This window comes from Podarcis raffonei, chromosome 9 (assembly GCF_027172205.1).
Source record: "Podarcis raffonei isolate rPodRaf1 chromosome 9, rPodRaf1.pri, whole genome shotgun sequence".
Classification (NCBI taxonomy): domain Eukaryota; kingdom Metazoa; phylum Chordata; class Lepidosauria; order Squamata; family Lacertidae; genus Podarcis; species Podarcis raffonei.
In genome coordinates this window covers 76,823,594-77,108,751 of record NC_070610.1, presented here as the reverse complement: position 1 = coordinate 77,108,751, position 285,158 = coordinate 76,823,594, and the positions used below count along the sequence as shown (strand labels likewise).

Here is a 285,158-nt window from a genome sequence, read left to right as displayed (position 1 = left end):
ACCCTGATAAATCAGCTATTGTGCCATGGGCTCTTTGCAGCGGGGGGGGGGGGGGATTTGGGTCTGCATTTTTAAACTCTCCTTTGGGACGCGGGTGGCACTGTGGGTTAAACCACAGAGCCTAGGACTTGCCGATCAGAAGGTCGGTGGTTCAAATCCCTATGACGGGGTGAGCTCCTGTTGCTCGGTCCCTGCTCCTGCCAACCTAGCAGTTTGAAAGCACATCAAAGTGCAAGTAGATCAATAGGTACCGCTCTGGTGGGAAGGTAAACGGCGTTTCCGTGCGCTGCTCTGGTTCACCAGAAGCGGCTTAGTCATGACCCGAAGCTGTACGCTGGCTCCCTCGGCCAGTAAAGCAAGATGAGCGCCGCAACCCCAGAGTCGGCCGCGACTGGACCTAATGGTCAGCGGTCCCTTTACCTTTACTTGGGGCAAGACCTAGGGAGGCTGTCAGGATAAGCTCCTACGTGCACGTCAAAATTTACCATACCACCGCCAATTTTCCTGCCAAGCTAACTTAGTCTTCACTAGTTCATGTATTAAGTTGCATGCTTAGTTTTTGTTGAGAGTTTGGGATCAGACTCTCTTTTGCCAACAATGACTGCTACCGAATATTGAGTCAGATCCTACCCCTGCTAAGGATGTTCTCGTGTTAATTGTTGTGTTAGGTTCTGCACTTAGGCAGGAAGAACCAGCTGCACAAATATAAGATGGGGAACACCTGGCTTACTAGCAGTACATGTGAAAAGGATCTGGAGGTCTTGGTGGACCACAAGCTTAACATGAGTCCACAGTGTGATGCAGCAGCAAAAAAAAGCTAATGCTATTTTAGGCTGCATCAACAGAAGTCTTGTGTCCAGGTCAAGGGAAGGAATAATACCACTATTTTCTGCCTTGCTCAGACGCCACCTGGAATACTGTGTCCAGTTCTGGGCACCACAATTTGAGGAGGATATTGACAAGCTGGAACGTGTGCAGAGGAGGGGAACCAATAAGATCAAGGGCCTGGAAACTAAGCCTTATGAGGAATGGTTGAAGGAGTTGGGCATGTTTAGCCTGGAGAAGAGGAGACTGAGAGGGAGATATGATAAAGGTAAAAGTAAAGGGACCCCTGACCATTAGGTCTAGTCGTGACCGACTCTGGGGTTGCGGCGCTCATCTTGCTTTATTGGCCGAGGGAGCCGGCGTACAGCTTCCAGGTCATGTGGCCAGCATGACTAAGCCGCTTCTGGCGAACCAGAGCAGTGCACAGAAACACCGTTTACCTTCCTGCTGGAGCGGTACCTATTTATCTACTTGGACTTTGACATGCTTTCAAACTGCTAGATTGGCAGGAGCTGGGACAGAGCAATGGGAGCTCACCCGGTCGCGGGGATTCGAACCACCGACCTTCTGATTGGCAAGCCCTAGGCTCTGTGGTTTAACACACAGTGCCACCCCATGTCCCTGGGTGATATGATAGCCATCTTCAAATATCTAAAGGGCCGTCACATGGAAGATGGAGCAAGCTTGTTTTCCTCTGCTCCAGAGGGAGGACCTGAACCAATTCAAATTATAAGAAAGGCAATTCTAACTAAACACCAGAAATAACTTTCTGACAGTAAGAGCTGTTCAACAGTGGAATGGACTCCCTTTGGGAGGTGGTGGACTCTCCTTCCTTGGAGGTTTTTAAGCAGAGGTTGGGTGGCCATCTGTCAGGGATGCTTTAGCTGAGTTTCCTGAGATTGCAGCGGGTTGGACTAGATGACCCTCCAGGTCCCTTTCAACTCTACTATGATTCTATGCTCCTGCCCACCTGTAGGCTCAGTGTTTCAAAGAAGGACTTCAGAAGGATGGCTCCTCATCACCTCCAAGGCTCACCTCCCAGTCCGGGTAGATTTTAGCCATTCAGCTGGACACTCACATTATTTCTGGCACTAAAGATGGTCCTGTGCCCCTGCTCTCTTTCCCCCACCCCACCAACCCCCAACCACGCTCCCCTTCTGACAGCTGGGCTGCTGCCTGGCTGCTCTCCTCAGCAATCTATCCCACTGAGGTCACAAACGGAACCAGCTGGTCTCATCTGCATAAAAGGCAAGCCTGGTCACTTTTGGGTCTGGCTGCAGCTCCTCTGGCCATGCAGTGCGGCTTGCAGAAAATCAAGCAAACACATTTATTTGTCTGTTCCATACCGACTATGTGCTGCTGGATTGTAAAAACAAAAACAAAACCTTGCAGCGGTTTACCAAAAAAAAAAGGAGAAAATAATGTAATTATCCATAGTAAAAAAAATTTTTTTTTACCAACAACCAAAACACAAACAGTGAAAACAAACAGTGATAACCCCCCCCCCCAGGCGACTGATACATTGGGTATACATAATCAATAATAGCATATTAAAATCAACCATATGTACAATTCTATACCTTAACACTCCTCCCTCCACAAGGTTTATTTAACTTTTAACATTTTAATTGCCCCAAATTATTCAAACCTGCCCAAATAATTCAATATCTTCTCAAACCTTCTTCTTGCTGACCTTAAACCCTTTCATTTTATGTATCTTCACAGTTAGATATTCTAAAATTATAATATTCCGTTTTTTCCTCCATTGGTTCACCTCTAGCTCTTCTGCGTTTTTCCAATTACTTGCTGTCAGGGATCTGCCATCGGAGGAGCAGGTGGTGAAAGGGCTCACAGAGGCTGAGAGAGAGTATTCAGCTGAGGAGGGAACCAGCAGGGGGAGAGGTGGAGTTCCAAGGGAAAGTGAGTCGGAGGGAGGGCTCAGAGACACTTCCAGCGAAAATAGTGGGGAGGTTTCAGGACCTCCTATAGGGACACCCACTCCTCGCCGGAAACTGTCACGCCGAGAGTCCAGAAGACGCGTTTCCGTTAAGGAGCTTTTATGCTGGAAGAAGTTCCGTAAACGCCCACTGTCCGATTCTACGAGCGACTGATGGAGCCATGCTTAAGGAGCTCCGTCACAGACAGAGGTTTGTGGACTTAGCCAAACTCTGAGGGACTAGGATTTTACGCACAAGCAGCTCACCATCCCATCACAGCAATCGGACAGTCCCTGAAAGCAGCTTGTGCAGAGAGGCATCATGAGCAACCCAGCCGGAGCCGGGGGAGCAGGAGGAGCTGGAGAGGGTCCAAGCCTGGAAGAAAGGTACAGGGTGTTGGAAGTCCAGCTAGCGCTGCAAACGGCGAGGCTAGAGGAAAGGAGGGCGCAGGATGCAGAAAAGGCAAAAGGCGCTACACTAGCAAGAAAGATGCCAGGATTGGTGCAGAAGTTTGGGGGGGACCCCAGGAACTATCAAGCCTTTAGGACAGAGATGCAGTATGCTCTCGAGCTGCAGTTTGACGACTTTCCCGACGAGGCATCGCGAGTGGCGTTTGTGGTGGGCCATCTTGAAGGGGGGGCGAGAGACTGGGTTAGACCCCTGATGGCAGGAAATAGTGAAATGCTGAAGGACACGAGGAAGTTTTTCCGCGCCATGGATTTGATGTTTTCCAGCGAGATTGAACAGGGACTGGTGCGCAGACAATTGATGGCTTGTAAACAGGGGAGCCGATCGGTTCGGGAGTACTGGACTGAGTTTACAATGCTGATACATAAATTGGGCTGGGATCTATCGGCGGAACCCATTCAAATGCTTTTTGAAGAGGGGCTTTCTTCGGCGGTGAAAGACGAACTTTCCCGGGCGCCCAGGGCGGAGTCTATGGACCAGCTGACCAAATCAGCGCTGACCATTGGAGCGCGCCAGGAGGCAAGAGCCTTGGAGAAGCGGGAAGGGAAAGGAGAGCGTTGGAGGGATTTCCGCATTCCAGAGATTCCGGAGCCAAATTTCCCGCCAGGAGAGCCGATGGAAATTGGAACAGCGCGCGCGCGCGCGCAGTTTCAAATCCCAGTGAAGGGAGGAAGAAGGAGGGGAAGAGCACCAAGAAATGTTATCTCTGCCAGCAGCCAGGTCACTTTGCCAGAGTCTGCCTGCAAAGAAAGGAATGGCAAGGGATGGCGGGAGCTGTTGGGGGGAAGGAGGAGGGAGTCCAGGAGCCAGTAAAAGCCAACGCCTGGCTGCCACCGTCAGGGCACAGCAGCCAGGCCAAGGAGCAGTAAAAGTGCCCACTCCGGAACCTCCAAGACCAGCCCTAGTAATAGAGGTGTTGCTAGAGCTGGCAAACGGATACCCACTAAAGACAAAGGCGCTGTTGGACTCAGGCAGCTCCTGTAATTTTATGAGTAAGGAGTTTGCAGCTGAACACCAGATACAGATACTCCCTTTAAGCAACCCCCTGCAGGTGACCACGATCGATGGGAGGGAGCTGTTGGGAGGAGAAGTTAGCCTACAGACCGTCCCAATGGTTATGAGGGTGGCCAGGCACACCGAAAGGATAGCGTTCAATGTGGCCACCCTGGGAGGGGCTCCCGTTATTTTGGGAATGAGCTGGCTAGCGTTGCATGATCCGCTAGTGGGCTGGCATCAGAGAGTGGTCTCCTTTGGGTCAGCACATTGCCTGGAACACTGCAGAGAGGGGAAGGTGCCAGAAGGGGCAAAAGCCTTTCTAGCAGGGACGGAAGTGGCGGACAAAGGGAAGGTGCCCAAACAATACGCTGACCTGAGCAAGGTCTTCAGCGAAAGGGAAGCAGATAAACTACCACCGCATAGAGCCTTTGACTGCCAAATTAACCTGGTCCCTGGAGCCCAGCTCCCAGTGAGCAAGCTGTACGCCATGTCAGACAGGGAAATGCAGGAGTTAAGGGAGTTTATTGATAAAAACCTGAAGAGAGGTTTCATCAGAGAGTCCAGAGCGGTGGGGGGCAGCCCAGTGTTTTTTGTGGACAAGAGAAACACGGATAAACCGAGACTTGTAGTGGACTACCGGGCCCTAAATGCAGTGTCAGAACCAGTGGCTTTCCCCATGCCCAGAATTGATGACATTTTGACCAGGGTGAGGAAGGGAAAGATATTCACTAAACTGGACCTGAGGGGGGCATACAACCTGATACGGATAAGGAAGGGGGATGAATGGAAAACCACCATGTTCACCCCTTTGGGGGCTTTTGAATATCTCGTTATGCCATTCGGATTACAAGGAGGCTCAGCATGTTTTCAATCGTTCATGAACCACGTCCTGGGACCTCTGCTCTACAAGAATTGCGTGGCCTTCCTCGATGACGTGTTGATATATTCAGAGAATGAGGAGCAGCATGTAAAGGATGTCAGGGAAGTGCTGAGCCAACTGCAAGCAAACCAGTTGTGGGTGAAATTGGAGAAGTGTCAGTTTCACACCAAGGAGGTGGAATTCCTGGGGTACCGCTTATCAGACAAGGGATTAGCCATGGATCCAGGCAAGGTCCAGGCGGTGCTGGAATGGAAGACACCGAAAACGAAAAAGGATGTGCAAAGGTTCTTAGGGTTTGGGAACTTTTACCGTAAGTTCATCAAGAACTTTGCCCACTTAACGGCTCCCATCACGGACTGTCTCAGCAGCAAGAAGAAATTCATTTGGACGGCGGAGGCGGAGCAAGCATTTGAGGAATTGAAAAGGGCATTCGCTTCGGAAGAACAGCTCCTGCATGTGGATTTACAAAAACCAATGAGAGTGGAAACTGATGCCTCAGACCGGGCGGTGGGGGCGGTGCTGCTTCCGCCGGGGAAGAATAAGTCGGAGTGGAGACCGTGTGCCTTCTTTTCGCGTAAGCTGAACAAATCCGAGAGGAACTACACCGTATATGACCGAGAACTACTCGCCATTCACGAAGCGTTCCGGAGATGGAGACATTTACTAATTGGCGCACAGCATAAGGTGCAAGTGTGTACGGACCACAAGAATTTGGAGTATTGGAGAACGGCACGAGTGCTCAACCAACGACAAGTGAGGTGGGCCTAGGAGTTCTCCAAATTCCATTTTGAAATTTGCTATGTGCCAGGTCCAGAAAACATCAGAGCGGACGCTCTCTCACGCAAACCTGAATATTTGGAGGGGGAGGGAGCGCCTGAAGAGAGACATATCATCCCAGAGGACCGCTGGGTGTGTGGGGCGGCCTGGGTGGGGCAAAGGGAACTGGTAGAGGGAACGGTAAATGATGAATACGCCCAGAATAAGCTCAGAGGTTTAAGGAGAGAGGGAGAAGACCCCGGAGGTTTTGAAGAAAGAAACGGGGCATTGTATTACAAAGGGGCACTATATATACCCGAAGGGGAATTGAGGGGGAGAGTACTCAAACAGCTGCACGACAACCCCACAGCGGGGCATTTTGGGCAACACAAGACCATGTGGTTGGTGACCAGGGAGTTTTGGTGGCCCAAGGTGAGGGAGGATGTACGGGAGTATGTAAGAGGGTGTGACCAATGCCAGAGAGCCAAAGGAGAAAGGCGGGCGCCAGCGGGGTTATTAGAACCGTTACCCACACCAGAACGACCGTGGGAGGCGGTATCGATAGATTTTATGACTGATCTGCCCAAATCCCAGGGGAAAACCGCCATACTAGTCGTAGTAGACCTGTTAACTAAGATGGGTCACTTTGTAGCTTGCTCACATGCAGTCACGGCGGAAGAGACAGCGAAATTGTTTGTAGAACATATTTTTAGACTGCATGGCGCCCCCTTGAGGGTGGTCTCCGACAGAGGGAAACAGTTCACGTCCAGGTTCTGGAGGAAACTTATGAGCTTGTTGCACGTAGAGGTCAACTTTTCGACTGCCAGGCACCCTGAAACCAATGGGCAGGCGGAGAGAGCAAACGGTATCCTCCAACAATACCTGAGGTGTTATGTTAATGACAGAGAGAACGATTGGGTCGAAAAGTTGGCGCTAGCGGAATTTGCCTACAATAATGCGGAGAATGTGTCCACCGGGATGAGCCCCTTTTTGGCTAATTATGGGTGCCACCCCAGGGCGTTTCCAGGGGGAGGAGGGGAGAGATGGAGTGTCCCGGCCGCCGAACATTTTGTAGAAGAAATGGAAGCGATCCATCGTCAACTCCAACTCAACTTAGAAAGGGCCAAAGAAGAATATAAGAGGCAGGCAGACAAGAGCAGAAGGGAAGGTGAAACCATTAGGGTGGGGAGTCAGGTCTGGCTGTCAACCCAAGGGTTGCCGTTCAAGGGGGGTTGCAAGAAATTGAGACCCAAAAGATTGGGACCATTTGAGGTCATCCAACAGGTCAACCCAGTGGCTTTCAGACTCCGGTTACCGAACCACATGAAACTGCACCCAGTATTCCACAGGTCATTACTGTCACCATATAGGGGGGAAGGTGAAGGGGTATCCACACGGGGGCCAGTCTTAGAAGAAAGGGAAAGCAGCAACCATGTGGCGGAGATCATCGACTCCAGGTGGAAGGGTAATCAGGTGGAGTATTTGGTCGCGTGGGAAGGGGAACCGGAGTCGGAAAACACCTGGGTGACGGCAGAGGAGGTCAGTGACGAGATCTTGATCGAAACGTTCCACCAAAGGTTCCCCAGGAAACCTCAGCCAGTAGCGAGGTTCCGGAGGGAGTACTTTGGCACCACCGACGATGAGGAGGAACTGGAAGGATTCAGGGAATCGGAGTTGGAAGAAGGAACAGACTCTGATGAGGAGGAGTACTTGGAAACCGGAAACAGCAACCGGTGGAGGGAAGTGTTCGAAACTTCGGAAGATGAGGGAGGTTCTTTCAGGGGTTTTGCTCCCTCGCCTCCCGCAGAGGAGGGGAGGGAAGGGGGTGAAGGGGGCCCTGGAGGGGAGGTGGATGTCAGGGATCTGCCATCGGAGGAGCAGGTGGTGAAAGGGCTCACAGAGGCTGAGAGAGAGTATTCAGCTGAGGAGGGAACCAGCAGGGGGAGAGGTGGAGTTCCAAGGGAAAGTGAGTCGGAGGGAGGGCTCAGAGACACTTCCAGCGAAAATAGTGGGGAGGTTTCAGGACCTCCCATAGGGACACCTACTCCTCGCCGGAAACTGTCACGCCGAGAGTCCAGAAGACGCGTTTCCGTTAAGGAGCTTTTATGCTGGAAGAAGTTCCGTAAACGCCCACTGTCCGATTCTACGAGCGACTGATGGAGCCATGCTTAAGGAGCTCCGTCACAGACAGAGGTTTGTGGACTTAGCCAAACTCTGAGGGACTAGGATTTTACGCACAAGCAGCTCACCATCCCATCACACTTGCTATAACTTGTCTGGCTGCAATTACCATCAATTTTACCCATTTACATTCCTCTTTTGTTTCTAACTCGGTGCTACTCAGGCTAATAAGAACCATTAATTTAGATATTTCCACCTTCCTACCCACAATTCCCGATATTTCTATACCAATCTGTTTCCAGAATTCATTAACTAACGGACAATCCCACCACATATGACTGTACGTTCTCATCACTCCACATTTCCTCCAACAATTCTTACTTCCAGATTTTGTAATATGATATAACCTTACAGGTGTGTAATACCATTTTTGTACCAACTTTTTTTTACCATTTTTACCACACCATAGTAAGAAAAATCAACAATAATGGAAAACTTTTTAAAAATTAAAGCATTGATAGACTGAAAACTGATTGAAACCCACAGCAAAGCTTTCCCTATCACATTTGCACAAAACCCAGAAAGCTTGCACAAGCTAACACTGATATTAGGCTACGTTTCGTCTTTATTTAGCCTTCTTCCTGATGTGTTTATGGAGGTGTTATATGACAACAGGCATTCCTCCTGGTTGGCTTACAATCTGTTGACAAATTTAACGGATAATCATTCCTTCATCCCACACTTTTCAGTTGTCAAGGTGGGGGTTGGAATCAGGGGTGGATCTACACACGGAGGGGGGGACCCCACTATAAATAAGTCAGAAATTAGATCATTATAACAAAAGGAAAAAACACCTATCGGAAATTGTGTATAAAAATTTCCTGCTCTCTGGTGCCATCTGGTGTTGCATGTTTATAGCGCATTCAGGTCATTGTTTCTTGACTAATGTAGCTGAGTCCTCAGTCAACAATAATTCACAAGTTGTCAGTGAAGTTGACTCTTTATTCAAAGAAACAAAACAGCTCAAGTTTAGTTAGCACAGCAACACTTCCCATCGGATCTTGCCCCAGTTCCTTCCCAAACAATCTGAGGCTCCTTTATCTTGTCCATCTTTGCTCCGCCCTCTTCATACCTCTTTGGGTTCTGGGAGACCAGTGGGGAGTGGAGCTGGTCGCCACAGGAGGGGGAGACTCCCTGGCTTCTTCAGCACATAGGGCTGCCATATTTTGAAGAGCAAAAAAGAGGACACATTTGCCGACTTCTACTTTTAACTATGGATGATGACTCTCATTTTAAATACCCCTGCTATATGTAGGCTATAGAAGCTGTGATGTATTGCTGGTAGCAATGTTAACTTTCAGCAACAAACTTCCACAGGGTGGGCACCACGACTGAGAAGGCCCTCTGCCTGGTTCCCTGTAAGCTCACTTCTTGCAGTGAGGGAACCGCCAGAAGACCCTCGGAGCTGGACCTCAGCATCCGGGCTGAACGATGGGGGTGGAGACGCTCCTTCAGGTATACTGGACCAAGGCCATTTAGGGCTTTCAAGGTCAGCACCAACACTTTGAATTGTGCTCGGAAACGTACTGGGAGCCAATGAAGATCTTTCAGGACCTGGGTTATGTGGTCTCAGCGTTGCATTGATCTATCACTTTCCAAACCAGAAGTTGGCTTTTTCGAAGCAGGTAAATAAAAAGTGCATTTGCTTTAATCCACTTTAACTGCACAGATCTGAAGCTCATATATACACTTCAATTCCTTCTGCAAAACAACAGCAATGTGTCTAGTGCCACCTTCAGATGGTTAAAAAGAGATGTTGAACTGGGCCGAAATGTGGGAGACGCATGCAGCTCTGTTGCCATCTTGTGTCCATAAGGGGGGAAAGCACAAAGAGCAAAAAAAACCCCAAACCCCACAAATCCTTAATTAGAGCTGTCAAGCTTCTGTGAAAGTGGATTCACTCTGTCTTGGGCTCCAGGCACATTTTCTTGCCCCCACAATCAAATTCAGGAGAAACCAGTTTTGCAAGATTCAAGCAAACACAGGCTAATCTGCAGGGGTGTTTCATCTGTATCACTAAGCCAAAGGTCCTGAAATCCCACATTTTCCAAATCCGTTTGGTGCATTGGAATGGGAAACTAGCAATTGCCTCTCTTAGATATGGAAAGTGGGTTGTCTGCTGGTCTCCCACTCCTTTGCACAGGGACCACGCATTCTGCCTGTTTGCATTTTGGATCAGCAGATGCATTGCTCATTTTAAAAAAACCTGCCCATGGATCCTTCGCAAGCAGCTCACAAAACCACAGACACTTCTCCTACTATTATTATTATATATTTATTCATACCCCACCTTTTGGTGGCACTGTGGTCTAAACCACAGAGCCTAGGGCTTGCCAATCAGAAGGTCGGCGGTTCGAATCCCCACGACGGGGTGAGCTCCCGTTGCTCGGTCCCTGCTCCTGCCAACCTAGCAGCTCGAAAGCGCATCAAAGTGCAAGTAGATAAATAGGTACCACTCCGGCAGGAAGGTAAGCGGCGTTTCCGTGCGCTGCTCTGATTCGCCGGAAGCGGCTTAGTCATGCTGGCCACATGACCCTGAAGCTGTACGCCGGCTCCCTTGGCCAGTAAAGCAAGATGAGTGCCGCAACCCCAGTCGTCCGTGACTGGACCTAATGGTCAGGGGTGCCTTTACCTTTGCCTTATGTTTTGATATTTTGTTATGTGGAAATTGTTAATAAAAAAAATTACAATAATAATAATAATAATAATAATAATAATAATAATAATAATAAAGCACTAAGGGGCAGAAGAGCTTCTTTTCCTTCCCCTTCAGTAACACAGACACAGGAACCAGTGATGGCTACGAACATAGATGGCTTTAAAAGAAGCTTGGACAAATTCATGGAGGAGAAGTCTATTGATGTCTGCTAGCCAAGAGGCCTATCTTCTGCCTCCACAGCAGCAAATGCTTCCAGATACCAATTGCTGGAAACCACAGCAGAGAAAAAGCCTCTTGTTTACCTGTTTCCCACAGGCACCTGGACGGCTGCTGTGAGAAGAGGATGCTGGACTTAGATGGGCCCTTGGCCTGTTCCAACAGCCAGACTCTTTTAATGGAACCTCCAGGTCCAAATCAGTCTATCTGGATTCCTAGGTTCTTTGGGGTATTTGGCCACTGTGAGAACAGGATGCTGGACTAGAAGGGTCCTGGGCTTGGTCCAGCAGGTTCTGCTTATATATTCCTAAGGACCTGAAAAATGAAGAACTTCTCTCTCGCCTCAGAAGAGGGCTCCGTTACCAAATCCTGGAAAACTTTCAATCACAGTAAATTTGGACTGCTTTTACTTCAGCGTTTGCCAGATTTCGCTCCTTGAAAAGGTCTCTCATAAACTAAAAGTATCTGAAGTGAAGAGTTCAAATGAGTGCTATTTGGCTGCGTGGCACAATTTCGTTTCTTATACAAATATTGAGGCACACAGTCGCTCATTCTCACCGGTATAAGCAAACGCCTGGTTCATTTAAGATTTTATAGAATGTACAGAAAGAATGGAAAATCTCTAAAGAGTATCTGGGAAAACATCACAATAACAAATATCTCCTGGCAGAAATAGAATGATCCTTGTAAAATAACAAATATAATATTTTTTTTATATCTGACAAAAACAAAGAAAGTAATACAATAATTTGGAACTGTGTGTGAAAAAATAGTAGAAATAATAATACAATGAGTCTAATCGGAAGTCCAATGTGTTTGCTTTGTTTTGTTCCTTCTTTCTTTTTTCCGACCCCCCTTTTCTCTTTTCTTTTTTGTGCCTCCTTTCTTGGTCTTTCTCTTTTTGATTTGTTAAGAAAGAGATAGAGAGATAAAAGTGTGATATGAAAACTTCAGTAAGTTAAAAGTGATATTGTGTAATTTTCCTATTACTATTTATATATTGTTAAAATCGGTTAATTGTAACGAATTGATGTAACAATTACTGTGGTTTTCTCTTTTGTTGTTGTTGAATTCTAAATAAAGTATTATTCTTTATATTAAAAAAAAGATTTTATAGAATGTATACTTGTAATAATGGCGGCGCTCACCACCAAAAAAGTTTTGGTTGTACATATATTTGCAATCAAGCAGTGCATTTTTTAATGAAATGAATAATAAAGCAATAAGATAGATGGGACCAGGATATTTCCCTGGCCCCCCAAACTTAACCTGGCAGCCCCCAGACCCTTCCCCATTCACCCTCATGGACCAGCCCCCACTGGGCTGCTTTAGACAGACAGCACTACAGACTCGGCAACTCACATTTCCCAAAGCGCCATGTATTCAACAAGTTCAAATATGTGTTGGAAATGTAAAGAAAAAGAAGGGACCTTTTATCATATGTGGTGGGACTGTAGTAAAATTAAAAAAAAATGGGAAATGATATATAATGAGTTGAAGAAAATGTTCCAACTAGCATTTGTCAAAAAACCTGAAGCATTTTTGTTAGGGATTGTAGGAAAAGACCTGCCAAGGAAACTGAAAAATATCTTCATGTATGTGACAACGGTGGCAAGAGTCTTAATAGCACAAGGATGGAAGAATGAGGAAATCCCGACCAAAGAACTGTGGCAAGAGAAATTGATGGACTATGCAGAATTGGCAAAACTGACACACAAACTACATGACAAGGATAACTGTGATTTTAAAGATGAATGGGAACCCTTTACAAAGTATTTAAAGAAACAACAGAATGAACTGGACTCCTTGGCAGGTTTTGAATAAACATTCACAAACTTCTTATTGATAACATCTAGATAGATAAATTAAGGATCTGTACAGTTTTGTATGCCTGTTGTCTTTGTCCATGGTTAAAAAGCAGAGACATCACCTTGCCAACAAAGGTCCATATGGTTAAAGGGGGTGTGTGGAATTAAAGATTATATGTTTTTTGATAAAATGCTATGTTGAAATTACTAATAAAAATATTTAAAAAACAACAACAAAGCCCCGTGTATTCAAATTCACCCTTTATTGAGCTGGAGATTGCAGGAAGGAGGTTGCCGCTCTCAGTGTCTCCTCTCCCTCAAAGATGAAGGCCAAAGGCACGAGGAGGAAGAAGTAGAAGAGGAAGAGGGAGCTGTATGAGAGGAAGTAGAGGAACCCCAAGCACACCACGATGTCCAGGAACTCCTCAAAGCGGGCAAATAGGTCCATGGCAGGGAAGGCGGCAGGGGGCAGCTTCTCCCAAGGTGTCGGGGCGTCCCTGGAGGTGGAGACATCAGGGAGGAGGATGGAGTGAGAAGCCTGCTATGGCGCCTCAGGCTCTGGGCATAACACCGCAGGAGGAGCAGGAAGACCAGGAGTCTGGGAAGAAAGACCCCTGGATCACGGCAGTCAGGGCCAGCTCAAGAAATCTTGATGCCTGAGGCGAACAAGAAAATGGCATGTCCCAACACACACACACACCTGGTATTCAGGAGTAGACTACCCCTGAACGTGGAAGCTCTATTTCTTCCCTTTCGGCTCACCAACCTCACAGAGTCAGGCTCACACCCTATTCATATCTTAAATGTTCCCTTAAGAGAGGATTTGTGAGGAAAGAGACAATGGGGAGGTTCCCCACTTTGACCATGCAGAGAAAACATTTGCTCAGTTTGGGAATCAAAATGGTTTCAGGTCGGCCTTCCTGTGCTTGGTTGGTACACTTACGAACATTTAACATATATCTAAGACCTCAAAATTCCTATCACAATCACACTGCCCACCAGTCTGCCTCAGAGAGCTTTGGACCTTCACCAAGCCCTTGCAGGATGCATGCGCAGGTTGCAGATTTCAATCCTTATCGGGGCAAAATTCTCATCATTTCCTTCCTGGCGTGCACACAGCATCCTGCCACCTGCTCCCAAATCCCCACACTTCAAGCTGAATACAGTGGTACCTCAGGTTAAGAACTTAATTTGTTCTGGAGGTCCGTTCTTTACCTGAAACTGTTCTTAACCTGAGGTGCCACTTTAGGTAATGGGGCCTCGTCGCACCACCACCACGCGATTTCTGTTCTCATCCTGAAGCAAAGTTCTTAACCCGAGGTACTATTTCTGGGTTAGCGGAGTCTGTAACCTGAAGCATCTGTAACCTGAAGCGTCTGTGATGCTGTATTGTTTTTAATATTCAGTTGGAAGCTGCCCAGAGTGGCTTGGGGAAACCCAGCCAGAAGGGCGGGGTATAAATAAATTATTATTATTATTATTATTATTATTATTATTATTATTATTAACCCGAGGTACCACTGTACAAGCCAAAGCCTGCCTTCAGGGATCACACTGTGAACTAAATGTAAGTAAACTTCTTGTTACTTTCAAAGAAAGACTGCTGTGTCTTTATTCTTTTGAGAGGGATCAAAAGGGGATTTACTAGGAATAATCCAATCTGGGCAAGCCAGACTGGATTGCTTAACTAAAGAGATTCAAACGAACCTGCAAGCTAGCTTCCTGCTATATAAGGAGAATGTGCTCTGCTGCATGACTCACTAGCATGAGTGAGGAAAGATAACATTTAATCAATATATCCTCTCCTACTATACAGCACGTTCCCACAGGAACTCCCTGCCTATCTAAATCAGGCAGGTGCCTTGGCTGTACTCATTTCAGCACCTACGAAAAGCCCTTTTGTTTCAACCAGCCTACCCAGAAGTTTAGAAAGTTGGTGCTGTGAGTTGTGATCTATTTTTAGTCTGCTGATATTTCAGCTTTTCGACAGTATTAGATTATTGCTGTCGGTTTTTCTTAGTGATAGTTTTATTCATAGGGTTGTAGAGTTGGACGGGACCCCAAGAGTCATCTAGTCCACCCCCCTGAAATGCAGGAATTCTGCTCAGAGCTGTCCCAGGTTGGGCTCTGAGAGGAATAATTTATGTTGCTTTTTGATTGCCTTTTCAGAATAAATGTTGCTCTTATTTATTGCGCTTGGAGACAGGGAATAAATATTCATGTTTTGATTAAATTGGGTGTGCCTGCTTTTTCAGGTCACCCACTAGGAAGTGTATATTCTCAATAACATATTGCTGTTTCACCAATTTTACCCAGAATTTATTTTAAAAGGTCCTGGGATTTTAAATCTTAGGAACCAGTGTTTTACTTCTCATAGGCTTAAACCACCAACCTTCTGGTTAACAGCACTAACCCATCGCACCACACCTGTCTTATTCTTTTATCTTTTTCTCTTTTTTTGTAAACCGCTTTAAGGTTTTTATTTTATTTTTATTTACAACTAAGCGGCATATAAATTTTGCGAAATAAATTAGTAAGAGGGCATCTAAAGCTATGGTTTCCCCAGTAGTGGTATATGGAAGTGAGAGCTGGACCATAAAGAAGGCTGATCGCCGAAGAATTGATGCTTTTGAATTATGGTGCTGGAGGAGACTCTTGAGAGTCCCATGGACTGCAAGAAGATCAGACCTCTCCATTCTTAAGGGAATCAGCCCTGAGTGCTCACTGGAAGGACAGATCCTGAAGCTGAGGCTCCAAGACTTTGGCCACCTCAGGAGAAGAGAAGACTCCCTGGAAAAGACCCTGATATTGGGAAAGATGGAGGGCACAAGTAGAAGGGGATGACAGAGGACGAGATGGTGGGACAGTGTTTTCGAAGCTATGAACGTGAGTTTGACCAAACTGCGGGAGGCAGTGGAAGACAGGAGTGCCTGGCGTGCTCTGGTCCATGGGGTCGGACACGACTAAACAACTAAACAACAACAACAAAGAGGGCGGCTAAGCACGTGCAGAGTGCTTTTGACTCTCCGCCTGCCTCCTAGCTGCAGCTTGCTCTAAAATATCTGCACTTAGGATCTGTGGGCCTGCCTAGCACCCAGGGCTTACCTCCTTCAGAAACCGGGCATCTTCTGTGTGCCTTCCTTACGTCCTGCACCACCGAGTTGGCCTCATGCCCTCTCCTTCATCACCCCCTCCTTTCCTTCGGTGCTGTTGCCTTTATTTTAAGGGCGCCAGAGCAGGGTGTGGGTGACTCCCACAGAGATAATGCACTGGGTTGCTTTGAGCATAGGAGAGTTCAGCATTTGCACCCCTCTCCACCTTCCGGGCTTCATAGAGCAGAAAAGACCCTGCGGTAAGACCAGATTTGGCATAAACAAGCCAAGTTGAGCATCGGCCACACCCAGGATTCCCTGGCAGGGGCTGCCTGTTCTGTGAACCTTCCCCTTGAAACATGACTTCATTGGGTGGGGAGTCTGCCTCTGATGTCATAAACTGGAGGAATTGCATCATGGGCAATGCATCTCCACTTCTGTCCTTTAAAAGACAGGTTTGGTTTGGACTCAGGAAGAACGTCCCTGGCTCAGCCTGTGATGCAGGACAATTCCCCAAATCTTTTTTCTTTCTCTGAAAGCGTTCGTGTCAGGGTGTGTGTGATGGTTTGCATTCAAGAGGAAGGGAACCCATCTAGGAGAAGCAAAACTCTTATCCTAAACCTCCTTTGCTTTGCACAGGGCAGAAACGAGGCTTTATTTCACTCTGGTCAAAGACCCAGTTTGGCACACCCACACCCAGGCTGGGAACCTCAATGGTGGCCCTCTGGAGGCTTCACTCAGGCCAATTGTGCAAATGTTCAGGGATGCAGGAGAGGATATATTGTCTGATTATAGCCTTTCCAACTCATGTTAACAAGGTCACAATTTAGCAGAATAACATTCCCCTTTTTTAAACTCTCAGCGGATGTGTTTGCTCAGGCTCGCTAAAGCCTCTATAATAACTGTTCTGGTATTTTCCCTTTATTCCCTCATAAAAGATAAGACACGACACAGTCTTCTATAAAAGTATAAAAAGAGTTTACTCACATTCTGTTTACAGTCGGATCCCAGAAGGCAGACTTAGCTTAGAAAGGTAACATACCTGGAAACTATCTCATAAGAAGACAGTCCCTTAGTCTTCTCTTGGCTGGAGGCCAAGAGAGCATCTTTGGCTAAGCAGGTGTTGCTTCTTCGATGCATGTGGTGAAAGAGAGAGCGATGGCTGTCCTGTCCTGTGCTTTTGTCGTTACCTGCACAGGTGAGGCCATACCCACCTCGAGTCACATGCAGAGGAAGTCTGTCCCAGCCCAGAAGGAAACAGGAAGTTTACCTGCTGGCTGGACAAACATTCCTCCCCATGCGTAAACATGTTCACTCTAGGAATGTTGTACTTGACTGCTCTTCTGTTTCACATCCCACAGCAATCACCCAGGATATCTTCAGGAGAAGAAAAGTCTCAGGAGTATACACCACACAAATCTAGAGCCCCTGAGTGGCGCCTTGTACGCCTCCTTCTGGCCACTCCTGCAGCCAAGCTGGTGCCCATCGTATTGTTCTGCTTTCCTTTGGACCCTGCCTTCTCCAGGATGTCCCCATTTTCATTGGAGAAATGTTGGTGGGTATGGACTTCTGCCTGAAGACAGTTGTTTGGAGAGATTTTGAAAGGAACATGAGAGGCAGAGGAGACTGCAGAGAAAGGGAGAGGGAGTAAAAATGATGCTCAAAATCTGATCAAAAACCACACAGTTCTAAGCTTAAAAAAAATGTTTAAGTATAACTTTATGAAAAATACAGAAGTTTTTCTACTAGGGATAACGGACACAGGTATAGCAAGAGAAGATCAGAAAACATTCCTCTATGCCACAGGAGCGGCAAGGATCCTAATTGCTAAAAACTGGAAAAAAGAAACTGTGCCAACAAAAAGGGAATGCCAAGACAAACTGTTAGAGTACATTGAACTGGCTAGATTAACAGAGGCAATTAGAGACCACACTAGACAAGAGTTTCAAAAAGCATGGGGAAAATGCAGAGAATACTTCACAAAACAGTGCCCTAAAATACATACCTGGACTTGTTTCGACTAATGTCTGCAGGAGACTTTGTGGATATTTAAGTTATAATTAGAAAAATCTTAATAATTATTCATAAAGGAAACAGCTTATAAGAAGTAAATAAGGAAGCCAGATACAGGATAAAGGAAGTGTTATATTTGGTTGTTTGTATTGTTGTATGTTATGTTCATTGTATTTCTGTACTGGGGGGGTAGGGGGGTTCATGTTATGTTGTAAATAAAATTTCCAATCAAAATTAAAATTAAAATTAAAAACCACACAGTTCTGTTGAATATGTTTCTGCACTGCTCAAAAGAACTTGGTGGGGTCCGAAAGCTTGCCAGCGCATCCTTCGGCCATCAAAATCACACCCACTGCAAGATCCCCCCTTTTACCTCTTCCTCTCCAAACTTGCTATGGCAACAGCCGGTGGTCCCCTGGGTGCCTCTGAATGGAAGAGTCCAGGCTGGCGTCTTCCCTGGGCAAGACACCCTGCGGTCACCGAGCCTCCCGCCAACGTGTTTGTTTTGGAGAGGGCCCCGTGGCCTCGGACGCCACTCGACACACTTGTGGTGCTGTGATGGTTGCCAGGCTGGACGTCCTCCAAGGGGCACTCAGAAGTTCTCTAATCGCTGGAAATGGCCAGAGGCCAAGGCGGTAAAAGAAGCCAACAGCCAGCATTGGTGGAGTGGTCAGAAAGTTAATGAGGAGCAAAGGGTCAAGAGTCAGCTTGGAATCTGGGCTCTCTGGCTGCTGTTTTCCCCTAACCCTGGGACTAGGGAAGGGGGTATCTCTGCCGATTCCATTTCCTCTTGGTTTCTCGCTTTTTCCAGGCTTGATTTCAGTTCTCCCCGTTTCTGCAATTTTTTTAGATACAAAGAAATCCTCGTGACGATTTGCCAGATGTACACATTTTTGCAAGAGTTTCCCCAATATAATGCATTTTATACGTTGGTGTCGCTAATATGTGCATTTTTATGCACACTTTCTCCTAATACAGAGAGGTTTTTGTGCGCATTATTTGGTGTGGGAGAACAGCTTCAACAAATTCAGAAACAGGCAGGTTTAATGGACAGCTGTGTTTCAGTTCACGCGTGGTTTGGAAAGTGAATTGGGTAGCTTCGCGCAAAAATCAAATCAAAACAAATTTCTCCTTATCACAGGGTCTTAGAAACTGCACTTTGCACTTCCTCAGAAGCACTGCTTTATTGTTATTCTATGTCCTTCAGAATGATGCCTTAGTACCCAAAAGCAGATTCTGGGTCTATTATTACCACTCTCTGGCTAGTGATTTCCCCCAGCCCTGAGAGAGACAGGCTTGTTGCTTAGCAGGCAAGGATTTGCACTCTGCACATGCTCAAAAGCACTGCTGTTCTGTTATTATTCTGTGTGTTTCAGAGGTACATTCTCGTACCCAGAAATAGATTCCAGGTCTTCACGTGTCTAAAATGGCCAGGACAGAATACGCAACTGTCAGGTGGCGCAAGTTGGCTGTGGACAAGGGATCGTGACAGGTTGCCGGGTAAAGGGGGGACACTCCCTGCACCCCAGTAAGATCCCTGTGCCATCTAAAGTAGCAGCAAAGCCCATCTATTATGCTTCAGGGTTTTATAATAAGAGAAGTTCAACCATCTAATGCCTATTGACTTGCGCCTATCCCCAGATTTGAATTTCCTCCTGTCCTGCAGCTATCTAGGAGAAACCACGAAACCCTTAGGAAATTTCCCAAGATCCAGAAAGTTAGTTTCAGGAGGGAAGTCCATCTGAAGCATTAAGAGGCTGTAGATGACTTTGCTAAAGGCTGGGAATCCTGGACAGGATCCAAGAGCAGGGAATTGACCTATTGTGCTCGAGGCTGAATAATCCCTGTGGGAAATCGCATCTGGTTCCTATTACGGAGGGTGAATAACTCAGATCAACTTTTGAGCACCAGCTGCATTGAACATGGCTTCCTCTCCAGACCCAATTTTAAAGGGTTTAACCTCTAAAAGGAAGCTAGGGAGCCTGCTGGCCACCAGATATGGCTGACCTCAAGATCCCATGGTCCTTGACTATTTAACAGAGCTGTCTAGGACTGATGGGAGTTGTAGTTCCACAACATCTGGACGGCACCGAGTTGGCAATGCCTGCCCCGTGTGACAGAGTGCTTTACAATTGTGCAAACCTAAATTCCCAGTATGTCCTGAGTCATCTTAATTCTGCACAAATTACTGAAGATCATGTTTTGCAGCTGAGAACAAACTCCCTAGATGTTGTGGCTTAATATTTGGGGCAAGAGGGGGAGCTGCAACACAGGACGGAGGCCGACAAGGCTGTATATTGTCTCCCTGCTTATTTAACTTATATGCAGAATTCATCATGCAAAAAGGCTGGGTTGGATGAATCCCAAGCCGGAATTAAGATTGCTGGAAGAAATATCAACAACCTCAGATATGCAGATGACACAACCTTGATGGCAGAAAAGTGAGGAGGAATTAAAGAACCTTTTAATGAGGGTGAAAGAGGAGAGCGCAAAATATCGTCTGAAGTTCAACATCAAAAAAAGATCATGGCCACTGGTCCCATCACTTCCTGGCAAATAGAAGGGGAGGAAATGGAGCCAGTGAGAGATTTTACTTTCTTGGGCTCCATGATCATTGCAGATGGTGACAGCAGTCACGAAATTAAAAGACGCCTGCTTCTTGGGAGAAAAGCAATGACAAACTTAGACAGCATCTTAAAAAGCAGAGACATCACCTTGCCAACAAAGGTTCATATAGTCAAAGCTATGGTTTTCCCAGTAGTGACCCCTCTTCGTGACCCCCTGGACCAGAGCATGCCAGGCACTCCTGTCTTCCACTGCCTCCCACAGTTTGGTCAAACTCATGCTGGTAGCTTCAAGAACACTATCCAACCATCTCGTCCTCTGTCATCCCCTTCTCCTTGTACCCTCCATCTTTCCCAACATCAGGATCTTTTTCAGGGAGTCTTCTCTTCTCATGCGGTAGCCAAAGTCTTGGTGCCTCAGCTTCAGGATCTGTCCTTCCAGTGAGCACTCAGGGCTGATTTCCTTCAGAATGGAGAGGTTTGATCTTCTTGCAGTCCATGGGACTCTCAAGAGTCTCCTCCAGCACCATAATTCAAAAGCATCCATTCTTCGGCGATCAGCCTTCTTTATGGTCCAGCTCTCACATACTGTGTCCAATTTAAGAAGGATCTTGACAAGCTGGAACATGTGCAGAGGAGGGCGACCAAGATGATCAAGGGTCTGGAAACTAAGCCTTATGAGGAGTGACTGAAGGAGCTGGGCATGTTTAGCCTGGAGAGGGGATATGATAGCCATCTTCAAATATCTGAAAGGTTGCCGCATGGAAGGAGGAACAAGCTTGTTTTCTCCTGCTCTGGAGGGTAGGACTCGAACCCATGGCTTCAAGTTACAAGAAATGGGATTCCAGCTGAACATGAGGAAGAACCTTCTGATGGTAATAGGTTTTTGACAGGGGAACGGATGCCCTCAGGAGGTTGTAGACTCTCCTTCCTTGGAAGTTTTAAAGCAGAGACCATCTGTCATAGATGCTTTAGTTGAGTTAGTCCTATGTTGAAGGGGGTTGGGCTAGATGACCTTTAGGGTCTCTTCCAACTCTACTATTTGATGCTTCTATTATTCTAAGACAAAGGGATGTGCAAAAGAAAGACAGTGATCCAGGTCTAATCTCCTTTGGTTGTGGACTAGGAAGGAAGCAAAAGTGCATATAATTTACTGGGTGGGCTGATAGAATCTAGAGTAGGAATGCTATCCCTCTCAAGCTCAAGCACAATGACTAAATGCTTCGGCAAATTCAGCAGTGAAATTGGCCACAAGGAGGAAGAGATGACCCATAAATTCTCAGAAGATCAAATCAGAGCTTCATAAAAACTGACGGCTTCAAACTGGCTGAACTTTGCGGAGTTTGGGATCGATCCTTCTCATCGTCCCTTTATTTTGTTCTGCATGTTCTTGTGGTTGTTTCTTCTGGCTTCAGTCTGGCGTTCTCAAGATGACTCAGTTTGGCACTTCAGCCAAGAGCTGAGCTTGTCAAATCTAAACAAAGCACTTTCCAAGAAACAGTTTGCAGCTCTCCTGCAAACTAATGGTCTTTCAGACAGCTGCTCATTTGCCACTTAGGCAAATCCTCATAGAATGGTAGAGTTTCAAGGGACCCCAAGGGTCATCTAGTCCAACCCCCTGCAAAGGCATCACAACTAAAGTATCCATGACAGATGGCCATCCAACCTCTGCTTACAAACCTCCAAGGAAGGAGAGTTCACCACTTCTGGTGGGAGTCTGCTCCACTGGCAAACAGCTCTTACAGTCAGAAAGTTCTTCCTGATGTTTGGTTGGAATCTGCTCTGTTGTAACTTGAAGCAATGGGTTCAAGTTCTCCCTCCAGAGCAGGAGAAAACAAGCTTGCTGCATCCTGCATGTGACAGCCCTTTAGATATTTGAAGATCTCCTCTCAGTCTCTTCTTCTCCAGTCTCTCAGTCTCTTCTTCCGACTCTTTGTGACCCCATGGACCAGAGCACACCAGGCACTCCTGTCTTCCACTGCCTCCCGCAGTTTGGTCAAACTCATGTTCATAGCTTCGAAAACACTGTTCCACCATCTTGTCCTCTGTCGTCCCCTTCTCCTTGTGCCCTCAATCTTTCCCAGCATCAGGGTCTTTTCCAGGGAGTCCGCTCTTCTCATGAGGTGGCCAAAGTATTGGTGCCTCAACTTCAGGATATGTCCTTCCAGTGAGCTCTCACAGCTGATTTCCTTAAGAATAGATCGATTTGATTTTCTTGCAGTCCATGGGACTCTCAAGAGTCTCCTCCAGCACCATAATTCAAAAGCATCAATTCTTCAGCGATCAGCCTTCTTTATGGTCCAGCTCTCACTTCCATACATCACTGCTGGGAAAACCATAGCTTCTCCAGGCTAAACATACCCAACTCCTTGAACCATTTCTCAGAAGGCTTGGTTCCCAGACCCTTGATCATCTTGGCCGCCTTCCTTTGTACCCCTTCCACCTTGTCAAACTTTGCTGAACCTCAGCAGCTAGATTTGATCATGGGTCAAATAAAGAGGATGGGGAGGTCCGGGTGGCAGTGTCAAAAATAGACGAGGAGGAGGAAGACCTTGCTGAAGCAACCAGGATGTTTGGTCTATGCTTATGGAGAACGATCTGTAGCCCTGAAACCACACCTTGTCCTCCCTCCAAGGTCCATTGTTCTCCTGCCTACCTGGGGAACAAAAACTACAAACCTGTAGCAAATGGCATTCAGTGGCGGTGATGCTCAATTGATCTCCTGACAGCCAAGTCGCTACCGCTTATCAGGAACGAGAGGTGCAAGTTGGCAAGGAGATCAGTGCGGTGCTGAAGCACTGGATTAGCTGCAGTGATGCATTTGCACCATGCTGACCTCCTGGTAAGCCATTGTCCCTCCTGGTAAGCAGTAGAGATTCAGCTGTTGGGTCAAAAGATTCATGCATCACAGGGGTTTGGACTAGATGGCCTTCATGGTCCCTTCCAACTCTACAATTCTATGATTCTAGGAGGTCAGCGGAGTGTCAATGCCCACTCCTGTTACTGACATCCCTGTGGTTGGGGCATCAACATTCCTTGGCGGTGGGTCTCTGCACAGATCACTACAGCTTGGCCAATCCTGGTTTGTGTGTTGCCTGGAGTACTGTGAAAGCAGAGCATGCCAATGGTAGGTTTCATAACTAAAAGGTAAAACAAAACATCTTTGAGTCTTGCAGCGCTTTAAAAGCTTTGTTTGTTGCTGCAAAAGTTTTCATGGATTACAGTTGGCTTTCTCAAATGATTGAGTTACAGGAATATTTATAAACGGGGGGGCAGTGATTCTGAACAGTGTGAAGGAAAGGAAATGCAGAGAGTACATAATGATAATTATTAACAGTGGGCATTCCCCAAAGAGTTGGCGATAATTCTTCCTGAACGATGAAAAGAAAACAAAAAATCTTTGTTTTTGTTCAGATTCAGATTCAGTTCACAGTTGATGGCATTGTACCACTTGAGGAACTGCAATTCAGCGGTTACAATTTGCCTTCTTCCTTTGCAGTTCCTTTGTTTGAAGTTGACTGTTTAAAATCTGTTTGAGAGTCTCCTGCATTCATCTGGAAGCTTGGAGATTTGGTCTAACTTAATAGGATTTATTTGTGGGGAAACAAAAGGAAAAAACACACAGTTTGCTTTCATCTCTGGGGACTGGACCTTTTAGCAATGGGGAAAAAACTTATCCTGGATTACCTCCTGTTCATTGGATGGTCCTGCATCCTATGAAAATTAGAGCAGAAAAGTTCAGCTAAGGGGAAGGGTAGAACATCTGCTTTGCATGCAGAAGGTCCTAGGTTCATCCCCAGCATCTCCTGGTGGGACTGGGAAAAACTGGAAAAGAGGAGACTAAGTGACAAAACAAATTTCAACAGGTTCCACACTTAGGCAGGAAGAATCAGATGCATAAATAGAAGATGGGGGACTCCTGGCTTGCCAGTAGTACATGTGAAAAGGATCTAGGGGTCTTAGTAGAAGCACAGACTTAACATGAGTCCACAGTGTGATACAGCAACAAAAAAAGCTAATGTTATTCTAGGTTGCATCAACAGAGGTGTAGTGTCCAGATCAAGGGAAGGAATAGTACCAGAAGCTATGAGCTATGCCATGCAGGGCCACCCAAGATGGACAGGTCATAGTGGAGAGTTTTGACCAAATGTGATCCACCTGGAGCAGGAACCGGCAAGCCACTCCAGTATCCCTGCCAAGAAAACTCCATGGACAAAGACAACAGGCATATAAACAGGAGTGCCTGGCGTGCTGTGGTCCATGGGGTCACGAAGAGTCGGACACGACTAAATGACTAAACAACAACAACAACATTCTGCCTTGGTCAGACCACACCTGGAGTCCTGTGTCCAGTTCTGGGCACCACAATTTAAGAAGGATATTGACAAGCTGGAAGGTCTGTAAAGGAGGGTGACCAAGATGATCAAGGAAACCAAGCCTTATGAGGAAAGGTTTAAGGAGCTGGGAATGTTTGGAAACTCTGGAAAAGAGGAGACTCAGAAGAGATATGAGAGCCATCATCAAATATATTAAGGGCTGTCACATGGAAGAGGGAGCATGCTTGTTTTCTCCTCCTCTGGAGGGTAGGACTCGAACCCATGGATTCAAGTTACAAGAGAGGAGATTCTAACTAAACAGGAAGAACTTTTTTAAAGTAAGAGCTGTTCAGCAGGGGAATGGACTCCCTTTGGGACATTGTAGACTCTCCTTCCTTGAAGGTTTTTAATGGCCATCTGTCAGGGATGCTTTAGTTGAGATTCCTGTATTGCAGGGGGTTGGACTGGATGACCCTCAGGGTCCCTTTCAACTCTACAATTTTATGATTCTGTGATTCCCTACCAGAAAGTGCAAGGTTCAATGCCCAATGACTCGGTGGGACTCATGCCTGGAATGTTGGAGAAGGGCTGCCAATCAGTGTAGACAACATGGAGCTAAATGAACTGATTCTCTGCTTGTTTATAAGGGAGCTTCCTGAGTTCCTAACTTTTGAAGGGTTCGCTGGGTGGTGAATGAATCCACATTGCTGAGCACCAAGTAGGACTCAGATTCTAGCTATCACGGAGTTGGGATATGGTTTCAGGGCAGATATGCAGCGAGGAGAGGGTTATTTCCGCTCTCCTCCAAGCAGATAACAGAAGAGGCATCTGGAAGTCATTTGGTGTTGAGCCTTCCTGTTTCCTTGCCCTCCCTTCGCCATGCAAAACAATATCCTTTTCTCTCCCCTTATGCAACGCAGAATATTTTAGCATTTCCCTCTCACCACACTGTCTTCCTTCCTGAATCTCAAAAAGTTCCAGAATTCCCCTACAATTTTCTTTTCTAGCAAGTCAACTCAAGACAATCATCCAGTTCTTAAGAACTGGCTCAATCCCTTTAACAGCTAAAACCGCAGAGCTAAAAGAAAAAGAAAACTCTTAATAAGAGCACAAAGAACCCAATAACCCAGATCTGTTCCTGGAGCCGAGACAGACCTAAGATGACCTCATTTTCCAAACGCCCCATAAGTTGCCAGAGGCATGGTCCTTATTTTACAGCTTGCTTTTTAAGAGGCTTTCCATGTTCACATTGTCAGATAGGAAAGTCCTTCCCCAAAAAAGTGAGAATTCCTTGGAAGAACAAGAAGTGAGAATTCCTTAGACGAAGAAGATGCTTGCCTCCTTGTCACCATCTGCTGGTTTGAACAGGAAGTGAAAAGGGCAGGCCTGGAAGCTGCAGCTGTGTACAGTATATGCATTACATTGCAAGCACATGACTTGCCCCCAAGGAATCCTGGGAGCTGGTTGCAGTTTGTTGAGGGTGCTGGGAATTGTACTACAGTGAGATGTAAACTACACAGTTCCAATCACAGACAGAATTGTCTACAGTGGAGACTCGGGTTGCGAACGTGATCTGTGTGGGATGCACGCTCGCAACCTGCAGCATTCGCAACCGATTCGGCGCTTCTGCGCATGCGCAAAGTGCGATTTAGCACTTCTGAGCATGCGCGACTGCTGAAACCCGGAAGTAACCCGTTCCAGTACTTCTGGGTTTCGGCAGTCCGCAACCCGAAAAAAACGCAACCTGAAGCAGACACAACATGAGGTATGACTGTATTTGTTTGTTTCTTTTAATTGGTGTGCTGCCCTTCGTCCAAAGATCACAGGATGGCCCACGACAGAAGAAAAAAATGCAAAATAAGAACATAAAATGCATCATAAAACAAAAACAAACCGATAGCTCCCCACATTTAAAAGGGCAGCGGATATCAACCAAACCTTTGGAACATTTTTGCCTGGTTCATTTTTGAAGGCCCCAGCTGAACCTCCCTAGGGAGAGCATCCACAATGGGGAGCCACTGCAGAGAAGGCACCGTCTGAAGGAAAGCAAAACAATACGTTGGGCACCAGCTTGGCTGCCAGAAGGAGGCATACAAGGCACCATCCAAGCATCTTTAGGGACTCTGGATTTGTGTAGGGTTTAGCCTTTTCTTCTGCCAAAGACATCTCGCAAGGCAGTGGGTACAGATTGTTCCTTTGGGGTTTCCTCCCATGAAAGTTCAGCCACAAGGCAGTAGAGGTTTAGGGGCAGAGTTTTCCTTCTCCTAGATGGGATCCCTCCCCAGATTGATGAGCTCCAACTGCCCCTCTTCTCCCTCTACAGCATGTGCAGAAAGCGCCTTCTGGAGCATCGGACCCCCTCGTGGTCTCGTCTGCTCAATGCACTGAAGCCTGTCTTCACATGCAGGGGGTTCGAGACCCATAGTGTTAGGTGTGTGTGCAGGAGCCAGGCCCTGTGACCAATAGGACTCTGTAGGACTGGGGCCTTCCTAAGTTTGTTCTGAAGAGGTAAGGTGCGGCCACACAGGTGAGGCCGATTGGTAACTCACAGCACCTGGTGGCAAGGTTCCTGCCCTACTGCGTTTGATTTCTTGACTACATGCTTCTTGATCCTTGATCCTCAGACCCCTGACTTCATGACTCCTTGCTTCTTGATCCTCGGACCCCTGACTTCATGACTCCTTGCTTCTTGATCCTCGGACCCCTGACTTCATGACTCCTTGCTTCTTGATCCTCGGACCCTTGACTTCATGACTCCTTGCTTCTTGATCCTCGGACCCTTGACTTCATGACTCCTTGCTTCCTGATCCTTGGACCCCTGGCTTCGTGACTCCCGGCTCTCTGACCCTCAGACTCTTTGCTTCCCGACTCCTGGCTTCTGGACTCTCATTCCTACTCCCACCCTGCCATCTTGCCCCCAGTCCTGACGTCCTCCACCAGGACTTTGATTGCCTGTGAACTGGACCGTGACACATAGGCTCTTCTCATCTGATTTAGCCAGCCAGTCAAAGCCATTTCCTGCGGTGTGGCTGCTGTCACATGCAGACAGCTTCCAGGAGCCACAGGTGAGAGCTGAGTGCACAGTAGGGACCAAAGTTGGGCAAACTACCCCAGAAGGAGCACAACATGTCCCCACGAGAGGTACTACCCCTCCCCTAACACTCCATAGACCCAGCAGAGAATTGGAGGTAATGGTTGTGAAACACTCTGAATACACAACAGTGCCGAGCTTGACATTTGTGCAATATCTTTTTAAAATAAAAATTCAAGCAGTCCCGTTGTTTGTGTACAGCTGCACATGTTTTTTTCCCGGTTGAGGAAAACTGTCCAGAAAAACTTCTGCAGAAAACATGCCTTCCAAGGTTTTTCTGCAAAAAATAAATTTAAAAATGATGCTGCCCTCTTTGCCTGCTGGTCTCGACCCCATCTTTGTGTGTGGGAGGAATTTGGTGGGAATTGAACCAAGTAGACCTTGTCCTTGTCCAGAATGCTGAAAACACACACAGAGGTCGCAATGGGGTTTGTTCTATTTTGGCCAACAGTGCTGGAGAGTATGAAGCGTTCCTGATCAGCTGTTAGGTTCAGTCCTCCACCTGGAATTAATGGCATTGGGACCAGAGCAGACTGAAGAAAAAGGTCCATCCAGGAACACTGTCATCTGCCCCTTTTATCTGTAAGCATTGTTCCATCTGATCCCAAGCAGCTAATGGCCATCAATCTCTGGCATTCAAAGCCCAAACAGAGCAGGGAAAACCCCCTCACTCTTCTCTGAAGAGGTGTGCATGCACACAAAAGCTAATAGTAATAATAATAATAATAATAATAATAATAATAATAATAATAATGTATTATTTATACTCCGCCCATCTGGCTGGGCTTCCCGAGCCACTCTGGGTGGCTTCCATAAAATATTAAAATACCATAATGCATCAAACATTAAAAGCTTCCCTAAAGAGGGCTGCCTTCAGATGTCTTCTAAAAGTCTGGTAGTTGTTTTTTTCTTTGACATCTAGTGGGAGGGTGTTCCACAGGGCAGGTGCCACTACCGAGAAGGCCCTCTGCCTGGTTTCCTGTAACTTGGCTTCTCACAGTGAGGGAACCACCAGAAGGCCCTCAGCGCTGGACCTCAGTGTCCGGGTAGAACGATGGGGGTGGAGACGCTCCTTCAGATATACTGGACAAACTTAGGTGGTCTCTAAGGTGTTACTGGAAGGATTTTTTTTATTTTGTTTCTTCTCTCATGGTAACAGATTGGGAGGTTGCTTGTCTGTTGGTAAAGTTTGGAGAATTCACAAAACAACATGCAATTCGTTCAAAATAAGAACGCAAGAAGAGCCGTACTGGATCCAGTCATCTAGCATCCTGTTCTCGCACTCGCCAAATAGATGCCTGTGTGAAACCCACAAACAGGGGGGGATCCCAAACAGGGATGGAGGAAAGGGGATGCAGTAGGTGCGGGCCACCCCAGGTATCACCACCTAAAGGTAAAGAGTAAAGGGACCCCTGACCATTAGGTCTAGTCGTGACCAACTCTGAGGTTGCCGCGCTCATCTCGCTTTACTGGCCGAGGCAGCTGGCGTACAGCTTCCGGGTCATGTGGCCAGCATGACTAAGCCACTTCTGGCGAACCAGAGCAGCATACGGAAACGCTGTTTACCTTCCCACCAGAGTGGTACCTGTTTATCTACTTGCACTTTGACATGCTTTTGAACTGCTAGGTTGGCAGGGGCAGGGACCGAGCAACGGGAGCTCTCCCCGTGACGGGGATTCAAACCGCCAACCTTCTGATCAGCAAGTCCTAGGCTCTGTGGTTTAACCCACAGCGCCACCCTAGGGGGTGACACCGTGTGGAGCCTGCAGCATGCCCGAGCCACGCATCTCTCCTGGGAAAGACAGGGTGTCTTGAGCACGTGTAGACTCTGTGCTCCCCTGCAGTGCGCCCTGCCCCTATGGGTTGCTTGCCTCACCCTTGCGCCGCCCAGGCGCCCTCGCAGCTTCCTCTGATGCTGAGTCCAACCACAGCCCTTAGCAAGCAAATCCCCCCCTCCATGCCCATGGAGAAGAGCATTGGGCCAGGTCATGCTGGGGTCACCCCTTGTCCACCTCCACACCTGCCCCCACACCTGCGGGCCTGTGATGCACAGAGCGAGGGGCGAGCAAGCGAGCAAGCGCTAGCGAGGCAGCCATTCAAAGAGGAGGCCTGGAGTCCAAAGGGCAGCCTGGCCTCAGAAATGTGCAGGGAGCCTCCACAATTGCCAGCCTCTGCTGGGGATGTGGCAGCAGGGCCAGGCCCAAAGACTCCTGACTGCAAGCAGGGAAGGGGAGGGAGCCAGGGACTGGGGCCCCCAGTAGCAGCGGCGGCAGCCCCCCGACAGGTATCCCTGCAGAAGCCTGCTTGGAGGCGCATCGTTGCACCCCCTCAGAATTTTGCACCCGGGGCCATGTCCCCCCTGTCCCTCCCACTATGCCACTGTAGCCAGATGCCTTTTCTGAGAAACCTGCAAGCACAAAAGCATCTCTCTCCTCCCTCTGTTTCCAGCAACTGCCACTCAAAAGCACTGCTGCCTCCAACATGGTAGAAGGATGGTATCCGCAATATACAAAATACCACTCCAAAATCCCACAAACTCCCTAGACGCAATAAAAAAAGAATGGGAGGATGACATAGGCTATGAGATTAACCCCACGCAATGGACCAGAATATGGTCTAAACCCCCCTTTAAATCCATATCAACAAAAAGAAAAGAACTCACTCTGAAACTCACCTACAGGTGGTACCTAACACCAAGGAAACTAGCGCTAATACACCCAGGACCCTCACCAAAATGCTGGAGAGGGTGCACCTCCACAGGCACATACCTCCACATGTGGTGGAAGTGTCCCAAAATCCAACTATTCTGGACAACAGCCATACGAGAAATAAGTAAAATACCCAAGCAAGTATTAGAAATCACCCCAGAACTGGCCTTACTAAACATCTTCCAAGACAATAATGCCCACTTACACCACAAAGAACTCATAACCCACCTACTTTCAGCAGCCAGAAGCATCATAGCCAGACACTGGAGAGACCTGTCAGGAGTAAGCATGGACCCATGGTACCAAATAGTATAGGAAACAGCCTTCCTAGAAAAATTAACCAATAAACTGAAACTGACATGGAGACAAATAGAGGAAGACGCCTTCACCCCAGAATGGCTCCCCTTCATCACATACACAGCCCAACAAGATAATGACAAGAATCCACCAAAAGCATACAAATCATTATGGCTAACCTGATCCAAAACACCCACCCACCCCACTCACACATGAAAACAAAGACCACCACAGCCAACCACAAATGAACAACCACACCCTGGGCTATCGCCAACCTCTCTCACCACCAAAGGAACACAAGCGAACAGCAGAGAACCTGCACAAGCAACGCTAACACCAAACCCTACATATAGTAAGTAAAATAGAAACATCACCACCCGACCCATCTTTTCCCCCCCACTCCACCTCTCTCTAAAGCTATGGTTTTCCCAGTAATGATGTATGGAAGTGAGAGCTGGACCATCAAAAAGGCTGATCGCCAAAGAATTGATGCTTTTGAATTCTGGTGCTGGAGGAGACTCTTGGGAGTCCCATGGACTGCAAGAAGATCAAACCTCTCCATTCTGAAGGAAATCAGCCCTGAGTGCTCACTGGAAGGACAGATCCTGAAGCTGAGGCTCCAAGACTTTGGCCACCTCATGAGAAGAGAAGTCTCCCTGGAAAAAACCCTGATGTTGGGAAAGATGGAGGGCACAAGGAGAAGGGGACGGCAGAGGGTGAGATGGTGGGACAGTGTTCTCGAAGATACAAACATGAGTTTGACCAAACTGCGGGAGGCAGTGGAAGACAGGAGTGCCTGGCGTGCTCTGGTCCAGGGGGTCACGAAGAGTCGGACACGACTCAACGACTAAACAACAAACCACCTCTTTCCCCATTTTTTTACTAATGTCTCAACAAATGAAACTGATTTGTAAAAATGTTACATATGTGGGGGGAATATGAGAGAGAGACATTGCAAACACCATTGTAAATCAAGAAAATCTTTAATAATAATTGTGCAGGGCAGAGGAGAGTCATCCTGAATTGACAGTCTTCTCCTCCATGAATCTGTCTAATCCTCTTTCCAAGTTGGTGGCCATCAGTTGGTGGCCTCTTGTGGGAGCCAGTTCCATAGTCTTAACTACACCGTTGCATGAAGGAGTAAATCCAGAGAGGAATGCCAAGCGCGGATGAATTGGGAAATTTGGAGGAGTCGAGGGGGAGGAGGGGGCGTGGAGTGCCGAGGGTTTTTTGCGGGTCCCGGCTATTCCTGACAATGCGGTACATGTATGGAAATAAAAAGGAATGTGCAGAGGGGGAGGGAATCTGACAAAAGGGAAAGAGGGGAGCAGCATCAAAAGGAGAGACAGAGCTTGGAGATTATAAGTCTGGGAAGTGTGTAGTTTGCAGGGAGGGAAAATGCTCCGTCTCTCTCTGCCTCTCCTCGCCATCTGCCTGGCAGCCTGGGCCCCCAGCGTGGTGGATGGGGCCCCCCGCACGGTCACCCCCACCCTCCTGCAACGGAAGCCCAGCAAGAGCCCCACCGCAGCAAGCCAGGTGACAGCAGCGCTCCCCAGGGCACCTTCCACCTCACCTGCGCCCTCCAGGAGCAAGCAGGTGAGGGGGACAGCCCGCCCGGAGCTCACCTCGCCCGCTAACCTCAGGACCACAGTCACACCTGGCAGACAGGGCAAGGAAGCGCCCTTTGCTACCACCAGCCAAGCCAAGAAGACCACGGTGGCCACGGAGAAGCCGGTTCTTGGGAAGAAAGGTACGGGTATTCATTGCCTCTTTACGCACAGGAGGGGGGGGGTCTTTCTGAAAGTGAGATTGCGGGTGCGCTGCGAAGTTTGTTGGGTGCAAGGTTTGGAAGAGGGGAAAGTCAGGCGATGGTCCGTGCACTGCAAGGATTTTGCAAAGGTGTTTTCACAAAGTCCAGCGGACAGTTTGAGGCTGCAGAGATTCCTCTGGGAGATTTATGTAACTGGTCCTGTCTTTGTTGGTGAGCCGCCCTCACCAAGGAAAATGCAAAGCTGGTTAGAATCCAGCTTTCTGGAATTATCATCACTCTGCCACAACATCCGGGAGGAGCCCAGAGAACGCGTGAATGGCTGTTTGAGTGTCAGAAAGAGTCCCCCTGGCCGTGTCAGATGATCTCCTTGCAGATGCAAGAGTAGGGTCGTTCGCAGGTTAGGATTTACCTGTGTTGAGCTCCGTGTTGGGAAACAACATCCTAGAACTGTAGAGCTGGGAGGGACGGGACCCCCAGGGGTTCTCTAGTCCAACCCCCTGCGAGAATTAATTTCTACTCAGGGTTCAGGCCAGAGATACTAGCTGTACAGCTTGTCACCCAAGTGCCACAGGAGAACACTGGGTTAAAATTAAGAGGCACAGAACCATAGAATTGTAGAGTTGGAAGGAACATCCCACAGTGCAGGAATCAAAGAATCCCTGGCAGATGGCCATCTCATCTCTTGGTTTTTTTTTATACTTTAAGTTTTTATTGTTAAAATAGTTCATCATTAATACACATATACAAGCATACGAACATACATTTCATACAATCCTTAAAAGTGTTCAAACATACTTACACTCAATCCCACAAATAGTTCCTTTCCCCATCCCCATCCACCACCCCTCACCCCACCTTTGTGTTTGACTTCCAATCTACTCAATTACAATTTCTTTCCACTTCTATTACTTTCTTTCACACACCTTTATCCTAATTTCATACTTCTTTTTCTATTACACATTATTATCCATCTTATTTGATATTTCAGTATTTGAAACGGAACTTGTTTATTCTAATAGGAGTTCTGATTTTTCGATATGATTTTGCAAGTACCTTTTAAACATCTTCCAGTCCCTATCTATCTTTTTGAAATTCTTTTTGAAAATTGAAATCCTTCCAATTTCTTCCATTGTTTTGGATATATTGTAATACTCCAATAATTTGGCAAGCCACTCTGTTTTTGTCGGTATTATACCACTTTTCCAGTTTTTCGCAATCAATAGCCTTGCTGCTACTGTTGCGTATAAATATAAGGTCTTATCTTCTTCCTTTAGGCTTCCTGGTACTATTCCCAATAGAAAACCTTCTGGTGTTTTCCTAAATGAGTATCTAAACATTTTTTTCATTTCATTATATATTATTACCCAAAATTGTTTGATGTTTAAACAATTCCACCATATATGTATCATAGTACCTTTTCCCGTGTTGCATCGCCAGCAGACATCGCTACAATTTTTATTCATTTTTGCTATTCTTTCAGGTGTTAAATACCATCTATGTTGCATTTTAAGGTAATTTTCTTTCAGTATATAACACATAGTGAATTTCATATCTTCTTTCCACAATTTTTCCCATTGTTCAAACATAATATTTTTCCCAATATCTTGCGCCCATTTAATCATTGATGCTTTGACCAATTCATCCTTTGTTTCCCACTCTAAAATCAGATTATACAATTTAGATATATTTTTTGATTTTTCTTGTATTAAGTATTTATCAAATTTTGATATTTCTTTTTCAAATCCTAACTTTTTGTCTTTTGCTAATCTATACTTAATTTGAATATATTGGAACCAATCACTAATATGAGCTTTAATTTCTGTGTAATCCTTTAATTCAATTCTCCGTTTTCTTCCTTTAATACAGTTTTATAGGTAGCCCAATTTTCTTTCATATTTAATTTTTTCACTGTGACAATTTCTGCTGGCGATGCCCACCAGGGAGTTTTCAGTTCTAGGAGTCTTTTATATTTCTCCCATATTTTATATATAGATTTTCTGACTATATGCCCTAGGAAGCCTTTATGTACTCTCACTTTTTCATCTATTAAATAGGCATGCCATCCAAATCTCGTCTCTACTCCCTCTAAATCCAATACATCCGAGTCATCTAATTTGATCCATTCCTTTAGCCAGGTCAGACCCACCGCATCGTGATATAACTCCATATCTGGGAGACCAAATCCTCCTCTCTCCTTCTTATCTATCATTATTTTGTGTTTTATTCTTGGCTTTTTCCCTGACCATATGAATTTAGCCAAATCTCTTTTCCAGTTATTAAAACATTTATCTCCTCCTAGTATTGGGATACTTTGAAATAAAAACATCATCCTTGGTAAAATATTCATCTTTATTACCGATATTTTCCCTAGTAAGGAAAGATTTAATTTCCCCCATACTTGCAAGTCATTTTTTATTTCATTCCATGTTTTCCCATAATTCTCATTACTTAAATCTATAGTGTTTGTTGTTAAATTTATTCCAAGATACCTTATTTTCTTTTTAATTTCCAATCCTGTAATTTCTTGTAATTTCACTTTATCTTTTTCTTCCATATTTTTCACTAGTATTTTGGTTTTCCCATAGTTTAATTTGAATCCTGCTAATCTGCCATATTCGTTTATGCATTCCAATATTCTAGGTGTACATTGTAGGGGATTTTCTGTTGTGATCATAACATCATCTGCAAAGGCTCTTAACTTGTATCTTTTTTCACCAACTGCTATTCCTCTTATTTGGTTGTCCTGCCTTATTTTCTTTAATAGAACCTCTAATACTATTATAAATAACATTGGGGATAGGGGGCATCCTTGTCTTGTACCTTTAAAGATGTTGATTTCTTCTCCAAACTCTCCATTAATAATAATTTTTGCTTTCTGTTGGTTATATATTGCATTTATACCTTTTTAGAATTTTTCACCTAGACACAATTCTTTTAATAGTTTTTTCATAAATTCCCATGAGATTTTGTCGAAAGCCTTCTCCGTATCGATTGAAATCAGGGCTGCTTGTTTGTCTCTTCTTAATTGTAGATATTCCATTATGTCTATTATATTTCTGATATTATCCTTTATTTGTCTACCTTCCACAAATCCAGCCACATTTTTATGTACTATTTTTCCTATAATTTTTTTCAACCTATTAGCCAATAATCCTGCATAAATTTTATAAGCGGAATTTAACAATGAAATGGGTCTATAATTTGAGACAGATTCCAAATCTGTACCTTGTTTTGGCAGGAGCGTTATATACCCTTGAGTCCAGGAGTCTGGAATATTCCCCTTCTCTACTGCTTCCTCTATTACTTCTTTTAGCGGATCAATTAATTCATTTAACATTTCTTTGTAGTATTCTGCTGGTATGCCATCTGGACCTGGGGATTTCCCTATTTTTAATTTTTGAATTGATTCCTTAATTTCTACGGTTGATATTGGTTCATTTAATAATTTATGGTCTTCTTCTGCTATCTCTATTAATTTATTTTTCTTTATATATTCCTCTATTTTTCTATTGGCACTTCATCTTTTTGATATAATTTTTTATAATATTTTTCAAATTCTTTTTTAATTTCTGTCATATCCCTTATTGTCCTCTCTTCTACTTTTATTTTATTTATTAATTTTTCATTTCTTTGTTTCTTTAGTTGCCGGGCAAGGATCTTGCCTGGCTTATTTGCCCATTCAAAATTTTTATATTTCCAAAATTTGATTTGTTGTTCTACCTCCTGTTCTATAATTTTATTATATTCTACTCTCAGTAATTTAATTTCTTGATTTAATCTCTCTTTATTTTTGCTTGCATAGGCCAATTTTTCCTTCCTTTTTATCTCTTCTAAAAGCCCCCTTTTCTTTTTTTTCTTTATTCTTATATGCTATTGAGTTTTGTTGTATGAAATATCCCCTAACAACCGCCTTCCCAGCATCCCACACTGTTTTAACATCTGTCCCTTTCCTCCAATTGTTTTCAAAATATTCCTTCATCAACTTTCTGGCTCCTTGTATTACTTTTTCGTTTTTTAATAAGAAAACATTCATTCTCCACCTTTTTTCCCTTTCTCCTCTTTTCCTTTAAGAGTTAATGATACTGGATTGTGATCTGTAAGTGTTTTTGGCAATATTTCGGCATTCTCTGCTTCAATTGTCATATCCTTAGTAATCCATATACTGTCGATTCGACTATACGAATATTTTTGTTCTGAGAAATATGTGAACTCCTTTTCAACAGGATGTTTATATCTCCATATATCCACTAAATCAAAAATCTTTACCATTTCCATAAAGCTTTTTGGCAACTTCCCTTCATTCCCCCCCCCCCTCTTCTGCGATCTATCCAATTCTGGTTCCATTACTCCATTTAAATCCCCTAACACAATAATTCTCATATCTATATATTCCATTAATAATGATCTTACTTTAACATAGAATTCTGATTTTCTTTTATTTGATCCATAGATTCCCGCTACTACAATTGGTTCCCCCTCTATTGATATTTTGACTATTACAATCCTCCCCTCTTTGCCTTCATATAACAATTCTGGTTCATATTTGCTTTTAACATACATTACAACCCCCCTCTTTTTTCTTACATCAGATGCGATGAATTCTTCCCCTAACTTTGGTTTTACCAATAGTCTTTTATGCTTAGTATTGATGTGGGTTTCTTGTAAACAAGCAAGGTCCCACTTCTGCCTCTCTAAGATACGTTCTATTTTCTGTCTCTTCCTCCTATTATTTAAACCATTTACATTCCATGATAACAATTTAAATTTCATTCTTTATTAGTTAAAAAAATTATAAAGTTAATGGAAAGAGTTTAAGTTATCTGCAGTGGTAAAGGAGAAGGGTTTTGTAATAGTTATTGGTCTGATTATTTACCACTGGCGTAGTTCTTTATCCTTCCACCCTTTGCTGAGCTTTTTCTTCTTCTTCCACCTCATCCGATAGCTCTCCCTTCCTTCCTTCCTCATTTCTTACTTCACTTTTCCTGCCTCCTAATTCTCCTCGATACTTCCTCCAAAACATATCTGCTTCCTCAAATGTCTCAAATCATCTTCTTTTTCCTTTGAAGTTGAAGGAAATCCCCACTGGGTATTCCCATCTGAAAGATATTGATTTGGCCTTTAGTGCTTTTGTTAGAAATTGGAATTGCTGTCTCTTTTTTATCAGCCTAGGTGGGACTTCTCATAAAATTATTATTTCCTTTCCATCTATGGTTAATTTGTTCTTACTCTTTACTTGGAGGATCTTATCTTTCATCCAATTCGATGTGAATACAATGATGCAGTCTGCTGGCCATTTGTTCATTTTTGCTTTTCTTGAGTTCACTCTGAAGATTTTCTCTGTCTGTTCTATTATGTCTTTTTCCTGTAAATGTAGCCACTTTGCTAAAGTTTCAATCATCTTCTTCCAAATATCCTCCTTCTCCTCTTCTGGAACATTTCTGAATCTCAAAGTCTTCTCTTTAATCTGCATCTGTATCATTGCTAGCGCATCCCCAGTAGCTTCCTAATTTCAGAAATAGACTGGAAAGAGAAGCTGCTGAATTGCAACTCATTACCAAACTTAAAACCATGGAGAGACCTGGTCTGAACAAAGACATTGGATTCTTATCTCATTATACATGACAAAGCCATTTTTCACCTTCTCACCCCTTGCTTTTTCCTGTAAGACCTATTGCGGTCGTTAAGAGTCGTCAACAGGCTCATCACAGCTATCTGCCAATCACCCATTCCCACCACCCTTCTGAGTAATACCCCTCCCCACCTTCTCACTATATAGAAGGATCTGGCAACTTCTGTTTCAGTGTATCTGAAGAAGTGTGCATGCACACGAAAGCTCATACCAAGAACTAACTTAGTTGGTCTTTAAGGTGCTACTGGAAGGGAATTTTTTTTTTTTATTTTGTCTTCGTCACTTCCTCCTTCTTCCTCCTTTACACTTTGTAGTAAGTCCGTTTCAGATAGTGTGCTTTTCAAATAGTTTAATTGCAATCTGAGTGATTTCTTTACATTCTTTCCATATATATATATATATATATATATATATATATATATATATATATTGTTCTTCTGTCTTCCCTTTACTTTTGTGGTAGCATTACTTCTCCTCCGCTATTTTTACTCTTTATCTTGTTTTGGGTTTACTCGCTCCGTGAGGGATTCCCCCTCCTGGGTTCCCTTTTTTCCCCTTGTCTTATTTCCTTTTAGGTTTTATTACTGCTGCTACCACTTTACGTTTATTTTGATATAGAAATAGAGATTTTACCATCTTATCGCTGCTTCAGTGATGTGAGGCTTTTCACCGGTCTGTTTGATGTTCTTCTCTGTGCCTGGATTCCCCCCCCACCTCAGCCGTTTTTCCTTCAGCGAGGGGTGCCGGGACTCCAAAAAGACACTGCCAAAGTTCCTTTGACTTGAGCTTCCTTCCAAGCCTTTTCAGGGGTCGTGTAGCCAAACGTTGCCCCTCACAGTACCGATGTATGCCCCGACCTGCTTACTGCAGTCAGAGCTCACACTGTTGCAGCTGTGGTAAAAGCGGAAGTCCTGCCATCTCATCTCTTGTTCAAAAACCTCCTGTCGGAGCCAGCCGTTACAAATGGCGCTTGTTTAGCATAAAATAAAGAGACAGAGAGCCAGCAATATTTCCATGGACGGAGGGCAGCTCATTCAGACTTCTTCTCCCTCTCCGGTCACTTTTATTATCCTTTGTTCTGTCCAGCCGCATGGCCGTTTGCCAATCTCATGTTACCTCATCCGGTCAAGCTTTTATTGCACCCATGCCATATAAGGTCATTACATTCCAATACCTTGTAAAGCTCAGAGTGCTGGTCACGAGGTCCGGAGGTACCCTGCAGTATTTACAAACCTCTGCCATGGCTTTATGACTCCCACAACCTCCAGCGAAGGAGAGTTTGCCACCTTCATAGGGAGTCCGTCCCACTGTCAAAAGTTTGAAGCAAATGACTGTGTGTGTGCGCGCGCGAACTTGAGCTCAGTCGGTAGAGCAGGAGACTCTTAATCTCAGGGTCGTGGGTTCGAATCCCACGTTGGGCAAAAGATTCCTGCATTGCAGGGGGTTGAGCTAGATGACCCCCAGGTCCCTTCCAACTGTATGATTATCGCTCTGTGTGTGTGTGGATTGTCACCTTTCGCTTGTCTCCTGGTGTGCCTTTTTTGTGGTGTACATTGTGCTTGGGAGAAAGGGGAATGCTGTGACCTCTGGAGGTTTTGCCATCCTTAGGGGGCCTCATGCGCAAGCTCTGCAGGGCTGGACGTCAATCCTGCGAGGCGTTGGGAGGCTTACATTGTGCAGCGCTAGGCAATCCCATTTGCTTATTTATTTCAAGGACGGAACGTGCTGCCATTTGACTCAAATAGTTCCAGTTCTGGTAATGACACACACAAAGTAACAGGCTGTATGTAACAGTATAACTTCTATTTCAAAAAATAATTCAACATATCATGTCACAATATGTAATTCCATAGACCACATTATCATATGAGTGGAACATATTCTGAGTACAGTGGTACCTCGGGTTAAGTACTTAATTCGTTCCAGAGGTCCGTTCTTAACCTGAAACTGTTCTTAACCTGAAGCACCACTTTAGCTAATGGGGCCTCCTGCTGCTGCCGCGCCACCGGAGCATGATTTCTGTTCTCATCCTGAAGCAAAGTTCTTAACCCGAGGTACTATTTCTGGGTTAGCGGAGTCTGTAACCTGAAGCATATGTAACCTGAAGCATATGTAACCCAAGGTACCACTGTAATTAAAGTCCAGCGGACTGATCAGGAGTCTATTCAGTTCTTATATTAGCAATAACCCCAATGTGGAATGCTTATATCAATCTTGTAGTGTTCCACCTGTCGATGCTTTTGAGAATTCTAGCATTCCTTGTAAGTAGGTATCAGATGAAAAACTTGAAAGTATGGCACATGCAGAAAATAAGACAAGAATTCCAGGATAATTCCTTGTTTTGCCCAACCAGGCTTCGTCAGCTGTGCATACTCTTATATAAACGAAGATAATGTAATGTAATTTTATGCAAAATTAAGTAACATAACATAAACATTAAACAATAGATTTGCATACCATATTCTTGTATACCTGGAACATGGAACATAATGGATTCAGTCACTACAATAACTGACCAGAAGTTTCTTTATATAAAGAGTTCCTCATGTGATGAGAGCTTTGCGTTGTTACGCTGAGAGATAAGGTCTTGTGATGAAGGGAGTGTGTGGCTTGTTGTGGCGGTACTTTGCTATCGGGAGGGAATTGTGGTGTGCAAAACCAGTGTCGAGTTTTGCAGACCTTAGTTGGGCATTTTGCAATTCTGGGTCATGGCACGCGCCGTGTGGTTTGTTTTGCAGTGTAACCACACTGGCCTGTGTGTTTTGCAGCGTCACTCACATATATTTGCGTTCAACCGCTAACCGTTTCCGCGTGTCCTGCGCTTTATGGACCTCTGTGTTGCTGTTTGCACTTCATTCATCTATATTTACAAGAATATTTACAGACCGCTCTTCCGTGAAAAAAAAGACATGAAGCCATGCCATAAATTGAAGTTATAAACAAACATTAATTCACCATTGGGGAAGGATGTCTTCTGAATTGCCTGGAGGAACAGAAGCGCTTTCAGTGGTGTTTAAAATTGGGCGCAGAAATTGCCCGCTGAATCTCCAGTGGCAGAGAGTTCCACAGGACTGGGTCAATTGCACTAAAGCTCTCATTTTTCGGTGTTGTCAAACGAGCCTCACCAACGATGCTAATGTATTGGCATGACCAGCATGCCTTTATGGTGTTACGCAAGGGGTCTCAAAGGGTTTGGGGCACCTTTGCACAAACCGCGGGCGGCTTTGCAGTGTTTCAAGCTGACCTACATGCTGCTTGCTTTGCAATTCCTGGCAGTGCTAGGAGGGGGGGTCATGGCAGGCCGCCAAGAGCTGCAGGCATCACGGTGCCAGGGGATGCCACCCTTCTGCTGACTCTGCATTTGCAAACTTGGCATGAGAACAGAAGGCGAAGCTGCCACAAGGAGGCTTCTGATATAGCAGCTGCTGCCCTCCACGCCTGCAAGCTGCCTTACACTGATCCATTGGCCTATCTAGCCCAATAATGTCTACACTGACTGGCAGTGGTTTTTCAGACAGGGAAATACCGGGCATTGAACCTGGCACTTTCTGCATGCAGAGCAGATGATCTACCACTGACATACCCTCCAAGTGCCCCCATTTTCCAGGAATTACAGAAGCCATCCCGGTTTCTGACTTGATCCCATATATATGACCTTAAATTGTTTTGTTTTTTTCATATGCAAAGCAGACATGGGCGGAGCCAGGAGTGGGGGGGGCAGCTGCCTTCCCCAAATCAAATAAATAAATAAAAATACTCACGTATTTTTCGCTCCATAAGACGCACCTGACCATACGACACACCTAGTTTTTAGAGGAGGAAAACAAAAACAAAAATATTCTGAACGAAACAGTGGATGTATGATTTTTGTGGTTCATGCTGTGGCCACAGACATGTGTTCTGACGGTGAGTTTGGGGTAGCCCAATGCAATAATCCTGAGGATCCATGTGAATCCCTGCTTTGTAACCACGTTTTTGCGCCATTGCGGCCCCACGAAACAGTGGATGCGTGATTTTTTGGTGCAGGCTATAGCCATGGACATGCTATGTGATCTGGTGGTAAATTTGGGGTGACCCAATGCAAAAATCCCGAGGATCCATGTGGATCTGTGCTTTGTAACCACATTTTTGCACCCCACGAAACAATGGATGCGTGATTTTTTGGGTAACTAACTGACCAACTGTGTCACAGAAGGGAGGCTGCATTCCTCGAAAGGTTTTCTTCCCTGCCTGATAGCTGGCTGGCTGGCTGGCTCTCTCCGCTCCAGGCTCCCACGCCGCGCCTGGTGCTGCGATGCAAGCTGGCTTCCTCGCTTCGCTTCGCCTCTCCGAAGGGGGTTGGTTGAAGGAAAGCGGCTGGATCTGATGGAGCTGAGCCAGAGAGCTGAGCTTGCACAGAGCAGGCACTGTTTTTGAGGGCCTCCTGCATCCTGTTCCACAGCGTGGGGCTGCAGGGCTGCTGGGGGTGTGGGAGGGAAGGTTTGGCCAAAGTAAGAAAGGAAACCCTTTTCATTCGCATGCATGCAAGGGGGGAAAACTTCCTGCACAGGATTTCAAGGTTCCACACTTACGCAGGAAGAACCAGCTGCAAAACTATATAGTATTTTGGGGAGACAGGACACTCCTGGCTTTACGGCAGGACGTGGGGAAAGGATCGAGGGGTTTTAGTAGACCACAGGCTAAACATGAGTCAACCGTGTGATGCAACAGCAAAAAAGCTAATGGTATTCTAGACAGCATCAACAGAAGTTTAGGGTCCAGATCAAGGGAAGTAATGTTGTTGCTTGTTGTTTAGTCGTGTCCGACTCCTCATGACCCCATATATTTGCTGTTAGGGCGGCTAACAGCAAATATAAAACATTGATTAAAATGCGACTTTAAAACAGCATAAAACAGCATAAAACTAAACAAACAAATGTATGGCTTTGTCTTTCTCCAGTTGTGAAAAAGGTGGTGAAGAAGAAGGTGGTGAAGAAGAAAGTCAAACTTTCCCCCCAGGAAAGAGCTGCGAAAGAAGCCTCAGGTATGCTATCTGCCATGGATGCTTTAGCTGAGATTCCTGTATTGCAGGGGGTTAGACTAGATTGTTAGTGGAGAAACCTGAGGGTTCCCTTGGAGAAAAACAAGGACACCAGCCAGGAATACCAGAGCAAAACAGCAGCCAGTAGGCTTGGTCTTTATTGAAGACTGTCGCGACAGGACTCCCACCTGCCACAAGGTGGAAGAAGATGGAAGCCCCGAACAAAAGAGCCCCCAAACTTTTATTAGCTGCTAATCCCCATGTTACACCCCCCCCAAACTACATCACTAATACATCACAGTTACATCATGAAAGGGGAGGTCTGGTGGCAGTAATCTGAGCATCCTGGACCCTGCCCCATGGTTCTCCTTGCCCTCCACCAAACACCCATCAAGTGGAACAAAAGAGATCTTTACATTTCCCTGTTTCCCAGCCAAGTTAATCACACCCTTTTGTCGTCTTCTGGGTTTGTTATTTCTGGAATGGCTACCTGTCTGGCACTCAGGTATCAGGATGCCAGGAGTTATCACTCAGGCAGAGGGGCTGCTGAGGAGCTCAGCTCACATGTCTATATAAATTTCTGAAGTTTTCCCTGTGAGCCAGTGCATAGAGAGATTGATCAGTGAATTCTTACATTTGGTATCGTGCAGCAAAGGCCCTTTGAATAGACAGGAAGAAACTGTGATGAAGTGTTTTGTGGGGACAAATCACAAAAGTCACAAAAGCGATTGTGCTGATTTTGGTAGTGGGTTGCATATGCATGATATCTGCTGGAGGGGCAACCCCCCCCAACCTGTACATAAATTCCTGCAACATGGTTTCTAGCCCTTTTTCCAGAGCAGCCACAAGGCCAACGGCTCCAGCTTGTTGGTGGAGCCCAGAACCTCACGCAACACAAATCCTGCGCATGTAGGTCAGGCAAACAGACTCCCACCTGAACACACTCAACACACATCCATAGAAAACAGCAGCCGTCCCTTTAAGGCACTCTGGCAAGTGCATTCTCCCTGACTTTAAAACTTCTTACATAAAGATGGCTCTGGATTTCCTAAGTTTTAGAGGCCAGCCAGCCCAGGCTCCCTCCAGTTATCCTTGGAAAGCCGGCTCTGTTATTCTTTGCCCCAGGGAGGTTTAGAGGCTTCGTATGGCATTTGAGAGCTCGTGTGTTTTGGGCCATGCCGAGCTTGCCAGGCAAAACGCTGGCAGGAATTTCACCCTCCCTGCTCCCTGGCATCACCTCCACAGATGTGCACATGCCAAGTTGGCTGGGAAAGGGGAAGGGTTCTTGCTGAGCTAGGAGCAAAGGGAAAGGGGGCCATTCACACAACCCCAAGACACCCATGTCAGGGTAGAAATTTGTTGTTGTTGTTTAGTCGTTTAGTCGTGTCCGACTCTTCATGACTCCCTGGACCAGAGCACGCCAGGCACTCCTGTCTTCCACTGCCTCCCCCAGTTTGGTCAAACTCAGGTTGGTAGCTTCAAGAACACTGTCCAATCATCTCGTCCTCTGCCGTCCCCTTCTCCTTGTGCCCTCCATCTTTCCCAACATCAGGGTCTTTTCCAGGGAGTCTTCTCTTCTCATGAGGTGGCCAAAGTCTTGGAGCCTCAGCTTCACAATCTGTCCTTCCAGTGAGCACTCAGGGCTGAGTGGATCGGTTTGATCTTCTTGCAGTCCATGGGACTCTCAAGAGTCTCCTCCAACACCATAATTCAAAAGCGTTAATTCTTCGGCAATCAGCCTTCTTTTTGGTCCAGCTCTCACTTCCATACATCACTACTGGGAAAACCATAGCTTTAACTATACGGACCTTTGTTGGCAAGGTGATGTCTCTGCTTTTTAAGACATCACCTTGCCAACAAAGGCCTATATAGTTAAAGCTATGGTTTTCCCAGTAGTGCTGTATGGAAGTGAGAGCTGGACCATAATTAGGCCCCTGAAACAGACTTTGGATATGCCTGCTGCAGAGGAATATTTGAAGTCACTGGAAGAGTCAAAATGCCGTACTTTTGCTCTATAAGACGCACCAGACCACAAGACGCACCTAGTTTTTGGAGGAGGAAAAACAAGAAAAAAAATATTCTGAATCTCAGAAGCCAGAACAGCAAGCGGGATCACTGCGCAGTGAAAGCAGCAATCACTCTTGCTGTTCTGGCTTCTGGGATAGCTGCGCAGCCTGCATTCGCTCCATAAGACGCACACACATTTCCCCTTACTTTTTAGGAGGGAAAAAGTGAGTCTTATAGAGCAAAAAATACGGTAGCTTCAGGATTGCTCTCCTGTACTATTTCAGACACGTGGTTTATATACTTCTGTATGTGTTTGCCTTGTAACTTTATGAACATATGACTTATATATATGAGACCTTAGAATTCCTATAACAGATGCGGGGACAGACAGACGACAAGGCTCCTGCGCCTTTAAGAGTTGCGCAACACCCAGAGCTGTGCATGGCTTTGCCCAAGGAACATCTGCTCATGTGACTGGGCTGGTCAGGGTGCAGGATTCCTTGCCAGCTGGAAAGGTCAGCTGATTGCAGAATTGGCTCCGAGCGCAGACTGTGCGGCAGAATTTGGATTTCATTTTATCGGTGTCAGAGGCAGGCAGGGAATGAGGGAGGAGAGCGGGGTGCATGAAACTATTTCCCCTCCAGGTTTGGCATTTGGAAGAGTTTCAGAAAAGGGGGAAAGTTTCAGTGTTTTGAGGCTTTTCAGTTTGGAGAAAACACGAGTGAGAGGTGGAATAGAATAAGAGAAAAGTTAGTATAACTTTTAAAAGTGTCACGTGAGCGAGATGAATAAACACCCAGCAATAAAAGATAATGGGAGAGGATTTACCCCAGCAAATTATTTGTCAAAATTATGAATACCTAAATACAGACGGTCATTTGCCCTCGCTAGATTCAACGTGCTGCCATCTGCCTTATTGCAGGACAGATTTGAGGGTAAACCATACGCGGAACGAGTCTGCCCCTGTGGCTTGAGGGAGGTAGAAACTGCCTGCTCCTAGGCTAGAAACAACTTCAATCCTAAAAAAAGCTCAACAACTTTGGTGCAAAATCATAAAAAAGTTCAACGACTTCAATCCTAAAAACAGGTTAATAACTTTGGTCAGCCCTTTGGTCTGCCCTCACGGCCCTTCACTTCATCAAATCTGGCCCTCTTTCAAAAAAGTTTGGACACCACTGCAAATGGGGAGGCAAACGGGGAAAGCCTTCCCATTGTCTTTTTGCTCACAAATCCTGTCTCAAGGGTGTATTTGTGAGAGTATTTAGCATCTTGGCCAGGCTGCCCAGGTAATGCAATCAGTGACCGTTATCAGGTATCCTGGCAGGCAGGATTTCTGTTGTAGACCGCCTCCTTCTATAATGTATGTATGATGTTTTGAGGGGATGGTCTTGAGCTACAGCGTGGGCAGTTTCGAAAGTCTATATAAGGGCTTGCACACCATTGTTTGGGGTTCCTCTGCTCCCTCCCTGAGTGGGTTGAACGGGGGACCCAGTTGCAACAGTTTACTAAAGATCAGGCTTACTAGCTGCTTTGCTTCTCAATATTCTCTGGTTGGCCTCTGTTATTTTCTCCTACCGATAGAGAACCCACTTAAGGACTCTATAGGGGCTCTTGGATAACCCATAAGGGAAAAGGAGAGGTTTTTTTCTATAACACATCCATACACACACACACACCCCAAGTCCTGGCCCCCACGTGCCTCTTGATTGCTTCAGTCTGCTTGTTCTGCACAAATAATCTTCTGGCTGCTGTGGAGAAGCGCAAGGAGGGGGGAGAGACCCACTTTCAAAGAGTGCGGTCAGACTTCTCATCGGCTTAAGCCTAGGCTGTGCTCTGGTGCTTTTGACTCATCCAAGAGACTTGTAGAAGAAACAGCAGTGTGGTTTCAGCGGCCCCTTACAATTGCAGGCTCCCACAGAGACAGGCAGGAGCAAACCCCTCCGCTCAATTTCTTTCGCATGGGCTTGGAATTCAACTTATTTCTCTTCCCCGTGGAGAGACATCCTCTGTACCAATTGCAGACACTGGCCTGTGAGCGCTCCAGTTGGGGAACAGCCATTACCAAAGGTGTCATGGGTTTTGAAGACACTCGAACTCAGGACGAAAGGGAGAAACGTGCTAAGAGGAAGGCACGCTTGGCAAACCCTCACCGTGATCAACTCCCTCCCGGAAACCAGTGTCCCCAGTGTGGAAGGACGTGTGGATCCAGAATTGGCCTCCACAGTCACTTACGGACTCACTGTTAAGACCGTGTTTATGGAAGACAATCATATATATATATAAATTTTTATTAGTTTTTTAACATATCATTTTCAACGGTAATTAAACATATTTACATCTTATTCAATTTCTTTGACTTCCATCAGTCCTGTCTGTAAATTTTTCCAATCTAATTTCTTAGTATGCATTTCTTATTTTCCCTATTACATTTCAAACTCATAACCAATATCACTATCTTTTCCTACTTTGTAACACTTCGTATATTTCTCCTTACAAAACTTCTTGTAGTCCTACTAGCGTAATTTGTTGATTACAGTTGCTCTTCAAATAATTCATATACTTCTTCCAATCTTCTGTGAATCTCTGGTCCCGCAGGTTTCGAATCCTTCCTGTCATTTTGTCCAATTCTGCATAGTCCATTAATTTCGTCTGCCATTCTTCTTTCGCCGGGATTTCTTCTTGCTTCCATTTCTGGGCTAACAATACTCTATGGAAGACAGTCTTACTCGGCTATGAGTGATCGCCAAAGAAGAAGAAGACGACACACCAAGCATTTATAGCACATCAATGCCCTCCTGCAAAGAATCCTGGGAACTGTGGAGAACCCTTCACAGACTTACCATTCCTAGCACCATCAACAGACCACAGTTCCCAAGATATGTTTGGCATCTAGCAGGCACCAGCAATGGGGACGCGGGTGGCGCTGTGGGTAAAACCTCAGCGCCTAGGACTTGCCGATCGTATGGTCGGCGGTTCGAATCCCTGCGGCGGGGTGAGCTCCCGTCTTTCGGTCCCAGCTCCTGCCCACCTAGCAGTTCGAAAGCACCCCTAAGTGCAAGTAGATAAATAGGTACCGCTTTATAGTGGGAAGGTAAACGGCGTTTCCGTGCGCTGTGCTGGTGCTGGCTCACCAGAGCAGCTTCGTCACGCTGGCCACGTGGCCCGGAAGTGTCTTTGGACAGCGCTGGCTCCCGGCCTCTTAAGCAAGATGAGCACGCAACCCCAGAGTCGGTCACGACTGGCCCGTACAGGCAGGGGTACCTTTACCTTTAGGCACCAGCAAAGGGGGGGTCATTTGGGGGGAAATCCTCATATCTCGAGAATTTTGTTGATTCCCCCCCCTCTATCTCTCTGTCTGTCTGCCATCTCACTCTCCTCCTCCTCTTCCTCTCCCATTTCTAACCAGAATGCCCCCCACTGGGCCTGGAGTCTCTGAGGGTGAAGGACTTCCAGCTCCGGGCTTCTAGCTACAAGCGAATGGGCCTCGGACCCCATCGTGGGAGACTCAACATACAGGTGAACACACACAGCTTGCAGTGCCCTCATCTACCAACAGGAGGAGCAGTTGGGGGAGAGCAAGGTGGGCTGGGTGCAGGACTCTGGCTTGTGACATCACTGATCGCAGGAGGGCAGAGTTGCTCTTGTGTTTGGGCCAGGGGTGTAGCATGGCCCCGGGCGCACAATTTTTGAGTGGGCACAAACCAGGTGCCCATGCACACCTGGTGCTCCTCCCCGCCCACCAAGGGCCGTGTCGGCCAGCAGGGCTTCCTCAGAAGAAATAGAATAGAATAGAATTTATTATTTATACCCTGCCCATCTGGCTGGGTTTCCCCAGCCACTCTGGGCGGCTTCCAACAAAGTATTAAAATACAGTAGTCTGTTAAACATTAAAAGCTTCCCTAAAGAAGGCTGCCTTCAGATATCTTCTAAAAATCTGGTAGTTGTTCTTCTCTTTGACTTCTGGTGAGAAGGCATTCCACAGGGCGAGTGCCACCACCGAGAAGGCCCTCTGCCTGGTTCCCTGTAACTTGACTTCTCGCAGTGAGGGAACCGGCAGAAGGCCCTTGGCGCTGGGCTGAATGATTGGGGGTGGAGATGCTCCTTCAGCTATATTGGACCAAGGCTGTTTAGGGCTTTAAAGGTCAGCATCAACACTTTGAATTGTGCTCAGAAACATACTGGGAGCCAGTGTAGGTCTTTCAAGACTGGTGTTATGTGATCTTGACGGCCGCTCCCAGTCACCAGTCTGGCTGCCACATTCTGGATTAGTTGTAGTTTCTGGGTCACCTTCAAAGGTATCCCCACGTAGAGTGCATTGCAGTAGTCCAAGCGGGAGATAACCAGAGCATGCACCACTCTGGTGAGACAGTCCACCAGCAGGGAGGGTCTCAGCCTGCGTACCAGATGGAGCTGATAAACAGCTGCCCTGGACATAGAATTGACCTGTGCCTCCATAGACAGCTGTGAGTCCAAAATGACTCCCAGGCTGCGCACCTGGTCCTTCAGGGGCACAGTTACCCCATTCCGGACCAGGGTGTCCTCCACACCCGCCTGCCTCCTGTCCCCCAAGAACAGTACTTCTGTCTTGTCAGGATTCAACCTCAATCTGTTAGCCACCATCCATCCTCCAACCGCCTCCAGACACTCACACAGGACCTTCACCCCCTTCACTGGTTCTGATTTGAAAGAGAGGTAGAGCTGGGTATCATCCGCATATTGATGAACACCCAACCCAAACCCCCTGATGATCTCTTCCAGCATGGCTCTGCTTTGCTCCCATGGGGTGGGGCCACAATGGCAGAGAGCAATGGACTGGTGCCCCTCCCTGCCTGGTGCTTGTGCACCCACCCCGGGGGCCAGCAAAGAATGCTATGCTACTGTTTTGGGTTCTGCTTCCGAGCTTCCCACGGACCCCTGGTGTTATTTTCCTTAGTGGGTTGTGCGTACTGCAGTTTTGAATAATGCTTTTTATACGTTTCCGAGCACAATTCAAAGTGTTAGTGTTGACCTTTAAAGCCCTAAACGGCCTCGGTCCAGTATACCTGAAGGAGCGTCTCCACTCCCATCGTTCTGCCCGGACGCTGAGGTCCAGCGCCGAGGGCCTTCTGGCGGTTCCCTCATTGCGAGAAGCAAAGCTACAGGGAACCAGGCAGAGGGCCTTCTCAGTAGTGGCGCCCGCCCTGTGGAACGCCCTCCCATCAGATGTCAAAGCGATAAACAACTACCTGACATTCAGAAGACATCTTAAGGCAGCCCTGTTGAGGGAAGTTTTTAACGTGTGATATTTTACTGTATTTTTGGTTTTTATGGAAGCCGCCCAGAGTGGCTGGGGAGGCCCAGCCAGATTGGCGGGGTATAAATAATAAATTATTATTATTATTATTATTATTATTATTATTATTATTATTAGGTCGGGGGCATTGGGGATGAGTTTGTGGAACCAAGAGGGCGGTGGCCCGAGAAAGTTTGGGGACCACTGCCACAGATGATGCCAACCAATTAAACCCCTGTGTTGCAAACAATTAACAGTAATACCCAAGGCAATACGATGACCCAAGTGGTTACATAACTTTATGACCACTGCTCCATAGCATAGACAGGTTTCTGAAGCATTTCTGCATCCTTTTGCTGTGCTGAAGAAGAATTCCACAAAACAGTGGCTATATCCGGAATCACTGTTCACTACATCTGTTTGCAGACCACTTCGGCAGCATTGGACGTCATAAAACAAAGCTTTACGGCTTGTTTTCATCAGATAAGAATGTGACCCATTGCTTCTTTCAGAGATTTGCATAGTCTGCAAAGACTTTCAAAAACTTATAAGACTTATGTTTATTTGGTTCTATGTTTTCAAGAGAATCCATCAAGAGTGCACATTTTGTGACTTTCAGAGATTTATAAGATTTCTGTTTATTTGGTTTTTCATATTGTTCAATGTTCCGTATATAAAGAGTTTATATTGATATTGCATTGTTGTACTTGGTCATGGTGTTGCCTTGGATATTATTGATAATCGCTTGCAACACAGGGGTTTAATTGTTTGGTTACTTATAGATGATGCCAAGCCAGATGAACCCATTGTATGACTCAGGGTAACCCAGGAATATTGCACCAGTCTAGAGCGTCCTGGCTTGCAACGCAGACTGTGTGCATTTGCAACATTGCTTGCAAGATTACAGAGGAACCCAGAATGTGCCTCTCAGTTCCAGTGGTGCCACTAAATGTGTTGTTGCAATTGTATGGCTGGCCCCTGTCACACATTCACCCTCCCTACCAGAACCCAATCTCTGCTCTCGGCAAAAGACTTCTTTGATTGCGTCCTGCATCCTCAGCCAAAACCCCAACTCTCTGCTTTCCTCTGCTCTAGTCCGGCATCAACGATGGCGATTTCTACGACGGCGGCTGGTGCGCTGGGCATGAAAACAAGAACCAGTGGCTGGAGGTGGATGCGCGGCAGCCGACCCGTTTCACCGGGGTCATCACACAAGGCCTGAACTCCATTTGGACGTAAGCCCTGGGATGTTTCCCCATGAGTGAATGTGGACCTTTGGCTGAAAGGGTTTCCGAGGGGTTCATTAGATTTCCCTGTCCCCAATTGATTTACCTTTGTGCATTCCCCTGTTCACTCTGTTTTCCTTCCACCAGATATGACTGGGTGACATCGTATAAGATCCAGTTCAGCAACGACACTCACAGCTGGCAGCCGTGCATGAATGGGAGTGAGGAGATGGTGAGTCCTTTGGGTCCTCAGGGGTCCTGGATGAGATGCCAGGCTCTCCAATTGCCTGGGCCTAAAATCCCTGCCTCTCTCTGATTGGCTGGACTTGGTGATGCCAGGCTCTCTAATTGGCTGGACTTGGGTTGCCAGGGTCTCTGATTGGCCAGACTTGGGGTGCTGGGATCTCTGATTGGCTGGACTTGGGGTGCCAGGCTCTCCAGTTGGCTGGACTTGGGGTGCTGGGCTCTTCGATTGGCTGGACTTTTGATGCCAGTTGCTCTGGTATCAGTTGAGTACCCAAGAGTTGGGGTACCACCACAAAGAAGACCTGGCTCTCAGCCACCATCACCCACTTTAACTGCAGAGAGCAGTGAGCAGCCAAAGAATGGGTTCTATAGATTACAACCCTCATAAATCGGCAGGCTGGCCTAGGAGCAGGCAGCCTTGAGAAAACCTAAATCCCAAGCCAGAAAAACTGTGAGTCTGAATCAGTAGATTAATCAACTCAAAAGCTTTGGTTGATTAAATTGGTGGGGCTCTGAGTTAAGGATCTGCTTGCTTGCTTGCTATCTTAGTTCTTGTGTGTTGTTTTAATAGTACAGCATGAGACTCTTAAAGTCGTGGGTTCAAGTCCCAAGTTGGACAAGAGCATTGCAGCGGGTTGGACTAGATGACCCTCGTGGTTGCTTCCAGTTCTATGTCTCTTCTTTCTAACCAAGATGCCCTTAGGGCACTCCCTGAACTTTGTCAAGCTTCCTTGGAGTTCATAAGACATAGAAACTCCTTTTCTTCTTCTTATAATTGCAGTGGGAGCCGCGATTCTCAGAATCCCTTACCCTGTCCAAATTCTGGCACTTCTTCCGCAAGGCTGGCAATGCACACATCGCGTGTACACATAACATGAAGTGTTCCATGTGGCCTTTTCAGCATTAAGAGCTACCCTCCTTCCTTAAGAAGCAAAGGAACAATAGTTTGACTGAGCTGGGTCTTGGCACCAGGGCAGCAGCAGAGATCCAAACCTGGGTCTTGTGCCAGGAGGATGTGCCAAGCCAACCAAAGGGAAATCAAGGGCCTTTGTGCCCTTTTGCCAAAGGAAACTAGGGGCCTCACTGCCTCCCTTTAGGGAGGGAGCAGTAGCTCAGTGGCAGAACATCTGCTTGGCATGCGGAACATCTCAAGTTCATTCCTCACTGGCACCTTCGGCAGAGAGAGTCCTGTCTGAAATCTTGGAGAGCTGCTGCCATTCAGTGCAGGAAATGCTGAATTACAGGGACTCCTGGCTGAAGCCCTGAAAATGTGCAGGAGCACCTCCCCTTGCATGCACAAGGTCCTGGGTTCAAGATACGATCACACATTGCTGCTTTCCCTGACCTGGTGCCCTCCAGCTGTATCAAACTACAAAGCTGTTCCAGAGAACCAGACTCATTGCTTAATTTCTAGGGGTCTTAGTCGGACCACAGGCTTAACATGAGTCCACAGGGTGATGCAGCAACAAAAAAACCTAATGCTATTCTAGGTTGCATCAACAGAAGTCTGGAACAAAGGTCTGGAAACCAAGCCTTATGAGGAACGGTTGAAGGACCTGGGTATGTTTAACCTGGAAAATAATAATAATAATAAATTTTATTTATACCCCGCCCTCCCCGGCCAGAGGCAGCTAACACCAATAAAAACACAGTAAAAACATAATAGGGGGGAAAGAGAGGGGGGACCAATTTAAAATACAGGTTAAAATGCAATTTAAAATGCAGCCTCATTTTAAAGTAGCTGATAAATCAAGACCATAAGGGGAGGGAAACATAAGGGTCAGACCGAGTCCAAACCAAAGGCCAGGTGGAACAGCTCTGTCTTGCAGGCCCTGCGGAAAGATGTCACGTCCTGCAGGGCCCTGGTCTCTTGTGACAAAGAGTGTCCCACCAAGTCGGGGCCAGTGCTGAAAAGGCCCTGGCCCTAGTTGAGACCAATCGAACCTTCTTGCGACCTGCGACCTCCAAAGTGTTGTCATTTGTGGACCTTCAGGTCCTCCGCGGGGCATACCAGGAGAGGCGGTCCCGTAGGTACGTGGGTCCTAGGCTGCATAGGGCTTTAAAGGTCAAAAACAGCACCTTAAACCTGACCCTGTACTCCAGCGGGAGCTAATGAAAAGAGGAGACTGAGGGGAGATAGGAGAGGCATCATCTGAAGGGCTGTCATATGGAAGATGGAGCAAGTTTGTTTTCTCCTGCCCTGGAGGGTAGGACTCGAACCCATGGCTTCAAGTTACAAGGAAGGAGATTCCAACTAAACATCAGGAAGAACTTTCTGACAGCAAGAGCTGTTCAGGCTCTCCTTCCTCGGAGGCTTTTAAGCAAAGGTTGGGTGGCCATCTGTCAGGGATGCTTGAGACTCCTTCATTGTGGGGAGGTTGGACTAGATGACCCTCAGGATCCCTTCCAACTCTACCGTGCTGTGATTCTATTTTGCTGGATGGGTAGCCTCAAAATGACTCCCTCTCTCTCACCCGCTCCAGGTCTTCGCCGGAAACAAGGACCCCGAGACACCGGTCCTCGGCCTCTTCCCCACTTCAGTGGTGGCCCGGTACATCCGCATCAACCCCCAAACGTGGTTTGAGAATGGGACCATCTGCCTGAGGCTGGAGGTCCTGGGTTGCGTAGTGCCAGGTGAGGGTTCTGTGTTCGAATCTCGTGGGCATTCCTGGCTCCAGGGTTGGAGCTGGACCTCAGTGTCCGGGCTGAATGATGGGGGTGGAGACGCTCCTTCAGGTATACTGACCCGAGGCCGTTTAGGGCTTTAAAAGTCAGCACTTTGAATTGTACTCAGAAACGTACTGGGAGCCAATGTAGGTCTTTCAGGACCGGTGTTATATGGTCTTGGCGGCCACTCCCAGTCACCAGTCTAGCTGCCGTTTTCTGGATTAGATGGCTTTAAAAGAGAAGTAAAGAAATTCACAGAGGAGAGGGCTATCAAAGGCTGCTAGCCACAGTAACTACAGTGGTACCTTGGGTTACAGACGCTTCAGGTTACAGACTCCACTAACCCAGAAAGGTTAAGAACTTTGCTTCAGGATGAGAACAGAAATCGCACAGCAGTGGTGCGGCAGCAGCAGGAGGCCCCATTAGCTAAAGTGGTGCTTCAGGTTAAGAACAATTTCAGGTTAAGAACGGACTTCCAGAACGAATTAAGTTCTTAACCTGAGGTACCACTGTACGCTCTGCCCTCCACAGCTGGAGGCAGCAGCGTTTGAATCCTGCTTATGGGTTTCCACAGGCATCCAGCTGGCCACTGTGAGAACAGGACGCTGGACTGGATGGGACCCTGGCCTGATCCAGCAGCCTCTTCTTACACCCTTATGGTGCCCAGAGCAAGAGGAGGAGTGAACAGAGGTTGCAGAGCTAAAGATAGCTCGTTGATTGCATATTTGTTTAGGAAAAGCAAGTGAGGATCGCCTCGAAAAGCAAAGGCAACCAATTTCCCCCCTATGTCCTGGGACCTGCATACGACTGTATTGGTTGGTTGGGGCCGAGTTGCTCACTTTACTAAAACGTGCTTCCTTCCTTTCTCCCATTCAACCAACCGCTTTGCCATCCTCCTCCCTATTGTCTTTCCAGACCCCAACAACATCTACTCGTGGGACGCGGCGCCTGTGACCACAGACAAATTGGACTTCAGGCACCACAACTACAAGGACATGAGGAAGGTGGGTTGCAAGACGCAGAGAAAGAAACATCTCTAGGGCTGTGAAAAGCTTGCAATGCACTCTGTGTGGGGCTTCCCATGTACTAATAATAATAATAATAATAATAATAATAATAATAATAATAATAATTTATTTATACCCTGCCCATCTGGCTGGGCTTCCCCAGCCACTCTGGGCGGCTTCCAAAAAATATTAAAATACTGTAATACATCAAACATTAAAAGCTTCCCTAAACAGGGCTACCTTCAGATGTCTTCTAAAAGTTTGGTAGTTGTTGTTCTCTTTGACATCTGGTGGGAAGGCGTTCCACAGAGCGGGTGCCACTACCGAGAAGGCCCTCTGCCTGGTTCCCTGTAACTTGATCTGGAAGCTACAACCCAATCACTTGTCTGACCAGGGGCCTAACTTTGAGTAGGTACCTGTATAAAGGTAGATATTATTATCATTATAATTATGTTTATATATATATATATATATATATATATATATATATATATATATATACACATACATACTTTTTCATCTTATTCAGTTTTTTTAACTTCCATCAATCCTGTCTGAAAATTTTCCAATCTAATCTCTTAGGATACATTTCTTATTTTCCCTATTACATTTCAAACTCATAACCAATATCTCTGTCTTTGCCTACTTTGTAACACTTCGTATATTTCTCCTTACAAAACTTCTTGTAGTCCTACTAGCGTAATTTGTTGATTACAGTTGCTCTTCAAATAATTCATATACTTCTTCCAATCTTCTGTAAATCTCTGGTCCCGCAGGCTTCGAATCCTTCCTGCCATTTTGTCCAATTCTGCATAGTCCATTAATTTCGTCTGCCATTCTTCTTTCGTCGGAATTTCTTCTTGTTTCCATTTCTGGGCTAACAATACTTTTGCTGTATTACCATTATAATTATGCACCCCTTGGATTGGTGCCCTGTTCAGGGTAATTGCCTGCACCGTCCTAAATCCGGCAATCCATTACAGTATGTGGAATGTGTGTGGGCCATTGTGGGTGCTATTTTGCCCTTTGCCTCAGGCAGCAAAATGTCTTGGGCCGGCCTTGATGGCGGCGACCAGAACTGGGAGAATGACATGTGAAATTTCTCCCCGTGCAGCTGATGAAGAAGGTGAACGACGCCTGTCCCAACATCACCCGGGTATACAGCATCGGGAAGAGCTACCTGGGACTGAAAATGTACGTCATGGAGATTTCCGACAACCCTGGACAGCATGAAGTTGGTGAGTGAAGGAGCTGAACCTTATCCAAGCCAATTTCATAGTAGCCTAGAATGACTCTGTGTTCAGACAAGCCTTTGCAAGCATCCTGATCTGCCACTCTTATCTGACTTGTCTGCTACTTCAACGCAGGGGTGTAGCTTGGGGCGCTGCTGCAGCAACTAGGCCCCTGACAACCTTCGAAAACCTCTTCCTAACAACAAAGGGAAACGGTAAAGGGATGGTATCCGCAATATACAAAATACTACTCCAAAATCCCACAAACCCCCTAGAGGCAATCAAAAAACAATGGGAGAAGGACGTAGGCTACGAGATTAACCCCACTCAATGGACCAGAGTGTGGCCTAAACCCCAATATAAATCCATATCAACAAAAAGAAAAGAACTCACTCTGAAACTCACCTACAGGTGGTACCTAACACCAAGAAAACTAGCACTAATACGCCCAGGAACCTCACCAAAATGCTGAAGAGGGTGCACCTCCACAGGCACATACCTCCACATGTGGTGGAAGTGTCCCAAAATCCAACTATTCTGGACAACAACCATACGAGGAATAAGTAAAATAACCAAGCAAGTATTAGATATCACCCCAGAATTAGCCCTACTAAACATCTTCCAAGACAACAATGCCCATTTACACCACAAAGAACTCATAACCCACCTACTTTCAGCAGCCAGAAGCATCATAGCCAAACACTGGAGAGACCTGTCAAGAGTAAGCATGGACCAATGGTACCAAATAGCAATGGGGAACAGCCCTACTAGAAAAATTAACCAATAAACTGAAACTGACACAGGGACAAACAGAAGAAGATGCCTTTACCCCCGTATGGCTCCCCTTCATCACATACACAGCCCAACAAGACAACGACAAAAATCCACCAACAGCAAACAAATCAATATGGCTAACCTGATCCAAAACACCCACCCACCCCACTCACACATGAAAACAAACCCCAACCTCTCTCACCACCAAAGGAACACAAGCGAACAGCAGAGAACCTGGATAAGCAACGCTGACACCAAACCCTACATATAGTAAGTAAAATAGAAACATCACCACCCGACCCCCCCATCTCTCCCCTCTCCCCCCCCCAATGTCTCAACAAATGAAACTGATTTGTAAAAATGTTACATGGAAAAAATACGAGAGACATTACACATACTTCTGTAAAACAAGAAAATCTTTAATAAAAAAAAAAGCTTGGGGCTCTGCTGGAGCGATGGCCCTGGGCGCATTTTTTGGGGGGGCACCGGCTGGGTAGCATGAGGAGGACATAACAGGCATACACACTTCAAATTTATTATTTATACCCCACCCATCTGGCTGGGTTTCCCCAGTCACTCTGGACAGCTTCCAACAGAATATTAAAATACAATACTCTATTAAACATTAAAAGCTTCCCTAAACAGGGCTGCCTTCAGATGTCTTCTAAAAGTCTGGTAGTTGTTGTTCTCTTTGACATCTAGTGGGAGGGCATTCCACAGGGCGAGTGCCACCACCGAGAAGGCCCTCTGCCTGGTTCCCTGTAACTTGGCTTCTCGCAGTGAGGGAACCGCCAGAAGGCCCTCGGCGCTGGACCTCAGATAGCTAACCTGTGTGGCTTGCACATCACTAGCTACGTGCAGATTATTCATTAACCACCTTCTCCCAATGCCTCACTTTCTCAAAACAATGTCCAACATCAAAGAAGGTACTCATCACTATCACTTCCTTCTAACAGATTAGGACATCTGTTCTGATGGTCAAAGAGCTTAATAAAAGAAGGATAACCATGTCAGATCACTAACACCTCAAAATACAAATATCTTCCAGACAGATTGCCCATATACAGTCATACCTCGGGTTACAGATGCTTCAGGTTGCGTTTTTTTGGGTTACGGACCCGCCGAAACCCGGAAGTACCGGAACAGGTTACTTCCAGGTTTCAGCAGTCGCGCATATGCAGAAGCGCTAAATAGTGCTTTGTGCATGCATGAAAGCACCAAATCGCAACCCGCGCATGCACATACGCGCCACTGTGGGTTGTAAATGCTGCAGGTTGAGAACATGCATCACACATGGATCATGGCAACCTGAGCGTCCACTGTACCTCCTCAGGGCGCACTTCCAGCCCGTTGTGGCAGGGTGGCATGAGGTAGACGCAACATCCATGCACCCTTCAATCCCAAGATTTGAATATCCTTTTTAAAACTTTAATAAAATCTAGGGGAGTGGGAGAAAGCTCTTCTCGATTCAGAATACGGTACCCTCCTGGAAAGCCATCACAACCCGCTCTCTTCTGATTTCAATATCCCCTTCTGGAAAGCCTTCTTGACATGCTCTCTTGCGCTCTTCTCCAGGGGAGCCTGAGTTCCGCTACGTCGCTGGCATGCACGGCAACGAGGCTCTGGGCCGGGAGCTGCTGCTCAACCTGATGGAATACCTCTGCCACGAGTACAAGCAGGGCAACCCTCGCATCGTACGCCTGGTCACCGAGACCCGGATCCACCTGCTGCCCTCCATGAACCCGGACGGCTACGAGACGGCCTACAAACTGGTGGGTGAAGCAGAGGCGCTGGTGCAGGGATGTTGGCAGGAGAGCTCAAGAAAATGCTATGGTCAACCTATGGGCGCCGCATGATGTGCCTCTCTCAGTCAGCTTGACCTCTGGGTCTCTGTGCTGGAGCTCCCAGGGCATCTGGGATGTCAGGTGCGGGGCAGTTTAAAACATGGCTAAGACGGAAGGTGGGACGCGGGTGGAGCTGTGGGTTAAACCACAGAGCCTAGGGCTTGCCGATCAGAAGGTCGGTGGTTCGAATGCCCACAACGGGGTGAGCTCCCGTTGCTCTGTCCCTGCTCCTGCCAACCTAGCAGTTCAAAAGCACGTCAAAGTGCAAGTAGATAAATAGGTGCAAGTAGTTAAGTAGGTACCGCTCCGGCGGGAAGGTTACCTTCCTGCCGCAGTCGTACCTATTTATCTACTTGCACTGGCATGCTTTCGAATTGCTAGATTGGCAGGAGCAGGGACCGAACAACGGGAGCTCACCCCGTCACAGGGATTCGAACTGCCGACCTTCTGATCGGCAAGCCCAGGAGGCTCGGTGTGCCAGTGTGGTGTAGTGGTTAAGAGCGGTAGGCTCGTAATCTGGGGAACCGGGTTCGCGTCTCCGCTCCTCCACATGCAGCTGCTGGGTGACCTTGGGCTAGTCACACTTCTCTGAAGTCTCTCAGCCCCACTCACCCCACAGAGTGTTTGTTGTGGGGAGGAAGGGAAAGGAGAATGTGAGCCGCTTTGAGACTCCTTAAGGGGAGTGAAAGGCGGGATATCAAATCCAAACTCTTCTTCTTCTTCGGTGGTTTAGACCACAGCGCACACGTGTCCCTAGAAGCCGAGTAGAGAAGGCAGGAAGGGGTTATCATGCAAAGCCATGTCCTGATGTTCTTCCCTTCCTTCCTGCATAGGGCTCTGAGCTCTCCGGCTGGGCGATGGGCCGGTGGACATACGAAGGCTTCGACCTCAACCACAACTTTGCTGACCTCAACACGGCCCTGTGGGATGCAGAGGACAACGAGATGGTGCCACACAAGTTCCCCAACCACTACATCCCCATCCCAGAGTATTACACTTTCCCCAATGCCACGGTGAGCCTCATCACGGATCTGCCCCCATCCCTCTGACCCTCGGGTATGGGCAGATGAGTCCTGGTTGGCGTCATATTTAAGGCCAGCACAGCTCACATCTGCCCCACATCTGCCTGCCTGCCTTCTCCAAGCCTTCAGTGGCAGCAGTGATGTCCTCTCAGGGCCGGCTCAAGAGATTTCATTGCCAGAGGTGAAGGGCAAGATGGCGTCTTCTCACCTACAGAAATTGAAATATTGAAATACTTTATTGTCACCTGCACAACTTGTATACAGTGAGATTACACGATCACCCCCACTCAGCTCTCTTAGTCTTAATTCCCCTCGTTTACTGACGCACACCCACCAAACCCGAAAGTCAGTTGCCCTGTTGTTATCTTTTCATTCAGCAGCCTAACAGCCCACGGATAGAAGCTATTATTTACCCTCTTGGTGCGGCTAATCATGCTTCCATATCTTCTGCCCGAGGGCAGGAGATCAAGAAAGTGCTGGCCAGGGTGTGAATCATCCCTGAGAATTTTCCTCACTCTCCTGAGGCAATGTTCTTCCGCTATTTCATCCAGTGGATTCACGGGACAGCCCATAATATCTTGTGCTGTATTCACCACCCTCTGTAGGCACTTCCTATCCGCTCAAAATGACATCACGCGCATGCGCAGTAGCGGCAAAACCATGCGCAGTAGCGGCGACCCACGCACGCACAGTTGCATGTTACATTCTACTCAGGATGCGAATGGGGCTCCGGAACGGATCCTGTTCGCATCCAGAGGTACCACTTTACATTTGACAACCGAGGTTCCTCTGTACGAACCACTGGAAGACTTGCCAGAGAGAAGGATTCTGAATCCATTGGTGTCTGTGGATAACATAACCCTCCATGGTCTTCTGAAAGAGTTCATTAATTTCATTGTATTCTTCAGCATAAAAGCCAAGGGGGTATAGGGCACTCCTGTCTCCATCTCCTCCCTGCACTTCACTCTTCCTCATAGTCATCCTTGCACCACTCCTCAGGCGTCCCACATGCACCCCCTCAGGCATGAAACCCCATCATGCACAAGCAGCATCGGCGCGGTTGCAAACGCCATGCCTGAATCCCCGTGACCGGGCTACCTGTAACCAGGGACGTACAGTGGATGCTCGGGTTGCGGACGTGATCCATGCGGGATGCATGTTCACAACCCACAGCATTCGCAACCCGCGCCTTGCGATTCGGTGCTTCTGCACATGCGCAAAGCGTGATTTACGTTTCTGCGCATACGCGACTGCCAAAACCCGGAAGTAACCTGTTCTGGTACTTCTGGGTTTTGGCAGTCCGCAACCCAAAAAATTGCAACCTGAAGCGGACACAACATGAGGTAAAATGTAAAGGTACCCTGACCATTAGGTCCAGTCGTGGCCGACTCTGGGGTTGCGGCGCTCATCTCGCTTTATTGGCCGAGGGAGCCGGCATACAGCTTCCGGGTCATGTGGCCAGCGTGACTAAGCCGCTTCTGGCGAACCAGAGCAGCACACGGAAACGCCTTTTACCTTCCCACCGGAGCGGTACCTATTTATCTACTTGCACTTTGATGTGCTTTTGAACTGCTAGGTGGGCAGGAGCAGGGACTGAGCAACAGGAGCTCACCCTGTAGAGGGGATTCGAACCGCCGACCTTCTGATTGGCAAGTCTAGGCTCTGTGGTTTAACCCACAGCGCCAAGCATACTAACCCTGTTTCTGCCGCAACAGGTGGCCCCAGAGACTCGGGCAGTCATCAACTGGATGCAGCGCTACCCTTTCATGCTCAGCGCCAACCTGCACGGAGGGGAGCTTGTGGTCACCTACCCCTTTGACATGACGCGCACCTACTGGAAGGCCCAGGAGCTGACGCCCACAGCCGACGACGCCGTCTTCCGGTGGCTGGCAACAGTCTACGCCACCTCCAACTTGGCCATGGTGGACGACGACCGGCGCCTCTGCCACTACGATGACTTCATGAGGGAAGGCAACATTATCAACGGGGCGAACTGGCACACTGTGCCTGGAAGTGAGTGGATTGGGGGTGGGGATCCCACATATTATCTCAGAACCCCACTGTCCCCAGTGGGATGGGATTATTCATGGACACCATATTTCAGTTTATGTTCCCTTAGAATCATAGAATTGTGCATTACTTTCATAATGCCAAACTAACAGGGAGGATAAGAGGAGATATGGTACAAAAAGTGACTAAGGAGTGGGCTATCTTTAATAATAATAATAATAATAATAATAATAATAATAATAATAATAATAATAATTTATTTGTACCCAGCCACTCTGGGCGGCTTCCACAGAGACCAAAAATACATTAAAATGTCACACATTAAAAACTTCCCTGAACAGGGCTGCCTTAAGATGTCTTCTGAATGTCAGGTAGTTGTTTATCGCTTTGACATCTGATGGGAGGGCGTTACACAGGGCGGGCGCCACTACCAAGAAGGCCCTCTGCCGAGTTTCCAGTAGCTTTAAGGAATACATCATAATATATGTGGGAAAAGTAGAATTTCTGACAGATACTGAGTGAATCCAGAAAATGATTAGCGTGAAAGGAGAGTAAAGTTAAGACAGAAGAAGATATTAAAGACATAATGAAATGTGTTTAAGCTAGTTGGAAAAATAAAGTAGCATAACAAGAACGGCTGGAAGTCAAGTCACTTGGTGGGTGTCCGTGTGGGGTAGGTGTGTAGGTAGGTTGATATGTACAGTATAAAAAGGTAAAGGGACCCCTGACCATTAGGTCCAGTCGTGACCGATTCTGGGGTTGCAGCGCTCATCTCGCTTTATTGGCCAAGGGAGCCGTTTGTTCACAGGCAGTTTTTCCAGGTCATGTGGCCAGCATGACTAAGCCGCTTCTGGCAAACCAGAGCAGCACACGAAACGCCGTTTACCTTCCCGCTGGAGCAGTACCTATTTATCTACTTGCACTTTGACGTGCTTTCGAACTGCTAGGTTGGCAGGAGCAGGGACTGAGCAATGGGAGCTCACCCCGTCGTGGGGATTCGAACCGCCGACCTTCTGATCGGCAAGTCCTAGGCTCTGTGGTTTAACCCACAGCGCCACCTGCGTCCCATTACGTACAGTATAGGTAGGTATTATATCGAGTAATGTAGGTATGTTTTATGTTATGAAAAGAAGGTAGTGTCTTGTGTAAATGTATATGTATGTGTTTTATACATTAATAAAATAAAAACAGCCTCTGGTCTTGCATCTTCCACCTCCAGGTATGAACGACTTCAGTTACCTTCACACCAACTGCTTTGAGATCACCATCGAATTGTCCTGTGACAAGTTCCCACACGAGTCGGAGCTGCCCCGGGAATGGGAGAACAACAAGGAGTCCTTGCTCGTCTACATGGAGCAGGTAAGAAGAAGACGTCTGCCACAGGGGAAGGCAGGACCAGGTGGCACCCCACTGATTTCTTTCTTTGCGCTTTGCTGCTGGGCACATGGGTTGCTCAGTCTCAAAGGCCAGGTCCTTTCAGTAGATGTGGTGCTAACCAGGCGTTTTGTTACAGACCCGAAGGGGCATCAAAGGCATCGTCCGAGACAAAGACACGGAGCAGGGCATCGCGGACGCCATCATTTCGGTGGATGGCATCAACCATGACATTCGGACAGGTACAATTCACATCTGAAGGCTGATCCATCCAAATCCACACAAATCTAACATGGGGGGCAGGGGGAGGGATAAGAAAATGAGAGGACCAAAAGTGATGGATCCCTTGGTGAAGGGCTGTAGGCCGAGGGAGCCGGTGTACAGCTTCTGGAGAACCAGAGCAGCGCACGGAAACGCCGTTTACCTTCCCACCGGAGCGGTACCTATTTATCTACTTGCACTTTGACGTGCTTTCGAACTGCTAGGTTGGCAGAAGCAGGGACCGAGCAATGGGAGCTCACCCCATCGCGGGGATTCAAACCGCCGACCTTCTGATCGGCAAGCCCTAGGCTCTGTAGTTTAGACCACAGTGCCACCTGCGTCCCCTTTAGTTCCCTCTTAAAAACAATAATGACACAACAGTCTTCTTTTAAGAGTAATGATAAGGTTTACTTACATTCAGTTCAGTATGGTCCTGAAGGCAGGCTTTAACTTGTAGTTACAGTTACAGAGAAAAGTGTGGGTTCATCCTCTGTGAGGGATGAGCCCATGTGCTGCTGGCTGAGAGCCAGCAGACAGCAAAAGGCATCAAGAAGAGATGGGAACAAGAGAGTCAAGAGGAAGATGGCTCCATAACTGGCCCTTTTATAGGGTCTGCCAGGGTCACGCCAATCTACCTGGTCACAAACAGGGGGAGGATGCCCCTGACCAGGTGTGACAGGAAGTCCTCCTGGCTGGAGCAACATTCCCCTGTGTGTCCACTCTGGGCAAGCAGGAACTGTTGTATTTGACTGCTTCAGTGGTGCTACATCCCATAGGGGCACTGGGGATGAGAGCCAGTGTGGTGTAGTGGTTAAGAGCGGTAGTCTCGTAATCTGGTGAACCGGGTTCGCATCTCCGCTCCTCCACATGCAGCTGCTGGGTGACCTTGGGCTAGTCACACTTCTCTGAAGTCTCTCAGCCCCACTCACCTCACAGAGTGTTTGTTGTGGGGGAGGAAGGGAAAGGAGAATGTCAGCTGCTTTGAGACTCCTCAAAGCGGGATATCAAATCCAAACTCTTCTTCTTCTTCTGGAGGACTGGAGTGGGGGTTGTCCAAAAAAATTGGGAACCACCGTCTTATCCGCCTGAAGCTCGATGCTTCCCTTAACTCCCCTTTCCTTCTCACCCTATCAGCTTTCGATGGGGACTACTGGCGCCTGCTAAACCCCGGTGAGTACGAAGTCACTGCTGCGGCCAAGGGCTACCATTCCGTCACCCGGAGTTGCCGCGTCTCTTATGAAGACAACCCCACCCTGTGTGAATTCCGCCTGACAAAGACACCCAAGCAACGGCTGAGGGAGATCCTGGCCAAAGGGGGCAAGGTCCCCAAGGACCTCGCCTTGCGCCTTCGCCAGCTGCGGCTGCACAAACTGCGGTCCCAGAAACGGGCTTAGTGAGGGGGACCCTTTGACTGTCTCCAACCTCTTCCTCGATGGAAAACTGCTTCTCAGACTCCCATTGCCTTCTTCTTCTGATCTTAGTGAATTCTTTCTTCAGCCTGAACATTTTGAGTTTCTAGACACAGACTTCCGTGCCATTGGCCTTCAAACTATCTTGTGATTTCTGGCCTTTGGGGAAATTAGATATAAATCAGCCCCAGAATTTGTTCCCAGCCCCTCAAGCAATCGTGACGATATTATCGCCGTCGTCATTGTTTCGGCACAATGTTTGCCATCTTGGCACTCATCAAGATCCATATATTTTAAAGTTCTACTTATTATGAACATGTCAGAAATGGTGCTGAATTTCTAAAGCAACCACCTCTTTTGGTTTAAGCGCACCTGTACATGCCTCTCCCGGAAGCCGTTCGCTTTAAGCTCAGATGTGCAGAGGCTGGTTGTAGCCATTCAGCACTCTGCTCATGCACAAAGAAACACTCATTCCTCATTCCTTCACATGTCCCAGGGTCAAACCCTGACACTGAAAAAAATGGTTCTGGCTGAGTCCTGAAGTCACATGAAATCCCAGTTCAAAGCAATGCCATCTGTCCAGAGCCAAGCAAGTCCGTTTTTCCTTCCTCTTGATTATCAGCCAATATTTAGTGTATGAATTGAGTTACCAAAGGACTAACCTGCTTGTGGATTTTCCGTGATTTGTCAGGAGTTGGTGTCAGTTGAAGGAAATCTGAACAGAGGGCTGGGTATAAATCCCATCAATAGGGCCAGAACTTTAGAGAGCTGCTGTCCCTTTAAGATGGACATGGAAGCCAGGCCATTAGCTGTGGCTTCTTCCATGAATGCAGCATTCTTCTGGGTAAAGCCTCACCTATCCCAGGAAAGAAAACTTCCTTCCATAGAACTTTTAAAAGGGCAGGAACACTCTCAAGGACTGACAAGCTAGTCAAGGGATCAAAGAACGGCAAGCAAGAGAAAACCCCACAAGGACACCCCTTAATAAAATGATGAAATCCATCAAGAACATTCCTGAACTCAGGTATAGGTAACTCCTCATGTTACTGCACTACAACTCCCATCATCCCTGGTCACTGGCTCTGCTTCCTGGGGCTGATGGGAGTTGTGGTTCATCAATGTCTGGAGGGCCAAAGGTTCACCACACTGGTGCTAACAAAATGGTTTCTTGACAGCCCAGCGCCACAATAAATTAATGTTGTTATCTGAGCTCCTAAGTTCAGTGGGTGCCTTGCTGCTGAGGGCGTTGTCTTCATTCTAAGGACCAGATTCACAAAAACAGTGCTGGCCTCCCTTCAAGTATAGCCTTCCTCAACCTTGTTGCCTTCCAGATGTTTCGGGTTGCAACTCCCACCATCCCTGAACTTTGGGAAGAAGATGGGAGCTGGAGTCTGGAGGGCACTAAGTTGGGGAAAGCTGACATAGGTAATTAAGACTGAAGGACCACCACCCCCACAATTTCTTCTTCTTCTTTGGCGATCATTCATAGCTGAGTAAGAGAGCCAGTATGGTGTAGTGGTTAAGAGCGGTGGACTCGTAATCTGGTGAACTGGGTTCGATTCCCCGCTCCTCCACATGCAGCTGCTGGGTGACCTTGGGCTAGTCAGACTTCTCTGAAGTCTCTCAGCCTCACTCACCTCACAGAGTGTTTGTTGTGGGGGAGGAAGGGAAAAGGAGATTGTTAGCCGCTTTGAGACTCCTTCAGGTAGTGATAAAGTGGGATATCAAATCCAAACTCTTCTTCTTCTTCTTCTTGTCTTCCATAAACACGGCTTTAACAATGAGTCCGCAAGTGACTGTGGAGGCCAATTCTGGATCTACACGTCCTTCCACAGTGGGGACATTGGTTTCTGGGTGGGAGTTGATCACGGTGTGGATTTGCCAAGCAAATTTCTCCCTTGCATCCTGAGTTCAAGTGTCTTCAAAGCCCAGTTGGTAGAGCATGAGACCCTTAATCTCAGGGTCATGGGTTCGAGCCTCATGTTGGGCAAGATTCCTGCATTTCAGGGGGTTGGACTAGATGACCCTAATAGTCCCTTCCAACTCTACAATTCTATCATTCTATGTTTCGAAACAGAAACCACCAAGCCTTCCGACTCATCTCTGCTCAGCGACTCAGTTGGGCAACCCTTGAAAATGGCGGCCCCCATAGGCAACATTAGGAAAGTGAAGAATGCAGGCAGATATTTCTCCCTGAGAATTTTCTCTATCCCCTGAGTCATTTTCTTGCATACAAGGGCTGCAGATGGATGGGTATTTCCTCGACACCCAGGCAAACCAATGGCATGTGACGCTGGCTCTGACAGGCAGGCCCTGACCAGAACATGCTGTGGTCCATAGCCTTGGTTTCCCCAGGTTGGTGGGTGGTTGTCCTTGCCTCGCAGGGGCATTTGGGAAAGTGGAGCCTCACTTTGAGAGAACTGTTTAAAACGAAAATGCTGGCATTGACGTGCCCTTGCGAGTCAAGTGGCATTCCGACAGAGCGTTACCAAATAAACCTTTTGCTATTTAACCTTCCAAAGCCTGCCTCGTGTGGAGTTGCTTCTCTGCTTACTTTCTCTTTAAACAACAGCCTTGCTGCTTCTGCCAAAGTTGATTGATCAGGCCTGAGACACGCAGTGCAGGATCTTTTCTTTGCATAAGCGAATACAAGGATACCAGGATTTTAAAAACCAGATCAAAACTGATGGCTTGAAACGATGTTTCTCAACCAAATGCGACATCAAGGCCGTTTTCTCTCTAATGAAGAGCCACCCTGCAAAAGTGGAATAGAAGCTGGAGTGGAGGAATTATCCCACCTGGCAGGATTAACCCCATTGCACACACAAACCAAGGATGGGGGATATTCACACATGCAAGAGACTCAGGCTAGGGATTCTTACAACAAGCAAAACTGGGGGAAAGGTGATGCGTGACAGAAAGAAGAACCTCTGTGGATTCCTGCTGCTTAAGTCTTCTCCAAACTGTCATTCTTTTCCACAGTGGGTCTTCTCCACATTTGGCTTTTCCCCCTTTTTCTTCCCCCCCCCCTTTTTTCTTTTTAAAAGCAGAATAAAAGCAACTTAAGTAACGGACATAAAAACTTCCTAATGTCTCAACAAATGAAACTGACCTGTAAAAAATGTTTCTTGGAGGGGGGGGGGGGAATGAGAGAGAGACATTGCACATACAGTACTTTTGTAAACCAATAAAATCTTTAAGAAAAATACATTTTAAAAAACAACAAGGACTTCTAAGAGCACTTTGAATGGGGAGGGGGGGACTACAGAAATGACCAGATATTTCGAAGAGCAGCGATGAAAATAATAGTTTATACCATGGCCGTGCAGTCTCCTCCTGCGCTGGTCTACTCAGATGTAAATCTGCCAAGTTCAGGTAAGGGTGCCCAGGGCTGCCCTTAAGGTAGGGCTTGAAGAAGATGGTGTTTTGGCCTCACAAGAAAGCTTTTAAGAGTGACAGGTGAGTGGGGGAGGGAGGGAGGGGAAAGAGGGAGCTCTTCATCCCACTATATGCCCTGCTAAATCAACACCTGAGTAAAACCTTCCTCCTTCTTGGAGCAGATGAATGTCGAGAAGAATGGCTGCAGCTCAGAGTCCACTAGGTTCTATAGGTCTACTCTGGAGTCATGGCTTACGTGCCAAGGCACGTAAATAGATTTTGTGTGCGCACAAACACACTTCATTCACACACACACACAAACACAGATATGTGCTGTATGTTCAGCTTGCTTTCCATCCTGTATTTTATACACACACACACACATATATATTGTATGTATGTGTGTGTTTATATATATATATATATACACACACACACAAACTATGTATCTGCATCTATATATTTCAAAGTTATCTATATCACATATACACACACATATACATATATACATATATATATATATATATATATATATATATATATATATATATATCTCATTTCAGACAAATCTATATCTGCATATATATATTTCATATATATATATATATATATATATATATATATATATATCATGCTCTGGTCCATGGGGTGGACCAGATATTTCATGCTCTGGCGTGCTCTGGTCCATGGGGTCACGAAAAGTCGGACACGACTAAACAACAACAACAATATATTTCATATATAGATAGATAGATATTCATAAACACACAATATACATATATTATATATACATTTAAAAATTCTCATAGATATTTGTGTGTATACTTCCAGATATATTCATAGTTCATACCTATATAGAGATATGCGCACGTCATATATAAAGATATATAATACAGCACGTCTCGTAACCTCTAAGGTTCCCACCATAGAGAGGCCCGAGCCCTTCCTTCCCCCCCCACCTGCGCGCTGATTGGCGGCGGAGTCGGGAGAGCCCGCCCACCGCGCGGAGAGACGAGGCTCCTCCCCTTCCCCTCCTTTATAAGCCTCCGTCTCCCGGCGCCCTTCTGTGGTCGTGTATTCCCGTCCCCTAAGGTCACGTGGTGCGGGAAGGCTGGTGTCCGGAAGCGACGTCATCGCCAGGCGCAGGGTGGCGTGGGGCGTCGCTGCCGGGGGAGAAGGTGAGGCGGCGGGGCCGCGGGGGTTGCTATGGCGACGGGGGTGGGGTGGGGGGAGGCCCGTCGCCCTCTGGGGTGGGCGAGGGAGGCCGCCTGGAGGGTCAGGCCGGAGGGAGCCCCGCAGGCAGCGAAGCCAGCCGTTCCCATGCAGTGGCCGGCCAGGTGGACCCCCAAAAATGGGGATGCCCCCCCAAAGGCAGGGACTGAGAGCAGCAGCAACATCAGCGCTGCCCCCTGACTCCAATAGTGGAAACACAGCACAGTCTTCCTGGCTGCTGCCATTATTATTATTATTATTATTATTATTATTATTATACGATATGATAATCTTTATTGTCATTGTCCCATACAGAACAACGAAATTGAAAAAAATCTACATCAGGCATTCAAAAACCAACAAGCCAGTTATCCCAGCCTGGTTAACCCCCTAAAAACTCCATAATTAAATGCAATATATTCCCACAGAGACTACCTTACACTGTGTTTAAAACCAAATCACATTATATAATATTATTATTACTATCACTATTACTATTTTGTTTGTTTGTTATTGCATTATAGTTATTAGCCACACCTTGTGCATGACTTGCAGTATTTTAAGCAACCAAACACATTCGTATATTAAAACCAGGTTTTTTGTTTTTTTTAAAATGGACAACACAAAAAAACAAAGGCAGCTCTGCTTTTAGATGTGTTTGTGGGAGGGGAAGTGGGGGTTATTGGGGGTTTTTTTCGTTCTTGCTCTTTTTATGTGTTTTGTGGGTTGTTCTTTTTTAAAAAAGGTTTTTTATCTTGTGAACTGCCCTGAGAGCTAAGGATAAAGGGCGGTATGCGAATTAATTAAAAGCAAGCTGACTAAAGTAAAGAATGCAAAAAGTGTTGGGGTTATGAGCTTAGGGGCCGCCTCCCTCAGTTTGTCCAGTCCTCTTCTAAAGCCATCCCAAGCTGGTGTCCATCACTACTACATGCGTGAGCGAGTTCCATGGCTTTTTTCCTACACTCTGTTCTGTCCTTTGCTATGTCTGCTTCCTAATTATTGCTGCATTTACTTCTTCTCCAGGGAGTTCAAGGTGGCCTGCACCGTTCTTCCCCACTCCTCATTCAGTCCCAATGACTTTGTTAAAGACGTCATGAAGTTAAACTGATTGACACTTCCCAAACATTTCCAGACCAAAGTGCCTGTGCTGTCAGGTGCCCTGAATCAGCACATCTTTCACCTGTAAGCTTCGTGTGATTTGTTGTTATTCTAAATGGGAATTGCAGGATTAACATGGATAACCTAATGATGATTGTGCCAACAAAACAAAACGAAAAACCAGCAATAGGACCACACCCTAATGCTGGCATTTGCTTGAGGTACTTCTTAATTAAGACCATTCATCTATCTAGATCAGGGGTAGTCAACCTTTTTATACCTACCGGCCACTAATGCATCTTACTTGATGGTAAAATTTCCTTACCGCCCACCAGTGCTCGATGGAAGGAGGATTCAGCATGTGCCGTAGAACCCCTTACCGAACCCCCTAGAATCCTTAAGTGGGTGGTAGGGACCAGGTTGACAACCCCTGATCTAGATGCTTTATATTAGGGACGCAGGTGGCACTGTGGGTCAAACCACAGAGCCTAGGACTTGCCGATCAGAAGGTCGGCGGTTCGAATCCCTGCGACGGGGTGAGCTCCCATTGCTCGGTCCCTGCTCCTGCCAACCTAGCAGTTCAAAAGCACGTCAAAGCGCAAGTAGATAAATAGGTACCACTGCAGTGGGAAGGTAAATGGCGTTTCCGGGCCCTGCTCTGGTTCGCCAGAAGCGGCTTAGTCATGCTGGCCACATGACCCAGAAGCTGTACGCTGGCTCCCTCAGCCAATAAAGCGAGATGAGCGCCGCAACCCCAGAGTCGGCCACGACTGGACCTAATGGTCAGGGGTCCCTTTAGATTGTAAGCTGCCTTGAGCAAGGTTTGAACTTTGGAAAGGAGGCATACAAATAAATTGTTAACTGATTGTTGAATGTTTGGTAGGTTAGGCTGAGAGGCAACAACCAGCTGCCAGGGTCACCCAGTGAGCTTTGTGGCCAAGTGGGGATTCCAGTGCTGTTCTCTTCCAGGTCCTTGTCCAACACTCACGTATCTCTCTCTCGTATGTGTGTTTGTGTGGTAACAACCTTTCCTTTCTGTTTGTTGATTCTAGTGTTCTCCCACTAGCCTGCCTCCTCCAGTGGTGCCCATCTCTGACCGGTGCACCATGGCGCGTTACCACATCCGGGAGTACCGCCCCGAGGACTATGAGACGACGCGTGATTTATTTGCCACAGGGATGAGCGAATATGTGCCCACCCTGTGTGTGCACATGCTGAAGCAGCCCTGGCTAATCCTGCTCCTGGCCTGCACCTTCTGCTTGCTGCTGACCAGCTCCAAATCGCTCCTGCTACCCATCCTGGCCGTCACCCTGCTGCTGGCGGTCGGCCGGCAGCTCCTAGGCTATATCTGGTCCATGTACATCGACCACTGCTTGCAGGAGGACCTGCTGGACATCAAGGCTGCTTACCTGGGAGACAAGGGCTCCTGTTTCTGGGTGGCCGAGGCAGATGAGTGTGTGGTGGCCATTGTGGGTGCCAGGCCCTCTGAGGAACACCTGGGAGAGCTCATGTTGAAGCGCATGTCGGTTCGGAAGGACTATCGCGGCCTTGGCATTGCCAAGGCCCTCTGCAGGACAGTGATCTCCTTTGCCCGAGAGCATGGCTACCAGTCTGTGGTACTGAACACCCTCATGGTGCAGCATGAGGCCCGCGCCATGTACGAGGGAGTTGGCTTCCGCATGTATCACCACTATGTCCTGCCCACCATCTACGGCAGGTTGGCCAACTGCACTGTTTCCAAGTATCGATATGATATCCCCTCCATGGACTGAGGAGGGAAACCGGGGAGTGGTCGGTGGTGTCTGCCTGGGTCTGGTCTTTCATCCCATTTGTCCCTTGGGCATTTGGTGCTGTTGATTACATGGTGCCAAGAGAATTGGAAGTGGTTTGTTCTGGTGCTGAGCAAAGGGGTGTCTCCTTTCGGACTTTTCCAGTTTGCTGCAGAGGGCGCTTGACAGCCAAGCTTCAAGGAATTCTAGTAATGAAGGAAACCGTAACTAGTAATATTTCCAGAAGGATCCTTTCCTTTTTGCTTCCAAGGTGTTTGTGAGAAAATGGGAGTCCTGGTTTGGAAGGGATGTGTGGCATTACAGAACTGAGTTTTCATTGCTGGAGAAAGGGGGCTTCTCTGGGGGCCTCATCTCAGCACTTCTGAACTTGCACAGAAGCCGCTCTTTGCCTTGTTCCTTGAGAGGACTGTTGCTGGCCCAAGTGGCAAGCTACCGGCCCAAGTGCCAGAGGAGAGACTATTGCTGCTGTAACCGAGGGCCTCTGTTCTTTTCTTTTTTGCCTTCTGGGATGGGCTCAGACCTCAGAGGCCCTTCCATAACATCACCTTGATGCAAAGATTTGTTTGTTTCCTCAGGGCATGCAGCACATTGAGCTCTGCGTCCGACTAAATGTGCAGGAAATTCATTCTCTTCAATGCTCTTCAATGCAACCCAAATGCTGCTGTTTTCAGATGGAACATAACTTCTTAACTACATTCATTTGAACTAGCTGAATAACTCCAGCAGTTGTCTTTGGCAGAGATCTGCGTCTCTGGTGTGTCCTTTGAGATGTGATCCTATCTGAGGAGATAATGCTTTTGCTTCTTTGCGTTCCCTACATTATGGTCACAAAATTATGACTACTGTTTCTATAAACCAAGGGCCAAGAATAAATCTCTCTGATACATTTGTACAGGGGAATGTTCTCGCAAGTTTTTCTGCCAAAACAATAATAGCAGTAATTTATCATTTATATGCTGGCCATCTGACTGGGTTGCCCCAGCTACTCTGGGTGGCTTCCAACAAGAAAACAGTAAAAGCACAATACAGTGGTACCTTGGTTCTCAAACTTAATCCATTCCGGAAGTCCGTTCCAAAACCTATCTAACAAGACTACTGATTCATAAAATGAAAACAATAAACAATGTACTGCAGTCACATAATCAGTAGCTGAACTGGGTTCCACACAAAACAAAAACTGGGTTCCAGGCAAAAACAAAACCGCAAATTAAATAGCAAAAACACTAGGGTTAGGGTCAGGGTTACTGTAACACACAAAATGGAAGTGTGGCACTCAGATCGGAAGTGTAACACTCAAAACGGAGCACATTCGGCTTCTGAAAAAAGTTTGCAAACCGGAACACTTACTTCTGGGTTTGCAGTGTTTGCGTTCCAAGTTGTTTGAGTACCAAGGCATTTGAGAACCAAGGTAGCACTGTACAACATTACGCACTAAAAACTTCTCTGAACAGGGCTGCCTCCAGATGTCTTCTAAAAATCACATAGCTGTTTATGTGTTTCACATCTGTAGAGAGGGTGTTCCACAGGGCAGGTGCAACTAATGAAAAGGCCCTTTGCCTGGTTCCCTGTAACCTCATCTCTTGCAAAGAGGGAACCACCAGAAGGCCCTTGGAGCTGGATCTCAGTGTCCAGGCTGGACGATTGGAGTGGAGATGCTCTTTTAGGTGTACATGGACAAAGCCATTTAGGGCTTTAAAGGTGCTTGGAAACACACTGGGAGCCAATGTAGTTTTTTTAGGACTGGTGTTATATATTCCAGCGGGTGTTCCCAGTTGCCAGTCTAGCTGCCACATTCTGGATTAGTTGTAGTCGCCTTCAAAGGTAGCCCCGTGTAGAGTGCATTGAATTCTCGAAAAAGCAAGACACTTCTGTTAGCCTTGTGGTTGCTCTAGAAAAAGGGCAAGAAACAAGAATTGTAGAGTTGGAAGGGACCCCGAGGGTCATCTAGACCAACCCCCTGCAGTGCAGGAATCTCAACTAAAGCATCCACTGCAGATGGCCATCCAACCTCTGCTTAAAAGCCTCCAAGGAAGGAGAGGGAGTCCATTCTACTGTCAAGCAGCTCTTGCTGTTAGAAGGTTCTTCCTGATGTTTAGTTGGAATCTTTGTTTCTTGAAGCCATTGGTCCGAGTCTTACCCTCCAGAGCAGGAGAAAACAAGCGTGTTCCTTCTACTATGTGGTCCCTTTATCTCAATATAGTCTACACTGACTGGCAGGGGTTCTTCATGATTTCAGAAAGGAGCCTTGCCTAGCCCTACCTAGAGATGACACCGGGAATTGAACCTGGAACCTTTTGCATGAAATGCAGATGTTCCACCACTGAGCCAAGCACCTTCCCGTCAAAAGTGTGTTTCGGGGCAAGGGGAAGGCTGTATGTATGTGTGGGTGTAAAAGAGAGAGAGTTGTGTGTTGTGCATCAATCGGACACAAGTGAAATGGTCGCCACCTGTATTTTAAAGATCTAAGAGCCTATATTCCCACACTTTGCTGTATGTTTTGTGATTCTAAACCTGCTGGGCTTCTCTCATGAATGAATACTTGCGCCAAACCCTTGTTCTTGGCATCCAGGAATTTTCCTTTCTATACACTTACATTTTGCACCAACAGAACTAACAGTAAGACTTTCAAAAAGTTAAAATAATAAGACTAAAAACAGATTAAAACTCCTACCAACTTTCTAAGCACCTGGGTTGGCATGCCTGAATGAAAATGTTTGATGCAGGCACCAAAAAGTGAAGGTGCCTGGCCTGATACCACTCTTTTGCTCCCTAAAAAATATTGAGGAGCCATAGCTGGTTTCTTGAGAGAGTTGGTTGTCGCACATCTATTGCTGGTGATCAGAAAGACTGCATCTTCCAGAAGGGTTTCCCACTGCCTGCCCCAGGGTTTAGGGTGTGCACATTCTCTCCACCCGAGAGGCTTTGAGTTACATGATACAGCCTCATAGGAGTCGAGTTACTTTCATTAATTTGTTTATTTCGTAAAATTTATATACCACTTCGATTGTAGGGGAAAATATAAAAAGAGGTTTACAAAAAAGATAATAAAAACATTTATTTTTAATTCATCTGTAAAAGTAAATAAAAAAGCAAAAGCCACAATAAAATAGACTAAAACAAATTAAAACTCATTCAAACTTCTGGGTAGGAATAACTTTTGCAGGGACCAAAAAGAACAGTGATGACTCCTGCCTGATAGCAATAGGCACGGAGTTCCAAAGTGTAGATCCCGCAACACTAAATGATCAGGTTCATTGTTACTATTATGCTTTTACATAAAGTTTAAGGTACATAAAAGTAAAACAAACAGAACAATAATAGCAAACAAGTGTGGGACAATCAGTTTTCAAATCGATGGCAAATGGGTTCCGTATCCATGTCAAATGTAGTCCATAATGTTCATTTACAATCGGGTTTTTACAATCGGGCCAGTTTTGCCATTCAAGTGGTCGACTGGGTGCAGGTGGGGCAATCGGACCTCGCAGGCAAGCTGGTCCCAAGTTGTTAAGGGCCTTATATGCTAATAGTAACACCTTGCTAGAAAAATGCAACCTGTGCTGCTAATAGAAGTAGTGCGATTCATGCACCACGCTGGTGATTAATATACACAGAACAATAATTATACATACTTTATCAACCTTCTGAGAAAAATACAAAACATTAAACAAAGCCACAAAGACCTGCAAACTACCCAGCCTAAAAAGAACTTACAATGTCTGGTTTCAATAGATTTTTCAAATGCTTAACTCAGCCTTTTAGATAAGTTCATGAAGATACCAACAAAAGGTATGTTTGGTGTTATTCACAATACCGAGAGATGCTAGTGGAGCTGTAGATAGTTGTTAATAAAGTTGTAGACAATGAAGTTGTAGACGACAGGGTGCCGGCGTTTTGCCCCTGTTCCGCCCTGGCAGTCCAAGTAATCAAGAAGCCGCTGTTCACCCCCGATGGGGCCCTTTTACTGTGGCTTGCAGGTAGCACACTCCCAATATAGTTTTCCGGGCTTCTTCAGTGGTCTAATCTCAAAGTCTTGAGATGTCACCTGGCTTGAGAGCACTACATGTGAAAAGGATCTAGGAGTCTTGGTTGACCACAAACTTGCATGAGCCAACAGTGTGACGCGGCAGCTAAAAAAGCCAATGCAATTCTGGGCTGCATCAATAGGAGTATAGCATCTAGATCAAGGGAAGTAATAGTGCCACTGTATTCTGCTCTGGTCAGACCTCACCTGGAGTACTGTGTCCAGTTCTGGGCACCACAGTTCAAGAAGGACACTGACAAACTGGAACGTGTCCAGAGGAGGGCAACCAAAATGGTCAAAGGCCTGGAAACGATGCCTTATGAGGAACGGCTAAGGGAGCTGGGCATGTTTAGCCTGGAGAAGAGGAGGTTAAGGGGTGATATGATAGCCACGTTCAAATATATAAAAGGATGTCACATAGAGGAGGGAGAAAGGTTGTTTTCTGCTGCTCCAGAGAAGCGGACATGGAGCAATGGATCCAAACTACAAGAAAGAAGATTCCACCTAAACATTAGGAAGAACTTCCTGACAGTAAGAGCTGTTTGACAGTGGAATTTGCTGCCAAGGAGTGTGGTGGAGTCTCCTTCTTTGGAGGTCTTTAAGCAAAGGCTTGACAACCATATGTCAGGAGTGCTCTGATGGTGTTTCCTGCTTGGCAGGGGGTTGGACTCGATGGCCCTTGTGGTCTCTTCCAACTCTATGATTCTATGATTCTATTCTAATCTGAGCATCCTGGACCCTGCCCCATGGCTCCCCTTGCCCTCCACCAAACACCCATCAAGTGTAACAAAAGAGATATTTACATTTCCCTGTTGCCCAGCCAAATGAATCACACCCTTTTGGCTTCATCTGGGTTTGTTTCTGGAATGGCTACCTGTCTGGCACTCAGGTATCAGGATGCCAGGGATTATCACTCAGGCAGAGGGGCTGCTGAGGAGCTAAGCTCACATGTCTATATGAATTTCTGAAGTTTTCCCTGTGAGCCAGTACATAGGAACATTGATCAGTGAATTCTTACATTTGGTATCGTGCAGCAAAGGCCCTTTGAATAGACAGGAAGAAACTGTGATGAAATGTTTTGTGGGGACAAATCACAAAAGTCTCAGAAGTGATTGTGCTGATTTTGGTAGTGGGCTGCATGTGCATGATATCTGCTGGAGGGGCAACCCCCCCCAACCTGTACATAAATTCCTGCAACAGTTGTAACACCTTGAGCTTGGCCAGGTAGCAAGCAGACAGACCATCAGTGCAGACCTCTGTGAACTTTGAGCAAATGAAGGCACCCAGATGGGCTTTTTCCTCCTTAAAACCTTCAAGGGAGGAACTTCCACATCCTCTTAAAAACACGTCAGCTTTGCTGCTCCGCTGCCCTTCTCACTGATTGCAATGGTGGCAGAGAGGCTGTGATGCGTGCAGTGGGTGGGATCTGGCATAAGAGCACCCTGCAGGGGCTGATGTGCGGGGAAGTATCCCTGCTTGCCTGGAGGAGAAGGCTGGATCTCTGCGTTGAGCTTGCGTGCAGCCTGCTTTCTGGTTGGCTGCTCCCAGAGGAGGAGGAAGAGGAGGAGAATCGCTCAGTGGCAGCTGCCCAGCTTGCAAAACCAAGCTGCAGGCAGGAGAAGGGAGAAGGCGGATTGGAGGTCCTGCAATCAGGACTGCTCACACACCTGGCAGCAGGTAAGAGAGAGAGAGAGAGAGAGAGAGAGAGAGAGAGAGAGAGGTGCGCGCACTGGAGGTATCCAGGCTGAGAGTGTTCCACATAAGCAAAGCCTGCTGGACCAGGCCAGCACATAGCTGTTAATCTTCCCTTTTTTGCGGGAAATTCCCTTATTCCAGCGCTGTTTCCTGCTGCTATCCCGGATTGTTAGATATCCCGTAGACTGTCCCTGGGACAGGTGAGGCTGCTGATCCCTTATTTTCGAGGCTAAAGGTAAAGGGACCCCTGACCATTAGGTCCAGTCGTGACCGACTCTGGGGTTGCGGCGCTCATCTCGCTTTACTGGCCGAGGGAGCCGGCGTACAGCTTCCGGGTCATGTGGCCAGCATGACTAAGCCGCTTCTGGCAAACCAGAGCAGCGCACGGAAACGCCGTTTGCCTTCCTGCCAGAGCGGTACCTATTTATCTACTTGCACTTTGACGTGCTTTCGAACTGCTAGGTTGGCAGGCGCAGGGGCCGAGCAACGGGAGCTCATCCCGTCGTGGGGATTCAAACTGCTGACCTTCTGATCGGCAAGTCCTAGGCTCTGTGGTTTAATCCACAGCGCCACCCACGTCCTTCTATTTTCTAGGCTGCTGGTCCCTTATTTTCAAATCTGAAAGTTGACAGCTATGGGCCAGCATCCCACAGAAGCCAGCATCCTAGGTGGCCAACCAGATGCCCGAAGGAGGAGTAGGAAACCCTGAGGCAGCCTCAGGTTCAAATCCCGAGTCTCCTATTAAAAAGGAGAGATATAAATGCAATACAGTGACCAGAGACGCGCTTTGCATGCTTAGGGTCCCTTGTTTCATGCCTGTGGCATCCCAAGCGAGAGAAACTTGGCTGCAGCACAGCCTGGCCTCCACTGCACAAAAGGGGAGAAGCCTCTGGAATTGCAAATGACCCAGCAATAAACCTGTTTGGACTTCTCTCCCCCCAACCACAAGATGACTCGGAGCCGCCCAGCCTAATCCTTTCAGATGGGGGGAGAGGGGGGAGCGTAGGGGGCAAAGTCTTGTTGCTGCAGTGGAATGCAAGAGTTAACTGATCTTGATGATCTTGTCTTGCATACCACCAACAGATTACTTTGGGTGCTCCCCCCGCCAATAAATAAAGTTTAATATTTAACCAACTGCTCCTCTGGGTCTCCTTCTGGGCTGTGTCAAAAGGTTTCTTGTTGACCGCTCTCAAAGCACCTCCAGCTTGTTTCCTTTTCTAATAATAATAATAATAATAATAATAATAATAATAATAATAATAATAATAATAATATATTTTAACATTAATAGTTTGCTTTTTGGGAGAGGGGTCAGGCTCCAACTGCTACCCCACCAAAAACTTTTTATCAGTCCCCCCCCCTCACAAAAATGTATCCATAAAAAATGAGTTTTGTGACACCACCCAAAATGTGTGTGTCCTCTTTTTTTCCTTCTTTTTTTTAAGGGATTGAAAATACAGTGGTACCTCGGGTTAAGTACTTAATTCGTTCCGGAGGTCCGTTCTTAACCTGAAACTGTTCTTAACCTGAGGTACCACCTTAGCTAATGGGGTCTCCCGCTGCCGCCGCACCGCTGGAGCACTATTTCTGTTCTCATCCTGAAGCAAAGTTCTTAACCTGAGGTACTATTTCTGGGTTAGCAGGGTCTGTAACCTGAAGCGTATGTAACCTGAGGTACCACTGTACTGGAGGTGATTGGAAGGTCTTTTGCAAAGCAACTTTCAGAACTGGAGTTATTGCCCTACCCAGTTTTGCTCATCATTTGGGCTACTTTGACATGAACCTGCCCTCCACTCAAGAGTTTGCCATGGGTCTTGGTGGTCCCAAGCCCCCAAAAGTCTACCCACTCCCAGAATAGACTGTCCTGTTGGCATCTGTCTGTTTTGGGTGACGATGGAGGAGTGTGCTGTCCTTTAGATATTTGGCTTTAGAGCCGTGCTTCCCAATGTATTTGGGAATACCAAAACCCACTCCCAGTGGCCTCCCACCCGACCCTGTCAAAAGCATTATTCAGAATAGCGGCTTGCACGACCCACTAAGGAAGAGAATAACCCAATAAAGTTCAAAGCTGCCACATCTAATTGCACCTTTGTGATACACCCAGAATTTCCCGGACATACACGGAATACTGCAGTCAGAAGCAGTGTCTGGGCAGAAATCAGTTAAATGTCCGGGGAAATCCAGATGTATGGCGACCCATGTCTGCAATGTCGTATTTGCTGCCAATTTTTTGAAGTTCATTTAAACTTTGGGCAAAAAAAATAATAGCTCAACAACTCTTGTGTCCGGATTTTTTCACTTTTTGTAATATGGCAGCCCTTCCTTTGTTGAAAATCCAATTGAAGCTCATTAGTTTAATTAGTTCAACAAAACTGATGAACTTGATCCAGGAATGCCAGCTTTTCAAAGTCTGATAGTCATTTATGCCTCCATGATACATGACAAGATAAAAAAGATGTTTAAAATGAGTTTATCAAAACGGCCCAAAGCATTTCTGTTAGGGATTATAGAGGCAGAAATCCCCCCCCCCATCAAAATAAAAAATGTTGAAGTTATTTATGTATGTAACAACAGCAGCTAGGATTTTATACGTGCAGAAATGGTGCAGAAGAACTTCCAACCAAAATGGGTATGTAAGATATGTAGAAGTGGCAAAATTAACAGCAAAATTAAGAGAATCTAATGATGAGTGTTTTATGGAAAAATTGAATGCTTTTTCGGACTATTTTAAAGAATTACAATAGTACAATGAACTCACAAGCAGGATTTGAGCTATGAGCAACAGAAGTAATTAGATTATAAAATTGTGGTTATGATTCGGTAGATTGAAAATAGGGTGCAGAAGGGGAGAAACAACAGCTCTGGGAAAAGGCGTGGGAAGTCGACAAAAATAAAAGACGAAATTGTATTATGACCGTTTGTGCTAAAAATGTTGAAACTTAATAAAATACAATTGAAAAAAGTAATTTATGCCTCCGACGCCCCCCTTGTCTCTTTCTGCCCCCCTAGGTAATAATAATAATAATAAATAATAAAAAAAATAAAAATAAAAATAAATTTTATTTATACCCCTCCCTCCCCAGCCAAGACCGGGCTCAGGGTGGCTAACACCAAGTATAAAAACAATTGATTAAAATACAACTTAAAACCAAGACTAAAGTACAACATTAAAATGCAGCCTCATTTCAGTAGAAACTGAAATCAAAAACTTTTTGGGGATGAAAACATCCAATCTTCACCAAGGCCAACTATCCAGACTGGTCCTACGTGGGCCAGAAAAAAAGCCAGGGAAGTCCCCAAATTGGAGTTCCATCACAGGAGGAGAAAGGAAAGGGGTGGGGGATCAACTTGATTCCAAGCCGAAGGCCAGGCAGAACAACTCTGTCATACAGGCCCTGCGGAAAGAAATTAGATCCTGCAGGGCCCTGGTCTCATGAGACAGAGCGTTCCACCAAGTCGGGGCCAGTGTTGAAAAGGCCCTGTCTCTGGTTGAGGCTAATCTGACTTCCTTAGGGCCCGGGATCTCTAGGGTGTTGCTATTTATGGACCTTAAGTTCCTCCATGGGGCATATCGGGAGAGGTGGTCCCGTAGGACCTTAAACCTGACCCTGTACTCCACCGGGAGCCAGTGCAGCTGGAAAAGCACTGGGTGAATATGCTCCCATGGCAGGGACCCCTCGAGGAGCCTCGCTGCAGCATTCTGCACCCGCTGGAGTTTCTGGGACAGCTTCAAGGGCAGCCCCGCGGAGAGCGAATTACAGTAGTCCCACTGCCCCAAAGAGGGACTGCCAATTTAGAGGATCCCCCAAGTCGCTTGAAACGAGCAATTAGTCCCACCCCAGGAAATCCGACAAGTCGTTTGTTCTGTTTTCCAGGGAGACGAGGAAGGCAAATTCAAGATGGGCGAGTACCACATTCGCAGGTATGAAGATCGGGACTACGAAGCCGCCCGCACGATATTCTCCCGGGGGATCAACGAACATGCTCCTGCAGGTTTCCGGCATGTTCTCTCTTGCCCCCAGACCCACCTGTTGCTCCTGGGCGCGCTCCTCGCAACCTACCTGGGCACTTCTTCCCTTCTCCTTTCTCTCAGTGCTGTGGCTGCCCTGTTGACCGTGGGCTGGATTTTCACGAAGCGCCTCTGGGCGGACTATGTGCACGAGGCCCTTGCCACGGACATGAAGGACATCCACCAGACCTACCTGGTGCCCAAAGACTGCAGCTTCTGGGTGGCGGAGGCCGGCGGCGAAGTGGCAGGCATCGTCGCCGCCACCCACCCAGAAGACCCGTCTCTGCGCGGCAGGGCACTGGAGCTGAAGCGTATGTCTGTGGCAAAGGCGCACCGGGGCCACGGACTCGGCAAGGCTCTCACCAGGACGGTCCTCCTCTTCGCCCAGGAGCACGGGTACAAGGAGGTTGTCCTGGGCACCTCCATGGCACAGGTGGCGGCCCATCGGACGTACGAGGGCATGGGCTTCCGCAAAGTCAAAGAGATATGCCCCACCGTCCTCTGTAAGCTGCTGAGGTTCTACATCTACATCTACCGCTACGAGATCGGAGGATCTCGCTGACGCCGGCCACCTGGGGCCCAGAGTAAGGAAGGAAGAAATTGTGGCCTGTTTGCAGACAGGTGTCAGCTAGGGAGGAGGGAGAAAGAAAGTTGATCCGATGAGCCTTAAAAGTGAGCCCACCTAACATGCACTGATTTGCCAAACATGCACATACTAGCGACTGTTAGCGAAAATAACCAGGGATTTTTCTCAGCTGGAACTCACCAGAACTCAGCTTTGGCACCTCTCAGCTGGATGCCATTTCCATTACAAGAGAACAAGAGTTCATGGTGAATTCCAGCACCTCTTTTTCAAGAATAATAGCACTGAAGAAAACCGTACAGAAATGCCTTCCGATTTTGCTTTGCCAAAAATGTGTCTATTGGGGAGAGATTCGCAGCAGAACGTTAGTGAATTTTCAAGAGGATTTTCACAATAAATGAATGAATGTGCAAACTGGATATGCCGAGAACTGATGACTGGGGAAATGAAATGAAATACTTTATTGTCACTTGTACAACTTGTATACAGTGAGATTACACGAGCACCCCCCCCCCCACTCAGCTCTCTTAGTCTTAATTCCCCTCGTTTACTGACACACACACACCAAACCCGAAAGTCAGTTGCCCTGTTGATATCTTTTCATTCAGCAGCCTAACAGCCCACAGATAGAAGCTGTTCTTTACCCTGTTGGTGCGGCTAATCATGCTTCCATATCTTCTGCCCGAGGGCAGGAGATCAAGAAAGTGCCGGCCAGGGTGTGAATCATCCCTGAGAATTTTCCTCACTCTCCTGAGGCAACGTTCTTCCACTATTTCACCCAGCGGATTCACGGGACAGCCCATAATATCCTGTGCTGTATTTGCCACCCTCTGTAGGCACTTCCTATCAGATGATGTCAAACCAGCGTACCACACCGTGATGCAGTATGAAACGACACTTTCTACTGTGGACTGGTAGAAGGAGATAATCAAATGTTGATTGACATCGTTCTTCTGCAATGCTCTGAGGAGATGGAGTCTCTGCTGGGCTTTCATAACCACCTGGGTTGTATTGATTTTCCAAGTAAGGTCTTCACTGAGATAAACTCGTAGGAATTTAAAGGAAGAGACTCTCTCCACACAGCCCTCCCCGATGTACAGCGGGGCTAGTTCTCCTCTCTTCCTCCGAAAGTCCAACACCATCTCCTTTGTCTTGCTGATATTAAGGTGCAAGTTTTTCCCTAGGCACCATGTAGATATGAGACTCAAACTGACGTATTTCGTGGACCGGTTGGATGCAGAGGAATAGTGGGAGGAACCAGCCGGGGGACCCCCAAGGGAAGAGGGCTCAGAGCCCAGGGATTGGCAATGGGAAGACCGTAAGTGGTCAGAGGGAGAAGATGGGGAGAAGAGGAGGCGTCGGAAGCTGAGGAAGCAACAGGGCTTAGTGAGCAGGGAGAGTCTGTGGCAGAGAGAAGACCAGACTCAGTGGCAGAAGCTGAAGCAGGCCAGGGGAGGAGGGAGGCCAAGAGGCAGAGATGGGGCAGGGCCACAGGTGTCTCCCCCTCCTTCTGATACCAGCTCCCCTCCCCACTGGTCTCCTAGGAGAGGTATGAAAAGGGTTGAGAAGTGGGCAATGTGCAGGCGCAGTCTTCGATTGCTTGGAAAATACCCTGGAGAGGAAGAAACTTAGGCAGCCGTGGGGAAGTCAGGACCTTCAGTCTCAGCAACTGCTTCATGGGGTCAAGAGCTGCCGGAGATGAGTTGCTGTGCTCATTAGGTCTGACACTCCTGCGCAGATCCTGTTTTTGCTAATAAAGTATTAACTCCCAGTTGCTCAGACTTTTCAGAGTCAAGGCCGGCGCTTGGTACTGTATACCTGAAGGAGTGCCTCCACCCCCATCGTTCTGCCCGGACACTGAGATCCAACTCCAAGGGCCTTCTGGCGGTTCCCTCATTGCGAGAAGTGAGGTTACAGGGAACCAAACAAAGGGCCTTCTCGGTAGTGGCACCTGCCCTGTGGAACGCCCTCCCTTCAGATGTCAAGGAAATAAGCAGCTATCTTATTTTTAAAAGACATCTGAAGGCAGCTCTGTTTAGGGAAGTTTTTAATATTTAATGCTGTATTGTTTTTAACACTCGATTGGGAGCCGCCCAGAGTGGCTAGGGAAACTCAGCCAGATGGGCGGGGTAGAAATAACAAACGTTGTTGTTGTTATTTTATATTTTTTATTATTATTATAACATAGAAGCTGCATTGGCCTTGCTTAACCAGAGCTGGATTCTCTTATCAGCTAGCAGCTAAGTTAAAACCTCGTCAGAGATCCTTCTCCTCTTCCCTTTCCAATTAAGCCACTCATTAGCCTGAGCTGCAGGCCTGCAGGAAGAGCAAAACGAAAGTTATCATCTTCATCACAGGTCATGAATTCCACAACCAAAGTGGGTTTTGCAAGCCCTTAAGGTTGCTAAGAGACCTCAAGCCTGGAAGGAGAAACACCCCACCGGCTGTGCAATGGTCAGAAGACCTTGATGCCCTTCCTACAGAATCACAGAGTTGGAAGGGACCCCGAGGGTCATCTAGTCCAACCCCCTACAATGCAGGAATCTCGTTTGAACATGTTTCTTATAAATGCAATCTCATGTGGATACCAACTTGGACGCTTTACACCAGGGGTCAGCAACCTTTTTCAGCAGGGGGCTGGTCCGCTGTCCCTCAGACTATGTGGTGGGCCAGACTATATTTTGGGGGGTGGGGATGAACGAATTTCTATGCCCCACAAATAACCCAGAGATGCATTTTAAATAAAAGGGCACATTCTACTCATGTAAAAACACACTGATTCCTAGACCGTCCGCGGTGCGGATTAAGAAGGCGATTGGGCCGCATCCTGCCCCCGGGCCTTAGGTTGCCTACTCCTGCTTTACACCAATGTGTAAGTTTCAATTAAGGTGGGGTGTTGATGGTTACAGTATTTTTAACCTGGCTGGTAAGTTCCAACCCTCTCTAAACTCCCCACCTCCCTTCTGTTTTTCTCCTCTATTCTTTGTTCAAATCGATTTTTAGAAAACTGAAAAAAGCAGGCCAAACTGAAAAAACTGAAAAAAGTCCTGCTTGCCCACGAGTCTCTGGAGGCTTCGAGTGCATAGCTGTCAACCGTCCCTTATTTGGTGGGAAAGTCCCTTATCCCAGCACTGTGTCCCGCTGCTGTCCCTTATTGATGGTGTCCCTTCAATTTCCCGGGTTTCAAAGGAAGCAGCTCCTCTCCCTCCCTCCCTGCCGGCCAGGGAGGAGGGAGGCTCCAACTGTGTTGCTTGGCTGCGTTGCTCACCCAATAAGGAGTCTAAGAATGACTGGCGGGTGGAGCTTGCATGCCTTGTGCCCATCAAATCGGCCGCGTTGCCTGGGGATTCGCCTTTGCTCAGCGCTTCCCAGCGGAGAGGTGACGGTGGTTTCCCTTGCTGCATCCCCTTTGCCGGGTTGCTGCGCTGTGGGAACCACCGCTTGAGGCTTCGTTTGGCTGCTGGCTGGGCTTTCTGCCTTTGGCTCGGAGGGGCTCAGGAGTTGAACATACCTGTGCTTGGAAAATCCCTTATTTTGGCTGCTGATCCCTTATTTTCGAGGCTGCTGGTCCCTTATTTTCAAATCTGTAAGTTGACAGCTATGCTCCAGTGTAGGATTCTTGGAAGATTTTGAACAGAGGAGGGGGGGGGAACCAGATGAGTTAAACCCAAATGCAGACCACCTGTCTGGCTCTCTGCACAGTTTGATGGGGCAGCCTGGTGTGAGGCAGGACCCAGCCAGCAGCCCATCATAAAGCTGGCATTTTGGGGCTGGCACACTTCCAAAAGGGGGTTCCTCATGCAGCCTGCTACAAGATCATTTTTAGCTGGCGACGCTGCCACGGATTTTACCTGGGACACTGGTAGTAAGCCAGTGTTAAGGCACAAGGGTCTTTCCCTGGCCATGCTCTGGAACGGAAACCCTTCTCCATAATGTCTGGTCCTCCTTGAATGGGGGGCAGTGCAGGTGCCCCCGGGCTTGAGCTACTGTGTGGAAAATAGCCTTCAGATCCAACGCTGGCAAGTTAACGGCACGCAGGGCCTCCACTTCCTCCGGTTGGCTCACAACGGCCACAAGCCTGGAGATTGGGTGGAAGATGGATGAAGGAAGGGGGCAAGAGGGCGGGTGCTTGTGTGAACAGTTGTGTCTGTGTGCCACCCACTTTTTGCTCCGCCCTTTCACTCTCCCCTATGCAAATGCAATGGTGGGGACGCAGGAGAGGGCCTTCTCGGTGGTGGCTCCCAAACTTTAGAATTTCCTCCCTAGAGAACCTAGACTGGCTCCCTCCATATTGTCCGTCCACTGGCAGGTGGAGACTTTCTTGTTCCAACAAGCTTTGGGGAACTGATTGTGTTTTTTAAAAAAAATCTCAAAGGGCTATTAATAGGGGGGGTTATCTGCACTTTTAAGAGATCTGTATTTTACATTGTTTTAATTCATTTTTACAAACCCTAACAATCCCACCCATTGTTTGAATAAGATGGCTTGTCCCTTAAAAAAAAATTTCACCCTATAGTAAATAAACCTGTGATTGGAAACACCCAGTATCAGTCTTTTAACATCAGCGGTGGGAATGTTTCAGCTCTGTTCTTGAGTTTGTTTAAAATCTAAAACAGCTTATCTTGTATTCCTTTCTTTGAATTTGTGCCATTTAGGTTTTTTAAACCTTTTTGTAAAGGCAACACTAGAATTTTCAGAGCTGAGTCCTCAACTCCTTATTACTGTGCTTTGCTTCCTTTAAGTTGGGCTTTGTCTAAAACTTGCCATTTAGGTTTTCAAACCTTTTTTGTAAATTCAGTATTAGAAGCTATACCTTTGAGTCCTTAATCCTTTATTACTGCGCTTCGCTTCACCTAGGTCAAGCTAGGATTATAATACTTCAGAATTTTTGGGAGTTTTAACCCCCCTTTTTTGAATTTTGGTCATTTAAGGTTTAGGATTTTTCTATTTCCTTCTGAGGAAACTGAATAGTTCAGTGAAACGAGGTTTGTAGCCGGCATCCCATTAAGGCTTTGTTCAATTTTAGGTTTTTCTAATTTTTTCCTTAAACTTTTTGATTTTTATTATTTAGTTTATTTTCATAAGATAATATTTCTAGTCGATTACTTCTCGTTTCAGGGATTTTCATGGTATTTCATTTGTATTGTACAATTTCTCGGTTCCGTGACTGTCTTTTTTATATGTTCTTGCCTTTTTGCAGTTCCTCTGTGTCGTTTCAATTTATGCAAACCGTCTCGCAAAAAAAGGTGGGATGCATTAAAAAAACGTACCCGTATTTTTTGCTCTATAAGACGCACCAGACCACAAGACGCACCTAGTTTTTGGAGGAGGAAAACAAGAAAAAAAATATTCTGAATCTCAGAAGCCAGAACAGCAAGAGGGATTGCTGCGCAGCGAAAGCAGCGATCCCTCTTGCTGTTCTGGCTTCTGGGATAGCTGCGCAGTCTGCATTCGCTCCATAAGACGCACACACATTTCCCCTTACTTTTTAGGAGGGAAAAAGTGAGTCTTATAGAGCAAAAAATACGGTAATAACAACCCCCACCCTAAAGGCACTTTAATTCTCGGCTTTTGAGTCCCTCTTCTCCCATGAACTTGTTTCACACCACTCTCGGTTCTCCACCTGTAAAATGGGGACATTTTCACTGCAAAGGCAAACAGCCCTCCTCTGAACAGAAAGACAAAAAGACGATTACAAACCACACTTTTATTATTTCCTTTCAGAGAGGAAAATCCTGCTTTTGCGAAACAGCTTTTTCTCCTCAAAAACGTGTTCTCCTTTCAGGAAATGCATTTCGCTCCAACAGACCCCAGCTGGGTTAGGAGATAAGGATTCCCCATACACAAACACACACTGCCTCACCTTGAGGCTTTTAAAAAACATTATACATTCAGACTGAAAAAGCTATCTCCTCGGGAGTCATTTTGGGCAGCTTGCCTGACCCTGGGGGGAGGTCTCTGGAGCGAGTTCTTGCATAGCTTCAGTCTATCTTAGTGGGGCTTATGCATGAGACCTTCCCACTAGGCCATGCTCCCGAGACCCTAGTGCAAAAGACTATTTTCTGTATACAGTCATGTTCCCATGTAGAGGAAGAAGCGGAGTCAACTGTACTGGGAGGGGAAATGAAGATACTTCTAGTAACAGTCCATCCTTTGTGGATCCACCTGGGCAGGTGCGTCGCAGGTTGGAAAATGCAAAGAGGTGGCACATTTTGCCCCCCCCCAAAACCCAGCGTCTGCCTACCCACCCACTTGCCCACCCTACGGGTGCAATGTGAAAATGGGCTTCCTGTGCTTGCTGAATGAAAATGCAGCCACGTTCTCAAAGACAGATGGGAGCACAGCTCAAACTCAACTCCCTGGGGAAAGTCCAGAGGGCCTGATAGGAACGTGCAGAGGGCCACATTCGGCTCCCACTCCCCACGGCTTTAAAGGCAGTCTGTCCCACCTTCCACGGGGGGTGGAGATAGCAGGGGGCTTTGGGAAAGAAGACTTTCCAACCAGCCTCACTACCGCCCTGGGCGGGACGGAATGAATTTCATGGGGAATTTAAAAATCCTGGCCAAAACAACCCAGGCGGTTTGTGCCGATATCAAGAAAGCAATAGATCACCTGCAGTTCACCCCACGACTAGGGGCAGATCCACTACGCACCTCTGAAGCACATGACTTCCCCCAAAGCATTCTGGGAACTGTAGTTTAAGCACCCTGTAGGTCTGTCAGCGGGGGAACTACAGTTCCCACAGGTCTTTGGGAGGGGGAGTTTTAAAACGTGGGCTGAATGCGCTTCGAATGCCTGGTGCGTGTCTGAGATTGGACTACCGAGCTTGCTTTTCAGAGCTGGTTGCGAAGACACCCTTCTTCCACTGGACGGGGGGTCGAGGTGAAAAAGTAGAAGTGTCCAGACTGGGTGGGGGCCAACCCCGGGTTCAGAAAGACGGTCTGACCCCCACTTGCGAGCATGTGACCAAAGGGTGTCCAATAGCAGGCTGGAGATCAAGCGACACGTCCTTCCACTATGTGAACAGAAGCCCTTGACACCCACAGGCAACCCCCCCCCAAAAAAAACACCCCCCCATCCCCAGTCCTGATATGTTGGGCTGCTGCCTGCAAGAGAAGAACATTCAAGGCTGTCGGAGCCCCTGCTAAGTGCGAGAGGGGCGTCTCCAGTTGTATCTTGACCTTTGGGGGCGACGCCAAGCGTTTCTGCCACGCCCCCGCCACGGCCTGGCATAGGGGTGGGCTCCTTCGCGTTGCTCGTGGGGGTGGTACTGTATGAACTCGGGGCGCCGCCTTCGCCTGGAGCGCCCGGCCAGTGTGGGAATAGGGGAGCCGTAGGGGTGGGTTTCTGGAGGAAAGCAAGAAAGGGGTCAGAGTGGGGAAGCAGAGCGGGCACAGAAAGTAAAAGCAGCAGGATCTCCCAGAATCAGCTGCACAATTGAGACATGTGAGCTCAGGATGCAGCCCTCTGGAGGCTTAGGAAATGTATGTACCGCTTTCAGCAGCTGAACTGGTTACCAGTCTCTGTTCTAGGCAGGGTGGAGAAAAATCAATGGTTTTGTGTGTGTTTTAAAAAGGATTTTTTTGATTTAATAAAATAATAAAATGCTTTGTAGGGGAAATCTTTCTAAAGATAATTTTCTATTTAAGTTACAGTATAGTCCAAAGGCTATACATCAGGAAATAAGGATTTGTTTTAAGTTTTTCATGTGCGCTAAAACTCTGTCTAAGTTGCTTTATCTGCTTAACCCCCTCCTCTTATATTTATGGAATGCTAACTGTATTTTTATGGGACGCGGGTGGTGCTATGGTGTAAACCACTGAGCCTAGGGCTTGCCGATCAGAAGGTCGGCGGTTCGAATCCCCGCGATGGGGTGAGCTCCCGTTGCTCGGTCCCTGCTCCTGCCAACCTAGCAGTTTGAAAGCACGTCAAAGTGCAAGTAGATAAATAGGTACCACACCGGCGGGAAGGTAAACAGCGGGTGCTTGTGCGGGTGCGGGTAAATATGCTCTCACAGCCATCTCCTGCCACTTCTGTTTGCGCAGCGTTATTTACTCGGCTGAGTAGAGCGTGCTCCAGCTTCTGAAGGCTTCTGAAGCTGTGGGTCGCTGTTTCATGCTGAGCCAAGGACAAGAGATCGCCCGGCTTACTGGCCAGTGAGCTGGAGCCAGCTGGGGGCTTGCAAACTGCCCCCGTTTCCTTGGCTGCATCGCAACAGTGGGCTCCTAAACGTATCTCAGAGGGACAACGGGGGTTTGCAGGGACATACCTGGGAAAAAGGGGCCGTTCCAAACCCCACCCCTGTGGCTGAAGGAACCATTCTGATGGTCACTGAACTGAAGGTCAGGAGTGAGCTGTCCATCATCGGGTGGACAGTCGTGACAGTCCAATCCGCCTCCTGGCCCATCGTCGTATGGATTGCTGTGGTGCTCAAACGGCGGGTGGGCAGGAAGGAGCCAGCCATGCTGGGCCGAGGGATTCTGGGGATTGTATTCGAATCCAGCCACAGGTCTGTTGCCATAGGGAGCGCCATAGCTGTCAGGGGCTTCTCTGTCCACACAGAGCTGCCTGGTAGGAGCGTCACCAGCCAAGAAGAAGTCACGGCACACTGGGGGTGTGGAGGGCAGCTGAGGGGAAGCTGGCTGATGTGTGGCGGTCCCGTTCCAACCAATCCCTGCAAAGTGAGAGGCCATTATTCTGGGGAGGTGGGGAGGGGGAAATCACACCTGTCGTTCTTCGCAAGAAGCTCAGCTCCAACAGCAGGATCTGTGGGGTGGGGGCAGCCCCTCCTTCTCTCTTAATCTCAAGGTCATGGGTTCTAAGCCCCACCTTGGGCAAAGGACTTCTGCATTGCACGGGGTTGATCTTGATGACCCAAGTGTTCCCTTCCAATGCTATAATTCTAGGATTCTAGAGCCATTACCCCAAGGGGCACAAAGGATGACTTCCTGGTCACACACTCACACACAACCCCCCAAAAGCAACTCTCATGAGTCCCTGGTCCCAAAAATTTTTACACATCACTTTGGAAGACAGGCAAACTAATGCCAGTGTACTGGAAGAAGCAAAGATCACCAGCGTTGAAGCAATGATTCTTCAACATCAACTTCGTTGGACTGGTCATGTTGTGCGGATGCCTGATTATCGTCTTCCAAAGTGACCACTCTATTCCGAACTTAAAAATGGAAAGCATAATGCTGGTGGTCAACAAAAGAGGTTGAAAGACTCTCCCAAGGCAAATCTTTTAAAATGTAGTATAAACACCGACAATTGGGAAACACTGGCCTGCGAGCGCTCCAGTTGGAGAACAGCCTTTACCAAAGGTGTCATGGGCTTTGAAGACACTCGAACTCAGGGCGCAAGGGAGAAACGTGCTAAGAGGAAGGCACGCTTGGCAAACCCTCACCGTGATCAACTCCCGCCCGGAAACCAATGTCCCCAGTGTGGAAGGACGTGTGGGTCCAGAATTGGCCTCCACAGTCACTTACAGACTCACTTTTAAAAAATCTTACTTTTTACAGTCTTACACGGCAACGAGCGATCGCCAAAGAAGAAGCAGCAGCAAGTGAAGCCCCAAACCCCCCTTCTCAAAAACTCTTTTGCAGCTATAGTCTTCCGGACCTTCTGAAATCTCTGCCTTCCACCCAGCTCTTCACCTGTTCTTGAGCCACACGCTCACCTGTGCCCGACTTCCTCTTCTCAAGCTCGACTCCCCAGGAATCAGCAATGTAGGTCAGCAGGTATCTGGTAATAAACCGGTGAGCCAAGAAGTTCCAGTGTATCCCGTCTTCAATGCGGAGATGGTCCACAAAGCGGAAGAAGAAATGAAGATCCAGGACGTCGAACCCGTAGCTGCGGGCGAGGATGGCGCCATAGAAGTTGGCTTCAATCACGTCCACGGGGGTCGCTTTTTCTACATCCTGCATTATTTATTTATTTATTTTATTTCATAGCATGCATACAATGCTTGATTGTGTAAAAAAAAAAAAAGTCCCAAACCGTCTACAAAAAAGATAAAATAAAATTCATCAATAGGAAAAATTAAGCACAATAATGCAAGACTTTCAAAAAGTTAGACGCGAAAGACTAAAAAAAAATAAGATTAAAATTCACATCAATTTTCTAAGCATCTGGGTAAGCAATAGGTGCCTGCCTATTGATATCAGGCAGGTGGCTGAAAAGAATATGGATATGTCCATATTTAAAGACTATTTACAGAAATACGGCAAAATTAAAGAAGTTTAGAAAGAGACTGGTATTAAACAATTTGACTTTTGCAAAAGTTGTTTTTAAGATTGTGTGTAATATATTATTATGAAAAAGCAGGTAATGTTAAATCAGAAGGATTTGCTAAAATAACAAATTAAAATAGAATGCAAAAAGGGAGGCGAGAGGAAGTCAAAGGAACAAGTTAATGAAAGGACATTTTGGAAAGTTTAATTTTATGTGCTGTTTTTTTTTTCTTGTACGTGTTTGATTGTTCATCTTTCTTTCTTGTTTCGTATTTTTTCTTCTTTGTATTTGTGTAGTGTGTAGTGGTTTTTGTTGTTATTGTTATTGTTGAGTTTATTGTTAAAACCTCAATAAATATAAATTAAAAAAAAAGAAAAGAATATGGATATGTCATCGGCCTGGGATCAAGAAGGCAGGGAGTTCCAAAGTGCCACATTAAAAGATCGAGTTCTTACAAATGCGGAAGAAGTACTAATGGTATACCCTTCAACATTTCTCAGATGAAAATAGGGACATCCCATAAATAACAACACTTTGGAAGTCCCAAGCCCCAAGGAGGTTAGATTGGCCTCAGCCAGGGCCTTTTCAGCACTGGCCCCGACTTGGTGGAACACTCTGTCACAAGAGACTAGGGCCCTGCGGGATTCAACATCTTTCCACAGGGCCTACAAAATTCCGCCTGGCCTTTGCGGATGGACTCAACAATCCCCCCCCCATTTATTTATTTATGGAACCCCTTATAAGGGATTTTGCATATACGTTTTCCCTCGGCTCTTTTTGCTGGCCCATGTAGGACCAGCATGGATAGTTGATCCCAGTGAATATCTGACGTTTTCTCCCCTTATGGCTTTATAGGCTACCACTAAAACGAGGCTGCATTTTACACTGCATTTTAAACTGTATTCTAACTTATATTTTAATCAACTGTTTGTTTGGTTTTTGTTTTGTTTTGATTTGTTTTTAATGTTTTTACTGTATTTATATTCGGTGTTAGCCGCCCTGAACCCGGTCTTGGCCAGGAAGGGTGGGGTAAAAAATTATTATTATTATTATTATTATTATTATTATTATTATTATTATTATTATTATTATTTATTTTAAGAAGGATCAAAAGGGGAACACCAGGAAATAATCTTAACTAAGAGATTCAAACGAATCTGCAAACTATAGTGAGGAGAATCTGCTCTGCTGCATCCCTTACTTGCATGAGTGAAAGAAGAATAATACTTATTCAATATATCCTTTCCTACAATCTTAAACCACGGAGCCTAGGACTTGCCGATCAGAAGGTCGGCGGTTCGAATCCCCGTGAAAGGGTGAGCTCCCGTTGCTCGGTCCCAGCTCCTGCCAACCTAGCAGTTCAAAAGCACGTCAAAGTGCAAGTAGATAAATAGGTACCACTCCGGCGGGAAGGTAAACGGCGTTTCTGTGCACTGCTCTGGTTCGCCAAAAGTGGCTTAGTCCTGCTGGCCACATGACCCGGAAGCTGTACGCTGGCTCCCTTGGCCAATAAAGTGAGATGAGCGCCGCAACCCCAGAGTCGGTCACAACTGGACCTAATGGTCAGGGGTCCCTTTACCTTTACCATATCTCCCTCTCAGTCTCCTCTTCTCCAGGCTAAACATGCCCAACACCTTCAACTATTCCTCATAAGGCTTAGTTTCCAGACCCTTGATCCTATTGGTTGCCCTCCTCTGCACACATTCCAGCTTGTCAATATCCTGATGAGCGCCGCAACCCCAGAGTCGTCCGCGACTGGACCTAACGGTCAGGGGTCCCTTTACCTTTACAATCTTTAACATTCCCACATGTTGGAGGGAGAGCGCGGGCATAGCTGTCAACGTTTCCCTTTTTTAAAGGGAAATTCCCTTATTCCGAATAGGATTCCTCGCAAGAAAAGGGAAAAGTTGACAGCTATGGGCTAGGGGACAGGTTGACACCCCACCCCACCCTGCCCTGGGTGGGAGCCGGCCCCCCAGTCACCTCAGCTGAGCAGTAGTCTCCCTCCATCTCTTTGTAGAGGGCTCCAGAAGGCTCTTTCCGTATGGGGAGGGCAGTGTTCCAGATGGCAAGGCAGGTCTGAGGAAGGACCTGATCCAGCCTCTCAAAGAGCTTCTCCAGGTTGAGCCTGTACTGCCTGATGGCCTTCGGCAGCCGAAGCTTCCTGGCCACCTTCTCTTGGTACCTGCATGGAAGAAGGGAGACCATCAGGATCTTGGTGGGAAGACACAAAAGGATAACAGCACTGGTCTTGGCCAAGAAAGCTGAAGGGTGCTGAGGTGGATTTTATTTAAATCAAATTGATTTAAATCGTGAGTCAGTAAGACTTGATTTAAATCATTCTTTTTTACAGAAAGACTCATTCTTGCTGGTATAACCTTAATATTTACAACCAGATGGAAGGTTTTGTTTTTGGAATAATAAAATTTTCAGAGTAGTTTTTACAGTTATATCAAAAGTTACCGATTTGGTTATAACTATTAGAAATACACAGACAGGTAATTATGAAATTGTTGGAGGTTTCACTGTTTATATTTGGACAACTTTTCTGCTGTGCTTTACTGGAAGGAGGAAAATAATCATTTCCTTAATAAAAATTTAAACAATTTGTTTAACTAAAACGTCAGATACTGAATCCTTATGAAAGTTACTATAAAATATCTTACAAGGTAACAACAACCATGCGCGCACACACACACACACCTGGTCTCATGTTCCCTTGATTTTCAAACCTGGACAGATGTGAGTATAAACAAAAGGGTATTTTCCCAATTCTCCATCCTCCAACATGGGATCATCTTTGGTAATCAACCAAATAAAAAGGCTGTTTTGGAGACCACCCATGGAGGAGTCTGCCCACCACATCTCTGCATGACTAACTGCTCCAGCGGTTATTTTTTAAGGAGAGGGAAGCACAGTTTTTCTGCTGAGTCCATGCATAAAGCAGCAACAAAAGCATCCCAAATCTCAGCTGATGCAGAGACATATGAGGTTTCTGGTCAGGGATCAGCAACGAAGGGCTGGATAACACAAGGCAGAGGCCGCAGGATCACAGCAAGGTCAGTCCATCTGGACAGCAAGAGCCCAGCACCCAGTTTCCAAGCGCAGGTCAGCCAGATATCTCAGAGAAGCCCACACATGGAAGCAGAGGACCCTGGTGCCACAGTTAAGCCCCCCTTACCTGTTGAGGTCCCAGAGGCAGGAATTGAAGATGACCACGTCCGGTTTCGGCTCTCTTTGGAGGTCGTCCAAGATTTCCTCCACGTAGTCCGAATAAACGCGGGGAATGAAGTAGCATCGCACCAAGTGGTGATCCGAGCGGAACTCGCGCACCTCCTGGTATCTGTTCCCGCAGCCTAACCCACTATATTTCACCAGTTTATCGTTGGCAAAAGACGGCTCTCCCTGCAAGTAGAGATCAGGATCATACACAAGGACTCTTTTGCAAGCCCCTTGCGGCCAACCAACGCATTACTACGGGACTGCCTCTCCTGGTATGCCCCGCGGAGGACCTTAAGGTCCACAAATGACAACGTTTTGGAGGTCCCAGGTCACAAGGTAGTTAGGTTGGTCTCAATGAGGGCCAGGGCCTTTTCAGTACTGGCCCCGACTTGGTGGAACGTTCTGTCACAAGAGACCAGGGCCCTGCGGGATTTGACATCTTTCCACAGGGCCTGCAAGACAGAGCTGTTCCGCTTGGCCTTTGGTTTGGACTCAGTCTGACCCTTATGTTTCCCTCCCCTTACGGTCTTGATCTATCAGCTACTTTTAAAATGAGGCTGAATTTTAAATTGCACTTTAACCTGTATTTTAAATTGGGTCCCGTCCCCCCATTATGTTTTTACTGTGATTTTATTGGTGTTAGCCACCCTGAGCCCGGCTCTGGGCAGGGAGGGCGGGGTATAAATAAAATTTACTATTTACGTTACTACTACTCTTAGAAGTCTCAGTCCAGAGAACCACAGAATGAGGGGGTCTCGGTTGGTCAACAGCCACCTAACCCCCCTGTTTCCATCCTACTGCCGAACAGAACTGTCCAACAAGTCGGACTCCCCCCTCTAAGTTTAGACAGCGACTGCTGTACCTGAATAAAAGGAGTTGCCCAGAAGGAGAAGTTATTGATCAGGGAATACGGATCCAGTTCTGCCCTGAACTGGGGCAGCCAAGCACAAGCTTGCACAATTATTGCTTGTGCAGCAGCTGTCCATGAGACATTTAGGTTTGACTGTTGTGCTCCCTTCCAACTCTAAAATTCTAGGATTCTATGAAAATACTTTAAAGAAAAAAACCACCTTTTTCTTCAGCTGATCAACAGTGAGAAGCTTGTCAGCCTGCAGGATGGAGATCAGGTCTTTGTATATCGATCGGTAAACTAGAATAGGAAGAAAACATGTCTTGTCGAGTAAGGCTGCATACAAACATTTTATTCTAGAATCTATGGAGACCAAATACGAGGGTTTTTTTATGTAGTCCGCACACAATCTAGAGCAGGGGTCAGCAAACTTTTTCAGCAGGGGGCCAGCCAACTGTCCCTCAGACCTTGTGGGGGGCCGGACTATACTTTGAAAAAAAATATGAATGAATTCCTATGCCCCACAAATGACCCAGAGATGCATTTTAAATAAAAGCACACATTCTACCCATGTAAAAACACCAGGCAGGCCCCACAAATAACCCAGAGATGCATTTTAAATAAAAGGACACATTCTACTCATGGAAAAACACACTGATTCCTGGACCATCTGTGGGCCAGATTTAGAAGGCAATTGGGCCGGATCCAGCCTCTGGGCCTTAGTTTGCCTACCCATGATCTAGACCTATTGCATATTTTCCCCCTCCAAGAAGCACTTCTGGAGAAACTGGGCTCGTTCCAAAAACGAAACGCCCTTCTGGTGTGATTCTGCATTACCCTGCATAATCCATTTGAAAACAGATTGACAAAGATATAGATTGCAAAGGAAACTTCAACTGTGTTTCTGCATGTAACCAAAGCGGCATGGAATACCGACAAATGAAGAATGGCTGATGAAAATCATGGAATATGCAGAATATGTTAAAATTGGCAGCTCTGATAAGAGACACAAATCTAGAATCTTTCAAGGAGGACTGGAAACTCTCTATGGTCTACTAAAAAAATAATTTTTCAAATGCGAAATTTAAGGGGGGGGAAATAGAATATATTAAGAAACCTATTTAAGAGGGTGAAATGGGACATGATGGAATTTTAATAAGCAATTGTATGCAACTGTGTTTATAAACACTGAGGATGGATGAGCAGGAACTCATTTGTATTATAGAATTATAACTGTTGAGTGATAAATGGTGACTCTGAATCTTGAAATAGAGTCATACCTCTTGTTATGTTTGCTTCAGGTTAAATCTTTTCAGGTTGTGTCCCGCGGCGACCCGAAAGTACCGGAAAGAGTTACTTCCGGCTTTCGCCGCTCGCGCATGCGCATACGCTCAAAATGACTGTCACGGCTAAAAAATTGGCCGCTGTTTCTTTAATGCTTAAAAAGTTGGGTCAGCATGAGTCAGCGGCCTGCACCAGGTTGTATATATAGAGTGAGAAATGTTAGTTTTTGTTTGGGTTGGTTGGTTGGTTAGTGAAATCTGGTAGTGTGGATGTGTACAGTTGGTCAGTCGTTTTTGAAGAGTCTTTTAAGAATAAAAGCAGAAAGCACTCTGCAAGGATACTCTTCTCGTGGACTCTTTTATGCCGACAAGGGTCCGAGGACCAGGCTGTGGTGACAAAGGGAGGTCAGAACCTTTTTTTTTTTTTTTTTTTACAAACACTGACAATGCGCAGAAGTGGTGAATTGCGACCCGCACACGCGCAGATGTAGGTTGCGTTCTGCTCAAGCTGTGAACGGGGCTCCGGAATGGATCCCGTTCGCAACCAGGGGTACCACTGTAAAAGAAAAAGAAATGGGGGGAGATTGAAATCACCACTTCCTTTCTCGTCGACCTGTGTCACCGTGCAGGCAAGGAACGGTTTGGATAACCTAATGAGCTTTTAAAGTGTCTCAAAGTGGCACAACCACTCTCCTAGAAAGCAGGATCTAGAGTCAACCCAGATTGAAAGGAACATATTGAGCACAAACTGATCTGGAGTGGGGAGCAAACAGATTTCTGCACCGCAAAGGCTTTGGGGCAGTGGTTCTCAAAAGGTGCAATGCATCACACTGGTCTGGCAGGAGAGCACAGCAAGTGTCGTGGGAAGATTCAATGGCAAACAAAGAAACATTTAAACATTTCAGTACAGTATGGTATCAAAATAAAAACTTTCTGGGGGTGATATGCAACCAGAAACAATATCCCCACGTCTCTTCAAGGGCACTGGCTATTCTTCTACAGTTCTCCACAACATATTGTTGCAAACAATATGCAAACATATTGTTGCAAATCCCTATTTTCAACCATGATGAAAGATCAGAAAAGAGAAAGGCTTCTTTGTGTCGAGGGGAGTTTGATGGTCTCAAATTAGACCAAGATTACCCAGGGCTGGGACGCGGGTGGAGCTGTGGATTAAACCACAGAGCCTCAGGCTTGCCGATCAGAAGGTCGCGGTTCAAATCCCCGCAACAGGGTGAGCTCCCGTTGCTCGGTCCCTGCTCCTGCCAACCTAACAGTTTGAAAGCATGTCAATGTGCAAGTAGATAAATAGGTACCGCTCCAGCGGAAAGGTAAACAGCGTTTCCCTGCTGCTCTGGTTCGCCAGAAGCGGCTTAGTCCTGCTGGCCACATGACCTGGAAGCTGTACGCCGGCTCCCTCGGCCAATAAAGCGAGATGAGCGCTGCAACCCCAGAGTCAGCCACGACTGGACCTAATGGTCAGGGGTCCCTTTACCTTTACCCAGGACTATCTAGCCCAGGGCTAGGCAATCTAAGGCCCATGGGCTGGATGCGGCCCAATCGCCTTCTCAATCCGGCCTGCAGATGGTCCGGGAATCAGCGTGTTTTTACATAAGTAGAATGTGTCCTTTTATTTAAAATGCATCTCTGGGTTATTTGTGGGGCACAAGAATTCATTCATTTTAATATACAGTGGTACCTTGGGTTACATATGCTTCAGGTTACAGACTCTGCTAACCCAGAAATAGTGCTTCAGGTTAAGAACTTTGCTTCAGGTTGAGAACAGAAATCGCGTGGCAGCAGCAGGAGGCCCTATTAGCTAAAGTGGTGCTTCAGGTTAAGAACAGTTTCAGGTTAAATACAGACCTCCGGAACGAATTAAGTACTTAACCCGAGGTACCACTGTATATTTTTCTTTCAAAATATAGTCTGGCCCACCACATGGTCCGAGGGACGGTGGAGGGTCCATGGCTGAAAAAGGTTGCTGAGCACTGATCCAGCCCAAGCCCCAGCAATGCAGAAATATGCAGCTGTCCCATACAGGGATCAAACCTGCAACCATGGTGTTATCGGCACCATGCTCTAACCAGCTGAGCTATCCAGGCAGAGAAGCACATTTACAATTTTATTTTGGGAATGATTTGTGATCTCACGTAGCTGCATTGTTTAGATAAATAGATGCTGAACAAGGGAAAGATGAGAGGGGGTTGTTTTGGCATCGTTTGGTACAGATGCCCTGTAGCAAGTGAGTGAGTGTTGCACTTCCACGATAAATGCCCACTACAGAGGCAACCGCAATAAGTTTTTCTTGCAAGGACAGACCCACTCTTGACTCCAAATCATGTCTGCACCAGTCCAAGAGGATCCCTTGGGATCATTCATCGGTGCAAAGGGGGCGATGCTAAGTTGAAGGAGGCACAATCACCCACATCTCCCAAAGATGTGATGGGGATGAATGTCCTGTGTGAGTGTCTGGAGGCGGTTGGAGGATGGATAGCAGCTAATGGATTGAGGTTGAATCCTGACAAGACGGAAGTACTGTTTTGGGGGAAGAAGAGTTTGGATTTGATATCCCGCTTTATCACTACCCTAAGGAGTCTCAAAGCGGCTAACATTCTCCTTTCCCTTCCTCCCCCACAACAAAGAGGTGAGTGGGGCTAAGAGACTTCAAGAAGTGTGACTAGCAAACCCCCAACAACTAGGAACTCTTACAAGTTACTAAAAATGCTAAAAAACAGGGGTCTCTACGACATTTGGGGTGAGCAAAACCCGGGAGACATCAGCCATACATTCCAATCGGGACGCCATGATACAGTGTCCAGACTGGACAGCATTCTACTCACACAGGGTCTGATCCCCTCAGTAGAATCAACAAACATAGGTAACATTAAAATCACAGATCATGCCCCAGTAGAAGTTATTGTTAAAATAGGAGAAGGAACACAAACCACCCCATCATGGTCCTTCAGTCCCATCCTAACTACAAACAAACAAATTAGAGATAGTCTCACAAAAACCCTTCAAAACTACTTCAAGGAAAACGATGTAGACAATATAACAACCCCCCTCCTATGGGACGCAATGAAAGCGGTCACCAGAGGAGCTTGCATAAAAGAGAAAACATTCCTTAAAAAACAAACCTCCTCAAAAATTAGCAAAATAGAACAAGACATCACAGCCCTCTCATCACGCTACAAACAAACAGGATCTAAAAAACTCCTCAAACTTATAGAACAAAAAAGGAGAGAACTAGACTCCCTAGAAATTAACAAAACAATGATCAACATTCTATACTCTAAACAACGTTTCTACGAATATGGAGGGGAAAACTCCAGATTACTAGCAAATAGAAGTAGGAAAAAAGCACTCAAAACAAGAATACACTGCATCACCAAAAGAGACGGCAACAAAACATTCTCCCCCGAAGAAATAACCTCAGAATTTGCAGAATTCTACTCCAACCTATACACCTCCCATAACCCACCAGAGAAGGAAATCAGAACATTTCTAGCAGGACTGACCATGCCTACCCTAACTGATGAGGAACAGGAATTCATGGACAGCCCTATCACCCCAGAGGAAATAGATGCGGTCCTCAAAAACCTGAAACCACACAAAGCCCCAGGCCCAGACGGCTTCACAGCAGAATTCTATAGGAAATTCAAAGAACCCTTGATGCCTTACATGACCCACCTATTCAACAACATCATAAAAGGGGGTCCCATCCCCAAAACCTGGACCCACTCCAAAATAGTCTCCATCCCAAAACCACTAAAAGATAGCCTCAAAGTAGAATCATACCGCCCAATCTCATTAATAAACCAAGACTACAAGATATTCACATCAATCTTGGCCAACCGCCTAAAAATCTTCCTACACAAGTTAATAGCCCCAGACCAGACTGGCTTTGTCCCTGGCCGCAATATAACAGACCCATCAGGAAACTACTGAACCTGATCGAACACAGCAAGGCAACGAAACTCCCATTGACAATTATGTCCTTAGACATCCTCAAAGCCTTTGATTGCTTAGAGTGGAAATACATATTAGCAGTACTAACTAACATGAAATTTGGCCCCAACTTCCTACAAATCCTCAAACAAATATACTCCCAAGCCTCAGCAAGATGCAGAACTAATAATATGGATTCTAATACTATGGCTATCCAAAGAGGCACGAAACAAGGATGCCCACTGTCTCCCTTCTTATTTATCCTGGCTCTGGAACCCTTAGCAATCCACATCCGAGCAGCCACAGACATCAAGGGAGTGGAAATAAAAGGCAGAACCTATAAATTAGGGCTCTTTGCAGATGACCTAATGGTCACAACACCAGACCCCATAAGCACAGCAACCTCCCTAATCAGAGAACTCAACACATTTGCAATGGTGTCGGGCCTACAGGTAAATTTTACAAAGTCAGAAGCTATGTGCTTCAACACCCCTCCTCACACCAAAAAAGAACTCACGAAGGTCACCAAAACAAAACTTTGCCACACCAAGTTCAGATACCTAGGGGTACAAATAACCAGAAACCTCAATAAATTGCACCACCACAACTACAAGCCCCTGTGGCGACAAATTAACAAAGACCTAAAGAGATGGAATAACATGAATTTCACTCTCTCAGACAAAATAGCCATGATCAAAATGACCACACTCCCAAAACTAACCTACCTATTCCAAACCCTCCCAACCTGGATCCCCTCAACCCAACTTCGCAGTTGGCAGAGAAAACTACACTCTTTCATCTTCTCACATAAAAAACCAAGAATAAGCCCCAAATACCTGCACCTCCCCACCTCAGAAGGAGGATGGGGAATCCCCAACATAGAAGCATATTACAATGCCAACCAAATATGCCATATAATCCCATATATACTAGAAGATGAGACAAAACAATGGGTACACCTAGAGAGGGACACAATTGAAAATACCTGCACCACAACATACCCACTCCTCCCAAACAAACTAAAGAAAATTCCCACAACACTTAACAGGTACACACAGACCATGCTCAAAGCATGGAAAACACAAATAGGCAAACTATCCCCCAACCCCATCCCCACTAATCCCCCTGGCGTACCACCCATTATTCCACCATGCAGCACAAAACCTCCAGATAAAAACCTGGCGAACCAAAGGCTTATATCGCCTAATAGACTTTTATAAAAATAACAAACCCTTGTCAACACAAGAAATACAAGACCAACTAGAAGACACCCAAATGCCCTGGTTAACACAACACCAACTACATGCCCTCTTAAACAACCCAACAGTAAAATCAGCAGCAACTAGGCCCCTGACAACCTTCGAAAACCTCCTCCTAACAACAAAGGGAAACGGTAAAGGGACGGTATCCGCAATATACAAAATACTACTCCAAAACCCCGCAAATCCCCTAGACGCAATCAAAAAACAATGGGAGAATGACATAGGCTATGAGATTAACCCCACTCAATGGACCAGAATGTGGTCTAAACCCCCCTTTAAATCCATATCAACGAAAAGAAAAGAACTCACACTGAAACTCACCTACAGGTGGTACCTAACACCAAGGAAACTAGCGCTAATACACCTAGGAACCTCACCAAAATGCTGGAGAGGGTGCACCTCCACAGGCACATACCTCCACATGTGGTGGGAGTGTCCCAAAATTCAACTATTCTGGACAACAGCCATACAAGAAATATGTAAAATAACTAAGCAAGTAATAGACATCACCCCAGAATTGGCCCTACTAAACATCTTCCAAGACAACAATGCCCATTTACACCACAAAGAACTCATAACCCACCTGCTCTCAGCAGCCAGAAACACCATAACCAGACACTGGAGAGACCTGTCAGGAGTAAGCATGGACCAATGGTACCAAATAGTATGGGAAACAGCCCTACTAGAAAAATTAACTAATAAACTGAAACTGACACGGGGACAAACAGAAGAAGACGCCTTCACCCCGGTATGGCTCCCCTTTATCACATACACAGCCCAACAGGACAATGACAATAATCCACCAACAGCATACAAATCAATATGGCTAACCTGATCCAAAACACACACACACCTCACTCACACACGAAAACAAAGATCACCACAGCCAATCACAAGCAAACAATCACACCCTAGGCCAACCCCAACCTCTCTCACCACCAAAGGAACACAAGTGAACAACACAAGCAACGCTGACACCAAACTCTACATACATTAAACATAATAGAAACACCGCCACCCGACCCCACCCCCATCCATCTTCCCTCTCTCCACCCCCCCTTTCTTTTTTCTTTCTTTTTTCTTCTCCCCCTAATGCCTCAACAAATGAAACGGATTTGTAAAAATGTTACACGGAAGTAGAAGAAAAAATACGAGGCACTACACTTCTGTAAAACAAGAAAATCCTTAATAAAAAATATTTTAAAAAAAGAAGGGTGACTAGCCCAAGGTCACCCAGCAGCTGCATGTGGAGGAGAAGGGATGTGAACCCGGTTCGCCAGATTACGAGTCTACTGCTCTTAACCACTACACCACACTGGCTCCCTCACCAGATTATGAGACAGGGGGACAGGGGGCGGGCAGGTGTGGGGGACTCCCTAATCCTGAATGGGGTAATTGAGCCCCTGAAGGACCAGGTGCACAGCCTGGGGGTCATTTTGGACTCACAGCTGTCCATGGAGGCGCAGGTCAGTTCTGTGTCCAGGACAGCTGTCTCCCAGCTCCATCTGGTACGCAGGAGGAGACCCTCCCTGCCCACAGACTGTCTCGCCAGAGTGGTGTATGCTCTAGTTATCTCCCGCTTGGATTACTGCAATGTGCTCTACGTGGGCCTACCTTTGAAGGTGACCCGGAAACTACAACTAATCCAGAATGTGACAGGTAGAATGCTGACTGGCAGTGGCCGCTAAGACCACATAACACCGGTCTTGAAAGACCTACATTGGCTCCCAGTACGTTTCTGAGCACAATTCAAAGTGTTGGTGCTGACCTTTTTTTAAAAAAAAATAAGATATTTATTAAGATTTTACAAAAAGTAGACAAGAGTTTACAAAGAAAAATAAAAAGAAAAATACAGAAAAGAAAAATACAGTAATCGAAAAAGTAAAAACACATAATTAAAAGAAAAGAAAAATTTAAAAATAAATCCATTTTTATATCTTTTGCTTCATTTGCTAGTTTCCTTGACTTCCACCCGCCTCCCCTTTTTGTATTCCCATTTACAAAATCAATTCAGCAAATCCTTGGCCTATTTCATTTATCTTAGCTCTTTATCTTGACATATTTATAATTGTTTTCATCCTTTGTCAATCTATTTTTAACATATTCTTTTTAACTTTGTTGCTAACACCTCTTATTTTCGATCCAACGTCAAATTAACATTCAATAATTTTACAATATTTCTGCAAATAGTCCTTGAATTTCTTCCAATCTTCTTCCACCAACTCTTCTCCCAGGTCACGGATTCTGCCAGTCATTTCAGCCAGTTCCATGAAGTCCATCAACTTCATCTGCCATTCTTCCAGAGTGGGTAGCTCTTGCGTCTTCCAATACTTTGCAATAAGTATTCTTGCTGTTGTTGTCGCATACATAAAGAAAGTTCTATCCTTCTTTGGCACCAATTGGCCGACTGTGCCCAGGAGAAAGGCCTCTGGTTTCTTCAGAAAGGTGTACCTAAGTACCTTTTTCATTTCATTATATATCATCTCCCAGAAAGCCTTAATCCTTGGGCACGTCCACCAAAGGTGAAAGAATGTACCTTCAGTCTCCTTACATTTCCAACACTTATTATCGGGCAAATGGTAGATTTTTGCTAGCTTGACTGGTGTCATGTACCACCTTTATATATCATTTTCATAATATTTTCTCTTAAGGCATTACATGCCGTAAATTTCATACCAGTGGTCCACAACCGTTCCCAGTCAGCAAACATAATGTTATGTCCTATATCCTGTGCCCATTTAATCATAGCAAATTTAACCGTCTCATCCTGCGTGTTCCATTTTAACAGCAAGCTATACATTCTTGAAAGTATCTTAGTTTTGGGCTCTAACAGTTCTGTTTCCAATTTTGATTTCTCCACCTGGAAGCCAATTTTTTTATCCAAATTAAAGGCCTCTCTTATTAGATAGTAATGAAGCCAATCTTGCACTTTGTCTTTTAATTTCTCAAAGCTTTGCAATTTCAACTTATCTCCCTCTTGTTCCAAAATTTCCCAATATTTTGGCAATTTGGCCTCCATATTGGGTCTTCTCAGAGCCTTTGCTTCCATTGGTGACAACCACCTTGGAGTTTTGTTTTCCAATAAGTCTTTATACCTTATCCAGACATTAAACAATGCTTTCCTGACAATATGGTTTTTGAATGCTTTATGTGCTTTAACCTTGTCGTACCACAAATATGCATGCCACCCGAAAACATTATTAAAACCTTCTAAGTCTAAAATGTCTGTGTTCTCAAGAAGTAGCCAATCTTTCAGCCAGCAAAATGCTGCTGATTTATAATAAAGTTTAAGGTCTGGCAGGGCAAATCCGCCTCTTTCCTTTGCATCAGTTAGTATTTTAAATTTTATTCTGGGCTTCTTGCCCTGCCAGACAAATCTAGAAATATCCTTCTGCCACTTCTTGAAACAGTCCATTTTGTCCACAATTTGTAATGATTGAAACAGAAACAACATTCTTGGCAATACATTCATCTTAATAGCTGCAATTCGACCCAACAAGGAAAGCTTCAGATTTGACCATATTTCTAAGTCTTTTTTCACTTCTGTCCTACATTTCTCATAATTGTCTTTAAATAAGTTCACATTTTTAGCCGTCATATTAACCCCTAGGTATTTTACTTTCTTAACTATTGTTAAATCTGTCTCTTTCTGAAACCTCTCTTTCTCAAGTGGTGTTAAGTTTTTCTAAAAGTGTTGGTGCTGACCTTTAAAGTCCTAAACGGCTTCGGTCCTGTATACCTGAAGGAGCGTCTCCACCCCCATCGTTCAGCCCGGACACTGAGGTCCAGCTCCGAGGGCCTTCAGGCGGTTCCCTCACTGTGAGAAGCAAAGTTACAGGGAACCCGGCAGAGGGCCTTCTTGGCAGTGGTGCCCACCTGTGGAACGCCCTCCCGTCAGATTCAAGGAGATAAACAACTATCTGACTTTTGGAAGACATCTGAAGGCAGCCCTGTTTAGGGAAGCTTTTAATGACTGATGTTTTAATGTACTGTTAAGAGCGGTAGACTAGTAATCTGCTGAACCGGGTTCGCTTCCCCGCTCCTCCACATGTAGCTGCTGGGTGACCTTGGGCCAGTCACACTTCTCTGAAGTCTCTCAGCCCCACTCACCTCACAGAGTGTTTGTTGTGGGGGAGGAAGGGAAAGGAGATTGTCAGCCACTTTAAGATCCTTCGGGTAGTGATAAAGCAGGATGTCAAATCCAAACTCTTCTTCTTTTTCTTCTTCTAATCTTTTGTTGGAAGCCACCCAGAGTGGCTGGGGAAACCCAGCCAGATGGGCAGGGTATAATTTATTATTTATTTATTTATTTATTTATTTATTTATTTATTTATTTATTTTAAAGATCTCTGTTGTTGGGAAGCATTTGCTGGTAGTAATGCAGAGTGGCAAATGATGGGTTGCATATCCTCAACAACAAAAAAGCTTTGAGGTTTTAGCAAGCAGATGGATTGAGCACGATAAGCAGTTAAGAAGCACATCATCATTCAGCCACAAGCTAAGCATCGAGATCTGCAAGCTACAGTGTTTCCGCAGATCATGTTTCCAATTTATCAAGATAGAAATATACAGAGAGGCAGTTTGAAAGAGGAAGTGAGGCTGCGCTCGAGAGATGGAGAGGCAGAGAGAGGAGGGAGGGACGCGCCGAAGGACAAGGGCAGAGAATTGTTTCCATACTCCCGGCAAGAGAAAAGGCACCCAGCCTGTGTTTCGAAGGCCAGGAATTGTTGCAGCTGAGGAACAAACCACATCCTAATTGCCACATCGAGAAGATACTCACTGGAATCGCCCATGATCACAACAAACTTGTTGTGGAGCAGCTGCTGGGCTTCTTTCGAGGAGAAACTGTGGGTTTCTACCAAGGGGTGACTTGTCATGGTTGCGTTCGCGGCGGAACACCTCAACCAGGCCGGTGTTTTCTCCTGCAAAAAGGAAACAAATAAGGACAGGGAAGACAAACAAGGAACAAAAAAAAAACCTCCCCTGCCTTTCGGAAGGCATAAAACTATTAGCCCTGCAGCGAAATGTCTCGGCTTGTGAAATGTCTCAGCTTTCCGTCACCTATCTGCCACAGGAAGGACCGTATTAAAGGGTTTATTACCCCTTTGGGGGTCTCCCCTTCAGGGCAACAAAAACTGGGACGGGCTCACCACTGGGCAGCCCACTTTCTCCAGCATCCCTGACTTTTCTCCCCACCCAGTAAAAGGTGCATACACTGGAGCACGTAGATAGACTCTGAATGTGTCTCCCACTTGGGTCCCCAGCCGTTGTCAAGAGTACAGCTCCCACCACACCAATGGCTGTATGCTGAGAAACTATCTCCCGACTGCCAGGAGGCCAGCACAGCTGAACTTTGTTTAGGCTCAGAGACCTTGAGATCAAAAGACTTCCTCTCCCTTCTCACGCTGCTCTGACACCTACCAGGCTCTTGAGTTGTAAATTACTTTGATAGCCTCCTGAACCTTTTCACACCCAATCCACCCTCAAGCTGTGCCAGGATCCGCAGATCAGATAACGTCTCATCCTGCCTAGAGTCAGGATGTAATTGACTCACACTTCTAAAGACAGGGAGTTTTACAGTTAAAGAGACCAGATACCCATTTCCCAGAAGTCCACCGTTTCAACTCTCCCGCAATGCTTCACTCCTGCGCGAACCAACGTTTGACATACCAAAATTTCCCAGCTTCGCTACACCAGCGGTCAGGGAAGATGGGAGTTGTAGTCCAACAACAGCTGGGGAAACCAGAGATTAAGAAACACTGGTCTGGTGAGTCTGCACAAAGCATTAAACAGCCTTCCACAGACCAGGCGTTCTTTCTTGATAACCCAGCTGATAACCTCTGTTGTTGCTGCCAAAATGTTCCTTCTGGCCCTGCACACTTCTGCACAGTGGCAGCTCACTAACACTGCCCACCCCCAACCAAATTTGGTGGAAGGTTTGAGCAAAGCATTTAGCACCGAAGCTGCAAATAAGCAGGAAGTCAGCTGTTTTGAGCTCACTTCCCTTTCTCTATAGAGCAGCTGCTGGCACCTCTGTCTTGGCTGCTAAGATGTTATCTCACATCTCTGTTTGTCTGGGGGAGATAAACCACAACCCAAGGTTCAGCTGTAACTCTCAAGTAGGGCTCTGCAATATCAGGCTTTCAACACTGTGATATGCCACCAACTAAACATTGAGATATACTGATATATCACAACGTCTGAGCTGGTGGAGCTGGTTTGGAACTTTGGTTTGGTGACATATCACCAGCTAAACCACTATCATTCTGCCCAGACACTGAGGTCCAGCGCCAAGAACCTTCTGGCAGTTCCCTCCCTGCGAGATGTGAGGTTACAGGAAACCAGGCAGAGGGCCTTCTCGGTAGTGGCACCTGCCCTGTGGAACACCTTCCCACCAGATGTCAAAGAGAAGAAGAACTACTAGACTTTTAGAAGACATCTGAAGGCAGCCCTGTTTAGGCAAGTTTTTTATGTTTGATGCTGTATTGTTTTTAATATTCAGTTGGAAGCCGCCCAGAGAGGCTGGGGAAACCCAGCCAGATGAGCGGAGTATAAATTATTATTATTATTATTATTATTATTATTATTATTATTATTACTACTACTACTACTACTACTACGCAAAGCACCCTGCAAGGCCACAGCAGGCAAAAGAAATCCCCTGCTGTCACTGTGATGTCAGGTGATTTGACGAGTGGCAAATCAGCAACATGGAGTAGACCTGTTGAATCAACTTAGCAACGTTCATTCATTTCACCGGGTCTACTCAGAGTGAATTTTTATTGATTACCACCCAAAGTGCCCCTGCCTTCAATGGGTTAGACTCCTTGCAAGGCACACACAGTATGGCAGTCACCACCACCATCATCATATTTATTCATACTCTGCCAATCTGGCTGGGTTGCCCCAGCCACTCTGGGTGGCTTCCAACACATAGAAACATAATGGCTCTCGGGGTCCCTTCTGATTCTATGAGTCTAGAGTTGTTGCCGTGGAAGATTTTGTGGGAAAGACTCCCACAAAACGACGGTTAAATGACACCCCAAATCCCAAGTCCCCAGCACAGCCTCTAACGAAAGCCAGGACAATGACCTTTGGCACAGGCACCTTACATACAGAACAGCAGAGGCTCAGAAAAGCAGTCTATAAAATTGTAGCAATAAGCGGATCCCATGTTTCCTCTGACTATCCAATACAGAATCAAATAACTGCTAAAATTCACCAGTTTGACCGATTTCCTTGGTTCCAAGGCCAAATGACTCCTCTGGAAGAGGGGAATCCATCATCCCTTAATGATAAGGTCACATACTCCTTTCCCCTTGTTGCAGGAATTTATGTATAAGTTGGGGGAGGTTGCCCCTCCAGAAGATACCATGCACATGCAGCCCACTACCAAAATCAGCACAATCACTTTTGAGACTTGTCCCCACAAAACACTTCTTCACAGTTTATTCAAAGGGCCTCTGCTGCATGATACCAAATGTAACAATTCACTGATAGATGTACCTATGTGCTGGCTCACTGGGAAAACTTCAGAAATTCATGTAGATATGTGAGCTCAGCTACTCAGCAGCCCCTCTGCCTGAGTGATAATCCCTGGCCTCCTGATACCTGAGTGCCAGACAGGTAGCCATTCCAGAAATAACAAACCCAGATGAAGACAAAAGGGTGTGATGAACTTGGCTGGGAAACAGGGAAATGTAAAGATCTCTTTTGTTACACTTGATGGGTGTTTGGTGGGGGTGAAGGAGAACCATGGGGCAGGGTCCAGGATGCTCAGATTACTGCCACCAGACCTCCCCTTTCATGATGTAACCATGATGTATTAGTGATGTAGTTTGGGGGTGTGTAACATGGGGATTGGGACGCGGGTGGCGCTGTGGGTAAAAGCCTCAGCGCCTAGGGCTTGCCGATCGAAAGGTCGGCGGTTCGAATCCCCGCGGCGGGGTGCGCTCCCGTTGCTCGATCCCAGCGCCTGCCAACCTAGCAGTTCGAAAGCACCCCCGGGTGCAAGTAGATAAATAGGGACCGCTTACTAGCGGGAAGGTAAACGGCGTTTCCGTGTGCGGCTCTGGCTCGCCAGAGCAGTGATGTCACGCTGGCCACGTGACCCGGAAGTGTCTCCGGACAGCGCTGGCCCCCGGCCTCTTGAGTGAGATGGGCGCACAACCCTAGAGTCTGTCAAGACTGGCCCGTACGGGCAGGGGTACCTTTACCTTTAACATGGGGATTATCAGCTAATAAAAGTTTGGGGGCTCTTTTGTTCGGGGCTTCCATCTTGTTCCACCTGGTGGCAGGTGGGAGTCCTGTCGCAACAGTCTTCAATAAATACCAAGCCTACTGGCTGCTGTTTTGCTCTGGTATTCCTGACTGCTGTTCAAGGGGGCCCTCAGATTTCTCTGCTAACACCCTCCATAAGGTGTGAACTTAGCCACACAATGGGAGGCAGGAGGCCATCAAGGGCAGCACATACCCCAGGCAGAAACCCATCAGGATGGTGGATTGAATCCTGATACTTCCAAAGGAGAAGCACAGGAAAGCCTTAAAGCTAGGGGGATGTGTAAATATCTTTATTGTTCCTTGGGGAAGAGGAACTGGGGTTATTGACAGGGGTGGGTGACGGGCTCATGTTTCTACATGCCAAACACTCCTACTTTTTGACGTATTTGTGATGTATCAATGATGCTGTTGAAAAATGTATCATGGGAAATGGAGAGAGGTCTTAAAAGTCCACACAACTACATGCTCGGGGGTTCCTACTCTTTGTGTATTTGAACCTTGTTGCAACAAATAAAGATCAGGTCTACTGACCACTGTTTGCTTCTTCAACTTGGTTGCAGAACCCTCCTTTTGCTGACCAGAGAGACCCGCGGGGAGTGGCACCCCCACGGAGTAAATCCACACCCCAGGACTTTTCCTTATCCGAGCCCACTGGAAATGCAGGAAGAGTTAGTGTACAGAGCAGGAGGGCGTGTGCATCAGCTGAAAGGCCCCAGAATGTAAATGACAAATCCTGCATTGCCTCTATGCAAAACTTGAATATATACAAATATAGACACACACACACACACACACACACATTTTTGCAGTGACCAGCTGCTAACAGTAGCATTTTCAGTATTGCTAATCTTTCCCAACTCTACAGCTCGATGAACTCTCGACTGAACTGAATCAAAGCTGGCTGATCTATTTCGAGTCCAGTAATTTCATATAACTTTCAGGTCGCCAGCAGGGTGGGGAGGGAGACTAAATGCTCAAGTTATTGAAAGTTAACCACACAAAGGAATCGGATTACCTGAATTGCTTCCCCCAGGCCACAGGCCATAACAAATCGTACATTGATTCAGATGTCAAAATACTTAAGGTCCAAATACATATACAAATGCCTCTTTGCACTAAAAGGTACAAACGATAAAAAGTGCTCTCTGCTTACAATTCAACTGTGCTTAGATTATGTTAATATTATTTAATAGATTAGGAATGCTGTAGTACTTTGTGACCCTTACATTATAATGTTGCAATTGTGCTGATTAGCTTATTGTTTTAGAAGAAGAGTGGGCTGAGAGTCTTCAGAGAAGTGTGACTGGCCCAAGGTTACCCAGCAGCTGCATGTGGAGGAGCGGGGAAGCGAAGCCGGTTCCCCAGATTACGAGACTACCGCTCTTAACCACTACACCACACTGGCTCTCTTTAGTTCTTTTGTCACAGAATTCAGTTGTTTTAACTGATTATTTGTTAATTGTTCTATATGCTTTACGTCGTCAATGTGATGTTCTAGAATTTTATTGCTATTTACTGTTTATAAACCATTTTGCGACTTTGGGGGATGAAATGCCACATGTTGTTGTCATCCATCTGTCTTGAGAGATGTTTGAGACAGACAGATGCCAACAAGAAGAAGGATGAGCTGCTTTTCATTCACAAAATAGCAGCATAGATATATAAATCATATCATTATCTGTTTCTTTGTTCTTTTAACTGGGCATGTCAGGGATTGAACCAGGGGTTTGGACATGCAGTGGGTATCTTCCACCCTGAGTAATAATAATAATAATAATAATAATAATAATAATAATAATAATAATTTATTTATACCCAGCCATTCTGGGTGGTTTCCAACAAAACACTTAAATACAATAACCTATTAAACATTAAAAGCTTCCCTAAACAGGGCTGCCTTCAGATGTCTTTTAAAGTTTGGTAGTTATTTTCTCTTTGACATCTGGTGGGAGGGCGTTCCACAGGGCGGGTGCCACTACCGAGAAGGCCCTCTGCCTGGTTCCCTGTAACTTGGCTTCTCACAGTGAGGGAACCGCCAGAAGGCCCTCAGAGCTGGACCTCAGCGTCCGGGCAGGACGATGGGGGTGGAGTTGCTCCTTCAGGTATACTGGACCGCGGCCGTTTTGGGCTTTAAAGGTCAGCACCAACACTTTGAATTGTGCTTGGAAACGTACTGGGAGCCAATGTAGGTCTTTCAAGACCAGTGTTATGTGGTCTCGGCGGCCGCTCCCAGTCACCAGTCTAGCTGCCACATTCTGGATTAGTTGTAGTTTCCAGGTCACCTTCAAAGGAAGCCCCACGTAGAGCACCTTGCAGTATAAATTTATTATTTATACCCCGCCCATCTGTCTGGGCTTCTCCAGCCACTCCGGGCAGCTTCCAACAAAATATTAAAACACAGTAACACATCAAGCCTAAAACGCTTCCCTAAACAGGCCCCCCAAAGATGGCCATGCAAACAGGGGGCAATTTCAGGCATGGCAAGATGCACTCGCTGAAATCTCCTCTTCTATACAACCATTAAAAAGGTCCAGTGGTCCCATCCACTTTTGCAGTTGGGTACCACGCATATCCCACTTTCCCCGAGAAACGACCAAAGCATCCCCGCCGCCCCCCCCCCCATAATTCTAAGGTGTCAAAACCCAAAAATGTTCATAAATACACAAAGTGGGCGCACACACAAGGGTACATAAACCATATTCTGACCCAGAGATGAAAAGAAGATAAAGTCCCTACCAGAGAAGAATGGCAAATTGAATTATTGGACTATGATGAAATGGCGAAACGGACCAGAAAGCTCAGGAACCAAGAAGACCAAAACTTCAATAAGGAATAGGAGAAATTTATAATTTAACTTGGAGATAAACTGTAAACAGATGGAATTTTTTTGATTAGAGTAGCCTCTGCTTTTAATTTTGTAGTCTCCTTACCTTACTTAGCGGATCGTGCAAACCACTTTTCTGAACAGTGCTTTTGGTAGCGCAGGGGGCACTGAGGATGAGTTTATTGCAACCGAAGCAGGGGTCTGAAAAACTTCGGGAACCGCTAGGCTTGGTAGTGTTTTCAGTCTGTTTGGACAAGATACCAGAGTTTGCACTTTTTAAAGACCTGCAGGACCCTGGGCAACTGTCCAGCCCAAAAGCAGTCTGTCTGCAGTGAAACTAAGCCCTGGGCAAGCCCAGACTTGTCTGGTGGGTGCCTGTATCCCTAGACCACCTTAAACAATTATTATTATTATTATTATTTTACATTGCAAGTATTTCCAGAGAGTTTCCACTCTCAGTGCCCTTCCCAATACAATCCCCAGTCCAGATTTTGGGTCAGTGTCCTCAACGTGGCACCCAGGGTATTGGCTAATCAGGTTATTACTCGCCAATGTGCAATTAAATCCCTGCTAAGAATTCCCCCATGCATATTTTCCTGATTGCATTTTTTTTAAAGGGAGGGGTGTTTTAAGCCCCCAGACACAACTGGAATTTATCCCGGCCCAGCAGAAGCACAGGATGTCTTTTATTACTTACTTATTCCTAAAACAAATATTTATGTACCGCTGCATCATAAAGATACATCGCAGCAGTTTGCGACAATAAATACAAAACCGAAAAATAAAACCAAAACAAGTTAGCAAAAACAAGTTAAAAGCAGAAATAAATTAAGAATGAAGATAGACCACAGTGGGGGATGATGTATTCATACTTTTCGACCAGGGCTTCCCCAAATTGGGTCTCCAGCTGTTGTGGACTACAATTCCCATCATCCCTGACACCTGGTCCTGCTAGCTGAGGTGGTGGGAGTTGTAGTCCAAAAACAGCTGGAGACGCAAGTTTGGGATGTTTTATCCATACAATCAAACACCTTAACAGCAAATAAGCTATTCCAGCAGAAGTCCTGCTTGCAGGTGTGATAGGAATTTTGAGGTCTTAGATATATGTTAAATGTTCATAAGTGTACCAACCAGGCACGTACATAGATCAGCACAGGAAGACCGACCTGGAACCATTTTTAAACTGTCCCAAACTGACCAAATGTTTTATCTGCAAGGTCAAAGGAAAATGGAAAAGCCTCCCCATTTATTGTCCTTTCCTTCACAAATCCTGTCTGTGTTTGAATAGGGTGAGCCTGTGATCTGGCTCAGGAACTAAGTATTTATCATTACTAAGTATTTATCATTACAAAAGACTGGCCAGGCTCCCCAGGGTATCCAATCAAGTAAGCAGGCAATGCTTTTGAATTCTGGTGCCGGAGGAGACTCTTGAGAGTCCCATGGACTGCAAGAAGATCAAACCTCTCCATTCTGAAGGAAATCAGCCCTCAGTGCTCACTGGAAGGACAGATCCTGAAGCCGAGGCTCCAAGACTTTGGCCACCTCATGAGAAGAGAAGACTCCCTGGAAAAGACCCTGATGTTGGGAAAGATGGAGGGCACAAGGAGAAGGGGATGACAGAGGACGAGATGGTTGGACAGTGTTCTCGAAGCTACCAGCATGAGTTTGACCAAACTGTGGGAGGCAGTGGAAGATAGAAGTGCCTGGCGTGCTCTGGTCCATGGGGTCATGAAGATTCAGACACGACTAAACAACAACAAAGCAGGCAATCCAATCAAGTGACCATTAAACAGGTAACCTGGCAGACAGGAGGTAAACAAACCACTCAGATTTCTGCTTTAAACCACCTTTTCTGTGATGTAGGTATGATGTATGGAGGGGTTGTCTTGAGCTCCAGTGCAGGGAATTTAAATTGTCTACATAAGGCCTTGCACGCCATTGTTCTGGGTTCCTCCTCCTTTCCTGCGTGTGACGGGAGCACCCTGTTGCAACAGATCAATAAAGATCAGGCTTACGAGCTGCTTTGCTTCTCAGTATTCTCTGGTTGGCCTGTTATTTTCTCCTACCAATAGGGAACCTACGTAAGGATTCTATATGGGCTCTTGGATACCCCATAAGGGAAAAAGGGCAGATTTTGTTTACAACACAGGCTTCCTTGAGGCAGCTGCTTGGCCACTGTAAGAATAGGATGCTGGATTTGATTTAGCTGCAAGCCTCCCCTTCATGACCAGGAATCCACCCAGTTTGGCATTTTGCTTCCACCAGCGACTGGCAGCTTCCAGGGAGCCTTCAACGCAAGGCAGGAACGCAGCAGCCCTCTCCCTGTTTTCTGCAACACCTGATATTCAGATGGAGGCTCCATTTAGCCATCACAGCAGTCCATGCTTTGCATGCAGAAAGCAAATCCGTTCCTGAATGCTTGACCTTCAGGTGTGGAGCACACTTCCACCCGCAGACAAAGCCACAGCTGTCTGAACATCATGCCCTCTATCTAACCTTTGGCTTTCTCAGTGTTCTGCTGTGCCCTGTCTGTGACCTTTGTCTCCTTCGTCATACATTACTCAAGGGGAAAATGACATGGTGGAAACAGGTGCCAAAATAACTTTGTATTGTGGGATGTGAAACACAAGAGCAGTCAAGTACAAAATTCCTAGAGTGAACATGTTTACACATGGGGAGGAATGTTTGTCCAGCCAGCAGGTCAACTTCCTGTTCCCTTCTGGGCTGGGACAGACTTCCTCTGCATGTGACTAGAGGTGGGCGTGGCCTCACCTGTGCAGGTAATGACAAAAGCACAGGGCAGGGCAGCCATCTCTCTCTCTTTGACTACATGCATCGAAAAGCAACATGTGCTTAGCCAAAGATGCTCTCTTGGCCTCCAGCCAAGAGAGGACAAAGGGACTGTCTCCTTATGAGATAGTTTCCAGGTGTATGTTACTTTTCTAAGCTAAGTCTGCCTTCTGGGATCCGATTGTGAACAGAATGTGAGTAAACGCTTTTTATACTTTTACAGAAGACTGTGTCGTGTCTTATTATGAGGGAATAAGGGGGAAATACCAGAACAGTTATTATAGAGGCTTTAGCGAGCCTGAGCAAATGCACAAACTGGAAAGGCTATTATCAGATAATATATCCTCTCCTGCATCCCTGAACATTCCCACATGTAACACCCCATGATTGCGTGATTGGAAGATGTAAAGGGCACAGTCCAAAATGTATCTGACTGGTTTTGCATATTGTGCTAATAAAAAGAGCCTCGGCAGAGCTAGCTGGCAACTTGCTTGTGCACAGCTCACCTGCATTACCAGCTCCTGCCTCATGTCCTTCACTTCACATTCCACCTGAACGTACAACCTCTAGGTTGTGGGGGGGGGGTGAATTAGATCCAGCCAACAGGCCAGATCCTGGGTTCCCCCAAATCCAGCCCACCTGCCGATCACGTGACATCAGGTGACTGAAAGCCCCATTACCAGAAGGATATGCAAGGAGGGAGTTGCAGACCAAGATAGGAAGAGCAGTGGTAAGGGAATAGCTAGGCTGCTTAAATTACCATATTTTTTGCTCTATAAGACTCACTTTTTCCCTCCTAAAAAGTAAGGGGAAATGTGTGTGCGTCTTATGGAGCGAATGCAGGCTGCACAGCTATCCCAGAAGCCAGAACAGCAAGAGGGATTGCTGCTTTCACTGCACAGCGACCCCTCTTGCTGTTCTGGCTTCAGAATATTTTTTTTCTTGTTTTCCTCCTCCAAAAACTAGGTGTGTCTTGTGGTCTGGTGCGTCTTATAGAGCGAAAAATACGGTAATTCAAATCTCCAAGGCCTGGTGAGCTGCACCCAAGGGGACTAAAGGAGCTTGCGGATGTAATCTCAGAGCCTTTTTCTATGATCTTTGAGAATTTTTGGATAACAGGGGAGGTCCCTGCAGACTGGAGGTGGGGAAGTTTTGTGCCCGTGGTAACTACTGACCAGTGAGCTTGACATCAATACCAGGAAAGGTCCTAGAACAGATAATTCAACAGGCAGTCTGTGAGCACTTAGAAAAGGATGCTGTGATTGCGAAGACCCAGCATGGGTTTCTCACAGGTCATGAATCTCATTCCTTTTCTTTTGATGAAGTTTCAAGCTGGTGGATCAGGGGAATGCAGTGGAGACAGTGTATCTTGATTTCAGTAAGGCTTTTGACAAAGTCCCCCACAATATTCTCACGAGGAAGCTGGTAAAATGTGGGCTGAACAAGCTAACTGTTGGGTGGATTTGTAGTTTGTTGAGTGATCAAGCTCAGGGGGTGCTCATTAATGGTTCCTCGTCATCCTGGAAAAAAGTGACAAGTGGGATGCCGCAGGGGTCTGTCCTGGGCCCGTTGTTCTTCAACGTCTTTATAAATGACTTGGATGAAGGACTAAGTATTATGAGGAACGATTGAATGAGCTGGGAATGTTTAGCTTGGAAAAGAGGAGACTGAAAGGAGACAAGATAGCCATCTTCAGTTATCGGAAGGGCTGCCACATGCCAGAAACTTCAAACTCTGCAACTCTATGATCCAACTTGAAGTTGAAGCAAAGGGATCGAAGGTCACTCAGCTAATCCAGCAGACGTGAAGTCAGTGCCAATCAGCAGACAGACAGTAAATGCTAGCCTTTTTTAAAAAAAATTAAATAATAATGATTTTTATTAGTTTTATTTAAGCCTCTTACTGATCATTTTGTTGTTTTGTCTTTCTTTGTAAACCACTCTGCAGGTTGATTTTTTTCTTACAGCCAAGTACTGTGTGCCTTTTATGAAATAAATACTACAGTGGTACCTTGATTCTCAAACTTAAGCCGTTCTAGAAGCCTGTTCCAAAACCAAGGCGTACTTTCCCATAGAAAGTAATGCAAAATGGATTGATCCATTCGAGACTTCTAATAACAACCCCCAAAACAGCAATTTAACATGAATTTTACTATCTAACGAGACCACTGAGCCATAAAATGAAAGCAATAAACAATGTACTGCAGTCACACAATCAATCAATCAGTAGCTGAACTGGGTTCCACAGTCACAAAAACAAAACAAAAAAGAGCCGCAAAAACAAAAACGCAAAATAAATTGCTAAAACAGACCTCAGCGTAACCCTCAAAACAGAAGTGTGGCACTCAAATTGGAAGTGTAAGACTCAAAATGGAGAACATTCGAAAGTTGTTTGAATACCAAGGCGTTTGAGAACCAAGGTACCACTGTACTGTTTCAAAAATTTTAAGCCACCCTTAGCTTAGTGATTGCATGCTAATCAGCAGTACCAGAATGTTTTCCACAACAAGTATCACTTCTTTGACCACCTTGTTTTTGTTGATAAAACATTTAATAAAATTGAAATCATAAATGTATTTTTGTTCTCCCTCTTCAATTTAGCTGTTAGCTAACTAAAGCACATGCATATTCTCCATCTCTGAAATAATATACACTATTTGAAACACTATTTGAGTGTGGCACTCAAAACGGAGCACGTTCGACTTCCAAAAAAAGTTCGCAAACCAGAACACTTACTTCTAAGTTTGCTGTGTTTGGGTTCCAAGTTACTTGAGTACCAAGGTGTTTTGAGAACCAAAGTACCGTATTTTTCGCTCTATAAGACGCAGCAGACCACAGGACGCACCTAGTTTTTGGAGGAGGAAAACAAGAAAAAAAATATCCTGAATCTCAGAAGCCAGAACAACAAGAGGGATCGCTGCACAGCGAAAGCAGCGATCCCTCTTGCTGTTCTGGCTTCTGGGATAGCTGCGCAGCCTGCATTCGCTCCATAAGACGCACACACATTTCCCCTTCCTTTTTAGGAGGGAAAAAGTGAGTCTTATAGAGCAAAAAATACGGTACCACTGTATTTACTGTATTGGAAACACACCGGAAGATGGACTGTAACTCCAAGAGGCATAGCTGGCCTGGAACAGTAAATTCTTCCTGCCGCTATTAAATGAGGGTTGTTAGAGAAGCCGACCCCCACCTCTCTCTCTCAGGCCTGACAGTTGTTTATATTTGCTAGGTTCAAATTCCTAACAGGAGCTCCTTGTACCTGCTGCATTCCAGAGGCATAACACAGCTGTGAATTATTGGCAGGACCACAGGGTTAAAAGTATTGTTGGCACGCAGCCCAGACCATGAGACCTTAATGCAGCGATTCTCCAACTTGGGTCCCCAGCTGGACTACAACTCCCATCATCCCTAGCTAGCAGGTCGGGGATGATGGGAGTTGTAGTCCAGCAACAGCTGGGGAACCAAGTTGGAGAAACACTGTCTTAGTTATTAATTTGCCAATTGGATTTAGCAACCACCTCATGCATATAAACCCCTAGAATTTGACCCTGAGCTTGGGTCTTCAACGCAGATTGGGAATGGCATTGCTGCTGCGTAACGCATTGTCTAGGAACATGGGTGGCGCTGTGGGTTAAACCACAGAGCCTAGGGCTTGCCGATCAGAAGGTCGGCGGTTCGAATCCCTGCGGTGGGGTGAGCTCCCGTTGCTCGGTCCCTGCTCCTGTAAAGCGAGATGAGCGCCACAACCCCAGAGTTGTCCGCAACTAGACCTAATGGCCAGGGGTCCCTTTACCTTTTAACTCATTGTCTAGACTGGAATCATTTTGCAAGACATTTATTTGTACACTGTTTAGTTATCCAAATAGCTTCCAGACTGTCTAGGCGCATAAATCCAACTATTTTTTTAAAAAAATAGCCATGCATAATTGAAACACACAACAAAACAATTTCATAGAAACGTTAAAACAAAAACATGTACAGTGGTACCTGGGGTTAAGTACTTAATTTGTTCTGGAGGTCCGTTCTTAACCTGAAACTGTTCTTAACCTGAAGCACCACTTTAGCTAATGGGGCCTCCCGCTGCTGCCGCGCCACCGGAGCACAATTTCTGTTCTCATCCTGAAGCAAAGTTCTTAACCTGAAGCACTATTTCTGGGTTAGCAGAGTTTGTAACCTGAAGCGTATGTAACCCGAGGTACCACTGTACAGTCGTACCTTGGATCTCGAACGGCTTAGTTGCTGAACGTTTCAGCTCCCGAACAATCAAAACCCGGAAGTGAGTGTTCCAGCTTTTGAACATTACTTTTGGAACCTAGACGTGCGGCGGGGCTTCTGATTGGCTGCAGGAGGTTCCTGCAGCCAACCGGAAGCTGCACTTTGGTTTCTGAACATTTTGGAAGTTGAACGGACTTCTGGAACGGATTCCGTTCGACTTCCAAGGTACGACTGTATTCTAAATGGACAACAGGCAAGTCCATTAATAGGAGCACATCAGTTAAAACAGTCAAAACAGCAACTAAGGCAATTGAAATGGAGGCAGGAGATAAAAGCATGGTTGACTGGGCAGGGCAGGTGGGTATGGTTTGGGGAAACCAGCCTCCTCGTGGCCAAATTGGGACCCCTTCTGGGTCTAATTCAGCTGGCAGGCTGGAAGTTCACAGCCCCTAGTCCAGCTCTACGATCTTGGGTAGTATCCCCCTGGGTAAGGGTCCCCACTACCCAAAAGCTCAGGTAGCCACTACTAAAAGGAGCAAAGACAATTGAGCAATGTGGGCCCCCGCCAAGGATTGCCAACACGACACAAGGTGTCCAGAATACCCCATAAGGGGAAAGGAGCAGTTTTTCTTCTAACACAAGTTTGCATTTAGATTGATGTCAACCCAAGGGGTGGGGAGTCTGGATGTTCATGGGCAAAAACCAAAAAATATAATCCAGAAACAATGGAAATGTTTAAATGATTATTTATGTAGACAAAGATTAAATGTAAGGTATTGGTTGTGTTTAGAATAGATTTATGAAAGATTTAGAAAATTTATTGATTAGAATATTTGTATGAGATCGTATGGGAAAAATACGGAATAACAGATACAGTTTTGCTTATAGAAGTGCAGTGTAAGCGATGGAAGTCAATCAATGACATTTTATTATTGAGATACCTGTAGAATAAATTTGGAAGAAATCCTTCCAACTTTTCTTTTTCTTCTTATTTTTTCTTTTTCGTTTTTCTTTTCTTCCTCTTTCCTTTTTTGTTCTTTTTCATATATGTGTACTTATCTGAAATATATATGTATGTATGTATTTGCAATATTTTGCTTATATTTTGTAATAATTATGTTAAATAAAAATAAAAAGGACCAGTGGTCAGGGATGATGGGAATTGTAGTCCCAAAACATCTGGAGGGCCGAGTTTGCCTACGCCTGCCTTATGGGGTATTCCGGAGCCCACATAGAGTCCTTAAATGGGTTCCCTATTGGTAGGAGAAAACAGAGGCCAAGCAGGGATATTGAGAAGCAAAGCGGCTAGTAAGCCTGATCTTTATTAAAGGAACTGTTGCAACAGGGTCCCCCCTCACCACACAGGAGAACCCTGAACAATGGTGCGCAAGCCCTTATATAGACTTTTGAAATTGCCCACCCTGTAGCCGAAGACCACCCCCCAAAACATCATGCATACACCACAGAAGGAGGCGGTCTACAGCAGAAATCCTGCCTGCCAGGATACCTAATAATGGTCACTGATTGCTCTACCTGGGAAGCCTGGCCATTCTTTTGTGATGGTTAATACCTTTTAATGAGGGTGAAAGAGGAGAGCGCAAAATATGGTCTGAAGCTCAACATCAAAAAAACGAAGATCATGGCCACTGGTCCCATCACCTCCTGGCAAATAGAAGGGGAAGAAATGGAGGCAGTGAGAGATTTTACTTTCTTGGGCTCCATGATCACTGCAGATGGTGACAGCAGCCACGAAATTAAAAGACGCCTGCTTCTTGGGAGAAAAGCAATGACAGGCCTAGACAGCATCTTGAGAAGTAGAGACGTCACCTTGCCAACAAAGGTCCGTATAGTTAAAGCTATGGTTTTCCCAGTAGTGATGTATGGAAGTGAGAGCTGGACCCTAAAGAAGGCTGATCGCCGAAGAATTGATGCTTTTGAATTTTGGTGCTGGAGGAGACTCTTGAGAGTCCCATGGACTGCAAGAAGATCAAACGCATCCATTCTTAAGGAAATCAGCCCTGAGTGCTCACTGGAAGGACAGATCATGAAGTTGAGGCTCCAGTACTTTGGCCACCTCATGAGAAGAGAAGACTCCCTGGAGAAGACACTGATGCTGGGAAAGATGGAGGGCACAAGGAGAAGGGGGAGACAGAGGACGAGATGGTTGGATAGTGTTTTCGAGGTTACTAGCATGAGTCTGACCAAACTGCGGGAGGTAGTGGAGGACAGAGGTGCCTGGCGTGCTCTGGTCCATGGGGTCACGAAGAGTCGGACACGACTAAATGACTAAACAACAACAACAATACTTTAGTTCCTGAATCCAGGTCACAAGCTCACCCTATTCATACACAAATACGTCCTTTAGGCAGGATTTGCAAGCATAAAGATAATGGGAAGGCTTTTCCCATTTGCCTGCCTGACTGCAGAGGAATATGTGAGGTCATTGGGAGAGTCAAAATGGCTCCAGGATTGCTCTCCCATACTGTTTCAGACACATGGGTCATGCATTTAGATATGTGTGCATGAACATTTATTCTATATTTGAGACCTTAGAATTCTTACAACACTTGGAACAACAAACCCTCCAGACTGAACCATCAATGCAGAGACAAAGAATGCGATGAAGTCGACTTTAGATGTTTCACTCCATTGTTACGTCACCATCAGGAAAGAAGCAGACTCATGTTCTGCTGTAATGCATGGGGCAGGGACCCAAAAAAGCAAGTTGGGTGGGGGGAAATGTGGGACTGAAAGAACAGTTAGTTCACCTAAGAGTCAAATCCTTAACAAATCAGATCAGCAGCGTCCAGGGTTACCGCCGCTCCCTCGCCTCTCATTTTGCAAAGCCGGAATCCAAAACCGTTATCTGCCTTAAAGGCAGAGTTTAACAGAGCAAAGCCACTTCCAGCCTGCCCAGGAGGTGGGGTTGCGGGCTTCACGCCCACCCCCCACGTGAGCGGGGGCTGGTTTCAGCCCCCGCGAGAGCAGGGGAATCCCGGCGTGGCCTGCCCTATTTAGGGCCAAAGCAGAGGGGACTCGCCCTCTTTTCGCCGGCTAGCCCACACGTTTTCCCACCCTCCCTCCCTTTAGGTAGGCTTTAGGTAGGTCTCTGACTTTGCTATGGACTTCGGTCCGTCGCCGCAAGGGGCATGGTAGGAATTCTTCCCAATTGGCAATTTACAGCCATTTGGTTTTTCGCCTACCTCGTAGCAACTCGTCACAACTCTTCGGCATTGGCGGTAGGCATTGGTAAGAAGGGGTTAAGAGGATGTGGGGGGGAGGAACGCCATCACCTCCCCCCAGTGAGCGAAGGGTGGTCCGTTAAAGGACTCCGGGGGGGTGGCCCTGTCTGAAGCCTATGGAGGTGAGGGCCAAAGGCACCCCCCCGAGCGGTGACCCGGGGGAGCTCCTAGTCGACGTGCCTCGGCAGGAGACCCCCGATATAGTGTTAACCCTTCCCCGTGTCTCCAGCAAATGGGCTGGAGCCGGATAGTCGTTAGGACCAATGCCTAAGCCAATGCCTCTCATTCCTGAGTTCAATAAAGTTGTGGCCTAATTCGCCCATTTAACCTTAAACTATGGTGTCTTGTGTCTTTATTTATCCTGGTGGGGGGCGGGAACTCGCCACGCAACACCCACGCTCCTCTGCAGAGTGTGTCATCTGCAGAGGGCAGCAACCACAACAGCAGACAAAACTGAAAACTTCCGGGACCAAAAATAAGTACCAGAACAAAAGCCAAGTGTGTATTCAGCTCTAGGACTGCCGAGTGCTTTTTAACACTGGAAATTTGCTGACAATAGGGGTTTAGCAGCAAAGCAGCCAATATCACGAAGGAAACAATCTTGAATAATTTGATAAAAAAGGGAAACAAACAGACGCCCAAGGATCTCTCTAAACTGTTTTGTTTTTTTGTTTTTTGAGGGGGAGAGAGAATTGGCTTTAAACCTGCCAAACATGGCTCATTGTTTAAGCAAGCCTAAAGAGGTGCAGATTTTTGGAATAAATGAACGACTGAATAAATAAATAAATCCTGACTTCACATGTACGCTGATGGCTCCCAGTTGTCAGCAAATGACCAGCAAAAGGAACTTGGGGATATATTAGCCCAGTTTATAGCAGCTGTGAAAAAGGTTACTGGTCATTAGTAAAAGGAACCGAAAGCAAACCTTGCAAACAATATTGCAATGCAAATATATAGCTCCACCACGTATGGGATACTGTTCAATGCTCGCTGACCTTCAAAAGGGGTGTAGTAAAGTTAGAAATGGACAGAAACTCCTGTAAGGAAAAATGGCAATATTTGGGGGCTTTCTAGTTTAGAGAAAAGGCAGGTAAAGATGTATAAGACACAGGCATATAAGATTATGCATGAGGATAGCTAGATCCACCTGTGACTTCCCTCTGAAACACATTCCCAGAAAACTTACATTATTAATTTCATAAAAAATTATGCAATGCCTGACTGTAAAAACAAAAACCTCAAAGCAGTTCACAAGAAAAGATTAAACAATTTAAATTATCCCTAAGAAACAATAACTTAAGTCGTCCAGAAAGCTAAAATAACATTAGCCTAAAGACAGATCAACTTTCCAAACATCTGTGACATCTGGCTTATTCCCCTCAGTCCTTTGGTGGAGATGCTGTATTTGCCTACCTCTCCTCCTCCAATCCTCTAACTCTTTCTTTTAAAACAGGTTATTTATTGTTTTATTCTTTTCATGAGCAGCTTTGGGGCTTTGTTCCAATTGATCCGCATATAAATCCTGAGAAATAAATAATATAAATGTGCTTTCGATTGCAGGCGCCTTGAGGGCAGGGACTTAGTAGTTCTGTGCCTCTCTCTGCAAAGCACTGCATACCCCTCACCCCAGCGCTGAAATATAAATACTTCTTTAGCATGCTTAGCAGAGAAGTTGGGTTCGTCCGCCACTAACTTTTGGTTTCAATCAGAATTACAGAAATAAGGAATTCGGAAGCCTTTTGTTCAACAGTCATGGCAAGGTTAAAAGAAAAACGCAGAAAGGTAGAGGCACTCAAGGAAATTGCAACCAAAAGGAGTGTTACGGCTAAAATCTGGGTGTGGGGCTACTCTGCCACCCAGCTCGTCGGACTAAGTCCGCGGGTCCCTGCAGAAGAAAATGAGCTCAGCCGGGCACAGGAGCAAACTGCAGAAGATCCAAGTTTATTGCGCAACAGGTTCAAGACGAGATTGAACAGCGAGAAAGGGGTGACATGAACTTTTGAAACTCCCTCCATGTCCCAGAATACAGTGCAAAATACATCCCAGTTACATCATGAATACATTAAGGAGAGGTTGGGTTACACCGGATTAGCATATGGAGGAGGGAGGGGGGAATATGCAGAGCTGGAGATATGCGCAGATAAGCGCTTCCTGAGTGCCGGTGATGGGAAGACAATGGTCCATGTATGCATAGTCTGCCACCTGGCATTGCCCGGAGGAAAGGCTTGGCAGAGCACCTTACTTGAGGGATTATGGAGGACAGGGGAAGTGTCATAGAGTCCTAGAGAAATTGAGCAAATTGGCACGTTGATTTTCTATGGATTTTATAGATTTTAGTCCCTTTTGACATTGACAATTGGGAATAAATGGATATATTGTAGCGAAGAAGAAGGTGAAGAAGACATGCCCCCCCTTCCGTAACAGGAGGAAACAAGGAGCTACTGAAGGCTCAAAAACCACAGACCCAAACAAGCAGTACACAACTAAACCAGAAGCTCTCTTGGACGACCTCAACAGCAAGGGATGTGAGGAAAGAAAAGAGTTTTCAAGCCCTTTTTTGCAAAAGCTGTCATGCAGCTGTAAATGACACAGTAGCTCTTACCATAATGATAATTGAATCATAGAATTGCAGAGCTGGTGGGGACCCCAAAGGTCCTCTAGACCAACCCCCTGGAAAGCAGGGGTCTCAGCTAAAGCATCCACGGCAGATGGCCACCCAACCTCTGCTCAAAAAACTCCAAGGAAGGGGTCTTGCCAAACGCAAGGTAGTTCTTTTAAAATGAGATTCGGAAGCAATACAAAGCACAAGTGAGCGAGATGATTAAAGATTTTACTGTACAGTCACACCTCATGTTACGTCCGCTTCATGTTACGTTCTTTCAGGTTACGTCCTGCAGCAACCCAGAAGTACCAGAAAGGGTTACTTCCAGGTTTTGCCTCTCGCGCATGCGCAGAAGCGCAAAATGACTGCATGCGCAGAAGCTGCGAGTCGCAACCCACACCGCTGCGGGTTGTGCTCTTTTCATGTTGCGAACAGACCTGTTCGCAACTAGAGGTACCACTGGTCCGTTCCCGGAGGTCCGTTCTTAACCTGAAACTGTTCTTAACCTGAAGCACCACTTTAGCTAATGGGGCCTCCCGCTGCCACCACCAAGTGATTTCTGTTCTCATCCTGAAGCAAAGTTCTTAACCTGAAGCACTATTTCTGGGTTAACGGAGTCTGTAACCTGAAGCGTATGTAACCCGAGGTACCACTGTATTCTAAACAGCAAGCAAAATATACATAGAAAGCAAGAACTTCAATTTGCCACTTGGAAGCCCTCAAGAAGCGGCGAAGTTTGCCACAGTTTGCAAGGCCCTGTGGCCAGATCAGTCCTTGCATGAGCTTCTCCCAATTCTGCCCCAAACCATCCGATTTATAGATAGCTAGCCTGTGTGGCCAGGGACGCGGGTGGCGCTGTGGGTAAAAGCCTCAGTGCCTAGGGCTTGCCGATCGAAAGGTCGGTGGTTCGAATCCCCACGGTGGGGTGCGCTCCCGTTGTTCGGTCCCAGCGCCTGCCAACCTAGCAGTTCGAAAGCACCCCCGGGTGCAAGTAGATAAATAGGGACCGCTTACCAGCGGGAAGGTAAACGGCGTTCCGTGTGCTGCGCTGGCTCGCCAGATGCAGCTTGTCACGCTGGCCACGTGACCCGGAAGTGTCTGCAGTCAGTGCTGGCCCCCGGCCTCTTGAGTGAGATGGGCGCACAACCCCAAAGTCTGTCAAGACTGGCCCGTACGGGCAGGGGTACCTTTACCTTAACCTTTAGCCTGTGTGGCCAGCCCCACTGGCTACGTGCAGATGATCATTCATTACTTGCTACGTGCAGATTATTCCTTAGCCGCCCCCTCCCAATGCCTTACTTTCTCAAAACAATGTCCAACATCAAAGAAGGTAACCAGCACTATCACTTCCTCCCAACTAATTAGGACATTAAAAGCTGTTCTTCATGCTGTCAAAGAAGTCAAAGAACTTAACAAGAGACAGGGAGCGGGAAGGAACAGAGGCAGGGAGCGTAACCATGTCAGATCACTAACAATTTATCTTCCAGATAGATTGTCCATACAGAGGGAGAGTTAGATATCTGGCTATACAGTGGTACCTCTGGTTGTGAACGGGATCCGTTCTGGAGCCCCGTTCACAACATGAAAGGAACGCAACCCACGTCTGTACACGCGCGGGTCGCAATTCGCCGCTTCTGAGCATGCGCGTGATCTCATTTTGCACATCTGTGCAAGCACGAGAGGCGAAAACCGGAAGCAACCCTTTCCCCGATCAGGCTGAATTCAAATTAAAGGCCAGGAGGAATAGCTCATTCTTACAGGCCTGACAAAAGGAGGCTAAATCCTGCAGGGCCGTAGTCTCCTGGGACAGAGCATTCCACCAGGTCGGAGCCATCACCGAAAAGGCCCTGACCCTGGTGGAGGATAGTCTGACTTCCTTAGGGCCCGGGACCTCTAAACTATGGTTATTCATGGACCTTAAGGGCAGACCAGGAGAGGCGGTCCCGTAAATACGAGGGCCCCCTAAGTCACAAAGGGCTTTAAAGGTCAAGATCAGCACCTTGAACCTGACCCTATACTCCACCGGGAGCCAGTGCAACTGGTAAAGCACTGGGTGAATATGCTCCCATGGCAGAGACCCCGTGAGGAGCCTCGCTGCAGCATTCTGCACCTGCTGGAGTTTGAGGGACAGTTTCAAGGGCAGCCCCGTGTAGAGCGAATTACAGTAGTCAAGCCTGGAGGTGACCATCGCATGGATCACTGTGGCCAGGGCGGGAAAGGTAGGGACGCAGTAAGGTATGTTGTAAGGACGCAGAACAGTTTAGCATCATCAGCAAACTTGGCAACCTCACTGCTCACTCAGAACTCTGCATCGTTTAAGAGCAAATTTAAAAGCACAACGCCCCCCCCCCAAACCGTGGGAAAACGCTGTCTCCCTCCACCTGAAAGCGAAATGGGCGCCGTACCCCATAGTCGCCTTTGGCTGGACTTAACCGTCGACTGCTCCTTTACCTTTTCTACCTTTTAAGACATCTCTCCATTTGGAAAGCTGTTCGTTTTTTCCTACCGTTTCCTTCCTGAAACTTCACCAATTTCTGGTCCCAAAGAGGACCTCTCCTCTGGCCTTCGCAGCATTTGCCCCGCGTAGTTCCTCTGCTCTTAAATTTCGCAAACCCGGCCCCGCAAAACCACCGCTTTTCCAACCCACAAGGTCCTTTCCCCCATCTCCAAATAAGAGAACTCGTTTGCCGCAATGCTTCGGGAGTCGCCTGGGCATGTTTCGGACACTGCCCGCCTACGACCTCCTTGAAAGCCAAAACGCGAACCCCGCAAGGTTAGACCAGCTCCTGCCATGTCCCTTCGATGCGCAGAACAGACCCAGGCAGCCATCCCGAGCGGCGGCCGCTCCAGTCTCAGGGAGTTCCAGGGTCGCCCTCGGAAAGTGGCGGCAGGGGTTGGACTATGGGGGTCCCTCCCAACGTACCATTCTCTCGTTCTACAAGTCCCGAGGCCGCTCTCCCCGGGACGGAACCCCCCTTCCCTTTGGCCACCCTGCGCGCCCACGGCCCGGAGCGCGACACTCGAACCCAGAGCTCTGCAGCGCCCAGCTCGCCCCGGCCAAGACGACGCCTCCCCGCCAAGCCCTTCTCACCGCTCACAGGCTGCCTGCCCGAGCTGGCAGGAGGCGCTCCAGCAGGGACAAGAGCGCGCGTCCGCACGCGGGCAGGCAGCAGCAGCACGTCCCCCGCTCAGTGCGCCCAAGCCCCGCAGGCGGACAGAGAGAGATGCGCCCAGGAGCCGCAGGAGGAGAGCTTTTCCCCGAGGAAGACGAGCAAAGCGCCAAGCCGCCCCTTCATTCACTCCCCGAGACGCCACTCCGGGCCAGCCCCAGCTGGGTTGGGCGGCCTGAGGGCCAGGGAGGCGAGGACTTCGGAGGTCGGTCCCCTTTCCATGCAGCTCCGCAAACTTCGCGGAGTTTTCTTGCAGAGCGCGCAAAACGAAAAAGCAACGCGTGGGAAGCAGGTGCGCGCGCTTACTTTGCGTTAGGAGATGCTCCTGGAGAGCTCTGAGCGCTTTGGGAATTTCCAGCAACTGGTGCCCGTTTTCAGCAAAGCCTTCCCCAGCCACTGTTTGTTCCCGCCTTTAAAGAAAAAAAAAAAAGCAAGTCCGGGAGGTTTTTGCCTCAGCAAAGGGAAAGGAAACCGAAAGCGGAGAGAGGCTCCTGCTGCGTTTCCATAGTTTTGCCCAATCCGGACTCTGCCAGATCTGAGTCATCCTAAAGCAGAGACGCGACTGGATGCAGCTCTCCCCGACAGAGAGAAAGAAGGATCCCTCTTAGGATCTTCCCGTGGATTTTACGCAGTGCCCTGTCTGTCCGAAATGATTCTTTGCAGGGGGTTTCTAAGAGGACAGGGCTGAAACCGAGTAGTAGAATAAACGCGCGCACACAAAGCTTGTTGAAGTTTTAAGTTTAATGTACTGTACATAAAAGACTGTGTTTAACAGCGTTGTATTTAAAAGTGCTGCATAGGAAGTTCTTTCTTTAAACACAAATCTAGTGTTTTTCCATTGTGCATGAGCAAAACTAATCCCATGAGCCATCACAGGATGTAACCTGAGAACTTGTACAGTATAAGTGAATTTACCCCTAGAGGACGCTTGCAAACCACGGAAGCAGTGTGTTATTGGAAAGATACAGAGAAACTCCCTTTTAATAAAGATGCTTAATATCTTACTCTGGGAGTAGAGAGGAACTTTATGCAACTGAAACTCGTTGTTTTTTTGCAGTGTATTACTTTATTATTTTGTAACTGAATATTTAAGACTGTTCTGTAGTAAAGCTTGAAACTCATTCTGCCGGTGGAGAGAATTAATTTCTACACAAGGTTCAGTGAAGAGATGTTCTCTTTATGTGCCAGTATAGTAAAACACTGGTTCTCTTTCTGTGGCATTCTGGGAAACTTTTCATAGCTTCTTTTCTTGGCTTTTGAAAACACTAAAAGTCTTCCTTATAATCTTCCTCTGCTTCTCTCCCACATACACGCTGTGTAAAGATGTGCCAGCCACACAAATTCCATTCTTTACATTCCACTCTTTTTTACTCAGGTCACATTAAGTTTACAATGATCTGCTTTCCTTCAGTGTATAATTAATTAGGTGTTCTTATATTATGATCATAACATTAGTAATTGCTTTAGTCATATTATAATCAATCTTTAGTCTAAGTGGATTAAAAGCTTATATACCTGTCTAATGTCCAGCTCTTCCATATCCTTTGAAGTATTAGAGATTAATGGACTTGTGTAATCCCACCTTATACCTATGTTATCCAATAAGGAACCAGCCTCTTTCTTTGTATTTTAACCAATCAGCCACTAGCATAGCAGTGGCTATGCTTGGTAACATTCAATAAAAAGAGAGACGCGTGGGTTTTAAAAAGGACTCAGAAGACGCTCTCAAAAACACCATCCACTTGTCTGTCTTCATTCCAACGTATTCCAACAACAAGTGCCACAGGAGAACACTGGGTTAAAATTAAGAGACACAGAATCACAGAATTGTAGAGTTGGAAGGAACATCCTACAGTGCAGGAATCTCAGCTACAGCATTCATGACAGTTGACCATCCAGCCTCTGCTTAAAAACCTCCAAGGAAGGAGTGTCCACCTTCTCCCAAGGAGTCCATTCCACTGTCAAAACAACTCTTATCACCAGAAAGCTGTTGGAATCCCCTTTATCATCTTGGTTGCCCTCCTCTGCACGCCTTCCAGCTTCTCAACATCCTTCTTAAATTGTGGTGCCCAGAATTGGACACAGTATTCCAGGTGTGGTCTGGCCAAGGCAGAACAGAGTGGGACTATTACTTCCCTTGATCTGGTCACTATACTTCTGTTGATGCATCTTGGAATAGCATTAGCTTTTTTTGCTGCTGCATCACACTGTGGACTCGTGTTAAGTTTGTGGTCCACCAAGACCCCTAGATCCTTTTCACACATACTGCTAGGAAGCCAGGTGTCCCCCATCCTCTATTTGTGCAGCTGGTTCTTCCTGCCTAAGTGCAGAACCTTACATTTGTCCCTATTGCAATTCATTTTATAGTGGTATCTCAGGTTAAGAACTTAATTTGTTCTGGAGGGCTGTTCTTAACCTGAAACTGTTCTTAACCTGAGGAGGTACTACTTTAGCTAATGGGGCCTCCTGCTGTTGCCGCGCTGCCATTGTGCGATTTCTGTTCTCATCCTGAAGCAAAGTTCTTAACCTGAGGTACTATTTCTGGGTTAGCGGAGTCTGAAACCTGAAGCGTATGTAACCTGAAGCGTTTGTAACCTGAGGTACCACTGTATTAGTTTGGGCCCAGGTCTCCAATCTGTTCATCGGGTCATCTTGAATCCTGATTCTGTCTTCTGTAGCATTAGCTACCCCTCCCAGTTTGGTGTCATCTGCAAATTTGATGAGCTTTCTCTCAGTTCCTTCATTCATTTTGACTCATAAAAAAAGAGAGATTCCTCTGTCATTACTTCTTTTTAAGAAACCCATGCTAGGTCTTAGTGATCACAGCATCCTTTTTATGTGCTCACAAACCGACTTTTTAATTATCTGTTCTAGGACAAACCTAGACAGAATCTTAAAAAGCAGAGACATCACTTTGCCGACAAAGGTCCGTATGGTTAAAGCGATGGTTTTCCCAGTAGTGATGTATGGAAGTAAGAGCTGGACCATAAAAAAGGCTGATCACCGAAGAATTGATGCTTTTGAATTCTGGTGCTGGAGGAGACTCTTGAGAGTCCCATGGACTGCAAGAAGATCAAACCTCTCCATTCTGAAGGAAATCAGCCCTGAGTGCTCCCTGGAAGGACAGATCCTGAAGCTGAGGCTCCAGTACTTTGGCCACCTCATGAGAAGAGAAGACTCCCTGGAAAAGACCCTGGTGTTGGGAAAGATGGAGGGCACAAGGAGAAGGGGACGACAGAGGACGAGATGGTTGGACAGTGTTCTCGAAGCTACCAGCATGAGTATGACCAAACTGCGGGAGGCAGTGGAAGACAGGAGTGCCTGGCGTGCTCTGGTCCATGGGGTCACGAAGAGTCGGACATGACTAAACAACAACAACAGGACATTTCCTGGGGTTACAGGAATTCTAAGGTCATATATATATATATATATATATATTATAAACTGTACTTGTACTTAAATGTACAAGGCAAACACATACATAAGTATATAAACCACGTGTCTGAAATAGTACAGGAGAACAATCCTGAAGCCATTTTGGCTCTCCCAAATTGACCTCAAATATTTCTCTGCAAGGAGGAAGGAAATGCGAAAAGCTTTCCAATTGTTTTTGGATTGTAGGGGCTTACACCTCCCTTTTCGAATACAGCCTGGCAAGTATCTGTTAAGCTGAGCACTCTCAATATGTGTAAGAGATTCAGGAACTAAGTATTTACCATCTCAAAGGAATGGCCAGGCTACCCAGAAAAGGCAATCAGATAAGGCATTATCAGGTATCCTGGCAGACAGGAGAGAAGCAACACACTCAAATTTCTGCTGGGGACCACCTCCTTCTGTGATGCATGTATGATGTTTTTGGGGGTGGTCGTGAACTACAGGGGAGGCAATTTCAAAGTATATAAGAGCTTGCACACCAATGTTCTGGGTTCCTCTCCTCCCTCCCTGCGTGGGGTGAGCGGGGGACCCTGTTGCAACAGTCTAATAAAGATCATGCTCACTAGCTGCTTTGCTTCTCAATATTCTCTGGTCGGTCTCTGTTATTTTCTACTGATTAAAAACCTACATAAGGACTCTATACGGGCTCTTGGATACCCCATAAGGGAGAAAGGAGCAGTTTTTTCTTATAACACTGGTATAAACATCAAGCTGATCAGTCAATTGTTATCCGGGTCTCCTCTTTCCCCTCTTTTTCAAGATGTGGCCTGTCTGAGCAGAAGTGTTTTTACACCTTGCACACCAAAGCCAAGCAGATGAGGGAGAACATGACAGAAATTGCAAGCTTCTTTAGGATGCACAAGATCTTGTATTGAGAGGATGCATGGTTTCATCTTGGGCTTTAAGGTCATTTGCAAAGTGTTCTGAGCAGCTGTGATAGGAATTTTATGGTCTTAGATATATGGTAATGTTCATAACTGCACATACATAGATCAACACAGGAAGACCAACCTGGAACCATTTTGATTCCTAAACTGACCAAATCCTTTCTCTGCAAGGTTAAACTGGAAAAGCCTCCCCATTGTCTCTTTCCTCACAAATCCTGTCTTAAGGACACATTTAAGATATGAATAAGGTGTGAGCCTGTGACCTGGCCCAGGAAATAAGTATTTTACCACTACAAAAGAATGGCCAGGCTCCCCAGGAAATCCAATCAAGTAACTTGCCAGACAGGAGATAAACTGTGACAGGAGAAAAACAACATTTAAATTTCTGTGATGTAGGTGGGATGTATCTGAGGGGTGGTCTTAGGTTACACCCCTTCTGTGATGTATGTGTAATGTTTCTGGGGGTGGTCTTGATCTAGAGGATGGGAATTTCAAAAGTCTTTATAAGGTCTTGCACACCTTGGTTCTGGGTCCTCCTCCTTTCCTGCGTGTGAGGGGAGCACCATGTTGCAACAGATCAATAAAGATCAGGATTACTAGCTGCTTTGCTTCTCAATATTCTCTGGTTGGCCTCTGTTATTTTCTCCTACCAATAGGGAACCTATGTAAGGACTCTATATGGGCTCTTGGATACCCCATAAGGGAAAAGGGCATATTTTTATTTACAACACAGCTGAAATGTCCCTGGTCCTCAATAGTGGCTTTCCTGGAGCCATGCAGTATCAAAAGGAGACTGTAAATAGAAACCCCTGAACTGAAATGTATCAAGCAGTTCAGTGTTAACACTTGTGGATTAAACTATTTTCAGCACATTATGTTTTAATTGGCATACCTATGCCAGGATAAGATCAAACCTCTCCATTCTGAAGGAAATCAGCCCTGAGTGCTCACTGGAAGGACAGATCCTGAAGCTGAGGCTCCAAGACTTTGGCCACCTCATGAGAAGAGAAGACTCCCTGGAAAAGACCCTGATGTTGGGAAAGATGGAGGGCACAAGGAGAAGGGGACGGAAGATGAGATGGTTGGACAGTCTTCTCGAAGCTACCAGCATGAGTTTGACCAAGCTGCGGGAGGCAGTGGAAGACAGGAGTGCCTGGCGTGCTCTGGTCCAGGGGGTCATGAAGAGTTGGACACGACTAAACGACTAAACAACAAATGCCAGGATATCTATGCTTCCAATAACTGTTTTACGAATTGCAGCTGTCAGCTGTGTTTTTTTCTGCACTTCATTTCCAGCGACCTCACACTTTGCAAAAAAAAGGAAAACCATGCACATATATTCCTGTGACCCAGCATAACTATTAAAGCAGTCCATAGAAGCTTGCGCCATTATGCATTCCTCAGTCTTCAAGGTGCCGCAAGGCTATTTATTGGCTAGCTGGTGGTGTTTTTTTAAAGCATGCTGGTGATTGGACATAGTCAAGAAGCTAAGGAAAGACACTATCCCAGCATTGTCCAGAAGTGATCAATCTCTTTGCAGATAAGAATCGGTTGCTTGCATTTAAATTCCATTGTGAGGAGTCGTTTCACTCCAAGGAAACAATTAACTACAAACGCCAAAGACTGAATTATTCTGTTCTGTCATCTGGAACCAGAAAATGTGGTTAGCTCAACCAGGCTAACTTGGTTAAAACATACATTAATTGCTTTGATCTAATAATTAAAAAATACAAATAAATTAGGGTTGCCATATTTTGAAGAGAGCAAAAATGAGGACGCATTTGTCGATTTCTACTTTTAACTATGGGACACGGGTGGCGCTGTGGTGTAAACCATCAAGCCTCTTGGGCTTGCCGATAAGAAGGTCGGCGGTTCGAATCCCCGCGACCGGGTGAGCTCCTGTTGCTCGGTCCCTGCTCCTGCCAACCTAGCAGTTCGAAAGCACCTCAAAGTGCAAGTAGATAAATAGGTACCACTCCGGTGGGAAGGTAAACGGCGTTTCCGTGCACTGCTCTGGTTCGCCAGAAGCGGCTCAGTCATGCTGGCCACATGACCCGGAAGCTGTACGCTGGCTCCCTCGGCTAATAAAGCGAGATGAGTGCCGCAACCCCAGAGTCGTTTGCGACTGGACTTAACTGTCAGGGGTTCTTTACCTTTACCTTTACTTTTAACTATGGATCGCAATGACTACTCTCATTTTTTCATGTAGGAAGCGGCCTTGAGTGTGTGGAAATGTGGCATACGAATAAAATTATGTATGTATGTGTGTGTGTATGTATGTATGTAATAGTCTGAACTCCAGTGGGGTTGCTAAGTTGGTCGGCTGCACCAGAAAGATGCAGATGGACCCAAGAAAATCTTCTAATAAAAACAATTTGAAAAAAGAAAGATGCAGATGGCCGTACAACAGAGATTTCCCTGAGCTGTGACTCCTGTGATGATTTTAAGGGGTCTGTTGGCCGCGGATTCCCCAAAGGAGTGGCAGACAGAAACAAACTCTGAGCAAAAACAAAGCCTATTATTGGCACAAACACACGCAAGGACAAGTCTCTCTGAAGGAGCCACAGGAGTACTGCGATGTGCCTTATTACCTTTATAAGTGAAGAACATTCTTATGCATGGGTAGGCAACCTGAGGCTCGGGGCCGGATCTGGCCCAACCGCCTTCTAAATCTGGCCCGCAGACAGTCCAGGAATCAGCGTGTTTTTACATGAGTAGAATGTGTGCTTTTATTTAAAATGCATCTCTGGGTTATTTGTGGGGCATAGGAATTCGTTCATTTCCCCCCCCCCACAAAATATATATATAGTCTGGCCCCTCACAAGGTCTGAGGGACAGTGGACTGGCCCCCTGCTGAAAAAGTTTGCTGACCCCTGTTCTTATGCATTTCTATGGCACACATGTGTCTCCTATCAGCCCATGATATGGTTAGAACAAAACAATTTACAGTGGTACCTCAGGTTACAGACGTTTCAGGTTACAGACTCCGCTAACCCAGAAATAGTACCTCCGGTTAAGAACTTTGCTTCAGGATGAGAACAGAAATTGCGCGGCGGCAGCAGGAGGCCCCATTAGCTAAAGTGGTGCTTCAGGTTAAGAACAATTTCAGGTTAAGAACAGACCTCCAGAACGAATTAAGTTCTTAACCAGAGGTACCACTGTATAACCATTACAACACACAGTGGCGAGGCAAAGCCAATGAGGGATTTTTCAGAAAGCCTTCACATCCTTCCTTTATTCATTAACTTTTGATTAAATGCCGCTATTCCTCAACATCCTCATTAATTAACTAATGATTAATTGCAGCGGTTCTCCGTGGCTGACTCCATTCTTCTATATTGACTGACGATTGATATAGTCGTTCTAACCCGCTGAATTCCTTGCCTTCTGCCAGAGCATGGGAAATCTGGTTGCTATAGTCGCTATCTATTAACATCAGTCTACTGAAAAGGGCTAGCTGAAGTTCATGGGCATATGGCTAAGCTGCAAAACGAATTCAGATAAAACAAGAAGACATAGTTTTCCCCTTCGCTTGCATTGCGGGGGGTTAGACTACATGACCCACGGGGTCCTGACTCTACAGTTCTATGATCACAGAATATTTTATAATTAATATTAGAGAAACAAAGGACCTGACTCTGCATAGGGCAGTTTCCTATGCTCCAAATTTACAGCTCAAACATGCAAGCATGCAACTCTGCATGATCCTTTCTTAAAAAAACAACAACAAATAATTGCATTGATGTCAGGTTTTCACTCGTACATCAAACTTTCTTGAATGCACTAAATAAAAATCAGCTGCAGGCAGTGCTTTTCTTGAGGGGGACGCGGGGGGACGCATAAAGGTAAAGGTAAAGGGACCCCTGACCATTAGGTCCAGTCATGGCTGGCTCTGGGGTTGTGGCGCTCATCTCGCTTTACTGGCCGAGGGAGCAGGCGTACAGCTTCCGGGTCATGTGGCCAGCATGACTAAGCCGCTTCTGGCGAAGCAGAGCAGTGCATGGAAATGCCGTTTACCTTCCCACCGGTGCAGTACCTATTTATCTACTTGCACTTTGACGTGCTTTTGAACTGCTAGGTTGGCAGGAGCAGTGTGGGGCTTCAAACTGCCGACCTTCTGATCGGCAAGTCCTAGGCTCTATGGTTTAACCCACAGTGCCAAGGGCAACCCTCCTTGGTTGGTACCAGTGTTCAAAACTCCCATTGTTCTAGGCCCATTTTGCGACAGGGAATTTCATTAGCGTAAGCAGCTTCTGAGCTCTGAGCGCAGTACTGCGCCTAAGATTTCAGATTAAAACTGCAGAGTGGAAGGAAAGGAGGACCTTTTTCTGCCTCCCCATTTCCAGCTGTTCTCTGAAGACTGGAGAAGAGACCCTTTTAAGAATATTAGGGGGGGGGAATTCTTGGGGAAGGGGACAACAACTGCCCCCCCAGGCCCATGAGCAGCTACCATTTTGGAGAGGCACGATGACACAAATGTGTGCGTAAAGTCGAGGGCCACATCCCAGAAAGGACTCCTTTCTTTGCACCCTGCGAGCGCCTCTGGCTTCATCGGAGGATTCGGATTTGGCGAAAACCGGGTTAGGCGAAGCTCGCGTCCAAACCGTGGAAACGCGACCGGCGCCTCCCTTCGCTTTCGTTTCCTCGAAAGCCTCCGACGGCGGATGCCCTTTTCATAGCCCGGGAGTCGGTTTCGTTTCACAGCAAGTTTTTTGGGGGGTGCGTCGGCAGTGTCTGCTTATGGATGAAACGATTTCCGGGAAAGGCTTTGCTGAAAACTGGACACCAGTTACGGGAAATTCCCAAAGTGCATCAAGGCTCTCCAGGAGCATCTCCAAAGGGAAAGCGCGCGCGCGCCTGCTTCCCACGCGCTGCTTTTTCCTTCTGCGCGCTTTGCAAGAAAACACTGCAAACTTTGCGGCGCTGCATGGAAAAGGGGCCGACCCCCTAAGTCCCCGCCTCCCGGAATTGCAATTCAGCGGGTTTGTTAGTCCGGTCCTACCTGAACCCAGGTGTCCTCGGAGAAGGGCTGCTGGAACCATTGGCCAGAACGGAGGAAGGCCCGAAGCCAAAGTTGGGTTCATGAGCATCCTTAAGAGCAGAGATGTGTGTCCTCGGTGCTGGAATGTGTGTGGGACAGAGACAGATTTATGGATACTAACAAGCCATACACAGGGAGAAAGAGATGAAATTGGGAATTTCCAGGAAGAAAGGTTGAACAAACAGTGCGGGTGTAATCTTTGCAGCTCCAAACTCCCCTGTTTCCCTACATTGCAACAAAAATGAGACATTTCTTTCTTTTCAGAAGTTCTTGGAATGGGATTATCGCAAAGTTTTTGTGACTTGGCCATCTGAATATTCTGGTTTATGGCAACAAGGACAAGACAGGCTGCAGTGACAGCGATGGTCGGTGAATAAATACTGCTTTTAAACTCTGGATCATAGATTTTAGCAGAGGGAGTGTTATTTTTTAATGTAAATAAGTATATAGGGAATTTTTCATTTTGTTCACCGCATCCGCCCCTTTATGCTGATGATGTACATGTTACTGATGTTATTTCTGTTGTCTGGTCTTTGACCACAATAAAGATTGATTAATTGATTGTGACTTGCCCATTGATCATTACAGAGCTGCTTTTGTTTTTTTAGAATTGACACCATGATGCTAACAGGATAGGTAATGACAGGCTACTTGAAAAGTATAGAAAGTTGACGTTTTCTGGAAGAAGGCTTATATAAATGAAGAGAATATGGATGTTTATTCACATTCTCTTCCCCCCCCCTTTCTAAAAAAAAAAAGTACCGGTACATACCACAATATTGTTTCCCTATGTCTCTAGTTTATCTGTAAGCCACTTTGAGTCCCTCAGGGAAAAAGGCAGGGTATAAATAAATATATGATAATAATAATAATAATAATAATAATAATAATAATAATAATAATAATCATTACAAATATCAGAGCAGTTTACAATAATTGTGCACAAAACCACACAATAAAAAACATTAAAAAGTTAAAGTCAGAAATGAGCTAACTGCTATGGAAGGAAAGAGGTAGTCTTAATTGCCTGCAATAAGCTTAATGGAATATAAAAGTTTTCAGCAGCAGGCGTTTATGAGTTGTAATAATAATTATTATTTTATTTATTTATTTATTTATTTATTTATTTATTTATTTATTTATTCCCTGCCGATCTGGCTGGGTTTCCCCAGCCACTCTGGGCGGCTTCCAACAGAATATTAAAATACAATAACCTATTAAACATTAAAAACTTCCCTAAACAGGGCTCCCTTCAGATGTCTTCTAAAAGTCTGGTAGTTGTTCTTCTCTTTGATATCTGGTGGGAGGGCGTTCCACAGGGCGGGTGCCACCACCGAGAAGGCCCTTTGCTTGGTTCCCTGTAACTTGGCTTCTCGCAGTGGGGGAACCATCAGAAGGCACCTGCTGAATCTCTGCTGAAAGAGATTTCCACAATACTGGACCAATAGCACTAAAAGACTCAGTTTCTTGTTGTCTAAGGAGTCTGGCCAACCCAAGGAAAGACCAGCCTTTTGTTGCCTTTGCCAATGTCCAGATCATAGAATCATAGCATTGTAGAACTGAAAGTTGGACATTTGTGGGGGTTCAGAAAATCACTTTGTGCCCACCCAACACTTTCCCTGTTTTATCCCACCGGTGCATTTGAGGACCTGGCATTGGGGAGAGCTGTGGTGGGGGTCCTGCAGGCATTTCCTTGGCAGCGGATGTCCTCTGTGGCCGCCTCAGAGTCCTCATTGCCAATATGTGTCTTTGCAGTTTACTGGTCGATCTATAAAGACCTGATCTCCATCCTGCAGGCAGACCAGCTGCTCACCTGGGAAGTGCTGAAGGACAAGGTGTTGCAAATAACATTGCACGAGCTTCTCAAACATAGCTCCATTTTGGATAATCCTCATCATGCCACCAGTCTTCTCAATTGTAGCTCTATAATCCACATTTACATCTGTATTCCAGATTTATGGGACAGCTCACCCTGTCGTGGGGATTCGAACTGCCGACCTTCTGATTGGCAAGTCCTAGGCTCTGTGCTTTAACCCACAGCGCCACCCATGTCCCCTCTATATATAGATAGATATATAAATTCTGGACCTCTTTGAAAAAAGTTTGGACACCCCTGGCTTACATGGATGGAGAATAGAATAGAATAGACTTTATTTGCGTAGCCGACAGGCCATAGCATCAAAGGACAAACACCGACAAAAATACATTACGAATATAGTTACCAGAGAGGGTGCAGGACTGGATCGGGGCCTCCCATGCAAAAGCGAGAGCCTTGCCCTTTGCCCCTCCCACTTTTCTACCTGGCCACGCCCACAGCCAGCATGCAGACCCCACCAGAAGGGTTCCCCACACACAACTCCTTCATTTTGAGGGGGGCTGTGTGTTGTGCTCTCATTCTTTGTGGAATGAGGTTGCTGCCAGGAATGTGACTTTTAATGAACATCTTCCTTTGGCAAACCTGGTGGGGGTCTCAAATGTGGTGGGTGGAGAGAATGAGAACCCCCCTCCCTGTGGCTCTCTGGGCAAAGGGTCTTCCTTTTCCCCAACCTGCAACCTACCTGCCCAGGTGAGCTACACCTATGGTCCTTCCACGAGGAAGGACAGTCTCTAGAAACACCTTAATTCACTGATTCTTACTCTCCATGGCCCTGAAGGTTTACCCCACTGCTTCAGACTTCAGAGCATCCTTGTTCAAAGATTTAAATCTCCTAGTTGAGAGATCTTTCGGGTACCGGATTAACTTTTTTAAATTAGGTCTCCCCTAAGCCTCCAAAAAAGTGGCCTTTTTTTGCCTTCAGAGTAGCAGTTTTAAGGAGAAAATTTTGTGTGGATGATAAGCTAAATTCTCCAGGGGAGAAAACTTATCTGAAAGAACACCTGGTTTTAATTATTTTAACTGCGTAATGTCTTATATTCTGTTTGGTGTATTTTTGTGTATATTGTTTTTATGTATTTTTGTAATGGCTTTGGCTACACAAATAAATGATATCCTCATTTGTACTTTACATGGAACCTGTCTTTTGCCACCATGCAACCCCTTCCCATTTTTTTTTTTAATGTGGGGTGTTTTATGGCTGAGGGTTTAGGTCTTTTAAATCTCTGGTAGTGGGCTGGTTTCTGTACGTTGCCAGCTTTCGTTCTGTGAAATGGGTATTTTGTAGAGCTCAGGTCAGTTCCTGGACATGAGCCCCTGAAAACCCCTCCCACTGAGGCAGTATGGTGTAGTGGTTAGAGGGTTGAACCGGGTTCGAATCCCCACTCGACCTTGAAGTTCACCGGGTGTGGCCTCTCAGCCTGACCTACCTCACAGGGTTGTTGTGGGGCTTAAATGAGGAGAGGGAGAATGATTTGAGTTTCCAGGAGAAAAAAGGTGGAATAAAAATGCAATCAATAAATGGAAACAGGGCAGAATTCGCACCAGAGACCTTTGAACTGGGTCATGCATGCTGCCTGAAATGACTGCTAGGCAGAGAGAGAGTCTTTTGGTCTGAAACAAAGCAGAAACAAATTTGTAAAAGCCTTCCCATGGAGGAAAAATATGTCCTTATCACATAAGCCAGCTGAGTTCTGTGGAAGGGAGAAAGTTTTGATTTGTTTTCCTTGGAGTCATTACTGAGCTGGGGGGGGGGACACGTTTCTCTGTCTGGATGTTAAAGGATAAAGGCGAGAAAGTTTGTTTTTAATCTTTGAGGCCTTTTGTCTGTTTCGTTTTGTGGTGGCTTGCGTGCCCTTGCAAAAAACCTCTCCCCACTTTACAGGTACAGAAACTGAGGAAGCAGAAATAAGTCTGTGCCAAAGATGGAGAATCAAAGCCAGGCTCCCAAATATCTAAACCCTCTTTTTTTGGCCACGGGTTTGAGAGCCTTATTTGCAAAAGTGAAGGGTAAGGGGTGCTTCAAGGCCTGCAAACCCCATTTATTCATCTTCCTATCAAGTCTTTCGCAGCATTGTAGAATTGCAGGGTTGGAATCGGGAACCCCAAAGGTCATCCAGCCGAACTCCTCGCAGTTAAAGAATCCCTGACAGATGACCATCTACCTCTGTTTAAAAAAAAACTCCTGGAAAGGAGAGACCACCACCTTCTGAGGTTGTTCGTTCCCTTCTCGAACGGCTCTTGCGCTCAGAAAGTTCTTCCCGACGTCAGTTGGAATCTCCTTTCTTGCAATCCGAATCCATTAAGTATGCAGATGACACCCAGCTCTACCTCTCTTTCAAATCAGAACCAGTGAAGGCGGTGAAGGTCCTGTGTGAGTGTCTGGAGGCGGTTGGAGGATGGATGGCGGCTAACAGATTGAGGTTGAATCCTGACAAGACAGAAGGACTGTTTTTGGGGGACAGGGGGCGGACAGGTGTGGAGAACTCCCTGGTCCTGAATGGGGTAACTGTGGCCCTGAAGGACCAGGTGCGCAGCCTGGGAGTCATTCTAGACTCACAGCTGTCCATGGAGGCACAGGTCAATTCTGTGTCCAGGGCAGCTGTTTATCAGCTCCACCTGGTACGCAGGATGAGACCCTCCCTGCCCGCAGACTGTCTTGCCAGAGTGGTGCATGCTCTGGTTGTCTCCCGCTTGGACTACTGCAATGCGCTCTACGTGGGGCTACCTTTGAAGGTGACCCGGAAGCTACTACTAATCCAGAATGCGGCAGCTAGACTGCTGACTGGGAGCAGCCGCCGAGACCACATAACACCAGTCCTGAGAGATCTGCATTGGCTCCCAGTACATTTCCGAGCACAATTCAAAGGGCTGGTGCTGACCTTTAAAGCCCTGAACGGCCTCAGTCCAGTATACCTGAAGGAGCGTCTCCACCCCTTTCGTTCTGCCCAGACACTGAGGTCCAGCTCCGAGGGCCTTCTGGCGGTTCCCTCACTGTGAGAAGCCAAGTTACAGGGAACCAGGCAGAGGGCCTTCTCGGTGGTGGCGCCCGCCCTGTGGAATGCCCTCCCACCAGATGTCAAAGAGAAAAACAACTACCAAACTTTTAGAAGACATCTGAAGGCAGCCCTGTTTAGGGAAGCTTTTAATGTTTAATAGGTTATTGTATTTTAGTCTTCTGTTGGAAGCCGCCCAGAGTGTCTGGGGAAACCCAGCTAGATGGGCGGGGTATAAATAATAAATTATTATTATTATTATTATTATTATTATTATTATTATTATTATTGCTTTGGCAGAACACAAGCTTGCTCCATCTTGCATTGGAGATATTTGAAGGTGGCGTCCCTGTTACCCCTCAGTCTCCTCTTCCCCAGGTTAAACATGCCCAGCTCCTTCAACCATTCCTCATAAGGCTCAGCTTCCAGGTCCTTGATGGGAGTTGTAGTCCAGAAAAATCTGTTGGTTTAAATGGAGCATCCAGCTTCAGAGGCAGTCTACCTCTTCATGTTCCTGAAGCTGGGGCCAGAGCTGGCGAAGGTGGGGTTCTTATGCCTTCATGTCCTTTTGCAGGATCCTTCTTCTTCTTCTTCTTCTTCTTCTTCTTCTTATTATTATTATTATTATTATTATTATTATTATTTAAAATCATTTCTATTGATTTTCCAATAAAAACAGCCAATCAACATATCCGCATCATAACCCGCATCATAAACTCAAGAAACTAAAAAATTTTAAAAGTCCAAATTGTAGTCCAAATTGTAATTATTAATTTTTCCAGGCTCCCCATAGTCTGGAACTCTGAAGCATATCTCCAAATCTTCGTTCCTGCCTCTTTCATTGTTCTCATATTTTCCGCCTTCTGGCCTTAACGCTTTAAAGTTCTCCGTCCCTGGCTATGCGATTCTCAATCATGTCAAAAACCATATGTCCTTTCATCCATCGAATACAGCTTTATTTGTAAATGGACCCATTTCCTTGACCTTGACCGGCGAAGATGCCCAAAGCGCGTTCCTTAAGTGCCATAATAAACGCGGCCAGCAGGGGGCACTGAAGTCCCCATGGGGGCGTTTTGCAGGGAGCGGTTTGCCCTTTGCACGTGCTCAGGCGCTGCAGGCTGCAGTTGCAAGGGCTGCTAACATCGGTAAGTGGCCTGTAAGAGCCGAGGGGATTCTTTGCAAAGCAGGGGGAGAGGTAGTATGGTCGGTGGGGTGATTGATTGATTGATTGAATCCCAAAGCGACTTACAAACAGTAAATAACAATAACGCAATACGAAATCATTAACAAATCTGCAAAAGAACAATTGTAACCCATAAAACTCTGTTAACAAAGCAGCAGCAACTAAGACAAATAAGCTAAACATTGCAGCAAAATGAAACTCTGAGCCATTACTCTGGAAGGAAAACCTTATGAAAATGAGGGGGCGTGGGTGGGGTTGCCCTGTTACTTCCAGAGTAGCACAAAGAGGGTTGCTGTCCTCCTGCAGAGTAAGAGAGAGAGGTCCCTTGGGAGTCTGTGCAGTTGCTTGCCTAACAGGTTGCAATCCTTGCATGTGTTGGAGGAAATAATCATTTCATAAAACTCTTTCTGGGGGGGATGATTCCATTTTATTTTGAGTCTGTGTGGCCTAGCCAAACTCAAAGGCCCTGCAGCTGCCTTTTACAGTACAGAACTAGCTGCTTTTCGGTAAAGTTAAAGGTAAAGGGACCCCTGACCGTTAGGTACAGTCGTGGCCGACTCTGGGGTTGCGGCGCTCATCTCGCTTTATTGGCCGAGGGAGCCGGCGTACAGCTTCCGGGTCATGTGGCCAGCAGGACTAAGCCGCTTCTGGCGAACCGGAGCAGCGCACGGAAATGGCATTTACCTTCCTGCCAGAGTGATACCTATTTATCTACTTGCACTTGACGTGCTTTCGAACTGCTAGGTTGGCAGGAGCAGGGACCGAGCAACGGGAGCTCACCCCGTCGTGGGGATTTGAACCACCGACCTTCCGATCGACAAGCCCAAGAGGCTTAGTGGTTTAACCCACAGCGCCACCCGCATCCCTTTTCATTAAAGGTAAAGGTAAAGGTACCCCTGCCCATACGGGCCCGTCTTGACAGACTCTAGGGTTGTGCGCCCATCTCACTCTATAGGCCGGGGGCCAGCGCTGTCCGGAGACACTTCCGGGTCACGTGGCCAGCGTGACAAGCTGCATCTGGCGAGCCAGCGCAGCACACGGAACCTTCCCGCTAGTAAGCGGTCCCTATTTATCTACTTGCACCCGGGGGTGCTTTCGAACTGCTAGGTTGGCAGGCGCTGGGACCGAGCGACAGGAGCACACCCCGCAGCGGGGATTCGATCCGCCGACCTTTCGATCGGCAAGTCCTAGGCGCTGAGGCTTTAACCCACAGCGCCACCCGCGTCCCTTTTCATTACTGTACTGTAAATATTAAATTGTTAGAATTCAGAGAAGTGTCCAGGTGGAAATTGGCTAAATGTCTGGGAAAATCTGGACTTATGTCAACTGACGTTGGCTGTGTTGTTTTTGTTGATTCCTAGCTGAAAAAGTGTAAACAACTTTGGGCAAAGCTAAAAAAAACCTTGCGATCCTCTGATTGGTGGAATGAAATGGCGCATATAATCTGGAAGTGTACAAGAAACATTGCTTTGGATGTGGTTCTTTGCAGCCTCCTTGTTTTTGAGTTTGCCCATTTGCGTTTCAGCAAAGCCCTCTCTTTTCCCTTGGAAAAGCCCCCATTCTTTTGCTTATGAGTTTCTGGGAGAAATCCCTCCAGTCTAGGTACCTGTTTTTAAAGTTCTTCAACACACAAATTTTTAAAAACCGATTTAACAAAAAAATATACACCGCTTGATTGTAATAAAACCACTGGGCGGATTACAAGGACTATTAAAATTAACTGTTAAAAGCAGTTTTAAACGTTTTAAGGATAATTAACAGTAAAAGAGATGAAATTGTAGCTCTGTGAGGTCAAGGAGACTCGTAAGCAAACCATAGTTCCGGTATTCTATAGGGGAAGTCATGGCTAAGATTTTTTTTTTTTACTTTATTGTTTTAAAATAGATACATTTATTCCAGGAGAGCAAACAAACCAACAGACAAATATACAATTAAATAAACTATAAACAAACTATAAATTGACAAACAAACAGAATACAGTATAAAAATTACAGTATAAAATGAAGCTTCTTGGCAGAATTAGACTGAACCTTGCATTGTATAAATATAAGTTTGTAGGGAAGTTAACAGAAGCTATATAAGAAATATGTAACTGTGCGGTATAAGATAACAGATAAAGTATAGCGAGACTAATTGGAAGTCATTTTTAATTTCTTGTTTTACCATTGTTCACATCACTGGGAATACAAAGGATGTTAGTTATAAGAATTGTGTTGTTTCATATATTGCTACTGTCTGTCGGCTAAGATTATTTTAAATGTTTGGTGTGGATCTGACCTACTCAGAAGTAAGACCCACTGAGTTTGGGAGGGGGCTTACTCTCCAGTAAACAAATGGAAGATTGTGGCTTCAGTGATTTTTGGCTTTGGGTAGCCTCAGTCCTCAGTTTGTTCTCCCTGGGAGAAGCCCCAACTAGACGAATTGGGTTACTCCTGAACAAGTGCCTTCTGTATTGCGGCCATTTTCGGTGCCTGTGTCTTGGATCTGCCCCTTTTCACTGCAAATGGAGGGCGGGGCATTTATATCCCACCTGGGATAAAGCTGAGGAGCCAATTCTGCTTGCCTGACGGTTGCTTTTAAATGCAAGCAATTGCTGCCCAAACTTTTCCTGCTGTTTGACTCTTTGGATTCCAGTGGATTGGGGCCTCCTTTGCATGCACCTCAAGTAAGTACTTGCAGCACTCTCCTGAGTGCTTGCTGGGCTCTGACCCCAGTTGAGAAAGAGTGGACGAGAAAGGGAGGGCAGAGGCACTTCAAATTGTCAGGTGCATTTCCTGGGTCTGAAATTTGAGCGTAAAATCCCAGCAAATAAGCGTAAAAGCCTTCCTTGGCTGTAAGGGTGTAGACCAGCGGTCAGCAAATTTTTTCAGCAGGGGGCTGGTCCACTGTCCCTCAGACCTTGGGGGCTGGACTATTTTTTTTGGGGGGGGGAATTGAACAAATTCCTATGCCCCACAAACAACCCAGAGATGCATTTTAAATAAAAGCACACATTCTACTCATGTACAAACACACTAATTCCCAGACCGTCCGCGGGCCGGATTTAGAAGGCGATTGGGCCGGATCCAGCCCCCGGGCCTTAGCTTGCCTACCCATGGTGTAGACCTTGCATTTAAAAAGAAAAGACCTTGGTGAGTCTCTGGCTCGCAGCCTGACCTACTTCACAGGGTTGTTGTGCGTGCAAAATTAGGAAATCTTTACATTTCCCACCCTGAGCTTTCTTGGAGGAGTTGCTGGCAGAGAGGGGGTGAGCTCCCCAGGCTTGGTTTGCATTTCTGTAGCTGCATTTTGTCTGCATGTTTCGTGGGTTTTCGTAAAAGGCATTTCGACTGTGGGGTTCTCGCAGTTATCTCGGGTTCATTCGGTTTCTGCAGTTTTAGCAAATTGGCACCAGGACTTCCAAACCGTCTTCCCCATGAAGCCAGACACCTGCACCCACAATAATGTCTTTTGCCGCCAGCTGAAAACACTTCCTTTTCTCCAAACATTTTTATGGAATGGATCTGATCCCATGTTGCTTCGTTTGCTCTGTGTATTGTAATTTATAAACCTGCCTCTTTGCCAGACCTGGACTCAAGGATGCTTCCGACAGGCAGACAAAACGCAGATAAAACAAAACGAAACAAATAAAACAGAGAAAAACTAAAAACACGTAGAAGTTAATTAAAAAACAAAAAGCCGCAGTCTAATAGAATTAAAACAATATAAAAGGATTTTGTAGTTTTGTGGTGTGTTCAAATGTACAGCATTTACTTTACCCACCATGTTGACGCTGGTTTAGAAACACTCTTCCAAATAAAAATAAAATAAAATAATCAGTCTCCATAGGGAGAAAACAAGAAAAACAAAGCAATAATCCCTCATCTTGCAACATATTTGAAAAGGCATCAGATGTCAATCAGCCAAAGGCCTGGTTGAAGAGGAAAGTTTTTGCCTTGCGCTTGAAGATGTATAATGAAGGTGCCAGGTGAGTGTCTCTGGAGAGAGCATATAATATATATAAGCTAGGTGCTGTTCGCCAGGGGGTTGGACTAGATGGTCCTTGCGGGTCCCTCCCAACGCTGCCATTCTATGATCTCAACTACTTTGCTTAACTGTAACTTGCCCTTAAAAAAATTCACTCGTCCCAGTATGCAAGAAGCAGAAAGTACACAACGGAAATGGAATTAACGATGGACCAAGGCAGAGGTTTTTAAACGGTGGTCGCCCAGAAATCTCCACATACTCCCGGTTGGACCCAGGCCTGAAGGTAAGTTCCCTAGTTCTTTCTCATGGTTTTCAGGGTTCGAAACCACGTGGGCCAAATCAGTGTGCTGGCTGGCCTCAGATCCATGGCCCGGGTTGGGCAGCTTCCATGGGGCAGGCCCTCTCTGGCTGTGCCGTTCCCCCTTCCTTTCCCCACCACGGAGTTTTGTTTCTGCGGCCTTCAAGGGACTTTGGGGTGGGGGGTTGTAATAATAATAATAAAATAATAGTAATAATTTATTATTTATACCCCGCCCATCTGGCTGAGTTTCCGCAGCCACTCTGGGCGGCTTCCAATCAAGTGTTAAAAACAATACAGCATTAAATATTAAAAACTTCCCTAAACAGGGCTTCCTTCAGATGTCTTCTAAAGATAAGATAGCTGCTTATATCCTTCACATATGCTGGAAGGGCGTTCCACAGGGCGGGCGCCACTACCGAGAAGGCCCTCTGCCTGGTTCCCTGTAACCTCACTTCTCGCAATGAGGGAACCTCCAGAAGGCCCTTGGCGCTGGACCTCAGTGTCCGGGCTGAACGATGGGGGTGGAGACGATCCTTCAGGTCTACTGGGCCTTTGAGGCTATTTAGGGCTTTAAGGGTCAGCACCAACACTTTGAATCGTGCTCGGAAACGTACTGGGAGCCAATGCAGATCTCTCAGGACTGGTGTTATGTGGTCTTGGTGGCTGCTCCCAGTCACCAGTCTAGCTGCCGCATTTTGGATTAGTGGTAGCTACCGGGTCACCTTCAAAGGTAGCCCCATGTAGAGTGCATTGCAGTAGTCCAAGTGGGAGAAAACCAGAGCATGCACCACTCTGGCAAGACAGTCTGCGGGCAGGGAGGGTCTCATCCTGCGTACCAGATGGAGCTGATAAACAGCTGCCCTGGACACAGAATTGACCTGTGCCTCCATGGACAGCTGTGAGTCCAGAATGACTCCTAGGCTGCGCACCTGGTCCTTCAGGAGCACAGTTACCCCATTCAGGACCAGGGAGTCTTCCACACCTGCCTTCCCCCCTGTCCCCCAAGAACAGTATTTCTGTCTTGTCAGGATTCAGCCTCAATCCATTAGCCGCCATTCATCCTCCAACAGCCTCCAGACACTCACACAGGACCTTCACCACCTTCACTGGTTCTGATTTGAAGGAGAGGTAGAGCTGGGTATCATCCGCATACTGATGAACATCCAGCCCAAACCCCCTGATAAAAGACAGAATAAAAACAACAACCATCTTCTTCACTCCAGGGGGTTGGACTAGATGGCCCCATGGTCCCTTCCAACTCTACACTTCTATGACTCCAATAATCCCCCTCCCTTCCCCTTTGATTCACACAGGCCTGCACTTCCCATAACCTGCCAGGTCGAACACAGCCCTCCAGCCACATATTACGATCGCTGGGACATCAGAAGCTGCCAGGTGGATGAGTCTCTTCTCTTCTCCGGTAAGCGCAAGGCTACTCTTGGCCGGAAGACTCGAACCATGCTGACGTTCAGTTCGAAAGAGGCTCACCAGCTCCTGCACAACAAGTTTGTGGTCATCCTGGGCGACTCAAGTGAGTGAGTCAGTTCTTCTGGAGGAGGTGAGGCAGGAGGGTTGGGCTAGATGAACTCTGGGGATCCCGTTCAGCTTCTGCCAGGAAGGGTGGAATGGAGAAAGGGGAGAGAGAGGAAAGCTTCTCTCCCTCTCTCGTAACGTTTGTGGACACCCAGCGAAGCAGATTCAGGGCAGATGAAAAAGACAGTCCATTGCACGGTGTGTTGTTAAACTCTGGAACTCCCTGCCACAAGAGGGAGGAAGAGGATTAGGCAAATTCATGGAGGAGAGAACTATACGTGGCTATTAGCCAGAATGGCTACGCTTTGCCGTCCACAGTCGGAGGCAGCGATGATTCTGAATTTCAATTGCTGGAAATCACAGAAACGAGAGGGGTCTTGTGTTCAGATCCTGCTCAGGGGTTTCCCACTGGGGCATATCCTCGGCCGCTGTGAAAACAGACTGCAGGATTAGATGGGCCATGGGCCTGATCCAGGAGGCGCATCTTATGTTTGCATGTACATCACCTCTCCTGTACAGTCATACCTCGGGGTTACAGACCCTTCAGGTTGCGCGTTTTTGGGTTACGGATGTGCCAAAACCTGGAAGCACCGGGATGGGTTACTTCCGGGTTTCGGCGCTCACGCGTGCGCAGAACTGCTAAATCGCGCTTTGCGCAGAAGCGCCGAATCGCAACCCACGCATGCACAGACGCGGCACTGCGGGTTGCGGATGTGCCTCCCACATGGATCACGTTCGCAACCCGAGCGTCCACTGTACTTGTTTCTTCCTCCTCTTGCAGTCCAGCGATGTGTTTACAAGGATCTGGTCCAGCTGCTGCAGAGCGACTCCTTGCTCACGGCTTCCCAGCTGAAGTCCAAGGTAGCCGACGGAGGCCGTTCCACACCAGGGGTTGGGGGTGAGGAAGTGACGCCTGCCGTATTCCCCAGGGCTGGTCCGAAATACCTGACTTGGGTCCAAACTTTCTGAGAGACTGTATCCCCTCATACAGGGACGCGGGTGGCGCTGTGGGTAAAAGCCTCAGCGCCTAGGGCTTGCCGATCGAAAGGTCGGCGGTTCGAATCCCCGCTGCGGGGTGCGCTCCTGTCGCTCGGTCCCAGCGCCTGCCAACCTAGCAGTTCGAAAGCACCCCTGGGTGCAAGTAGATAAATAGGGACCGCTTTCTAGCGGGAAGGTAAACGGCGTTTCCGTGTGCGGCTCTGGCTCGCCAGAGCAGCGATGTCACACTGGCCACGTGACCCGGAAGTGTCTCCGGACAGCGCTGGCCCCCGGCCTCTTGAGTGAGATGGGCGCACAACCCCAGAGTCTGGCAAGACTGGCCCGTACGGGCAGGGGTACCTTTACCTTTACCTTTTTTATCCCCTCATACAAATCCGCCCAAGACTGGAGATCTTCGAGGGAGGCCCTTCTCTCAGTCCTGCCACCTTCACAGGCAGGCTTGGCGGGGACGCGGGGCAGGGCCTTCTCTGTGGTGGCTCCTTCCAGTCTTTGGAACTCTTTTCCTAGAGAAGCCAGACTGGCTCCCTCCTCGTCGTCCTTCCACCATCAGGCAAAGACCTTGTTCCAACAGGGAACTGACTGCTTCTACTGAATGGTGCTTTTCTTACTGTAATTATCTGCATTGGGGCAGGCATAAGCAAACTTGGCCTTCCAAATGTTTTGGGACTACAACTCCCATCATCCCTGACCACTGGTCCTGTTAGCTAGGGATGATGGGAGTTGTAGTCCCAAAGCATCTGGAGGGCTGAGTTTGCCTAGGCCTGCATTGGGGCATCTGGTCAGCCGCTTCGAGAACAGGATGGTGGACCAGGTGGGCCATTGGCCTGATGATTATTAGCTGAACTGGGTTCCACACCATCACAAAAACAAATGAACCGAGAAAGCCTCAAAAAGCAAAAGCACAAAATAGACAGCAAAAACAAAAGCGCCAAACTTACTCCATTCTGGAAGTTCATTTGACTTCCGAAATGTTCAAAAACCAAGGTGTACCATCCTCCAGTCAACATAATAACCCCTTGCTTGTCCAACATGTGGTATGCGGAACATCTGCAGCACCGCTGCCACCGCCATCTTGCGCCCCAGCCCCACAATCTTCATATATATATATAAATTAGTTTTTTTAACATATCATTTTCAACAATAATTAAACATACTTTTATATCTTAAACCGTTTTTTGACTTCCATCAATCACATCTGAAGATTTTCCAATCTATTCACTTAATTTACATTTCTTACTTTAACTATTACATTTAAATTTCATAACTAATATCTCTAATCTTTTTCTGCTTTGCAATGTTTCATATATTTCTCCTTACAAAACTTCTTGTAGTCCTATTAGCATAATTTGTTGATTACAGTTGCTCTTCAAATAATTCATATACTGCTTCCAAACTTCTGTAAATCTCTGGTCCTGGTTTCGAATCCTTCCTGTCATTTTAGCTAATTCTGCGTAGTCCATTAATTTCGTCTGCCATTCTTCTTTTGTCGGAATTTCTTCTTGCTTCCATTTCTGGGCTAACGATACTCTTGCCGCTGTTGTTGCATATAAAAATAATTTAACGTCTTGTCTATTAATATCCTCACCTATAATACCAAGTAAAAATGCTTCTGGTTTTTTAAAAAAAATGTATATTTCAGCATCTTTTTTGACACATTATATATCATTTCCCAGAAGTTTTTTACTTTCTTACATTCCCACCACATATGATAAAATGTTCCTTCTTTTCCTTTACATTTCCAACATTTATTATTTATCTTACACATTTTAGCTAATTTCACAGGTGTAATATACCATCTAGGGACGCGGGTGGCGCTGAGGGTAAAAGCCTCAGCGCCTAGGGCTTGCCGATCGAAAGGTTGGCGGTTCGAATACCCGCGGTGGGGTGCGCTCCCGTTGCTCGGTCCCAGCGCCTGCCAACCTAGCAGTTCGAAAGCACCCCCGGGTGCAAGTAGATAAATAGGGACCGCTTACTGGCGGGAAGGTAAACGGCGTTTCCGTGTGCTGCGCTGGCTCGCCAGATGCAGCTTGTCACGCTGGCCACGTGACCCGGAAGTGTCTCCGGACAGCGCTGGCCCCCGGCCTCTTGAGTGAGATGGGCGCACAACCCTAGAGTCTGTCAAGACTGGCCCGTACGGGCAGGGGTACCTTTACCTTTTTACCTAATATACCATCTATACATCATTTTCATCATATTCTCTTTCAAGGCATTACAAGCTGTAAATGTTATTCTTTCTTTCCACAACCTCTCCCATTTTTTGTGTTAAAAGCTTTATTTTTATTTTTCCAGTGCTCATATGTAACCAACCCCCACCCCACCCCAAAAATATATAAGAACAAACCTCAGCAGAGAGATGTCACTTGATCAGAATATCTGATGAGCAAGATGGATGAGATGGCATTATAACACTTATCAGTTCACTCAAGGAACCATTGTAAGTAAAGCACTTTGGTACCTCAGGTGTATATTTACTCCCTGCCCGAGGTATGTTAAAGAATTGTTCCCAACAGTTTATTTTAGGGATCCAACAAACCTGACAAAGCAAGGCTGAAATTAAAGTTCTAATAGATCCTCTCAAAGTCCAGAAAACAAACAGTCTTCTCCCTGGGCAAAAGTGTTAGTTTAGAAGGAATTTGAGAACCTAGAATCAACTAGGTAAAGATGCGTATTAAGGCTTCCTCAACAGAAGCAGGTCCGTATAGTTAAAGCTCTGGTTTTCCCAGTAGTGATGTATGGAAGTGAGAGCTGGACCATCAAGAAGGCTGATCGCCAAAGAATTGATGCTTTTGAATTATGGTGCTGGAGGAGACTCTTGAGAGTCCCATGGACTTCAAGAAGATCAAACCTCTCCATTCTGAAGGAAATCAGCCCTGAGTGCTCACTGGAAGGACAGATCCTGAAGCTGAGGCTCCAAGACTTTGGCCACCTCATGAGAAGAGAAGAATTCCTGGAAAAGACCCTGTTGGGAAAGATGGAGGGTACAAGGAGAAGGAGACGACAGAGGTCAAGATGGTTGGACAGTGCTCTCGAAGCTACCAGCATGAGTTTGACCAAACTGCGGGAGGCAGTAGAAGACAGGAGGGCCTGGTGCGCTCTGGTCCATGGGGTCATGAAGAGTTGGACACGACTAAACAACAACAACAGTGTACATTTGAATTCCTGAACAAATCCCTCTACGTGGGAATTTTACATGGGAGTTCAAATGGAAGTTTACAGGTGGGGGGGTGGAGCCTGCCATCTCCCCACCCATGACTGAACATGCACATTGAATTATGGGATGGAGCTAAAGTTTCCCAGGACTCACACTCTTGTCTTCAGAGTGATGCTCATGGGAGTTACATTCCTTTGTGTTTTCTACAACATCAGAGGGTGGACAGGCAGGTTCCAAATCTTTTACGCCTTGCGTCTCACACCCTTCACATTTTCAGCCATTCTGATCTTCCCGGCTCTTGAGTAATTTTGCAGCCCTCAAGGTTCTTCCTCTCTTCCTTCAGCTGGGCTTTGGTTTTCTCCTTGAGCTCTCGGGCAACCTCCTCCAACAGGGCTACCTTATGGCCGCTGTGCACCTTGGTCCGTGAAATATACTATGAGTCGAGAGTGGATTTCATGCTCTTTATTCAGCTCATAGTGGTGAGGAGGAATGGAAATTCCCCCAGAATATCTGCTTATATACATTATTTACACAATGGACCCCATGTGATTGGCTAATTCTGGGATTCTCCTGTAGGCCAATCAGGTTGCGGATTCACTTCCACCTGAAGCTGGATTGGGTTGCTCCTGTGGACCAATCAGACTGCTGTATTCTGGATCCTATTGTTCTAGGACCAATCAGACTGCTGCATTCTGGATCCTATTGTTCTAGGACCAATCAGACTGCTGCATTCTGGATCCTATTCTAGGACCAATCAGACTGCTGCATTTTGGATCCTATTGTTCTAGGACCAATCAGACTGCTGCATTCTGGATCCTGTTCTAGGGCCAATCAGACTGCTGCATTCTGGATCCTATTGTTCTAGGACCAATCAGACTGCTGCATTCAGGACCCTATTGTTCTAGGACCAATCAGACTGCTGCATTCTGGATCCTATTGTTCTAGGGCCAATCAGACTGCTGCATTCTGGATCCTATTGTTCTAGGACCAATCAGACTGCTGCATTCTGGATCCTATTCAACTCGGTACATAACAATCCGTTTACACATCATACAGAAGGGGGCTTCATCATCCTTACAAAAGAACTTCGGGGGCTTCCGATGCCTTTTACACACCTCCCTTCTCCTTTCTGGGTGTCTCTCCACCCACAGCTGGACACACTGGACCACTTTTGCCAATTGACAGTTTGGCCTGCTGTCCATTGGCTGAAAGAGTCTCCTGCACTCGGGGCAAGCAGAGGCTCCCTCAGATTCAGGCCAGGACTGGACAGTGTGGGCTCTGCAGAAATTATGCCCACAGTCCAACATCACAGGATAATAATAATAATAATAATAATAATAATAATAATAATAATAATAATAATAATTTATTATTTATACCCCGCCCATCTGGCTGGGCTTCCCCAGCCACTCTAGGCGGCTTCCAACAAAACACTAAAATACAGTAACCTATTAAACATTAAAAGCTTCCCTAAACAGGGCTGCCTTCAGATGTCTTCTAAGAGTTTGGTAGTTATTTTTCTCTTTGACATCTGGTGGGAGGGCGTTCCACAAGGCGGGCGCCAGCACCTAGAAGGCCCTCTGCCTGGTTCCCTGTAACTTGGCTTCTTGCAAGGAGGGAACCACCAGAAGGCCCTCGGAGCTGGACCTCAGTGTCCGGGCAGAACGATGGAGGTGGAGACACGCCTTCAGGTATACAGTACCAACTGGATCTTTGAAATATCCCAGGCGGATGGGACAAGTCATTGCATCAGTAAGCTCTCAAGAGGTCCCTCAGTTGCCATCCTTACTTCTCCAGTTAAACACCACCAAGAAATACTGGAATCCAAAGATCGCACCCACATATTTAAAGCACATTACTTTCTGTAAAGAATCTTGGGAACTGTAGCTTGTCCCTTAAAGGTAAAGGGACCCCTGACCATTAGGTCCAGTCGTGGCCGACTCTGGGGTTGTGGCGCTCATCTCGCTTTACTGGCCGAGGGAGCCGGCGTACAGCTTCCGGGTCATGTGGCCAGCATGAATAAGTCGCTTCTGGCGAACCAGAGCAGTGCACGGAAATGCCGTTTACCTTCCCGCCTGAGCGGTACCTATTTATCTACTTGCACTTTGACGTGCTTTCGAACTGCTAGGTTGGCAGGAGGAGGGACTGAGCAATGGGAGCTCACCCCATCGTGGGGATTCGAACCGCCAACCTTCGGATCTGCAAGTCCTAGGCTCTGTGGTTTAACCCACAGCGCCACCCGTGTCCCTAGCTTGTCCCTTATGGAGCTACAATTCCCAGCATGAACCTCTCGCATTCTTTAAGCTGTATGTTATATCCAACCGGCCCCACAACCTTCTGACTGCTTTCTGTCTCCCCTTCACCCCCATCTGCAGGGGGAGTTGCGCTTTGAAGACGACCACTTGGTGGAAGGAGGAGTGCTGGGCTCCCTCCACAATGGCACCCGTTACCGCGAGGTGCGCCAGTATCGTACCGGCCACCACCTTGTCCGCTTCTACTTCCTCACGCGCGTCTACTCGGAGTACGTGGAGAGCATTCTGGAAGATTTCCAAGCCGGACCGAAACCGGACGTCTTGGTCCTCAACTCCTGCGTCTGGGACGTTTCTAGGTAGCTCTGTGGACCCGCCGACAGAGTTGCATTTATTGCGATGTTATTGTAGGTGGTGCGTGCTGGGACAGCTCAGTCAGTAGAGCATGAGAATCTTAATCTCCAGGTTGCGGGTTCGAGCCCTGCGTTGGACAGAAGATTCCTGCGCATAGCTGTCAACGTTTCCCTTTTTGAAAAGGGAAATTCCCTTATTCTGAATAGGATTCCTCACAAGAAAAGGGAAAAGTTGACAGCCATGTTCCTGCGTTAGAGGGGGGTTGGAATAGATGACCCTTGAGGTCCCTTCCAACTCTGGGATTCCACAATTCTATTATGTATATTCCTCCCTTTCCCTATAAGCCACTGGGTATTTTCCAAGAAGGCAGATGGGCGAAAATCCATAAAATAGCGCAGTTCTTTAGAAACATGGGGGGAATCGCTGAATAGCAATTGCCAGCAGTAGCAGCAGGGATGAAGAGGTCTCTTCCTATTCCTCCAAATTCATTAATTTTATTTTATTATTTTTCAATACTTTTATTTTGCTTTAAACAAATACAGATAAATATAAACAACCAAAATTCCAAAAGAAAAATCCTTAATAATAATAATGGAAAAAGCTAAAAAAAACTACAAAAAATATAAAAGTACACGGCATAGAACATATTTGTGGGGCCTGCCTGGTGTTTTTACATGAGTAGAATGTGTGCTTTTATTTAAAATGCATCTCTGGATTATTTGTGGGGCATGGGAATTCGTTCATTCCCCCCCCAAAAAAAATATAGTCTGGCCCCCCACAAGGTCTGAGGGACAGTGGACAGGCCCCCTGCTGAAAAAGTTTGTTGACCCCTGATATAAGAAAACCAGAAGGATGAGGGAAGATGTTATATAATTGTAAAAAATTGAAAAAGCAATACAAAATTATAGATAGATAGATGATAGATAGATAGATAGATAGATAGATAGATAGATGATAGATAGATAGATAGATAGATAAGGGAGGGAGGGAGGGAGGGAGGGAGGGAGGGAGGGAGGAAAGAAAGAAAGAAAGAAAGAAAGAAAGAAAGAAAGAAAGAAAGAAAGAAAGAAAGAAAGATAGATGATAGATAGACAGACAGATGATAAATAGGAAGGAGAGGGAGGGAGGGAGGGATAGAAAGAAAGAAAGAAAGAAAGAAAGAAAGAGAAAGAAAGAAAGAAAGAAAGAAAGAAAGAAAGAAAGAAAGAAAGCTTGAGGAAGATGTGGTAGGTGGATCTCAGTTTTGTCCCAGGAACAAAAAATTGAAAAAGCAATAAAAAATTATAGATAGATAGATAGATAGATAGATAGATAGATGACAGATAGATGACAGATAGATGACAGATAGATAGATAGATAGATAGATAGATAGATAGATAGATAGAAGTGGTACTCTCCAGCCTGATCCCTGAAATCTCCTGGCTTGGCCAAGGGGTCTCCGCTGTGGCCTGACACTGGTGCTTTCCTCTCTTCTCTGAGCAGGTACGGCCCGTCTTCCATGAAGGCATATCGCAAGAACCTGGAGACGGTCTTCAACCGGCTGGACGCCATCCTCCCAGCCTCCTGTTTGGTCATCTGGAACATGACCATGCCTCTAGGGCCCAGGGTGACAGGGGGCTTCCTTATTCCAGAGGTAAGGGGAGGCGGGAATGTGCTTCTGGGTTGTGGGATGCGGTCCACTGTAGTGTGAGAGCAGACTATGATGGCTACAATCTGCTCCCACAGAGCAGGGGGAAAACAATGCTGTCCAGGGTTGTAAAGACTGCGGAGATAATAATTGGGTGCACTCTTCCCACCTGGGATCAGCTGCAGAGATAGCGCAGGATAGTACGCACCCCGGAAATGATCTCTTTCAGCTTCTGCCTTCTGGAAGAAGGTCCAGGGTTATAAAGACTAGGACTAGCCGTCTGAGAAACAGTTTCTACCCAAATGCGATTTTGGTTTTAAATGCAGTGTAAGGTAGTCTCTATGGGAGTATATGGGAGACTAGGGCCCTGCAGGATTTAACCTCCTTCCGCAGGGCCTGTAAGACAGAGCTATTCCGCCTGGCCTTTAATTTGAATTCAGCCTGGTCTTTTATTTCCCTTCCCTTCTCTTCCCTCCCCCTTCCCTTTTATGAAGATCACCCGCTCTGAGACCCCACAGCTAATTCTCCCCTGGCCTCCTCGCTGGCCCAAGTAGGACCAATTCAGCCAGCTAGCCCTGGGGATTATCTAATGTTTATTGGATGGACTTCCCCCCAAATTGATTTTGAACTTTGAATTTTATTGTTATCCATGCTTTTATACTGTATTTTATGCTGCTTCTATGTTGTATTACAATTAAGTGTTTTAAATTTGTTGTTAGCCACCCTGAGCCCAGTTTTCTGAACCGGGAAGGGCGGGGTATAAATAAAAAAATATTATTATTATTATTATTATTATTATTATTATTATATAAACCACTGATCCTCTTGGGCTGGCCGGTCAGAAGGTTGGCGGTTCGAATCCCTGCGATGGGGTGAGCTCCCGTTTCTCTGTCCCTGCTTCTGCCAACCTAGCAGTTCAAAAGCATGCCCAAAAGTGCAAGTAGATAAATAAGTACCGCTCCGGTGGGAAGGTAAACGGCGTTTCCGTGTGCTGCTCTGGTTCGCCAGAAGCGGCTTAGTCATGCTGGCAACATGACCCGGAAGCCCTTACGCCGGCTCCCTTGGCCAGTAAAGCGAGATGAGCACTGCAACCCCAGAGTCGTCTGCGACTGGACATAACTGTCAGGGGTCCCTTTACCTTTACGTTTTTCATTCTGTTCCCAGCTGCAGCACTTAAGCAAGACCCTCCGCAATGACATAATCGAGGGCAACTTCTACGGCGCCACTTTGGCCGGCTTCCACCTCTTCGACGTCCTGGACCTCCACTTCCACTTCCGCTTCGACCTGCGGAACCGTGTCAAGGATGGCGTCCACTGGAACAACGTGGTGCATCGCAGGATCACCAACCTGCTTCTGACGCACGTGGCGGACGCCTGGCGCGTGGTGGTGCCCAGCAGGCACCGGAGCCCGGATGGTGAGTGGGCAGGATCCCAGCTCGCTTCTGGCTCTTTCCACTGCAGGGAAGGAAGATTGGCAAGGACTCCGAGATGCAATTTTCAGTTTGCATTGCTTAGTGCAGAAAGCATTGATCTGATGTGTAGATATCTTACCTATTCTAATTAATTCAAGAGGGTTCTGGGAGCTTCTCTGTGTGAAAGAAGCAAGCAGAAGGTTCGTGATGTTCGGGTTATTCCTTCAGAGAAGCTGAGTATAGCTGGCTTCAACTGTTCTGTTATCTCTTCTGTCAAGGTCATGCTGACTATAATAATGAGCGCAAAACAACAACAAACGTCTGGTTACGTGAAACGTATTCAATAAACACACAAGACGTAACTGGCTGTACGTTTGAAAAAATAAGATATACTATTCATTGTACTGAATTGTAGATTTCAGCAGAAGTAGCTCATAAAGTTCAACGAAAACTGTATATATTTTAATATTATTTTTGCTGTAAAAATGTGTGAGATTACAATATTGTATTTATTTGCATTACCTAAAGTTTGTACTACTGAAAAAGCCCAGGATGGCGAAACAAAGCTAATATTCCGGAAACCCTTGTCTTAGACTCTGTGAAAGGATTCTGTGGAACTTTAACACCCTTTCGTGTGGATTGTTGGACTCTATGAACAGACAGGTGGAATAGACACTTTCACATACATGGACCTTATGCATAAACTGATTAGAGAATGAACTGATCCACTGGGTCTTCTACTTTTTTCGTTGAACTTTATGAACTACTTCTGATGAAATCTACAATTCAATACAATGGATATTATATCTTATTTTTTCAATCGTACAGCCAGTTAAGTCTTGTGTGTTTATTGACTGTAATAATAAGGCTAGAAGGAGCCTGGGTTTCACTTTTTCTTTTTGTCTCTCTTTCCTTCTGGTGTGGTGTTCTGTATACGGTGGTACCTTGGTTGTCGAACGTCTTGGCTCCCAAACAAATTGGCTCCCAAACGCCGCAAACCCTGCAGCCAATCAGAAGCCGTGCCTTGGTTTCCGAATGGTTCCGGGAGTTGAACGGATTAAGTTTGACAAACAAGGTACCACTGTTAAGGTTTTAGTCTTATTATACGTTATTGTAAGTTTTAAGTTAAGTCTGCTGCAAGTGGACTTCTTACGGACAGGGCCAATCCTGAATGTATTGGATTTGTGACCATTATGTTCATTTGCCTTCAGTATCAGCAAAGCTCTGCTGGATGAAATATTAATTGCCTCTGGTCTATTTTTTGGGAATCCTGCAACGTGTTTAAGTTTTTACTCTGTTAACTATACACTGGAATCTATTCTGGATCAATATTGAGTAGACTTTCAATGACAGTGTTGAATGGCCCTCTCCCTTCGTTCCGCAGAGCCCGCATGGAATATGCCAGGGACACCTTTGCCGCCCCGTCTTGGCGCTTCCCAACTGCTCCCTGGCCCTCGTGACTCCCACCCGCCCCCTTACCCCTGTGTCCCCCAGTTTTACGACGACTCAGTCCTCGTTCCCAGCAACTGGGGGCCCTCTGAGCCCGTCTCTGGATTTCGCAGCTTTGAGGACCCCCACTTCCTGACGCCCCACATGGATGGTAAGTCCTCAGTCCAGCTCTTTCTCCCACCCTTCCCAGAATCCTTTGGGGTTCTGGCACCCTCCCCACCGGAGGCGGACTTGACGTTAGACCTACCTGCCCTCACCACTGAATTTGGGCAGGGATGCAGAGCAGCTGGTACAATTTTGGCCATAGGACAGGAAGGCAGGATTCAGAAAAGGGCTGCTGAAATGGATCAGGGCGATGGAGGGACTGAGGAAAAGCTACAGCGTCCGGACTTTTTAGTGCAGAGAAAAGGCAAGTGAGAGGCATGGACGTTCTTAAAGTTACCCACGGACCCAGAAAAGGTTTTTCCTCTCACTTTCCTGACATTGGAACTGGTGGGCGTGCAACGGAGGAGAGTGTTGGAAGATTCAGGGGAGGTTAAATAGGAAGGCCCTCCTTGCGGAGTGCACAGTTAAATCTGTGGAACTCCCTCCCACAGCGACAGCCACCGACTTTAGATGGCTTTAAAAGAAGACGGGGCAATTGGGCATCAAAAAGGATGGAGTATGGGGAATTGGCAAGATTAACAGCAAAGGTTAGAGACCAAAAGGACAAAAAAATAGCCTTGAGGATTGGAGTATTTCAAGAACTGCTATAGCAAGATGAAAATGCGAGCAGGACTTGAAATACGAGCAACAAGGTTCATTATTAAGATGAGTAGGTTAAAATGGATGCATTGAGCAGTATATGTGAAATAGTAAAGGGACCCCTGACCATTAGGTCCAGTCGTGGCCAACTCGGGAGTTGCAGCGCTCATCTTGCTTTATTGGCCGAGGGAGCCGGCGTACAGCTTCCGGGTCATGTGGCCAGCAGGAGCAGGGACCGAGCAATGGGAGCTCACCCCGTCGCAGGCATTTGAACCACCGACCTTTTGATCGGCAAGCCCTAGGCTCTGTGGTTTAACCCACAGCGCCACCCGCATCCCTATATGTGAAATATGCAAGGGTAAATATGGAAACCATGGAATTGGGAGGGCGGGAAGTAGATAAAGTAATTTTCGGACCATGTTACATGCTTCTAAATGCCAATTCTAAGTTGCTGGAAACAACAGGAAGGGAAAGTGCTCTTGTGGTGGGATCCTGTTTGCCGGCTTCCCATTTAGTCATCTGGTTGCCCCCCCCCCCCCCAGGGATGCTGAGCTCGACAGCCCTGATTCAGCCAGCCTCTTGCGACGGCCTTATTCCTTCGTTCTCCCGCTTTCTTTTTCATCCCCAGCTGCAGCACTTCACGACTTCCGCCACCTGGGCGGCAACTCCGCGCCCGTCCCGGGCCCCTTCCCTGCTTACCCCTCCCACGACGAGAACGACCCCCCGCGCTCCTGGCGCCAGCGCAGGAGGAGCCGCATCGATGGGCACCACGGCAGCTACGTCATGCGCCGTCCTTGCTTCTACCCGAGAGACGAGACCCCCTACCGGAGGTTCTGCCCCATCCGTTCCCAGCGCTATTGAAATTCTTCTGGGGTCTGGCAAAGGACTTGCAACATGTGGATTCTCAGACAGAGCTGGTCTTTGGTGTCCGCGGGCTTTGTTTCCATCTTGTCTGTCTATTACCAAGAGATTTGACCCAGGCAGCTGTTGGTCCTTTTTTGTGTTTTGTGGTGCCTTAATTTTTTTACACGTTGACGCAACGTCCTTCTTTGAGACATGGAGATTCAGAGGGCATGTGACGATGTGCTCCTGTTGCCAGCGCCTCGGCTGGTTTGTACGTTTATAGCACTGACCCCACCTACGGACTTTGTCTTTTTTGCCCGGGGAAGGTGAGTTCCTGTCCCCCCAGCGCATTGCTCAGAGAGCCAGCCAGGTACCTGGATCTGGGGGCTTCTCCTCCGTTTCCCCGCTTCCCCGCACATTTAAATTTCCTCCTGGAAGCACAGAAGGAATCGTGCCACAAAAAGCCTCCCCTTCCCCAATATTCCTGCTTGCAGGAGTCGGCCAATGTTGCGCCATGCTGGGAAGGCTGTTTTGTGCATGTTCTGTAACAGTTTGAAACCGGGGCGGGGTATTTTTGTGTTTTGTTTTGTTTTATACAACTCCTAATTAAAAGAAACTGCAGAAGCCCCTGTTGTATCTGTGGTTTGTGTTGTCGGAGGTTTCTGTAAGGGGTGGGCTTTGAATATTGCACCAAAGCATCCTTGGATATTCCTGTAATTTTTCTCTCGGGAGAACCACCTTGCTTTTCAGTACCTGTGACACGCAGGTGGCAGTGAGGAGGGAGTCGCTGCAGAGCATCACACACAGCTTTAGTACAACTTGTGAGACTTGGCTGGAGAGAGCTGGTGGTTGCTCTTGTTGTAAATAAAATAAATCTGCCCTTATTCCTTTATGGGGGTGTTGTAAATAAAAAATATGCCCTTTTCCCTTATGGGGTATCCAAGAGCCCATATAGAGTCCTTACATAGGTTCCCTATTGGTAGGAGAAAATAACAGAGGCCAACCAGAGAATATTGAGAAGCAAAGCAGCTAGTAATCCTGATCTTTATTGATCTGTTGCAACAGGGTACTCCTCTCACATGCAGGAGAGGAAGAGGACCCCCAAAAATGCTGTGCAAGGGCTTATAAAGACTTTTGAAATTCCCATCCTCTAGATCAAGACCACCCCCAGAAACATTACACATACATCACAGAAGGGGTGTAACCTAAGACCACCCCTCAGATACATCCCACCTACATCACAGAAATTTCAATGTTGTTTTTCTCTTGTTACAGTTTATCTCCTGTCTGGCAAGTTACTTGATTGGATTTCCCGGGGAGCCTGGCCATTCTTTTGTAGTGGTAAAATACTTATTTGCTGGGCCAGGTCACAGGCTCACACCTTATTCATATCTTAAATGTGTCCTTAAGACAGGATTTGTGAGGAAAGAGACAATGGGGAGACTTTTCCAGTTTGACCTTGCAGAGAAAACATTTGGTCAGTTTAGGAATCAAAATGGTTCCAGGTTGGTCTTCCTGTGTTGATCTATGTATGTGCAGTTATGAACATTACCATATATCTAAGACCATAAAATTCCTATCACAGGGGACACAAGAGCCCTTATTCTCCTATTGGTAGGAGAAAATAATAGAGGCCAACCAGAGAATATTGAGAAGCAAAGCAGCTAGTAAGCCTGATCTTTATTGAACTGCTGCAGCAGGGTGCTCCCCTCACACGCAGGAAAGGAGGAGGAACCCAGAACAAAGGTGTGCCTGCCCTTATATAGACATTTTTAATTCCCTGCCCCGGAGCTCAAGACCACACCTCCATTCATCATACATACATCACAGAAGGGGTGTAACCCAAGACCACCCCCCACAAACATCATACCTCATAACAGAAAAGTTGTTGTTGTTTTTCCTGTCTGCCAGGTTATCTGATAATGCCTTATCTGATTGCCTTTCCTGGTAGTCTGGCTATTTCTTTGAGATGGTGATTTCTCAATTCCTGAGACAATGGGAAGGTTCCCTCACCCCCTCCCTCCTTGCAGAGAAAACATTTGGTCAGTTTGGGAGTCAAAATGGTTTCAGGTCAGTCTTCCTGTGCTGATCTATGTACATGCTTGGCTGGTACATTTATGAATATTTATTATATATATAAGACCTTAAATTTTATTATTATACTCTCCAGGTTGTAAAATTTGGTCTGAAATTTTTAAGTTCGGAATAGAGTAGTTGCTTTGGAAGACGATACTCAGGCATCCGCACAACATGACCAGTCCAACGAAGTTGATGTTGAAGAATCATTGCTTTGACACTGGTGATCTTTGCTTCTTCCAGTACACTGGAATTAGTTTGCCTGCTTTCCAAAGTGATGCGTAAATTTTTTCAGAGACACTGTTGATGGAATCTTTCGAGGAGTTGGAGATGGCGTTTATAAGTGGTCCACGTTTCACAAGCATACAGTAAGGTTGGTAGTACAATAGCTTTGTAAACAAGCATTTTGGTTTCCCTTCGAATGTCCAGGTCCTCAAACACTCTGCACTTCAATCTGGAGAAAGCTGCACTCACAGAGCTCAGATGATGCTGAATTTCAGCTAGTTACTAGTCCTATGAATCTTGCTGGGTGACCTTGGGTCAGCCACTTGGGCCTCTTAGCCTAACCCGCCTGGCAGGGTTGCTGTGACGATGAAAGTGTACATGTGGACCACCTTGAACTCAGAGGAAAAAGTGGGATAGCAATGCAATAAATAAATAATGGTCAGAGATGATGGGTACCATAAGCTAAATTATAACTGTACAACCTGTCCTGGCTGTTGCACTGCAAATGAGGGGTGGCGGCGGCAGCGAGTTATTTATTTGCAGCTCAGTCCTGTTCTGCATGCTTGCTCAGAAGTAATCTCATATGCGCAATTTGACATCTTGACAAGGACTAGAACCTCCAGACACTTCTGACAGCAAATATGATTTGGCACTCGTTTATTACGTGTGCAACAGAGCCATCATTTTCAAGGCGACAAACCTGGACCTGTACTTGGGCAATTGGATAATGCAGATATTCTTTACCTGGAATTTTGTTATTTGTCAATCCCTCTGAGAGCTGCAACTCATTCAGTTTGCCTGCTTTTACAGTTTTTGCACCTTTCTAAAATCTGCACCTGCTTTTTGCAACCTCTGTTTTTAAAATGAAATAGCAGCAGCAGCAGTGATGTATGGAAGTGAGAGCTGGACCATCAAGAAGGCTGATCGCCGAAGAATTGATGCTTTTGAATTCTGGTGCTGGAGGAGACTCTTGAGAGTCCCATGGACTGCAAGAAGATCAAACGCATCCATTCTGAAGGAAATCAGCCCTGAGTGCTCACTGGAAGGACAGATCCTGAAGCTGAGGCTCCAGTACTTTGGCCACCTCATGAGAAGAGAAGACTCCCTGGAAAAGACCCTGATGTTGGGGGAGATGGAGGGCACAAGGAGAAGGGGACGACAGAGGACGAGATGGTGGGACAGTGTTCTCGAAGCTACCAGCATGAGTTTGACCAAACTGCAGGAGGCAGTGGAAGACAGGAGTGCCTGGCATGCTCTGGTCCAGGGGGTCACGAAGAGTCGGACACGACTAAACGACTAAACAACAAGCAGCAGCAGCAACAAATATTTCCCCCCAAAAAAGAAGTAAAAATACAAATAACAAATATATACCGCAGCCACCCAGGAAAATAAAAAAACAGAAGCCTAAAAATAAGATAAAAATGAATGAATGATCTCATCGCGGGCCCTTTAATAGAGGCGTGTCTTGCAGAGTGATTGACAGAAGGGCGGAGGAGGAGGCAGCAGCGGAGAGCCAGGCCCCGGAAGCAGCGCCGTGCCCTCGTTCAAGATGGCGGCCTCGGCTTCCCTGCGTCCGCTTGCCTGGGGTGGGCGCTGAGGGCGGAAGCGTCCCGGGGAGAAGAGCATCTCTGTTGGGTCCAGGGGCGCAAGGCATGGACTGCTACACGGCAAACTGGGACCCCCTCGGGGAAGCGGCCTATTACCGGTCAGTGGGCGCCCCCCCGCCTCCCCAGCGCCCCCTTGCAGTGCAGGCAACCTGAGCCCCTCCCCCTTCTCTGGCCCTCCCCCAATTTTGCCACTCCCTTGAACAACCCCACTCCCACTCCTCCCCCCCAAAAAACGCTTTATAGTGATGGGGGGGTCCTCACCCCCTCCGCAGGGGCGCAGCTCCTGCAAAGCATTTTACACTGGGAGGGCACCAACCGGACCCGGGGGGTGGGATGGGGCTTGCAGCTGATCAGACGAGCATGCACTATTATTATTATTATTATTATTATTATTATTATTATTATTATTATTATTAGCCTCCGTCGGGAGAGCATGAGGCTCTTCATCTCAGGGTCGTGGGTTCGAGATCCACGTGGGGCAAAAGATTCCTGCATTGCCGGTGGTTGGACTAGAGGACCCTGGACGGGGACGTCCTTTTTTAAAAATTAAATACAATTTATTTTTATGATAACAATCCCCACCCTGCAAAAAACCACTCACCACAATCAAAAATTTAAACCATAAATCTTGATTGACTTCTCTCCACTCCCCCTCCTGGTTCCATTATTTTATACTTACTCATGCACGTCCGTAGAATCTTATATTCTTCACAATCCAATTTTAACACCTCATTCGTCTTATTGCAAGTGGCTTTTAGAGTTCAGCTACTGTCGAAACCTATGCACAAAGCTTGCAAAGTATGCATGAAACTTTACTCCTTTTTAAAAAGTCAACGTCCGTCCTTTCTTGGGTTTCAAATGATCTAATATGTCCTGCGTAGTTCATGAATTTATTTTGCCAATCTTTATTTTCTTTGGCGGTGGCTTCTTCTTTCATGGCGGGGCCCCCCTTCCAAGTCGACTATGCTATGCTATTTCTCGTCTCTCTGTGGTCACACCCACACCATCCATTTAAAGCACAGCCAGGGCACATGTAGAACATGTGGCTTCCTCCCCACCCCAAAAAAAAGTATCCTGAGAACCGTATTTGCCGCCCTCTCAAGGCTGCAGTTCCCAGCAGAATTCCCAACCTCAGTCCCCAGGATTCAGCGGGGGAAGAGATGTGCTTTAAATGTGCATTGAATGTGCTTTCCACACACCGTTACCTGCTGAGGTGCTGTCAGGGGATGGTTCCCTAGATGGGGTAGATGGGAGGTTGGCTGCTCTTGATGGAGTTGTACACCCTCTGAAGGAGCCGGGTGTGCAGTTTGGGGGTACTTCTGGCTCCCCTGCTGTCGCTTGAGGCTCAGGTGGCCTCAGTGGCACAGAGTGCCTTCCATTCAATTCAGCTGGTGGCCCAGAAGTACCCCTGTCTGGACAGGGGAAGCCTAACTTACAATTAACTTTTTCATTATTGATATGCCACTCATCTGCCTGGGTTGAGCACTAAATATATAAAAAAATTGTCCAGTAGCACCTTAAAGGTAAAGGGACCCCTGACTGTTAGGTCCGGCCGTCTGACGACTCTGGGGTTGCAGCGCTCATCTCGCTTTATTGGCCGAGGGAGCCGGTGTACAGCTTCCAGGTCATGTGGCCAGCATGACTAAGCCGCTTCTGGCAAAACCAGAGCAGTGCACGGAAACGCCGTTTACCTTCCCACCGAAGCGGTACCTATTTATCCACTTGCACTTTGACGTGCTTTTGAACTTCTAGGTGGGCAGGAGCTGGGACCGAGCAACGGGAGCTCACCCCGTCGCGGGGATTCAAACTGTTGACCTTCCGATTGGCAAGCCCAAGGGGCTCAGTGGTTTAGACCACAGCGCCACCCGTGTCCTTCCACAATGCCACCCGTGTCCTTAGTAGCACCTTAGAGACCAACTAAATTTGTTCTTGGTATAAGCTTTCGTGTGTGTGCACACTTCTTCATGGTGTGGTTTGAGCACGGTGTGTTTGTGGGAATCCAATAAATCTATCCAATAAATAGATTGCAAAAAATTTTGCTTAGGCACCTCCTGCTGCGGCAAGGTGTTCGTTATTATTATGATCAGTGCTTTTTTCTGGGGGGGACACGGGTACGCATACCCCCAAACATTTTGTGAATCTTTTGTCCATTTACTGTATTTATTTCTCCTGATTTGAACTATAAAATGGTGATTTTCTTCAGTCAAAATGAGAGTACCCCTAAACATTTTTGAAGGGAAAAAAGCACCGATTATTACTATTAGTTTATTTTAGGGACAGCATTTGACACTTAATATAACAGATGTCGGGACACGGGTGGCGCTGTGGGTAAAAGCCTCAGCGCCTAGGGCTTGCCGATCGAAAGGTCGGCGGTTCGAATCCCCGCAGCGGGGTGCGCTCCCGTTGTTCGGTCCCAGCGCCTGCCAACCTAGCAGTTCGAAAGCACCCAGTTCGAAAGCAAGTAGATAAATAGGGACCGCTTACTAGCGGGAAGGTAAACAGCGTTTCCGTGTGCGGCTCTGGCTCGCCAGAGCAACGATGTCACGCTGGCCACGTGACCCGGAAGTGTCTCCGGACAGCGCTGGCCCCCGGCCTCTTGAGTGAGATGGGCGCACAACCCTAGAGTCTGGCAAGACTGGCCCGTACGGGCAGGGGTACCTTATAACAGATGTCATTCGTGAACGTCAGGGATTCTCCTGGACTCCATCTCCCAATGGACTCAGGGTTGAAGGGAGTTGGAGCCCAGGAACTATGTACTTTTCTGTGTTCAGAGCACTGCACGAACCCCTGTCCCAGTAACCTTTACAACGGACCTGCAAGGCAGGCCGCTGTTTCTAACCCCACATTGCAAACAGGGAAGGGAGCTGGGGCTGAACTAAGGTCTCCAGGTGGGTTTGTGGCAGAGGCAAAATTCAAACAGAGGACACCCTGGTTCCCAGCTGATCTGCTGACTCCAGAATCTTCTCCTCCATCCCTCCAGGACCCTACTTCTCTCCCTGCTCCCCATCTCTCAGGGTCTCTTGCCTGGGGGGGGCAAACAACTAAGAAGGCCAGCTGCCTCGATGCCCTGTTTGGGGGCTTCGCAAAGCGCAGAGCTGACCAGCATTGGGAACAGAATGCTGGGTTTTGCCAATGCTTCGGGTCTCTGCTTTTATTTAACCTGACATTTCTCTCCCCCCGAAACTTTCCGCTAACGTTTTCTTCCTGCAGGAAACTGGATTTGTACTCCATGGGCTGGAACCTGAGAGAAGACCTACGGGATTGCTTGGTTGCTGCCGCTCCCTACGGAGGCCCCATTGGTATGGCAAGAGCCAGCTCCTCTTTCTTGCGCCAGCTGTTCCTTTGCAGCTGGGAGGTTTCCTCTCTCGGCCCAGTCTCATTCACTGGCGCAGTCGGGGAATTTGCCAAGGGGTAGGGCCTGCATGATGCAGTCAGTCGCGCTCTCTCTCTCTGGCTCTGCTTAGCCTGCCCTACAGGGCTGTTGTGAGAACGCCTTGAGGTTCCCACAGGAAGGGTGGGACCAAAACGAAATAAATCAGGGCAAGGAAAGAGGGCTGGCACTGGTGCCAGCTGCCAGAATAAAGGTAAAGGGACCCCTGACCATTAGGTCCAGTCATGGCCGACTCTGGGGTTGTGGTGCTCATCTCGCTTTACTGGCCGAGGGAGCCGGCGTACAGCTTCCGGGTCATGTGGCCAGCATGACTAAGCCGCTTCTGGCAAACCAGAGCAGCGCACGGAAACGCCGTTTACCTTCCTGCCGGAGCGGTACCTATTTATCTACGTGCACTTTGACGTGCTTTTGGGCTGCTAGGTTGGCAGGAGCTGGGACCGAGCAACGGGAGCTCACCCTGTCGTGGGGATTCGAACCGCTGACCTTCTGATCGGCAAGTCCTAGGCTCTGTGGTTTAACCCACAGCGCTACCTGCATCGCTAGCTGCCAGAATAGCCACTAGTAAATCCTAAGCAGTTGAGTTGGCACATATGGGCAATAATAATAATAGCTCTATATTTTGGCTGTCTATTTGGACCGTAACCAAATTTTTTGTCTTCTGGTTCCTGAATTTTGAATCATTTTGAATCGAGATGGCAGACTGAACTTTTTCGGTTTTGACTACTGGCTCAAAACGACGCTGGTTTGTTGTTGTTTTTTGGTTTCTTAGAATTTCTGAACTACCGTTGTTACAAGGCTGCTAGTAATGACATAATTAAAGAAATGCTCACAAAGAATTAAAATGGGAGGTGAGAACGGCGATTGTCAGGGGCTTGACTTCTCAGCATTGTTTTGTATTGTGATTTAAAAAAAAGACTCTATCGTTTTAGCTTTGCTGAAAAACAAGAAAGAGAAATCTCCCAGTTCCCGGCCACCTCTGGAAATCTACACTGCCTCAGGAGTCCTCTTGGCTAGCATTCCGGTGAGCGAATTGTGTTATCAGTGGTCACTGTGCGTGGCATAGTAACAGTGCCGGATTTACGTATAAGCTAAACAAGCTATAGCTTAGGGCCCCACTCTCTTGGGGCCCCCCAAAAAATGAAAGGGGAAAAAACCTGGATGTACATTTCCAAAATAAAGATAAAAAACAAATAAAATAAAACCTGCTTACAGTAACAGTGTTTTGTGTTGTGTAGGCTCCTATGATGTAAGTAGCCTGCTCCCTAAAATATCACTGGTTAGATACCTATGAGGTCCATAAATTACCCTATAGCAAATATTCAACACAAAAAACAGCAACAATTTGTTGTTGACAAAGGACAGCTGGACATATAAAGGGCCCCATTACCTTCAGTAGCTGAGGGCCTCATCAAACCTAAATCTGGCACTGCCTAGTAACATTAGCAACAAAACAAAAAAGGAGGGAGAAGGCAGGTCAGTTCTCTGCCCCAAAGAGGTTACACTTGCAGTGGTAATGGCAACAGAGGGGAATGAGGAGGATGGGGGAAAGCAGGGGCAAACTCTGAATGAACACTCTCAAATCGTGCTGCGTGCACTGAGCTCTTTTTTCAGCTGCGAGCGAGGACTTTGGGGGTTCAGCAACAGGGGGGCTGGGTTCGAGTTGTGACCTGGCCACCAACCTGGATGACTTTGAAAGAGGATTAGGCAAGTCCATGGAGGAGAGGGCTATTGATGGCTACTAGCCAGGTTGGCTATGTGCTGCTTCCGTAGTTAGAGGCAGCGATTCTTCTGAATACCAGCTGCTGGAAACCCCAGGAGAGGAAGCGGGCTCTTGCGTTCGAATCCTGCTTGCTGGTTTCCATCTGGCTGGCCCCTGTGAGAACTGTTAGAATTCCTGATCTATGAGTGCAGTCATGGGATTTTTGTCTATCACATGACAGTATATGTTTTGACTCCACAGTGTGGGAAGTGACGGAGACAGGATGTTTGTGTTACTGTGTTCCGTGAAGTGGGACTATTGTCTTTTGTTCATTCTCTTTGCTGTCTGACGCTAGAGAGGGAGGGAGCCATGTTGCAGTGCCCAGTGTGTGTTTATATGTAAATAAAGTAGATTAGCCAAAATGCTGAGTTGCTGAGGTCTGTCACACGCATCCTGCGCAAACTCTGCAGATCCCTAAGTGTGCCGGTGTCGGTTGGCATCGGTCGCTGTGATGTTCAGGCAGAAGAAAGCTTTTGAAGCTCCCGAACGATCGACCAGAAGGGAGAGAACATGCCAGTCGGGCATGTGTCTTTACCAGGGTCCTACTCGAGTGTAGGCTGAACTCCTGACAAGAACAGAATGCTAGACAAGAAGGGCCGCTGGCCGTATCTCTTACCGGAGAGTGGACAGTGTTGCTTCCTGAGTGCAATAGGCGAATACCCCTGATATTTTAATAGGTCATACATGGGGCTACCTTTGGGGCCTACCAAGAAGTACCTGCTGATTCAGAATGTCAGGTTGCTAAATAGGTGCATCTGTTGCCTGGCTAATTTCTAACCCTGGGCTTTTGTCTCCCCAACAGTGGAAGAACTGTCCGGCCGTGCACCTTGGCTGGACGACCAGTGAGGACCTCCTCTGCATCCAGGAGGACGGCTCAGTCCTTGTCTACAGCCTCTTTTGTGAGTTCAAGCGGCGCTTCAGCATGGGCAATGTAAGTGACCTTGGAGAGGAGGGTTTACTGGAACCGGGGGCTTTTGGGAGCTGGGGCCTCGGTCCTGTATACCTGAAGGAGCGTCTCCACCCCCATCGTTCAGCCCGGACACTGAGGTCCAGCTCCGAGGGCCTTCTGGCAATTCTCTCACTGCGAGAAGCAAAGCTACAGGGAACCAGGCAGAGGGCCTTCTTTTCTTTTTAAAAATATTTTTATTCGTTTTTTAACATATCATTTTCAACAATTATTAAACATACTTTTATATCGTATACTTTTTTTGACTTCCATCAATCACATCTGAAAATTTTCCAATCTTTTCACTTAATCTACATTTCTTACTTTCACTATTACATTTAAATCTTACAACTAATGTCTCTTTCTCTTCTTTGCAATATTCCATATATTTCTCCTTACAAAACTTCTTGTAGTCCTACTAGCGTAATTTGTTGATTACAGTTGCTCTTCAAATAGTTCATATATTTCTTCCAATCTTCTGTGAATCTCTGTTCCCGCAGCTTTCAAATCCTTCCTGTCATTTTGTCCAATTCTGCGTAGTCCATTAGTTTTGTCTGCCATTCTTCTTTCATCAATATTTCTTCTTGCTTCCATTTCTGGCCCAACAATACTCTTGCTGTTGTTGTTGCATATAAAAACAATTTAACATCCTGTCTATTAATAGCCTCACTTATGGCAGAAGGCCTTCTCGATAGTGGCGCCCGCCCTGTGGAACGCCCTCCCATCAGATGCCAAGGAAATAAACAACTATCTGACTTTTAGAGGACATCTGAAGGCAGCCCTATATTGGGAAGTTTTTAATGTCTGATGGTTTACAATTTTTTTACACGTGCTGTAAGCCGCCCAGTTTGTATTGTACTGTATAATGAAAACACTTAGAAATGTTTCATCGGAAGTGATTCATAAATGTAAGCTCACTTCTTACTTGAAGAAACATTCAAACATTTCAGTGTAGTTTAGAATAATATAATATCACTTTTTTCAAAAAAATATTTTAAAATTTCTTTTTTCAAAATGAGAGCAAGAGCGTTGGTTATTCTGCCACAGTTCCCCATGACATATTGCTGCAAACAGGGGTTTTCAATGAAGTATCAGAAAAGAGAAAGGCTTCTTTGTGTTGATTGAGGAGATGAGAATTTGTTTGTCTCAAATTCGACCGAATATCAATGAGATTACCTGGCAAAAGCCAGTTTGCACCTTTCATTGAGTTTGTAGACATACCTAAGGTATATATGTAAGAGACTCGTTCATAATGATATTTTGGAAATGATTCATTATCTTCTGTAGCTGCCTTGTTCTATACTTCCTGGGTGCCGCACGATCATGTTATAAAGTAGTTGTGTTCTGTGTTATAAATCAGACACTGCTGGGACTGTTTTTTTAAGAACCGCTGCTCTAACCACTACACCACCTGACCCGGTGCTTCCTTGCTTTCTCTCTAACTCCCAGGAGGTGCTTCAGAACCACGTGCTGGAGGCCAAGGTGTTCCACACGGAATATGGCACGGGGGTGGCTATCCTCACCGGGGCCCACCGCTTCACCATAGCCACCAACGTCGAGGACTTGAAACTCCGCAGGCTGCCTCAGGTGCCAGGTAAATCTGCCTCCTGCCCACCTTCGCCCCTCGACTCGCACTGCCCCAGACGCGCTCTTCTGTTTCTGCGTGTGCGCTCCCTGGAACCCAAGGTTTTGAAAAGCAAAAATCGCACCCAAGTTTCTAGAGTTTGTTAGAGCCTCTGCACGTTCTGTGTCGAGCTTAGGGGTCTGCTCTTGTTGTCGCCATTTCACTTTGGTACTTTGGTGTTCTGTTAATGCCTGCTTGTTATTAACTGATAAACAGTGGACCTCTTTGGATCATTGGGTTATCTGAGAGGCAATACCTCTAATTTGTTGGAAGATATGCTCAACCGTTCTTGCAATTAGAGTTAATACGAATACAAATGTTGTTGTTGTTTAGTCGTTTAGTCTTTTCTGACTCTTCGTGACCCCCTGGACCAGAGCACGCCAGACACTCCTGTCTTCCACTGCCTCCCGCAGTTTGGTCAAACTCATGCTGGTAGCTTCGAGAACACTGTCCCACCATCTCGTCCTCTGTCGTCCCCTTCTCCTTGTGCCCTCCATCTTTCCCAACATTGGGGTCTTTTCCAGGGAGTCTTCTCTTCTCACGAGGTGGCCAAAGTCTTGGAGCCTCAGCTTCAGGATCTGTCCTTCCAATGAGCACTCAGGGCTGATTTCCTTAAGAATGGAGAGGTTTGATCTTCTTGCAGTCCATGGGACTCTCAAGAGTCTCCTCCAGCACCATAATTCAAAAGCATCCATTCTTTGGCAATCAGCCTTCTTTATGGTCCAGCTCTCACTTCCATACATCACTACTGGGGAAACCATAGCTTTAACTATACGGACCTTTGTTGGCAAGGTGATGTCTCTGCTTTTTAAGATGCTGTCTAGGTTTGTCATTGCTTTTCTCCCAAGAAGCAGGTGTCTTTTATTTTTGTGACTGCTGTCACCATCTGCAATGATCATGGAGCCCAAGAAAGCAAAATCTCTCCCTGCCTCCATTTCGTCCCCTTCTATTTGCCAGGAGGTGATGGGACCAGTGGCCATGATCCTCGTTTTTTTGGTGTTGAGCTTCAGACCATATTTCATTGTCCCATACAGAAAAATGAATTTGAAAATCTACATAAGACATTCAAAAAACCCTAAAAACTCTGAAACCCCATTTTAAAATACAATCTGCTATAGACTATAGTAGACTATTGGGTGCTCTCCCTACTTTTTATTCCTTCCTCTCTTAGCGGCACAGGATCAACTTGCCCCCTTGTTGAATCCAGTTCTACGCTCTCACCTTGAATATTCTCCCCACACTCACAATCATCTTCAAGGGGAGAAAACCGTTTTTTTGTTGGAACTATAAAAGCAGATCTGTTAAAAATTTTGTAGATTGTTTGGAAACCGGCGAAAGAGCTGCATCTTCTGGGTCCCTGTAGCGTTTACTAGCAGGCATAGAATAACAGTGGAAAGCAAACAAGGAGAGGTTTCCTTAACCGAAGAAGAGAGAGAAAATAGAAAGTGCTGGGTTTGTTCAATTTAAGAGCTTCTCTGTGTGGTGACTGCCAGGAGTGCCAGGAATAAAGTATAGAAGGGAGCTGGCAGTTAATAGCTAGCAGGGCCTGCCCAGGACGCTTCACAGAACTTGCCCAAGATGTTTGTCATAGCATAGACAAGAAGGTGCTGATAGAATCTCAGTAGGTTGGTAAGTTTAAAAGTAGAGAAGTAAGAAAAATGAGAAATTACTTCCCTGGGTAGCAATCAACGCTAATTACAGTCCTGTTATCTGCGGAGCGCCAAAGCTGCTTGCTAAGCCATCGCCATCTTCTGCTAAATTTCTAGGTTTCTCACGGTTCTTGAGCCACGTTAAGCCTCCAATTGCCGTTTGGGTCCACTCCCCGTCTCGCTCAGGATTCTGCCACCAGGTCTAGACCGAGGCTTTGTGTAGATCCTTTGATCTGCCACATTAAGCCTCCAATTGCCGTTTAGGTCCACTCCCCGTCTCGCTCAGGATTCTGCCATCAGGTCTAGACCGAGGCTTTGTGAAGATCCTTTGATCTTCCACATTAAGCCTCCAATTGCCGTTTAGATCCACTCCCCGTCTCGCTCAGGATCCTGCCACCAGGTCTAGACAGAGGCTTTGTGTAGATCCTTTGATCTGCCACGTTAAGCCTCCAATTGCCGTTTATGTCCACTCCCCGTCTCGCTCAGGATCCTGCCACCAGGTCTAGACCGAGGCTTTGTGTAGATCCTTTGATCTGCCACGTTAAGCCTCCAATTGCCGTTTGGGTGCACTCCCCGTCTCGCTCAGGATCCTGCCACCAGGTCTAGACCGAGGCTTTGTGTAGATCCTTTGATCTGCCACGTTAAGCCTCCAATTGCCGTTTAGGTCCACTCCCCGTCTCGCTCAGGATCCTGCCACCAGGTCTAGACCGAGGCTTTGTGTAGATCCTTTGATCTGCCACGTTAAGCCTCCAATTGCCGTTTAGGTCCACTCCCTGTCTCGCTCAGGATCCTGCCACCAGGTCTAGACCGAGGCTTTGTGTAGATCCTTTGATCTGCCACGTTAAGCCTCCAGTTGCCGTTTAGGTCCACTCCCTGTCTCGCTCAGGATCCTGCCACCAGGTCTAGACCGAGGCTTTGTGTAGATCCTTTGATCTGCCACGTTAAGCCTCCAATTGCCGTTTAGGTCCACTCCCCATCTTGCTCAGGATCCTGCCACCAGGTCTAGACCGAGGCTTTGTGTAGATCCTTTGATCTGCCACGTTAAGCCTCCAATTGCCGTTTAGGTCCACTCCCCGTCTCGCTCAGGATCCTGCCACCAGGTCTAGACCGAGGCTTTGTGTAGATCCTTTGATCTGCCAGATCCTTCCACGGATACGAATTTATTTATTTATTGAATTTGTATTCCGCTCGAAGACCACAAGGCGGTTCACAACGTAGGAATGCAAAATGAAAACACTAAATCCGCAATAGAACAGATTGTGTGTGCAGCTTTTATTTTCATTTACTTTTGTCTTAAGTAGGTGTAGAGGATGGGAGTTATAAAAAAAAGCTTAAGCGGAGTCAGACACCGGTCCATATAGCTTAGTTCTGCCTCCACTGGCTGGCAGCAGCTCTCTAGCACTTTCAGGCAGCTTAGAATCCTAGAATTGTAGGGTTGGAAGGGGAGCCTGAGGGTCATCTAGTCCAACCCCATGCAATCCAGGAATATATCCATACTTAGAGACGTTACAGATATTACTTTTAAAAGTGTTGTGAACTGCCCTGTGATTTTCAGATGAAGGGCGGTATGCAAATTTAATAAGCAAGCAAAGAAAGAAATAAGCAATTATCGGACTGTGCGGAAATGGCAAAACTAAGAGACCAGAATGACGAACTTTTTATAGAAGAGTGGAGGCCTTTTGGGGGGCTGTCTGAAAAAGCATTGTAGCCAAATGAAATAACAGGCGGAACTTGAAATACGAGCAGCGGAAGTAAAATGATAAAATAACACTATTAGAGGGTGGGGCACTTTTTTGGTAAAATATAATGCGTTTGTTATATAATTCAGCAGAAAAGGGGTTGAATAAAAACACAGTGGAGGTGGAAATCCATGAAACAAAGTTGTAATTATCTAATCCGAAACTCATGTGAGAAATTTTGGAAACTTAATGGAAAATTATATTGGGGGGGGGGGAGCAGCTGTCCTGTACAGGGAACAAACCTGCAACCTTTGCGTGTCCAGCTCTACCTGCAGATGCCATTGGGGGCTGGACCTGGGACTGTTTGCATGCAAGCTTTGGCCGTTCCCCTAAAACAATCCCTCGCCTCCCCACTCCTGCTTCCTGGACTGTGCCACTTGGCAGGTAGATGCAGGACACACCTGTAAGCAGAAAACTTCCCCCTGAGTAAGGGGCTCCAGTCTGCTTCCCATTAATTCTTCTTCTTCTTCCTCTCCTCCTCCTCCTCCATCTTCTTTGGCGATCACTCGTAGCCGAGTAAGATTGCCTTCCATAAATATGGTCTTAACAGTGAGTCCGTAAGTGACTGCGGAGGCCAATTCTGGATGCACATGTCCTTCCATAGTGGGGACATTGGTTCCAGGGCAGGAGTTGATCACGGTGAGGGTTTGCCAAGTGTGCCTTCCCTTAGTAAGTTTCTCCCTTGCATCCTGAGTTCGAGCATCTTCTTCTTCTTCTGATAACAATTTATTAAAATTTCAAAAATAACAACAAAAATCTTCAACAAATGTTTAAATTATAATTTTGGTTGACTTCCCTCCCCTCCCCTTCTTGGTTTCATTGCATAATAATTTTAAGGACATTAATGCATGTCCTTAAAACCTTATACAGTGGACGCTCTGGTTGCGAACGTGATCCGTGCGGGAGGCACGTTCGAAAACCGCAGCGCCACATCTGCACACACGCAGGTTGCGACTTGGCGCTTCTGTTCATGTGCAAAGCACGATTTAGCACTTCTGTGCATGCATGACTTCCGAAACCCGGAAGTAACCTGTTCTGGTACTTCTGGGTTTCTGCGGTCTGCAACCTGAAAAAACGCAACCTGAAGCGGCTTTAACTCGAGGTATGACTTTACACTTAATATTTCAGTTTTAAACCTACTTCATCTTATTACAAGTGAGTTTTAAAAGTTATACTGATGTGTTTATAGGGGCTCCAGCCTGCTTCCTGTTTGTAACACAGTCCCTGCCCCAAGCAGACAGATCATCTGCTGCCTATGAATATAATAATAATAATAATAATAATTTATTATTTATACCCCGCCCATCTGGCTGGGCCTCCGCAGCCACTCTGGGCGGCTTCCATAAAAACCAAAAATACAGTAAAATATCACACGTTAAAAACTTCCCTGAACAGGGCTGCCTTAAGATGTCTTCTGAATGTCAGGTAGTTGTTTATCGCTTTGACATCTGCTGGAAGGGCGTTCCACAGGGCGGGCGCCACTACCGAGAAGGCCCTCTGCCTGGTTCCCTGTAGCTTTGCTTCTCGCAATGAGGGAACCACCAGAAGGCCCTCAGCGCTGGACCTCAGCGTCCGGGCAGAATGATGGGGGTGGAGACGCTCCTTCAGGTATACTGGACCGAGGCCGTTTGTGCAAAGTGTCCTCTGCCTGAAGTTTTTTTGCCTGCATCCCTCCTGTCCCTCTTTCAGGTGTCCAGAAGCCCCCCTCCTGCTGGACCGTCCTGTGCCAAGAGCGAGTGACCGTCCTCCTCGTTGCCATTGGCCAAGAGCTGTACCTACTGGACAACACGACCTGCTCCCCGGTGGTGAGTGAAGGGGTGCAGGGCTGGATGGGACACCTCTTGTGGGAGCCCCCTGGAGATTTGCTCCTGCTGGACCAGTTCCTAGCCTGCTGCATTGCTGCAGATCTATCTGTGGCTACTAGCCACAATGGCTGTGCTCTGCTTCCTTAATCAATCAATCAATTTATTGTGCATAGCCTTTACAAATACCATTAGAATGAACAGGCAAGGCTTTCCTCTGAAATCACACAACATAACCTATCAAAGTTTACCGGAGAAGTAATTTACAGCGTGAAATGGCTCATGTTTCGTTAGCCCCAAAATGGAAACCGAGCGAGATCCCAATGCTTGGACTACTACACTCTACGTGGAGCAGTGTGCTCTATGTGGGGCTACCTTTGAAGGTGACTCGGAAACTGCAATTAATGCAGAATGCGGCAGCTAGACTGGAGACTGGGAGTGGCTGCCGAGACCATATAACACCGGTCCTGAAAGATCTTCACTGGCTCCCAGTATGTTTCTGAGCACAATTCAAAGTGTTGGTGCTGACGTTGAAAGCCCTAAATGGCCTAAGGTCCTGTATACCTGAAGGAGCGTCTCCACCCCCATCGTTCAGCCCGGACACTGAGATCCAGCGCCAAGGGCCTTCTGGCGGTTCCCTCACTGTGAGAGGCCTTCTCGGTAGTGGTGCCTGTCCTGTGGAACGCCCTCCCAGCAGATGTCAAGGCAATAAACAACTATTTTACTTTTAAAAGACAACTGAAGGCGGCCCTGTTTAGGGAAGTTTTTAATGTCTGATGCTGTATTGTTTTTAATATTTGGTTGGAAGCCGCCTAGAGTGGCTGGGGAAACCCAGCCAGATGGGCGGGGTATAAATAATAAATTATTATTATTATATTGTTATTATAAAGAAGAACAGCAACTTAAACTGATGGGATATGCTCAGCTTGAAGACCTAACATGTAGAATAAGAGAACAAGGAGAACATGCATTTAAAGAAGATTGGAAAATGTTTATTGAATATATGGGGGGAAATTGTGTATATTTGAAAACGTGAGCAGCATTAAGATAAATTCAACAGTGTAGATAAGTTTTGATGGATGTAATAGTGGAATACTGAATGGTTCAGTTTGTGTAAAATATGCAGGGATTTATGATATGCAAAATGAACCATGGAAGGAGAAGAAGGGAAGTCACTGATACTTTAAGGTTGTTTGAGTGAATATTCTGAAATGTAAAACAGAAAATTTAATAAAAATTATAGAAGAAATTTGCATAAAGTTTGCATAAAGTTTCAAAACTGGAAAGCATTAACGGAAAGCTGGAACGGAGTTTCTTAGCTCAGCCAGAGCAAATTTGGCTATCGGGTGTGCAATTGGTAGATGTTTATCAGCTAAGAGTTCAACAGTTGATACGATAATCTTTATTGTCATTGTCCCATACAGAACAATGAAATTGAAAAAATCTACATCAGACATTCAAAAACCAACAAGCCTGCTATCCCAGCCTGGTTAACCCCCTAAAAACTCTGATACCCCATAATTAAATACAATATACTCATATCCTACTACTTTATCCTTATATATTTTACCTCCCAAATTTCAAATTTTTATCTCTTATTACTAGAACCCCTTCATTTTATTTCAATGTCATCAGCATTCATACATTTTACAATACTTCTGTAAATAAATTTTAAATTTCCTGAACTAATTTGCTGAACTAATTGTTAAAAAGGGATATAAAAAAGGGAGGCGTGAGGAAGTCAGGAAAATAAGTGAATTGAAGATGAATAATTAGAAAAGAGTGATTTGTGTTTTTCTTATTTTACTGTTTGTGTGTTGATTGTTCTTTTTTTCTCTCTTGTTAAACGTTTGTATTTTATGTATTGTGAAAGTTTGTATTGTTGTGTTTTATATTTTTTGTGTTCTTATTGTCCTATTTTTCTATTGTTAAACTGAATAAAATATTATTTTAAAAAAAAATTAAATACAATATACTCACACAGAGACTACCTTACATTGTGTTTAAAACCAAAATCGCATTTGGATAGAAACTGTTTCTCAGGCGGCTAGTCCTAGTCTTTATAACCCTGTACCTTCTTCCAGAAGGCAGAAGCTGAAAGATAACAGATTCCTGGGTGGAATCGGCTTGAGAACCACTTATGAATAGGCAATGACATTTTCCCCTCCGGGCATTGCATGTAAGGAGTAAATCAGCTCTTTGTGGCCCTTCTGACTGTGTCTTCCTTCCTTCACTGCAGACCCTGCCTGGGCTCAGTCCTCACGCCGGCTCCTTTCTGCGGATGGCAGTATCCTTCAACTATCGCTTCCTGGCTCTCTTCACCGACACAGGATACATCTGGATGGGGAAGTCCAACCTTAAGGTGAGCGCCATGTCCAGATTCGCCTTGGATGCAGAGAGATCTGTCAGATTGAAAGGCACTTCTCTGTGGGCCTCACTGCAGGAGTCCAGCTTGGTCTTCTCCAGAGGAATTAAGCTAGCCTCTCCCGCAACCGGGCGTCTTGTGGGTGTTTTGGAGCACCGCGCCTGTTGCTGATGGGAGTTGTAGTTTGAACATCTGCCGGGGCACCAGGTTGGGGTAGGGCTGGATTCAGATAAAGGGCAGTCCAGGATAACACCTTGTGCCAGTTCCATGATTGCTTCTCCCTTTTCTGAAAGAGAGTCAACCTAAAAAGAAAGGGAACAGATTTCCTAAGGGCTAGAAAGTCGCTCTTTCGGTTTTAAATGGCAGCTGAGGTTCTGTGGCATGCACACAGCCCCGCGGGTCTGCACAATTCGAAGGAGGGCATTTGCCTGTTGGCGGGCCTGCGTCTACTCCTTGTTTTCCAAAAGGGGATTTTGCATCACAGCAGCCTAAATTCTGCATCCAAACCTCTTAGAAAACTCAGCCATGGTATTAACATTAGCAAAACAACAACAACAAACCTCTGGTTACGTGAAATATACTCAATAAACACACAAGACGTAACCGGCTGTACTTTTGAATAAATAAAGTATACTATTCATTGTATCAAATTGTAGATTTCAACGGAAGTCTCGTAAAGTTCAACGAAAAAAGCAGAAGACCCAGTGGATCAGTTTATTCTCTAGTCAGTTCATGCATAAGGTCCATACATGTATAAATGTCTATTCCACCTGTCTGTTCATAGAGTCCAATAATTGTTGTTAGTTGTTACAGTTGGGTTGTTACAGTTCCACAGAATCCTTTCACAGAGTCTATGACAAGGATTTCTGGAATATTAGCCTTGTTTCACCATCCTAGGCTTCATCAGCAGAGCAGGCTCAAATCATATAAGTGGATTTTAACTTGCTTTATTAAGTTTTCGGAATCCTCTTTTCCAATTTTCTGGCGTGTTTGAGGAAGTGTCTCGCGTGCAGCACACAGGGCACAGATGTGTAAAAGGGGGCTCTCCTGAAATTGGAGAAACACAGTGATGCTGCTGGCCTATATTTCCAGTGGTTATGGTGTGGTTCCATTTCCACAGCCCTTTCCTGCACGTAGCCCCACAGAGAGGGGCAGCCGACCCCTTTCCTTCCTCCCCGTCCCTCGTCTCCCCTCTGCCTCTTCCCTCCGCAGGAAAAACTGGGCGAGTCCATGTGCGAATTTCGAGCTCCGCCAAAGCAGATGGTCTGGTGAGTTCAGCAGCTCTCCTCCCCTTTTGCGCCAGGCTGGGGGACTTCCCTGGGGTCCACCTTTTATCTTTTTATATCTTATATTATTGTCATACCATTTATGGATGGCGGCTAACAGATTGAGGTTGAATCCTGACAAGACAGAAGTACTGTTTTTGGGGGACAGGGAGCGGGTTGGTGTGGGGGATTCCCTGGTCTTGAATGGGGTAACTGTGCCCCTGAAGAACCAGGTGCGCAGCCTGGGAGTCATTTTGGACTCACAGCTGTCCATGGAGGCGCAGGTTAACTCTGTGTCCAGGGCAGCTGTCTACCAGCTCCACCTGGTACGCAGGCTGAGACCCTCCCTGCCCGCGAACTGTCTCGCCAGAGTGGTGCATGCTCTAGTTATCTCACGCTTGGACTACTGCAACGCGCTCTATGTGGGGCTACCTTTGAAGGTGACCCGGAAACTGCAATTAATCCAGAATGCGGCAGCTAGACTGGTGACTGGGGGCGGCCGCCGGGACCACATAACACCGGTTCTGAGAGATCTGCATTGGCTCCCAGTACGTTTCCGAGCACGATTCAAAGTGTTGGTGCTGACCTTTAAAGCCCTAAACGGCCTCGGTCCTGTATACCTGAAGGAGCGTCTCCACCCCCATAGTTCAGCCCGGACACTGAGATCCAGCGCCGAGGGCCTTCTGGCGGTTCCCTCATTGCAAGAAGTGAGACTACAGGGAACCAGACAGAGGGCCTTCTCGGTAGTGGCGCCCGCCCTGTGGAACGCCCTCCCATCAGATGTCAAAGAGATAAATAATTACCTGACATTCAGAAGACATCTTAAGGCAGCCCTGTTCAGGGAAGTTTTTAATATGTAACGCTGTACTGTTTTTAACACTGATTGGGAGCCGCCCAGAGTGGCTGGGGAAACTCAGCCAGATGGGCGGGGTATAAATAATAAATAATTATTATTATTATTATTATTATTATTATTATTATTATGTACCGCTTGATGGTAAGGAAAAAAACCCCTCCTTTGTCTTTTATCTGATAGGTGCACCCGCTCTCGAAGCAAGCAGCGCGCCGTGGTGATGGCGTGGGAACGGCGCCTCCTTGTGGCTGGGGACGCAGAGCAGTGCATTCAGCATCCTTCTGGGGAGAGGTGGGGTGGGGCTGGTGGGCTTATTATTCAAGGGAAATATTTCAGAGCCTTCACTAAGGTAAAATTTGATTTCCCCCATATTTATTTGCCTGCTTAATTGATAGGGCTACCCCATGGCAGAAGGGCTCTAGGGAGGCAGTGCGGTTTAGCGGTTAGAGCGCTGGGCTAGGACCTGGGAGATCAGGGTTCAAAACGCGCCTGGCACCTGGCTAATTTCTAACAGAGGTACTGGGCAAGGTAAGCCTGTGACTTCATCCAACACAGGTCTTTTTCACACCGTTTGGTTCTGCTGGTTGTTTAGACGAGGGATGGGTAGACGTTTTGTGGCGCAACTCCCAGCATCCCTGGCCATCCTGGCTGCCGGGGGTTGGAGTCCAGGAGCATCTGGGGTGCCCCACAGAGTTCCCCATCCCTGATACAGGCCGTCCCAACACCTGTCTGCGTCCTCCTTGGATTCCTTAATGCTGACCGCAGGTACCCTCTGGATGAGGATTCGTACCTCGTGCCGGAGCTCGATGGCGTGAGGATCTTCTCACGTTCCACCCACGAATTCCTCCACGAGATCCCAGGTGAGTCTTGTTCAGTTTCTGTTAATTGATTCTCATGGGAAACTTACAGATTCTGGCTTCGCACAATTAACTCAAGGCAGTGTCAATTTACTCTTGGCAGAAAGCCCAGGTCTGCTTGACCTAGAAACTACTTACTCTGATTGGTTAACGACCAGCACTCAACTCTGTTATCTAGGAATGCTAGTACAGTTTGGTGTTAGGTGTGTTAGAGGTGTGTTAGGAGTAGGAGTGCTGTGTATGGTTAAGAGAGAGAGAGAGAAAGAAAGGTTTTATTTTTCCTTTTAATAAATCCTGTAAATAGTTATTCTGAGTCTAGCTGACTAGTCATTTCCACCTCAACTAGCTTCTTCGCTGTGCAGGAAAACTCTGCTACGTTTGGGCTAAAGCCATTAGAGCTATGCCTGACACTTCAAAGTTCCATGAAGTCTCCCCTGCAATATTGGACAAGCAGAGAGAACTAGAAACCTGCCGCCTCCTGTTTGAAAAGGGGAGCCTGGCTTGTTTTTTTCAGGACCCCTCGCCGGGTTTGAGCATCCTGGCCAAGATTCTCACTTCTTGCTTCCGTTTCAGAGGCCAGCCAGGAAGTCTTCAAGATTGCATCCATGGCGCCAGGAGCATTGCTGCTGGAAGCTCAGAAGGAGTATGAGGTGAGGGATGCTTGGCGGGTGGGGAGGAGAAAAGGGCGGCCCTGATCCCCCGCTTTGGTGTAGGACCGACTGGCTGGAAGAACTGTTGGAATCTGCGCTCGGCCAAGCTGATAAAGCTCATTTTCCTCTGGCCGAGCCTCCGGAATCGCCTCCGACGATAATTAGCGATCTGAGCCTTTGATGAGGCTCCAGGCACATCCCATTCAGCAGAGAATCCAAAACAGCACGCGGAAGTGATGAGATATGCGATGATTGATTTGTAGCTTTTCCAGCTCCCAGAGTCCACACGCTTCCGCCCCAGCGCTCTGCTCCAAAGGACTCCTCACAGCTACAGTAGCAGAGTGTATACGCAGCGTAGAAGCAGTTGCTGTGTGTGCGTAATAAATCAGGCTTAACGCACGGTGTCTTCCTTATCTTACAAATAGCTTTATTCGTGTAGAAAACAACAGTTCATAACTCTCCTGGTGACAGAGCACACATCTTGTCCGTCCTCCGGCAACAGAACAACGCACACACTGAGAGACACAGAAAAACACTCCCCTCAGTATTCTAAACCACGCCTCAGAATGTGAGACGTCACTCAGGACTTCTTAACCCTGTAAGTTCTGATTCTCTCCACATGAGATTTATGGCTACATGCTATGCTTTATTTCTAAGCTACGCAGAGAGCAAAGAAAAATACATCCTCTCTCTGTGAGCAGAGAGCAACTGAACAACAGCAACAAGAAGAAGAAGAGTTTGGATTTGATATCCCGCCTTTCACTCCCTTTAAGGAGTCTCAAAGCGGCTAACATTCTCCTTTCCCTTCCTCCCCCACAACAAACACTCTGTGAGGTGAGTGGGACTGAGAGACTTCAGAGAAGTGTGACTGGCACCCAGCAGCTGCAGGTGGAGGAGCGGAGACGCGAACCCGGTTTCCCAGATTACGAGACGACCGCTCTTAACCACTACACCACACTGGCTCTCCAACAAAGGAGCAAAGGAACAGGAAACTACCAACGTCACATCCCGTCTCCCATCTCTCATGAGACTTCCAATAGCCTGAACTGACTCTGGAATGTAAACAGAGTCTTGTGATTCTAAGGCACTGCTCAGTGGCAAACAGAAACTAACAAGAACAGCCAGGACCAGCTGGCAGCCTCAGGTGTAACTCTGTGCATAACCTGGGGAATTTCATTTCATTTATTACATTTATATATCACTTGTATCTTCCAAGCATGAGACGCTTAATCTCAGGGTTGTGGGTTCAAGCCCAAGCAAAAGATTCTAACTTTGACTCAAGAAAATCACCATTTTATAGTTCAAATCGGGGAAAATAAATACAGTAAATGGACAACACTACAAAGTTTCACAAAATGTTTAGTGGTGTGCGTAGCCCTGCATCCCCCAAGAAAAAAAAAAGCACTGTCCATTGGGATTTCGGCACCTAAAATTCCTAAAAGAAAGGCTTCCGGGGTTTTTTTTTAGAAAAAGTTATTTTAATCATTTATTTCAATTGGTTATATATCATTTCCCAAAATGGTAACAGTTTCAATCCTGTTGCTTAATAATAATAATACGTTCAAATGGAAAGCCAGGCGGAATAGCTCTGTCTTACAGGTCCGACGGAAGGAGGTTAAATGCTGCAGGGCCCTGGTCTCCTGGGACAGAGCATTCCACCAGGTTGGAGCCATCACTGAGAAGGCCCTGGCCCTGGTGGAGGATAATCTGACTTCCTTAGGGCCCGGGACCTCTAAACTATGGTTATTCATGGACCTTAAGGTCTTTTGCAGGGCAGACCAGGAGAGGCGGTCCCGTAAATATGAGGGCCCTAAGCCACAAAGGGCTTATTACTGCTAAGCTTGCTGTTCCAGTCACCATTGGCAGGATGGCTGGCGTATAAGTTTAATAAACAATGGTCATGGGCAAAGGAGATCTGGTACCCACAGCCTGCAAGGGCTTTAAGGCTTCTCGTTTTCCCTCCTTCCCCCTCCTCAGAAAGAGAGCCAGAAGGCCGATGAGTACCTGCGGGAGATCAAGGACCAGAATCTGCTCCCGGAGGCCGTTGAGCAATGCATCAGGGCAGCCAGCTACGAACACGAGCCTGAGATCCAGAAATCTCTCCTTCGGGTGAGTATTGAAAGGCAGAACCTGCTGCTTGTTTGGGGGGTAGGCACGGCCCCCTTGCAAAGAGAGCTCAGGTGTGGCAGATTGGGAGTGGCCGATTCCTGAGCTGTGTGATGTAAGGGGTTAAACACACCTGAGCTACTAAAAAAACACCCCTTGCCTTTCTGAAGACTCTCTGTGAGTGAGTGAGTGAGTGAGTGAGTGAGTGAATGAATAATAATAATAAATTTTATTTATACCCTGCCCTCCCCAGCCAAGACCATAGCTGTCAACCTTCCCTTTTTTTGCGGGAAATTCCCTTTTTCCAGCACCATTTCCCGCTGCTATCCCGGATTGTTAGATATCCCGTAGACTGTCCCCTCCCCAGGATAATAATAATAATAATAATAATAATAATAATAATAATAATAATAATTTATTCATTCCCCGCCCATCTGGCTGTGTTTCCCCAGCCAATCGAGTGTTAAAAACAATACAGCATTAAATTATAAATTATATATTTAACCCTTTCTCTCCAGGCTGCCTCCTTTGGGAAATGCTTCATTGACAAGTTCCCGCCCGAGCGTTTCGTGGAGACCTGCAGGGATCTGCGGGTGCTCAACGCCATCCGGGATTACCAGATCGGGATCCCCCTCAGCTTCGACCAGTATCCTAGAGACACAGTAGTAGCTCAGTCGGTATCAATCAATCAATTTTATTGTTTGTAGCCAATGGCCGTTACAATGCAATGTGAACACAAATCGCACAGCTGTAAAAGGGGAGCAATGCATCCCCCCGAAAAAGGCAAATCTACGTCAGCTCAGTGGGGAGAGCATGAGACTCTTAATCTCATGGTTGTGGGTTCGAGTTCGGGAAAAGGTTCCTGCATCACGGGGTTGGACTAGATGGCCCTTGATGGTCCCGTAAAGGTAAAGGGACCCCTGACCATTAGGTCCAGCCGTGGCCGACTCTGGGGTTGCGGCGCTCATCTCGCTTTATTCGCCGAGGGAGCCGGCGTACAGCTTCCGGGTCATGTGGCCAGCATGACTAAGCCGCTTCTGGCAAACCGGAGCAGTGCACGGAAACGCTGTTTACCTTCCTGCCAGAGCAGTACCTATTTATCTACTTGCACTTTGAAGTGCTTTAGAACTGCTAGGTTGGCAGGAGCAGGGACCGAGCAACAGGAGCTCACCCCGTCATGCGGATTCGAACCGCTGACCTTCTGATTGGCAAGCCCTAGGCTCTGTGGTTTAGACCACAGCGCCAACCGCATCCCTGATGGTCCCTTATAATCCTACAATTCTGTGATTCTAAACTGCAAATTTTGTTGTGGTTGGCGCATGCGCAAGGGCCAAATTTTCCTTGACGGCTGCTGCAGATACACACAGGTCACCACGGAAGTTTTGCTGGACAGGTAAAGATCGCTTCCTTGCTTGGCTGAGCTGCATCTCTTGGGCTGTTTGGGAAGGAAATCTAGGTGGGAGAAGAGGAAGATTCTAGGCTGCTTCTCTTTGACCCAAATAAAACAACACAAATTAGGTCAACAGACCAAACACAGAGTTGTGGATATGATTCTGGGTGTGTGGGTCTGAGATGGAGCCGAAGAGCAAGGGAGGTGTCTGCAATCCAGTGTGTGGAAAATCTAGCTGTAGATCTGGGTTCAAGTCCTGTTCTTTGCCAAGATGGTTGTTGCTTATTCAGAAGTGAGTTTATTTGTTTTTCTCTGCTCCTTCAACCAGAAAGTCTCCCAGGGCGGCTTGGGAATAATGGGGGAAGGTGGCAAGGTGTTCCCTGCCCAAAATCAGGGCGTGATAGGCAGGAACTGCTTCCCTTAGCGGTCAAACATGGATAATATCTTAGGGCCAAAGGTATACTACTCCTGACGATGGAGGCTTTATTCTGGCTCATGGACAAAACCCTCCTCCGTAAGGAATAAGGAATACAGAGGCGTGACGTGACTAGTTCTCCTGTCTTTTGCACCCTAAGGCTGGTTCTGCGGAGACTTTACCCCATTGCTATCAAAATCTGTGAGTACCTGCGTCTCTCCGAGTTCCAGGGGATCAGTCGCATCTTGGCGCACTGGGCCTGCTACAAGGTAAGAACGTTTCACCCGTAAATCCAGATCTCTGTTTTCCCTCCGCCGCCACCATCTGCTGAAGTCTGAAATCTTCCAGCAGCAACTCACATACATACAAACCTGCATAATTTTATCTGTATGCCGCCTTTCCACAGTTCAAGCCATGCTCAAGGCGGAACACATCATGAGAAAATACATCACTACAACATCACAAAAGTAGCCACCAATAGTAAACACAAAAATATACAGTAGTGCCTCGCAAGACGAAATTAATTCATTCCGCGAGTTTTTTCTACTTGCGAGTTTTTCGTCTTGCAAAGCACGGTTTCCCATAGGAATGCACTGAAAATCAATTAATGCGTTCCTATGGAGACCGCCTTCAGACCAGGTCCGGGGACAGCGGGGAAGATACGCTGCGCTTCCCCTCTGTCCCCGGAGCTTGCGGGGCTGGCGGTGGGGAGAAGCAATCTTCTCCCTGCCGCCAGCCTTCAGAACAGGTCCAGGGACAGAGCGGAAGGCGCGCTGCGCTTCCCCGCTATCCCTGGAGCTTGCAGGGCAAGCTTCGTCTTGCGAAGCAAGCCCATAGGGAAATGCGTCTTGCGAAGCGGCTAAGAAAACGAAAAACTCTTTCGTCGTGCGAGTTTTTCGTCTTCCGAGGCGTTCGTCTTGCGGGGTACCACTGTAAAACCAAACTGAAGAATTTCCACATACAGTTGTACCTTGGTTCTCAAACGCCTTGCGACTCGAATGTTTTGGCTCCCGAATGCCGCAAACCCGGAAGTGAGTGTTTTCCAGTTTGCAAACTTTTTTGGAAGCCAAATGTCCAACGCAGCTTTTGATTGAGTGCAGGAAGCTGCTGCAGCCAATTGGAAGCCGTGCCTTGGTTTCCGAATGTTTTCGGAAGTCAAACGGACCTCCAGAACAGATTCCATTTGAGAACCAAGGTACGACTGTACAGTGGTACCTTGGTTCTCAAAACTAATCTGTTCCGGATGTCCGTTCCAAAACCAAAGCGCGTTTTCCCATAGAAAGTAATGCAAAATGGATTAATCCATTCCAGACTTTTAAAAACAACCCCTAAAACAGCAATTTAACATGAATTTTCCTATCTATCAGGCCGTTGATCCATAAAATGAAAGCAGTAATCAGTGTACCGTACTATAAAATAAATAAGACAGTATTGTAGATGATAAAAATTAAAATTATTTCTTTTCCTCACCTACACTGATGATAGTCGTCATTTGGATGGGGGGCTTTTATCCATTTCCCCAGTCGCACAATCAATCAATCAATCAATCAATCAATCAGTAGCTGAACTGGGTTCCACACAGTCACAAAAACAAATTAACCGAAAATGACTCAAAAACAAAAACGCAAAATAAATAGCAAAAACAAAAGCGCCAAACTTAATCCGTTCCAGAAGTCTGTTTGACTTCCGAAATGTTTGAAAACCAAGGTGCAGCTTCTGATTGGTGCTGGCGCCCCGGAAACAATAGCCGACAGCCAGTTCGGACGTTCGGCTTCTGAAAAACGTTCGAAAACCGGAACACCCTGTGGAACACCCTCCCACCAGATGTCAAAGAGAAAAACAACTACCAGACTTTTGGAAGACATCTGAAGGCAACCCTGTTTAGGGAAGCTTTCAATGTTTAATAGATTATTGTATTTTAATATTCTGTTGGAAGCCGCCCAGAGTGGCTGGGGAAACCCAGCCAGATGGGCGGGGTGTAAATAATAAATTATTATTATTATTATCTACAATATCTTGCTCTTCTTGCTGTGTTTTCCTAGAAGATTAGTGTGCATAATACCAGCTGGTTTATGTTGCTGAGCGCACTGGAGGATGCTCAGTGTTGTGGAGGATTGCATGCTCACCCCCAGGCCGTTTTCCCAACAACTTTCACTCTGCAACATTTGGAGAATACTGAAGACACAGCTCTTTTTCCAGACTTGGGATGTATATTTCCCCCTTCTTTCTGAGACTGCATGTTGCTTTAAAACTGTTTCTAGCGTCATTGTAGCCCATCCTTCACAATAATAATAATGATGATAATAATAATACACTGTGTGTTTTCCAAATTCCCAGGTACAGCAGAAAGACAAATCTGATGAGGAAGTAGCTCAGGCCATCAACCAGAAACTGGGCGATACCCCGGGCATCTCGTATTCGGAGATCGCTGCCCGGGCATACGAATGCGGCCGGGCAGAGCTGGCCATTAAGGTACGAAAGGAGGTGAACTGGGTGAGGTTGGGTGAGTCCTGATGAAGCGGGACCTGGAGGAATTTTACCCTTATGCTTTTCATATAATCAGTTATTCATATAATCAGTTATCAGTGATATTTTAGTGTATTTTTTGTTTCTATGGAAGCCGCCCAGAGTGGCTGGGGAGGCCTAGCCAGATGGGCGGGGTATAAATAATAAATTATTATTATTATTATTATTATCAGTTATCAGTTATCAATATATTCACATATAACCAGAGATTTTTACAATCATTTTATAATCCATGTTTGAATCATGAAAGCCCCTGCATAGCCTAACAGCAAAATGCTCAAAATCTGCAAAGTCTTAAATGAACTTTGTCCTAGTACCTTCTTGTTCTCTCTACAAGGGGGAAGTGCTAAATCTGGTATGCTGGCACATCTCCACCCCTTGTCCAGACTAAGTCTGTACAGCGAAACAGGAAGGTGCTAACCGCAAATGTCCTTAAATGAACAGATGGTCGCTTGGGAATCACAGTTAAAGTTCCTTTTGCCTTAAGTTTCTATTCTTCTTGCAATAAATCTAGGGGAAAGGTCGGGAGATGTACCAACTGAGAAAAGCAGAAGTTGGGAGAAGAACTCTTAGTACGGTCAGGAGCAAGGCTTGAATGTGCTCATTAGCTTATTTTGCTTTCGTTCGCAATTATATTCGATTATGTCATGATCTGCGATGTATTTACTCAAGTATAACAGCCTCTGGGCATCAACGCCCAGGGCCCAGTCTTTGGAAAAGATTCCACTGGGTCAATTATTGCTCAGCAATAAACCTCACCTTCTTTTTCTCCAATTGCTGTGTCTCTCAATTCTTGGACTACTTTGAATTGGTCACTGGTGCTATTAAAATCCTTGCAACACTGAGGCTCAGCTACACCTTGGTAAACCGTGGTGCATTGTGGGATTGGAACCGAGTGAGAGGCCAGTGTTGGATTTGTAAGATTTGCGCTAGGTACTGGCTCGTCTCTTAGCATTCACAAAACCATACATTTGGAAGGGACCCCCCGAGGGTAATCTAGTCCCACCCCCCGCAATATTGGAATCTCCGCATCTTGGATTTCTCCCAACAGCCACACCACTATGATGTTCCAGACATCACAGTGGTATCTGAAGAAGTGTGCATGCACACGAAAGCTCATACCAATAACAAAGTTAGTTGGTCTCTTAAGGTGCTACTGGAAGGAATTTTTTTTATTTTACAGTACGATAATCTTTATTGTCATTGTCCCATACAGAACAACGAAATTGAAACATCAGATATTCAAAAACCCACAAGCCTGCTATCCCAGCCTGGTTAGCCCCTAAAAACTCTGATACCCCAAAATTGAATACAATTATGTGGCGCTGTGGGTTAAACCACAGAGCCTAGGGCTTGCCGATCAGAAGGTTGGTGGTTCGAATCCCCGCGACAGGGTGAGTTCCCGTTGCTCAGTCCCTGCTCCTGCCAACCTAGCAGTTCGAAAGCACATCAAAGTGCAAGTAGATAAATAGGTACCGCTCCGGCGGGAAGGTAGACGGCGTTTCCGTGCGCTGCTCTGGTTCACCAGAAGCGGCTTAGTCATGCTGGCCACATGACCCGGAAGCTGTACGCCGGCTCCCTCGGCCAATAAAGTGAGATGAGCGCCGCAACCCCAGAGTCGGCCACGACTGGACCTAATGGTCAGGGGTCCCTTTACCTTTAACCTCCATGGCACACTGGCAGGTGGGGCTGGTTGCCTCCACGCCATTCCTGCCTTTTGGAACTCCTAGTAGCCATTCTCGTCCCCCAAATGTTAGTTGCCTTTAGCTGAGATTCCTGCATTTCCCGGGGCTGGACTAGATTGACTCTAGGGGTCCCTTCCTATGATTCTGTGATTTTACGAGTCTATGAAATAATAATAATGCAATACAGTGCAGCACCCAGTGACCCCGTGATGCCATTGTGTTTGCTTGCAGCTGCTGGAGTACGAGCCCCGGTCTGGGAAGCAGGTTCCTCTGCTGCTGAAGATGAAGAGGAGCCAGTTGGCGCTTAGCAAGGCCATCGAGAGCGGAGACACCGACTTGGGTAAAGCGGAGACACACATTCCCTGTCTTCCCTGCCTCCCTGCGAAGGGCATTACACTGGTACCTCGGGTTAAGAACTTAATTTGCTCAGGAGGTCAGTCATTAACCTAAAACTGTTCTTAACCTGAAGCACCACTTTAGCTAATGGGGCCTCCCGCTGCCGCTGCGCCACCACTGCACGATTTCTGTTCTCACCCTGAAGCAAAGTTCTTAACCCGAGGTACTATTTCTGGGTTAGCAGAGTCTGTAACCTGAAGCGTCTGTAACCTGAAGCGTCTGTAACCCGAGGTACCACTGTACCTGTGGCAGGCGACACTTTGTGCTCCTTCCAGGCTAATTAACAACAACAACAATACTGGGCTTTAAAGGGCTTTAAAGGTCAGCACCAACACTTTAAATTGTCCTTGGAAATGTACTGGGAGCCAATGTAGGTCTTTCAGGACCAGTGTTATATGGTCACTCCCAGTCACCAGTCTAGCTGCCGCATTCTGGATTAGTTGTAGTTTCCAGGTGACCTTCAAAGGTTTGTCCATCTCTGGTCCTCATCCTGTACCTGTGGCTCCTAGAAGCTTTTGGCGCGCGCAGAGAGTCCCTTGGTTAGGTTCTGTGAATTGGGTATAATATCGCTCAAGGCGTTCTTTGCTTCAGGGCTCATTGCTCTCCATCTAACCAGCCTCTCTCTTCTTCATTCCCAGTTTACACGGTCGTCTTGCACCTGAAGAACGAGCTGAACCGCGGCGCCTTCTTCATGACTCTGCAGAACCAGCCGGTGGCTTTGAGCCTCTATCGCCAGGTGAGGTTTGGCGGCACACCTGTTGCAGGGGGCGGTGGCATGCGGATGCATTTGCAGGTGTGCCTGGAGGACTGAATTTGGCTGCGAAACACGTCTCAGGCCCTGCTGCAAGACTAAGGAAAGGGAGAAGTCTGGAAGCCGTGAAGAATCGGTGCCGCAGGTCAGGGGCAGAGCACAGAATTTGCAGGAATTGACAGTGCAGGATTCAACCCCCAGGCTCTGCATTTAAACGTGAGGGCCGGAAGAAGCCTGTGAGGGGCCGGATACGCTGGCCACCCCTGTTGGGTTGCAGAACTAGGAAGAGGTTAATAATAATAATAATTTATTATTTATACTCCACCCATCTGGCTGTGGTTCCCAAGCCACCCTAGGCAGCTTACAGCATACCTAAAAACATAATAAAATATTATGGGTTGTCTTAATGTTGAGGATGATGATAGCAGGGGAAAAACAGCCAGAGCTACTTTGATTTTCAGAGAGTTTGTCGTTTTAATATTGTAGTGTTTTTTCTCGTCCTTGCTGGACAACTTGAGGCTTCAGCGGCAAGGCAGTTTACAAATTTCGACCCACTTTTCATTTTCATAATGAAAATTGGGGTGTAAATTGTTGGTGACGATGATAATCGATGAGTGAAAACTGTAACAGTAAGTCGTGACAATGATAAGAGATACAGTGTTGAAACAGCTGGGAAGGTAGAAGAGTTCAGGGGTTTAAAAAAATAATAATTTTATAAATTGTGTGTCTTGGTTTCTCAATTTGATCCCTTTACATGGTTTTGTATGTGTTGTGGTACCGCAGTGGCCTGAATATAAGCCACACCCGAATATATGCCACACCTTTAAAATTCGAGGGGGGGGGGAGAAAAAAAGACAATACCCAAATATAAGCCGCTCCCTCAAAATTCTGCAGGCACTCACAAACATTCCGTTTTACCATATGTCTGTTTCAGCAGCGATATCGTAAAAGCCAATTTTTGTAAGGTCGCGAATTTCAGCCACACTTTAACTTTTCACGGTCGGAATTTGGAAAAAAATTGTGGCTTATATTAAGGGCAATACAGTATTTTATGCATTGCAGCTTGCAGTTATTTTCATTGATCATAGTTTAGTAATTATTCATTGTAATGGTTAAGAGTGAATTTCTGTTTAATTATATTTTGCTGATGTTTTGAGAGTTAATTTTATTGTGTACTATTCTATTCTAATGGATTATTGAATATTACTATATTTGATACAAGTCGTTCCATTTTAAAGTTGTGTTTTATTATGACCTGTTGTATTGTATAAGGTGTGAGTTCTTTGTTATATACGGTGGTACCTCAGGTTAAGAACTTAATTCGTTCTGGAGGTCCGTTCTTAACTGAAACTGTTCTTAACCTGAGGTACCACTTTAGCTCATGGGGCCTCCTGCTGCCACCACTACACAATTTCTGTTCTCATCCTGAAGCAAAGTTCTTAACCCGAGGTACTATTTCTGGGTTAATGGAGTCTGTAACCTGAAGCGTATGTAACCTGAAGCATCTGTAACCTAATGTGTTCGTAACCTGAAGCGTCTGTAACCCGAGGTACCACTGTATTTTGTTGCTGTAAACCGCCTTCTGTAAAGTAGTATAGAAAGGAGGTGTGCTAATTAAAAGTCAAATGAATTGTTGTTGTTTTTTTTAAGTGAAACCGCTATGGTTGCTTGAAGATGCTGGAGAGCCCAGGAATTGAATTCGGAGCTCTTGCACCCGAAAGGATGGTCTCTTCCCCTCAATTGCTACCTTGCTCTGTGTTACTCAGATTGTTTCTCATTGCAGCTTCCCACCACCCCTGCGAGGCGGGCCCTGGATTCACATATCCATTCCCTTTTAAACTGTGCATGTTTCTGTTGTTTCTCTTGTGCGTTTATGTGTTTTTTATACAGTCATATCTCAGGTTCAAGGGACGCGGGTGGCGCTGTGGGTAAAAGCCTCAGCGCCTAGGGCTTGCCGATCGAAAGGTCGGCGGTTCGAATCCCCGCGGCGGGGTGCGCTCCCGCTGCTCGGTCCCAGCGCCTGCCAACCTAGCAGTTCGAAAGCACCCCCGGGTGCAAGTAGATAAATAGGGACTGCTTACCAGCGGGAAGGTAAACGGTGTTCCGTGTGCGGCTCTGGCTCGCCAGAGCAGCAATGTCACGCTGGCCACGTGACCCGGAAGTGTCTGCGGACAGCGCTGGCCCCCGGCCTCTTGAGTGAGATGGGCGCACAACCCCAGAGTCTGTCAAGACTGGCCCGTACGGGCAGGGGTACCTTTACCTTTTTATCTCAGGTTAAATGTGCTTCAGGTTGAGTGTTTTCAGGTTACGCTCCACAGCGACCCGGAAGTAACGGAACATGTTACTTCCGGGTTTCGCTGCATGCGCAGACGCTCAAAATGACGTCATGCACGGAAGCGGCGAATCATGACCCGCAGATGTGCAGTCGCGGGTTGCGTACACTTCAGGATGCGAACGGAGCTCCAGAACGGATCCTGTTCGCATCCAGAGGACACTGGTACCTCGGGTTAAGTACTTTATTTGTTCTGGAGGTCCGTACTTAACCTGAAACTGTTCTTAACCTTAAGCACCACTTTAGCTAATGGGGCCTCCTGCTGCTGCCATGCCGCCGGAGCACGATTTCTGTTCTCATCCTGAAGCAAAGTTCTTAACCCAAGGTAATATTTCTGGGTTAGCGGAGCCTGTAACCTGAAGCGTCTGTAACCTGAAGTGTATGTAACCCGAGGTACCACTGTATTGTAAACCGCCCTGTGACCCTCGGATGAAGGCTGGTATAGGACTTTAATAAATAAATAGAAATTTAACCCTTGGCTTGCTCGTCCCCAGTTCTGCAAATACCAAGAGCTAGATACGCTCAAAGACCTCTACAACCAAGACGACGACCACCAGGAGTTGGGCAACTTCCACGTGCGTGCCAGCTATGCCAGCGATAAGGTAAGGAGCTCCCTGGAGACTGGCGAGGAGAAAAGGGTGTCCAGGGAGGATGGCAAATCTAGACTTAGGAGGTTGCGGCAGGATGTATAGTTGGGGCAGTGTCTGCTCCATGTTTGTGTGGCGCAAGCCTGGTGGGCTCAGTAAACTGTGCAGAAATGTGCAACCCGAGAACCTTTCGGCTTTCGTTATGGAAGCCAAAAACGCTGCCCCATGCGTTCCAACTTTCTGGCCCATAATAAGTCTGCTGTGAGTAACGGGCGGAGTGGGATTCGGGGAGGGAAGTCGGTGTTGAATTTAAGTCAGTGGTTGCCCATGTGAAAAAGAATGAAATGGGGAAATGTGTACCAGTAAAGGAAGATTGCACGCAGTTAACTCGGGTCGCAGGACTCGTTTCTCTGCGCAGAACTGTCCTACATAAATCTTTCAGTCTCCAGAGCTCTGAGACTGCAGGGAAAAGGCAGATTATTCATACAGGTCCAATCCCCATCAAGGAAGCAACAGGTTCCATTATTGCTCCTAGCCATTTTTCTTTGCCTGTATTAAAACGCGCAAGGGGTTCTTTTTTCTTCCACAGCAGATTGACGGGCGGGTGGCCAGTTTGCAGAACGCAGTGGATGAGTACTACAAAGCCAAGAACGAGTTTGCGGCCAAGGTGAGTGCGTGAAAAAGCATCTCTTGTGTGTCATGACCATCAGAAGAAGCTGCTGGGTCAAGCCAGTGGCCCATGTCCAGTCCGGCATCCAGTTTTCATAGGGGCTGACCAGACTGCCTGTGGGAAACTAGCTAGCAGGATGAGAGCACAAGAGCTCAAGCACAACCATCCTGACAAGTAGCCATCAATTGTTGTTGTTGTTGTTTAGTCGTTTAGTTGTGTCCGCCTCTTTGTGACCCCCTGGACCAGAGTACGTCAGGCACTCCTGTCTTCCTCTGCCTCCCACAGTTTGGTCAAACTCATGCTGGTAGCTTTGAGAACACTGTCCCACCATCTTGTCCTCTGTCATCCTCTTCTCCTTGTGCCCTCCATCTTTCCCAACATCAGGGTCTTTTCCAGGGAGTCTTCTCTTCTCACAAGGTGGCCAAAGTCTTGGAGTCTCAGCTTCAGGATCTGTCCTTCCAGTGAGCACTCAGGGCTGATTCCCTTCAGAATGGAGAGGTTTGATCTTCTTGCAGTCCATGGGACTCTCAAGAGTCTCCTCCAGCACCAAAATTCAAAAGCATCAATTCTTCGGCAATCAGCCTTCTTTATGGTCCAGCTCTCACTTCCATACATCACTACTAGGAAAACCAGAGCTTGAACTATACGGACCTTTGTTGGCAAGGTGATGTCTCTGCTTTTTAAGATGCTGTCTAGATTTGTCATTGCTTTTCTCCCAAGAAGCAGGCGTCTTTTAATTTCGTGACATCTGCAGTAATCATGGAGCCCAAGAAAGTAAAATCTCTCACTGCCTCCATTTCTTCCCCTTCTATTTGCCAGGAAGTGATGGAACCAGTGGCCATTAGTTTTTTTGATGTTGAGCTTCAGACCATATTTGGCGCTCTCCTCTTTCACCCTCATTAAAAGGTTCTTTAATTCCTCCTCACTTTCTGCCATCAAGGTTGTGTCATCTGCATATCTGAGGTTGTTGATATTTCTTCAGGCAATCTTAATTCCGGTTTGGGATTCATCCAGCCCAGCTTTTCGCATGATGAATTTTGCATATAAGTTGAATAAGCAGGGAGACAAGATACAGCCTTGTTGTACTCCTTTCTCAATTTTGAACCAGTCAGTTGTTCCATATCCAGTTCTAACTGTAGTTTCTTGTCCCACATAGAGATTTCTCAGGAGGCAGATGAGGTGATCAGGCACTCCCATTTCTTTAAGAACTTGCCATAGTTTGCTGTGGTCGACACAGTCAAAGGCTTTTCCTCTTCTTTTCCCTGAATTTGTCCAGTCTTCTTTTAAAGCTACCTGACTCAGTGGCCACCCTGGCTCCTGTGGCAGGGAGTTCCATCGTTTAACTCTGCACTGCATGAATAAATACTTTCTTTTATCCATCCTGAATCTTCCAGCACTCATCTTCATGAGTTCTGGTGTCAAGGCAGAGGGGGAAAAGCTTTTGTCTTTGCGCTCCCTCCATGTCATGCACAATTCACAAATGTCCCCTTACTCTCCTTTTCTCTAAACCAGGGTTTCCCGCACTTGAGTCTCCAACTCTTTTTGGACTACAGTTCCCAGCATCCCTGACCGCTGATCATGGGAGTTGTAGTCCAAAAACAGCTGGAGACCCAAGTGTGGGAAACCCTGCTCTAAAATGAATGAAAAGGGCGGAGGAGAGGTTGATTGCATGCAGGCATCGTCTCATATTGTTTGGAAAACACCCTGGGGAACCAGGGACCTTCAGTCTCAGCTTCGTGGGGACAAGACCCACCAGAGATGAGTTGCTGTGCTCCTTAGGCTTGGCACTCAAGATCCTAATAGAGTTGCCATATTTTTCGCTCTATAGGACACACCGGACCATAGGACGCACCTTGTTTTAGAGGGGGAGAACAAGAAAAAAAAATCTCCCCCTCTCTGCTCAGCGCCCCTTCAGCGAAGCGGCAGGAGAAATGGAGCCCCTTCCATTTCTCCTCCCGCTTGGCTAAAGGGGCGCCGTGCAGCTCTCCCTCTCTGCTGAAGCCAGGAGAGTCTTGCTCTCCCGACTTCAGCAAAAGGAACCCAAAGCCTCCGGAGCGCAGCGGGAACTCGCACTGCGCTCCGAAGGCTTCCGGCGGCTCTCCCTGAAGCCTGGAGAGCGAGAGGGGTCGGTGCGCACCGACCCCTCTCGCTCTCCAGGCTTCAGCGAAAGCAACGTGAAGCCTCCGGAGCGTGGAGGGAGCGCTACCTCTGCGCTTCGGAGGCTTCGTGTTGCTATTGCTGAAGCCAAGGAGCCTGCATTCGCTCCGTAGGACGCACACACATTTCCCCTTAATTTTTGGAGGGGGGAAAGTGCGTCCTATAGAGCAAAAAATACGGTAATTCCACTTGCTTCGCATGTTTGACTGCTGGCTCTCTCCTGTCGCCCCTGAAGGGAATGCAGCCCCCAAACTGAAAAAGGCCTGGGTGTCCCTTTGTCTGTCCGCCTGCAGCGTCCTCTAAGTCTCCCTCTCTCTCCTCGCCTTCCCTTTCCAGGCCACCGAAGACCAGATCAAGCTCCTCCGCAGCCAGCGGCGCCTCCAGGCCGACTTTGACAAGCCCTACCTGGACGAGTCCCTCCACGACACCGTCTACAACCTCATCCTAGAGGGGAACCACAAGCGAGCGGAGCAGTTCTACCGCGACTTCAAGATCCCCGACAAACGGTTGGGGCAGTGTGGGGAGTGGCAGGGAGGGAGCGGGGATCCCCTGCCCCAATGTTCAGACCCCTGGGCTCTCACTTGAGGGGTGCCTCAGGGTTCCATCCTCTCCCCCATGCTTTTTAACATCTATATAAAGCCACAGGGAGAGATCATCAGGGGTTTGGACTGGGTGTCCATCAATATGCGGATGACACCCAGCTCTACCTCTCCTTTAAATCAGAACCAGTGAAGGCGGTGAAGGTCCTGTGTGAGTGTCTGGAGGTGGTTGGAGTATGGATGGCGGCTAACAGATGGAGGTTGAATCCTGATAAGACAGAAGTACTGTTTTTGGGGGACAGGGGGGGCAGGTGTGGGGGACTCCCTGGTCCTGAATGGGGTAACTGTGCCCCTGAAGGACCAGGTGCGCAGCCTGGGACTCATTTTGGACTCACAGCTGTCCATGGAGGCACAGGTCAATTCTGTGTCCATGGCAGCTGTCTACCAGCTCCACCTGGTACGCAGGCTGAGACCCTCCCTGCCCGCAGACTGTCTCGCCTTAGTGGTGCATACTCTAGTTATCTCCCGCTTGGACTACTGCAAAGCACTCTATGTGGGGCTACCTTTGAAGGTGACCCGGAAACTGCAATTAATCCAGAATGCGGCAGCTAGACTGGTGACTGGGAGTGGCCGCCGGGACCACATAATACCGGTTCTGAGAGATCTGCATTGGCTCCCAGTACGTTTCCGAGCACAATTCAAAGTGTTGTTGCTGACCTTTAAAGCCCTAAACGGCCTCGGTCCTGTATACCTGAAGAAGCGTCTCCACCCCCATCGTTCAGCCCGGACACTGAGATCCAGCACCGAGGGCCTTCTGGCGGTTCCCTCATTGTGAGAAGTGAAGTTACAGGGAACCAGGCAGAGGGCCTTCTCGGTGGTGGCTCCCGCCCTGTGGAACACCCTCCCATCAGATGTGAAGGAAATAAGCAGCTATCTTATCTTTAAAAGACATCTGAAGGCAGCCCTGTTTAGGGAAGTTTTTAATATTTAATGCTGTATTCTTTTTAACACTCAATTGGAAGCCGCCCAGAGTGGCTGGGGAAACTCAGCCAGATGGGCGGGGTATAAGTAATAAATTATTATAATATTATTATTATGATCAAGAGTCACACGGGATAGTTGAGTTGGGAAAGCACCCCAAATACACTTGGCCCGGTTCCCCACTACTCCACCGTACAGCCAAGCCCCATAATCGGGGGCAGGGATTTGGGGAACCGGTCTTCCCCCAGGGCACTCTCTTCAGGCCACGTCCCTTGCGGGGGCCCCCTGGAGTGTTTTAGCCTGGCTGGGATGGGCCCTTGAATGCTGGTCCCGCCTCCTCCTTGCCTGGGCGGAGGATAGTGCATTATAATCCAAGTTTTCCAAGTTTTATTACGGCAAAAGCCAGTGACACTAAACACCACAAGATCAAACAAAAAGAAATCAACAACAACATCAGAAAAAGAAAAAAAAAGGATTACACAAGGGAACTTCGCAGTGTGCCATTCAACAGAAGAGATTTACGCTTCCTGATTACTAAAGTGCAAAATTTGGCCACCTCATATGATATTGAGCTTGAGGAATCTTCCAGAAGGTATTTTCGTAGAATTTCGGAGGAGGATTCCAAATAATGTTGTAGGGGTATGAATTTTGATAAAAGCGGCAAAATAAGTTGAACTCGCTCTTCACTATAAAATTCGCAAAATAGAAGGATGTGTGTGACAGATTCTACCTTATTAGACATACAGGGGCAGAGGCGCGCATGCATTGGTATCCGCATGAATTTGCCGTACAGCACTGCTGAGGGCATTGTCTCAAAGCGGGCTCTAGAGAAAGCCCATCTATAAGCTTCGTTAGTGATGTTAGTTAAGTAAGGGGCAGTTGCAAAATTAGGCCAAGCTTTTAAACATCTATACGTCTCCGGGAGTAGGGCGTCTTCTTGTTGTAATTCGACATCGTAAAGTCTCTGAGTGATAATTGCTTTTGCCTTATTCAGAGTTCCCAAAAGAAGGTTTTCAGGGTTTAGGCCAATTTGTTTGATCTTATTAGTTATTTGCATAAGCCAAGGAGGATAGGGAACTGCGGCCAGGAAGCAAGGTAACAGTCCCTTAGGATTGTAATGGATTTTCAGGCAGAGGGATATTGCTTGCTCCCAGACTTTTAATTCCACTCTGGGCAGTCCTGCCTCTTGCCTTAAGACTGCATTAGGTGTACACTTTGGGGTAGCAAATAATGATCTTAAGAATTTTGATTGTACTGTTTCAAGGGTCTTAAGGTTGGCAGAGGGGCTAATTTGAGAGCCATACAGGAGTTGGGCTAAAGATTTTGCCTGAAAGACTTTTAGGGCCATCGGGAGGAAGCCAGCTCCTTTCCTTCTGAATAATCTAAGGATGGCATTTAGTGCATTATAATAAATAATAATAAATGTTATTTATACCCCGCCCTCCCCGGCCAGAGCCGGGCTCAGGGTGGCTAACACCAGCAAAATTACAGTAAAAACATAATAGGGGGGAAAAAACCAACTAATTTAAAATACAGGTTAAAAGGTGTCCTTTGTTCCTGGATAGCCACGTCTAGTCACATGCAAAAGGAAGGATGCTGTAGCCCAGGAGGAAACAGGAAGTTCCGACTGGCTGGACCAAACATCCCCTTGCATGTCCACTCTAGGAAAACAAGGAATGTTGTACTTGACTGCTACTTATGTATCACATCCCACAGACTGGAGGTCCAACTTTTCTCAGATCCTTGAGGACCGCCCTCCCCCAAATACAGACACACTTTTCTTGGTCTGGCCAGCATGGCAGTTGTGACGCTGTCCCCTTCTTGCACTGTTAGGTTCTGGTGGCTGAAGATCAGCGCCTTGGCTGAGCAAGGAGACTGGGAAGAGCTGGAGAAGTTCTCCAAGTCCAAGAAGTCCCCCATTGGATATCTGGTAAGGAAGGATGTTGGAGGGGTGGGCAAGAAACTATCCAGGCTTGGAGCCCGGTCTTGCTCAGTGATTTCCTGGGCATCAGCCTTGGGGGTGCTTTAGTTGAGATTTCTGCATCGCCGGGAGTTGTGCTAGACCAGTGTTTCCCAACCTTGGGCCTCCAGCTGTTTTTGGACTACAATTCCCATCATCCCTGGCCACTGGTCTTGCTAGTCAGGGATGATGGGAGTTGTAGTTCAAAAACAGCTGGAGGCCCAAGGTTGGGAAACACTGTGCTAGACAAATGTGGCATTCCCAAAGCAAAGAAAGGATTGGACTCTGATTAATCTTAGTGATAGATAATTTATTACGGTCGGAGACCAGCTTATAAAACACACTTGGGGGTACAATCCCAGAAGGGAAACAGACAATTAAAACAATGTACAACAATAAATTTTAAAAAAATGTACAACAATAAACTATCCCAGGGAGTTGACCCAGAGTCACCCATAGAACCGAGTTTGGGGATTTTCATGACGGACTATTTTGAGTTGGAAGATGGTCTACGCCTACAGATCTGTGCGCAGAATCTGGCGACCATCCAGGTCTTCTTCTGATCTTTGCCTAACAGAAAAAGGTCAAATTTTTGCTTTTCCGGGAGGTTGGCGAGCCTCACCAGTAGGGGATCAATGGTCTCACTACGTGCCTCTTCATAAAAGGGACACCTAAAGAACAAGTGTTCTGGGCTTCCTGTCTCTCCCAATGGACAGGTCCAAAGTCTCTGAGCGTACAGGACTTTTCTGAAGGCTCCTTCCAGGACCGGCAAGGGAAAAGCTGAGCTTCTGGCGAGTGTAAAGGCCCTTCTTGCATTTCTAGATACGAGAAAGAAGAGATATGCTGCCGGTGCGGCTGTATATCTCCCGATTTCTCCAATCTTATAGTCGGGGCACCTTGCACAGTCCTGTTGTCTCTCGGTATCTAATATTCTTTGCCTGACTGTATCATCCTCCAAGTCCCCAGATATGTCTCAAATGCATGGGTTAGATTAGAAATGGAGATGATGAGAGTGGAGGCTAACATCTGCCTAAAACATCAATCTACAAATGGCTGACATTGAATCTGCTCCCCCGAGGGATAGCCCCATTGATCCTCTGCGATCAATTCCAGTCAGGCTGGCAGACTGCAGTCCTGAACACCCTCCAGAAACTGGGTTTTGCCCCTCAAGCCCTTCTAAGTCTGGGCTTGGGCCAGGCAAAAGCTACAGTCAGGCAAAAAATAAATAAATCTTAGTGTATTTTTGGTCTTTGTTGGAAGCCACCCAGAGTGGCTGGGGAAACCCAGCCAGATGGGCGGGGTACAATTATTATTATTATTATTACTATTATTATTATTATTATTATTATTATTATTATTATTATTATACACACAAGACTTGACCAGCAAGACTCTGGGAGGGGTGCATATAATAATCGGCCAAGTTCGTTTTATTCACAAAAGAACTTTTTACACAGTGTTCGTAAGAAACAATCAGATTTCCTCTGAGCATTTCAAAAACCCCACGTGGGACAAAGTCAGATCAAAAGAAATTCTTTTAGCTACAAAGACTACTCTGAGCATGCATACACAATCTGAGAGTAAATAACACAGGACTAAAAAGGAGGAATGCATTCAGCAACCCCGGAGGTCATAAACAAGCAATAAACACGAGAGGAAGGATGGCAAGGAGATAGGTATCTTTATCACCTTCATGTGAAACTATTTCCAGGCTCTAAGATTAACAAAACCAAGGAAAGGTACATCAAAGTAACTGACTATCTTTATGTACTGAGGATACCTGATGAAACAACTGGCCTGTGTATTTAGAATGCTTATACGTGCCTGTCAGGTGCAGAGAAATCAGAGATGGAGAGGCTTGTGGGATTTGATCAGAAATTATTGACAATGAATCAAACCCAGTCAACACCATGCTTTCATAGCGGACACAACAGCTTGATGCATACCGTATTTTTCGCTCTATAAGACACACTTTTGTCCTCCTAAAAAGCAATGGGGAAGTGTGTGCACGTCTTATGGAGGGAATGCAGGCTGCGCAGCTATCCCAGAAGCCAGAAGAGCGAGAGGGATCACTGTGCTCCCTCTCGCTGCTCTAGCTTCTGGCTTAGCCGCACTCTGTCCCTTCCCCCACCTCCCGCAAAAGCCCCCAAGAGCCGCGCGGAGCGTGTGTGCGGCTCTTGGGGGCTTTTCCCCTCCTCGGGGAAAAGCCTGCAAGAGCCGCACACACGCGGCTCATGAAAGGGAGTGCTGAACAGAGCCTGCGATGCATACAGGCTCTGCTCAGCGCTCCCTTTAAGTAACCCCCCCTTGCATTCCCCCTCTAAAAACTAGGTGCTTCTTATGGTCAGGTGCATCTTATGGAGCGAAAAATACTGACTTTTATAATTCCTCATAGTAATCCCATCTGATCACTACAACAAAACCACGGGGTCCCTGCCAACTGTAGATTCTGTGAACCTGGAATGCGTAAAGAAAGGATAAAATGATGCACCTACACGAGAACACGAACCACTCCCAAAATATAATTACGAACGAGCCTCTTACAGCTGTACCTTAAGGATGGGTACAGAGGGCACACGGCCCTCCAAAGGCTGCCTAGAAAAGGAGCGTGGCCCTTGGGTTCCCTGCATTTATGGTGCTCGCCTTGGGACACTTGCGTTGTGTTGACTGTGTGGGATTTTTTTTGGGCAGCCTTTTGTCGAGATCAGCATGAAGCACCACAACCGCCACGAAGCGAAGAAGTACGCCCCCCGCGTTGCCCCAGAGCAGAGGGTGAAAGCCTTCCTTCTGGTAGGGTATGTATCTGGTCTGGTGGGGAATGTCTGCCCCATAGGAGTGGGATTGGCTCACTTGTTCCCGGCACCTTTTGGGCTGGAGGCAGAGAGGTGGGCAACCAAGATGATGATGATGATGAAAATTTATTATTATTTATACCCCGCCCATCTGGTTGGGTTTCCCCAGCCACTCTGGGCAGCTTCCCACAAAATATTAAAATACAATACTCTATTAAACATTAAAAGCTTCCCTAAACAGGGCTGCCTTCAGATGTTTTCTGAAAGTCTGGTAGTTAATTTCCTTGACATTTGATGGGAGGGCGTTCCACAGGGCGGGCGCCACCACTGAGAAGGCCCTCTGCCTGGTTCCCTGGAACTTGGCTTGTCGCAGTGAGGGGACCGCCAGAAGGCCCTCAGCGCTGGACCTCAGTGTCCAGGCAGAACAATGGGGGTGGAGACGCTCCTTCAGGTATACTGGACCGAGGCCGTTTAGGGTTTTAAAGGCCAGCACCAACACTTGGAAACATACTGGGAGCCAGCGTAGATCCTTTAGGACCAGTGATATATGATCTCACCCCCAGTGCCCACTACCCTATAAAAATTATTATTCAGAAGAGTAGTTTGCGTGGCTCCCTAAGGAAGATAATAAAATTCTACACAGTAACAATTTAACTGCACGCTCATCCGGATCCAACTGAAAGTTTAGTGAAGTCAACAAAATGGATGAACTTGAGGCAGCGATAACAGCTTTTCAAAGTCTGATAGTCATTTACACCCACAGTGCCCCTCTGCCACCGCACCCTTGTTTCTGAGCAAGCAGCCCAGGCCATCCCTGGATGGTGGCTGGATGGTTACGTGGGAGCCGGTTGAAGCTAAATCCTTCGAAGACAGAGGTCCTGTGGCTGGGACGGGACGATATGGGATTGGGGGGGCAACTCCCATCTCTTGCGGGGGCGCAGTTAGTGCCAGCACCGTCCGTTAAGAGTTTGGGTGTAATCTTCGACACCTCCCTTTCCATGGAGGCGCAGATTGCAGCTATAACAAAGGCGGCATTTTTCCATCTCCGCCAAGCTAAGCAGTTGGCTCCTTACCTCTCTTGCCCTGACCTAGTCACTGTGATCCACGCGACGGTCACCTCCAGACTGGATTATTGTAACTCGCTCTACGTGGGGCTGCCCTTGAGACTGACCCAGAAACTCCAGCAGGTGCAGAATGCCGCGGGGAGACTCCTTATGGGGTCTTCGCTGCGAGATCACATTCATCCGGTACTATACCAGCTGCACTGGCTCCCGGTGGAGTATAGGATCAGGTTTAAGGTGCTGGTTTTAACCTTTAAAGCCCTATACGGCCTAGGACCCTCGTACCTATGGGACTGCCTCTCCTGGTATGCCCCACAGAGAAACTTGCGGTCTTCAAATAAAAATATCTTGAAGGTCCCAGGCCACAGAGAACTAGAGCCAGGGCTTTTTCGGCTGTGGCTCCGATCTGGTGGAACACTCTGTCGCAAGAGACTAGGGCCCTGTGGGACTTGACATCTTTCCGCAGGGCCTGTAAGACACAGCTGTTCCACCAGGCCTTTGGCCAGGGCACAGCCTGACTCCCTCCCTCGGCAATCTTCGTGGAGCTCTGGCCCAATGGTTGCCAGTGGCTTGAATTAATTAATTTTATAATGAATGATTTTAGAGTGTTGTTTGTGCTGTACTTTTGTACTGTTTTATTGTTGTTAGCCGCCCTGAGCCCGGCTTCGGCTGGGGAGGGCGGGATATAAATAAAATTTATTATTATTATTATTATTATTATTATTATTATTATTATTATTATTATCCCCTCCCGGGGTACAGAATCACCCAATTTGGGAACCTCTGGTTTAAATTAGGATTTTAGTGCCTGCCTTTTTAATGTGGATTTTCTCAGCTGCTTGATGGAGCGTTTTTCTCGGAAAGAGCACAGGCTATGAACCCTGCTGAAATAAATAAATAAGCAAATGAATTTTAAAACTTGCGATTCCGTTTTAGCAGGCACTTCTGCCCTGCACTCTCCTCGTTTGTTTGTTTACTTATTCTCCACCCATTTTTCACGGCAGGGACTTGAGCCAGGCTTCCGACGCTGCCATCGAACGGAAGAACGAGGCAGAGATGAACCTCATCCTCTCGAAGTGCACGGCGGCCGCAGACGCTTCTGTCGTTGCCAAGATCAACCTTGCCAAAGCTCAGCTTGGAAAGAAGTAGCGGGCTCCCCCCCTTCTCCGCCCCGCCCCCCACCTAGCAGCTCCCTCTTGGCTGAAAGAGTGGGGTGCAGGGGGTCAGTTTTGGACATCCCCTGTGCTGGGGGCATCAGCCCAGCTCTGGTGCAGAAGCACCATCCAGTGTTAGCCTTTTGCAAGGAGAAGAGAGCCAAGCTCCTTGCGTTGGCCATGGGTGAGTTTTCAGACGCACAAGGCAATTTCCTCCCTCCTTCCTTCCTTCTTTCCTTCCTTCCTTCCTTCCTTCCTCTGGATTTGATGCTCCTGGATTCCAGTTGGTTTGGACGAGAGAAGGAGTCGCACGTGCGAACGAGGAATCCCAAACCTCTCTTCCCAACCTTCCTTATCAAATGCTTTTTCAGTTGCACTCTGCAAAACAGCAGGCTCTTGGGCTTCTCTCTTGGGCTGTTTGTTTAAGAGGGGGAATGAATCCGTTTTCGGAGAGGAAGTTTGCTTGCCCGGATCCTGAACTGCCCCCTTCTCTCTCTGTGTGGACGTGGTCCTGGGGGGGTCGCAGCCCACGAGTTCGTCGCTATTACAGCCTGCATAACCATAATGCCGTCTTTGTTTTATTTAATCCCCTTGTGAATTTGTAAAGTGGGAAGAATCTTGAGGGAATGAAAGGATCGTATAAATAAACAACAGCTGCTCACATCGTGATGTCATTTGCTTCTTCCATTCTCGAACGGTGCTCTGATCCTGCCCTCCCTGCGTTTATGGTATTTTAGGTAAACTGGGATAATTATGTGGACTGTTTTATTATTATTGATTATTGATTATCTTCCACAATGGCTCTAATCTGCCTCCGGGGTCAGAGGCGGCAATGGAAACCACAGGAGAGGAGAAATATGGCTTGTGGTCGAATCCTGCTTGCAGGCTTCCCACAAACATCTGTCTGGCCATTGTGAGAACAGGATGCCATTGGCCTGATCCTGCAGGCTCTCCTTATGTTAAGCTTGCAGTCCACCCGCCCCACCCGCCTCTCCCCACAAGGATACTGGATGCACTGCTCCACGTCCCCAGCCACAAGGAGGCGCCAATCCCACACCATCACCCCGGCGCAGAATTTGCTTCGGAAATGGGTACAGTGTTAAGAGACAAAGGAGGTTTCTCCCCCCCCCCCTTGCCATTGAGTGTTCCGAAAATAATAAAATAAAATTGGGGGGCTGGTCCCGCAGATGTCACGCCTGCTTCCAGCTCTGGTTGGCATGTGTCTCGGCAGCGGGGGTGTCAACTGGAATAAAATATTGAGGTGGGGCATGAAAGAAACACCCATACAAGACATGGCACATACAAACTATTTGAATGACAATGCCCATCAACTTGGGAAGGGGGGACAAATATTTTATCGGGGGTGGTGGCTGAAGGGACCCAGGCCACTAGGAGTTGGCGGTGTTAACGGAGAAATCTGAGGGCTCCCTTAGACAAAAAACAAGGACACCAGCCAGGAATACCAGAGCAAAACAGCAGCCAGTAAGCTTGGTCTTTATGGAAGACTGTCGCGACAGGACTCCCACCTGCCACCAGGTGGAACAAGATGGAAGCCCCGAACAAAAGAGCCCCCAAACTTTTATTAGCTGTCAATCCCCATGTTGTTTTTTGTTGTTGTTGTTGTTTAGTCGTTTAGTCATGTCCGACTCTTCGTGACCCCATGGACCAGAGCACGCCAGGCACTTCTGTCCTCCACTGCCTCCCGCAGTTTGATCAAACTCATGCTGGTAGCTTCAAGAACACCATCCAACCATCTCGTCCTCTGTCGTCCCCTTCTCCTTGTGCCCTCCATCTTCCCCAACATCAGAGTCTTTTCCAGGGAGTCTTCTCTTCTCATGAGGTGGCCAAAGTATTGGAGCCTCAGCTTCACGATCTGTCCTTCCAGTGAGAACTCAAGGCTGATTTCCTTAAGAATGGATACGTTTGATCTTCTTGCAGTCCATGGGACTCTCAAGAGTCTCCTCCAGCACCATAATTCAAAAGCATCAATCCCCATGTTACATTCCCCCCAAACTACATCATGGTTACATCATGAAAGGGGAGGTCTGGTGGCCGTAATCTGAGCATCCTGGACCCTGCCCCATGGTTCCCCTTGCCCTCCACCAAACACCCATCAAGTGAAACAAAAGAGATCTTTACATTTCCCTGTTTGCCAGCCAAGTTCATCACACCCTTTTGTCTTCCTCTGGGTTTGTTATTTCTGGACTGGCTACCTGTCTGGCACTCAGGTATCAGGAGGCCAGGGATTATCACTCAGGCAGAGGGGCTGCTGAGGAGCTGAGCTCACCTTTCTATATGCATTTCTGAAGTTTTCCCAGTGAGCCAGTACATAGGTACATTGATCGGTGAATTCTTACATTTGGTATTGTGCAGCAAAGGCCCTTTGAGTAGATAGGAAGAAACTGTGATGAAGTGTTTTGTGGGGACTACAGGACAAATCACAAAAGTCACAAAAGTGATTGTGCTGATTTTGGTAGTGGGCTGCATGTGCATGGTATCTGCTGGAGGGGCAACTCTCCCCCCCCCCAACCTATACATAAATTCCTGCAACAGCGGCTATGATCGGGAGACAATGGAGGGCTGCGCATTTAAGGATGAAGCACTGCGGTTGTCTGCAAGGGCTTCCCACGCGGCGGGGTAGATTCTGACAGCCTGCATGTCACTTTTGCAGGCAGCTTTCTCTGGGCGGGGCCTCGGGCCCGGCAGCAGCAGCCTCCCGGCCTCCCCAACCTCGCAGGGTTGTTGTTGCGGGGAGCCAAACCCGGGCGCCGCCTGGCGCTCCTTTGCAGGAAAGGCCGGCCAGCGACGCAACGGGGACGCAAAGCTGAAATCCCGACGGGCAAACCGAGCTGCGATCCCTCCCTCCCGCGATTGCAATTGCATTTCTTGCTCCTCCTCCTCCTCCTGGCGGGCAGGGTCAGAGTTGGGCCAAGATGGCGGCTCCCATGAGTGACACGTTCTCCTTTTGTATGGACCCCGCCGGCCAAGCCCGCCGCGCCCTGGAGGTGCGATTCATCAGCAACGTAAAGGTGAGCAAGAGGGAGCGGCTCCCTGATTCCCCCCCCCGCACCTCCTCCTGCTGCGGATCCAGTGGATCCTCCTCTGCTGCAGGGAAGGCGATCTCCTCCCTCCATCTCCCCGCTGCCAGATCCTGCGGGGAAACGCAATGCTGCAGCGACTGGCTGCTGTGCGCGCTTGCAATGGACCAAACCATCCAATGCGCCCAGGGCGCAAAGCGGCCTCCGTTGCGCGCGGATCGGGGGTGTCAGGATGCCGGCCTGCCGGGCGGCGGGGCCGGCTTCGGAGCAAAGATGCGCAGGGCGGGGTGTCTGCAGAGATGCGGGCTCCCGGGGCCGGATCCGGCCGGGTTTCCCCACGCGCAACCACGCCCGGCCGCCGCCACATCAGCTGAGGGACTGCCATCCTGGGGGTGGGGCGTTGGATCGCTTTCCGATCTGGCGATGGTGCCAGCTTGCCCAAAGGTGGGAGGGAGCCTCCAGTGAAATCGGCGGGACTTGCTCCCGAGTAAGCGCTGGCAAGCGGGGAGAGCTGGGTTCCTGCTTGTTGGGAGCACCGTGGGCGCCTGGTTGGGGACAGGATGCTGGGCTGGGGCGGGAGGGGCTTTGGCAAGGCTTTTTCCTTGGGCAGGCTGTGGCTTTTGATTCGGACTGGGCAAATTGATCTCTGCTGGGCTCCTAGCCAGGATGGGGCCATGGGATCCCGGTTTCTGGAAGCCGCAGGAGGGCAGAGGGCTCTTGTGCCCGAATCCTGCTTGCTGGCTCTCTGCAATGGGCAACTGGTTGGTCACTGTGAGCTCAGGGTGCCTGCCTAGGTGGGCCCCTTGTGGCCAGATCAAGTTGCAGGACTCTGTTGCAGAGACCCCTCGTGGATTACCTCCTAATATGTTTTTGATTTTGCCAAACGGGGATTTTAATAAACCAATTTTATTGCACGAAACAAATCCACATTATTTTGATCCATTCCCGCAGGGCCACTGAAAGGCATAGGGCCCATAGGCGGATATAATATATAACACTGGTCTCCCAGTACATTTCCGAGTACGATTCAGAGTGTTGGTGCTGATCTTGAAAGCCCTAAACGGCCTCCACCCAGGATACCTGAAGGAGTGTCTCCACCCCCATCATTCAGCCCAGACGCTAAGGTCCAGCTCTGAGGGCCTTCTGGCGTTTCCCTCCCTGTGAGAAGCCAAGTTACAGGGAACCAGGAAGAGGGCCTTCTTGGTGGTGGCACCTGCCCTGTGGAACACCCTCCCGTCAGATGTCAAAGAGAAAATAACGACCAGACTTTTAGAAGACATCTGAAGGCAGCCCTGTTGAGGGAAGCTTTTAATGTTTAATAGGTTATTGTATTTTAATATTCTGTTGGAAGCCACCCAGAGTGGCTGGAGAAACCCAGCCAGATGGGCGAGGTATAAATAATAAATTACGGTATATTATTATTATTATTATTATTATTATTATTATTATTATTATTATTATTCCTACTCTGCCAAGTTGCTGTGAGCAAGGAGAAGAGGCCTGCCTCCTTTACGGTAGCGACTAACCTGAATGTCTTTAAAAGAGGAATAGACCAAATCATGGAAGATAAGAGGCTAAGTGTGGCCAGTAGCCGCCATGGCAATGTGGGGGCTGTGCACCTCTGAATGCTGTTTGCAAGGAATCACAAGTGGGCACACAGCCCATTAGAATAACTGAACAGTTGAGTTGGAAGGGATCCCGAGGGTCATCTAGTCCAGCCCCCTCCCATGCATGAATCTTTGCCCAACGTGGGATTCGAATCCATGACCCTGAAATTAAGAGTCTCATGCTCTACAGACTGAGCTATCCCAGAGGGAGAAATGTGTATTGTGTTGACCACAATTAGCTTCTGCTGTTGGCGCACAACTGGCGTCCACTGGGTGAAGACCGCTAATAGCAAGCCCAGATAATCTGGATCAGACCAAATTGGGGCAGGTGCCCATTTACCCTGGTGTGCCCTAGTGCTCTCATCCTTGGGCTGCCAGTGTGTGTTACGGATTATTTTCACGACTCGTCGGGGTACGGTAGGGCGGCCATTCGTCTCCACCCAGATGATGTCGTAACTGAGTATGTGCTTGAACCTCTTTGAAGAGGAGCTGGGCTCAGCAAGGAATCCAAGCTCCTTGTCTGTACCTGGTCGCCTGGAGCTGTTTCTTAGCTCGACCCAGCTGACCAGGCAACCGCTGGTTTCATGTTTTGCTTCTCTTCCTCCTTCCCACTGCCCTCCTGTCTCCAAATCAAGCTTCTTCTTCTTCTTACTACTACAGCGGATGCTTGGGTTGTGAACGTGTCCGTGCGGGAGGCACATTCACAACCTACGAGTCTGTGCACGCGTAGGTCACAATTTGGTACTTCTGCACATGTGCAAAGCACGATTTAGCGCTTCTGCGCATGTGCAAGCGCCGAAACCCGGAAATAACCATTCCGGTACTTCTGGGCTCGGCGCGGTGCACAACCCGAAGCGTCTGTAACCCGAGGTATGACTGTATTATCTTTTGTTATGTCGATGTTAAAAGGGCAAAGGACTCTTCGCCACCAGAAACATCAAGAAGGGGGAAACAATTTTCGTCGAGAAGCCGGTGGTGTCTGCCCAGTTCCTCTGGAATGCCCTGTATAAATATAGAGGTGAGAAGACTGGCGCTCTCAGTCCATTTGGGGAGAAGACATTGCATTGTTGAATACAAGTGTGCATTGGGGGGTGTGCATATATCTCTGTGTGTTATCTAGAAATTGGACTACAGTGGTACCTCGGGTTAAGTACTTAATTCGTTCCGGAGGTCCGTTCTTAGCCTGAAACTGTTCTTTTTTTTTAAAAAAAAAATGTTTATTAAAGTTTTGCAAAACATACATCACAAATAACAAAACAAAAACAAATTAACAGACAAAAAATAACAAGAAAAAGAAGAAAAAGAAAGAAAATTCCACTTTTAAATTTCAAAATTCCATATCCCTCTTTCCTGACCTCCTCACATCTCCCTTTTTTGTATTCCTCTTTACTCCGTCAGATTCAGCAAATTCTAACCCACTTCCAACCTCGTTTATAATTATATATTTCCACTTATTATGTCTCTAATTTCCCTTATCTTGATCTTTTACTCCACCTTATATACTTTGACATAATATTGTTCTAGTCATACCCCCTCCTTATTAAAATTCTTCTTTTCATAACTCTTTTAACCATATCCCAAATGCCATGTTACCTTCACTTCCCACATCATTTTAACACTCAAACATTTTGCAATATTTTTGTAGATAGTTCTTGAACTTTTTCCAATCCTCTTCCATCAATTCTTCTCCCTGGAGCCTGAAACTGTTCTTAACCTGAAGCACCACTTTAGCTAATGGGGCCTCCTGCTGCTGCTGTGCCGCCGGAGCACGATTTCTGTTCTCATCCTGAAGCAAAGTTCTTAACCCAAGGTACTATTTCCGGGTTAGCCGAGTCTGTAACCTGAAGCGTATGTAACCTGAAGCGTATGTAACCCGAGGTACCACTGTATATCCCATGCTGTTCCAGAAGGGGGTTCCACAGGACTTGCATTTCATCTCCTTCCACTGTGTACCCCCAAAATCTGCTCCAGAGGATCCACCGGCCCCTACGCTGCTGATCCTGAGGGTGTGCAGCTGAGGGGCTGAAGAGGGCAGGGGAGAAAGAGGAAATTCCTGTGTGCGCAGAGAAGTCCTTTGGAGCTGCAGCTTGGATACTCACCTAGTCCAGCCTCTGCAATGCAGGGGTAATTTAGGATAACCTAAGATACTGTAAGGACTTCGGTATCCTGTGTTGTATACCTTGTATACCATTGGTTATCTGGTGCCCTGAGCAAGGCCTAATTTGGCGCACACACAACCCCCCCCCCCCAATTTTCTTCTTCTACTTTTTGACATAATTCCTTTTGGTACACTTGCTTTTTTTAATGGATCACCTCAGTACATACCTGTATAAATATAGGTATTACCGTATTGGCCTGAATATAAGCCGCAGCTGCCAATAAGCCACACCTTTAAAATTCAAGACAAAAAAGACAATCCCTGAATATAAGCTGCTCCCTTAAAATTGGGTTACAGGCTGAAAATCGCTGCGGTTGGTAGAATTGTAACTCCGCGCCAATTTAAGCCTTTTGTCTTGCAAGCCCACAAAAGTTACCATATACAGTAGTACCTCAGGTTAAGTGCTTAATTCATTCCGGAGGTCCATTCTTAACCTGAAACTGTTCTTAACCTGAAGCACCACTTTAGCTAATGGGGCCTCCTGCTGCTGCTGTGCCGCTGGAGCCTGATTTCTGTTCTCATCCTGAAGCAAAGTTCTTAACCTGAAGCACTATTTCTGGGTTAGCGGAGTCTGTAACCTGAAGCGTATGCAACCTGAGGTACCACTGTAGTTGCTAAAATCGCAAATCGCTATTCAGTTGCTACAATTCCACAGGTGCTCACACCCGCAAATGGCAAATGAACAGTCTCAAGCTCGCAAATCGGCAATAAAACTTTTTTGGGGGGGCTCCGTTTTACTGTATGTGTTTCAGCAGCGATATCGTAAAAGCCGATTTTTGTAAGGTCGCGAATTTAAGCTGTGCGGGATCCATTCCAATCCGGCTTCCGCTCCGGTCATGGGACTGAGACGGCTCTGGTTGCCCTAACAGATGATCTCCGCAGGCAGCTGGATCGAGGCGGGTTGGGGCTGCTGATTTGCAACCCGAGCGTCCACTGTATTTACTTTGCAATAAAAATTCTTTAAATTAAAAAAAAGGAAAGGAAAGGAAAAAATGCCCCTTCTGTTGTTTTACATTCCCAGCACTTACTTTCCTTCATGGCTCTTTTCTTACCCCAATCTCCCCTCCAGCCTGCGACCATTGCTTGCGAGCGCTGGAGACGGCGGAAGAAAATGCGCAGAGGCTCCTGGGGAAACCCCAAGCCCTTCCTCACCCGGAGCAGTGCAGCATTCGGAAGGAGCTCCACCAACACTGCCCCGCTTGCCAAGTAAGTAGGAGGCAGGCGGATCGCGTCCCCTGGCACGGCCTGGGAATCTCGGTCGCCTTTCCCTGGCTGCCGAAGGGCTGTGCCAAAGCGGGGGGATTCCCCTTTGATGACAGCTGTGCTTCGCCTCCTATTGCTCCTTAGGCGGCTTATTCTTATATCCTCCTCTTTATTTTATTTCCCTTTCTTTTTTTTTGGCTTAAAAAAAATTATACAGAGCAAAACAAAGAAGCCTAAATTAACATTGCCTTCTACCGATAAGAAATAATAATAACTATTACAATAATGAAAATACTAAAAGTACATTCGCCTCCCCTTTTGAACTTCTATTCTGGTTACGATATATTACTATTCTATAAGAATCTATTATATCCTTTGCTGTCCCATATATTATTTTCTTTCCCAAATTCAACCTAACCCTCCCCTTCTCCCCACTGCTTCCCTTCCCCTGTGTGAGATCTTCCCATCATAATATATATATATTTTCTAGTTGCTTTGATGAAATAGAGTAACTTGAAAACTGTTAAATTATAATTACTTCTTTTGTCCTTACTTGCTTAACAATTGCCTGTTAAGAGTTCTGCTTTAACACCATATTTCTTCATGTATTCCCCTATTCATTCCCATTCTGTGTAGAATTTCTGATTGGAGCAGCCCCTGTTGGACGCCTTATTTTTGCCATCTTGGCAAACTCACAAATCTTAACTTGCCATTGTGTCATTTGTGGTACTTTTTCTGTTTTCCAATATTTTGCCATCTTGGCAAACTCACAAATCTTAACTTTTGCCATAAGTATTCTGCCATAAGTATTCTTACTGCTGCATTTTGCCATAAGTATTCTTACTGCTGCATTTATATTTACAAAAATATATTCCTTTTGTCTTTGGGTATGTTGTTTGTCCATGAACTCAATAAGTATGACACTGGTTGTTGTTTTTTGAAATAGAGCTCCTGAGCTCCTCACGTATCTCGTTCCAAAATTGTCTTACCACCTTACACCCCCCACCACATATGGTATAATGTCCCCACCTCTTTCTTGCAATTCCAGCAGAGATTTGGATGCTTTTTAAAAAAATTTGCCAATTTTACTCCTTAGGTGGCTTATTGCAGCGCAGAGTGCCGCCAGCTTGCCTGGGAACAGTATCACCAGGTTTTGTGCCTGGGGCCATCCAGACAGGACCCCAACCACCCGCTCAGCAAACTGCAGGAGGCCTGGAGGTATTTATTTCTCATTTTTGAGGGGTTTTTTTTTAACCTCGTGTTCTGAAGATGCGAACCGCCCTGAGACGTACGGATGAAGGGCGGATATATAGTTATATATAGTTATATAGTTTTATATATAACTATTTTTATTAAACAATTTCAACATAACAAATTATCAGTCCAAATAATCAATCACATTATTTTCCCCCTTCCCCTCCCCATCCCTCCCTCAGCTCCCCTCTCTGATTTCTTTACACATATTGTTCTCTGCATGTTATAAAATTGCACATATCCTTGCCTTGTCTACCATATGTTCAACTGATAAATTTGTGGATGTTTCATCAAAACCTGCCAAGGAGTCCAGATCATTTTGTTGTCTTTTCAGGTAATTTGTAAAAAAGTTCCCATTCTTCCTTGAAGTCACGATTGTCCTTATCACACAGTTTGTATGTCAATTTAGCCAATTCCGCATAGTTCAGTTTTTCTTGCCATTGTTTTTTCATTGGGATTTCCTCATTCTTCCATCCTTGTGCTAGCAAGACTCTTGCCGCTGTTGTGTTGCTGTTGTTGTTGTTTAGTCGTTTAGTCGTGTCCTCCTCTTTGTGACCCCATGGACCAGAGCACGCCAGGCACTCCTGTCTTCCACTGCCTCCCGCAGTTTGGTCAGACTCATGCTGGTAGCTTTGAGGACACTGTCCCACCATCTCTTCCTCTGTTGTCCCCTTCTCCTTGTGCCCTCCATCTTTCCCAACATTAGGGTCTTTTCCAGGGAGTCTTCTCATGAGGTGGCCAAAGTCTTGGAGCCTCAGCTTCAGGATCTGTCCTTCCAGTGAGCACTCAGGGCTGATTTCCATCAGAATGGATAGGTTTGATCTTCTTGCAGACCATGGGACTCTCAAGAGTCTCCTCCAGCACCAGAATTCAAAAGCATCAATTCTTCAGTGATCAGCCTTCTTTATAGTCCAGCTCTCACTTCCATACATCACTACTGTTGCCGCTGTTGTAGCATACACAAATAAGTTCTTTATTTTTCTTGGCAGATCTATGCAGATTTAATAAATAATAAGAAATAGACTTTTTCTGTCTGCAGAGAGGACTTGGGGGTATAAAAGTGGGTTTTTAAAAAAATAATCAGGCTGCAGGGCTTAGTTGCTTAGATTAGCCAGTTTAGAAGCCTTCTGGTTGACTGGAAAGTTGTGCCCCATTGCCTGAATGAATGGGGCATCAGGGATTTAAAGAACAATTATTATTCCTTTTTTTTAAAAGAATATTTATTAAATTTTCCAATTTTTTAAACAAACAAACAAAAACAGAACAAACAGAAACATTAAACAAAAGCATAAAATTCATAAACCATACTTTTAGATAACAAATTTCTCAGACCTCCTCATACTTCTCCTTCTTGTATCCCAATTAAGATTATTTGTTCAGCAAATCCTTCATTTAAAGCATTACAGCTTGTAACATTACCTCATTTTTCAAACCCTTTCCCCCCCCCCATCTATGTTCTTATATATCATTACAGCTAGAAACCTCTCAATTTCAATCCAGCACCATCTAACTTTCTTTTATTTTACAATATTTCTGTAAATAGTCCTTGAATTTTTTCCAATCTTCTTCAGCCGACTCTTCTCCCTGGTCACGGATTCTGCTCATCATTTCTGCCAATCCCATACAGTCAATCAGTTTCATCTGCCATTCTTCCAGAGTGGGTAGATCTTGCGTCTTCCAATACTTTGCGATGAGTATTCTTGCTGCTGTTGTAGCATACATAAAAAAAGTTCTGTCCTTCTTTGGCACCACTTGGCCGACCATGCCCAAGAGAAAGGCCTCTGGTTTCTTCAAGAAGGTATGTTTAAATACCTTTTTCAATTCATTATATATCATTTCCCAGAAAGCCTTAATCCTAGGGCACGTCCACCAAAGGTGAAAGAATGTACTTTCAGTTTCCTTACATTTCCAACATTTATTATCGGGCAAATGATAGATTTTTGCAAGCTTGACTGGGGTCATGTACCACCTGTATATCATTTTCATAATATTCTCTCTTAAGGCATTACATGCCGTAAATTTAATCCCGGTGGTCCACAACTGTTCCCAGTCAGCAAACATAATATTATGTCCAACGTCTTGTGCCCATTTAATCATTACAGATTTAACCGTCTCATCTTGAGTATTCCATTTCAGCAGCAAGTTATACATTTTTGACAAAGTCTTAGTTTTGGATTCTAGCAATTCTGTTTCCAATTTAGATTTTTCCACCTGGAAACCAACTTTCTTGTCCAAATTATAAACCTCCATTATTTGGTAATAATGAAGCCAATCTCGCACTTTATCTTTCAGTTTCTCAAAACTCTGCAATTTCAATCTGTCCCCTTCTAGTTCCAAGATTTCCCAATATTTTGGCCATTTGGCCTCCATGTTAAGTTTTCTCTGAGCCTTAGCCTCCATTGGTGACAACCACCTTGGAGTTTTATTTTCCAATAGATCTTTATATCTAGTCCAAACATTAAACAGTGCTCTCCTGCCAATATGATTTTTAAAAGCTTTGTGTGCTTTCACCTTGTCGTACCACAAATATGCATGCCACCCAAAAACATTGTTAAAACCTTCAAGATCCAAAATGTCTGTGTTTTCAAGAAGCAGCCAGTCTTTCAACCAGCAAAATGCTGCTGATTCATAGTAAAGTTTCAGGTCTGGCAGGGCAAATCCACCTCTTTCCTTTGCATCAGTTAATATCTTAAATTTTATTCTAGGCTTCTTGCCCTGCCAGACAAATTTAGAAATGTCTTTCTGCCACTTCTTGAAACAATCCATTTTGTCCAAAATTTGCAAAGTTTGAAACAAAAACAACATTTTAGGCAATACATTCATCTTTATAGCTGCAATTCGACCCAACAAGGAAAGCTTCAAATTTGACCAAATTTCTAAATCTTTTTTCACTTCAGCCCAACATTTTTCATAATTGTCTTTGAACAAATTCCCATTTTTAGCTGTCATATTAATCCCCAAATATTTCACTTTCTTAACCACAGTCAGGCCTGTTTCATTTTGGAACTTTTCTCTCTCTATTGGTGTTAAATTTTTCTCAAGAACTTTAGTTTATAACTTGTTCAATTTAAATCCTGCCACCTGACCAAATTCTTGAATTAGTTCTAAAACTCTTTTAGTACTAGATTCTGGCTCCTGTAGTGTCAAGACTAGATCATCTGCAAACGCTCTTAATTTAAACTGTTTGGCTCCGACCTGTATACCTTTAACCATCCGGTCCCTTCTAATCATGTTCAGCAAAACCTCCAGGACCGAGATAAAAAGCAGAGGGGAGATTGGGCATCCCTTTCGTGTCCCTTTTTCTATCTTAAACTGTTCTGTAACCACATTATTTACAATTAGTTTATCCGTTTGTTCTGAATATATTGCACCAATACCATTCTCAAAACCTTGGCCTACCCCCATACCCTGTAGGTTCTTTTTCATAAAGCTCCAAGAAATGTTATCAAAGGCTTTCTCCGCGTCCACAAATATCAAAACAGCCTTAGTGTTTATATTCACTTCTAACTTCTCCAAAATGTCAATTATGTTCCTTAAATTGTCAGACAGATGTCTACTTGGGAGAAAGCCCGGCTGGTCCTTATGAATCTCCTCAATCAGTACTTTTTTCAATCTCTTAGCTAAAATGTCAGCAAAGATTTTGTAATCCACATTTAATAAGGATATGGGACGGTAGTTCCTAAGTTGAGTCTTTTCAGTCTCTGTTTTTGGTATTAGTGTAATGTAGGCCTCTTTCCACGATTTAAAGAACAATTATTATTCCTGAAAAACACACAACTGTACATGCAGCATCTGAAAACAAAATATAGTCTTCGCCTTTTAGAATCCTCCAAAATACCTTGGGGTCATCTGCTCTAACCCCTGAAAGGTGGGCCAGGCAGCTTAAATAACTCTTCTTCTTCTTCTTCTTCTTCTTCTTCTTCTTCTTCTTCTTATTATTATTATTATTATTATACCCTATTGTTTGTTTGTTTGGTCGCTTTTTGCTATTGCAACTGAAAGCTGCTTTGGGGTGGGGAGGAGGGGGGTTTATTGGTTTGTGCTGTTTTTATTATGCATTTTGCATTATCTTGTATTCTGAAATCTACAGATGAAGGGCAGTATGCAGTTTTCTTTTTAAAAAAAATATTACAAAAGAAAATGCACAGAATAAAAGCAGAGAGGAGGAAATTCTAAGGGCAAGGACTTCCTTTGCAGATATTTGCAAGATGCTGTGGGAGCCGGTTTTGGCTGAATAGCTAATAATAATTAATAATAATAATACCTCTAGTTAATTATTATTTGAGGTAGATTCTGCTAGGGCTAGAGCACTCTGCTTCCCCCCTCTATTTCGTCTGTGATTATGTGAATAAGAAATCCCTTAACTTCTATTCCAGGAACATCCATTACCCCCCTGAGACTTCAAGCATCATGCTCATGGCCAGAATGGTTGCAACTGTCAAGCAGGTTTGTGTTGGGGTTTGTGGTACCCCAAGATCTGTGGCCTTGTGTGAGTGTCTGGAGGAGGGATGGCGGTTATCAGATTGAGGTTGAATCCTGACAAGACAGAAGGACTGTTTTGGGGGGACAAGAGACGGGCAGGTGTGGGGGACTCCCTGGTCCTCAATGGGGTAACTGTGCCCCTGAAGGACCAGGTGCGCAGCCTGGGAGTCATTTTGGACTCACAGCTGTCCATGGAGGCGCAGGTCAATTCTGTGTCCAGGGCAGCTGTCTACCAGCTCCATCTGGTACACATGCTGAGACCCTCCCTGCCCGCAGACTCTCTCACCAGAGTGGTGCATGCTCTGGTTATCTCCCACTTGGACTACCGCAATGCGCTCTATGTGGGGCTATCTTCAAAGGTGACCCGGAAACTACAACTAATCCAGAATGCGGCAGCTAGACTGGTGACTGGGAGCGGCCGCTGAGACCACATAACACCTGTCCTGAAAGACCTACATTGGCTCCCAGTACGTTTCCAAGCACAGTTCAAAGTGTTGGTGCTGACCTTGAAAGCCCTAAACGGCCTCGGCCCAGTAGACCTGAAGGAACGTCTCCACCCCCATCATTCAGCCCGGACACTGATGTCCAGCTCCGAGGGCCTTCTGGCAGTCCCCTCCCCCCCTTTGAGAAGTGAGGTTACAGGGAACCAGGCAGAGGGCCTTCTTGGTGGTGGCACCCTCCCTGTGGAACACCCTCCCATCAGATGTCAAGAAAATAAACAACTCTGACTTTTAGAAGATGCCTGAAGGCAGCCCTGTGCCAGGAAATTTTTAAGGTCTGATGTTCTATTGTGTTTTTAAATAATCAATCAATATTACAGTCCAGGGACCCAAAGCAATGCACAATTCAGACAGACTTAAAGATAGGGATCATTGGTTCTTGCAACCACCGATAAAAACTTTGCCACTGCTAATGTTCTAGCGTTTGACCGGTCTTCCAATAGGAACCTGACATAGTGAGCCTCTGAATTTCCCGGGAAAGGTACCAGCAAGGGTAATATCAGTTCAGCCCTGGCTTGCTCGTCTTTCGCACAGTGCAGCAAAATATGTTTTATAGAATCGGTGTCTTGGTCACACCAGCAAAGTCTGTCCTGGTAGGGAACTCCTCTCAACCTGTCATCCAACACAAATTTTAAAATATTTTGTTGGAAGCTGCCCGGCGTGGCTGGGGCAACCTCGTCATCTGGGCGGCATATAAACAAGAAAATTATTTGGCTTTAAAGAAAGGCTAGGTCTGGGCTGGGGGAGCTTTTTTGGCTCCAAAGGGCCACATTGGGTGAGCTTCCGAGGGCCGCATGGCAATAATGGGCAGAGCAGGAGTTGTGACTTCCGCCTTAGTACGGCCGGCCGCATTCCAGCAAACACCAGAGAGATACGCACACACATTGACCCTCACTCTTCCGCCCAGGCAAGCAGGAGACACGAGCCGTCATTCCTGCGTTTCGGGGGGTTGGAATAGAAGACCGCTGGGGGTCTCTTCCAAGTCTACAGTGCTGAGATTCTGTGATTCTTGCAGTTCAGGCATGCATTCACCCACGGAGGACCTTACGGTCTTCAAACAAAAACATCTTGGAGGTCCCAGGCCACAGGGAGGTTAGGCTGGCCTCAACCAGAGCCAGGGCTTTTTCGGCTGTGGCCCCAATCTGGTGGAACGCTCTGTCACATGAGACTAGGGCCCTGCGGGACTTGACATCTTTCCGCAGGGCCTGCAAGATGGAGCTGTTCCACCAGGCCTTTGGCCAAGGCACAGCCTGACCCCCTCCTTTGGTAATCCTCACAGAACTCCAGCCCAATGGTTGCCATTAAATTCTGAATTGATTTTAGAATGAATTGATTTTGGAATGTATTTCAATTAATTGATTGTGATTTTATGTAAACTGTTTTACTTTTATTGTTGTTAGCTGCTTTGAGCCCGGCTTCGGCTGGGGAGGGCGGGATATAAATTTATTATTATTGTTGTTGTTGTTGTTGTTAATCCCAGCCTGGCTGAAGCATGGAAGGAGAGCAGATGGGGAGCGTGCCGGGGGCCAGGTGAAGGGCCCTGAAGGACTGCATTTGGCCCACGGGACGGTGGTTCCCCACTCCTTGTCTAGACAACACTCCTTGTCTTTCAACATCTTCTTGCCTCGGTTGTTCCTCAGAAGCTCGCTGCATCGAGAGAAGTGGAAGCCGATATATATTTTATTTTGTTTCCTTGCAGGCAAAGGACAAAGACTGGTGGATCAAACTCTTCGCTCAGTTCTGCAGCAAAACAGCCAACGAGGAAGAGGAGATCGTCCACAAACTCCTGGGGGATAAATTTAAGGTTGGGAACCCTGTGATAACGGAAGGGTTGGTCTTCTGCGGGCTGGTGAGCCGTTCATTTGCGGCGGGGTTGGACTAGATGATCCTTGGGAGTCCCAGCTCTTCAGTTCTGTGACCCTGGGGTTCTTTCTTTCTGCCCGTCTTCTTTGACTCAAAGTAAGTGTCGTAATCTTAATCCTGCGCCTGCCTCCCCTGTGCATGCACAGTGGTTCATAGAAACCAACCTGCAGTTTCCATTATCTTGATTCCCCCAGCGTGGTTAGCCTACGGAACTCCCTGCCACCGGAGCAGAGGATGGCCACCAAACCTGGATGGCTTTGAAAGAGGGTTGGACAAATCCATGGGGCAAGAGAGGGCTATTCATGGCCACTAGCCACAATGACTATATGCCCCCACTGTCGGAGGCAGCGATGCTTCTGAATACCAGTTGCTGGAAACCATAGGAGAGGGGTTTTGTGTTCGAATCCCGCTTGCGGGTTTCCTGCAGGCATCTGGTTGGTCCCAGGATGCAAAACTCCTGGCCTGTTCCTGTTCTTATCTCAGATTTTAGTAAAAGTGCATTTCTGTTAGGACTCCAGAGAGAAGTGTGGCCAGGATCTCACGGGCTGGCAGCTGATGGGAGTTCAAAACATCCAGAAAGCCCCAGGTTCCAGAAGGTTGCAGGGACAGAATCAAGCATGGTCTTGTTTCCATTATTCCTAGCATTGAATGACTTGTGATCTTCTCCTCCACCCCTCCAGGGCCAGCTGGAAGTCCTGCGTGTCCTTTTCACCGAAGCCCTTTATGACGACCATCTCAGCAGGGTAAAGCCAGAATTTTTGTAGCTGGGAGCAGTTCCAGGCTCCAGGTTTCTCCTTTAGCGGGGGCTGGAATAGATGCCCTTTGGGAAGTTTTCTGGATCTGTCTGAGTTTCCCCAGCCACTCTGGGTGGCTCCCAATTGTGTGTTAAAAGCATCAAACATTAAAAACTTCCCAGTACAGGGCTGCCTTCAGATGTCTTTTAAAGATAAGATAGCTGCTTATTTCCTTCACAACTGAAGGGAGGGCGTTCCACAGGGCGGGCGCCACCACCGAGAAGGCCCTCTGCCTGGTTCCCTGTAACTTGGCTTCTCACAGTGAGGGAACTGCCAGAAGGCCCTCAGCGCTGGACCTCAGTGTCCGGGCTGAACTATGGAGTGGAGACGCTCCTTCAGGTATACTGGACCGAGGCCGTTTAGGGCTTTAAAGGTCAGCACCAACACTTTGAATTGTGCTCGGAAACGTACTGGGAGCCAATGCAGATCTCTCAGGACCGGTGTTATGTGGTCCCGGCGGCCACTCCCAGTCACCAGTCTAGCTGCCGCATTCTGGATTAGTTGCAGTTTCCGGGTCACCTTCAAAGGTAGCCCCACGTAGAGTGCATTGCAGTAGTCCAAGCGGGAGATAACCAGAGCATGCACCACTCTGGCGAGACAGTCTGTGGGCAGGGAGTGTCTCCTCCTGCGTACCAGATGGAGCTGGTAGACAGCTGCCCTGGACACAGAATTGACCTGCGCCTCCATGGACAGCTGTGAGTCCAAAATGACTCCCAGGCTGCGCACCTGGTCCTTCAGGGGCACAGTTACCCCATTCAGGACCCGGCAGTCCCCAACGCCTGTCTGCCCCCTGTCCCCCCAAAACAGTACTTCTGTTTTGTCAGGATTCAACCCCAATAGGCAGGGAGTTCCAAAGTTGTCTGAGGGCAGCCACTGAGAAGGCCCTGTCCCATGTCCCTACCAATTGTCCCTGTGTTGGTGGTGGGAACGAGAGATGGTGGGCTCCCCTATTCTACTCCTCTAGTCCCAGGAGGGACTCAGCCTCTGGGGCAGGGACGCTGTTTACCACCTCCATTTATCTCTCTTTTCTATCTTCTCCTGGCAGTGGTTCTCCCCGGAAGGCTTCCGGTCGCTTTTCGCCCTCGTCGGCACCAACGGACAGGGGATAGGAACCAGGTAAGTTCAGGTGGATTTTAGCCTCTCCCTGCAACTCCCCTGGGTGCTCTGGAGGTTAATTAGGACTTAGCGGAATACATCTACTTCATAGACACCGCGAGACAACAGGACTGCTCAAGGTGCCCTGACTATAAAATTGGAGAAATCGGGAGATATATAGCCGCACCAGCAGCATATCTCTTCTTTCTCGTATCCAAAAATGCAAGAAGGGCCTTTACACTCGCCAGAAGCTCAGCTCTGACCTTGCCGGTCCTGGAAGGATCCTTCAAAAAAGACCCATATGCTCAGAGACTTTGCGCCTGTTCATTGGGGGAGATAGGAAGCCCAGAACACCTGCCCTTTAGATGTCCCTTTTATGAAGAGGCACCTAGTAAGACCATTGATCCCCTGCTGGCGAGGCTCGCTGACCTCCTGGAAAAGCAAAAATTTGACCTTCTTCTGTTAGGCAAAGATCATAAGACGACCCGGATGGTTGCCAGATTCTGTGTACAGATCTGTAGGCACAGACCGTCCCCCGACTCAAACTAGTTCATGAAGAAAATCCCCAAACTCAGTTTCATGGGTGAGTCTGGGTCATGTCTATGTGGTAGCCTATCTTAAAGTTTGAAGTGTCTATATGTTTATCACGGGACATGGGTGGTGCTGTGGGCTAAACCACAGAGCCTAGGGCTTGCCGATCGGAAGGCCGGCAGTTCGAATCCCTGTGACGGGGTGAGCTCTCGTTGCTCGGTCCCTGCTCCTGCCAACCTAGCAGTTCGAAAGCACGTCAAAGTCCAAGTAGATAAATAGGTACCGCTCCAGCGGGAAGGTAAACGGCATTTCCGTGCACTGCTCTGGTTCGCTAGAAGCGGCTTAGTCATGCTAGCCACATGACCCAGAAGCTGTATGCCGCCTCCCTCGGCCAATAAAGCGAGATGAGCGCCACAACCCCAGAGTCAGCCACGACTGGACCTAATGGTCAGGGATCCCTTTACCTTTGCCTATGCTTATTGCATTTATAAATTTTAAATTTATTGTTGTACATTGTTTTAACTGTTTGTTTTCTTTGTGGGAATGTACCCCCAAGTGTGTTTTATAAGCTGGTCTCCAACTGTAATAAATTATCTAAAAGCCAGACCTAACTTTGCGGTCTGACGAACTAGTCAGAAGGGCTGTAGATCAAGGGCAGATCACCTGCTTTTCATTGAGAAAGTCCCCGGTTCCTTCCTCTTTCCTGAACCCTGGAGAGTCCCTGCCAGTCCTGGTAGACAGTACTGAGGTAGTAATGAGAATCTCAGGTGAGATCCTTGTGCAGCGGAAGTTGCTCCCTGTACCAGTCGCCACCTGGAAGCAGAGAAAGGTTCAGATAGCTTGCTGCTGCAGAAGATAAGGCTCAGCCAAACAGTTCTGGACATAGATAGATACAGCTTGTAGGCTTCTCCAGATACAGATACGTACAAAGTGTCTCTGTTGCTCTAAATAAGTTCAGCCGTTCGAGACGTAACGCTGGACAAGTAACACCGACTGGCTAGCAGACTGACTCACAGGCTGAGCTGGGGCAGCCCAGTCAGCTGGGTGGCATATATATGAAAAATACCAGTTGGCACTACAGTCCTTGCTTGGGGTGAGTGGAACTCAGTGGCTCGGATATTCCCCTGTTGAAATCACGTTTTAGCTGCTATGAAGTCACCATGAAGACACCATTGGCCCTCTACCTCAGTCGCTCTTCCCCGCCGCCTGCAAAATGGGTATAACGGTGTTGGCCTACCTTTTAAGGCACTGCCAATGAGGTGCCCTCTTAGGACCACAACTCCCACAATCCCTGGTCGTTGGCCATGCTGACCCGGACCAATGGGAGCTGTCTGGATAGGGGCACCGTGTTGGCTACCCCCGTTTTCAGGGAGGCGTCCTATGGATTGCCGCAAATCCTTTAGACGTCCCAGAGTTGGAGGTGTGATTTGTGGCGTGCCCCGGCCCAGCGAAATGAGGGCGCTTTTGGTGGTGGCACCCCAAAGGCAATTCCTTGCCAGCCCCCACAGAGAGGAAGACTCTATAAATGGAAGGAATTGATGCCATCTGTCTGTCTCTCTGGCACCACCCAGCTCATTGAGCCAGTGGGTCCACGCCTGCGACGCCTTGGAGTTACCCCCCCAGGAGCGAGAGCAGTTGGACGCCTTCATAAACCAGCTGTACAAGGACATAGAGAGAGGTCAGTGAACGGGAAATTGGGGGCCTTGGAACGACGGAGGGGCCGTGCCTTCATGGGTGGGAGGTGCCCAGCGCCCTTGGTTGTGGCGGTGTCGTCATGTGCCTGGCATCAGTGGCATAGCATGAGGGGAGCCAGAGGGACTGTTGTCCCGGGTGCAAAATTTGGGAAGCATGTGCAAAATTTCAAAAGAAAAAACAAACAAACAAGCAGTGTAAAAAATTCACAAAATAAATAAAAATAATAAAATAAACTCCCTCCACCATCACTGCCGCTTCCTGGATCTGATAGTGGTCTTGCCCCGGGCACTGGCATCCCATGCTATGCCACTGCCTGGCATCACTGAGGAACTGGTAAGGATGCTGAACTGTGTTGAGTCCATGCATGGCTCACCTCCAGGCCCTTTCTGCTTTGGAGAGCAGAAGAGCAGGCATTGCAGGATCAGGCCAAAGATCCAATTGTTGTTTTGCCTGATGGGCTGGGTGCTTGATCTTCTCCAACACTCTGGTGAAGCAGGATCGAACCTTGACGTCGTCCAGGGACGGGTGGGAGGAAGAAAACCACCTTGAGCCCCTGGGAGGAAAGTCTGGGTATAAATGTGATGATGATGATAATTTATTATTTATACCCCACCCATCTGGCTGGGCTTCCCCAGCCACTCTGGGCGGCTTCCAGCAGAATATTAAAATACAATGATTCTTGAAATGTTAAAAGCTTCCCTAAACAGGGCTGCCTTCAGATGTCTTCTAAAAGTCAGATAGTTGTTAATTTCTTTGACATCTGACGGGAGGGCGTTCCACAGGAAGGGCGCTACCACCGAGAAGGCCCTCTGCCTGGTTCTCTGCAACTTTGCCTTTTGCTGCGAGGGAACCGTCCGGGCAGAACGATGGGGGTGGAGATGCTCCTTCAGGTATACTGATAGAATCCTAGAGTTGGAAGGGGAACCCGGGGTCATCTAGTCCAACCCCCTTCAGTGCAGGAATCGCAACTCAAGCATCCCTGACAGACGGCCATCCAACCTCTGCTTAGAAACCTCCTAGGATGGAGAGTCTATACCACGGCTCATGTGAGGGTCATACTGTGCCTGATTCCTGCATTTAGGGTTCTCTTTGGGAAAGGGGGATTATTAAGAGACCGACATTGCCTCTCATATCTTCTTTCCTCCCTCTTTGATTTAGAGACAGGGGAGTTTCTGAATTGTGAAGGGTCTGGCCTCTACATGCTGCAGAGTTGCTGTAAGTATCAGGGGAGGAATAATCTGCTCAAACACTTTTTATAGAATCGAGTGGGAAGGGTACCCGAGGGTCATCTAGTCCAACCCCCTGCAATGCAGGATTCTCATCTGAAGCATCAATGACAGATGGCCATCCAACATCTGCTTAAAAACCTCCACGGAAGGAGAGCCCACCATCTTCTGAGGGCGTACATTCCCTTGTTGAACAGCAGAAAGTTCATCCTGATGTTGAGTTGGACTCTCCTTTCTTGTAACATGAAGCCACGGGTTCGAGTCCTAGCCTCCAGAGCCGGAGAAAAGTAGCTTGCAGCATTCTCCACATGGCAGCCCTTGAGATATAGAAGATGGCTCTCATATTTCAAAAAATATATATATCACACAGGAAATTGCTCCTTGAAGTTCATGGCTGCTCTGCTTGCTTCCTTCCTCAGGTAACCACAGCTGCATCCCCAATGCCGAAACCTCGTTCCCGGATAACAATTTCCTCCTGCACCTGACGGCCTTGGAGGCTATTGGGCCGGGAGAGGTGAGAGCCCTGGAGGCTGTGGGGTGGCCCTTTGGAAACCGGTAGGGCAGGGGTCCAGGAGACTAACACTAGGTGGCGCTAGAGGACATGCAGCCTCCTCTTCTTCCCGGATGAGTTCTGCAACGGGAAGCTGAAACTTAAGGAGGAGGAGTGTCACGGTCCGGTCCACGGGCGATCGAAGTCCTGGCGGAGGATGTCGGGACCGGGGGCAAGATGGCAGGGTGGGAGCAGGAACGAGAGTCCAGAGGTCCGAGGGTCAAGAAATGAGGAGTCATGAAGTCAAGGGTCCAAGGGTTGAAAAGCAAGGAGTCACAAAGTCAAGGGTTCAAGGGTCGAGAAGCAAGGAGTCACGAAGTCAAGGGTCCAAGGGTCGAAAAGCAAGGAGTCACAAAGAGCGAGAGAAAGAGAGAATGAGTTCCATAAGGGACCGCAAGGGTCATCTAGTCCAACCCATTGCAATTGGCCATGGGTTCGAGGCCCATGTTCCAACTCTACAATTCTGTGATTCTAAGCCAGAATGAGGTGGGCAGGCCGGTGTCTCAGTCTCCTAAATGGACCAGTCTCCAGGAGGTGAGAGCGGCCTGAGTTTTTCAGTCCTGTTGCAAAACATTGGCCATCTCCTGAGCTGAGACCTGTTTGAAATTAATCTGGGACACAGTATGCTTATGGTTAAGTATGTTGAGAACCAGAGAGCAAGAGAATGCCTTTATCGTTGTTGTTTTTTTTTTTTTTATTATTATTATTATTATTATTATTATTATTATTATTATTATTATTATTATTAACATCTTTATTGAAAATTCAAACGTACATAATTATATGTGCACTAAACATGGTGAGACGTAAAGGACAGAGAGAAAAAGAAAAAGAGAAACAGAACCCGTGTAGAAGGGAAAATAAGGGGGGGGGGAAATACCCAAACTGTATATTTTACAAAGTTGTTATTGTACTTCACCAGATCTTCACCTATTACAGTATTTGTAAGAATCGAATCCAAAAGAATACCTTTATTGTTTTTATTATTATTATTATTATTATTATTATTATTATTATTATTATTTACTAGATTTACATACTGCTCTTCATCAAAAGACCTCAGGACGGTTCAGAAGATAAAAACACAAATAAAAAGAGAAACCACCAAACAATATTATTATTATTATTATTATTATTATGCACTTTTTATTATGTACAGGAGCAATAAGGCACAGCATAACGCAAATCTGTTTGTGCTACTTGGAAAAGTGTGATATTAAATTATCTTGGTATAGGAATTTGTTCCTATGCGCTCAGTTCTAGATGTTCCCTTCTGCTTTTATTTAATTTAGTATCTGTGACTATGTTTCATTATGTTTTATTATAAATAAACACCGTATTTTTCCATGTATAAAACGACCCCTATTTTTTGAACCCAAAATTGAGAAATAAATAATTGCATCACTCCGTGTATAAGATGACCACCAATTTTAAACTATGGGAAAAATATAGTCTTATACACGGAAAAACACAGTATATGTTTGTTTGTTTTTAATTTAAAGCTGGATAGAAAAAAGATGAAATAACCTACAAAGATAAACATCAAGTAGCAAGTTCTTTTTTAAAGATAGAAATTGAAAAGGAAATAGGTAGAGGAGTATACACAGAGGTTTAAAAAGAAATGTTGGGCATGCCGCTCTGTTTGAGTCAACGTTTGCCTTCAATGTGTGCCATTCCTTATTCCCGAATAGGAGATCTGCATCAGCTACTTAGACTGTTGCCAACGAGAGCGAAGCCGCCACAGCCGCAACAAGACCCTCCGGTAAGCCTGGGCATCAAAGTTTGATGCCAACGGATGCCAACATAATATTGGGAGAGGCCCTGGGCAGGGGCAGCAAGAGGCCCAAACAGGACTAATTTAGCCAGCTAGCCCTGGTGATCATCTAATGTTTATTGGATGGATTTCCCCCCCAAATTGATTTTGAATTCTGAATTTACAGTGGTACCTCTGGTTATGTACTTAATTTGTTATGGAGGTCCGTTCTTAACCTGAAACTGTTCTTAACCTGAAGCACCACTTTAGCTAATGGGGCCTCCTGCTGCCGCCACGCCGCCGGAGCACGATTTCTGTTCTCATCCTGAAGCAAAGTTCTTAACCCGAGGTACTATTTCTGGGTTAGCGGAGTCTGTTACCTGAAGCATATGTAAACCGAGGTACCACTGTATTGTTATTCAGGTTTTATACTGTATTTTATGCTGGGTTTTTTGCATCAATTAAGTGTTTTAAATTTGTTGTTAGCCACCCTGAGCCCGGTTTTCTGAACCGGGAAGGGCGGGGTATAAATAAAAATTTATTGTTATTATTATTATTACGTGTCGGGAGGATAACAAACTGAAATCACCGCCATCGTAACTGCCACCCACCTATTTCTCCCCCTCCTCTGCCCCCTTCCAGGGAAAACTACCTGTTCGTTTGCTCCTGCCCCAAGTGCCTGGCACAAGCCAACGACCCGGACGTGACGTCGGAAGAGGAGGACGAGGAGGAGGAAGAAGTTGAAGGGGAGCCGGACGACGCAGAACTGGAGGACGAGATGACGGACGTTTGACCCTGGGGGCTGGGTTGGGGGTTTCTCTCTGGAGACGGCGGCAGCGGCTTGGGAAGCAGGTTCCTGGACTCGTGAGCGGCCAGTGCCAGCAGCCAAGCGAAGGGCAGAGATTTCGCCAGGACGTGATGAAAAGTCTGTCCCTTTGGGAAAAGTGTGCCCCATTTACTGACACCTCCCCTCTCTGCATTGTATCAGAGCTGTTAACCCACCCCCAAAGAGGGCCGGATCTTCCCCGCCAATTGCCATGGGGCAGTTCTCCAACACCCTCCAAGCCCGTGGGGCAGAGGGGCACAGGCTGAAGGAACCCCTTGACCATCATTTTGCCACTTGCCTGGGTACAGTAAAACGATTTGCAACGCAAAGAGCGGCTTTTGTGTTTAAGCAGTGGAGTTGTGTGGGGGTTTTTTGTTTTTACTTGAACAGTCATCACTAGTTTCCTCCTAAGCTGGTTCTTAGCAGTTTGGGGGCCTGGCTGCATTCTTACATACAGTGGTACCTCGGGTTAAGTACTTAATTCGTTCCGGAGGTCCGTTCTTAACCTGAAGCTGTTCTTAACCTGAAGCATCACTTTAGCTAATGGGGCCTCCTGCTGCCGCCGCACCGTCGGAGCACGATTTCTGTTCTCATCCTGAAGCAAAGTTCTTAACCCAAGGCAATATTTCTGGGTTAGCGGAGTCTGTAACCTGAAGCGTCTGTAACCCAAGGTACCACTGTATTTTGAAAAGAAAAAAAATGAACGAATTCCTATGTCCCACAAATAACCCAGAGATGCACTTTAAATAAAAGCACACATTCTACTCACGTGAAAACACCAGGCAGGCCCCACAAATAAGCCAGATATACATTTTAAATAAAAGGACACACTCTGCTCATGTAAAAACACGCTGATTCCCGGACCGTCTGCAGGCCGGGTTGAGAAGGCGATTGGGCCGCATCCAGCCCCCGGGCCTTAGTTTGCCTACCCATGCTGTTGCCTTTTGTTCTGGGCTAAAACTAAGGAAATGTGTTTCCACAGGGGCAAATGTCATGTTCTGCACTTAGCTGGGAAGAACCAGTTGCGCAATTATAAGATGGGGGGGGGGGTACCTGGTTTGCCAGTGGTAAAATATGAAAAGGATCTAGGGGTCTTAGTGGACCACAAACATGAGTCAACAGTGTGATGCAGCAGCAGAAAGTAAAGGTAAATGTACCCCCCTGCCCGTACGGGCCAGTCTTGACAGACTCTGGGGTTGTGCGCTCATCTCACTCTAGAGGCCGGGAGCCAGCGCTGTCCACAGACACTTCCGGGTCACATGGCCAGCGTGACGAAGCTGCTCTGGCGAACCGGCACCAGAGCAGCACACGGAAACGTTGTTTACCTTCCCGCTATAAAGCGGTACCTATTTATCTACTTGCACTTAAGGGTGCTTTCGAACTGCTAGGTGGGCAGGAGCTGGGACCGAACGACGGGAGCTCACCCCGCCGCGGGGATTCGAACCGCCGACCATGCAATCGGCAAGTCCTAGGCGCTGAGGTTTTACCCACAGCGCCACCTGCGTCCCTGTGCAGCAGCAGAAAAAGCTAATGCTATTCCAGGCTGCATCAACAGAAGTCTAGTGTCCAGATCAAGGGAAGGAATAGTCCCACTCCATTCTGCCTTGGTCAGACCACACCTGGAATACTGTGTCCAGTTGTTATTAATAATAATAATAATAATAATAATTTATTATTTCTACCCCGCACATCCGGCTGGGTTTCCCCAGCCACTCTGGGCGGCTTCCAACAAAAGATTAAAAATACATTAAAACATCAGTCCTTAAAAACTTCCCTAAACAGGGCTGCACAATTTTTAAGTTCTGGTCACCACAATTTAAAAAGGATGTTGACAAGCTGTAAAATATGCAGAGGAAGGTGACCAAGATGATCAAGGGTCTGGGAGCCAAGCCGTATGAGGAATGGTTGAAGGAGCTGGATATGTTCAGTCTGGAAAATAATCAGAATTTTAGAGTTGGGAGGGACCCAAGGGTCATCTAGTCCAACCCCCAGCAATGCGGGAATAGTTCTTTGCTGTTTTAACAGAGCAATAAGAAGCTAGTTTTCAAGGGGTTTTTTGTGTGTGTTGTAGGTAGGGCAGAGTTTATACCATGGGACAGCTCAGTGGGTACAGCCTGAGACCCTTTATCTCAGAGTCGTGGGTTTGAATCTCACGTTGGACAAAAGATTCCTGCACTGCAGGAGGGTTGGACTAGATGACTCTCTGGTCCCTTCTAATTCTCTTATTCTATGAGTCTACCTGGGGTAAACTGAGACCCATGAAGCAGGTTTGTGGGAGCGGTGGATCGTGTTATTTGTGGGGCGCTGTGATTTCATAGGACGTGACAATTCTGGTGTGTCCTGATTTTTGTTTCTTTTCAAAACCAAGTTTCTAGTCCTCATCGAGGGAGAAAAGGAGCCCAGCTTCAGGGAAGTCTCATTTGTCAGGAGCTTTATGAAAAGTTTCATGACTCCCAACAGGACCTATAGCTGCTAGATCCAGTGCATGAACAAATTATTATCGCCGTGTCCTCTCCAATAGCCCTTAACTCAGGGCGATCAGCTGGCAACTGGTCTCTCCTCAGGTACTTCACTCACTTCTTCACACGGTGGAGCCAATATCATTTCCCAAATCCCAATATCATTTCCCAGACAGGAGTGCCTGGCGTGCTCTGGTCCATGGGGTCACGAAGAGTCGGACGCGACTAAACGACTAAACAACAACAAAATCTTTCTTGCCATTATTCTCTCGGATTTGAGAACATGGTGCCCTCAAACGTCACTGTGAGGACACCGGGGCAGCGGGGTTGGACTAGATGACCTGATTGGGTCCCTTCCAACTAAGATTCTATGACCACCACCCCTTGGCAACTGCGGAGACCTTCCTCTTCCTCTTCCCATTTATTTACATTAAATTTGAGGGTTTTCTTTCTGCAACCAGAAGTGGCGAGAATGCAAAGTCCAGCCATCCTCTATTTCAGGGGTCAGCAAACTTTTTCAGCAGGGGGCCGGTCCGCTGTCCCTCAGACCTTGTTGGGGCTATTTTTGGGGGAGGGGGGAGGGAAATGAACGAATTCCAATGCCCCACAAATAACCCAGAGATGCATTTTAAATAAAAGCACACATTCTACTCATGTAAAAACACGCTGATTCCCGGACCGTCCGCAGGCCGGATTTAGAAGGCAATTGGGCCTGATCCGGCCCCCGGGCCTTAGTTTGCCTACCCAACCTCTATTTCCTCCCAATGCTTCTGTGCACCAGGTAGAGTGCACTCTGCTTACTTTTGCAGGGATAGAGGTTGTGCTTTTCGTTTCCTTGGGGAAATTTTGGAGGCGAATTCTGCTTTCCTCTCATCTTAGATTTATTTCAGGAGGGTCTTAGCGCCTCTGTTTTTTTCTTCCGTGAAAGGACTTCAGTCGTACCTTGGTTGCCGAACGCCTTGGAACTCGTACGTCTCGGCTCCTGAACGATCGAAAACCGGAAGTGAGGGTTCCGGTTTTTGAACCGTTTTCGGAAGCCAAACGTCTGGCGCGGCTTCCGATTGGCTGCAAGATGCTCCTGCAGCCAATCAGAAGCCATGCTTTGGTTTCCGAACAGTTTTGGGAGTCAAACGGACTCCCAGAATGCATTCTGTTCGAGAACCAAGGTACGACTGTACAGTGGACGCTCGGGTTGCGAACATGATCCGTGTGGGATGCACGTTCACAACCCGCAGCGTTCGCAACCCGCGTCTGCATGTGGGGGTTGCAATTCAGCACTTCTGCGCATGCACAAAGCATGATTTGGTGCTTCTGCGCATGTGTGACTGCCAAAACCCGGAAATAACCCGTTCGGGTACTTCCAGGTTTCAGCAGTCCGCAACCTGAAGCAGACGCAACATGAGGTATGACTGTACTCAAATGTGCTAGAAATAAGGTTTGGAGAAGGCCGTGAGGCAACCAGCACTTACCAGAAGGGGGTGCCAAACTTGTTGACCCCTTGGGCGCAGTTTGCAAAGTAGGAAAACTGCTATGCATAAAACGCACACAAAACCCCACAACCTATTTTATTGGGGGGGGGCCTGGTGTGGGACAACTGTGTGCCCGGGGGCACCACCCTGGCAGCCGCACGCAATTTGTGTCCCAGAGGTCTCCGCATCAGCCACTCCCTTCCCCAGTTTAAACAGAGTTTGCCAACGGGCACGTTCGAAATTCCGAGAGGGTGCCGTGGAAGGCTGTGGCATCGCCAAACAAAAAACAAAAACGGAACAAGAAGCAGGACCACAGAACTGCTGGGGGGATGCTCCCCCATTGATGGGAAAAGGTAAACCTAAATCATCCACAGCCCCAGTCCTCCAAGAGAGACGCACTCTGCCTCTCTCTTCCAAATGGAAAGCAGCCAGTGAAATGGGGGCACGATCCTGAGCCCAATGGGGAGGAGGAACAGCGCAAGAAAGAGCAAACTGCCTCTGCTGAATCACAGGATTTCGAAGGGATATTTTGCTGGAACAGTCCACGGGTGGTACCTGGTGCCCAAGGATCCAGGACTGACTTCTGGCCACGACCCTGGAGAGTTTTGCCAGGCAGGGAAGCCAGTGCCACGCTTATAACGTAGCCCATAGGGCTGAGTCGCCGCGGGCAGCTCCTTCGACCTACGAAAGCCACCCGAAAATGGAGGCTCCGATTCTTGAAGGAGGCGAGCTGACGGAACATCGAGGAGGTTGCTAGTTCGTAAGGCCCCAGCCCAGCTTCTTTCGGAAGGGCCGGCCGGCCAGTCTGTGGTCCGCCCTCGCCAGCATCCTTCGCCCTGCTTGCTCTGCTACCAAAAGGTCCATGGAGGCTGCATCAGTTCGTAGGTCGAGATGCTGGTGACGTTTACAGGGATGGAAATGACTGCCCAGGGGAGACCGTGCTGCTCCAAGGATCGGCGGATCATGTACCTGGAAAGAGGGTGGTAAAGCCATAGTGACTTTGGCCGGTGGACGCACTGCATAGTTAAACTACGGAACTCCCTGTCACAGAGGGCAGTGATGCTTCTGAATCCCAGTTGCTGGAAACCACAGGAGGCAAGAGGACTCTTGTGCTCGAATCCTGCTTGCGGGATGATAATAATAATAATAATAATAATAATAATAATAATAATAATAATAATAATAATTTATTATTTATACCCCACCCATCTGGCTGAGTTTCCCCAGCCACTCTGGGCGGCTCCCAATCAGTGTTAAAAACAGTACAGCGTTACATATTAAAAACTTCCCTGAACAGAGCTGCCTTAAGATGTCTTCTGAATGTCAGGTAATTATTTATCGCTTTGACATCTGATGGGAGGGCGTTCCACAGGGCGGGCGCCACTACTGAGAAGGCCCTCTGTCTGGTTCCCTGTAGCCTCACTTCTCGCAATGAGGGAACCGCCAGAAGGCCCTCGGCGCTGGATCTCAGTGTCTGGGCTGAATGATGGGGGTGGAGACGCTCCTTCAGGTATACAGGACCGAGGCCGTTTAGGGCTTTAAAGGTCAGCACCAACACTTTGAATTGTGCTCGGAAACGTACTGGGAGCCAATGCAGATCTTTCAGGACTGGTGTTATGTGGTCCCGGCGGCCACTCCCAGTCACCAGTCTAGCTGCCACATTCTGGATTAATTGCAGTTTCCGGGTCACCTTCAAAGGTAGCCCCACGTAGAGCGCGTTGCAGTAGTCCAAGCGTGAGATAACTAGAGCGTGCACCACTCTGGCGAGACAGTTCGCAGGCAGGTAGGGTCTTAGCCTGCGTACCAGGTGGAGCTGGTAGACAGCTGCCCTGGACACAGAGTTAACCTGTGCCTCCATGGACAGCTGTGAGTCCAAAATGACTCCCAGGCTGCGCACCTGGTCCTTCAGGGGCACAGTTACCCCATTCAAGACCAGGGAATCCCCCACACCAACCCGCTCCCTGTCCCCCAAAAACAGTACTTCTGTCTTGTCAGGATTCAACCTCAATCTGTAATAATAATTATACTTATAATAATAATAATAATGATAATTTATTATTTATACCCCGCCCATCAAGGGGGGTTTCTCCAGCCACTCTGGGCGGCTTCCAATGGAATATTAAAATACAGTAACCTATTAAACATTATAGTTAAACAGTATAGTTAAAGCCATGGTTTTCCCGGTAGTGATGTATGGAAGTGAGAGCTGGACCATAAAGAAGGCTGATCGCCAAAGAATGGATGCTTTTGAATTATGGTGCTGAAGGAGACTCTTGAGAGTCCCATGGACTGCAAGAAGATCAAACTGATCCATTCTTAAGGAAATCAGCCCTGAGTGCTCACTGGAAGGACAGATCCTGAAGCTGAGGCTCCAATACTTTGGCCACCTCATGAGAAGAGAAGACTCCCTAGAAAAGACCCTGATGTTGGGAAAGATTGAGGGCACAAGGAGAAGGGGACGACAGAGGATGAGATGGTTGGACTGTGTTCTCGAAGCCACAAACATGAGTTTGACCAAACTGCGGGAGCCAGTGGAAGACAGGAGTGCCTGGCGTTCTCTGGTCCATGGGGTCACGAAGAGTCAGACAGGACTAAACGACTAAACAACAACAACAATTAAACATTAAAAGCTTCCCTAAACGGCTGCCTTCAGATGTCTTCTAAAAGTTCTAAAAGTCTGATAGTCTGATCACCTTCAAAGGTAGCCCCACATAGAGCGCATTGCAGTCCAAGCGGGAGATAACCAGAGCATGCACCACTCTGGTGAGACAGAGGACAGGCAGGGAGGGTCTCAGCCTGCATACCAGATGGACCTCCGAGACAGCTGCCCTGGACACAGAATTGACCTGCGCCTCCATGGACAGCTGTGAGTCCATAATGACTCCCAGGCTGCGCACCTGGTCCTTCAGGGGCACAGTTGCCCTATTCAGGACCAGGGAGTCCTCTACATCCACCCGCCTCCTGTCCCCCCAAAACAGTACTTCTGTCTGTCCCAATCCCGCCGGAGCGGTGCCTATTTATCTACTTGCACTTTGACGTGCTTTCGAACTGCTAGGTTGGCAGGAGCAGGGACTGAGCAACGAGAGCTCACCCTGTCGCGGGGATTCGAACTGCTGACCTTCTGATCGGCAAGTCCTAGGCTCTGTGGTTTAACCCACAGTGTCACCCATGTCCTCCATAGCGCAGTACAGCTGATCAATTTCTATTCTGGATCAGTGATGGGTTTGCCTTTGCCCCATCTACATTTTTCCAAACCAACCAACCAGCCAGGACCCCAGCGGCCTGTCAAGGTCCGACCAATGTTTGCAGGATTCTGGCGGAAACTCGAGGGGCCACACTAAACTGGCCAGCCGTCTCCATGTCTCCAAGTGGCCTGCAATTTCCCTTTTGGTCCACTCTGTTCCAGGTATCCCCAGTAAGCATCCTTGTTCCAAGTCGGACTCACAACATAAACAAACGTGTTCTATCTCAACATAACTCAAGAGTTTTGGGCTGATGTTTTCCAGAGCTTTGATCCTGTTCCGGAACCTGCCAACCACTCACTCAGTTTTCCCTTTTTAAAAAAGGAACTGGTTTTGCTGCTTCTGTGTGCCAATGCACTTTTAAAACGGGTGAATTTCTGCATTCCTAAAATTTGGCAATCTCTCCTCCATTCTCCCATTGTTAGATTTTGTTGTTGTTGTTGCAAGGGTTGTTACTGCTGCCAGCAGATTTGCACACCAGCTCTCTGCTCTCAAATTTATTTATTTCTTATAATATAGTTTATTAAATTTTCCACAAATTTCACATAAAATCCCAGTGTTCCTTCTGTTTTATCGACTTCTCGTCCCCTTTTCTGTGGCTTTCTTTTTTAAATACTATCTCATTGCTGCACCCAATCTTCACTCTTTTTATATCATAACCATAACCCAATAGTTACTGCACTCAAATTTAATACTATGCACTTAAGGGAAGCCACATAACTGGTCTGGCTACATCTGTCCAGCTTCCTGTTTCTCACAGTAACTGACCAGGTGTCTACAGGAAGCCAGAAACAGAACCTGAGCTCAACCGTCCTCTCTCTCCACTTGTGATTGCCAGCAAACAGGTATTCAAGGGGCGATTCCCTCCAACAGTGGAGGAATAACTCTGTTATTACGGCCATCACTGATAAAACCCCCCATTTCTTTACCATTTCCAAGATTCTAGTTACAGGTAGGTAGCCGTGTTGGTCTGCTGTAGTCGAAACAAAATAAAAAAATTCTTTCCAGTAGCACCTTAGAGACCAAGTTTGTTATTGGTATGAGCTTTCATGTGCTTTCATATCTGAAGAAGTGTGCATGCACACGAAAGCTCATACCAGTAACAAACTTAGTTGGTCTCTAAGGTTCTACTGAAAGGATTTTTTGTTTGCTTGTTTCATTTCCAAGATTGTCTTCTATTTTTACAAGACGCAGGGCAGATCTACACTCATGGTTTTTAACGCTAAGAAAAAGCAAAGGGAAGATTCTGTTAATCATATAGCCATGTGACGTTATGTTTTAATGTCCACGGTGTGTAATTAAAACGTGACATGAGAGCAACCAGAAGCCAGGGAGACGGCGGAGAAAGAAAGCAAAAGGGACTTTTATTTTCTTGACGTTTTAGAACAATCTTTCCGATATCATTCTAATAACGTTTAAAAACTGAGTGTAGATCCAGCCACGGAAGGGATTTTGCCTGATCTCGGAAGCCTCTGGCTACGCCAGCTCCAAGCCACTTACCCGTCCCTCCCAAGCAGGAAGAGGGCAGGGATGTCCGCTGTCCGCCTGGTGCTGTCCTGGATCATCTCCACGTAGGAGCTGTCGTTGTCATAGGCGTTGTCCGCGATGATCACCGCACGGCCGCCGAGTTCCTGGACAATGCGAGTCTTGGACAGGAATGAGCAGCCACTGTCGGAAAGGCGGCAAGAGAGTTTCAAGTCCTTCACAGACACTCTGATCCAAACTAGACAGGTATTGTTCCCTGTATAGGGAAGTTTGGAATGTATGGCGCTTTATTATGTTTTTATAACCGTTTGAAGCTGCCCTGAGCAGCTGGGGGAATCCAGTAAGATGGGAGGGCTACTATTGCTATTGCTATCATCATCATTGGGTGAAAGAGGAGAGCACAAAATATGGTCTGAAGCTCAACATCAAAAAAACGAAGATCATGGCCACTGGTCCCATCACCTCCTGGCAAATAGAAGGGGAAGAAATGGAGGCAGTGAGAGATTTTACTTGCTTGGGCTCCATGATCACTGCAGATGGTGACGGCAGTCATGGAATTAAAAGACGCCTGCTTCTTGGGAGAAAAGCAATGACAAACCTAGACAGCATCTTAAAAAGCAGAGACATCACCTTGCCAACAAAGGTCCGTATAGTTAAAGCTATGGTTTTCCCAGTAGTGATGTATGGAAGTGAGAGCTGGACCATCAAGAAGGCTGATCGCCGAAGATGCTTTTGAATTATGGTGCTGGAGGAGACTCTGGAGAGTCCCATGGACTCTCCCAACATCAGGGAGTCTTCTCTTCTCATGAGGTGGCCAAAGTCTTGGAGCCTCAGCTTCAGGATCTGTCCTTCCCGTGAGCACTCAGGGCTGATTTCCTTCAGAATGGATAAGCTGGATCTTCTTGCAGTCCATGGGACTCTCAAGAGTCTCCTCCAGCACCATAATTCAAAAGGTGATGTCACTGCTTTTTAAGATGCTGCCTAGGTTTGCCATTGCTTTTCTCCCAAGAAGCAGGCGTCTTTTAATTTCGTGACTGGTGTCACCAGTTAGGGCCTACGGCAGGCAAACTGGGTCCTGCGTTGTTAAGGGCTTTGTGCGCAGACTTTTGGAAAGAGACAGGGAAATGCGTCAAAAAGTGTGCGGGCGAACAAGCGACTCATGGGAAGGTTAATCAAAATGCACATGAAAGCAATCCCGTTAATTAAAAATGTAGCCCTCGAAAGCAGCCTGACCCTCTTCCTATGCAAGGAAACTCACCCACGCTCCACCAAGGCGATCTGGCCTTCGATGAAGACTCCGTTGTTCAGAGCCCCGCAAGCCTCCGGAGGGTCTGCTGGAACCAGGTAGATCTGCTGGTATCTCGTGTTCTTGGGCAGGCGAAAGAGAGGCAGAAAGAAAGCAGAGCAGAATTACAACTTGCTGAATATCTCAGACAGAAGCGCCAGAGCTTCTTCATTTCTCCTTCTGGCACCATGAGAACCCAGTGTAGCACAGTGGTGAACTAGCATATCAATGCCAGGACGCCTGTGTTATCAGCTACTGGTGTGTTGTTTCTGTTTTTGCAAATTATCTCTCTTACTTAAAGCCATTTTCGCCATTATTAGCTTATGACTCCTCTCACACACATCCAACCATGTGAAAATGTACCAGTGACTCAGGATAACACTTCAAGTATTGGATGAAGTGAGCTATTGTTAACGGAAGCTTATGTCCTAATACATTTGTTATCCTCTCTGTTACTGGGGGGGTCAGGTGGGATTGCTATGAGGAATTATGAAATATGGAGCAAGTCATTGTGTCAGCAATGAAAGCATTGTGTTGACTGGGTTTGATTCATTGACAATAATTTCTGATCGAATCCCACAAGCCTCTCCACCTCTGCCATTTGCTTTCTCTACACCTGACAGGCACGTATAAGCATTCTGAAACACAGGCTAGTTGCTTCACTGGGCATCCTCAGTACATAAAAATAGTAGGTTACTTTGATGTAGTTTGTTAATCTTTAGATAGATCTTAAGGGCCAGGAAGAGAGTTCACAAGGAGATGGTAAATACTGCCATCCTTCCTCTCCTGTTTATTCCTGTTTATGACCTCCGGGGTTTTGCTGATTGCATTCCTCCTTTTATTCCTATTTTATTTACTCTGAACTACATATGCACGCTCAAGTAGGAAATAGTTTCTTTGTAGTTTCAACTTTAACTTTGTCCCACGTGGGGGTTTTAAAATGCTCAGAGGAAATCTGATTGGTTCTTTTTTTGGGGGGGGGATTCAAACATTTTAATTAATTAAAAACAGAACTGACACATAGGCTGCTGGCGGCCATTGAAATCAGGAGGGCCAGTCCAGATTAGAGCCATGCAATAGCTCATGCCAAAACAGTCGAAAAGGTACGTAATCTTCTTGCCATTGAATTGCTGGCCGGTCTCCACAGACCTCTCTAGCGGCAGGACAAGATGAAGGCAGTGGCGCCACCACTGAGGCATGCCCAGGGATGCTGCAGGCCAGATTTGAGTTCACCCACATCCACGGGTGGGGCTGTGGGTCAGACTCCAGGGTGGGAGGGTGCAGGACCCGTGTCAGACTGCACGTCATCAGCTGTTCCGAGGGCCACATCAAGCCCATCTCCTGCCTCATGTTCCAGTCCCAAAGGCCACTGCACAGACGGAGGCTGGCCCCAAAAGCCGGCCTTTGCAAGCGCAACGCCATAAGAACCACACTGCAAACTCCGTGGGGCAGAAACCTTTTCGGGGCAATCTGATTGGTTCTTACGAACACTGTGTAAAAAGTTCTTTTGTGAATAAAACGACCTGGGTCGAGGGGTGGAGGGAATTATTATTGGCACCCCTCCCAGAGTCTTGCTGGTCAAGCCTCGTGAGTATTTTATTAATCAGAGTCCAATCCTTCCTTGCTTTGGGAACGCTACAGTTACATTTTAAACCCTCCCTCCAAAAAATGAAGTCTGTTTTGCAGTCAGTGTGGCGTAATGGTTATAGAGCGCTGGACTCAGACCTGGGAGAGCAGGGTTCGAATCCCCACCCGGCCATGAAGCTCACTGGGTGACCTTTGAGTCGGTCACCATCTCTTAGCCTAGCCCTACCTCACAAGGTTGTTGTGAAGATGAAATGGGGAGGAGGAGGAAGAGAGCCATATACACCACCTTGAGATCCCCGGAAGATAAATGTGATTAATAAAAATTAAAAATAAAACGACGTTGGGCACCGCTGGGAGGGGACGGGGGCCTGGTTCTCATACTTACAAACACCCCTCCGAAATCCTTGGCTGGGGTGGCAGTGAAGATGTAGCGGATATCGCCGGGGCTCAACACCTGGAAGTAGAGGTATTCCTGGATACGTAAGCCTGCAGTGCCAAGAGAGAAAGAGAGCATGAGCTCTTGGGGCAGATTGTGCCAAAAGAGGCTCAAAGAAAACAGAGATGAAGGGAGCACTGGGATACCCTGACTATTTTCATTACAGCACAGTCGCATCTTACGTGCATTTTTTTTTTAGTTTAATTTATTTTCCTACCTACAACCAAACACAAACAGTGAAACCCCCCCAGGCAGCTGATACATTGGGTATACATAATCAATAATAACATATTCAAATCAACCATATGTACAATTTTATATACGTTAACACTCCTCCATCCACAAGGTTTATTTAACTTTTAACATTTTAATTGCCCCAAATTGTTCAAACCTGCCCAAATAATTCAATATCTTCTCAAACCAATCCTCCTCTTTCTCACTGACCTTAAACCCTTTTAAACATGCAGTAACTCAGCCTTGGCCAGCCTGGTGCCCTTCAGTTGTTTTGGACTACAAATCCCATCAGCTGGCTGTGGCTGATGGGATTTGTAGTCCAACACACCTGCAGGGCACCAGGCTGGCAAAGGCTAAACTAATTAAACTGGAAGGGTTTTTTAAAAAATGTTACCAGGTGGCAGGCTTATCCAGTTTTCTCCAGCACAATCGCCCTATCCACAATTGCATTCCGGGGCCCAAACCCGAAAGAAAATTAGCTGAATGCCACCTCAGGCAGAAACGGCAACTCAAAGCTGCCAGCCAAGACCATTCATGACAGTGGCTGGGATTTGGTGGGTCTGTGGGATTGCGAAGAGAATCTCAGAGCAGCTTTGGAAGTCAAAGAAGGGTCTGGGGACAGGAAGCACAGTTCTCTGGTGCTTCACGCTTCTTCAGGAGAAACCCAGAATAGGAGGATAATTGGAGGAAAAAAGAGAGGAGTCGATATCTGAATATATAACCTCCTCCATATTCTGCTCCCTGCAATGTTCTATACTGTTATGTACTGAGCTGAATAGGATCCAAAATGCAGCAGTCTGATTGGTCCTAGAACAGGATCCAAAATGCAGCAGTCTGATTGGTCCACAGGAGCCACCCAATCCAGCTCCAGGTGGAAGTGAATCCACAACCTGATTGGCCTACAGGAGAATCCCAGAATTAGCCAATCACGTGGGGCCCATTGTGTAAATAATGTATATAAAGCAGATACTTCAGGGGAACTTTCATTCTTCATTCCTCACTACTATGAGCTGAATAAAGAGCATGATAATCCACTCTCGACTCCGAGTACAGTGGTACCTCGGGTTACATACGCGTCAGGTTACACTCGCTTCAGGTTACAGACTCCGCTAACCCAGAATAAATACCTCAGGTTAAGAACTTTGCTTCAGGATGAGAACAGAAATCGTGCTCCGGTGGCGCGGCAGCAGTGGGAGGCCCCATTAGCTAAAGTGGTGCTTCAGGATAAGAACAGTTTCAGGTTAAGAACGGACCTCCGGACGAATTAAGTACTTAACCCAAGGTACCACTGTATATTTCATATACCAACCCTGGGAGACCCATGTTTTTCAAGCCGGCCCATAACTGCGATAGGAAGAGGAAGAATGGAAACAATTTCCCTGGCCGCATTCCATGCAACCGGCTGTTGCCACGTAGCTGCAAATAGGAAGCGTGCGGGGGGGGGGGGGGAGCAAAGGATTATAAATAGGCTTGAGACTGCAAAGCCCACACACCATATACTCTGGAGCAGTTGCAAGAAGCTCGTGGGCCGCTCTGGAAACCGGTGTCTTGCCAATGACAACCTTCCATGCCATGTAGCTGAATAATCCCTGACCGATAGTCCGTGTAATAGGAATTTTATGGTCTTAGATATATGGTAATGTTCATAAGTGTACCAACCAAGCACAGGAAGGCCAACCTGGAACCATTTTGATTCCTAAACTGACCAAATCTTTTCTCTGCAAGGTCAAAATGGAAAAGCCTCCCCATTGCCTTTTCCTTCACAAATCCTGTCTCTGTTTGAGCCTGTGTGTGAGCCTGTGACCTGGCCCAGGAACTAAGTATTTATCGCTACAAAAGAATGGCCGGGCTACCCTGGAAATCCAATCAAGTAACCTGCCAGACAGGAGATAAACAAGGACAAGAGAAAAACAACATTTAAATTTCTGTGATGTAGGTATGATGTATCTGAGGGGTGGTCTTAGGTTACACCCCTTCTGTGATGTATGCATAATGTTTCTGGGGGTGGTCTTGATCTACAGGGTGGCAATTTCAAAAGTCTTTATAAGGCCTTGCACAGCATTTTTCTGGGTCCTCCTCCTTTCCTGCGTGTGAGGGGAGCACCCTGTTGCAACAGATCAATACAGATCAAGCTTACTAGCTGCTTTGCTTCTCAATATTCTCTGGTTGGCCTCTGTTATTCTCTCCTACCAATAGGGAACCCACGTAAAGACTCTATATGGGCTCTTGGATACACCATAAGGGAAAAGCGCATACAGTGGTGCCTCGCAAGACGAAATTAATCCGTTCTGCGAGTCTCTTTGTCTTGTGGTTTTTTCGTCTTGCGAAGCACGGCTATTAGCGGCTTAGCGGCTTAGCGGCTATTAACGGCTTAGCGGCTTAGCGGCTATTAACGGCTTAGCGGCTTAGCGGCTATTAACGGCTTAGCGGCTTTAAGAAAAAGGAAACAAACTTGCAAGAACTCGCAAGACGTTTCGTCTTGCGAAGCAAGCCCATAGGGAAATTCGTCTTGCGGAACGACTCAAAAAACGGAAAACCCTTTCGTCTAGCGAGTTTTTCGTCTTGCGAGGCTTTCGTCTTGCGGGGCACCACTGTATTTTTGTTTACAATTGTTTACAACATCCGCCACCTTTTGAGGAAGTCTGTCCCACCGTCAAACAGCTCTTACTGCCAGAAAGTTCTTCCTAATGTCGGAATTCCCCTTTTGCAATTTGAATCCATCGTTTGGGTCCTCCCAAACTTCACGGTCAAAATTCTGGGAACTATAGTTTACCCCGCAGAACTACAATTCCCAGCACCCTTAATAAAAATTACCATTACGAGGATCCTTTGGGTGGGTGGGGAGAGAATGTGATTTTAAATGGACGGGGTCACAGTTGGATGCAGCAATGTGTCTCAATATCCGTTGCTGGAAAGCGCAGGAAGGGAGAGCGTTTCTCTTGCGCCTGAAACCTGCTTGCGGGTTCCCCATAATAGGCATCTGGTTGGCCCCTGTGAGAACACGATGCTGGACTAGATGGGCCTGATCCAGCAAGCTCTTGCTAGGTTTTTGTCTCTGTGTACGCAACTGCCCCCCTCTCTCAAGAACGCCAATTGCAAAACTCACTTTTGACCCTCCCTGCCAGCAGACTGTCTCGCCAGAGTGGTGCGTGCTCTGGTTATCTCCCGTTTGGACTACTGCAATGCGCTCTATGTGGGGCTACCTTTGAAGGTGACCCGGAAACTACAACTAATCCAGAATGCGGCAGCTAGACTGGTGACTGGGAGCGGCCGTGGAGACCACATAACACCGGTCTTGAAAGACCTACATTAGCTCCCAGCACGTTTCCAAGCACAATTCAAAGTGTTGGTGCTGACCTTTAAAGCCCTAAATGGCCTCGGTCCTGTATACCTGAAGGAGCGTCTCCACCCCCATTGTTCAGCCCAGACACTGAGGTCCAGCGCTGAGGGCCTTCTGGTGGTTCCCTCACTGTGAGAAGCCAAGTTACAGGGAACCAGGCAGAGGGCCTTCTTGGTGGTGGCACCCGCCCTGTGGAACACCCTCCCACCAGATGTCAAAGAGATAAACAACTACCTAACATTTAGAAGACATCTGAAGTCAGCCCTGTTTAGGGAAGCTTTTAATGTTTGATGCATTACTGTATTTTAATATTTTGTTGGAAGCTGCCCGGAGTGGCTGGGAAACCCAGTCAGATGGGCGGAGTAGAAATAATAAATTGTATTATTATTATTATCATTATTACTATTATTATTATTACAGTGGTACCTCGGGTTACAGACGCTTCAGGTTACAGACTTCGCTATCCCAGAAATATTACCTCGGGTTAAGAACTTTGCTTCAGGATAAGAACAGAAATCGTGCTCTGGCAGTGTGGCAGCAGCGGGAGGCCCCATTAGCTAAAGTGGTGGTTCAGGTTAAGAACAGTTTCAGGTTAAGAACGGACCTCCGGAACGAATTACCGGTAAGTACTTAACCCGAGGTACCACTGTATTATTATTATTAAAAAGCATTGCAAGATCTTGAGAAAGGAACATCTTCATAAAAAGACCCATGCAACTTACTAAGGCTAGACAAGGCAAACACATGAACTTGAAAAGAGGAAGGAAGATCGAAGGAAGATCAGATTCAAACATCTGCAGCCTGAGCGAGAGGGGTAAGGGAGGCTTTCTGCCATGCCAGCTGTCAGCCAGAATCTTCCGGCCCCCATGAATGCACCAGCCCCAGGTTAGGAAGCCGAGGGGATACTCACTGTGAGCGAAGGGGCCGAAGCAGAGCAAGATGCACAAACATCTGGGCCAAATGGGGAGCATTGCTTGGGGGGGGGGCCGCAACAGCTGCCTGCCAAGGGCCCCTCTTGCAAGCACTCTCTGGGCGCATCAGCTGTGGAACACTCTTGACGCTCTGACATTAGGAGGGAAAAGCCCGCCCTCCAGCTCCCTCTCATTGGAGGAGCCCAAGCTCTTGACTATGCCATTGGTGCATTGGTGGAGGGTTCGAATCCATCAGCTGCCACTCATATTGGTGTGTTTTTTTGCGGGGGGGGGGGGGGAGAGAGATCCTACCAACAAGCTCCTAATAGAGGGGAAAGGAGAAAGGGGGGAAAAAGAACAGGGAGAGGTTGGTTTGCTTCCTTTTTGTAAAGATCGAGGGTTTGGAATCATCCGCATAGCTGTCAACGTTGCCTTATAGCTGTCAAAATTCCCTTATTCCGAATAGGATTCCTCGCAAGAAAAGGGAAAAATTGACAGCTAGGGTTTGGAGTCATCCAATTAATTTAATATAAATTAAAAGAGACTTTCTGAAGAATATCAAGGGGGTGATGTTAAAGATTAAAGTGTTGTTCACTTTCCAGGAAAACAAGGAATCATATTATATAATCCTAGCCTTGGAAGGGACCCAAAGGGTCATCTAGTTCAAACTCCTGCAATGCAGGAATCACAAGCTAGAGAAATCCCTGACAGAAGTCAGTCCCACTGTCTGCATGTCTTTACTCCCAAGTAGTGAGAATATATTAAGAGTTGCGGACTAAGCCTGCGGGTGGGGGGTAAACCTGAGTGGTGGGGGGAGCACCCTGCTTTACTATCCCTGCAACTGAAGCAGCGATTCACCAGGTGATGCTTGCCCAGGTGAAGCATCTCAGCAAAAGCTTCACCTCTTGAATTTCTGCACATAGAATCATAGAGTTGGAAGAGACCACAAGGGCCATCGAGTCCAACCCCCTGCCAAGCAGGAAACACCATCAGAGCACTCCTGACATATGGTTGTCAAGCCTCTGCTTAAAGACCTCCAAAGAAGGAGACTCCACCACACTCCTTGGCAGCAAATTCCACTGTCAAACAGCTCTTACTGTCAGGAAGTTCTTCCTAATGTTTAGGTGGAATCTTCTTTCTTGTAGTTTGGATCCATTGCTCTGTGTCCGCTTCTCTGGAGCAGCAGAAAACAACCTTTCTCCCTCCTCTATGTGACATCCTTTTATATATTTGAACATGGCTATCATATCACCCCTTAACCTCCTCTTCTCCAGGCTAAACATGCCCAGCTCCCTTAGCCGTTCCTCATAAGGCATCGTTTCCAGGCCTTTGACCATTCTGGTTGCCCTCCTCTGGACACGTTCCAGTTTGTCAGTGTCCTTCCTGAACTGTGGCGCCCAGAACTGGACACAGTACTCCAGGTGAGGTCTGACCAGAGCAGAATACAGTGGCACTATTACTTCCCTTGATCTAGATGCTATACTCCTATTGATGCAGCCCAGAATTGCATTGGCTTTTTTAGCTGCCGCGTCACACTGTTGGCTCATGTCAAGTTTGTGGGATGGGGCAGTTTTGACCTCCAGAAATGGCTTTCACAACCTTCTTACTAAGCCAATGGTTCCTAGCAAGGAAAAAAACAACTCCAGTTAGAATTGTAAATTGGAAGGGTCGGAAGGGGATCCCCAAAGGCCATCTAGCCCAACCCGCTGTTATGCAGCGTCGTCCTACATGGTTCAGAAGGAAGCTCTGGGTTAAATGGGGCATGTAAGCCGTGTTTAGCAGGGATGGAGATAAGCTGTGGTTCCTCCAGCTGTTCCTGGAGTACTACAACTCCCATCATCCTTGACCACGCTGCTGGTGGCAGGGGCTGATGGGAAATGGAGTCCTATCTGCAGGGCACCTTGCCCTCCCGTTCCTGCTCATAGGATTGCACACAGGATTGCCAGCAGTCTGGCTAGGGAATGCCTCCCTCTCTCTATGGTAAGGCCCTGAGGAAGGGCTCCGGTTCACAAGAGCCGCTCTTTCCATAGAGCTCACAGGACATGAACCATAAATCTAATAACAGAGATTCACATCGATAATAGAACTTCCGGGATCATGGTCAAACTCATGCTGATAGCTTCGAGAACACTGCCCAACCATCTCATCCTCTGTCGTCCCCTTCTCCTTGTGCCCTCCATCTTTCCCAACATCAGGGTCTTTTCCAGGGAGTCTTCTCTTCTCATGAGGAGGCCAAAGTATTGGAGTCTCAGCTTCAGGATCTGTCCTTCCAGTGAGCACTCAGGGCTGACTTCCTTAAGAACGGATAGGTTTGATCTTCTTGCAGTCCAAGGGATTCTCAAGAGTCTCCTCCAGCACCAGAATTCAAAAGCATCAATTCTTCGGCGATCAGCCTTCTTGATGGTCCAGCTCTCACTTCCATACATCACTACTGGGAAAACCATAGCTTTGACTATAGGGGCCTTTGTTGGCAAGGTGATGTCTCTGCTTTTTAAGATGCTGTCTAGGTTTGTCATTGCTTTTCTCCCAAGAAGCAGGTGTCTTTTAATTTCGTGGCTGCTCTCACCATCTGCATTTCCATCTCTATAAAAATCTATACAGAAATGCAAAACTTTAGCATAGCTGCGATTGAGTTTCCCTGCTGAAAAGAAAATCGAGACGCAAAGAGAGGATTTTCCTGCCTGTCTTCTTTCTTGTAAACATTTGATTTTAAAACTTTATTTAAACATCTTTAATTAAGCAAACGAGAACATTTAATTACGGGAAGGAGTCTGCACGCCTGTCAACGGTGCACAAGCTTTCTGCATGAGCTCAGGCCTGAATTTTGACTGGCCATCAGATTTGATGGTCCTTTGCTGCAAATGAGGGATGCTTTGCAAAGGAGATTTTTTTCTTTTTAGCTTTCCTGCAAACTCAAACTAACCTCAGACCGACCTCCAACCTGCAATGTAAATAACAGTGGACTACACTGCAGGCCTCTCGTTCCTTCTCTCCCACCCCCAGCCCGCAACAGAGGCTAGTAAGGGACTTGCACCCACATGTACAAGGCAATTTTTTTAAAAAAAGGATTATTATTTTTAATGATAAAGACCTGCGTTCCAAAGAACGGGAATCCCTGCCTTTTCTCTCCCACGCACCTTAAAACCCCGTTTCCCCATCTGTTCCCACGAGCGGTTTTCACCGAATAAACAAATCCCTCCATATAAACCCGGAAGTCTTCTAACCTTCACGCAAGAGAGCGTCTTTATTTTCGTACCTCTACGAAGCCTTCAACCAACAGCCTTTCCCACCCCATTAAAACCCCGCCCGTTGGCCCCACCGCGCAGGCGCGGAGGGGAAGCTTCTGGACGGGCGCGGTGCATTCTGGGGAGGAACCGTTAGCAACAGAGCTACCGCCAAGATGATGGTGAGTGAATGAATCGACGCTTGTCGGGTGGGGGAGCCGCGCTTATCCGCCGCCATCCGTCGCCATGACGGGCCCGCTTCCCTCACCGGCGGTTCCCCGGCCCTCAGGAAAGTCTGGCCTGCGAGGACGGGGCGGTATTGGCGGGGCCCGGGTCAGCTGAGTGGCCGGAGCTGCCCGGTGGCGAGCCAGCGAGGCCGCGGTTTCCTCGTCGCTTGTGAGGCCAGGCCGGACTTTCTCTCGCGGCCAGGGTCCGCGGGAAGCCTCTGGGACTACAAGCCCTATCAGGCCGTTCGGGAGCCGGCTCCTCTGAAGCAGAGGCTGTAGTCAGCGCGAGGCATTCTGGGAGTTGTAGTCCCGCGCATCGCATGGCGCTGTCCTGCTTTGCCGGCCCTTAGGAGTTGCTTTGTATGAGCCAGGGCGGATTGAGGTTTGATGAGGCCCTAAGCTACGGAAGGTAATGGGGCCCTTTCTATGTCCAGCTGTCCTTTGTCAGCAACAAATTGCCGCTGTTTTTTGTGTTGAATATATGGTAATCTATGGACCTAATAGGTATCTAAAGCCAATTGCACAAAGCCAATATTCATATTATCAAAGTAATGGTTGAACTGAAATACAATTTTTATATTTTGGAAATGTACATTTATATTTTGGAAATATACATACAGAGCTGTTCCACCTGGCCTTTGGTTTGGACTCAATCTGACGCTTATGTTTCCCTCCCCTTATGGTCTTGATCTATGGGCTATTGTTAAAATGAGGCTGCATTTTAAATTGTATTTTTAACCTGTATTTTAAATTGCATTCCCCCGCACTGTTATGTTTTTATTGTAATTTTACTGGTGTTAGCCACCCTGAGCCCAGCTCTGGCTGGGGAGGGCTGGGTATAAATAAATTATTATTGTTGTTGTTATTATTATTACATCCAGTTTTTTTTCCCTTTACATTTTTTGTGCCCCACCCCCAAGAGAGTGGGGCCCTAAGCTATAGCTTGTTTAGCTTATCCGTAAATTTGGCACTGGTATGAGTGGGCGGGTGCCGGCTTGGTGGCCCTCACTGCCTCCTGTGGGAGGGAGTTCTGTAGCTGAACTCTACGCTGCATGAATAACAACAACATCTCAGGGGGTTGGGCTAGATGACCAACACGGTCCCTTCCAGTGTTAGAAACTGAGATATGAAAGCTGGGAGCTAAATGGCGCAACAACTGAATGTTTAGGCGTGCTTTTTGAATACCAAGAAGGCAAAGCCAAAAATGAATGAACTGCAGCTAAAATATTATGCTCTAGTCCCTCCCCTGCCCACCCCCTTGATATTCTTCAGAGGGTCTCTTCTCCAGTCTTCAGAGAGTAGCTGCAAGTGAGGAGGCAGAAAAAGGTCCTCCTTTCCTTCCACTCTGCAGTTTTAATCTGAGATCATGTACCCAGAGCTCAGAAACTGCTTGCGCTAATGAAATTCCCTGTCGCAAAATGCGCCGAGAACAATGGGAGTTTTGAACACTGGTCCCTTCCAACTCGGCGATTCTGTGAGTTTGCCAGTGGGGTTCTCACAGGTATTTGGTCAGCCGCTGTGAGAAAAGAATGCTGGACTAGATGGGCCATTGGCCTGATCCAACAGAGCTCTTCTTACATTAGGGGACTGGAGTTTCCCCAACACTGGCTTGGTTAGTTTAAGCTGTATGGCAGAGACAATGTCCTCTTCTGTTTCTGTAATGGGCAGAAAGGGCCCTGCTTTCCTTCGTCGCAGCTACCCCATAAATCTTGCATACGGGGCGGTGCCTTCTCTGCAGTTCTTGTAGTTGCATGGTGCCTTCAGCGTGGCTTGCTCCCAGGTTCATGCACATAGAATTGCAGGTCCAGGTCATCAAGAGAGAATGGTGGTGATTATATTTGTATACAGTATTGTCTTTTTCCCAGACCAGAATTCAAGAACTTAAATCTGTAAGCTGTCTTGCAGGACTTATCTGTAACATTAAAAAAAAATCATTAAAAAGTAATTAAATACTAATAGAATTTTAAAAGTGTATAAAAAGAATCGATTAAAATATAAATAACAACAACAACATAACGCTGTGTCCAACCCAAACTGATCATTTGCTTCTGTCTCTGAGGTGGTGCAGAGTGCACCTGCGCTGTTAAAGAGTGCCTATGAGGTTCTGTCGCATCATGCCAGCTTGGCCAGCAACTTGCGGTGGGCTCGTAGGTGGTAGTTCTTGGCGTCTTGTGGATCCCAACAAATGCATTCCTGAAGCATTTAAGGATGGAATCTGCTCTCCAATTCAGCTGTTTCCTGCTTTAGTGTTTCTGCATCTGTGTATAGGAAGTCTGGCTAACAATGCTGATTTTTCTAGTGAAAATATTGTGTTGTGCTGTTCGGCGCTGCCTTTTCTATGACAAAAAAACTTTTGTCACTGTCCTGGAGGGTCTTTTGTCTGACAGTTTGTTTTACTTGCAGCCCACGCCTGTTATCTTGCTGAAGGAAGGCACAGACACTTCCCAGGGGGTCCCTCAGCTTGTGAGTAACATCAATGCCTGCCAAGTCATCGCAGAGGCCGTCCGGACCACTCTCGGCCCTCGGGGCATGGACAAGCTCATTGTTGATGACAGAGGTGAGCCTGCTGCCATCTGTGAACCTGAGTTGCTCTGCCTCTGGTGTCTCTGTATGGCAACCTTTCTCTAGTTACTCTCTACTCATCTTAATCAGTCAGTGGCACAGGTCTTTGGGGAGCTTTTGTCCTACAAAGAAATGGCAGGTGACATTGAAGGGAGGGGGATGAGCAACTGTCCATGCATCGCTGTCCATTTTGAAGAGAGAAGACCCCCCCCCCCAATGCCATTGTTCACCTGAGACTGGAATACTGGACAAGAATAGCTATGTGAAAGGGTAACCCTTCATATCAAGGTGTTTTGGAAATTTCCTATACAGTGGTACCTCGGGTTACAGACGCTTCAGGTTACAGACTCTGCTAACCCAGAAATAGTACCTCGGGTTAAGAACTTTGCTTCAGGATGAGAACAGAAATCGTGCTCTGGCGGCAGCGGGAGGCCCCATTAGCTAAAGTGGTACCTCAGGTTAAGAACAGTTTCAGGTTAAGAACAGACCTCCGGAACAAATTAAGTTCTTAACCCAAGGTACCACTGTACATCTTTGCTACCTCACTTTTTTGGTAATGTGAAGACCCTAAAGATATTAATTTCCTTGAATCCAGAGTGTGGCACGGTCATCTTCACGGGTGCAGTGGCACCATTGAGGTCTTCCCTGGTTCCCACAATGCCTCTGACCCTGTCCTCCTGATCATGAAAGGGCAAGGTGACTTTATTTCTGGATCCTCTTCAGTTGCCACTTACTGCAGAATTTTTAGTAAGTCCAAATGTACTAGTGTGTGTAGTCCCAGGGCCTCCTCCATCTATGGGAGGCAAAGACCTGTAACACCAACCTATGCTAACTACCCGAGAACGGAAGGATTTGTGGTGGTTCTCCTTCAGCAGCAGGATCCCCCCCCTTCATGGTTTTCTAGGGAATGAGTTGCCACATCCTCCTGGGCAGCTTGTGGTCTGATTTGGTATGGCTCTCTGTCAAGGCATAAGCTGGTAAAGTCTGTTTGAAGCTCAGTGTAAAGTCATGGAGATTTGCCGCTTTCTGAGCTCCAGAGAAGGGCAAGGGCTTGCACTTAAACATCTAGGGACGTCAGTTTGCTAGCAGGCCCGGTGTGGGAACGGAAGCTATGTGGTGGCTTCTCCCCTTCCTCCCACCTTGTTCTGGGTCTTGGAATTGCTTGGAGTGCCTCTGAAGCTCACTGTGCTGTCACAGGAAAGCCTCTCTGCCCTCTTTGAGGGACTGGATGGGTTGGAGGTTAGCACAATATTTGGATGGCTTCCATGCCAAAATGTGTGGGCTTATGGGAGGAGACTACTGAAGAGGGAAGGCTGTTGCATCTAGGAAACCCACAGGAAGGTTCTGAAGGTATCTGGCAGAGCGTGGCTGAAAGCAAAGTGCTGGACTAGGTGGGACTCTCCTTGGTCTGATCCTCTAGGGCTCATCTTTCTCTTACTAACTTCAGAGTCCGGATTGACCTGCTCAGATGTTGCAGGTGCATCTAGTTGGGATGCTTAGAACAACCCCCTGCAGTTCAGGAATCAACTTTGTTCATGAACTTTGTCTCTGTCAACCTTTGCAGGCAAAGCAACCATTTCTAATGATGGCGCCACCATCCTGAAGCTTCTTGATGTGATACACCCTGCTGCAAAGACACTTGTGGACATCGCCAAGTCACAGGATGCGGAGGTAGGTGTGGGAGGTTTGATAGTTTTCAGTGGTAGGTAGATGTTGGTACTCCTGCTCGTGCCTGTGTCTTCTGAGCTTTACAACATCTGTAGCTGGGATCCAACGTCTCTTTCTCTGTCACAGTGGCAAGCTGCCATTGATTTTTCCAGCGCCCCATCTTGTGGTAATCCACAGATCCGCTCCTTTGAAGGGTGATGGGAGAGTTTTGTGCCAGATGTTGGATTTGTAGCGCTTGTGATTTTGGACGAGAGATGGCAGGACGAGGTGGATAGAATGGGATGCAGATTACTCCATGGGAAGTTGGGGCACTTGCCGCTGCTTCGTGAACTTCCCTTCTCAGAAATTTCTGGTTTTCAGGCACATGTCATTTTCCCTAACCCTTTCCTGCAGGTTGGTGACGGCACCACTTCTGTTACGCTTCTAGCTGCTGAATTCCTAAAGCAGATCAAGCCCTATGTGGAAGAAGGGCTGCACCCCCAGATCATCATCCGTGCCTTCCGCACTGCAACCCAGCTGGTAAGGGAATCTGCTGCACCCTGCCTGCCTTTGTGGAACCTCTTTTATACCTGGGGAGTGAAAGATCAAGAAACAATATTTACAAATGGGTTCTAGGCAGGCCTGGCTGATGCCCTCCAGGTGGTTTTTTTACCAGAACTCCCATCATGGGAGTTGAGTTCCAAAGATCTGGAGGGCACCAGGTTGGCAAAGGCTCATGTAAACAGTCCCAGCCACTGGGTGTTCTGCATCTCAGAGCTGAGTGTAGTTATAATAATAAGCAGTTTACAGTTGTACCCAAATTAAAATAACCACCCCCCCCAACTAAACATTTAACCAACCCAACAAAAACAAAATGGGAACCAAAATTAAAACCTTTAGAAACATTTTAGCCAGTTTCCCCAACCCAAGGGTTGTTCCAGCAATGTCCCTCCGGCCTCCCAGTAACCCTCTTGCATCTCCAGAGGTGTTATAAGACCGCCATCTGCTGTGGTGCCTATCACCCCAACCACTGCTTGGGGCAGAGACTCGCATTGATCCTGTTTACGTGGAGCCTGGAATTAAATACATTGGTACCTCGGGTTACAGATGCTTCAGGTTACAGACTCCGCTAACCCAGAAACAGTACCTTGGGTTAAGAAGTTTGCTTCAGGGTGAGCAGAAATCGTGCGGCAGCGGGAGGCCCCATTAGCTAAAGTGGTACCTCAGGTTAAGAACAGGTTAAAAATGGACCTCCGGAATGAATTAAGTTCTTAACCTGAGGTGCCAGTGTACATGCCTTTAAGGCAGACCATTGTCCCACTTCTGTGCTTCCACCTTCTTCTTGCTTTGACAGCAAGTAATAAACAAGTCAAAATACATAACTCAAGATGGCAATAGGACACTATGCTTGTGTCCATGTTGGAGAGGCTGACACAGAAAGGGGTTGCCGTAAATCAGGCATAGGCAAACTCCAGCCCTCCAGATGTTTGGGACTACAATTCCCATCATCCCTGACCACTGATCCTGTTAGCTAGGGATTATGGGAATTGTCCTAAACATCTGGAGGGCTGGAGTTTGCCTATGTCTGCCGTAAATGGTGAAGACTTCAGGCTGGGTTGCACATGGCAGCTGAATCATCGCCGCACTGGCGCAGGAGTTTGGCATGGGTTGAGCACAAAGTCTTAATTCTGGTTCTTGCTTTGTTTTGGCAGGCAGTGAATAAGATTAGGAAGATTGCCGTTACGATCAAGAAGACTGACCAAGAGTAAGTTTCCTCCATGCCTCAATTGGAAAGGATGCTCTGCACAGATGTGTGCACCTACGTGTGTGCAAGTGGTTCTTAAATGGATTGGGTGCATGCAGTGCCCCTCTGCAGTTGGGGCACTGGCAGCATGTTTACTGCTCGCTAAATTTAAGTACTATGGATTCAGCAGTAAGCTCTGGATGGGTATATTGCGAAAAAAGCAGGAATGCAACAAAATGGAAAACAACATTGCAATCCCAACATTTCATTTCTGTGCACATCTATCCCTATCATGTAGCAATAGGTGCAAAATCTGCCCTCCCCCAAAGTCTTCCAGTATAGCTCCTTATCCCAGGGAATCACCTCCCCCCCCAAATGCAGTTTCAGGTTGAGAAAGGGCAGTTTACCCTTCACCCATCTCAGTGCAAACATCAACAGAGGCCCTGCCAGGATCCTCCCTTGTCTCTGTGTGAGATGTTCAGTCCAAGGCTCGTGCTAAGTCACAGACATGACAGGAGACAATTGCCATCAGAAAAGGAAACATGGGATTTACATGTGGGATGGAGGGAGGAATGGGCTCAAGCAGCCCATTTCCTGTGTTTTGGCTTATATGGGGCTTAGCTGATGGGTAGAGCCAGTGTAGACCCATCGCCACCTTGCTTAGTTCAGGATACGGTTGGCAGCCAGGCTCTCCATTGATAATGTTGTTCTTTGGAAAGTCTTTTCAAAAGTTTTGCTGCCTAATCTTTGGAAATGAATGTTTGGATAGCCCTATTTGGGCTCTCTTTTTTTTTACATGCATTCTTAATCCCAACATGATTGATGGATGCAACTCCTGGGCAGGTGGAGGGCTATGCAGTTGTTGTTTTTTAATGTATACGGGGGATATGTTACCTTTCCTAGAAAAAAAGGCTATGAAAAAATATTTGTGTAAGAAACAGCTGTTTGACAACTTCCCACCTTTTGCAAATTGCAGCAGCAAAAATTTAATGCACAGAACTTTAATGCTGGTTGACATCAGCCCTTTTTGACTGTTATCCTCCATGCAGTTAGAAACATGCAGAGGCAGAGAGGTGGGCCCCGTCCCTCCTGCGACCCACTTGCAGGTGGGGGTGGGGAAGGTGTGACAAGGGGGATCTCTGTGCATGGAGGGGGCTCCGCCTGTGGTTTATCATTGCTGTTATCAATTATGTTTCTATACTACGCTTCAGCTGAGGACCACAAGGCAGTTTGCAATATAAAAACGCAATAATATGTACCATAGTAGCAAACGAAAATCATACCACCCCCACTGCAGTTTAAAAGGTCATAGGTGTTTTAATTAGCCAAAGGCCCAGGAGTTTAGAATCCTGATTGCACAGAGTTGTTAATCAAATGGAGGCCTCTGCATAGGGCAAGCCTCCCCTCTTCACTCCTCCCCTCCAGTGCCCAGTCAGGAGGCACAGCTGATGGGTTGGGTTAGGCTCCTGGCTCATTTCTATCCCCCTGCCCCCCCATGATTAATGATTGCGTGGAGGACATTGCCTGAGCTGATAGATTCCAGCTAAGAAGATACATGTTTTGGTGATGCAATTAAATCTTCAGGCAAATGCCAGTTAATCTTTAAATGAAGGAACTGTAATTAACAAGACTTCCATATAATTGACTTCCTTTTTTAAAAAGAAGTGTTCTTCTGTGATGGGCATGCTGTCTTTCCCAGGCGTTCAAAAACCATGCCTGATGGAAATGTTACTTTCCGTAGGCATTTTATGATGTTCATAGTAGTTCACGAGAAGTAGCAATAAGCAGGAAAGTTGTTCTTCTGCTTGTGTCCCCGCACTACAGCCAGCGGCTGACCTAATGTGCAAAAACAGAAAGCCATCCATTTTCAAAGCAGTCGTGAGAATCACTTAACTAATTGCAGTGTTTCTTTTTTGTAGTCTAATGAGCTCCTTTTAGACTTGTGCTGTGTGTGTTGCTTCTTTAGCCTCGGGGCTGGCTATTCCTCCAGAGCACTTTGAGAGCAGGCAAGAAATGGCTCCATCTTTTCCTTCTCTGCAGGGAGCTGCGGAGCCTGCTGGAGAAGTGTGCAAGCACAGCCTTGAGCTCGAAGCTGATTTCCCACCAGAAGGAGTTCTTTGCCAAGATGGTGGTGGATGCCGTCATGATGCTGGACGAGTTGCTGCAGATCAAAATGATTGGGATCAAGAAGGTGCAGGGAGGAGCCCTGGAGGTAAAGCCCCTGGCCTCCTAAAGTTCCCTTCGGCTCAGAGGAGTCTAGGCTGGAATTCCTTTCCAAGTCTAAAAAGGGTGGAGAACATAAGATGAGGCTGCTGGATCAGGCCGGTGGTCTGTCTTGTTCTTGCCCTGGCCAACCAGGTGTCTGTGGGAAACCCTGCAATCTGACCTTCCAAGACCGCTGTTCAGGTAGCAAGCGAACTGGGACCTGTTGGCAAAGTTCGAGCAACTGATGGAGAAAGGGAATGATAGTAGATCATGGGAGTGTGAGGAGGAAAACGAAAGGATAAAATCACTTTGGGTGATGTCCAGTCTTAGTCAAAGATGATGATGGCGATGATTATACCACCCTTCATCTGTAGATCTCAGGGTGGTTCACAACAAAGAAATACAAGATTAAAAACAAAATACGTAATAAAAACAAGAACAGTAACTCCCCCCCACTTCTTTAACAGGCCCATCACTACACACCATGTGGCTTTCAAGAATTATTTCTCTTTTCCTCCCTCTAAGAAGCCAGGCTGCTGCACTTAAAAAATAGTCATAATCACAGAATTTATATACTGCTTGATTGTAAAAAGCTTAAAAGTTGTTTACAAAAGATACAACTAAAATCAAGAAAAAATTCCAACCATACTTTAAAACATGAAAGTTAAAATAGGGTAATAGATTAATATTATCTCAGCTTTCTAAGCATTTGGGTAGTTTTGTCTAAACAAGAATGTTTTTTTGCAGGCACCAGAAAGAGGACAGTGAAGGCCTTGCTTGCTTCATAGAGCACACCCTTTGAAATTAATGGACAACTCCATTGACTTTGCAGGGTCTATGGTACAATTTAGTTGGATGCACTAAGGCTGCATTCCTGTACGCATGTAATTGAAAGTGAGCCCCACTGAACTCAGCGGGGCTTCCTCTTGAGTAAATAAGAGCAAGACCTAAGTAGGAACCAACAGAAGGTTGCCTGCCATCTGAGAGCGGGCGTGAGGAGTGAAATGACCTTGCCTTTCCTGCAGGATTCCCAACTGGTGGCAGGAGTTGCCTTCAAGAAGACCTTCTCTTACGCTGGCTTTGAGATGCAGCCCAAGAAGTATGAGTCCCCCAGGATCGCTCTGCTCAACATTGAGCTGGAGCTGAAGGCAGAGAAGGACAATGCTGAAGTCAGAGTTCACACTGTGCAGGTAAAGGCTCAGAACCGCTTGGGGAGAGAAGCTGTGAAAATGTAACGTCTTGCCAAAAGAGCCGTGTGCCTTGCGGGGTAATCTTTGACTTCCATGCGGCATTTGGCCAAGTTAAGAGTTGGAACCTCATTACCTAACCCAGAGCTTTCCAAGCTTTGTCACGATATGTTAATGTGTTATGAACGTTCCCTGCACGCTTTCAGGGCTGGTTTAATCTGCGGTTTGCTAGTAAAACTCTGTCACGAATGATGCGTGTATAAAAAGTGTGTCACCGACATGAAAGGTTTGGAAAGTTCTTCTATAAGGAGCACCTCGGTTCAAGGGACTGTGAGCACAGCAGAGGACTGCAGAATGGTTGCAGCGGCCTTGGACAAAGGAAGCTGCCTTGTAGTGAATCAGACCATTGGCCCATCTAGTTCAGTACTGGCTACACTGACCGGCAGCTGCTCTCCAGGGTTTCAGGCAGGGTTCTCTCCCAGCCCCACCTGCAGATGCCAGGGATTGAACCTGGGGCATTCTGCATGCAAAGCAGACTCTACCACTGTGTTTTGGCCCTTCCCATCCTTTCTCTTCTGCCCTCACCCTGTCCCCATAGAGCGGCAGCTGCCCAACAAGGCAGCTTCTTGGGTGGGCAAGAGCAATGGAGAAGGGTGCTGATGTAATAGATAGATAAGATAGATAGATATACCTTTTATTGGCATCACATACAACATCCAAAACAAATCAATACAGAATTACCACTTCCCCAGTGGCACAAAACATTTGCTAAAAGAAAGGAGGCAGAGCAGTCTATCGTCACATCTCTTGGTCTCCAGGAAGATCAGACATCTGCAGTGTATTTTGACGACAAAAAACCAAATAGAGATATTTCGCCACTAACTTGGTGAGGTGATCATTCCCCGGTAATAGAAAATGTATGAGCCCTGACTCTGGTTTCCATTTGGGGATACAGAGTTGATCTAGAAATTGCTGGTGGAGATCAGCATATAGTTTACAATTGAGAACCATATCTGTGAGGGTTTCCACCAGGTGGTCTTCACATGGCTGCTGATGTGGGCACCCCCCTTCCAGCAGCTAACTGGTGCCACCTCTGTGACAGGGAAGATCTAAAACCAGTGGTTGGGGAACGCTTCTAAATGTGCACACCTTGGATGAACATTGTTGCCCCTGATCCTGTTTCCATGTCTAGATTTACTGTATTGGCAGAGTTGTCATTCTCATAACGCCCTTTGCAGTAGACAACTACCGTATTTTTCGCCCTATAGGGTGCACCGGCCCATAGGGCGCACCTAGTTTTTTTGGGGGGGAGGGATACAGAAAAAAAATTATTTTCCCCCCAGGCACGGGGCTGGGGCGGGGGAAGCTCGGGCTTCCCCAGCCCCCAGAATAGGCTACTGTCCGCAAGCCTTGGGAGCCCGACGGGAAGTCGCGCTGGGCTCCCAAGGCTTGCGGAGAGCTGCCCGAAGCCCGGGGCGCGCTCTGCTGCACTCCCCGGGTTTCGGGCTGCAGACTGCTGTCCGCAAGTCTTGGGAGCCCGGTGGGAAGTCACGCCGGGCTCCCAAGGCTTGCAGAGAGCTTCCTGAAGTCTGCATTCACCCCATAGGACGCACACACATTTCCCCTTCATTTTTGGAGGGGGAAAAGTGTGTCCTATAGGGCGAAAAATACATTGGCACCGTACCCCGCCCTTGTTTTTATTTCATTTTAAGCCAAACAGATCCCACCCCCTTGGCTAAAGAAACAGCACCGATAGCTTCTTGCCTAAATCTCCCTCTGCAGGATTACCAGGCCGTCGTGGACGCTGAGTGGAACATCTTGTACGACAAGCTTGATAAGCTCCACAAGTCAGGGGCCAAAGTCATCCTCTCCAAGCTTCCGATTGGCGACGTGGCTACCCAGTACTTTGCTGACCGGGACATGTTCTGTGCCGGCCGAGTCCCTGAAGAAGATCTCAAGAGGACCATGATGGTGAGGTTTCCCCTGTTCGCCTTCCCAGCTTGTTGGCCAGGTGCTTGGGGCTGCCCTGCCTATGCAACTAGCCTGAGCGGTTGGCTTGGGCAGCAGCCCTGTTAGAGGAACTGGTGAAGCAGCACAGGGGAGAGAGAGAGGTGGGCCTGGACCCCTTTCAGGTCACTAGTTGCTGAGCTCAGTTCTTAGACATTGAGCGCAGCTGCAGGGAGCAGCAAAACACCTGTACAGTGGTATCTCTGGTTGCGAACGGGATCCGTTCCGGAGGCCCGTTTGCAACCTGAACGGAACGCAACCCGCTTCTGCGCATGCACGTGACGTCATTTTGGGCGTCTGCATATGCGCAAGCGGTGAAACCCGGAAGTAACCCGTTCCATTACTTCCGGGTCGCCATAGGACTCAACTGGAAAACGCTCAACCTGAAGCAAACGTAACATGAGGTATGATTGTATGCGATTCTCTGTTACCGTGTAACGGAATGTCTTCCACTGCCCGTTTTTTGTGCTTGAAATTGTGAGGGGTGTGTGGGTGTGCGCCTCCCAACATTTCTGTTCCTTTATTGCAATTTGCAATGGCTGCTCTTGCTATCCCCTGCCATTTGTTTAGGGTTTATTGCCTTGATTAATCCTAGGACATTGAGGGATGCCGTTTTTAATATAAAGCTTGGGACCAGTTTACTTGCAGGATCACCTTACTGGTTATATACTCACTCGACTGCTTCAATCTGCAGAACTGGCACTCTTACAGGTGCCTCACAATACTTGCTCTGCATTTATAAGAAATAGATCTTCTAGTGTGGCATCACCAACACTTTGGAACTCCCTGTTTAATTCTGATAAAGAATTTTGCAACACTGCCCTGTTAAAGGGGTAAAGAGTGCTTTGTTATTACCATATTGGCCCGAATATAAGCCACACTTTCCCCCCCCCAAATTCTGACCGTAAAAATGTAAAGTGCGGCTTAAACTTGCGACCTTAGAAAAATTGGCTTTTACGATATCGCTGCTGAAACATACATATGGTAAAATGGAACATTTGCCATTTACAGGCGTGAGTGTCTGCACAATTTTAAGGGAGTGGCTTATATTCGGGTATTGTCTTTTTTTCTCCCCCCCCCTCCCGAATTTTAAAGGTGCGGCTTATTTGCGGGTGTGGCTTATATTCGGGCCAATATGGTATTTATTGAATTTATATCCTGACCTTCCTCCCAAAGCAGCCCAGGTCATTGATGTGGAATGAATAAGTCAACGCAATAGGCAGACTATTGTTTTGTAGTGATACTTACATATGAAAACAACATTCTCGTAATGTGGGGTGGAGGAAGCGGAGCAGCAAACCTAGTCAACAGAGCTTGGATTTTGCTTGTTTGAAGCTAGATCAGTAGTTATCTAAAATGGTCTCTTTCCCCATGCACTGCAGGCCTGCGGTGGATCCATTCAGACCAGTGTAAATTCCCTGACCGATGAAGTCCTTGGGCGTTGCGACCTCTTCGAGGAGACTCAGATTGGAGGCGACAGGTGAAGGCAGCCTGGCCAGGATGGCAGAGGCACGGGACAAGCTTTGGAGTTGCCTTGCTTGCTTTTAATTCACACACATTTGGGGGGTTTCTTGAGGTGGCTGGACCTAAATATGGGTCTGAGTCTGCCCTTTCCTCAGAGGGCATCTCAGCTAAGGCGTGGCGCGGCTGTGATCCCCATGGACACTAAGACACGCTTCCCCCTTTCTCTGGCAGGTACAACTTCTTCACAGGCTGCCCGAAGGCCAAGACCTGCACGATAATCCTGCGTGGAGGGGCGGAACAGTTCATGGAGGAGACGGAGCGTTCTCTCCACGATGCCATCATGATTGTTAGGAGAGCAATCAAGGTGCGGGTTGAGCAGCTAGGCTGACTTGGGGTTCCGTAGCCCTCCTGGATGTCTTGATCAGCCATAGATCATGGCCCAGCCAGAGGGGCTCCTGTAATCTGGGAGTGTCTCTCCTCTGCCTTCCCAGTTCAGATGTGCCACAGCTTAAGGTGCAGGACCACCTGCCTGTCAATCATCTGACATCATAGTGATGCGGGTGGGGGAGGTGGGAGATAGCCAAATCCAGCAGAGAGCAGGATTGAACTTCCTGCATGTCAGCTGATGCACTGGGAGTTAAGTTCTGCTTGGTCACTGTGTGAGCAGCTGATCAAGCCACAGCGCTACCTTTTGGACCTCACCTGGAACACCGTCTAGTTCTTGATGCCACAGTTGTAAGAAGGGTATTGATAAGCTGGAATGTATGTAGAGGAGAAGATGATAAAGGAGCTGCGTACAGTGGACTCCTGGGTTGCAAACGTGATCCGTGCGGGATGCACGTTAACAACCTGCAGCGGTGCATCTGCACACGCTCGGGTTGCAATTTGGTGCTTCTGCGCATGCACAAAGCAAGATTTAGTGCTTCTGCACATGCGCGACCCCCAAAACCCGGAAGTAACCCGTTCTGGTACTTACGGGTTTTGGCGGGTCCGTAACCCAAAAAAACGCAACCTGAAGCGTCTGTAACCCGAGGTATGGCTGTATGTTTAGCCTGGAATAGAAGGGACCAAGAGGAGATATGATAGCCATCTTCAAATCTCTAAAAGGCTGTCACATGGAAGATGGAGCAAACTTGTTTTCCGCTGCTCTGGAGGGTTGGACTTGAACCAGTGGATTTAAGATGCAAGAAAGGAGATTCTGACTAAACATGTGTAAGACCTTTGACTGTAAGAGCTGTTGGACTCTGGAATGGTCTCCCTTAAAAAGGTGGTGGACTCTCCTTCCTTAGAGGGTTTTCGGCAGAGGATCAATGGCCATCTGTCAGAAGTGCTTTAGCTGAGATTTCCACATTGCAGGGGGTTGGACTAGATGACCCTTGGTTCCCTTCCAACTCTACAATTCTCTGATTCCTTGACTGTTCCAGAAAGCCTCTTCCAAAATTCTGCTGCTTGCACTTAACCCATATGTGGCATGTGGAGCCTTTGAATAGCTTGTCTTTGTGGTAGAAGGTTTTTTTGGGGTAACGGGGGGTGGGTAGATTTCTGGGCTTTGTATTGCCATGAGGATTGGGGTTGTAAATGGGGCAGGAGAAGGCAGGCAGGCAGGCGAGCTGCAGGGAAGCTGTTGTGTGACATGCATAGAAATCCACACACATAGCTCATCTCTGAGCTTTAGCAAACAGCTCTTCTCACACATCCCTACCTCAAGAGCTGGAAACATGTATCCTTGGAAACGGGACTCCAAAGGATCCTACGTGGGGGGAGCACAGAGCCCTCTGCTAGGACCCAAAGGACCAGCTGTGGCATCAAAACGAGGCTCTCTGCAGATGAAAGTCTGGCCACCTGGACCTTCTTGAGAGCCACCTGCTCCTCCCAGCAGCACCTCGGTCTGTTGTTTGCTGAAGCAAGCTGGGAATGGTGGAGACATGGCCAAGCGAACAGCAAAGAGCCCTTCAATGAGAGTGGCTGCCTTCTGGCTACTGGCGTCCTCCAAAGCAGCCTCCCTGTTCATGCCCACCACATGCCAGAGGATGCTGGAACCGCAGCCTGTTGGCCCCACGTCTCATCTAAGGAGAGCAGCAAAGCTGTCAGTCTGTTGCTGCGTCTTGGGCAGGCTTTATGCGTGACCAGCATTCCCCTAAAAACGTGAAATCTTGCAGGCACAGCGTGGGAGGGAACCTCGATTTCAGCTTTCTCTCGAAGACGCTGACTGCCGCGTAATGTGTGAATGGACTCTCCAGTGGTATTGTAAAGGGACTTCTGCTAACAGAGTTCCCTGGGTCAGGTGTGCTCTTCCCATGTTCGTTTTGATGCAGCCTAACATCTGCAGTCCAGGGAGCTCCCAGAGCTCAAGAAGTTCAGCGGGGATCCGGCATCCTTTGCTAAAATAATATACAGGGAGTCCTGGCAATGCCACATATTTTTAGAACACGCTAGCAATAATCCATCTTTGTGGATTGCTAACCATGAATCTATCCCTAGTCTTTGCTTAGAGGTCTTCCCATGCTGAATTAGCCGTTTTACTGAAGGTTATTTTGTTGTTGTGTTTTTTTATTTGATGTACGTGGCTTAGGGAATTTTTTATTAAATGTACTAAGGAGTACAGTAAATACTCCATGTCTGCTTTTAAAGTATGCAAAACGTGAGCTAGTTTTGCATATCATTCTCTGCATGGATTTCAGATTTCTTTAGCTTTGGATTACACGCCAGCTGTGCCTCCCTCTCACTGCCAGCAGGCTGGTGGATAGCATTGGCTTGTGTGAACTCGACAGACGTGCCGTCGCTCCTTCCAAACGGTGTCAGCCAGATCCGTGCGAGGCAAACTGCCAGTGGCGTCTATGAGAACAGCATAAATTAGACCTGTTGCGATAACTGACTTTTTTTTTGAGAGAGAGAGAGGTGACCTTTCCCCGCTCAATTGTGTGCTTCCAGAATGACTCTGTTGTCGCTGGTGGTGGAGCTATAGAGATGGAGATCTCCAAGTACCTTCGAGACTATTCCAGGACCATTCCAGGCAAGCAGCAGCTGCTGATTGGAGCCTACGCCAAAGCCCTGGAGATCATTCCGCGGCAGCTCTGCGACAACGCCGGTTTCGATGCCACCAATATCCTCAACAAACTCCGAGCCAAGCACGCCCAGGTGAGCGACCTTAGCCAGGCTTGGAGGGGCCGTTCTGCAGCCTTTTCAGAGCAGCAGATTCCACTTCTATCACTTCCCAGCAGCAGGCATGTTGGATACTGCTGCGTCTTCATGGCAGGCTTCTTGGTGGTTCTGCTCAGGATAGATAGGAACTACATGCTGCTCCTCTTCTCATTGCATGCAAACACAAAAGTCAAGGTCCACAGTGTTTTCTTTTTATTTACTTAATGAAATTTGCACGCTGCTTCAACTCATCAGTGGGTTACAAAGAATGTGGAATATATATATCAATTTCTACGCCAGTTTCCTAAACATGGGTCTCAATTTGTTTTTGTACTACAATTCCCACCATCCCTGCTAGCTAGGGATGATGGGAGTTGTAGTCCAAGAGCAACTGGAGAGCCAAGTTTGGGAAGCACTGGTGTAGAGCAACTTGAAATAAAACTTGATATGAACAAAGTAATAGCACAATATATATTGTATAATATACAGCGGTACCTTGGGTTAAGTACTTAATTTGTTCCGGAGGTCCATTCTTAACCTGAAACTGTTCTTAACCTGAAGCACCACTTTAGCTAATGGGGCCTCCCGCGCCGCCGGAGCGCGATTTCTTTTCTCATCCTGTAGCAAAGTTCTTAACCTGAAGGACTATTTCTGGTTTAGCGGAGTCTGTAACCTGAAGCGTCTGTAACCTGAGGACTCAGGTATAGGCAACTCCCCATTTACGCGAGGGTTACTTTCTGAAGCACCACGTGTTTTAAGTGAAACCACGTATATTGGGAACACCCTTGAAAAAGCCTGCAAACACCACATTCTCCCTCCAAACCTTGCTCAGACTCCCAGCTCTCCACCAGTTGCAAAGGTTGGCGCAAGGGCTCCCGGGGTTGCCCTTACAAAGGCTCGCAGGATTACGAGGTTCTGTTTTTGCATCACTTTTGGGGTTTTCTTGCTCTTTTAGGGCTGGTTTGTCCCCTTTCTGTGCCCCTCCTATGTTCACGGCGATGCACGAACGCCTTGGGAATGTGCATAAATGGGAAGTTGCCTGTACAGACATTACAGTTATGGTGCCATTGGGCTGGAGGGGGGAGCCAGGTTAGTGGGGGCAGAGTTAAGGGGCCGCCGCTTGACCTCCTCACCGGGTGTGTTCTATCTGCCCCTCAGGGCGGCAAGTGGTACGGCGTGGATGTGAACAACGAAGACATCGCCGACAACTTTGTGGCCTGCGTGTGGGAGCCAGCGGTGGTGCGCATCAACGCCTTGACAGCAGCGTCTGAGGCCGCCTGCCTTATCGTGTCTGTGGACGAGACCATCAAGAACCCCCGCTCCACGGTGGACGCCCCTCCTCCGGGCCGCGGCAGAGGGCGAGGCCGGCCCCATAACCACTGAGGGGCAGGCGTCGCCAGCAGCGCAAGACACGGGGAGCCCCTCTCTTAACAAGACCCGGCCCCAGGACCCCTTAGAAAAATGCTTTCGACATTGGCAGTCCTCAAACAGCCTTCACACTGGGGGGAAGGGGGAGTGAGGCGCTCGCAGTATTTCTGCTCTGCTCGCAGTGGGTCTCCTCCTTCCGTAGTCTATGAAACGGGAGAAAACTCTGGGAAATCCCAGACGGTGCGCCCTCCAACATTCAGGTCCAGGCATCCTTTGTGGTTCCAGACCTTTCTCCCCTCCTGGGTTTCCCCATATCCTTCAACTTCTACTCTCAAGGGGCCCCCTGCATCTCTGCATTGCTGGCACGGCGCTTGTCTGCTAAAGGAGCTAGGAATGTGTTGTATTTATTGGTGGTTTTTTTTTCTACTGGGGGTTCAAACCCAGCCATGAACACAATAAACAATTTAAAAAACCCACAGTTCATTGCCTGTCTTCTGTACCACATTCCTTTGCCGTTACTCGAACCTTTCTTGGGGAAAACTGTCGAAAGGTGGAGGTTTTAAAATGTAATTTTTGCCCAGTGAGAGAAAGAGTACACACCTGGGCATTTGCCTGGTGTGACAGCTTGTTTAAAATCCTGTAGATGGAACCAAGAACGCTTCTCTGTGGCCCATGAGCGCTCCGGGTTCCTGAATCATGATTCACCTAAAAGCAGTTATAGTTAAATTTACAACGTTTTCTTCCACCCGGTAATCTTGCAGTTGCTAGGACGGTATTCTTCAACCTCCTGGGTGAACATGAAGGCTTTTAAATCCCTCCGGAAAGTTACTAATGATGGAGGAAGGTGGGGCAATTTGGACTGCCATGTATACAGCAGGTTCCTTTGAACTTAGGTAAAGGTAAAGGGACCCTTGACCATTAGGTCCAGTCATGGACGACACTGGCGTAAAGGGTACAGCTTCCGGGTCATGTGGCCAGCATGACTAAGCCGCTTCTGGCGAACCATAGCAGCGCACGGAAATGCCGTTTATCTTCCCACCAGAGTGGTACCTATTTATCTACTTGCACTTTGACGTGTTTTCGAACTGCTAGGTTGGCAGGAGCAGGGACCAAGCAACGGGAGCTCACCCCGTCGCGGGGATTTGAACCGCCAACCTGATCGGCAAGTCCTAGGCTCAGTGGTTTAACCCACAGCGCCACCCGTGTCCCTTCCTTTGAACTTAGGCAGGTGTCAATCTCATGATGATTGACAAGGGGTGGTTACACATGGCCTTGCTGGTGGTGGTGGTGGGGTTCAGAAGAGGAACATAGGGTTCCACCTCTTAGGCCAGCCCTGCTTATTCTCCTGTGTGGGGTTCCTTGCTAGTCCTTAAAAATTGTTTGCATCCTTCCGTCTCAAGAGACAATGGAGTGTGCTTCCAGGGGTGAAGTCAAACAGCTGCATTAATCTGGGAAGGTAGCCCATCTAGAAGGAAAACTGGCTTGTGGAGGGATATCTCAAATATAAGTTATGTAATTCCTGCTTGCGTGCAAGGAGGGGATGTGTGATTAATAATGGTATCAATTGAGCCAGCTCATAACATTGAGTATATTCACCTGTACATCTGCTGACACAAGTATGAATTCCTGCAGCAGTACTCTAAATTCTGCAGCCTGCAAAACACACAAATTTAGCAGATTTCCATACTTCGCATTAAAAAGGTAAAGGTACCCCTGCCCGTACGGGCCAGTCGTGTCCGACTCGGGGGTTGCGCGCCCATCTCGCTTAAGAGGCCAGGGGCCAGCGCTGTCCGAAGACACTTCTGGGTCACGTGGCCAGCGTGACAAGCTGCATCTGGCGAGCCAGCGCAGCACATGGAAACGCCGTTTACCTTCCTGCTAGTAAGCGGTCCCTATTTATCTACTTGCACCCGGGGTGCTGTCAAACTGCTAGGTTGGCAGGTGCTGGGACCGAACGACGGGAGCGCACCCCGCCGCAGGGATTCGAACCGCCGACCATGCGATCGGCAAGTCCTAGGCGCTGAGGTTTTACCCACAGCGCCACCTGCGTGGCAGAAGTAATGCATTACCTCTGCCATTTTTACTGCTTTATACAGTTCTGGGTTTCTGTGAGGAAGAGGAAGAATATTAGCGTTTTCTGAGCGCATCTTTCCAACTAGAAGCGTTTGCATTCAAATAAAGCAAGGGGAGTTTCTCGGGCAGCCCAGCCCCAGAGATTCTCTGCACGTTGTGCAGAATCACGACATAACACAGCTGTGTGTACACAGGAGCAGTTTGCATGCACATTGATTTGGGTTGCATAAAGGAGGCGTGTGTCATTTTCCAAACTTGCAATTGCTCCTCCGGATTTTTATTTTTGTCTGGCTGTGTAGGTGGAGCTGGCAAAAGAACAACTGGGATGTGAGCATGTTTGTAAGTGCAGCAGGAATGTGCCCCTAAGGAGGTGCGGTGAGGGACGAGAGAGCTATGCATGCCTGTTTCCCATCATGGCTATGCTCTTGTCCCCATAGTTGAAGGCAGCAATGCTTCTGAATGCAGGTCACTGGATCCACAGGAGGGGAGAGTTGCTCTTGCGCTCGGATCCTGCCTGCCAGTGTCCCACAGGCATCTGTTCAGCCACTGTGAGGACAGGCTGCTGGAGTAGATGGAACATGGGCTGGATCCTGCTGGTCTCTTCTTGTGGGTCAAAGAGTACCAATAAATTGTCATTACAAGCCTAGACAGCATCTTAAAAAGCACAGATATCACCTTGCCAGCAAAGGTCCATATAGTTAAAGCTATGGTTTTCCCAGTAGTGATGTATGGAAGTGAGAGCTGGACCATAAAGAAGGCTGATCGCCGGAGAATAGATGCTTTTGAATTCTGGTGCTGGAGGAGACTCTTGAGAGTCCCATGGACTGCAAGAAGATCAAACCTATCCATTCTGGAGGAAATCAGCCCTGAGTGCTCACTGGAAGGACAGATCCTGAAGCTGAGGCTCCAATACTGTGGCCACCTCATGAGAAAAGAAGACTTCCTGGAAAAGACCCTGATGTTGAGAAAGATGGAGGCTGCAAGGAGAAGGGGACGACAGAGGACGAGATGGTTGGACAGTGTTCTCGAAGCTACCAGCATGAGTTTGACCAAACTGCGGGAGGCAGTGGAAGACAGAAGTGTCTGGCGTGCTCTGGTCCATGGGGTCACGAAGAGGAGGACACGACTAAACGTTTTTACCAATAATTTTATTGTTCCAGTCTCTGCAAGCCTACACATTGAGGTTGAGGTTGTTTGGGTTTTTAAAAACGAAGCAGTGTGTACATTTTATGAAATAAAGTTGTTGTTATTTCAATTTATACACCACCCTATACCCGGAGGTCCCAGGGCAGTTCACAAGACCACAACATAAAAAATCAAACCAAAAGCAGTAACCTAATAACTTCCCCCCACAAGAAAGCCACATTCTAAAAGTGTGTTGGATGTCAATCAGATCAACCAAAGGCCTGGTTAAAAAGGGAACGTTTTTGCCTGGTGCCTAAAGGTATATAATGAAAGTGCCAGGCGAAATTTCCTGGGGAGAGCATTCCACAGATGGGGAGCCACTGCAGAGAAGGCCCTGTTCTCGTGTTGCCACCCTCCAGACCTCTCATGGAGGAGGCACACGAAGGAGGGCCACAGAAGATGATCTCAGGGTCTGGGTTTGTTCAGATGGAAAGAGGCAGTCCTTGAGGTGTTGCGGTCCTGAGCCGTTTAAGGCTTTATAAAACCAGCACTTTGAATTGGGCCCAGAAACTAATTGGTAGCCAGTGCAGTCAGACCAGGATCGGTGTAAGATCAGGGGTCTGCAACCTGCGGTGCACAGGGGTCATTTAAACGGCCCACAAGCCACCCGCTCAGTAAGTCCCTGTGCGCTGCACTAAACCGGCGTAGCACGGAGCAGGGACTTGCTTCCATGGCGCCAAAAATAGCTTCTGCACAGACACGTTCTGGCGCACAGAGCAATCTCCGTAGGAGTGAACCAGCCCAGGCAAGATAAACCTTGCCAACCTCTGGTGTAAGGTACTCACCCCATCTTGCCCTGGTGAATTCTGCACCAGCTGAAGTGTCCAAACAATCTTGAGACGCAGCCCTACGTATAACGCAAAGCACGCTTTTCTGTATTCTGCAGGAACTCGCTGTTTCGACAGCCGGACAGAATGCCTTTCCCCCAAAAACCTGCCTTAGGTCTTGAGCTGGTACGAGGTGTTCTTTTCCCTCTGTTCCTCGTTTTTGTTTTTTTTATTATTCAGGAAGCAAATTGCCTGTGCTAATTGTCAATTTGTACCGAATCATTTCCAGCTTCTTTCCCTGGTTCCTTTGAAGGGCAGGCTTATTTAGCAGGTCATTAAAATTGCGCATTCCGGCTAATGAAGCTCCATTTAGATTCTGCTCTTGCGGCTTGTCGTCCTCGGCTCCTGGGAGTGGGCGTGATTGCGCGTGAAACTCCTGCAGGGGCGCAGGAGATGAACGATTGCCGCGCAGCGAGAAGAGATCCCTCCTGCTAGGATGCAAAGCGGCAGGTGCTCTCGGGCCCCCCTTACCTGTCCTCCATAAAAACCCTGCCCAGATTTTGCTCCCTGAAGTGATGATACTTAAATACAACGACAACACGAAGTTGCTAGTACACAGAATAACTTGAGTTTTGCCTCGGCACCGGTAGACCTGAAGGAGCATCTCCACCCGCATTGTTCTGCCCGGACACTGAGGCCCAGCTCCAAGGGTCTTCTGGCAGTTCCCTCCCTGCGAGAAGTGAGGTTGCAAGGAACCAGGCAGGGCTTTCTCGGTGGTGGCGCCCGCCCTGTGGAACACCCTCCCATCAGACGTCAAAGAAATAAACAACTATCTGACTTCCCTGTACAGGGAAGTTTTTAATGTTTGAAGTTTTGTTCTGTTTTTAGTCCTCTTTTAGGAGCCGCCCAGAGTGGCTGGGGAAACCCAGCCAGATGGGCGGGCTACAAATAATTTATGGATTTATTTACGATTTATGATAATTTTTATTGTCATTGTCCCATACAGAACAACGAAACTTGAAAAATCTACATGAGACATTCAAAAACCAACAAGCCTGCTATCCCAGCCTGGTTAGCCCCCTAAAAACTCTGATACCCCATAATTAAATACAAAATACTCCCATAGAGACTACCTTACACTGCGTTTAAAACCCAAATCGCATTTGGATAGAAACTGTTTCTCAGGAGGCTAGTCCTAGTCTTTATAACCCTGTACCTTCTTCCAGAAGGCAGAAGCTGAAAAGGATAATTTCCGGGGTGCGCACTATCCTGTGCTATCTCTGCAGCTTTCTTATGGCACCTGGAAGCATAGATTTGATCCAAGGTGGGAAGAGCGCACCCAATTATTCTCTCTGCAGTCTTTACAACCCTGGACAGCATTGTTTCCCCCCTGGCCATACAGCTCCCAAACCACACACACAGACCATAAGTTAATACACTCTCCACAGTATGGTCTCTGTGTGTGGTTTGGGAGTTGCACGGTCAGGGGAAAAACAATGCTGTCCAGGGTTGTAAAGACTGCGGATAATGATAAATAAATCATTATCATCATCCCCCTGATCTCAAATCCTGTTCCTGAATCTCTGGAGATTCAGAAGCATTGGTGACTCCCAACTGTAGCAGCAAAGCGTAGCTAGAAGCCATGGATCGAATCTCCTCCACATTCTTCTGCCTGGCCATGCGACAAAGAGGATGGTAGACTAAATGGGCCCCCTTTGGCCTGATCCTGCACTGCTCTCCTTGCTTCCCTTTGAAACGCTGCCCACCATCTGCAGGCTTCTAAAGTATTTTATAAATATTAGCATACCTGTTAGGAATAATTAGAACTGATTTTGTTAAAAGAGCGTTTTGCCAGATTAATTAGGGATGCCTTTCTGGGAGTCTGGAAAGACTTCTGTCTAATTGCTTCAGGCAAATTTCCTGTACCAAGATCTCTGGGAGTAAGTCTCGCTAAAGCCAACGGCGAAGACTGCTGTGTGGCGAAGGATGGGACTGTGTTGTAAAGGTTGCAGTCCTTATTGAGAACCTTTGTGCTGGGGGCAATGGAAGAAGGCATGAAAGGTTCTGCCTGTAGCATCAGAGGGCAGGTAAGGGCTTGGATGATGGAGTACAAACAGAGTTTGTGCAAACACATACAAACACAGTTCCCAGCACATAGAAAGCTAGGTAAAGGTAAAGGTACCCCTGCCCGTACGGGCCAGTCTTGACAGACTCTAGGGTTGTGCGCCCATCTCACTCAAGAGGCCGGGGGCCAGTGCTGTCCGGAGACACTTCCGGGTCACGTGGCCAGCGTGACGAAGCTGCTCCGGCGAACCGGCACCAGAGCAGCACACGGAAACGCCGTTTACCTTCCCGCTAGTAAGTGGTCCCTATTTATCTACTTGCACCCGGGGGTGCTTTCGAACTGCTAGGTTGGCAGGCGCTGGGACCGAGCAGCGGGAGCGCACCCCACCGCGGGGATTCGAACCGCCGACCTTTCGATCGGCAAGCCCTAGGCGCTGAGGCTTTTACCCACAGCGCCACCCGTGTCCCACACATAGAAAGCTAGCAGGCGGGAAATCCTTTAGCCTGGCTTTCTACATGCAGGAATTTGGATGGGGACAGAGGAGACTATTCCATTATGTGACCCCCCAACCTGCCAGCCCAGGAACAAGCTTACTGTCCCACTGAGAACTCAGCCAAAGCGTTCTGTGTGAATGTGAAAGCTTGCATATCTTATCATGAACACCTCTAGGTCCTCATTATATATATAACCAGGCCTTTGGTTGATCTTATTGAGATCCAACACCATTTTAGAATGTGGCTTTTTTGGGGGGGTTATTAGGTTACTGCTCTTGGTTTGATTTTATATGTTGTGGTCTTGTTGTGAACCACCCTGAGACCTCCGGTTACAGGGCGGTGTATAAGTTGAAAACAACAACAACAACAAAGACAACAACTTTATTTCATAAAATGTATACACTGCTTCGTTCTTAAAAACCCAAACAAACTCAACCTCAATGTGGAGGCTTGCAGAGACTGGAACAATAAAATTATTGGTAAAAACAACTCTTTAGGAAACCCAGAGTGGTGACTCCAATGACAATTTTGTTGTTGTTTAGTCGTTTAGTCGTGTCTGACTCTTCGTGACCCCATGGACCAGAGCACGCCAGGCCCTCCTGTCTTCCACTGCCTCCCGCAGCTTGGTCAGACTCATGCTGGTAGCTTCGAGAACACTGTCCAACCATCTCATCCTCTGTCGTCCCCTTCTCCTTGTGCCCTCCATCTTTCCCAACATCAGGGTCTTTTCCAGGGAGTCTTCTCTTCTCATGAGGTGGCCAAAGTCTTGGAGCCTCAGCTTCAGGATCTGTCCTTCCAGTGAGCACTCAGGGCTGATTTCCTTCAGAATGGATAGGTTTGATCTTCTTGCAGTCCATGGGACTCTCAAGAGTCTCCTCCAGCACCAGAATTCAAAAGCATCAATTCTTTGGAGATCAGCCTTCTTTATGGTCCAGCTCTCACGTCCATACATCACTGCCAGTCCAGGAACAAGCTTACTGTCCCACTGAGAACTCAGCCAAAGAGTTCTGTGTGAACGTGAAAGCTTGAATACCTTATCATGAACAACTCTAGGTCCTCATTTTATATATATATATATATATATATATATATATATATATATATATATATGCATATGCTGATTTTGTGGATTTTTGTTGTTCTAAGGAACCAGTTCAACTACGTAGTTTTACTCTACTAGGTAGCCATTATTTCCTGGTCCTACACAGGAAGTGTTGTTATAGCCGTGATACTTTTTAGGGTAAAAGATGTAGGCTGTTTTCTGAAGGAACAGTGCAGGTGGTTGCAGGCATTTGCGATTTTAACAGCTCCCTAAAGCAGCACACTTAGATCGATTGCCGTTCAGCTTGGGTGCGTGTGGTGCGATGCTCAGCGAAGGGAGAATGTAACCAAGGGAACAGCCCATCAGCTAAGAAAATCCATACTTCTCTTGACATTCCTTTTAAAAAGTAAGCTTAGTTTTTCCTAAGAGGTGCTTGGTTTTGTGACACCCTCTCCATGCCAACAGAGCAGCAGCCTAGCCTACTCTTTCTTGATTTAAATCAGCTTTTCCCAAACTTGGGTATCCAGCTGTTTTGGGACTACAACTCCCATCTTCCCTAGCTAGCAGTGGTCAGGGATGATGGGAACTCTAGTCCGAAACAGTTGGAGACCCAAGTTTGTGAATCCTTGATTTAAATAAAATTAAATTGATTTAAATTCTCGTCATTGGAACTGCCGCAAAGTGAAAGACTTCTGGGAAAAGATTTATAATGAATTGGGGAAAAAATGTTGTAATATACATTTATAAAGAAACCAGAGGCCTTTCTTCTTGGAATAACAGGTTTGGAATTGCACAAGAAAGATGTTAAATTATTTTTGTATGCCACAACTGCTGCTCAAATTTTACTAGCTAAAAAGTGGAAAATGCAAGAATCACCAACAGTGGAAGAATGGCAGATGAAGATGATGGATTTTTCAGAGCTAGCTGACCTAACCGGAAGAGTCTGCGACCAGAAGGAGGAGGAGTATCAGGAAGAATGGACAAAATTTAATGATTATTTAGTTAAACACGTTAAGTTAAATTAATTGGAAACAGCTTGCAGATACTTAATTGGCTTAGGGTTTTATATAAGTGATGAATTAATATATTTAATTTCAAAATGGAAAGATTTAAGGATGTTAATCTTCAAGTTAAATTTTATAAGAACTGTGATTTGGAAAACTGTTAAAAGGATATACACTGAAATTCAACCAAGGGGAAGCGAGGAAGTCACTTAACAATGTTAATAAGTGTAATTTTTAATAAGGTTATGATTTATGTTTGTTTGTGTTTGTTTGTTTTTTTGGTTTATAATTATGTGAAATCAATAACATTTTTTGGAAAAAAAATACATTCTTGTCAATGGACCATCAATTTTGCTTTGAATTTAGCTTTTGGCAAAATTTGGTAACGGTCTGGACCAGCACAGAGATGCCCCTTTCCTTCCTTGTTAAAGCTAGCTTGATTTCATGTGAATACAGACACCTTTCCCTATCGAAAGCGGCCTGGACCCCAATATCCTAATGTGATGCCGATCTCTACATACCACCTTCAAGAGAGGTCTGGAGGGTGGTGTCAAGAGAAAGGGCCTTTTTAGTGGTGTGACGCCAGGCGAAGCCATTTTCGTAGATGTTTAGGCCAGAGCTTTCCAGAGTTGCTCTTGTGCCCTACCTGGAGATACGAAGAATCGAACATGGGCACCATCAAAGCAGATGCTCTCCGCGTCCCCAAGCCAAAGCTCTTCTCTGTGTCCTCAGGCCTGTCATGAGATCTCCCCTGCCCTATATGAAACCACAAGATGCCTCTCCTGCAGAGTTGTCACGAAGAATATCCGTCATGCCGGACATGTTCTGGGAAGCCTCTGTAATGAACAAAAATCTGCCCTTATTCCCTTATGGGGGACACAAGAGCCCTTTGTAGGTTCTCCATTGGTTGGAGAAAATAACAGAGGCCAACCAGAGAATATTGAGAAGCAAAGCAGCTAGTAAGCCTGATCTTTATTGAACTGTTGCAACAGGGTGCTCCCCACACACGCAGGAAAGGAGGACCCAGAACAGAGTTGTGCCCAACCTTATATAGACATTTTAAATTGCCTGCCTTGGAGTCCAAGACCACCCCCAAAAACATCATACCTACATCACAGAAGAGGCGGTCTACAACAGAAATCTGAGTGTGTTGTTTACCACCTGTCTGGCAGGTTACCTGTTAATGGTCACTTGATTGGATACCCTGGGGAGCCTGGCCAGTCTTTTGTAATGACAAATACTTAGTTCCTGAGCCAGGTCACAGGCTCACCCTATTCTTACACAGACATTCCTTTAAGACAGGATTTGTGAAGGAAAAGACAATGGGGAGGCTTTTCCATTTGACTTTGCAGAGAAAACATTTGGTCAGTTGGCCATTTGGTCAGTTTCGGAGCCAAAATGGTTTCAGGGCTGTTTTCCTGTGCTGCTTCAGACATGTGGTTTATATATTTATGTACGTGTTTGCATGGTACATTTATGAACATTTATTATATATATATGACCTTAATTTTTTTATTTCACTCTAAGCCACGAGTGAACTTTGTTTAGGAGATTTAGGAAGCTTATTGGGGAACTCCCCCAGGCTTCCTGCCCACCCACCCCCCAAAAAGAAAACCATTCTCAAAATTGCAATTGGAGTTTCTGAAGGGAAAAGGAGGGTGGGAGCACATCCTGGGGGAATTTTCCCTTCTGCCTGGGTTCGCTTCCTCGGTTCCGGTTGCTCTTGGAAACAGCTGACCTACATCTGCATGTCAAAATGCGAGGGAGATTTCGCTTGACATGGTGTGGCAAGGCTTGGCGGAGCTTGACTTCTGCCTGCGGGGAGCAACCTGGTGCTTACTCAGGACTTTCTGTGCACTGGGAGATCTTGTAAGCCTGTCCCCCGCCCCTTTCAATTGTGGGCTGTTTTTTCACCACGAGCTCCGTTCCCCTGTTGAATATTTAAACTAGCTTAAAAGCAAACACGCAGCTGGAACTGCGATCAGAGCTGCCTTGACAGATGCGGCTGGGTCAACCCCACACATTTCTCCGATGAAAATAGGGACACCCTATTCCATTATAATCATGTTCATGATAATAATTTTATTATTGATACCCTGCCCATCTGACGTGGTTGCCCCAGCCACTCTGAGCGGCTTCCCACATATATAAAAAACACAACAAAGCATTAAATGCTGAAAAACTTCCCTATACAGCAGGCATAGGCAAACTCGGCCCCCCAGATGTTTTGGGACTACAGCTCCTATCATTCCTAGCTAACAGGACCAGTGGTCAGGGGTGATGGGAGTTGTAGTCCCAAAACATCTGGAGGGCTGAGTTTGCCTATGCCTGCTATACAGAGCTGCCTTCTGATGTCTTTTAAATGGTATATAGTTACTTATCTCCTTGGCTCGAGGGTTGTAAACTCTCCAACATTTCTCTGATGAAAATAGGGGCGTCCTAAGGAAATGCGGGACATTCTGGGCTCAAGTCAGAAGCTGTTAGAATTCCTGCTCCGTGATCGCAGTCATGGGATTGTTGTCTTTCACATGATGGTATATGTTTTGACTCCACAGAGTGGGAAGTGACGAAGACAAGATGTTTGTGTTACTGTGTTGCGTGAAGTGGGATTGTTGTCCTTTTTCTCTTTGCTGTCTGATGCTAGAGAGAAAGGGAGCCATGTTGCAGTGCTCTGTGTGTGTTGATATGTAAATAAAGTAGATTAGCCAAAATGCTGAGTTGCTGAGGTCTGTCACGCAAGCTGTGAAGATTCTGCGGATCCCTAAGTGTGCCGGTGTCGCTGTGATGTTCGGGCAGAAGAAAGCTTATGAAGCTCCCTGTGTTGGCGGCTTCTGTAAATCTGGGACTGTCCCTGGAAAACAGGGGCACTCAGAGGGTCTGCAATCCTATGGCTTTGCCTGACAAGCCCAGTGAGGATGTGATTCTCCTACAGAATCACAGAGCCGAAGAGATGGAAGGGAACACCTTGCAATGCGGGAATCACAGCTAAATCATCCCTGGCAGGAGTGGGGATTTGCTCTTGGGGTTGGATCCTGCTCGAAGCTTTCCCGTGTCGGCATGTGGAAGGCTACTGTTGAGAACAGCTTGAAA

General features: G+C 47.0%; 9 protein-coding genes and 1 long non-coding RNA gene across 11 annotated transcripts; 7 read left to right on the top strand and 3 right to left on the bottom strand.

Moving 5' to 3' along the window:
- Positions 1–12,970: 12,970 nt before the first annotated feature.
- LOC128421064 (uncharacterized) lies at positions 12,971–16,164 on the bottom strand. The gene is made up of 2 exons (XR_008332217.1): positions 15,832–16,164; positions 12,971–13,223 (listed from the first exon to the last, which is right to left on the bottom strand). It is a non-coding gene; the product is annotated as an uncharacterized LOC128421064 (long non-coding RNA).
- Positions 16,165–32,102: 15,938 nt separating this feature from the next.
- CPXM1 (carboxypeptidase X, M14 family member 1) lies at positions 32,103–67,460 on the top strand. The gene is made up of 14 exons (XM_053402122.1): positions 32,103–32,557; positions 43,147–43,230; positions 48,641–48,750; positions 51,602–51,741; positions 51,880–51,964; positions 54,462–54,612; positions 55,561–55,649; positions 56,767–56,890; positions 59,234–59,430; positions 60,336–60,515; positions 62,240–62,537; positions 63,754–63,893; positions 64,048–64,150; positions 65,304–67,460. Exons 1-14 carry the CDS (start codon positions 32,206–32,208, stop codon positions 65,561–65,563), a joined length of 2,313 nt encoding a protein of 770 aa, XP_053258097.1. The 5' UTR covers positions 32,103–32,205; the 3' UTR covers positions 65,564–67,460.
- Positions 67,461–70,033: 2,573 nt separating this feature from the next.
- LOC128420537 (probable N-acetyltransferase camello) lies at positions 70,034–73,948 on the top strand. The gene is made up of 2 exons (XM_053402130.1): positions 70,034–70,134; positions 72,319–73,948. The coding sequence occupies exon 2, from the start codon at positions 72,373–72,375 to the stop codon at positions 73,036–73,038; it is 666 nt and encodes a 221-aa protein (XP_053258105.1). The 5' UTR covers positions 70,034–70,134; positions 72,319–72,372; the 3' UTR covers positions 73,039–73,948.
- Positions 73,949–78,531: 4,583 nt separating this feature from the next.
- Positions 78,532–85,135, top strand: NAT8 (N-acetyltransferase 8 (putative)). The gene is made up of 2 exons (XM_053402129.1): positions 78,532–78,754; positions 82,648–85,135. Exon 2 carries the CDS (start codon positions 82,672–82,674, stop codon positions 83,341–83,343), a length of 672 nt encoding a protein of 223 aa, XP_053258104.1. The 5' UTR covers positions 78,532–78,754; positions 82,648–82,671; the 3' UTR covers positions 83,344–85,135.
- A 4,397-nt stretch (positions 85,136–89,532) lies between these two features.
- LOC128420630 (PC-esterase domain-containing protein 1A-like) lies at positions 89,533–116,014 on the bottom strand. The gene is made up of 9 exons (XM_053402309.1): positions 115,994–116,014; positions 115,376–115,606; positions 108,946–109,087; positions 97,890–97,969; positions 96,779–97,002; positions 95,581–95,782; positions 93,044–93,284; positions 91,634–92,038; positions 89,533–90,711 (listed from the first exon to the last, which is right to left on the bottom strand). Exons 1-9 carry the CDS (start codon positions 116,012–116,014, stop codon positions 90,509–90,511), a joined length of 1,749 nt encoding a protein of 582 aa, XP_053258284.1. The 3' UTR covers positions 89,533–90,508.
- Positions 116,015–152,379: 36,365 nt separating this feature from the next.
- On the top strand, positions 152,380–165,940 carry PCED1A (PC-esterase domain containing 1A). Its single transcript, XM_053402308.1, has 7 exons — positions 152,380–152,500; positions 153,284–153,363; positions 159,028–159,260; positions 160,738–160,888; positions 162,047–162,326; positions 163,678–163,893; positions 165,115–165,940. Exons 1-7 carry the CDS (start codon positions 152,428–152,430, stop codon positions 165,345–165,347), a joined length of 1,266 nt encoding a protein of 421 aa, XP_053258283.1. The 5' UTR covers positions 152,380–152,427; the 3' UTR covers positions 165,348–165,940.
- A 3,250-nt stretch (positions 165,941–169,190) lies between these two features.
- VPS16 (VPS16 core subunit of CORVET and HOPS complexes) lies at positions 169,191–212,302 on the top strand. Its single transcript, XM_053402120.1, has 24 exons — positions 169,191–169,335; positions 172,448–172,536; positions 173,558–173,649; positions 175,190–175,318; positions 176,783–176,927; positions 182,035–182,150; positions 184,387–184,509; positions 185,725–185,780; positions 186,814–186,903; positions 187,396–187,490; positions 188,061–188,137; positions 190,115–190,246; positions 190,762–190,889; positions 191,601–191,636; positions 192,209–192,317; positions 194,386–194,520; positions 196,491–196,599; positions 197,294–197,391; positions 200,233–200,340; positions 200,915–200,992; positions 203,489–203,658; positions 206,506–206,602; positions 209,324–209,427; positions 211,490–212,302. Exons 1-24 carry the CDS (start codon positions 169,283–169,285, stop codon positions 211,632–211,634), a joined length of 2,514 nt encoding a protein of 837 aa, XP_053258095.1. The 5' UTR covers positions 169,191–169,282; the 3' UTR covers positions 211,635–212,302.
- Positions 212,303–214,407: 2,105 nt separating this feature from the next.
- SMYD5 (SMYD family member 5) lies at positions 214,408–236,978 on the top strand. The gene is made up of 13 exons (XM_053402128.1): positions 214,408–214,668; positions 217,194–217,302; positions 219,512–219,648; positions 220,742–220,863; positions 225,276–225,345; positions 227,581–227,685; positions 228,425–228,487; positions 229,584–229,654; positions 231,736–231,842; positions 233,018–233,074; positions 233,505–233,599; positions 235,327–235,397; positions 236,031–236,978. The coding sequence occupies exons 1-13, from the start codon at positions 214,573–214,575 to the stop codon at positions 236,179–236,181; spliced, it is 1,254 nt and encodes a 417-aa protein (XP_053258103.1). The 5' UTR covers positions 214,408–214,572; the 3' UTR covers positions 236,182–236,978.
- A 3,247-nt stretch (positions 236,979–240,225) lies between these two features.
- On the bottom strand, positions 240,226–252,767 carry PRADC1 (protease associated domain containing 1). The gene is made up of 5 exons (XM_053402131.1): positions 252,662–252,767; positions 248,127–248,227; positions 246,128–246,237; positions 244,885–245,052; positions 240,226–241,111 (listed from the first exon to the last, which is right to left on the bottom strand). Exons 1-5 carry the CDS (start codon positions 252,720–252,722, stop codon positions 240,991–240,993), a joined length of 561 nt encoding a protein of 186 aa, XP_053258106.1. The 5' UTR covers positions 252,723–252,767; the 3' UTR covers positions 240,226–240,990.
- A 3,180-nt stretch (positions 252,768–255,947) lies between these two features.
- Positions 255,948–273,779, top strand: CCT7 (chaperonin containing TCP1 subunit 7). Of its 2 annotated transcripts, XM_053402123.1 has the most exons (12): positions 255,948–256,068; positions 258,517–258,670; positions 260,240–260,346; positions 260,737–260,862; positions 262,035–262,087; positions 264,107–264,278; positions 265,297–265,461; positions 267,241–267,429; positions 268,848–268,945; positions 269,161–269,293; positions 271,861–272,067; positions 273,229–273,779. In XM_053402123.1, exons 1-12 carry the CDS (start codon positions 256,063–256,065, stop codon positions 273,451–273,453), a joined length of 1,635 nt encoding a protein of 544 aa, XP_053258098.1. In that variant the 5' UTR covers positions 255,948–256,062; the 3' UTR covers positions 273,454–273,779. The 2 variants fall into 2 exon arrangements, with proteins under 2 accessions (XP_053258098.1, XP_053258099.1); XM_053402124.1 differs by lacking the exons at positions 255,948–256,068; positions 258,517–258,670; positions 260,240–260,346; positions 262,035–262,087 and having other exon boundaries at positions 260,801–260,862.
- The last annotated feature ends 11,379 nt before the right edge of the window (positions 273,780–285,158 follow it).

Bases quoted from the DNA above. Each gene is read 5' to 3' on its own strand.
- CPXM1 (XM_053402122.1), top strand. From the start codon at position 32,206: ATGCTCCGTCTCTCTCTGCCTCTCCTCGCCATCTGCCTGGCAGCCTGG. The intron at 48,751-51,601 runs GTGAACACACAC...CCTCTGCTCTAG, and splicing joins GTGGGAGACTCAACATACAG to TCCGGCATCAACGATGGCGA. The intron at 51,965-54,461 runs GTGAGTCCTTTG...CACCCGCTCCAG, and splicing joins TGAATGGGAGTGAGGAGATG to GTCTTCGCCGGAAACAAGGA.
- LOC128420537 (XM_053402130.1), top strand. From the start codon at position 72,373: ATGGCGCGTTACCACATCCGGGAGTACCGCCCCGAGGACTATGAGACG.
- NAT8 (XM_053402129.1), top strand. From the start codon at position 82,672: ATGGGCGAGTACCACATTCGCAGGTATGAAGATCGGGACTACGAAGCC.
- LOC128420630 (XM_053402309.1), bottom strand. From the start codon at position 116,014: ATGTATCTTTATGATGCAGCG. The intron at 115,607-115,993 runs GTACATAAATAT...CCCAGGGCTTAG, and splicing joins TGTATCTTTATGATGCAGCG to TTTCACTGCAGACAGACTGC. The intron at 92,039-93,043 runs GTGAGCGTGTGG...CTCACTTTGCAG, and splicing joins GAAGAGGAAGTCGGGCACAG to GGATTGGTTGGAACGGGACC.
- PCED1A (XM_053402308.1), top strand. From the start codon at position 152,428: ATGCTGACGTTCAGTTCGAAAGAGGCTCACCAGCTCCTGCACAACAAG. The intron at 159,261-160,737 runs GTAGCTCTGTGG...TTCTCTGAGCAG, and splicing joins TGCGTCTGGGACGTTTCTAG to GTACGGCCCGTCTTCCATGA. The intron at 163,894-165,114 runs GTAAGTCCTCAG...TTTCATCCCCAG, and splicing joins CCTGACGCCCCACATGGATG to CTGCAGCACTTCACGACTTC.
- VPS16 (XM_053402120.1), top strand. From the start codon at position 169,283: ATGGACTGCTACACGGCAAACTGGGACCCCCTCGGGGAAGCGGCCTAT. The intron at 175,319-176,782 runs GTAAGTGACCTT...TCTAACTCCCAG, and splicing joins GGCGCTTCAGCATGGGCAAT to GAGGTGCTTCAGAACCACGT. The intron at 184,510-185,724 runs GTGAGCGCCATG...TTCCCTCCGCAG, and splicing joins TGGGGAAGTCCAACCTTAAG to GAAAAACTGGGCGAGTCCAT.
- SMYD5 (XM_053402128.1), top strand. From the start codon at position 214,573: ATGGCGGCTCCCATGAGTGACACGTTCTCCTTTTGTATGGACCCCGCC. The intron at 217,303-219,511 runs GTGAGAAGACTG...TCTCCCCTCCAG, and splicing joins TGCCCTGTATAAATATAGAG to CCTGCGACCATTGCTTGCGA. The intron at 228,488-229,583 runs GTAAAGCCAGAA...TTCTCCTGGCAG, and splicing joins ATGACGACCATCTCAGCAGG to TGGTTCTCCCCGGAAGGCTT.
- PRADC1 (XM_053402131.1), bottom strand. From the start codon at position 252,722: ATGCTCCCCATTTGGCCCAGATGTTTGTGCATCTTGCTCTGCTTCGGC. The intron at 245,053-246,127 runs GTGAGTTTCCTT...CCTTTCCGACAG, and splicing joins ATCGCCTTGGTGGAGCGTGG to TGGCTGCTCATTCCTGTCCA. The intron at 241,112-244,884 runs GTAAGTGGCTTG...CCCTCTTTCCAG, and splicing joins TTCCTGCTTGGGAGGGACGG to GTACATGATCCGCCGATCCT.
- CCT7 (XM_053402123.1), top strand. The intron at 260,863-262,034 runs GTAAGGGAATCT...TTGTTTTGGCAG, and splicing joins TCCGCACTGCAACCCAGCTG to GCAGTGAATAAGATTAGGAA. The intron at 262,088-264,106 runs GTAAGTTTCCTC...CCTTCTCTGCAG, and splicing joins ATCAAGAAGACTGACCAAGA to GGAGCTGCGGAGCCTGCTGG.